This window comes from Xiphophorus hellerii, chromosome 17 (genome assembly GCF_003331165.1).
Source record: "Xiphophorus hellerii strain 12219 chromosome 17, Xiphophorus_hellerii-4.1, whole genome shotgun sequence".
Classification (NCBI taxonomy): domain Eukaryota; kingdom Metazoa; phylum Chordata; class Actinopteri; order Cyprinodontiformes; family Poeciliidae; genus Xiphophorus; species Xiphophorus hellerii.
Genome location: NC_045688.1, coordinates 8725554 through 8967118, shown reverse-complemented (window position 1 = coordinate 8967118; position 241565 = coordinate 8725554). Strand labels below are relative to the sequence as shown.

The following is a 241565-nucleotide window of genomic DNA, read 5'->3' as shown; positions in this document are numbered from 1 at the left end:
GGGAGCAGAGCACTTCTGATTTGATGTGTACACAAAACACATTTTTGCAAACAAAATGAAATGTAAGAAATCTTTTTTATTATTATTATTATTTTAAAGAGCCAAGAAGCAAACATCAAAAAATTAATATACCACCCAATTAAAACTAAAAAAAAATATATTAAACTGATCTAAACTGATTTTATTGATTTAGAAACATCAGAGCAACCAGAAAAGACCTGATGCAAATGTTGATTAATCATTTAGCAAACTCAAGGACATTTCTATGTGCTGCCAGCTCAGCACTACTAGAAGATAAAGATGGCACCCTGGCACTCTCATTTCAACGAACATCATCACTGTAAACACGTGCTGACCTGAACCCAGAACTTTATTTGAACCCTTGGAGGCAACAGCCGGCGATAGAGAGAGCAAAATCTGTGAGGTAAAGATGACTGAAAAATGAGCTGATTTTTCAGCAGTTACACCACAATGAATGAATTGCTGTTCTGAAGCATACATTTTGCTGAATTGTATTTCTCCATAACAGATTGATGCAAACAGAGGTCAGGAATACACAAATACTCTGTAGTCACGGTGCAAATTCATTCAGAGTTTTTCTTTCCATTCTAAACTTTTTCAAGCCTGGCAATTCCAGTAATTCTGTCTCTTTTTTCCACCGTAAAATTTGGTGGAAATTTTACGGCCTTATCTTTATGTGCACTCTTCATTTTGCTATAGAAAGTGTGACTGGTTCAGAAAATATTTTTTGCATAGCTGTGTTTCCTTCTCAGAAAATGTACTTGACTGTGTTATTGCTGTGTTTAAGTATCTGTACCACTTTGGATTTACTTGTCTTATAGACAGTACTTTAAGGGAGGAGTTTCTGTGTTTAGCTGTGTCTTTCTGCTGGTTAAGCCATAAATGGAGCTACTAAATGAATATTTTTCTTTGAAAGTACTCCTATTCCACTGATGTTTCTATCAACTGATACTGACAGAGCTAAAGCTGCCATAAATGTTAGCTGCTGGGTTTTCTGTGTCTCAACCAGGCAGGATCTCATGTGGTTCTTAGAAAGTTGTTGTTCCTCTCCAGTCTTGCCACATACTTGGTCAGGAGGAGGGATCGCTACAAGTTAAACAACACAAACGACACCAGCATGTATATGGACAAAACCTGAGCGAGTGTGCTAAACATTTAAAATACTTTTTTTTTTTTTACCTGATATGTCTGAGTATTTATTTCATTCTTTTATACTAGGTAGCCAGAACATATCAGTGATTTAATGAAGTGTTTTCCTGGAAATTTATTGAAAGTGTGTCAGCTAACAATCTCTGTTTGGTGTCCTTCCTGCTGCTGACCTTGTTGCTCGGTGCCGAGCTGCCCTGACCTGAACTTGGAGGAGGATTAAAGGCCAGCAGCAGTAACAGGCAGCTCAGCAGATCAAATCCAGGATCATCTGAAGGGAACCAGGGTGTGAAAGGTGAATCAAACACTAATCCTCCTTAGCATGGCAGTTGAACTGCTTTTTGCTTTTCTTTTTATCAACCTACTTTAATTTCTTTCTGAAGTTTGACAATTATTCCCTTCAAGAAAGGCAGCACAGAATCAGTTTTCTCTTGTAGGGGAAACCCCTCCAGTGGTCTCCACACATCTCCAGGCCCACTGAACATCTGCGTGCAAACCCAACATCTGGGCCGTTGTTCGTTTATTGAGTGCTTTCTTACTGGATACACAATTTCATGGAAAAGTGAGCGTGATGCGGGCTCCTCGCTGCATCTAATAGCCTCTGAGTGAGACATTACTGCTAAATAAAAGGGGAATGTGTGAGCGCATGAGCAGTCATCGTGCTGCGTTATGTCGAATATAAATCTGTGGCTGCTTGCTGAGCTCATTTTACAGCCCGGCAAGCGCTTCATTTGTTTACCCTAAATGCATTATGGTCGCAAAACACACAGTGACTCCTTGAAAACAAATCAATTCAAAATTCAAATTAGACTGGGTTTAGAGCATTAAATAAATATTAAATAAAATTCTTAGTAAAGTGTGAGAATGTGTATGCTTGGAGTGCTTTGGGGATTTATTTGGCGGCAGGACAGAGGTGTTCGTGTTGGCATGAATGGAAAGTGCTCAGCTACAACCTTTACACTGTTTTTCTTCCAACAGAATGCAGAAATATGTTAAATATGCAGCAGTGTGACCTTTGCCCATAGATCAGGGTTTATTTTTAGGAAAAGTGCCTCCCCTGCTCGCTCCACCCTGCTTTTCTCATTATCTGTATCAGGGCTGGCATGTGCAGAGATAATGGCTGAACATCTGGCTTGCACTCACCAGTGGGGTGTGAATGCACGTCAGGTGTTTTTGGAGCTTCGTGGCCAAAAAGGGAAAAAATAATGAAGTTTACCTCTATGGAGATGTGAATGCATCCTTTAGGAAGAATTCGGGTTTGGGTAATGGTGACAAACATCCATGAAAGTCAGTGCACCCTTGGGAACCAGTTGTGCGCACGCAATCTATTAACGTTATCCCCTTGAGCAGAGCAGAGTTATAGGTCTGTTTTTGCAGCATGAAATTAGATTTCTGGTACTAAATGGCACAATGCAAAAATGATTGAATATCTCTTGAGTGCCATGCCTCTTGACTAAAACCGAGTTGTTTTACTACTAATAGCAGATGGTTATTTTGGTTAAAAATCCACTTGTGTGTGATTCTTAATCCAGAGACTCTTGGGTTACTACAACAAATGATCTATGAGCATATGTGATTGCCAGAAATATTCTTTTGTCTGCCTTCACAGATGAATGAACTTTAGTGACATCTCATTATTAATCCACAGAGTTTAATAATGATTTTTGGCACCAGTTTGCTGCTACAACAGATTCAACTGTGTTAGAAAGGCTTTTCACAAAGTTTAGGAGTATGTTTCTGAAAGTTTGAGAAATCCATTTGTGAGGTCAGACATTGATGTCGGATGAGAGGATCACAACCTCAACTCTACTTCCTCCAAATGGTGTTTTATCAGGCTGAGGTCAGGGCTTTGTGAAAGACAGGCAACACAAAACTATATTATTTATGTTTTTATAGACTTTGCTTTGGGTGCTGGTGTGCACAGGAAGAGAACCATGGCATTCTTCTTGATATCCTAAGGCCAGATTTGTAGATTGCACTACTTGTTGCTCTCAACAAATTTTCCCATCTGAACTCTTGAACTCTGCCACTCCTTCAAAGTTTCTGAGTCTGTTTCTCTTGTCTGTCTCTTTGAATAATGCTCTTCTTGCTCCACCTGTCAGTTAAACTTGGTAGAGAATTAGAGTTGCTTTCATTTAATCAATCAATCAATCAATCAAATTTTATTTGTATAGCACATTTCAGCAGCAAGGCATTTCAAAGTGCTTTACATCATAACAAACACAGAATCACAATGCAATATAGAATCAATCATTAAGTCAAGTTACATCAATAAATTTGTAATTGATTACATTTCAAATACAATTCTAAACAGGTGGGTTTTCAGTTGAGATTTAAAAGAAGTCAGTGTTTCAGCTGTTTTACAGTTTTCTGGAAGTTTGTTCCAAATTCGTGGTGCATAGATGCTGAAAGCTGCTTCTCCTCGTTTGGTTCTGGTTCTGGGGATGCAGAGCAGACCAGACCCGGAAGACCTGAGAGGTCTGGAAGGTTGATACAATGAAAGCATATCTTTAATGTATTGTGGTGCTAAGCCGTTCAGTGATTTATAAACTAACAACAGTATTTTAAAGTCTATTCTTTGAGCTACAGGGAGCCAGTGGAGGGACTTTAGAACTGGTGTTATGTGCTCTATCTTCCTGGTTTTAGTGAGAACGCGAGCAGCAGCATTCTGAATCAGCTGCAGCTGTTTGATTAATTTGTTGGACAGACCTGTGAAGACGCTGTTGCAATAATCAACACGACTGAAGATGAACGCATGGATGAGTTTCTCTAGATCTGGCTGAGACATTAGTCCTTTAATCCTGGAAATGTTCTTCAGGTGATAGAAGGCCGACTTTGTGACTGTCTTTATGTGGCTCTGGAGGTTCAGGTCAGAGTCCATCACTACTCCCAGGTTTCGGGCCTGATCGCTAGTTTTCAGTTGTAATAACTGAAGCTGTGCATTGACTCTAGATTGTTCCTCTTTAGGTCCAAAAATAATAACTTCAGTTTTGTTTCTGTTCAGCTGGAGAAAGTTTTGGCACATCCACACATTTATCTGTTCTAAGCATCTGTTCAGTGATTGGATGGGCTCTGAGTCACCTGGTGACATCGTAATGTAGATTTAAGATTAAACAGTGCTCTGTGAGATGATTTAAGTTTCTGAGCTTCTCCTATTCTTGATACCTGACCCGTCCTCTGTGTTTTTCTGTCTTCACTATGTTGTTTGTTTGCTAATGTTCTCAAGCAAACCTCTTCCACCGCCACTTCACAGCTGTATTTATACTGAGATTAAATTACACGCGTGTTGCTTCTATAGACTAATTAGATGCCTTGTGAAAGCATTTTGGTGAATGATGTGCATAAGCGTAAACGAGGGGATGAATAAATATATTTTTTATTTTAAAAATTGTGCATATTTTTTCATTTTTTTTTTTAGCAAAGATGCATTCTTTGTGTTGATGTGTGAAAAAAAAAATCATTGAGAATTTTTTGTTACTTACTGCGAACTAAACGGTAAAAAAAAAAAAAAACAATAGCAGAAAAGATATACTTTTAGAAATCGTAGCCCATCATGTGCGCGTTCCCTCCCTCCTGCTTTTCATTTCAGGGTGACGTTTTTCCACCACCACACCGGAAGCGCCGCTGCCACCAGTGGCGCTCGTGGTGTCTCCCTGCAGCGTCTCCCTGCGCCACGGATCAGAGTCGAGCGCGGTCACACCTGGTGGGACTGAAGCGAGCAGTTTGGCGACTGAAACAGCTCCGACAGGTGAGTCTCCTTTCACTTTTACACTACTTTCTTTCACTTTCGCGAGTTTAACACATATCCGCATAGGGTCTTTAATAGAAACGAGTTGAAACAGGATGTTTAAATGGGTGCAAGGCTTTAACTTTTTGAAGAAAGTACGTTCTTCAGCGTCTGCGCGAGACAGAAACATTTTAGTTTGTTAGTTGTTTGAAAACATTTTAGCTGTTGTTTCCAGCGAGACTAACTTTATTTTCCTTCAACCTGTCAACAGCTCCGCAGCTAATCACTTGAGGAATGTGGTTTCGTTAGGACGGTTGCCCAGACCTGGAAGTTTGCATTGAGTTCAACTTTAGTTTCACTAACTTTCGAAGCAGTAAAGGGATCATGGCTACAGGCGGGTTTAAGTCAAACGCACCCGCTGACTTTTTGGAAGAGTGGAAGGCAAAAAGGGAGAAAATGAGGGCTAAAATGCTGGGGGACATTGCAAAAGCCACGGGTGTCCCCCTGAGCCCCGCCAGTAGCACCAGCAACAGCCGCCTCGGCTCTCCGCCGGGCACCGAGCTCTGTACCAACCCGGACCGAAGCGCCTCCACGGGGAACTGCCGTACCTCCTCTTCCTCTCCGGTGGCTCGGTCCCCCTCCGGTGGCACACTGAACAGACCAGAGGAAGAGGCGCACCACCCGGCCGCACCCGCAGCCACCACCCCCGCCGCCCAGGGGAGCAACCTGAAGAAGGCCCCGCCTCAGATGGAGAAGACTTGGTGCGCTTCGCCGGACTCCAGCTCTATGATGGCGTGCAATAATGACAGTGACAAGGACAGTCCGTCACCATCACCCAGCAAGGGGAAGGAGAAGAAAAACGCAGGTCCCAGTGCAAGGAAGGGCAAAGGACAGATTGAGAAGAGAAAGTTAAGGGAAAAGAGGAGATCTACAGGTGTTGTCAGCTTACCGTCCAATGAGGTGAGTGTGATTTATGGAGCTATATCTCTATTTAGTTCCCATGCACCGAAGCAACTAACCTTTTTCTAATGAGGTAGTAGTTGTTTACAGTCTAGATTTTTGAAAATGAGATTTGATCAATGTATTGGTATGACAGGTACTGCCATTCTGTTGTGAAATCCAAAGGGATGGTATAATAATAATAATAATAATAATAATAATAAAAATCTTAAAAGTGTGGTGTGTTTGTATTCATCCCTTAGCCATTATAGCATTACATAAACTCTACTGGCTTTTGAAGTCACTTAAAGAAAGAGACCATTGATCAAAGTCTAAACAAATGGAGTGAGCCGTCAATAATCACCTGGTTTTCAGAGTCCAGCATGTTTTAGATGCACACCTGATTGAAATAAAATAAATAAAATTATGCAAAGGCCTTAAGTCAGGTGTGTTGAGAGAACAGCTAAAATGTACAAGAAGCAGAAGGATTTTTTAAGACTGAAATAGGTGACACAGCAGACATGTGGAACATGGTACCCTGAACTCACCATTCCTTCACTTTTAGTATAGTGATGGTACAGCTAGAGAAACATCATCCTAAAATCCTACAGCTGTGATTGCAGTGCAATCGCGGCTGAAGATTTCCAAAAGGGGATTGAATACAAATACATTAGAATTATATTTACTAATTTTTTTTCACCACATTTTGTCTGATTAAAAATGGACTCAAATTTGTCGTTGTGAAAAGCTTTTGTGCCACGTGTTGTCTAAAACGGTAAAACTCAAGAATAATATCTTAAAGAGGATTCAAGAAAGTCAGGAGTTGAGGCAAATTATGAGCACATGTTTGGCCTCCATATAAATGGTTCTAAAGTTGCATTTCCTTGTTTTTCCGTCTTTTGTAACTTCAGATGTTTAACATTCCTCATAAGAATACAGCAACGTGGGACTGTTTTAGAGAATTGTTACTCAGAAATGTGATTCCTAGGGGTCAGTGTGTGTAACACTTCCATAAATGATTTGAAGCAAAGACCAGCTCTTGTTTTCCCTCAATAGACTCCAAATTCCTCTCATACATGTGTCTGGTTTAATCGAGCCTCTGTAGCGAGAAAAAAAGAAAGCAGCTCTGGGAAGGAAGGAGGGGTGTGTGTCTCCGTCTGTGTGTGTTTGAAGGCGGCGGTTCACATTCATTGTTTTTGAATTTAAATCATGTCACACTCCTGGCTTGATTCCTGTGGTTCAGACACATGCAGGAACTCTGATATGAAGCCGTGCCAGTCAACCCAGTGAGGGCCACCGCTGTGATTATGTACTCTGAAAGCACTCAAATTATACAGAAATGCTGGGAGTGTGAGCTGTTTTTATTAGGATTAAAAGTGGCCCACAACCTTCCCATTTTCCATTTGTTCTAACTTTCACAACCCACCCAGAACTCTGTGCTTTCTGTGTACCAAATCTTGGAGATTGACCAGTTTGTCAGCTAGTGCTCTAAATCCTGTTATTAGATGCTCTGTAGTGTCAAGCAAAACTGTTTGAAGATTGGACATGGGCCCGTCTTTAATGCTGGCCTTCAGCAATGAGCGTTGCCATGTATCTTAGATTTGTGCTGGCTAAAGTTAGGGTGGGGAGCCCTTTCTAGGTCACAAAACAACACAAGGGAGGTCTTCAGATAACCTTTTTAAAAGCAATTGCACAGTTTTGGCCATGTTTCAGTAGAAGTTTCAAAACTATAATTATAGGTGGATGAACTATGCCTTTTGTTGAATTATATCAGTGCTCAGTTGGCTTATTAGCAACTCTTGTTTGCAGCCAGGTCAAGTTTTGCTGCTGCTGTTATATTTTTGTGTCAAAGTTTGGGAACCAGTTAATTAAAATAAATTGCATTGTGAGTCAACTAGCATTGTGTCTAGGGAGATCAGCTTCCCAGGCTGCATTTTATTTTGAATGTTTTAGATATGCTTCAAGGAAGTATCTGGAAATATTCCAGTAGTAGTACGGAATGACGTGCCACAGAAAAATCCACAAATACTGAACTGCAAATAGGCAGACAGCTACTGTCTATCAGTTCTGAGCAAATAATATAATGCTTTTGGATTTTCTTTTCAAAAATCAAAGAAAACATTAGCTTAATATTATTTGACCTGCACACCAAACTATTGTAAATGAGAAGTGCAGCACATCAACAGAAAGGGAGGACACTGTTAGATTAATCTTTAATTATGCAGATGGATCAAACTCCTCCCACTAAAGCACTTTCTCTGGAATCTCTTTATGTGGACTTTGAACTTTAAGAATATAATGATGGAAAAAAAAATATGGTTTTGGAGCTCATCTCTTATAAAAAAGTTGATTTATAGGAACTCAGACAGTGCCTGCTTCTGCTATGGTTTAAGGCCTGCTTAACGTAGCGTATGAGACATTGATTTTATCTTGTGTACCAGCATTTAGGCCAAACTTTTGTGATTTCTTGTGCAGTGAAAATAAAAAAAAAACACTCCCCTACAAAAGGTGGAACCAAATCAAAACAATAATACCACATGGCGAACAACTAAACAGAGGAGAAGCAAGAAGGACGTTTGTTTTGAGAAAAAAAAAAGTTTGTAGAGAATTGTGAGTAAAATAGTTTAAATATATTTGCATATAAAGTTGTTTCGCTCTCCTTAAGCGTTGCAAGTACAGAGCTGTAGTGGTACTTTATTTCTTATCGCTTCTCTCTCTCTCCTTTTTTTTGTAATCTTAGTTTCAGATCTTTCAGGTTTACATGCCAGATTATAAACCACTGGTCTTGTGATGACATACAAAACTGCTAAAGGCACGGAATGGAGGAATGTCCAGATTTATATTCATTGTCCAGTTTAATAAATGTAGATATTCTGTTTGACCTGCTTACTGCATCAAGAACCCGCAAGGTGTCTGAAACATTCCACAGATTTTGGTACATTTGAATATGATGGCATCTGAATTATTAAACATTTGTCAGCTGCACCTCATTGTGGTGAATTGCTTGTTCCACCACATCCCAGATGTGCTCAATTAGAAATCTGGCGACTTTGGGTCCCTTTTGAGTACAGTGAACTCATTGTCATGTTAAAAAAATGAGTTTGTGATAATTTGAGTGGTGAGATGGTGCGTTGTTTTGACAGAAATGACCATTAGAAGATGGGTTCGTCCATACTGTTTGACACTTACAACCATGATAAGTTCAAAGAAACAGTCATTTCCTCCTACAGAGTTTAAACTTCAGTAATTCATCTTCACCATGTTCAGATGCCTAAATGCATTGCACTGTTGTGTCATGTGCTGAAAAAGTGGCTTGTGAGTTTATATTTAACTATAAATGCAACAATAACTTATTTCAAGGGTGAAACAAGTTTTAATTAATTAAAACCATCTTTTTATAATTAACCTCTCCCATTCTTTGATATTTTAGGAAGGTCACATTATGGCTCCAGGAACTAGAAAATGTATGAAAATGCATTAATTTTAGCAGTACTTGAGGGTAAAGGACAAAAACATTATGTAATTTTTAGCTTTTAGTTTCTTTCCTGTCTAATTTTTTAAGTGTTTAAGTTTTTTCTGTTATTGGCAGAATTAATCCATAACTACCATAGTGAAAGTACCTGCCTGGGTTCATTTAACACACTGATAAATCAGGCAAAACTATTAAACACTTACCATTGGTGCTTTTATATGCATTTTCTGTGTGTAAGTCTTCCTTTCCCCCTTTTTTTTTCTAAAACAAGAAGCAAACCATGCAAATGAAGACTCCTCTCTCACAAGCCCCCCTTTGTGAAGTAAATATGAATGCACAGGTGTGAATGGAGTTGCCTGGGATTATCTTCCCTGCTCATTTTATGCAGAATAAAAGCTGCAGAGAGGAATTTCAGAGCATCCAGGGAACCCAATATTCTGACCGTTGAGGCCATAATGGCATGATAAAAGCTCCATACTCAGTTGGAGAAAGATACTTCTGTATGGTGTTGCCCACTAATAACCTCAATATAGAGGGCACTCTTGGTGGGATTGACCCCTGACCTTTGTAAAAAGAGCTTACGCAATGGAGAAGCACTTAAATGAGAGAATGTTTGTGGAGTGTTGAGTTCTCTTATCTGAAGAGATTTGCGTCTGTGATGTAAGCATGTTTCCCGTCTGTCGCATGGTGTATTCGTTGCTCATTGTGTTGGCTTTTACGAGCATTGAGGTTCATGAGGCTGTGGTCAAAGTTCTCAGGCCTGGGAGAAGCTGCAGAGAAGCATTACCTCAACCAGTGCCTCTCCAGTTTTTCCTGCAGCTCTGCTGATGAGATAAACAAGTTTACCATGCAGTACACAACCACATGCTCTGACCATTGGAGAAGACGAGATAGGGGCTTGCTTAACCCAGATGTTTGATTTATTATATTTGAACTCCACTTTACTTTCTAGTATTGGAGTACATTTTTGTAAATCCTTTTAAATGATTTTATTCTGAAACAGTTCAACATTTATAACAGTTTCTTTTACTAATGGCAAGTGATATCAAGCTTCTCGTGTAAGACTGCAGTCGCTAAAATAGGATTAGGATTGATGATTAGTGGGGTTAGCATATTTAGCATTAGGACATCAGTATCTGTGTGTGTTCCTCAAACAATGTCTATCCCTCCTTAACTAATTTGTAGTTTGAAGAGGTTATTAATATTCACAAATTCAGCATGTCCCATAACAGATTGGTTGAAAGCTCAAAAGGATAAACAAGCAGCAACTTTGCTGCCCTCCACCGAGCCTTTCTGTTAACTATTGAAAATCTTGCTGTCTCTTGCAGCCTGAATAAACCACAAGCTGAATATCCTTTTAGATTGTTGTGGTTCACTTGACCACAAGATGAACCACAAGTATGTGAGTAAGACTTTAGATGTTTTTTTCCTCCCTCTCTCCCTCCTCTCAGGAACAACTTCCTCTCCAAAGAGTGTTTTTCTTATATATAGTCCATGTTCTGATCAAAAACCCATCAGATTTTTGTGCTTCTAACAGGCAGGTCACAAGTGTGAGTGAATCAGATTGAAAATGTTGGCATGTTTGAAAAGTAATTGCTTTTGTAATAAATCTATCGCATTGTTTTTAATAGTATAAAATCAGTAACAGCAAAGAATACATTTTCCAACTCTATTAGCAATTCATGTTGTATCTGGGAGTGGACTGAAGGTTTTAAAATTTTTTGTCTTTAACTTTTGTTGATCTGTTAAAGAATGTAGAGGGGAATTTTCAGATGGTGGCGCTTGTTTTATTATCCTTTTAATTCCTCTCCAAAGATGGGCCCATCATGACAGTAAATAGCAGATTGATTATATCACTAGTGTAGGTAAGCAGTGAGCTATTTAGGCCGAGTGTTTTTGTTTTCCGTCTTTAAATTGCAGGAATGTTTTGGTTGACTTATCAGAAACAATTCTGGAATTTTTTTTCTTACGGTATGTCTTACCATTTACCGTCACTGAAAATATTTTAGGATTGACAAAAATTCCATCTCAATCTTCTGTACATTAGTTAAGGGGAGTTTTAAAGGAAGGAGGAAACAAAAAGAGAAAGCACTCTATGGCTGAAATAAAGTCTGGCCCCTTTTTCCACACATGCACCTGAGGGTCTTTCAGCACCTCATAAAACATACTGTAGCGCTGCAATGAGCCATGGCACGTGGTATTGTTCATCATGTGTAGACAGTTGTATAAATGCCTGTTCATATTAGCTTAATACTTCACCAGGCTAGCATTTTTTGTCAGATGTGACCAAATCAGCCACTGTAAGCTGAAGAGTATCTACAGTTTAGTGATGTTGTGCCCTCCACAATTATTAAAGCTGTATAAAAGGCCTTATGAATTATTTCTCTTTTTACTTTAGTAGCATATACTCACTATTTAGCAGACTACTTTATTTGGCAGTTAGAAATCAGACTAAACTAAGATGATATGTGGCGTTCCTCAAGGCTTCATTCTTGGACCACCTGTACTGACTATGTATATGACCCAAAAAAAGTAAAATGTTATACCTCTCATATGCTGATGACATACAGTTTTATATTTGTGTTACTACCTGACCACAGTCACTTGCAATTTCCAATCTCAGGTGTGTTATAAATATAAGAGCCAAAAATGTATATTTTCCAGCCTAATGTGGAAAACACTAATTGTTTTTTGTTTTTGTCTTAAGAATTTCAGGTTAGAAATCAGGACTCTGCTAAACTCAACACAGCTTAAACTGCAGGTCATACCGGGACCCCAGGTGTAGTCATGGACCCAAACCTAATTTTTAAGAGCCACTCTGTCTTATTCAGCCAACTATGATTCAAAAACTCTGACAGAAGATTTTGGCTCTTGTGTGAAAGGATAGACTCACAATTGTTTGGGCCTACATTGCACTCACAACTGCTGAAGAGGTATGAATCATTTAGACCTCCCATCTAAACCCCTCGTTTTGTTTGCTATTGAAGCATTGCTGCTGTTTGCTTACAAAGTTCAAGGTATCTTACCCGGTTGGTGCTCTTTAGTTATGAGTCCAGAAACTTCCTGGGGCAGAGTGCAGATCATTACTTAAGGATAAAATGCCCCCCTGCAGAGGCTTGCACAGGAATGTGCACATTTTGAGAATACCTGAGACTTGGCCTGCATGCCTAGTTGCAGCGTGACTTCCCCCTCCTCTTGATGTAGCTTTAACCAACGTTATCAGAAAGTCAAATCAGTTGAGGGTTTGGTCAGCCTCTGTATGGACTAGTGCTGACCCTTGTCTGTTTGTGAAGGCAGTTTCCTGACAGGGAAGCATCTGGCTTACGTCTGAGGCATTGCACACGTCAATGCTAATTCTTGAGTGACACTATTGCTGTCTTTCTAGATAATGTTTAACTGGAGTATGCTCCTGTTATTTACACACATGTGTATTCAATGATGTAGTGTTGGATTAATCCTATTTTTAGCTTAAAATGTCCAAATGAAGCCCAAAGTGGATGATTCTTTGGTATTTGCTTTTGTCAAAAGATTCTTTTACAAAATTCTTGCAAATATTTAGCCAAACCCAGTCTATTTGTTTTCTTAGTAAAAGTGCATAGCTTTGCCCTGAGCTAACCTTCAGTTCGGGCCATTATTTGCCCTGAAAGTTCAAATGAGTTCTTCTTTTATTTTTGCACCGTTTTACCCAGTCTTTTTTGTTTGGTACTTCATTACCAGATTTTAAGTTGAAACAAATACGACTTGGCATTTGTTTGTGGAGGCAGTTTACAGAAATGCACCACGTGGGATTTTAATCCTAGTAGTTTGAGGAGGCAAGCAGGGATAAGAATTAATCGGTTTCATGCTTCCACTTCTTAAAATTAAGTCTGCCGCTGTCGTGCAGTCGTGGGTGGTGTTTTTTTTTTTTTTTCCTGGTTTTTCTGCCGCCGGGTATGTAGACATTCAAGACTCTCGCTCTGCGGGGGGGTTTTAAGTAACCGAGTCGAGGATTAGGAGTGATTTCTGTGCATCTGTAACGTGTAACCTATTTGTCGGGCATTCTTTGCTGGAGACTGTGGGGAATTTTGTGAGTCAGCCCTAATCAGGCTACTCTGCATGATTAGGCATTTGGGAGGCTTGTCTGTTTGTATTCATTAAAGTAGAATTACTTGGAGAACCCGATGTCCCTCTTCCCACTTTTCTTTTTTAATGTTTGGTTCAAATTTGGTTTGCCGGTTTCCTTCTTGTTCCATAAAACTCTGCTTTTTAAAATTTCCAAATCCCTTTAGGTCAATGAATAATTTTAGCATCTTCTTGCATAACTGAAGGGAGATTTTTACAAGCACATAAATTCAACTCTGCAAGTAAAGCAATGCATGAAAGATGTACAGTAGTTAAGTCAAAGAACATCTTTCAGATGCAGTACACATTAATTATCACTAGTGGTTGACTATAAAGTATCTTAAATGGTAATAAATTCTCAATTGGACTCCCCCAGGTCTCTGTGTTGTCACTGGGAACGAAACATTTTACTTTAGAAAATTTTTATGTCCAGTCAAGCACTAACTGTGTTTTCTGAAATTTCACCCACATCCTAACTTGGTCATTTCTATTCTTAAAAATGTTGCAGATTTTAAGCAATGCAATGTTATTGAAATTGGTTTATGGCCCACAGCCACCTGCAAGTAGCTAAAATCTGCGAATACTTGAGAACCCTTCTAAATACATGTATAGATGCCCGTTTTCATTGTTCAAAACTCAACATTCCTGTACTTTGCATTAATCTGGAAGCCATCTTAACAATTTTGCAGAAACTAACATCCATGATCTTCCTTATTTCTGCTGTTAGGGGTTCAGCCATTCAGTACCAGGGAAAACTTAAATCTAGATTGATTAAATGATAAATAGGATTTGTTTGTGTTTCTGCAAACTGTGAAGATCTTTAATTACTCTTACAAGAAGTGCAAACATGTAGGTTCACGTGTTGCATTCTATTCAGTTGATTTATTTGGTTTTAAAACATATTTTTAAATCATTGTGTTTAGAAACTTTTGGTTCACTAACTTTTGGTTAGTGAAGACACATTAACTCCCTACATTAAATTGTCACTTTAAAATCTTTTATGACTATCTGGTAAAACAAATGTCTTGGGGTCAAAGGAGATGCAGCTACAGTAGGTGTCCAGGTAGCTGAAAAATATCTTACCAAATAAACAACCAGAGGTTAGTAAAGTTATTAATCTTCTTTTGGCGTTTTTATTGTTGCAAGCAGATCTATTTTTTTGTCGAAGAACCAACATTAGTGAAGTAGATGTCGTTTGGTTACAGTAGTTATAAACCTTATTACCAGCCAGACTTACTTGTCTTCTATTTTGTGGTTTGCATTTCTTTTGTATGATGCAACTATGTTTCTTAATCCTAAAAGTTTGTTCATATCATTTCTAAAATGGGAAGTTTTATCAAATGGATTTTAACTAACACACTGCCGTTGATGGTTTCACTAAGGGAGTGGCCCCTTCTAAGATGTCTAACTTTCAAACATTATAAACGTATCCTAACTTAAATTTTCATTTGAAACAAAACCAGTGATTCCTCTGCTTGGCTCAGTCACTGTTCTGTTCACTCATGCCATTTTATTGCAGGAGGGACAGTAAGATCCAGTTATGTTAGTCTGAGTGACTGCACATCAACAGACCGATTCTGTCTGCAGTCCAACAGGTTTCACGCTCTGCCTCTGGGTTATGTCACCATGCAACTTGCTCAAACTCTTTCCCATGTGATTAACAATGCTGCTAATGGGCAAACTGGTTCTACACACTGCTTTACCTGCAATCAACAGATGATGAATCAGCATATTTTTCTTTTTTCTACTTAAGTTATGAGGGAAAATCTCAGATATAGGAGTGTCAGCTGCATAATTTGCTTCCCTTGGAAAGTAGTACCTCCCTTTAGCAGCACTGCTGAAGGCCTGCATTTTAATTTAAAACTGATTCCATTGGCACACGTGTTTCACAAGTGAAAATAAATAGGATTTATTAACTAAAACATTTAAGTTTGTTTGGTACTTTGGGATGAAGTGAAAATATTTTCTTTAATTAGCTGAGTAATTACATTTCCTCCTGTCTCAATATTGCTGAGATAGTACATATTTTCCTGTGGCTCCCTTAAAATGTCCGCATAGGGCAATAGAAAGTTTCACTTCAGACACATTAAAAGCTGTGCTCAGTCAAACAGCTCAGGAATGCAGTTGAACCTTTAAAACTGAATAAATATGTGGCTCTAAACTGCCAAATGCACAAAGCCTTGATCTTTAGGCCTTTTCCCCACAACAAAGGAGCCTGAAACCTTCTTCAGCTGAGTGAAGGGCCAGCCTACCGTCATACCCTGAAGCTCCAGTTCCCTTGTTTGCCCATGAATGTGTGTAGAGTTGTGTTTATCAGGGCAGTTCCTGCTTTGAGGTTGGGATTTACACTGTACCACCCACAAAAAGGAAACTCTCTTTCTTCTATTTCTATTTCACAGATTGGTTTTGACTCTTTTGCATAGAAAACTTTCAACAGGGAAAATTCTATGGTGCAACTTGCAAAAAGGTACTAGCTAGTAAGTTTTTAACTGACTTATTTGTTTTGTTTTGGTCTTGCAACTGAGACATTCTGAGTATTAAGACTATGTCACCAGACCTGATGTGACAATGAGTTAACTTTAATTAGAATAAACAATGGAACCAGGAAGGTTGCTTCAGCTCTCTTTTTATCATGAACTCAAACTTATTAGGTTTATTCATGGTTTTAAGCTTGGTTCATGATCATTGTAAACATTTCTGAGCTTTGCCACCAAAACTTCCCTAAAATACCATGAGAAATAGTTTTATTATCTGGACAGCGGCTGGCATCATGAACCCATAAATCTGTCTGACAAATGACAAAAGTTTGATAAATTCTCCTGTAAGTATTCAAGGTTATATTCCAGGATGCATTCAATTGCAAATTCACAAATATTTGGTGTTCTCTGTATTGGAAGCACTATGTTCACATATGCAGCCTTTAAGAAGGATACAATTGGGGTTAGGCTATTTTTGACTTTCTACACTCTTAGGTTTTCTCCATTTTTTTTAAAGTGAAGTCCTCCGAGTTGTTTGATTATTATAGAAAATATTACTGTATATCCTCTAGATATACCTGGAACCTGCCTGGGCCAGGTACAGGTACCTCAATGAACGTCTTTGGGGTTTCAGTTTGGAGAAACAGACATGAGTACTCTTGAACAAATCAAACTACCAGCTGCTAAAGCTTTACACATAAGTGCACATAGGTTCACACTAAAAGGAAATAAAATCTCTGGATGTAGGGTGAAGTTGATGGTCTGTGGTGGTTGTGTGATGGAGGCACAAACCTCTAATTTGGTCCTGAAACTTTCTATCTTCTTGTATGTTTGGACTGATATCTTAGTTTTTGACATGATTCTGCTGCAGCAACAAGTCATGCTGCGTGATATTTAGAATATTCAGCTGGACAGAGTTAATATATGTAGCTTGCAATGTGGTGTGAAATCAGTCTGCACCAGGCTTTAGTCTGATCCTCTCTCACCTGAAGTTTTAGTGCTTCTTAGATGCTGCATTCTTCACAGGATTACACCAGGAATCTTCAAAGCTACTGTGTGTTTTTCCAAACCGCTTTTGTCCGACTCTGACACATGCTTTGTTGCTACATTGGCTCAGATGTTTGGATCTGATGTGTCAACCTTGTGTTTATATCTAGGTCACCAGTAGTCATTGGTTTAAACTTGTTTTTAAGCAAACAGAGGCATTTAGAAATGCAAACAGAGAGATGGTTAACAGTCACACTCTTGTCTATTTAGAGATTTAAAAAAAAAACAAAGCTTTAGATTGTTTTAGGCACAAAGAATACCAGAAGTATGATTTTTTATTTTTTTATTTTTGCTCATTCACAACACACTACTGTAGATATAACAGTATACAAACTGTGTAATTTTCTCTATTCTCCATTTTCCCTCTACATTTGTTCACTTATGTTTTCCTTTGTGTGTCATGCATGCCCTGCAATGCAAGGTGTTCACTGAGTTGCTTATGGCAATGTAATACTCTGGATGTCAGGGTGATGTTTTGAAGTCTTATGCTTGTTTTTTTATTTACTACAGAAATATTTCCAACAAAAAAAACAAATGTGAGAAGAGAAAATGAAAAAGTGGTTTTGACCAGATCCAGGCAAATGTTTCTGTCATGCCTTGATGTGAAGAGAAAGCTAAATACAGCAGTGATTCTGTCCATAGGTGTCTCATAGGGTTCTCTCTTGTGTGAGTATTAACCTTTTTGTCCATGGCACTAAAAGCATTTTGAAAGATTTATGGCCAATGAAACTTCTCCGTTCACCATGACTGATGAGATTTTCATCACTACCCATTCCTTTTTGACTGCTAGGTATGTTTTGAGTTCCATTTTTCCACCAGCACCTTGTTTGTATTTTTGTCTCTGCCCTCTCCTGTATTTCATCTCTCTTCTGGTATTTGGCGTTCACTCACAAATGGATTATTTTCTTTTTTCCATCTGAGCCCTCCTCCAGTTCAAATAAAACCCTGCTGTCTTCAACCATCTCCTCAAAGAGCTCATCAGTGAATCTGATCGCGAGTCTGCATGCATGCACAGCCATTTGTTTGCATCTACAAACTGCAGGCTTCAAGCTCATGAGTAAACATGAGTTACAGCAGTGTGTGGGGGCTTGTTTCCCTTCATTTTCTTCTTTTTTCACAGCTAACCCTACAGCTCAACGTGAAGCTGTCTTGGGGAAAATGAACGGGTCAGCTTTCTTTGACTACAGGGTTAGGTTTATCTTCCTTGTGTCAGACCTGAAAGGTCACGCAATCAAGTAGAAACTGGCATTGTGTCACTTTTATCTGGAGGACGGAAAAAGCGAATCCCCTGAAATTACTTTGACACCTCCCTGGATGTAAAGAGTACAGCCATGTAAGAATTTTTATTCTGCACAAGATGCATTTGACTTTCAGGTAGAGCCAGGAATAAAACGCATTTGCATTCACCCAGTGTCTCTATAGTAACTTTTAGCATGGGAGATTATGCCTCCATTGTTAATTGGAACAATTTGAACAGCTATTGTTATTCAAGCATTATCAACTTGTTAGACATGAAAAGAGTTGATTCTTTGTGTTAAAGTTTTTGTCTGATTCTATGGATCATTTATAAGTTACATCAGATTGCTTAATAACTTAGAATCACAGATTAAAATAGACTAATGTTCTGAGTATTCAAATAATGAGGCTTGGGTTGATTTTTACTTTAAATGTTTTATTCTGAAAAATGATGCACCCTGCAGAAAGACTAAGTGATGTCCACTCAAGTATTTAATTGGCATGAATGTCCTAATGAATCTGGAATTTTAAAGATAATTTTTCATCTTTTCTTAAATCCATGTATGATTAAAGTATTCATTCAATATCACATACATTAGTACAGTCCCACAAAAATTAATAATATGAATCTGTCTACAACTGGGTCAATGTCCCCAGCTTTCTCTGACTAAAGGGTTAGGTTTATTTTTCTTCTGTCAGTCCTGAAAGGTGACTCAATAATCTATCCAAATATTAATGAGGCTAAATATGCAAATATTTAAATGTGTTTATCACCATGTTTGGATGACAGAAAAATGATGAACCAAATTGATTTATAAAAAGAGCATTTAAGTTGTACATCAGTCCTCTCCTCAAAAAGGCGATTTACATACATAATTGATTTTATAAATAATCACATTCATTCTCCTTATGAGTGTATGTGAAGTTTTTGTCCACTTCAGAACTGTAAATGGTGTATAATAAGTCTTATTTGTTGGTCCAGAACAGCAGAAGGCAACAGACCAGAAAGGAACCAGCTCTTGATTCAGTCGTCCTCTGATGTAGTTTGTGTGAAATTGCCTTTTTTCTGTCCTTTTTGTTTCACAGTTGCAGTATCCTGCCAGAAACGCTGTTTGTTCTGCGCAGTTGCTTGTTCTGCAAGCCAGGTTTTCCTCTCCAAGACCATTTGTGGCTTCAGTCATGCTCATCAATTGTAAAAGTAAACTAGGGGTGAACGTTGAGCTGATTCAAAAGCTGTGTGTTGAACAAGCAGTAACCTTTCCCAGCCCAAGCTATTAGCTGCTGGTGGGGAGTCCCGGCTGTGCTTAGCATGACTCACGGTCTGGCTTAGTGTCTGCCAGTGGACAAACACAATGGCCTCTGTACACAATAGACCTGCCCCTGCTCTGCCGGAATGCAAAAAATGCTTTAACGGTTTCCGATATCTAAGGATTATGTTACATGGCAAGAAAACCAAGGTTTGTCCATGAGATATCCCCACTCACAAGTAAAAGCATAATAGGATATTGTTGTTATGTTCTCTCCTATAATACCTTTTTATTTTAACCAAGGCTTGGTAAATTAGATTAACATTGTGGATGGTTTGACCCTTTTGTCTTGATGTGTGGACCAAATTTTATTTCTTAGTGCTTTTCTGCCCATTGTTTGTCAATTAAGTTTTCCATCATGTGCCCATTATCCATTCATCCATCTATTTATCCATTATTCACTTTTTCTGTCCATCTGTTTATCATCCATCTGCCCATCCATTCATCCATAGGTTTGTGTGTCCATTTATATTCTAATTCTGTTCATCCAGTCATCCAAAATGATGATGTCTACAGTGGGACTGGTATTATAATCATGTGATAATTCGACTCAAAATCCAAAATATATTGTTTGCTAATTAGCTGTTCTTGAAGTAGAGCATCTCCCTCAAACAGGGAGCTAGACTTTTTGGCTCAAGTCAGAATTGTACCATTTGCACTGGCATTTTTTTATAGCCAAGATCCAGCTTTTGGAGAAGTTAGAGGTTGTAGTGCACCGTTTTTATATTGCTTTTAAGAGCACGGGAAACTTTCTTCAAACAGGAAGTGTTGAGATGAGAGAACAAAGCTTCTGATGTCAGTGGATGGAGGCTGAGTTCCTCTGGGAATGGTGGAACAGTCATAAACATTTAGTGAGATTATTACAGCAGTACAGCCTCCACAAACATGCAGTCCCAGTTGGATTGCAGTCTTATCACTGAATGCTGGAAACTTGTGCCACTGAGCAAGAAACACTGATAAAACATAATTTGCAGATTGTTTGAATGTTCTTTGGTTCAAGATAACTCTAGTCTGAAGATTAAAAAGAAGAATCCTTTAAAGATGTAGCCTGTTTCTGTTGTTGTAGGTCGAGAATAAAATATATTCACTAGTTTATAGCAGCATTTTGGAATGCAAATTTTGTTTTGCAGAGACTGATTTTGTGCATTTTCTGACATATTTTAAAAAGACAAATGTCTCCCAAATGGAATGGGAGAGATTATGTGAATATGTTCATTATAATTCTGAATTATTATTATTTACAACAGGAAACACAAATATTGACCTGTTGAATGCTTTTTGTTCCTTCAAGCTCTTATTTTTTCCATCTGGGAAAGTATTTATACGAGTTTATTCATTTGCTTTCAAATGCTTTTTATTAAATGTCAGAACTGCCCTGCTTTCCTGGAGTGACACTTCAAACAACTAATACAGAGCTATAATTCTGGAAATGGAAGACTCTTATTTGCTTTAATTTTGTTTTAGTTGCTGTAGCAAAAAAAAAAAAAACTCAGTAAGGTTGTATGAATTTAAATTTTAAATAGTGCTCTTTGATTTGGCTGCAGGTCATGCCTGAATGAACATTCATTTGCTTTGGACTCTTTGTCTTCATCTCTTTATTTTCCACCCTGCATACTGCCCTTCCACATTCAGTGATGGGCATTTGGGCTCACTCCAAGGATGTCCATTATTGAAATCCTGAACTAATTCCCTCCACTCAGTCTCTCACTCCAGTTCCCCACCCCTCCTGCTCTTCTTGCAAATCCACCCCTCTTGCTGTGTGTCTTAACTCTGCTGTGCAAGATAAGCCTCTGCAGCCCATGGGGTTGTGTAGGACTGAAGGAGCCTTTTCTGTTCAGAGTTGAGGTGAGAAAAAGAAACAGTCTATTCACCTTGCCCGTAATTTTCCCAGAGTCTCATGAGAAGAATCTGTTTTCTCATGAATAACAAACACTTAGACCTTCTGAAAACTTCACTTAACTAATTTCATGGTTCCACCATTTACAAAAAAGAAAACTTTGAAATATAACTCAAATTTCCATTTAAGCTACTTTCAAAAAAGTATAAAAAGATTTGGTTAATTGTAAAACAATGTTATCACAATTTTCAGCAAGATTTTCACAAGATGTTGTTTTCACTGTGTGCTTTAGAAAACACAAGTATTCCGACATTCCCATCTACAACCAGCTTCCCATCAGCTAATTATCTTATAGTTTGTTGTCTTCATAATTCTCTGTCTTGTCCCTTTTTTAATTTAAGGTTGATTTGTCAGATTTCTTGGACTTTCTGCTCTGTAGCTAAGTGTTTTCAGGTCAACCAAAATGATTGGAGTCTACTTTTGCATGAAGCAGCTGAATCAATTTCTAGTTTGGTTAAAAGTGAGAAAACCTTCATAACAAGCCTCGACTGTAAATGCACAGTGCTGTAAGCTTCAGAAAGTTTTTAAACCAGTTAAAATATTTATTCATTCATTTGTTTTTTAAAACAGAGCAGATCAGATGCTGGGTGCATTTAGTTTTTCATCCAAGGGCTTATTTTTCAGCGTCATCATCTAAGATAAAGGACCGTTGGCTAATTTATTTGCAGAATATATAGAGTATGCTTCACTCTTGAAGAATTTAGTTATCCCATTGGGCTGTTTCAAAACTACCGCAACAGAGGTTTGACCTTTTTTCATTTGTTGTTTCATCACAAAATAAGAATCCATTTGCACTCAATGTTTGAAGTAACAATTTCAAGATGGTCCCCTGAAGTCAGAGTTTCAAGAGGGAAAAAATTGGATGCTTCTCACCAACCCTATCCTCAAAATGCAATATTGCTTCCGTACATTTAAAAAGTGGTGAGAACCACAGTCAAACAGCTTAGTTGCGCTTCAGCAGTAAGCATTCTTTAAGAAGTAACCAAATTTTTTTTGGATGTATTCATTTAATGTCTATGTGTGGAATGCTGATTCATTCGATGCTGATTTTGCTAACGGTAATGAATCTAGTCAAGGGATATCTTGTTACATTCATTTTCAGAGTTAAATGGCACACAGCACAAAGAGTACATTGTAGCTAATTTGTTAAATTTACTACAAAGTAAATATGAAGCAACATTTTCTCCAACTATGACTAACAGAAGCTTAACTACAACTTGAGTTGTAGTTAAATATTCAGTGTTAAACTTATGCATAGATTTTTATTTTTGTCGAGGATATTGGAACGGAAACACAGCTTGGGAAACTAAAATACCTGGATGAAGTGCTACTTGACCTGCTACTGGCTGGTGTTTGCAAAGCAGCCAATCCAGAAAAACCATTCAGTTTCCTTGTTGCTTAGTGACTGAAGCCCCAAGAGTGGAAATAAGAAGACCGTAGATATCAGCTTCTTTGCTATTGCTAAGACAGTTTCCACTGTGCGTATGAATGCACATTAAGATAAATTTGGTATTTGCAGTATTAATTAAGCAGCAGTTATATGCTTTTTTAGAGGGGTTCTCAAATATTCTGGGATTTTAGCTATTCAGGGACAGTTATGGTGCCCAACTTGGGGGGTCAGATATATTGTATTGGAATGCCATTGTCAAAATCTGAACCTAATTTCAATTGTGAATAGTGGCAAAAATTTAAAAATGATAACGTTTGCTCAATCTGACGGTTTAAGGTAGATATCCTGCATACTGGAGGTTCCAGAGCGTTACTTTATCACAATCATTGTGAACTATGTTCACAAAGCAGAAATGGAGCCTCCTGCACAACCAACAAAAACCCATCAACACTTAACTTTTTCTTTTTTTTGGTTTAGAAAAAGATGCAAAACTGGAGACTTGAAGACCAGAACTATCCACATCTTTCTCTTACTTATATGCAAATACAGAGATGCAGTAAATTATTAGAGGACTCATAGGAAACAGAGAAGGGAAATTTCATTGTTGCTTTTGTTTGGTTGGCAATGTAGAACCGGGTGGAGCAGAGCAGACAGGAATGCACCCATGCAGCTGTATTCACCTGGCTCTCATTAGGCGCCATGCTTTTTTTGTTTTGCTTGTTAAAATATGGCAGAACATTAGTAGTTTGAGTCCCCACTTTCACCCCCGAAAAATAAAAAAATCAACTGAGAGTGATGGCGGAAGAGGGAATGTTTATATTCTTCCAGGAAAAGCTGAAACTCATAACAACCGCCTCATTTTGTCTGCGGCCCTTGCTATGATGGGAATGTTGTGACATAGTCAGTAATCCAGGACAAGCTGTACCAGAGAACAATGAGTCTGAAATTTTGGAAAACATCCTCTGGTATCATCACCATTTGCAACATTTAAACTTATGAACTTTAATAAAACAATATCATAAGAGCCTTGAAAAAGAATTAATCTCTGAACTTTTTCACATTTTGTCATGCTACAAGTATATATTTTATTCATAGATTTTATAAGACCAATAAAATGTGTGCACAATTTTGAAGTGTAAGAAAGTCTTTTTTTTTTTTTTTTACCTACATGTGAAAAGGTGTAGTGACCATCTGGATTCAACTCCCCTGATCCACCTTTTATTGCAGTAACTGCAAGTATTTTAGTATTTTAGTGTGTATCTCTACCAAGATTGCACATCTAAATGCTGAAATTTTGAATGCTTGTATTACCATTAAATTTGCTCCAAAAAGTCAGATTTAATGCCTGTGAAAGGCAGTCTTCAAGTTTCATTTAGGTCTGGACTTTGACTGGGCTGTTCTGTCACATAATGTCATTATTGGAAAAGGACCAGTTCAGGTTTTAAATCCAAGAAGTGTTCTTGCAGGGTTGCCTTGCATTTCACTTATTTAACTCTGACCATCTCCTGACTGATTAAAATAAAACCTCCACCACAGTACGATGGAGATTTGATAAACTAACTTTTCTTCCACATCACAATTGTACACTACTTTTTTTGGCCATTTATCTTTGGTGTAAATTCTAAAGTTATTCTACAAATTCTGTATTTTGATATTAGTTTGGACTGTGGTTGAATCTTTTCCAACCTCCGACTGGTTTTCTCTTACTCTGCTTCATATCTTCAATCACTTCTGACCACCTGGCTTATAGGAAATACATCACTATACCATGATGCGCTCTCACTATTGATGGTCATGAAATAAAACCCAATAAAATGCATCAAGGTTGCAAAAAACATCAAAAGGTCATGTATTTTCTTTCAATGCCCCTCTGTGACCCTAAAGTATGCAGACATTAGCACCATGTTCTTTAGTGACTTTATTAGATTTATTTATAAGAAAATAAACTCTACTACTGTACAGTTGAAAAACCATCTGCATGAAAGCTGCATGATTCCTAAAGGAAGTAGATTTATTCTTAGCTTAAACTTACTATTTCCAGCAATGCTGTTTTCCATCAGTAAACCTTTACTGCTCATCTGGTCCAGTCTTGTTTTCATAAAAAAAAAAAAATAAATACCAGACTCCACTTGGCTTGATGGCTTTGCCTGCAGCAGAGTGTCTTTTTCATTAGTCTTGCCTTTTTTTCTCTCCTGTAGAGTTTGTAGATTATTTAGAAATGAAATACCAACAGAAGAAAGCAGACTGCAGAGTATTGAGATGATGTGAAACTTCAGAAATCTTTTGCTGGAAACCAAATAATCAGTTTGATTTATTACTTTTTCAGCAACGGGTTAATTATTTTGGTTTTGTATAATTGTTTTTCGTTTGAGAGAATCCTAGATTTAGAAACGTTGGGACTGGCTGTCATGTAAATCAGCTGTCATATATTTTCCTGAAACTGCAAATTTATTCAAATGTTTTATCATTCAGTGAATTTGAATATTTTTGTGTGGAAACTAAATTATTTCAATCATCTGTAGCTGATTGTAACTGATTGGGCTGTTTGTCTCTCATTTTTCCCATCTTGTCAAACTCAGAAGACTTTGTCTCTTCCTGATGTGACATGCTGTGTATTAGAGGGAAAACATGCAGCTTCTTCAGTGAGAGCTGAAACTCATTAGGAAGGGAAGGTTGACTGCTTAAATATCTGCTTCAGTCATTTAACATGCAGCAGTTTCTGTGTGAGACTCCCTTATATACATCTTCTTATTTTCATCCTCTCATCAATACAGATTTCAGGGTTTCCAAGTTTTCAGTTCCTGCTGTGTGTCTGTGTCAAAATAAAACAAACTGCTCTCCTCAGAGCAGTTTATGTAGCCAAAGCTTTGTTGGTAGTTGCACTGTAGCCGTTCTGTGGTTTTAAATTCAATAGATTACCGGAACACGTCCAGTGTATCAAGTGGCAGCGCTGATGGTGTCGAGTAACTAAGAATTCACTTTTACTAGACTCACTATAGTGAGTTGATTAAAACTTCAACAGCAAGCAGCAGCAACGCATTTAAACAATTTTGCATTATTTAGCAAGGGAAACTGGATGTAAAACATACCACTGCATAAAAAATGATTCTAGATGTTACAAGTCACCAACAAATCTCACTTACAAATGCATTATGCCGACTTGTGAACTTGACTTTAAGTTAAAATAGGTGTTAAAAAGGGAAAATAATAATCCTTAGGCTGTGTAAAGGCTATACTGTCAATTATAATCAGTCCATCAATCTGTCCATCCATTCATACATGCATGTGGGAACTTTACCAAGTTGAAATTTGCTGAGTTTTTCCTCAAAGGTTGTTCTGAGCAATACAAACTTAGCTCTAAAAATAGGAGGAAAGGAAACTGGCTTAACTTAGACTTTCTTCTTTTCAAAATTGGAAAATTAGCATTTTTTAAATTATCTTTTAAGCCTGGGAAGGAATGACTTGATAACCTTTTTTTTACTCACTTGTCTTCTAAGCTTTGCAAGGAGTTTATGGGTGATATTCTCTCATAGAAACTAATGGGTGCAGTCGAGTTCAGTGCCAGTAAAATGTTTGTTTACTTAAAGATCTGTTTGCCTTTATTTTCCATGTGACACATAGTATCACTTCCTGTTTCAGGGTAAATTTTATTATAGTTTACAGCCTGTATAAAATAATAAAAGCAGTCAAATTGTATAATTATATGACACAAATTGGAAGCAAGCAAGCAAATGTAATTAATGAAATATAATAAATGTTCTTTACATATTTGCCAAATCTGTTACTATGTTGTAGGAATATGAGACAAACAAACTCCTCTGTCTCTTCCCTGTAGTCCTGCATTGTAAAATTTAATCTCAACATAATCCGAGAAGTGTTTCATCCATGTTAAATGTCCAGCAAAATGTGTACCTAAAGTGTGACTAGATTAGTAAATTGTTACCCTGATTTATGTCTAGTACGCAGATATTTTTAGAGAATCATTGTCATGATAGCAAAGTTTATGCAAGATCCAGCATCCTGATTTGTTGAGTTTCTGCAGAAGCTCTCAAAGTGTTTGACCTCTGAGTTAAACCTTATGTAAATATTATTGCTGGTAATGGTAAGAAAATCCACAAAGGAAGAAGAGACTTTGAATAAGAGGATGAAGCAACTGACTCCAGACAGAATGAATGAGATACTTTGAAAAGCAAACCATTTGAAATTCAAATCTAAAAATTGTTTTATTAGAATTACCATACATTAGTAAGGTGGATTTTCTTTTTCAACTTTGAAATATTCAGAACATTTTATCAGAGCATTATTAAACTACTTACACTTGCTTATGTAAGAAAAAGAAGAGTTGGTAAGATTCCAGTGTTGGAAAAACATCCTGTTTGTTCTCCGTCTGATGGAAGGCATGCAGAGGAAACTCGCCGCCTCACCAGATGAGTAATTCTTTCATCTTCTCTGCTGCTTTTTTGTTTTGTGTTTTGAAATATGCCTGTTGACGTCAGATAAGACTCTACCTGCCAGTTAAATGTGGCTGCCTGTCTGTTTGCTGTATGGATAATATCTCGCCTATTTGAACAGCAGCTCTCTCCAGGAACCAGTCATGTCATGATGAGCTCTGCGATTCTTTTATTGCAAAGTCGAGACGATGTCTCTGGATTTGTGTTTCTTTTGCTTGAGGTTGCTTCACTCCACTACATGTGGAATTGGATTGCAAGTCTGGTTTGGCCGGAGCAGTCAGTGGCCACATAGGTTCAATAATCCTACCAGATGAAATTTTTCATGTTCAGCAGCTTCGCAAAAAGAAAAGCAGTTATTTTCCCAAGCGTCTGCTTACTCCTCTGTGCTGGCAAGAAGAGCCGACTCCAGAGAAAATGTGGTGTAACCTGCCAAAGCAAACTCCCAGAAACTTGATGAATGTCCCGCTGCCGAGGCTCTGGGGATCAACTTGCACTTCATTGAAATTCCTCTGATACTGGATCCAGGCTTGTTGCTCACTATTCAGACTTTTTCACACCAATTACCCTTCCGTCTAAAGTCTAGAGTCTTACTTTTGTTACTAAGGTACTTGAGATTAATTTCTTAATCCTGGAAATTTGTTTGCTGTTCTCTTTACTACTTGAATTCTTCCTAACTTCCATCAGTTCTAAGAGAGAACCTTTTTTCTTTTTGGTAACTAGATTGTCAAAGATTATTCAAGCTGCACTAAAGAGACAAAAACATTAAGTAGCTTAGGCAAGTTTCTGGACTAAGGTATCCTAAATAGGACAGAAATGGCTTTCTTTATTTGGTAAGAGATATAAACGCTGACAGATTGCTGCTAAAAAATGCTGATTTCTTTGCCTGTCAAAAGCATTGCTGTGTGCCTCAAAATTATTGAAGCCCCTTCTACTTTTTCACATTTTTTTCCCCATGCAACCACAAATTTCAGTATATTGTATTGTGGTTTTATGTGACAGATTAACACAAGCAAGGATAACAAGTTTTAGATAACTTAAGAAGTTGAAGGAAAAGAAATATTTTCCATTTTTCTTTTTGATAAAATCTTGTAAAGGTTCTTCTTCTGTTTGCACACAGGAGTGAGTGTCCTGGATTGCCTTCATAATAAATTGTTTTTTTTAATGAAGTGATTAGTGGCTAACCTGTTGCTTTCCAAGGCATGCTATTATGGAGTCTTGCCTAAATCTAGAATCAGGTTTTAAAGAAGAAGCCTGGTCCTCCAGAACCAGGCTATTTTTTTTAACATCAGGATGAAATAATGTCTCTAGGGAGAAAAATAAAATGTTTCCCCATGCTTTTATCAGGAGACATCATAAAATCTTCATTAAAATAGCATAAGTTTTGTTAACTAAACAAAAACTGTACTTGCATGAAAAAGCCATTTTATTAAAATAAAATATATTTTCCTAACTTTCTTTCTTTTAAATTTAATTTAACCTGCATGTCAAATGTGTTTTAATTTGTTTCTTAGTCTAAATCAAAGTTGTTGCTTTAACAATGGATCATTATAAATCACCATCTGAACTGTTAGTTTTAGATCTTTGTACCTAAATTGTCTTACGTTGTAACATTTGCACCCTCATGTTAGCTAGTGCACCAGTACATTGCATCTCTTTCTAAAGCTCCTCAGTTTATTCCAGCGCTACACTAGTACCATCATTAATCAGTGTTGTATAAAGTACTGAAATCTCAGAGTCAAGTAAAAGTACAAGTACCTCTCCAAAATATGACTTTGGTAAAAGTCGAAGTCACTGACTGAAATGTTACTTGAGTAAAAGTCTTAAAGTATTTGAAACTTCTTGTACTTAAGTATGAAAATTACTGTAAAAATGGATGTACTCAAGTAATGTAATGAAAAGTACAAGTAAAAAGTAAAACAAAGCAAATGCAGTTTGAATGACATTTTTTATATTTTGGTAAACTTGTCAAATACACTTAAAATAATGTACCCAACCAAGTGCAGGCAAAATGAAACCTGCTAATAGATATACCTGCAGGCATCATTTAGTTAAGAAAATTAGGTGCTTTACCTATAGCACAAGGTTAACTTAACCTGCTTTACAACTGAACCAGCTTCTTAGTATACCCTCCAGGACAGAAAATACAAAGTTTTTGTAAGCCTTAAGTTTTCCCTTCAAGTAAGGTCAGTGCTGAAAATGAGAAAAATAAATAGTACAGAAAATGCGGCCAACATGAAGAAAAAGAGCTGTTACGATTACTCTACTTCACAAATCAGTGAATCAGTCAATGCTACAGTCAGTAGGTGGTGCACACAACTGGTCATTATGCAAAAGAAAAAAAGAATTGGGAGGGAAATGCAGCTTATTGGCATCTGTAAACCTGGTTTTGAACTTGCATGCCTTTCCTATATTCGTTAAATTTAGTCTAAATTGCTATCGCTATGGCTTCTGTCCCCCCTTGAACAGAGGGGTCTAGGTAGCCTGCTACAGTCAATATTAGGCCTAAGCTAAATACACCACGTGTGGAACTGAAACAATGCCAAACAAAGTTCATTTATGGTCAACGTTTCACAATACAGTAGTGCCTAGTGACCAAGCTATAGTTACTGAAACAGGAGGATTATAACCATTTCATAAGAAGTTACCTCGATGTGTTTCTTCAAGTTGGACGGGGAGTTTTTGTAAGATAGAATTTCCATGTGACTGCTACTGATTGCGAGACTTGCTTTGTGTTTAATGGGAGAAGCGAAACAGGTGTATCCTAATTAAAAGTAAAGAAATCAAGAAATGGTAAAAAATGTGGAATGAAGATAAGAAAGGAAGAAGATTATATGAAGTACAAAAGTCAGTTTGAATTCGAAGCATTAATGAACGAAACAGAAGAGAAGAAATAATAATTAGTAGATTAAGAGTAGGTCATACCTACTTAAATGACATGCTTTATAAAATAGGGAGGAAAAATAATGATAAATGTGAGAGATGTGGAGAGAAAGAAAATGTAGAACATATTGATGAACTGTAAGTCAAATGAACTCGAAAGGGAAGAATTAAAGAGAATAGTTAGAAATATGGGGCATGAATGGAATCTTAAAGGTATATTAGGAAATGAAGGAAACATAACAGATATTCACAAATTAAGGAAAGCATTGTTTATTTATCTTAAGAATACAAAATTAAAAAGTAGAATTTAATAGATATGAAGTAATGCTTCTACACACTCATGTACAGTAGGTGGCGGTATGCACCTTAAAGTTGCTTGTGATCCGCCATAATAGAAAAGAAGAAGAAGAAGAAGTATCCTATTGGTGGTGATGAACAAGCCCAGGCAAGCAGGCTACCGACTTTGTTCGGTAGCCTGCTTGCTACTTGCTAATCAGTAGGTGGGGTCAAAACACTTGCGTTTCTCTCTCTCGCTTTTTTGTAACGAGTAACTAAACCACACATTGAAAATGTATCGGAGTAAAAGTACGCAATTAAGTTCGGAAATATAGTGAAGTAAAAGTGAAAGTCATCAAAAATTTTCATACTCCAGGAAAGTATGAAGTACTCCAAAATATACTTAAGTAAAGTAGTGAAGTATTTTTACTTCGTTACTATACAACACTGTCATTAATCTCACTACAGTTTAAGATGTATAACACTCGTTAGCTGTCTTTATTACTTACAAAGGTTTGCAGACTGAGATCAACATCCCATCTGTTGAATCGCATCTGGTTACTGTCCCATGTCCCCAGTTGGCTCAAGTCAGACTCAGACGGAGCATCTGCCTCTGGCTGATGTTGACATCCCACTTTTATGGTGTCAAATCTGTGATCTCTCTGTAATTATCACAGCAAAGAAGGGCGCTGACAAGTGTAAACAATAAATGCCTTTGGTCTTAAATTGTACCAAATGGTTTGGCTGTCATAACATTGTTTATAGAGCCATTTAAAATGGATGCTGTCAGAAGCCACAATGTCTTTTCTTTCAGAAGGCTCATCCTCTGATGTATCTGCCTCCTGCCCGTTCTCTCTTCCCTCTGGAAAGGTCCTTTTCTCTGCAGAAGAAGTAATGCATCATGAAGGGGAATGATATTCGAGGAATGGTATTGCACAGAGAATAGGATGGCAGATGCTGGCTTTAAACAGAAGTGTTGCCTTTGTGTCATGCTTATTGTTTTCCCGTGTCAGTCGTAGCTGTAGTCATCCCAGGGGCTCTCTCCAGCTGTGCTGTGCGGTAGGTAGGTGGTACTCGCTCTGTTTGTTTGGAGGGGCTGCCTTGATGGGATCAACAGTGAATTCCACATATGGGCTCAGCCACACAGGTTGTCATGCAATATGAAGCTCAAATCTGAGCCAAATACCTGATGAGGTGCACTTTAAATTTGGCATGTTTCAGTAGCTGTATTTCATCGTATTTAACGTCAAACAGATTTTAGTTTTGGCCTTCCTTTGCTGCATTTAGGATATCCCATCATGTCCTGGCAGAGAGTCAGCTGCTGGTGATCCATTACAGCTGACAAACTGTTACATCTGGATCAGAGCAGTGGCATCCAAAGCTGCTTCAATTAGATTTAGAGATGCATCCAAAACATGTCTTCTATGCATTTTGAATGAATGGGGAATGTGTTTGTATCCAATTGATCCTAAACCATCAAACTCAAAAGAGAGTTTGCTATTCAGAGCTTTAGGTTTGCCCAGAGTAGCAGTAGGAAAAAATATCATGATTCTGGTACCAATTTTTTGTAACAATTAGACCATGTAACAGCAAGACCTTTGGCCAAATGAATTCCTTATTCATGCTTATGTCTATTTCTTATGTGGAACCTACTTTTGCAATAATCACTGTGGCAAAACTGAACTTTTTAACTATTTTGAAAGGCCAACAATCTCATTTTTATTTTTGGCTTGATGTATTTAATAACACTACATCAATTCAATTGTTTTGAAGGCTTTGTGACCCTTATTTTGAAAGGGCAACATATTACAGTATTCATCACTGTTTTGATTCCACATAATAAGTACCAAAATGTTCAGGGAAATTCCTAAGATGAGGATGCATGACTAAAAAAAGCTCAGTAATTGTAGTGACAAATATAATTTCCCTGAGCAATAGATGCAATTTCAAGGTCGGTTTTACATGTCAGGGAAACAAAATATTTGTACTTTCTGGTATTTTAAAGTTTTTTACTTCTTCTTACAAACTAAAAACAATTACATTTCAACCATTTTGGCATATTGGAATAATGAGGTTTTATTATGTGTCTAAAAAGGAGAGTGGTGATTTAATATAAAGATAAGTACATATTTACATAGTGCTGGCAGATGTAAACTTAGTTTTATTTGATGTGTCATGGAAACCTTGAGCTGCACAGGCTGTGCTCTCACATGATCCCTTCAGGATATCGTGAAGAGATGTGGTTGATTTGCATTTCAAATGGCATTAAGTCAGCAAGAATCATACTTTCTAACCACAAATAAAAAACATCATTGGCCAAAGATGATGTCTTCAATCCCTGTGCAGCAGATGAAATCAAAGCCACAATTAATTGAGCGAAGAATTTGGCACCGTTTCTCATTCCTGCCAATCTGGAGGAATCGCTTTATAGTTTAACTGTTGCCCTTTTTGGGCTAGTTTTGGAAGCCCGTTTTAATGTACTGACAACCAAAAAGACAGATTAACAGGTTAGCACTGGAAGATGTATGAAATTTCTACTTTTGAAACTGAGTTTGCATTGCTTTTGAGCTCAAGAGTTAAAACCCGAGTTAAGTTGTGTGCTGTGCTCAGGCTAACAAATATTCCCAAAAGAAGGCAGTGCAATGTATTTACAGATGCTGAGTTATACGTTAAACAGCAAAATTAACATGTTTATGTCCTATGTGTACATACAGTTTAACGAAATGCAAACCAACAGACATTTTATGCATATTTTATCATCATCTTATTAGTGATCAGTCACTGGTTTTTAAGACATTTTGCCAAATCAGTGCACAATATATGGACCTGCTATTCTGCTCCTGTCTGAATCATATCCAGTTTAACAATAAAGTTTGGTATGGCATTCATCTCACTCTACCTGTTATTTTTTAATAATGAAATATCAGTAATATTTAGCAAACAGTTGTCTATTTATAATAAAATAATGGCATTTGACTGACATATTTCATCTGCTGTTTTATTTCCAAACTTTCCTGTCAGCTTGATTGCTGTAGCAAAAAATACCAGCATCAAACTATTAAAAATTTTAAGAACACCTTATCAATTGTAAATTAAAAACATCACCTTTACAGAAGTGACTAGTAGAGCTCCTTTTGTTTATGCATTTTAATCTTGTTATGACTAGAAATATTTCCACACAGTCAAAACAGCTTCTTCTTAGTACGCAGCAGCAGGTGGGGAAGCAACAACGCTATCCAACGCTACGCTTCATAAATATACAAATATCCAACTCTACGCTTCATAAATATACAAACCTTCTCTTCCTTAAAAGAACTTTAAGTAGTAGAAATAATATTTGGAATGACTGAATGTAGAATGAAGTGCTTTGTGGTTCTCTGCGTTTGAAAAAGCGCAATACAATTACAGACCGTTACCATTTATCTTATTGTATTAGCTTATGGAACATGCAGCCTTGGCACTGACTACTGAAAATCATGATAGAGTTTGAATTTCTGCACCAAATATGACTATTATTGCAAAAATCCTACCTTCTAAACAGAAGTGCAACACAGAAGTGTTCAGTAAGTTCTAATGTAGGGGCATAGAAATCCATTTGCAGCTAGTTATCTCACTAAATTACAAGATGACTAAGGGATATTGTGGGATGGAACAGAGTTTGTATTTATAAAACAAAATTGCAGCAATTCAGGATGAATCATTCCATTCAACCAGAAGTAACAGCATTTATGGCCTTATATTGTATTTGCACCATGCTATCTATGATGCTGGAGAGCTCAGAGAAAGTGGAGAACTTGGCTTATTTAGTTCCACACCCAGCACAATATTAAGTAAATACGGCACAATTTCCATCCAATTTTCTTTTCCATTAATCAACTGTGTACACTACTACATCTGAAATTTATCATCTCGGGTAATGAAATCTAGTTCTAATGAGGTTATAAACGTAGTAAGAGTCAAATAAACATGTCATCTATATTATTGGCTAGCAAAGTTTGAATGCATAACCTCTAAAATGTCACAGGGAACCTAAAACCGCATTTCAGCTATTTAGTACACATATGTACTAAATACTTTGGGGTTTTGATATTTGACGGAAGAGTTGGTGCAGTATTCTCCAAAATGAGCCTTCATTGAGTGATTATATAAATGTTGGTGCTTCGAGAGCACCTTCCAAACAGACCATTTTGATTGAAAGGTGGCAAGTTCAATGCATCAACTATAAATTTAGCTTAACCCATCTTTGCTATCACTGTTACTTATGCCTCATTAAAAATAAATAAACAAACACTGCTGTTGAGGGGGGCAAGTAATGCCCACCAGGTTTATAATTCACTGGGGGAAACCCTATTGCTTTTTGGTATTTTTACATTATTTACAGACTTTGTGTTCTTCAAAAGACTTAATTTGATGTTGGGTGTATGCATAAATGAGATTATGGAAGTTGAGGTGTGTATCTAATACTAGACTGAAAATTGAAGTATTTCTATCTTCTTCTGGGCTTTGTGTAGACAAAACCTCCAAGGTGTTCCCTGCAGCACTGATACTGCAAAGAATGTAGTTTCAATGCTGCAGGAAACCTGTAAAAATAGTTCAGTGAAGTTCTTAGTCACTAAGGATTCTTTAGAGTATCAATCATGGATTTCAGTGAAATTTAATATTGGAGACTCCTGGTGTTAGCATATACACACAGAGAACCCAAAATGTGCAAACAACTTACTTTTTTGTGGTCATTCTTTTGTACTATAATAAGAGGTTTATTCCAATTATATATAAATATGTAATGTATTTTGCAGCTTGAAGCTAGAACTCACTATGAACCTCTGCCTCCTAGTTTCTAAGTCATATATTGACTAGTAATAAATTAAAACGACTCCATGTTGGTTGAAGAGATTCGGCTATTGACCATGTCTATAAAAGATATCTATTCCTTTTTTTCTTTGAATTAAACACATGTAGTACTGGTAGGAGCTACGGTGTCATCTGGAACCAACAAGGCAAAGAAGGCAATTTATTTCTTACAAAACTGTCCAGTCCCATGACTCGATTTATAAAATATGGGCTCTGGCTTGCAAGCTGTGTGTCTAAATTTATTGAATTGTGACCTGAGTCGAAGCAGCAGGGTATGCCTGTTGTCAGAAATGGGTTGTTTTATTTCTACAAGAGATTATCTTGTTAATTACACAGCCTGTTGCTGAGGTTTGAAAATGCCTCACTAACAGACTGTAAAATGACAAAACAAGCAATCTCTGAAGGAAATCTATGCTTTTCAGGCCATTCTAGTCTAATGACTAGATCAAAACTGTGAGCAAAATGATGCCCAAATGTTCTGGCATCCTGAGCGTTCTCCAGTCTGTTGGTACTGGTTAGATGCAGATTGATTAGATTTGACATTTATTCCGCCTCTGTTTTAGTAGAAAGAGAATCTATGTCAACCAAGTATATGTATTTAGGAATACTTTGCTTTTGCAAGGGAAATATGTCTTAAACAAATTAAATCTGCTTATTGACAAATTCTTAGTATGAAAAGTTGATTTTTGAAAAGATCAGTTTTATCAGAGATGCTTTTTTAAATTACAGTAATATCAGAAAAATTTTGTAATCAAAGTTATTTCTTCTTCTTGGATTCCAGTTTGCATGCAAGGGATAATCTGGAGAGTAAAATATTATAAAAGTTATTTTCCCAGAAGGGTAACGTGGCTGTTGGCTCATTGTGATTGACCAGTAGTGTTTGACCATTTGAAGAACATGCATTCATTGGTATAATTTTTAGATTCAGCAAAAGTCACTATGTGGCAAACAGGAACTTTAGCAGAGGAAAAATCAACATGTGACCATTCAGAACAGGTTTTCAGAAGACTCCATGAGATGCGTAACAGTCATAGAACCTTTTATAACCAGGTGTTCCTCTAGCTGAGTACTGCCACCAGGTGCCTCAGGCTGTTACTGCTCACCAGCAGCCCTGCAGTCACTCTCCAAAATTACAGACTCAAACGGAGGGCAAGTTTGATTCGTTGGTTCTTGTTCTGCTGAGTGGGAGCTTCATGGGCTCCCACTCAGCAGAAACGGACCTTTTTTTACTCACAGGCTTCTGTGGTCTTGTTCTAAACAAGTGCAAACTAGTGACGCCTCCGAATGTTTAAGCATTTCCACTTTCACTGCACGGGTTAAATGAAAACTGTTTTAGTGTCTTGGAAAACTTGTAAAGTTTTCAAAAAAGTGGTTACAAATTTCCAGTGCATCTACAGCAGTGTGATGTTTCAGAAAAGGTTATATAACTGGTTTAATATAAATTGCATATTATTAAGAGCTAAAATGTTTTGTTTTTAGGCAACTTATAATAAGTAGTAGGTTGAATTACTTGCAACAATTCAGGGTTCCATTTGGTTTTGCTCTTTGAGTCGTTTTTGGCTGCACTGCACCTCTCGAATCATTCTTTTCATTTGTGTCAACCCCACAGTTTGACAGTGTGTGAAAATACTTTGGACTGTCGGTCCCGCTGCCATGCATGCATAACTTGCTGGATTCAGCAAACCTGGCTTTATTCCGGATCCATCATGTCTGCGGTTCTTTTGATGGGTCTCTGAAACCTGATTAGTCCCCGAGTTGTTGGAGCTTTGAATGAAAATGACCTCCAGAGCCAAGAAAACCACACTTCAGCAGCCAAGAGATGTGATGGCCGTGCAGAAACACAAATGCTGAGTGCTATTTGGCTGTCCAAGTGATCCGTCAAATATTTTTTACATTTTGTCACATTACAACAATAGATTTAAACCTTCTTTATTGGAATTTTATGTGATAGATTAACCAAAAGGCAGGTTTAATTATGAAGTGAAAAGACACTGTTTACTGTTAATCTTTTTAACTATTTGAAAAGTGTGGTGGACATATTTTTAGAACCCTCTTTCCTCTGATACTCCCAAATAAAATCTAATGGAACCAAAAGCTCCTATATGTCATTTTATTTCACTAGAAATACAGCCGGTTTTTGATGGCCTCAGATGTTTGTTAGAGAATATTTATGAACAAACTACACTGTAAATACCAAGGAACACACCAGACAGGTTAGGAATAAAGTTAAAAACATATTTAGATTAAGTAACACTATCCTAAGTTATGAAGATCTTACAAGACACTATTAGAATGCATTATGTAAAAATAAAAAGAGAATGGCAAAACTTAACTGCCAACCTACCAAGATTGAACTGCTGGATGTCAGGTGCACAATCTCCTCTGATTTTGAAAAAGTACTAAGCAAAACCTTGGATTCAAAGTACTCTTCTGAATATTGAATATTAAGATAGTTGTCCCATGAAGCAAAAAAAATCTTTACAAATGTTTAACTCTTGATTAATTCCTGTAAGTTTATCTTCCAAGACAAAGTCATGATTTGAAAGGTCCACCGAAACTGACAGACCAGGCAAGGAGAGTGTTAATCTGAGGAGTACAGTAGATGAAAGTTATCAAAGTTACCCTGGTTAAAATATTGCTAACAAAAAAGAAATCCAAAAAACTTAAGTAGCAATCATGTGGAAGTACATTCTCTGGAAGAAAACTAAGTCATTTTTCTGTTCCCTATTGTGACAACTTCTCCCAACAATGAAACAAGGTAACATCATGATACTTTAGGACATTTTTCAGCAGGAACAAGAAGGCTAATAGGAGTCCATGGTAAGATGGATGAAGATGAAAACAAGGCAAACGTGTTAAAGGTTTCAAAAACCCTTGGCGAGGACAGCAATTTTTTTTCCTACATGACAATTACGTTTTACTTTTTCCTGATCTATCAAATAAAGTTCCAATGAAATACATTGTTTGTGGTTGTAACCTGATGAAATGTGAAAAGTTTACAGTAGTATTAGGTTTGCTTGGCACTTTGGAGGGTGTCGATGGATTTCTGCTCCTAATGTGACAGAACTTCCCAGTGGTGGTTTAGATTTATCTCTGTGGTATTCTATGTTTCCATGTGGCTTTTTTTTATTTTTTACCATCTTTTAAAGAGGACCTCTTAGGGAGCTTAGATGGTAAAGTACAAGAACCAGGTGTTTTGTGTTGAGTTGCAGGTGCGGGTTCTGTACTGGTGACGAGATTTAAAACATTCCAAGGAGGAAGTCTGTGGAAAGGTTGAGGCCTATGAACACAGCTTTAGGTCAGGGGTTTCTGTGCAGCGTTCTGATAAGGTACCCAACTAAAGCAGCTGATAGGAATGAGAAATACACGTGGTTGTCACAAGGTGAACATGCTGGATGTCAGGTGCACAATCTCCTCTGATTTTGAAAACGTACTAAGCAAAACCTTGGATTCAAAGTACTCTTCTGAATATTGAATATTAAGATAGTTGTCCCATGAAGCAAAAAACATCTTTACAAATTTTTAGCTCTTGATTTGTTCCTGCAAGTTTATTTTCCAAGACAAAGTCATGATTTGAAAGGAGCAGACTGTAAATGTCAAATGTTGAACTTGCAGAGCAACAAGATCCTGAATTATTATTGCCTTGTTTTGTCCAAGGACTCTTGTGAGGGTGTGAAATATTAAAACAGGAGGGGCCTAGGGAGGCTTATTATAAACTCCACCAAAATTGCTTGCACTGTAAAAATAATGCTACTGCCATAATCATTATCCTGCAGCTTAGGGAGAAAATATGCATTTATACTTGGTGCACAGTGTTTAGAAAATAACAGTTCAGGAAGGAAGAAGTTCAGATGCCAGCACATGGGCAAAAATGAGATTAGGAATTGGACAAAAAGCAGGACCACTTCCGTTCTGCTTTCTCAGGCCAGCACACGGAAAGCAGCCTGTTATTATTGCTGGTTTGCAGAAACTGGATTACTGGCGTAAATGCTCTAGCAGCCTACAAAACCAGTCTCTCTTGGGCTACAGTTGGTTTGGTCTGTGGTTAGGACATGCAGAAGGAAAAACTCTTGGCTCACATGAGTAAGATAAATTGTGGCGTAATCCCATGTATTTAAGTGATCCCTTTTATATAAGGCCTCGTCAGGATGAATGAACATTTATCAAGGAGACAGTTTATTGATTTTGATTTTTATGAAGAAAACTACAACGTATGAGTCCTTCCAATGATTAATTTATTGTATTTTTACTTGCAGCTCCTTGCTACAACTGAAAATATACTAGTTTTACGAGTTACATTTTCTTCATGAGAAATTACTAAAGTTTTTAGATATATAGACGAGGAGCTAAATGTACAGTAGCTCCAATTAACAAATTTCACTTCATTGTTTTAAGTTTTGTCAAAACCAATCAGAATTAAAAATAAGATGGATTCTAATCAATCGTCAATACATTAATTGTACTTTGATAAAGTACACATGATAATTTTCATGACTCGTTTGAAAAAATAACCACAACAAGATTCCTACTCAGTCTGGAGCTTAAGGTGATTTCCAGATCTGATAAGAATGGAAAATAAAACTGGTTATGTTAAATTTGTGTTTACTTCCAAATTGTTACCTTCTCTAAAATGTATGTCTAGCAATCTATTATCCATCGGCCCATATATCCATCTGGCTATCTGTCAAAGGACAAACAGTTTGACAAATAGATGTACAGTTTTGTTTGTGTTTTTTTGTCATAATTTTATGGTAATTTACTTGTATTAAGAGTTTATAAATAAGCGTAAAAGTTTACTGAGTTTGATTATAGAATGTAGAACCGCTGTTAAAACAATGTTAAATAGATTTAAAGTTGAGGAAAATTGCTTTGCAGTTTTTAAAAGTAAAATTCTTGTTTGCCTTGTAAGGCTTTTATGGTGTTATGATGTCTTCTTTCCATGCCAATGCAGGCCAGCATTGTTTTGTGTCAGAGGCTCGTGCAAATACCCAAGAGAAAGACAACTATACAGAAGGGCACACTTGCTTTCCATTTCCTGAGATAATGATGTTTATACCTGCAGTAAACAGTTCGTAACACAAGAAATCTGGTGTGCGTGTGGTTCTGCAGTTGAGTAAATGGAGTTTGTTTAGCCTTCCTGGAATTTTTGTTTCTCCTGCCATAGTTGTAGACTTTTGGTAAAACGGCCAATTTCTATGAACCACTAATTATTTAATGTTCAGATGATGACCAAACATGTAGAATTAATAAAAGGTGAATTTGTGGATTAATAGGCTAAAGGTTATTTTAACTCTTCACCAGTTTATAATGACTTTTAATACCAACCCACTTTCAATTTTGATTCATAAACAAACCCGTTATTACTGTAGTTATTGATAAATAGTTGTAGGAAGGCTTAAATATTACAGAATTATGCATTTATTTCTGAAACGTTTTTTACCCAATTTCCATTATTTTGGCCGTCATTCCAGTTTGGGTCAGTACTTTTGACAAAAGATGACAAATTATGACCCTCATCAAACCAAAATAAAGAAATCTTTTCCAGTATTTATTGAAGTCTCAGTAGTAGTAAGCCATAGAAAATTACTTTAACATGATAAACACACTTTGGTTTCAATAACACAGTGCTAACTGTGCTAATTGAAAACTGTTACACACAAAATAATTTAATAGTTTTATAGTTCTTCTGGATTTCAGATTTGACAGTCAGGACTGTAGTCAGCATGCTGAAAGCCAAGATGAGGGTTATTTGAGGTTCTTTGCTAGTTTTATACACGTCTCTTTGTTGTAAACCACGAGGAATAGATGTTTTACAGCTGGGGGAAATCCTTCGCTGCCACAGTATAGGATTTCATACTCTTAAATCACACCACAACTACAGCAGCCATGTGGAAACCACAAGAACAACTTTGGTCAGCTCTGGGTGCTTCTCACCAGACGAGGAAGTCTGAAGATTCCTATTTGTGAAACATTCATGTAGAAACTGACAACTTTGCAGGAGGTTTGTGCTTTTGAACCTCTTTGCTGTAAAAGTTCTTGCCGAGTTCCGCATAACGAAGCAGAGGGGTCGATGGAGGGCCATGTGGTTGTCTGTGGGAGTTAACAATTGGGATTGTTAACTCCCATTTATTCAGGGTAACAAGAGAAGCTGCAAATACTAACCTACTAATAGATGAATAGATAGAGACAGAGACATATTAACTACACACTGAGGCTCCTTACAACCCAGCTGACGCTCCAAGCCATCACTGAGGTTATTAGACCACCAGAAGAAGTTTGGCAAACGTCTAAGCATACAGAGAACGTTTTCCCACAGAGGCATTAAAGCTCATGCAGACAGTCGAAGATCTCTGCCCAGCTCTGTTGAGCCCAGCTGGTCTGCCCTCAGGCCTTCGGTTCACTCTGACACATCCAGAGGAATGCTGCTGATGCTGCTGCTCACCGGGTCAACAATCACAACCAGAGACTTCTTGCTTATTTGCTTAAAGCCGTTTGCTGTGACCCCCCCCCATGAGAAGAGTCCCACTGACTCTTCTCATGGTTTGGTTCAGTGTTGATTAAATTACCACTGCCTAAGTTGGGGTCAAAGATAGGGTCACAATTTTCAAGTTCAAAGTCAAACTGTGTTAGAATTTTGTCTTATGTTACAGTAATTTTTGAAGAAAGCTGTCCAGCCCTTGAAGCCAAAACAGACTTTGATCCTTTGAATGTTTTGCACCATGTTTGACTTAACTCAGTCCCCAAAAAACACCATCACAGAAAATCCATATGTGTAAATCTGACTTCAAGTCATTCTGAAACCAGCTGTTTTATACTCTGAATGATGCAAGAGTAAATATATATAGCAGGCAGATACAGGTTTTAGCTTTTATTTTTATTTTTCTCAGTGCTCGAAGTGTGTACTGAAATTATGTAATCCTTTTCAGAATGAACTTGAAAGGGATTCTGATCCCTGAATATTTTACTGGTTAGATAGAGGTCATGCAGAGATTTGCTCCGAAAACTAAATTTAAAGAAACTTCTTGAAAGTAGAGATGAATTGAGAACAGATGAGTTCTAGCCACTTAATTTTTCTGTTTTGATTTCTTTTTAAAGACCCTTTGCCTCATTGATCTAAAGCTGCACTTAAATATTTCTTATCTCAAAAGATATTACAGGGATGTGGATGAAAAATGACAAAAATTCCTCTTTAAGTCTACTAGAGATGTGTTGACATATGGCATTAACTAACTTTAACATTTAGGGTTAATGGGCATGATGTTCTAGATCTGAGTACCTCTGTTATGCTGTTTTGTGGCTGAGGCATTGCAATTATTCCCACTGGTTTTAGATTTAGTGCAGCTGGAAGGATTTCTGCTCACACGTTTTTTGCTTTCTGACCGTTTTCATGTGTAACCATGGCAACAAGTTTTTTGTTCTTTGTTTTTTAACAACCGGGAGCTAATTGGCATCCCATCAAATAATGCCCGAGTTACAACTGCAAAGGGAAGGAAATGAAACGGAGGTTTCATGGATGCAAAGCAGGACCAAAAAGCTGAGATGACGAAGCTCAAATCATTTTGGATTGAATGGAATATTTACATCATTGCTGTAGCAAATTAAGGATCCTCATAGAATTATCAAAGGCTCCACTCTGCTTTAACCTTACTAAAGATACTATCAAAAAGCTTTAAAAGCAACAATATTAATTTTGAATAACTGTGACATGACTTATGTTAGTAAAGTGTACTGGTACACCCAAATAATGGTACAGCATGTCCTACATAATGCGTCACGAATGTATTGTCAATGCAGCATCAGTGTGTGCACTATTTCTGCTGGAATGTTTTCATTGGTGTCTAACATTCCAGTGCATGAATTTTGCAGGTCAATAAGATATTTAGGTCTGCAGTAAATCACAAATCTACTGTCATCTCAATATTCCAAGCAAACTACCTCACAAAGAACTTTTATTACTGATATTATTTGGTGGCCTGTAAGCTATGAAAGTACATAGATTAATCCTCTATCACCTCTTTTTACAACCCCCCACAAAACCAATAAGGGTCAGGTCTGGCACTGGGTGTAACACAAAAAGAAGGCAACCTAAACAGTTGGTGTCAGTACCAAAAATATGGTTTAATTTACAGTTTAAGTAAAATGTCACTCACAGTAGACAAACACAGGGAAGCTTTAAACTTCAGGGTTTCCAAGGCCAAAACAACAAACATAACATCCCACTCTTAATTGTAAAATAGAAACACTTTCTAGAAGAGAACTGAAAAAGAAAGTACAATACCTGAACTCCCTGACTAACCAAAAAACAGGAGAAAACCGTTAAAGAAAATGGCAGAGAACCCCTACCAGCTTCCACTGTGAAGAGAAACAAAACTTAAGTTATACACTTGATGCTTCACAAGTGTTATTGGTGAGTCTTAGTCTAGTGTAGATAAAAAGGTTGTCCAAGCAGCAGTTGTTTTCAGTTTGAAATTATGTTGAATGCAAATAAAGAATTTAACGTTTTTCTTGTCTCGGTATACTGCTCACTGTCTGAAGTCTTTCAACAGACCTAAAGCAGAAAGTCATACCACTATTTAGTGAAATATTTAATTTATTGCTAGTCAAATTGGATTTGCAACAGCAATTAAAAACACTGCATGCCACATGTTATCTTCATGTTCTGCCGCCCAAATGATTGCGCAACTGAACTCATAAATAAGTCTTCAAAAGCCGCAAACTGCTCTCTGAAAATGTTTAACGAATAAGCTTTAAAAATCTTTGGGGTTTTGTTCTGATTTCAACTGTATATGTTGTATTTACATGAAGCCATCAAGCACACATTTCTTATCTGATAAATTAAGATTTGAAATACCTGTGACACTAACCTTGGTAGCATCAGCGTCTTAAAATTCATCTATCAACTCTGAGGGGTTTTGCCCTCACTTTGATCTGTGTTGTTACCTGACCAAGCTGGCAGTCGTGATTAATCAGCTTGTGAGTTTATCTCTTTCCTAATGGATCATCCTAATGAAGTCTCTGTGCTGTAGTGAGTGACGGGTGATTAATGCACACCAGTCATTAAATCCTCTGCATGAGCATACTTCCACTGAAGATGCCCACTGCTTGTTTAGAGATTAATTTTGAGATAAAGTGGACAAGACACTGGCACAGTGAAAAACCTGCACATATGAAATCCTTGGCGACTATTGAAACAGGAGGTCACTTTTCCAATGAAATCATGTTAATGAGATCAAAAATCCCTCTTGACATCCATGCAAATAATCTATGAATTTGCAGTCAGTAGAGGTTTCTCCATATTCCAAAATTATTTTTTATTCATCCTGAAGAATGTAATTTCTTGTGTTTGCAAAAATGCAACAACAATTGCCACAAATGACTTTTTTGTGAAGATTTAACCCCTGCCCAAAAACCTTTGGCATATTAAATAATTGTTTTTAGGACTACATGGAATTTACATTTTTATTATATATTCATATGCAAATCAAAAGACCTCAAGGTATTGAGCAAGAGGTTATTTTCCCTCCTTGTTTGTTTAGTATAAAGTGTATGTGCTTGAGTCGTACGAGTTTGAAAGAAAAGGCTCAGTTTTTGGCAGCCAATCACCAGTTGCATCCTTTGCCGTCATGCAGTCATTTTTAACTGAAATCCCAGAGCACAAAGGTAAAGCCTCCTGTCCTGTAGAAAAAGTCTGATGTATTTTTGCAGCCAGCCACAGATGAACTGTCGGGGGGGGGACTGATCATTTTCCTCCCCAAAGAGTTTCCAACCACAACAGACATTCCAGCAGACCGTGAAGTTCTGCTCCAGATGTAGCTTCTTTAATATTTCATGTGCAGAGCGACTGAAGTGGGTATGGAGATTGTAGCAAAGCGGGGTAACTGTTTTCCTTGTTCTGCTAATGTAAACTCCTTCAATGCCCTCACACTATGCTTTTGTAAACAGGAAACAAGTTTCAATGCAACATTTCTGGAATTATCAGTGGTAAGACTATAGACATACATTTATCAGACCTTCAACATATCTTGTAGTCATTTATTACACAATTCATCATTGCAGGAATTTGTAAACTACAGTGTTTTGATTGGAAGTGCTTTCAATTTATTTAATTAGCCACAGCTGGACTCCATGAACCCAACTTCACAAAATTAAATTAAGTCAGAAGTTTGATTGACCATTTTTGTGGAAAAAACTGTGTCTAAGCTGTTTCACTGAGTATGCAAACATTCAGCTCATTAAAAGATCATTCTGCAGAATTTCAAATATAAATCAGATGTTGGTTTGTTTCAGTAAAACTTGAAGTTAGTGCAGAATGTGTAAATAATAGACAAAAACTGTCAGATCATTGTGTGTAACATCTAACATTAGCTTGACTTTTGGTTTTAAAACATTTAATTTTTCAAAGTCAGAGCATTGCACAATCATCCCTCAGCACCCAGACTGCTTATTTCAGCCGCCAAGGATGAAAAAGTGACCAGAAAAATGCACATATTATGATGAACTCATGAGTAGAAGATTCCCTTATATGGATGCATACACAGATTTCTCTTCCCTTTATTTGGAATAGATGGAAATGCAAAGCAATTTGGAATACTACAGGGTGAAAAAAAGAGAGCTGCCTTTCTATCCAAAACAAACGTTGAGGTCCCCAATTCAACATTTCAGGGAAGATTGTGCATAGCAGAGTGGTTGGTCACTGAGAAGTTCACTTTGTGTTGACACAAGCAGACTTCTGTTTAATGTAATTATTTTTGGTAGCCCCAAAAATTCGTGTTTCCCACATATTGGTGGCATTTTATTTCAGAACCATTAAAGGCACCCATCCTTATAATAATAAAAAAATAGCAGACAGTGTCCTGCAAGTGTTTTCACTTTGAACCTCCCCACAGCTGTATCTCAGGCCTGTCTGGTTTGGTTTTGATGATACTGTTTCTGGACTAATTCCTTCATTGAAACAATTGATAACCATACATGCATAGAAGTTAGGAAAAAGTTGGTCAGATCTTAATAGTGTTTTTAAGGGACTCTTTACATTTCCTTTTGTAGAAATGTTCATTGGGGAAAACATGCAGTACATGAACAAATACTTATTGCAAAGTCTGATCACAGTTAGGCACATTCTGATTTAGCAATAGAGATGGCCACTTGGAATAACCAAACTATTTAATACAAAGTGAAACAGAGATTTTTCCTTTTCAGTTAACAGAACCCGTTCATGGGACATGACTGGGAAAACAGGATTCAAAGATTTTGGTTTGGAAACCATTGGGTGTTCTTAACATGCCAAGAATGATCGATGAGACTGCTTGATGGCTGTTCTTTTAGGATTATATCATTACCACATGTATTTGATGGTATCCAAGGTAATGAGAGAGTGGAAAACACCATATGAGAAAAAGGGGAGTAAAGATTTGTTGCCATGTTTGTACATTTTTTTCCAGCCCTATTTTTCAGAGACTTTACTTGGTGCCTTGATGGAAAGTTTTCTGCGCAGGCAAAACTGCTGGTTTCCCGCATGCCATCCTTCATGGTTCCTCAGATTCTCTGAGGAACATTGCAAAGCTACAGTGCAAGCATAAAACCAGCTAAAGAGGAAAAGAGCTGGCATTTTCCCTAAGGAGAACTGATAAACGCTTTGACAGGAAAGGCCCTGCAAATGGCTGCATTCCTTGTTAACCTTGTAAGGCTATTTTTACCACTGAAGGGTCTGTTGAGCTGGCATCTTTTGTTCACTCTGCAGCGTGAAAAAGGAAAGGCTGGTTTAAATCATGACCCTCCAAGACTGTGGCCTCAATCTCAACCTATTGTCACAATCCATCCTTATGTAAATCTGTTTGTGGAATGCCTTTATCCATCACTTCTCTCTCTGGACACTCCAACTTTGTGTCTGTGTCGACTCAGAAGGGATGGAATTAGAAACAGATATCTTGCACAGATTTCTAGATGGAGAAAATAATCCATATTACCAGGAGTGAATTTGGAGAGTTTCCCAGGCACTATCTGAGATCTCTGCCTGAATATTTTCAGCTAAATGCCTTTGTTTTCTTTCAAAAGGATGTTTGTTCTTTGCATGTTTGTGCAAGCTGTTTATTGTTTTTAAAACGGATTCCTCTTTTAAAAAATCCCCTGAGCCTGCCTCCAGGAGGTAAAAGTCCCCCAAGCAGGCTGGTTATTTTCCTGATGCTTCACCAGTTGATCTTATGTTGGTGTATAATTAGCTGCTGATTCCTACAAGTGAGTTTTAGCATGTTTTAGTCAGGATTTAAAAGAGAAGCTAGGTTAAAAGAAGCTAAAGTGCAAGACTAGTGTTATTTAGCCATAAACTTGCCTGTTTGAACTGACGTTTGTACAGATGGATAAAGTACAAACAATAAGAAAGGCTTACTTTCTATATAAATAGGCAAACAGGAGAAGACAGTCACTTCCTCTCCTGGAATACATACAATGACATAGTGCACTTTCAAACCTGAGATTAAACCTCAATAGAACAAGATGATCTACGTACCCAAAATTCCTGCTGCTTTTTCTTGTGCTAAAGTTTTAACGAACTGACATGATCTGAGGCAGCTATTCTTCTGTCTCAAAATAATTTAAAATCTTAGTTAGGAATCATTACCACAGCCTATCAGTTTCACTGATGGAGTGGGGAAGCAGTAGTGCATAAAACATGAATACGAGTTTAAATATGCAGATTTTAAAACAATATAACTTCTGTCTGTATGTTTTCAGCTGGAAGATGTTATAAAGACAACAGCAAGCAAGATTATGATGGACTTACCATCTGTTTACCTGTATAAAACATACTTGTGCAGTAAAGGTGATCAAAAAATGGTTGCAGAAAAAAAAATATTTCTACTCTAATGTGTTTTGTGTTTTCTTTGTCTCTTCCTAACTTCTGCCTAAACATTATTTCTTTCTTTATATTCTTTTTCTCTATCAGAGCCTGGATGAGCTGGATGATGACGATGCAGGAGAAAAAGGCAGACGTGAGGAAGAGGAGCTGGTTCAGGCAAACACTTTCCAGAATGAGTCTATGACAGCTGACCCGGACACCGGCAACCTACTGGTAAGAGGTTCAGACGCAGAGGAGGAATGTCTTGTCTATTCTCAGCCTGTGCGTTGCGCAGATTGTTACTTCTGTGCTGCCAAACAGAGGCACTGTTGCACAGGAAGACACTGGCAGAGCTCAGCTGAGTTTGTGTGAAGAGAAAGCCGTGATTCAAAACACAAAGGTGTCTCAGCATTTCATCATCCCTGGGAACTCCAGTTGAAAGAGCAATGAAGAGCCATAAAATGCCATGTAAAATGGTTTAAATCTTTAAGTTTTGGTGGTGGCATATTGTAAAACCAGGTATTTGGGGGAAAAAAACCCCAACTGAGCAACAGACTGTATTTGGGAACCTGTTTTCATCTCGGCTTCTTATGATATCTGTTGTTTCTTTTGTTGCCTTTCCAACCAGCAGTGTGATTATTTTATTCAAATGGAATCCATGCAGAGACATAATGCACTTCCGTATATTAATTTTGATAAGTGGTCTGCAAAATGAAAACATAAGTGAATTAGCGGGAAATGAAATACTTGTAATTTAAGTCATGTTTTAGAGCAGTTTATGTTCTACAAAATGCAATCTAATTTCACACCAGCTCCAAATGAACACAGTGATTTCCAATAAGAGGCTGAGCTCAGAGGGGGGTTGAAATGCATCACGCTGTGTCACAATGACAAACAAGTATTTTCTTTTATTTCTGACTGACATGAAAATAGCCTTTTTTCTTTTTTTTTTTTAAAGAAGAATCTTCCGCTGTGCGACAACTCTGCATGGATCTGGACGTAGTCACGTTCCAGATGGATTGGCTGTTGTGCATCAGTGGGCTTATTTTGTTTTGGGCAGAAACTGTCTGAGGCTGTTTATACCAAGCAGAGGCTTGTGTATGAAATGTGTACATGAATACCATGCTAACAGGAAAATTGTGACAGCACCTGCTGAGTTGTGGCTTTGATTAAAAAATAAACCAATAATCAAAAGTAAGAAATTTGGCTATTTAGTAATTTGTAAACAAACAGCGAGGAGTTCAGCATTGCCACGCATCTGATCTAGAAGAGAAGACATTAGTCCTCCAGTTTAACAAAAAATCTTAAACGTATAAAACCTTATGGTGTATTCACACCAAACACATTACACTCATCAAAAACGAGTCTGACGCTTCAAGTTCGACACATATGCACTTTGAATGCAGACGCTTAACATTTTGCTCTACATCTACCATTTCACACATCTGGTTTACATTCAAAGTCTACGTGGAGGCACGTCAACGGCGCATTAGACGCTTCAAAATCGCTCTAGCTATTTTTTTCCGCTGCCGGCTTATTTGTAGAATGCATTGGACACTCTTGACATGTCAAATGCTCAAAACGCGTTTGGTGTGAATGCACAAAATCATAATGGACCTTTTAAAAACAAGAAAAAACTTTAATGAACCAAAAAAGAGCCTCTGGAGTTGTTCCCTTCTTTAAAAAAAAGAAGAAGGTGTAAGAACTCCTACTCTTCACGAAGACTCCTCACCCACCAAAAGCAGGCTCTCTGGAAGTATTACAAAAAGTAAAAAGAAATCTTTGCTTCCTGGAATGAAGATCCAAAAGTCTAGGGATTGGGACACCACATACTTCATGCACAGATGTGTTGGATTACTTTTTCATGGTCTGCAGTCAGATCATGAAAGTATTTTTTTTAAGTAGGTTGTCAGCAAACATTGACAGATCTCAATTTAATTAATCCAATATAAACTGGCTATGTGAAGAAAAAAATTCAGCTTCTTCTCTACTTCGCTCTACAAAACATTTCAAAGACTTGTTAATTAGGTATTTGGAAGTGCATCTGTCTGAAAGCTGTCAGAATTACATATTTGGTGTCACAAGTGCTGTTATTTTTCCTAAACTAATGAATTAAAGCCAGACCATCTTTATTACGTCACTTAAATTTCTGGCCAGTTTGCTAGGTCTTTTCTTTCACTGCTTTAGTTTTTATTGTCCATTGTTATGCATTGGTGCCCAAATTGTGTTATTGTCACTTGAAACAGAATATTCTTTCTAAGCTTCCTTTTACACCTTTATGTATGTGCCTACAGAAACCAGATGTGGACGTGCAGGATCTTTCATACCCATTCATATATAGCTGTCACTGATTTTTAAAACATATTTTTTTATTCTGACAGCTTGCTCCATAAGCAGCAGGGATACATTTTTACTGTGGTTTCCCTACACAGCTATCAAACTGACATGTGAAGTAAGAGCAGGTTAAAAAAATAGTTGTGCCTGTCGAACTCCTTGTATCATGACGAGATGAGTGATTGCCGTGGCAGCAGTGTTATGATATACAGTTTTCACCTGCTTGCTGGAATGAAGATATCTGGAGGAAGAAAAGCCTTCAAAAGATTCTCAGTTCAGATTTTTTACAGAGCTGCATCTGACTCCTAAATGTCTCTCCAGGTCTCAGAGCATTTATTCCAAACAAAACAAGCCATAATTTTTCTTGTTTATAACAGAAAGTCCAAGTCATGTCTACGAGCATGGAAAAATAATTCTTATCCGTGTTCTTTCATATGTTGTGATATCCTTCTGCAGTCATGTGGTCCTGCTTAACCAGCCTTACCCCTACTCTGCTATGCAAGTCCTACAGCAGGAAAAAGAAAAAAGATCCAACATATGGAACATAACTCAGGATTACCTGCTTTTAAAGTGGCGCCAGGTCTGTCTGTCTTACTCTCAACCTGGAGCAGATAAAGTGGTGACTCTCCAAATTCAGTTCTTTTTAACAAGCCTCATCTGAATTTTTAATTATCGCCTCTCGGTTCTGATGTAGAACAGATTTAAACAATCAATCATGTGACATTTCTTACAGGAGCAGCTGTTTTTTCATCACATTTCTTGTTTCCGTCTGAACAAATACTTATTCACACCTCTGAATCACAGCTAGAGTAATTATCTTTACTGTGAGCAATGAAAGTAGGGTAATGAGATATATACAATGCTTGAAATGTGGGCTCTTAATACGTATACTTTATAGGTTTTGCTATTTGTTTATTGTTCCTTCAGGTGTAAAAGTCTTTTAAATTAATTAAAAAACAAGTTATAAACATTAATTGTTTATAGATGGCGAATTCACTAGTTTCTACAAGAATTCATGGTGATCTGTGAGATTAAGGATCAATCGAGTTTGTCTAGTGGAAGCTTGAAAAATCAATTTTCTCTAACTTGCATCAGTGGAATGCCTGCTTGTGACAAAACCTAAATGTAAAACTAGAAGTAATTCGTTCTCTTGTTCCAACCAGTTGCTATGTAAACACTCCCATTTCATCAGTATATTTTATATTAGCCGTGCTTTGGTTGTGTTACACAGTGGCAGTGAATGGAAGCAGGTAAAAGTCTCAACTTTCCTAAATTAATAATATTTGTACTCATAATGATTTAACTGCATTATATTAATGTCACTGTCAAAATGTTAAGAGGATGCAGTTTGTCAAAGGACATGAAAGGAAGTCAGAATAGAGATATACAATATTTCTCATTTGGCTCAGACACACGAAAACAAGTTGCAGCTGCAGCTAAATATTGTGGAATATTTGGAGAGAGTTATGTTTGATTTATTAAAGCAATCTGTAATTAAAAAATGCATAGAAACTAAAAAAGGGATTAAATATATTTTCTTATATGTAAAACTTTATGCTAACAAACACCCACTGCTGCCTCAATGGTCTGGCTGCCAACTTGGCTAGATCTACCCGTTACCGCTGCTGCATGAACTACACTTGTCAGAAGAGATTGTTTTCTGTGTGAGATGTCCCCCCTCTTCAGTTAACTTCAAACTTGAAACTAAGACCGTGCATAGTAGTATGTATGGTAATGGCTTTCCATACCAGAGTGACATTGTTCAAAAGGCTCGTTTTGTGTCAAAAAGCTGCTTAAAAAGGAAAAACTAATTTGCTTTAAGCAAAAATGGAAATGTCTTTTGTATGTGATTTTTATAATTCATGCTTTAAAATTTCTTCCTCTGAGAAAATGTTAGATGAGGAAAGGACACACTTACAGGTATATTTCTTTTTTTATTATTATTACATTTAGCACTCCAAATGGAGACAAAAGTTGAATGTGTCTTCTGGTGTTTAGAGTGAACACTTGTCATGTTTTCACCTTCACTCCATCAAAGATTGGCATTTTAAGGTCTTTTTCTGCAGCTGGCGTCAAACTCTGACAGCTTCTTAATGAAATGTGAGAACAGTGAAAAACATTCCAACAATAGCCCAGTAAGGCACAGAAGAATCAGATTGAACCTTAATGTTTTCAGTTAAATGTTCAGTAAATGTCAGCAAAAATCTACAAATGTTTTCATTTAAATACACATTTTCCTCTTTCATGAGCCAGGAATTATCTCCCAGCGTCAGAGCCTTTGTTCTTCTTGAAAAAGCCACATATGCATTTTGTTTAAGCTTTTCCTACAGACATTATTAAATTCCTCAAGAAAAATAGAAAAGACAGAACAGAGATAAACATTATTTTTGCTCTGTTGGTGAAGAAGGTATTTTACAGATACACTGCCTGGCCAAAAAAAAAGTCGCCACCTGGATTTAACTAAGCAAATAGGTACAAGCCTCCTATTGGATAAGTACTGCATAGGCGATTATCTTTCAGCTGGCAACAAGTTATTTAACCCCAGCTGATGCAATGAGTAACTCCTCATTTCTTAAACAACCATGGCAAAAGACACATCCTGTGGTCGTGGAAAAGACGTTAGTCTGTTTTAGAAGGGTCAAATCATTGGCATGCATCAAGCAGAGAAGACATCTAAGGAGATTGCAGAAACTACTAGAATTGGGTTAAGAACTGTCCAACGCATCATTAAAAACTGGAAGGATGGTGGGGAACCATCGTCTTCCAGGAAGAAATGTGGTCAGAAAAAAATCCTGATTGATCGTGATCGGCGATTACTTAAACGTTTGGTCAAATCAAATCGAAGAAAAACAACAGCAGAACTCAGGAGTATGTTTAATTGTGAACGCAAAAGCATTTCCACACGCACAATGCGAAGGGAACTCAAGGGGTTGGGATTGAACAGCTGTGTAGCCGTAAGAAAACCTCTAATCAGTAAGGCTAACCAGAAAAAAAGGCTGCAGTTTGCTAGGGAGCATAAAGATTGGACTCTGGAGGAATGGAAGAGGGTCATGTGGTCTGATGAGTCCAGATTTACCCTGTTCCAGAGTGATGGGCGCATCAGGGTAAGAAGAGAGGCAGGTGAAGTGATGCACCCATCATGCCTAGTGCCTACTGTACAAGCCTGTGGGGGCAGTGCTATGATCTGGGGTTGCTGCAGTTGGTCAGGTCTAGGTTCAGCAACATTGTGTGCCCAAAGAATGAGGTCAGCTGACTACCTGAATATACTGAATGACCAGGTTATTCCATCAATGGATTTTGTCTTCCCAAATGGAACGGGCATATTCCAAGATGACAATGCCAGGATTCATCGGGCTCACATTGTGAAAGAGTGGTTCAGGGAGCATGAGACATCTTTTTCACACATGGATTGGCCACCACAGAGTCCAGACCTTAACCCCATTGAGAATCTTTGGGATGTGCTGGAGAAGGCTTTGCGCAGTGGTCAGACTCTCCCATCATCAATACAAGATCTTGGTGAAAGATTAATGCAACACTGGATGGAAATAAATCTTGTGACACTGCAGAAGCTTATTGAAACAATGCCACAGCGAATGCGGGCTGTAATCAAAGCTTAAGGCGGTCCAACAAAATATTAGAGAGTGTGACCATTTTTTGGTGGCGACTTTTTTTTTGGCCAGGCAGTGTATATTTGTGTCTGTGCTGAAGCATGTGGGGGGGTATCAACTCAGCCCAGGCATGATGAATAAAGGCGTAGCGCATAAGGTCGGCCAACCTTGTCTACACTTCTCCGATGTGTTAAAGGGAAAATTGTTTAAAAGTATTGTTTAATGATGTGGCAAATAAAATTTGGGAAGTGTTTTGGTGACAAGTGTTTTCCATTTAGGTTGTGCTACTTTTCATTAGTCATAGTCTGTAAATAAATGTGGTTGGAAACATTCTTATAAGTGAAACTTACTTACTTGTTGGGGTGAAAATTGTGTCTCTGTCAACTAAGTTGACTGTTGATTATTTTTCAATTTATTCCATGCATGATCTATTTCAAATTGCCTTTTGACTTTAATATAAATTTCTGCAACATAGATCCTGTAGAACCAATAACATGGAAGTAGGCCTGCGGCAAAGGAGAACGGAAAGTAAAAGTTGATTTATTTAAAGTATAAAATGTGTTTCATACTAACACAATATTGACGAGATTAAGTTTTAGTTTCTTTACTGAATGAAGTGAATAATCACTCTCATTAAAATTAAGAAACTGTTTAATAAACAACCAGCATCTTTGTAGTCACTAAAACATGAAGCTACAAAATGACAGAATGATTCAAGATTTTTAAAACAAGTTTATAAAAAATTATTCAGTAAAACATTTGGTTTAACATTTACTTTCGTACTGGTGTTTATAACTTGTTTTTTAATTAACTTTAAAGACTTTTACACCTGAAGGAACAAACTACAGTGTTACCCCTACTGTGCTAGAAGGGGTTGAGAATTTTGTGTTGCTATTTAAGGTTGCTCATTAGGCCATATTTGAAAAATAAATTGTGTTAAAAGGAGAATCTTTGGAGGGTTTTTTTTGTTTTGTTTTGTTTTTTTCCAGAGAATTGTCCCTGAAGTGCATGTCAGCTTTCCAGGTCAGGTTACATATTCATTATAAATATATTAATGTATTTATGACAAAAATGACTGAGAACTCTGGAATTTCTAATCTGAAAAGTATGAAATTTTGATCTTTTATTCTTGTAATAAAAACTCCTGTGTGGCGGATTGTGCTCTCTTTGTTGTTTTGAAAGTTTAAAGTGGTGCACGGTTCACATGAACTATTCTTTATACAAAAATACTTTCAGTTTAAACTCCTTAATCGTGTCGCCTAATTCAAATCAAGTAGTTATGGAAAACACATTAAAAAGAGTGATTTATAAGCTTAATCCAGTCAGAATCATGAATGATTAAGTACATTTAAAAGGATTTGATTAAGCGAACAGATGTTTTAGTGTGTTTTACTTTGCTTACACATTTGTGGATGAACTTCCCCTTTCTTGCATTTGTGAATGATGAATTTCTGTTCCATATTACCTCTGTTCATCTGTTTCAAATTAGCTTAGAAACACTGCAGCAGCAGTTTTGATTGCTAATGGAAGCAATTCAAGCTCGGTTCAGGAGGGATTTATTTCAGTTTTTTCGTACTTTATTGAACATACCATGCCATTGTGTGGAGGAATAGCAGTAAACACACATTTACATTTAGACAGCATATTTACTGAAATTAGTCTTTTTGATTGAGGTAAACAAGTCAGTGGATGTGTTTTGTAGGTACATGCAAAATTATTTTGACCTTAGATATGTGAAAAAAAATAATGAACCTAAAATATAAAAAGTTATATGGAGTTTAATAAAGCTCAGCAACTTAAAGTAGAATAGGATATAGCTGAATAATCTTTTGTCTAGTGTATAAATGTCAAAGCAAGGCACATAATAAAAATTGGAAAAATTAAGTCTTACATATTTGTAACTACATTTTGTGCAACTCTTCTTATCTCTACTAATTTTTCAGCATTAATCTTTGTTTTTCTGCAGTTGTATCAAAGTATGTTCACACCCATTTCTGTATCAAAAATCCACCTCCTTAAAACTAATTCATATTAGTTTCAAGGAGATGTTAGTTTCATGTTAATTACCAAAAATGTTGTAAAAATTATTTATTTCTTTTTCTGAAGCAGTCTTGTTGCTCAGACGTTGCATTGTACAAATCTTTTTATATTTCAGAGGTGAAGGTCACAATTCATCTGCAGGTAACATACATGTCAGTCTTAAAGATGGCTGCGTGTATGAAACAAAAAAAATAAGCATTGATGAATGGAGTCTAGCAGAACAACGGCTCTTCAATCAACCTTAGGACCCTTCACTGCACAGAACCTCAGGAAAAAGGAGATCCGCATTCATCTCCCAGAACCTGCGACATACACTTCATTTTTCTCAAAAGCGAGATTTTCCTGAAGGCGACGCCACTCACTGCTGGATAGATCTAAACAATCTTTAGATCTTTTTTAGATTATACAATAATGGGAAAATAAGAAAAAAAACACCCCTTCCATGTTTCAAAACAAGATTGCCTTTTCCAACTTGAGGCTACAGAGTTTGTGGTGAACTATGGAATGAAACAAAGCCCATTTATATCAGCTCAGCTGCTGTTGCTTTTGAACTTTCATGCACAACCTTAAGGCTCTTTATAAATGCTTCTCCTGATGAATTTCTCTTATTTCTGTAGATGTCTTTTTGTTCTCCTCGTGGTGAGCCAACACATCCTTAGGCAGATGGAACAAACAGAGTTATATTTTTCTGTTAATACACTGTGTATGCAAATTAAGCAATTTTTCTCATTTGTTTTGCAGGAAACCCCTAAAGCTGCTTCTGGACGTTTTAAGAGGTGAGATTCATATTTTGATTTTGATTAGGCATAAAGTGTCATTTTTTGACAAGTCTGTCAAGTGAGTGAAAAGAAGCCTGGAGATAATGATCGCAAGATTTTCTCTGAAACTGCTGGACTGTTTTGATTTCCCAGAGTTTTCCTCCCTCGATGCAGCCTGTTTCTTGCTCTTATGGTTCAAGAAGGATGATGGCTGATGGCTGTTTTTTGAACAGTAGCTGACAGGACACCATCTGGACCTATGACACTTGGTTCAGGCCTTCACTTCCCTGCTGTGGCAGACATGGAGTGCTGAAAGTAAATGGCTTGCTTTGAAAGGTTTTGTGGGAAATTACTGGGTCAGTTTGGTTTAGCTTTGCTCTGGCATTTGATGAAAGGCTTTTGAACTTCTTCTCGAAGTCGACAAACATCAACTTTGGCTCCTTTCCTAGCAGACATATTTTCACTTCCTGTATAGTTTTTTTCCTTGCTTTTTCCGACATATCATTAAGACTCAATTGTTTATTTTACTTGATAATGAAGTATGCAGTATTTGTTTTGCTGTCTGTGCAATCGAAGTGAGCAGTTCTAATCCAACCCTGAGTCTGTTTCTCAAGCTGACATTCAATCTGTCTGTGTAATTATGGTTTTTGCCCCATCAGCTGGCCCGGCTACACTTGGATGCTCTGCAATTCTGCAACAGATAACCTGCCAGGTGGGCTGGGTCGCACAAGATGGCTAAAAGGGCAACAATACAAAGCACTCTCTAATTTACTGTCTTTAAAATGTTCCTGTTGCAAAGTGTTGATCTAACACATTGGTGTTAGAACCTGAAGGATTTTTTGGGTTTTGTCATTATTGAAAATCCGTTTATATGTATTAAGTCTACAAAAACAAAACACCCACACATCTAATTGCTGCACTTATCTTGACACTGAAAACCAAGTCACTAAGCATTGAAAAGAAAATGTAATATTAATCTATTTGAACCTTCAGATGTCTTCCTTTTTTGCACATTTGTCACTCTTAAATATTTCAGATCAACAAAAACAACAGGAAAAATTTGTGACCCATGTTACCCATGCTAACTTGACTAACTCGGCTTTGTTACCCATGATGGGGTGATGAACATCCTGCTTGGTGAAAAGCATATTTTTATTTGGTATGCTGTAGTATTTAAATGACCTCACTGATTAATTTTCTAACCTTGGAGCTCTGAATGGAAAGATTGGTGAGCAGGCTGCAAATCCAGCGCTTTAATACTCTGTCATGTGACTTCAAGTGAAGATATGGCTTATTCTGCATCAATACAAGTTTGTGGAAAGACGCTGGTATACCTGTGGCTGCTGCTGCCCCTCCTGTTTGTGCTTCCAACCCTCTCTCCTGCTGAGGCTCCCAGGAGTGTGTGATTGGCTCTGCCTCTCACTCTCAGACCGAACTCTGTGGGGTGCTAATGGGCCACGGTGTGATATTTAGTCTTGAGGCCGTGGATGTTTAGGCTCAGCCTCAGCCCCTGCTGTGCATCCTGGAGAACCCTTGTTGGGTTTGTGGAGTGTTTCTGGGCACCACGGAGACGGCAGGAAGAGGTATATGAAAGGTATGCCTTTTGTTTTGAGCTTCTTTAGAAGCGTCCTGTTCAGATAATTTTTCAGCATGCTCATACACTTTAAACGAAGAAAAGAGACAAAGGAAATGTACCTTGTCTGGGTGCAGAGAAGTACAAGGGAGAGTACTTCAAGGACTTTGCTTAGATCAAAAGCAAAGGATTCTCCAGTCTTTGTTGTTTTCTTTGTAGGAAGGAACAGAAATGAGCTGTTGGCTGTATAAATGTCATAGCCTAGAAAAACACCTGCTGTGCATGATAAATGGCACTGAAGGCTTGGAAACTTAAACACGATGTTAACCAAATAAGACTTCAGTTCTTGGTTTTGGATTTTATACTAAATAATGAGCTGGTAAAAAGATTCATGCAGATATGCTGTTTGTAAAGTCAATAAAATGTTGATTTTCAACATTCTCTGTAATTTCTAACAGATCTTCCTGTTGTAACATTTGTGGACACACAGGGCAAACAATACATGTGATCAATGTAAATTATTACAAATCATATTCCTGGATGCTTATTAATTTCATTTGTGTATACCCACACATGTATCCACTGATTTACTAAAACATAATTCCTTAAAGCCATTAAAAATTAAGATTCCTGTTTAAATTATCTCAAAAGTTGTGGTTAGAGATTAACCAAAAATATGCTCAAATATCAGTTTTTCAGATTTATTTGAAAAGTATAAATAGTTAAATGTTTGATTGTAGTAGTTTTAAAAACAAGATTAAACTTAGCAATTTTCCTCTCCTCTGTCCAAGGTTGTCCATATATTCAAACCTTAGGACGCTGTGCAAACTGTTGAGCACGGTAGTGGTGCTATCATACCAAGGATCTGTTTGCTGCCTGAGGCTATGGTCCTTTGAGCAAAGTTAATTTGATGATGAATAAGGTGGACAGTCTACAATGTCCAAATAACTCAGTGAAGAGCAAAGGATTGTTTTCACACCAAAATAGCCTGGTGGACTCATTTTAAAAGGGAAAATGTTTCATGTTGATATTTTGAAAGCAAAATAAAAAGGCTGTGAGGTTCAGGGTGGCTCAGTTGGTAGAGCACCCATACCATGTATGCTGAACGTGATTGTCCTGGGTCTCATGTCTGTTTCAGCAGTGAAATGATTCAAACATTCGCTCATCTCAATGAATCCTGCCGTCTCCACTACAGTTTGATTCTCTGGCAATTGAATTTTATAAACTGGTCACATTCTGCAGAGAAAGCAATTCAAGTTTTCCCCTTGTCAGTAATTATTTGAAAAAGGTCTAACAAATAAGAAAGCAAACTGCACATAATTATTTTGAAGCTAGTTTGTGTGGTGCTCAAAGTTCATTCAGAAACCTCTAAATCTATTTTCTTTGCAACTTAAGAACAGTGACGCACATTTGCTACTGCCACGCTAGGAGGCTTTTGAAGCTGAAATATATGAAATGTTTCCTAATCGGAAGCCTTTTTATACAAAAATTGCAAATCCTCATCTTTCTCTTCACCATTAAAAGAATAAGAAGCACAGGGGTTATTAATAATACAGGCCTAATTGAAAGTGCAAATATGCTGAAGATATTCCCACCTGTTCTTTTGATGATAGATGTGTCATCCTATTGAAGTTTAATAATGTGCCTCTGATTCATACCTTCAAACGGCCTCTGAATGGAGACAATAAGACCTAAATGTCACTCTTTCTTTCTTTTTTTTAGAACTTCATGAAGGACATGAAGTTGAAGGACCAATATAATAAAGTTGAGCAAGGTTTAAATATGGTCTGTTTGAATTTGTTACAGCTCTGCAAGGCAGGGGATGGAAGAGGAGGCTGGTGGGAACATCAGACAGCGAGAAAACCGTCACAGCACAGAGAGTGGAGAGGAAAATCTGGAGAAGAGGGTGGAGGAGCTGGAGAAGGTACGTACATAGCCTGAGCTGTTGTTCTTCGCCTCCACAGAAGCATGAGCAATGTTGTACCTGTCATCACAAATATAGGTAAATATCAGCCTGATAACATCCAAAGGTTTGTATTTCCTATGAAGGAAAAAGGTGAGTAAAGTGAGCATCTGCTCTGATGCTCCAGGTGAACCAGCCTGTTGGCAGGTTTTATTCCCTGCCTGCTCTATGAAGGTCAGAGTGTGTTGCTCTGTTCCTGTCAAACAAGTGTGATATTACTTTGCTTCAGGTGGAGGATTATTATCGTTCTGGGTATTTTAATGAGATTGTATAATAGACCAACACAAATTGGTGCTTAACTAAAGTGAAAAAAAATCTACACAGTTTTTAAGAACATAAAACCAAATATGATATATATGCATTAGTATTCCCTTTTACTGGGATGTTCCTATGTGAAATGCAGTAAAAGCAATTGCATTCAAAAGTCATCAGATTTGAAACGTAGTGGATGTGTGTAATTACAGATCTTCACTGAAGGTTTATAGATGATTTTGCTTGCCACACACTTTCTTTGAATGATCTCAAGCACATCCTCCCCTCTTTATCTAGTAAGCAGTCTGCTAATTAGATTTAAAGTAATTTCACATTGTTGCTTTGCCCCAAAAATGTCCTGCATTGGAATCATGGGTTGAAGTTTTCCTACATGGAGTTTGCATGTGTGGGTTCTTTCCGATTACTACAGCATTTTTTATTTGTTAAAGAGTCACAAAATGATGATTGATTGAAATCAAAACTGATTGATAAATATTTCCTGAAATCATGCAGCCCTACTCTGTGAAATAATATTATGCCTTAGGGCCCAGCTCCGGGTTTTTCATGCAGAACTCCACAATATTAAGTCATAGTGGTAGCTGCTTGTCTTTTCTCTACATAACTGCATCTTAATAGAAAGCCAGTCACACCTGGATAAGACGAGACAAAAAATAGAACAGCAGAGCCCAAATCCCAATAAGCAATTTAACAAAGACCCCGCATCTCACCCCTAATCTCGTCGTACTCTATGGTTGATATTTCAAATAAAAATTGGATTCTCTGTGTTTCCCTGTTCTGAAAGTAACACCGGATTGTTAAACTTAACGCCTCAATAAAAAGAGCTCTGTTCAGAAGATATGATCCAATTTGAGATCTTTGTGCAACTGTTGAATTTTTGACTTTCTGCCTACAAACGGTGGCAGAAATCCTCTCTGTTGATGGAAGAGATGCCCTTTACCAGTGCAGATATGTCTTTTGCTTCCGCAGTGGAAAAAACTCCACTCAGAATCAAATGTCACACGAGTGGCTTTGGAAAAAAGACTTTTTATGCAAGTACCGCACTGGCCTCCCTGACTTCAGCGTGACATGTTTCTCAGGGTCAAATGACTGAAAGTGCTTTGGAAGCAGTGTCTGGCACTCTTTATTTTTGGTGTGGGTTGTTTCTTACACTTCCAAGCAAATAGCCAGGCTTGTTTGTCTGAGATTTTTGCTTTTTAGAAGACCGAATACTCCCACACAAATTATGCAGAGGTTCCTTAGATAAATGTTGCACATAAACACAAATAATCTTGAGACGGATCACATCAAACGAGCTAAACTTTTAAAAATTAATAAGAGTCTAGCTCCTACACGTGCTTTCGTTTAAAAGGAATGGAAGAATCATTTCTTCAGGTATCTATGTGGGAGTTCAAAGACATTATGTTCTTTTAAAATAATGGTTGAATTTTTTATTTTTTTTTTCTGAAAACATTTACATCCTCTTCATTATATTTTACTATTTCCTGCACCTCCACTTGGTCACTATGGAGACAATGTCATATCTATCTGTAACAGAAAAAGTACAGTGTGGAAATAATGGTTTGAGGTCATTAACATAATAAAAGAACAGTTCAAAATGTTAATCTAATGTGTTCAGAGCCTCTATCCCACCTTCTTATTGTATAAAGAGAAATAGTTTGTTTCAAGCTTTGGAAAAAGGCACATTTTAAGGCTGACTTTAACATACAATTTTAAGGAAATAAATTGCTTTTCAGATATTGTAGGGAATTGAATATTTAAATGATCCTAAAACAATAATGTAAGTTTTCAACACCAACCAAAGAAATAAAAATAGAGATTTTCTAATACTTTTTGGGGCTACCATAGGCATTAGGATTTATAGCTCTTTGCTTCTTTTATTGTAATAAAAGACAAAACATTAATATTTCTAGACTTTACATCCCATCCCATTCTTATGTTTATATCAATCCACTCTTCAGTCCATCCTTCTGTCCTTATATCCTTGTATTTCTTCATCATATCCATCTTTTATTCATCTGTCCATTTGTACGAACACCCATCCACTTGTTTTTTCCATTCATCCATCTATACACCATCTATCCATCCATCCCTCATTCCATGAAACAAAAGTTGTCCTTCCAAATGTTCATGCATCCCCCCTAAATCTATTTAACTATCATCCATCCATATTACTCCATCCGTCTATTCGCCTTATGTCTCTGGTTTTTGAGGTTTCCTATTGAAAGCCTGGCCTTTCTATGAATTCACAGTGAACTTCTTTTTTATGGATCTACAAACTGACAGAAAAGAGCTGTGAAACTTTGGAAAATGTACAGGAACCCTGAATGGCTAAAAGAACTTGCAAATAATTGCTCGACCCAAAATTTAACATAACTGTATTATTTATATACTATTTTCAAATGTATAATATCTTTCACATGTTAGTGAACCTACTAATTGCAAAGCTTTCTGGATGTATTGATTCTTTATGACCCTAAATGTGATCCTATTGTTCTTTATGGGGCTGGCTGCTGTGCTCCAGGAGCTGTTCAGGCTGGTGAAGGTTGTTCGGGACAGAGGCAAAGTCATTGAAAAACTGAAGGAGGAAATCGAATTGCTAAACCTGGTAAGTGCAGCCTCCATCATACTTATTACTGTAATTATTATATGCTCAAACGTCTGATATTTTGAGTCTTTTTGTCTTGGCAAAGTGTGGGTAGATTGCGTAGGCCTTAGAATCATTTGGCATTTTACTGAAGTTGTGTATAACAGTTCTGAGGGTTTCGTGGGAAGAACATTTTTTAGTCTTTTATTCACATGCCTGGGATTTAAAGGCAGAAATACTTGATTTTTAGGAATTACAAGTTATTGGTCTGTGTTTGAAATAAGTAAAAAAACCCCTCAGGGTTCATTTTGTGCAGCAGCTTGTCTCGCAAGTTTAAGCAGATGTCCTGTCTGCTTAAAGACGTGATTATAAACTTTCCAAATGAATTTCACTCTCAACTCTACCGTGCAATTTTACATTCAACAAAAGTACAACTTAAAGCCAAACAAAAGAATTATGAAATTACAACCGTACCTACTTGCTAATCAGTGTTGCATTGTCAGACTTCCTCTGGTGGGACGGCAAAGATTACAATCAGCCACCGTTTTAGAGGAAAGATGTCATTTCACAGCTGGACTCCTCCTCTTAAAAAGGGTTTTTGAAGTTCATCGTACCCTCTAGGATTCAGTGCCATCTTCATTTTTAAATGGCTCCACAATCAGCCAGATAAGTTCGATAGATATGCTTCTCACACTCAACTGTGACATGTTAAATAGTTGGCTATTATGATCAGATTTTTAGTAATGTCTTTTAAAATTGCTGGGGCTCTCACGAATGTTAAGTGTACTTATTACAATTAATAAAGGGCATCCTTGTCTGACCATGATACTCAGATCAATTTATACAGCAATTTGATCACAAATAAAAAATTTTAACAAGAATGTCTGCACAAAAGCCTGTTTACTTTCCACAAAATGATAAAAGAAATTTATGAACCTTCTAAACTTTTTTTTACCCAAATACCCCAATGATCCCAACTCAACTCTCTCCCAATACCAGCTTTTTGCTTGATCCAAAGGACTGGTTGACAGAACATCTGTCTTTTGGCTTCTCCTGGAGTAAAATGGCAGATTGTCATATCTAAACTACTCTTAGGAAATTGATATTTTCTTTCTGTGAAGCCTATGAAAGTCTAAACAGATCAAACTTGGCTGTCAGGGATATGCAAATTTTTGGCAGCAAGTTGAATGAATGTCTCCTGGTTATTATCTGTCCACTTTTGTTGTTAGGACGGATGCCACGCGACCCATCTGTAAACACAAAGGATGCAATATTACAGGAGGCATCGCTCTGATAGCATCACAGGGATACGCATCCTGTTATAACAGTAGGGTTTTATATAAGGATGCTGGAAGAAGCATGAGAAATATCTCTGAGTGAAGCTGCTGCAGGGGCCGCATGTCAGGCAGGAGATAACGGCTGATCCAGTCAGCATCTCTGCAGAGCGAGATTGAACCCTCAGACGGCGTTGAAGTTTATTTGGGTGGAAAAAAACCTGATAACTCTAAGGTTGCGGATTTGTATCTCCTCTTTGATAAGCTTTCGAGAGAGCTTGAGTTCACAAAAGTTCAAAGAGGTGTGTTATTGATCCTGATTAGATCATATTTCTAATGAGAAACATTTTGAGCCTCAAACTTGCAAAAACTTTCATTAAAACAGTTGATATTTCACTCTTTCAATTAATAACTGTCTGTTGTTTGAGCACTGAAAATTGAGCGTGAAATAATAATTAGTGCGATGCAAATTTTATAAAAAACTACATAATAAACTGAGCAATAACCTAAACTTTTCTGATAGGTTTTGTTACTAATATTTTCAGTCCTGATCAAAAGAGACCAAAAGCTTCCGACTCTGTTAGGTTTTGATGGAGTTCATCAGGATGAACAGCAGCATCCTGAATGACAATATTACAATAGTATCAAATGAACATTTCTGTGAAAGTGATGGGGTGCAGGCCTGAAAATTAGAGGAAAATGTTGCCAGAGTCCAAATGAAACCTTTGAAAGACTTTCAGAAACTTTTAAACATTTATTATAAGGCGGGGTTCTTAGAAGGTCAATGCGATTAAAAAAAGGGATCAATGCGCAAAGCTAAGCATTAAAAACATCTGGATTTGAAATCCTTGTAGGTTTCTTTGAAAACAACTTCCTTTGCATTGTTCTTAAAAGAAAAAAAGTCTCACAGTGAAGATTAGATACCTTTAGGATAAGTCTTTAGTTTCCTCCAAATGTTGTTCAGCTCATTTTCAACAACAACACAATCACAGGCGGTGATGGAGGCGAGAATAAATGAGAAGTGTCAGCTTGATAAGCGAGAACTGTTGCAACTTGGAGCCGCCGTCATTCGCAACTAATTGAGGCTGTCAATGGCTAATTTGCTGCTATCAAGACAGCCTCAGTTTTCGCAGAGTAAACCTCGTTTTAACTTTCAGACTTCAACCGAGCCAAACTCGCTCAGAGTAATAAAGAGGTTGTGTGTGGAGTATTCATGTAAAAGGTACAGACAGTGGTGCGCTATGTCCTCTCCACAGGACCTGGATGAGTTTGAAGATGAGAATGAGCAGCTCAAACAAGAGAACAAGACTCTGCTGAAAGTGGTGGGACAGCTGACAATGTAGAGCTGCTCTGATTGGTCCAGACTTGAAGCAGCGACTCGATCCATCTCCCCGATGTCCTGCTGGAGGTCAGATCCTACAACGTGGCCTTGCATCCGTTTCATTTGGTGTAGATTACTTTAGCTTATCATCCATCTTGAATGCTGGTCATTTGCCCCCTTTTCCATTTTATCCCTCCATTTTTCAACTACCAAACCAATTGGATGTTACATACTGACTTTTTCTATTTCATACCCGAAAAAGGGATGTTATGATTGTCATTTTCTATAATCTATCCTTTGTGATTCTATGACTGTAATACATAATATGTACCATCAGGAGGTTGCTTGTACTATGTAGTATTTTATAGATGTAGATCTTCATTTGTGAATTAGAACCAAAATAAAAGGAGTTGATATGTAATGTGAGTTTTCAGGATAATATCTTAAATTGAATCAATTTTTTATGGTTCACTGATCATTTGTTTTTAATTTCTAAAAATAATAAAGAAGTATAAACCAATGCCAAGTGGCTTTAGGATATGGGTTTAAAATTTAAAGAGCATTGGGTGAAGTGGCACATATTGGTATGAAATGACAAAAAGGGGCAAATTGACCCAAAACCTTTTGAGAGTTAAAATCAAAAACACATGTATACCAATTGTTATGAAATCTAGGCTGAGTGGTGGAGGTTGTCTATCATCTTATACATATTTAATGTAAATGTATTGTACATAGCTTGTTTAGATTGTTCATTATCAAGATTTCTGTCAATATCTTAAAAGAAATAAACTTTGAATGTACGTGCTGGAATAACTAGGCACAAGAAAATCTGTTTAGTTACGAAAAATCTTTTTACAAAAGAATTTACAGCATTTGGACCAAATTAAACAACAGTATCGCCAGCCAAAGTGGGCGTAGTGCTTTGAAGTGCATGAAACGTTTTTCTTTTCCTTCTTTCAAACTTGTTGAAGCCTGGTGCTTTCTTAAGTAAATGGCATTCCAGTTACTACAATTTTTAATAACTTCTTGGTACATCTCAATCCAGCAGGAGCCTCTTTAAATGTTTTAATTTGTAAATATGTCCAAATGAAATGAAGACGTTGAGCTTTACGCATTTTATTAGCGTCTTGACTCATATTCTTGTTGGTGTCAAAAAGCTTTTGGGGGATTTACATGTTACTACAGATTTTTATAGGTTTTTTGTTGCAACCTGCAAAAGAACCACTTCCTGTGATGAATTGCTGGAACAAACTGAATCTGCTTTGTTTAGTTAAGGGACAGTCTTGGCCTTGCAAAAACATTCATAAACTGTGAACTTTCCCACATTCTGTTACATCACAACCAGTAACAGCAACATCTTTCATTGGGATTTTGAGACGGAGCAACACAAAGTCTTGCAAATGTTTTTACAAATGAAAATTTCAAAAGTCTGGAGTGCATTTGTATTTACCCATCATCCCCCTCTAAATATAAAAGTCAACATTTGTACAAGAATAACTATATATGCAATGTTTAAATTACACAATTTCTGGTTATTGACTTCTAAAGACAGTTTGGTTTCACTAGATTTTATTTAGCTATTAGAGAAAAGGGGAGCTGAATGCAAATGCATGCCACACTTTTCAACTTTTGTCCTATAAATATGTTAGAAATCCACACATAATTTTCTCTGTACTTCACATAGCATGACAAAAATATGAAAATAGGTATGAATACTTTTGCAAGGTGCTGTATATTAAGATCATTTTACTCCAGGGAGCTCCTTGCTGCAACAGGTAATCTTAAAGCGGCGATGTATTCACACCTTTTGGGGTGAAAGACCAGCCCCTTACAGACCAACATCACTGATCTATTTCTCTTTCCATTACTTAACGCTTGTACAGAAGATTAAGTCATTTAATAAAAGTTTGATTATCTCTCTCAGTCGACTCGCTTGTGTTCATTAACGCTAATTCGATGCGATGATACTGTGCTGCTGAGTCGGTAATGCAATGTGACGGTCGTGGTGGTGTATGTGGTTGGGGTTAGTTTCTCCTCTTGGTTCTCTGCTGAAAATGATTCAACATGTCAATCACTAACTTGACTGCATCTGAGACATTAAAAAGCCCTATCTCACTTATTATGCAACTAAAGCGCATTAATTCCCCCACCTAGTGACAGAGCAAGGAGGGAAGAATCTGTATCTGACTAATGTTCACTAAATTTCCAGATAATGGCCTCTTTCTGTGACTGGAAAGTGCTGGAGGCTCTCTGCGTAATCCCTATTAGCATTTTTATGGAAAGTTGCGAGGTTTGTCATTTTAAATAGCCACAGAGGGCACAGACAATCCATATCTGCCTTTGGTTAGTCACGATAAGCTGCCATTCAGCTCTCAGCAGCTCCATCAGACCTCCACTGAAGTTCAGACACTGTCACAATGCTTTCAGTCTCATCATAGCTCAGTAAATAACAGGTTTCTCTGCGTGTGATGAAATGGTTTGTCAGCACTTCTCTGAAGAGTTTTTTTTAAGCTTTTCAAGAAAATGTTTGCATCAAGTTGCAGAATAGTCTGGGAAAGAAAATGTACCAATATTACACACAGAAGCATTGGGAACATTAGCAGATATTTACTGGCTTAAATCTAAGAACACATTGTCCATTTCCACATTTACTACATAATTAATTTTTAGGTTTGTAACAAACATCTATGTATGTTTGTCTATGTATTTATATATGTATAATATATATCTTTATCTGCTGTGTGCACATATTGAGTTTCAAATTCATTTTATTTTGAGTAAAACCAGGGGAATTGGTAGCACCATCTTTTAAAGACACAATCAGCCTCAATTGCAGCAGAACAGTTTTCAATGTCAGTTTTGTTTTGTTTTGTTTGAGTTTTTTTTATCCCTCCCTCCCCCCAGGTCTTTGAGATTTCACCACTACTTTTGGGCCGTTCCAAGTCAGTCATTTTGCTTTATCTGCTTTGGTTTCAATAAAAATCTGGAACTTAAGTTATAAAAATATAAGCCTTGATTTTTATAGAAAAGCTGCAATAATCAGTGTTAACCAACTCTTTAAACATACAGCCTCATATGTATGTTTGTTTCACACTTAAAAACACAAATTGTAAATAACCTGAGGAAAACTGGTGTGAGGTTTAGTTGTAAGAAAAACTCCTGGTTGCTCCTTCTTCCTATTGAAGATGTAGATTCTACATTAGAAAGGACCTCAAACTGACCCTGAATGCAATTCTGGACGTTAATGGCTCCTGACCTTCACACTTGATGCATTTTAAGATGACAAATGGAGAGTGTGCTGTGATAATGAAGCCCTTTTCTAATCTCTTTGACCTTTCAACGCACCGTACAACGCTTGTGATGTTCACTTGGTCTGTGTTATTGTGTGGCTCAAACTTTTTTCTGGCTAACCCCTGACTCGACCTTCTGAATGCTAAATGTTTTCTCACTGAACCAACTTATTCATAATAGAGAAAATTCCCATTAGTCGCAATTTAGCTCTACCGTTGCCAAATATTGACAAACAGATTTTTCATTTTGAGGCCAGTGCATCTATTTTTTCTTGAAAAGCCTAAGACTGCTGAAAACTCAGGACCGGTTGTAAAAGATTTCACACTTTGTCAAAGGTTTACCATCCAGCAGGACAAATATACTTAACGTACAGTTGGACCTACAACTGACTACTTTAGATTATACTATATGTGTTAGAAGTGCCTAGTCAAAGCCCAGGTATAAATTTCCATTTGAATCTGTGACAAAACTTTTAAACTGTTGCTCACAATAACAAATTTCTTCCTTGATTTATGCAACAAGATGGCTCTTGGAGTAATAAAAAATGTCACCCCTGCATAATTAAATTGATAGATTTTAGAAACAGTTTTAGTAGCTTTATAACTGCTGCATGTGATAACATGTGGAAATGTTTAAGGTGTATGAATTATTTCTCCTTTTTTGGTCTTTCCATCTAATAAAACATCTAATTGCCACATTTAAGTTCAATAATCATTATCTGGGATGTAAGACTGTGCATGTATATAGTATCTTTCTCCATCTTCTCTCTTCCACAGACCACATTGATACTTGAGAGACCGATGAGCAGCAAGCCTTATCTTGTTCTTGAAGATACCTGGAAACATTTTATTATCTGTTAGCTTCATGTTCTCGGTTCTCTGGCCAATCTTCTCCATCTCCAGGGTCCCTCAGTGCAGGAAGGCGCTCATCCGCACAGGACACTGCAGGGGTCAGGATGCCTGAAAGGGGGAAAACAGATGGGTAGAACGATACTTGATGCGCTTTTTGCAATTTCCTCTGACCGTTCCTACTGCCCTGCTTTATCACAACATATACACTTCTCCAACTGCACTGGGAGAATGACCACCAAGCTTTTAAACCTCGAACCAGAAGGATGATTTAGAGCTGGTGATGAAAGTAGGCTTTATTAAATGTCTCCTTATGCTTCCAATATAAGCAGCGATCTTTGAATGTTAGAAGTTATTTCAACATGAAAGTGCTGCTTTTTTTTTTTTTTTGAAGTTGTCTCACCATTTGTTCTGTTAGAACCGGCATCACGCCGGAGGTGGAAAACTGCAATAATGAGGCTTCACTTTGTGAAAGCTTTTTCCTGAATAACTTCAGCCACATGTGGAGCTGCCCTTTGCTGAAATTTTCTGTAAAAGTCAACATGATACTAAACGTTCACAAACGGAAGAGAAAATCAACTGATGATAGTCCAATTGCCTGACATTTACCAAATGGCATAATTTGGCTCATCAGGCTAGAATGCAAAATGTAGTTTTTAATGATTTATTTTAGTCACTAAATGTTCGAGGACTGGGATGTGGAAATATTTATCGCCAAAATTATGATGTTGATGTTTGTTTTTAGCCAGGAATGTAGATAAAAAGCTCTATTCTTGGGTTGCTTTGAAATGCAAATTACTTTAAATTTTCTTGCAGCAATGTGGTTCACTAAAGTTTCCTCGTAACATTTTCAAATTCTAAAAAACAAGAGTAGGCACAATTGTGCACATTTAAGTGAAATGATGTCTTGATTCAACAAAATATGTCCTTTGCAATTTAGTAACGAGCAAAGAAATTATTTGGTGGGTCTAGAAAGTTTTAGGTCTCAACTTACTGTTTATGAATATGTGTATAACAGACACATTTTCCATGGCCATTTTGCAAAATGGAAAAGCAAAGAAAACATAACATTTGAGTCACTCAGAAATATGTTGATCTTTACAACTCAGCAAATGGCTACAGGCACTTTGCTACTTTCCTAAATTTGCTTGTATCTTCAGTGAAAGCAACAACTAAAATGGCTGGAATATTGGCTGGTGACAAACTGAAAAGTTATATGCTAAGATGCAAAGAGTGGCATCGTGACAGCAGAGGAGGTTTTACAAAGTCCAAATGGGTAAAAAATGAAACTATTATCTCCTAAAATAGGATTTTTACCTACACTGATGGCATTCCCAAAATAAAGGTTGGAATTATTAATTTTGGTTATGCTATTCCAGTAAAAGTATCATTTATTTTGAGTCTTCTTTACACATTTGGTTCAAATATGGCGTTTAATGTACTGTAAAATGTCCTATGACTTGCATTTAATTTATAACTTTACACTAATTTTGCAGCGTTTTCATATTAATTGAAAATGTCCCTCCTTATTCTATGTCCAATAAGACATGAGGTTTAATTTAATCAGTCCTTATTAACCCTGGGACACTTGTAATTCCTACAACCTAATTATTTTATTAAAATTAAGTTTGAAAATAAAATATGCGCTAAACTGTTTAGTCTTTCTAAGACAATGGTATCTTGTTGGGTAAATAATCAATAATAATGTTTTGAAAGGATTTTTTAATTTAGTTATTTTTTATATTTCATCTTTTATGTCTAAAAGTGATTAAATCAGCAGTTCTATAAATATTGTATCTTAAATTAAAGGCGTTCCAAGTGCATTAACATGCAGGTTTTACACACTGTTGAAATGCACAACAAATTTAGTTATTGCCTCACATGGATGTTGTTACTCTGTTACTCATTGCTGTGTCAAAGGTCGAGTTTGGTGGGTTGTAAGAGTTTGTCTATTGGTAAAGAAATGATCTAATCCAGAGCCACCGAATTACGGACCAAGAGTGGCTTCCAAGGCAACTGGAAGAGCATTTCCTGATCAATGTATAATTGTCTTGTTCGGTCACAATCATCAATGCTCCCCTGTTCAGAAACATAGCCACAAAACTAATGGAAACCCCCCTCTCCTGCGCTGTTTTGACTGTCACAGACTTTTGCATTATTTCTAAGACTAAGATGCTGCCGTTGGTTCAATTGTGGAGCTCCAGGAGTCGCCCAATTCCTGCTCTTCACCAGCGGGTGGCAGCGTTCCCAGCGTGCAGTGGAGACTCAGCCCATCATAAAAGGCTTTTGTGTTCAGTGATCCTTGGAGACAATCTCCCCTGGTTGAACACCCTCATAAAATATTATCCAGTCTGTGAATCTGGAGCCAAATCCTTGTCATGAAAGATGTAATTTCATATCCCACCTGTGGTTAGTTGGAGTCCCTTCCTCATGTGTCTCCTGTTGAAAAGGACACACATTACATAACAACCTGCAGCCCCCATAATATTGTACATGATATTTTACACCTGAATGTTTTTATTATTATTATTATTACAGAAAAATTTGGCCTCGTTGTTGCTATGTCCATCATTTTTCCACATTTGCTCATCCATTTTAATAAGCCCAAACCTCCAGAGAGGGAGCAATGTGAATTTCAATGCTGCTGATGATTCACAAAGTCCAAGCCAGGCAGAATAGGAGGCGGCTCTGGGGAGCATCCCCAGCCTCTGAAGGTCACGCTACGCTGTTACCATGACAGCGCGGGCCTCCCTCTGAGAAGTTGTTGCTGTTTGTGTTTTGTGGCGTGATTTAAGAGAGGGCTCGCGTAGGGCTGTGTGCAGAAGCAACACATATGCACACGCAAACGCCTCGCTCCTCATCAGCAACACAAAACCAGCAGGAGGGAGGCAGACATGCATGTTTAGGCCCAGAGCAGCATCTCACTCTGAGAGAGAATCCTCCCAGCTAATCCAGAGCGTTTAGCGGCAAGCAGTGGCCGAAGTTTCACCTCTGTGGCTTCCTGTGTGTGAATCGACTCGGTGCAGATGGATTAGACAGACACTTTTACTAATTACCCATCTGTCATCCACACTTTACTCTAGACTTTAAAAATTCAGCCGCACTCTTTGTCCCTCCATTCATCAGTCAGCCATACACCGCCTACAGATCTATCTATGGAGTTTGTGCATTAGCAGGTGGGAGGAGTGCAGGGGGGTGGTCAACCATATATGCAGGTCCAATCCCATGGCCGTCCCTGTTGGGAGTTCACAGGAAGCCTTAACAAGGTAATTATCCCTGATAGGTTTAGGAAATGTCCTGGAGGAATTGGGCTATGAATACCTGGAAATGACCACCTGGTTAGAATAACTTGAACTCAAAAAATACTATTCATTAGGTAATTAATGGAATCTTGAAAAAATTTAAATGTTGTCTTGTCCATCTTCCATGTTATGTCAAGTAACATTTGCCCCTTTCTTTCATAAAATAACTTTAGTTTAATGAGGTTAGCAGACTCTCCCTAATGCACAGCCCTCTGTAGGTCACCAACAGCATGGGTTTGAGGTCTGGAGATACCATAAACTAATAGAAAACTTTGTGGAGTGGATTCAGTCTCATCTGAGGAGAACCAAGAATCTGCACGAGCTGGAAGCATCTCTTGGAAATCCAAAAAGGAGAATTCAGAGACACAGCCGTGACGTCAAAACAAAGTGATCAGCACAAGCTCCCAGCAACGAACCAGTAAACGGAGGTTGCTGCTCAACAACTCAGTGAACTGTTTGATTGTTGTCGTTTACGTTTCAATTTATATGTATAGGATTTTCATCACACTGACTGCAGTTTGATTCTTCGCCAGTCTATAAATAACCCAAAGCTTTATGCTCAGTAAATCAAAGACTGCAGAATCTCAGACTGTTATATGTTCTGTGCTTCTAGTCAGAAAGTATTTTAAAATACATCTGATGATTTAATTAAATAAAATGAAGCATCTAGCAAAGCAGTGGACAGCAGGAAGAAGAAATAGAAAGAAGGGTGGCTGAATGGAGATTTAATTGTATATAATTGTACAATAGAGGGTATGGAGAAGTATTAAAAGGTAAGTAACTTCTGAAATAGCTGCTATATTACAGATGAAGAAGCAATTAAATGTGAGCTACCAGGAATGAAAAAAAAAAACACTTGAAATCTTGAGTTCCTGATATAAACTTTTCAAGACTATTTTAATGTGTTAAAATATTCCGGACTGAGCCTTTCTGAATCAAAAGAAACAGAATAATCAAGAATGAGCTTGCTGGACATGAACCGAAAATCTGCAGCCGGTTTAGCCAAATATCTCCATGAGACATTGATTCAGAGGAAATATTCATGAAAGCTGAGATGTTTAATAAGGATGACTCTTCATAATATCAAAACAAGTAATTAACTGGGATGAGCTGGGATGTGGCTCAGCAGTTCCTGCTGCTCCTTAAGTGAGCGATGACTATAAGACTGTAATATCAATAAATGGTTTTGTTTAAAAATGCCTAAACTTCTCCTTTTTTGTCAACAGTTCAGACTTGCAGCTCAAAGGGATTTTGTGAAGATGGTGAAGTTTTCTATTAGTCTTGAAATAAAAGTGTCTGACCTCTTTGCTTGCCGAGGAATTTGACATTTTGACAGTCTCGCTGTTGAAGAATGACACGTGCACACCTTCCAAATCACAACAGGGTGTCGTTCACCGCCTTGGGTGCAACTAGGGAGCTCAGCCTCTGGGATGTGTCAACAGTCTCATGGCCTCAGGAAACTTGCAGAAAAGCTACAATAACAGGGATGTTTTTAAGGTACAAATAGTTTTGTGAGTTTCTTTATTTAATAAAAAATATGTACCTGCAAAAGGAGTACATAAATATTTCAAAATTTCATTCTGCAAAATGAAAATAGTTTGTTCACCTTTTGATGAACTCAAAAATAAAAACTGAAGCTTGTTGATATTCAATGCCAGTTCATACAAATTCTTCTCTTTGTTTAATATCTGTTTTATTTTTAAATAAATAAAAATATGAAACATATATATATATATAAAAAGCCCAACCTTTCTCTGATATCCTCCTTGTTTTTTCTGGTTGTCCAAGGTCTTGTTGCTTCACTGGATCATCAGATGCTGACATTCAGACGCTGTGAGAGGGCCTCCCTGAAGCATCTCGGGCTGCTGACACACGGTTGAAAAGGTCGTTCTCCACGTTGTGATACTCGTGACACTACACTACCAGGAGTCATCCGCTGGACGCTTGAATGATGGTATGGATACAGGCAAAAGCTGTAACCAGCTGGTGGGAAGTGGCCTTCAGGAATTTGTGAGATTTTGACCTTTAACTTAGAAAGAAACAGGCTCAGTGCTTGGATCGACAGGATTAATTCTTTCTTGTTTTTTCTAATGACAAGTTTGCATATGAAGATTGTTTTAACCTTTAAGTGTCCTGGATAACATTAGAAATCTGATGTTGAAATTAGACGTTTTTACAAGAGATCACTGGCTTGCTTCTCAAAAGAAAGGTCATCTTGGCTGGAGGGAAGAACACTCAGATGGAGCAAGGAAACAGGAGCGGAATATTTTGTTTTTTAATTTACATAATGGCTGGTTGTGAGGGGGGATATAGCAGGAAATGTGAAAAAACAGCGGTGTTGATGGCTTGAAACTCCCCTCCAAAGCCATTAGTGATTAGATAAAGAGTGTAGATGGATTTGTAATGATGCTCTCTCCCATGTTCTCTGGCTTTATCTCTTGCCTCGGCTACAGTAGATAAAAGGCAGCAGGGGGCCCACACAGCCTTTGTTGTGAATGTTATTTCACTGTTATGGCCGCTGTATGGCTACTCCACCACCTGCTGAACCACCTGTCTGCTTTGAACACTGATTATTGGTAAGAAAAATGTAACACGGGTTACAATATGATGATGCATTAACTTATTTTAGACGTCACCATCATTGACGGACATGAATGCAGTCATTCAGAGGCTTAAATTCACCCAAACAGCTGGTCAGCTTAGGTAAAATACTTTTCAGTTTGAGTGTTTTTAGATAATTTTGTTGTTTTTCACATGTTTTATAATCATGGCAGCATGACTTAAGTCCGCAAACACAACCAACCACACATGCACATACAGGTCACTTTAGTGAGACCAATTAATCTAAGTCATGTTACACCTTGATCTTTGAATTCTGATAATGCGGATTTTTAAATTTTTTTTTTTACCAATTTGAATAATATATTATCCTGTGTTGCTTAATAACCAGGACTTAATGAGTGTAATTGGCCTGTAGGATTGCATCAGACTGCCTTTTTTGTAAAGACAACGTTTGTGAGTTGGCGCTATATAAATAAACTGAACTAAATTGAAAATTGTATTTGAACAGTATTTTGTTTAAAGGATTTCTTTCTGGCTGTACAGACATTTAAAGAAAGGAAAACGATCTTAAATTAACTTTAAGACACTTAAAAGTGACTTTAATGAGCAGCTGGAAAGGACAATAAATGCAAAAGTTTGGCACATGTTTTACAGTTACAGGAGGATTTGTAAAGGAACAACATTGATTCCCCCGTTTTAATTGCTGCTGTCGCGATCAAGACTGATGAGCTGCACCTGTTCATTAGCTAATTACACTTCCGGTCTGCAGCAGGTGAGTCCCTGGTCTGTCTTGGAGTTAAAAAGGACATACCCGGCGTCCAGGTAAGACATGTACAGCGTCTCTAAACTTTTTTCTTCAAAATAACTGCGTCTGCTTAGGTTTTCTGTTATTTATTGGCTGATATTAATTTGGTGTGACGATGGCAAAGCTTGTTTGCTTGTTTATTTGAATCCCCATTAGCCATTACTGTAACAATGGCTACTCTTTCATGGGGTCCACATTATGACCTGGTTTAATCTGCTAAAGTGTAAAATTTGTTCACCTAAAAAATTTGTTTACCTATGTAATTTTTATTTATTATTATTATTTTTTAGTTAGTCCCAATTTTAGAATATTTAATGTCCTCCGTTTTTCCCCTCAAAAATACAGGGGATTTTTAGCAGAAAATAAACTCTTTATGAAAAGAAATGTCTTACAATAGTGCAGAAATGGAAACGAGTGCCAAATAAAATCCTTCATTTAAATAAGTATTGTCAATGTATTGATATGCATAGAATTTATACTTCTTGCACACATTGGCATCTGAAGTTATTTGTCAAATGCATATTTCGTTTCTATAATGACTATATGCTAGAAGCAATTATTTCTAAACTGTTCCAGTGGTTTAATAGGATAAAAGACAGTTATTTTTCAAAAGACATAATAAACCAATTCACAAATCGCTGTACTAAGATCGAAGAAGAACAGAGAAGGGAAGCTGTTGCAAAAAACAATGAAAGGAATATGTTAAATATATGTTTTTCAATATGATAAAAAGCTGTAAGTGGAAGTTCCAGCTAATTTCTGTCCATATCAAGATGCAAGTTGTTTTAGAAATGTGTGTGCACCTAGACCAAATAAATTAAATATCAAGAAGGGCAAAGACTGACACTTTGATATAGAAATTATTTACATATTTCTCTCCTTAAAACAAGGGCAGCAGTTATTTGCACTTCATGAGCTATTTGCACAAATATTTAGTCATATGCAGAGATGGGTAGGAACTAAATACATTCATTTGGGTATTTTCTTTTAATAAGTACTTAGGAGTAGTTGTACTGTACTGCTTGGGTAGTATTATGAAGCATCACTACTCTTACCTCAGTAAAATTTCTGAATAATCTGCTGTATGTAACTTCACTAAATAAAGAACAAGTTTGCTGTAAGCAAAAATGCACCAGACGCACATCTAAAGTTTACGTTATCGTGAGACCTTTGGTTCGTTTTGCATAAACATTTCAGTTCTAATGGTTTTTTTCTATTTGCTGAACCTGTGGTGATTCTTTAAGGAGAAGTGGAAATACAGTTAACAGTAGATATTCACAGTGGACGTGCAGCACTTGCACAAATTCCAGTCAGTCTGGACTCATATTGCTTTATAACTTTACATTTCAGGGTTTCAATACATTCAGCATTGTCTGTGTTTTGAATATTTTATTTTATTTTTTTAGTGCACCAACTGGAAGATCACTTGTTCTGGATCAAAGGTTCACCTGCCACCATATAAAGACTATAAAGACTGAAGATTTCTCAAACACTCACAAGGTAAGTCTGAGTCGTTGAAGGTGGACAGTGTTCAACCTTTGCATATAAGATTATAGATCATATTTCTACTTCATCTCTATATATCATACTGGTTTTTCCTTGGTTTAGTTTTGCCTAAAGTTAATTATAAGTACCTTATGTTTTTGACACATTTATATCTAGTAAACTGTCAGCACAACATGCATCAAATGACGGGCAGTCGGGACAATGTTGGATAGACTTATGCTAAACTAAGGCTTGGATGAGGGGGGTTTAAGTTTTCTCTGGCAGCAGCAGAAGGCAAAATGTTTATTTCTCAAGTCTGGAGTTACTATGTGATAAAACACAGTTGTTTCACTGGGTAGGTTCACCACTTTAGGATCAAATTGTTTCAAAGTGAAAATCAACATCTGTTGTTTTAGGAGTAGATTGTATCTTAGAAGGTGTTTGCCAATCAGTCCTGATAAGAATCAAAGCCTGAGTTGTACACAAGTAACGGTTTCCATATGTTGGATGTTTTTTTGTATTATTTCTTTATCTGAACCCTGCTGGATGGAAAATGCTGCACTGATTATATGCATTCAAGAAGAATTGCCTCACTGATTATATGCTTCAAAGACCAGTACTGATCTGCTGATTTGAAACTGTAGTTTTTCTTTTTACCCATAGTGCAATAGCTGCTTTGAAACGGTGCGCACTGTTTACTGTGTGCCTTCACTTTCCTATCTTCAATTTTCTGTCTCAAACCAGATATAGGTATTATTCTCCCTCAAGTAAATCTCCCCTCCTGCTTCTCACCAGACTCCTGAAATGAGTGTTTTACTAGTGCATTTCAAATGATCAAGAAATGGTCTCTCTTGCCAGTTATACTTGGAAATTATGTGCATCTGTGCCTTCTCAAAACACATTACTGTCCCTTAATTAAAATGTAATTGAGAGACTTAATTTGATATTTGCTGCTAACTTGTTTCTTTATTTGCAACTGGAGTAATTGATGTGAGAAAATGATCTTCTGGCTCTCTCTGAGCTGTCTTGGGAACTCCAAAAATATAATAAGAAATTGTGTTTGCTGTGTGGAATGTAGAACAGTTAATACTATGAGGCATATCGCTGAAATTAGAAAGCTAACCCTGAGCTATGGATAAAAGCAGAGTGACAGAGCAAGCCTTTTTGAGAGGTAGTTTGTGTTGCATAAGAATGTTCTCATTACTTACAGTTTGTACTGCCTGCATCAGCGACAAACATTGAATTATACGTATTTAATTCACACCATAAGAGCAAACTTTACTTTCAATCTTTTTTAAGCAGCCAGAAGATTTCCCAACAGTGCATTCTGTGAAAGAGCCTATAGTAACGGGAAGAGGTTAAATACATAGGATAAGATCTCCCCTGAGTTTATATGGATGAGGACTCAGCTTGAACAGTGTTGAACAATGGCACCAAGCTGCAGGCGGAGAGCAGCGAGAGCGGCTGGTCACGTGACAGCGAGGCTTCATCTGCCTTTTAAATGACGAGCCCCTCTCCCTGCATCTGAATAGAGAGATATAACCAGGCCAAGGCATGCTGAGTAATCCACCTTCTCTCGTCTTTTCCACAAATTAACTGTTCTCAGGCCTAAAAACAACAGCCGTTTGATTTGCAGTGAAGTGAAGAAAATGTGGCAGCCGGGAAAGCCACTCGACCCCGGGCTCCATTCAGCATGCGCTTCCAGCTGACAGGCTGATGAGCTGCAATCAGCCCTCCTGCTCTGGCTGGGGCCTGCTGTGGTAATAACTGGTGACTGGATTTGGAGGAATCCTAAGACTGGGCTGATAAAGGCTCAATTTAATAATCTTTTGTTCTAATATGTTAAAATATTAATGTCAGGTAAATGTTAAAAATACAGTTCCTGTAGGCATTCTGGGGGTTTTTATGTCTTATTTGAAGCATTCTTTATTTTCAGAGGAGTGATTATTTAACAATCAATGCAACTTCTGTAGCCATCAACAAACTTTTGGTGTAATTTTGGCTGAATATTTAAACTAGTTACAAGAAATTTGAGACATCCGTTAAATTAGTTGATTGCCTGTCACTGAAATTACTTTTTGGCTCAGTCCATACATTTCCAGTGAGGTCGAGGCCATTACAGAAACTCAGGTTTATCTTGCTTTATCTATTCAAAAACCAGTTAAAACACTCAGCATGATTCTACCACCACCATGCTTGGCAGTTGGTACTCTGTTCTCTGGTTTAAAATCCTCATTTGGACTCTTTCAAACATTTTTCATGTGACCAGCGCTTGGTCAGATGAGATGAAACTCAATAATTAATTTTGTCTGAAGTTTTAACTATCTGACTCAAACTGTCATCCCCAGATGAAATGAATAGGATTTTATATTAACAGAGGGTTGTAATCAAGACAGAAGCCTGTTGCAAAAGTGTTTTGACTGAAATTTGCATCTGCAAATGTCTTTAGCTAAAAGGGTTTAGTCTGATGAGGCATATGTTGAATTATTTGGCCAAGTAAGTACATGTGCATTTACAATAGTCATTGGGAGACCATCATGCCAAATGGCAAAGTACAAAACGTCAGGGCAAATGGTTGTGGCAACATGGTGGGGGACTGTTTCACTGTCGGTGGAACCGGTGCACAAAGTGGAATAGCTATACAATTTAAACTTGGACAGGTTTCCATGGAGACCAAGCAATTTAAACTTCAGCATTTCTGTCTTGCATGGACTAATATATTTGCAGAATGATATCTGGAAATCTTTGGAAGGCAATTAAAAAAACACGTGGTCAAGATGCTGTCACTGACGAATTGATAGAAAGTTTTCAGTTGCTCTGCATTCACATTAATATTCTGATCTCAGCATACAGGTACTGCAGCCGAAGAGAAGCCCAAACTCACCTTTGGTTGCTATGGTAAAAACAACTGTGTTAGGCTCATTGAAACCTATTCTCTCTTGTCAAATAAGGAGATCTGATAGACGTAATGCTGGCATGGTGACTTGAAAGGCTGTCATTTACACTTATCTAAATAGCTGTCTAAATAACACATCCTGGTTGCCATTGACATTTCAGAATCTGAGTGCTTCAGCGTCCATTTTCAATAGGATTTCTGTTCCCCTTGTAGCTTTTATTAAATTCTCATTTCCTTTCTGTATTATTCTATCTTTCTTTAAATAATACTTGGGCCTGATTCTTTTGAAAATAGGCTGAAATTGTTCCAAATGGACTTCCAGAGCTGTGGCTGCTTTTATCCTAAAAGCTTTACACATGTAGGCCTTTCAGCAGCGATGGGTAGTACGTATATATGGATGATGGGGAACGTTTTCAGCTGTAAAAGCTCAAATTTTGTATCCCAAAGCAGCTTTATGTTGAATAGCCATTGACTTATTATTTTTATGTACTAGCAACTTTGAATTACAGTTTTTAAAGAAAATTGCAAGTGAAAGTAAACAGATTATGTGAGGATAAATATAGAGTGCAGCGTGCCTGATGGGATTTTTAAAAAATTATTATTACAAAGATTGATTTACATTTATAGTTTTTGCTGGAAATAAAGTACAACTAAACATACAAATACAGCATTTTCTGGTGCACACCAGACATCGTGCATGAGATACTGTCTGACCTTTTTGTAAAGTAGTACATGTCTTATTTGAAACTATAAAAATGTAAAATAAAAACTTTTCTGATATGAACTTGATAAGACTTTGGTATTTGAACGATGATGTTGCTGTATTCTTCCTCTCCTCTGTCACTGGCATCATTAACCTCTCCGTTTCTGCCGCCAAAGTTAGAAGTAAGAAAATAGAACAGTGATCTAACTGGACAAATATAATTTTGTTTTTACCCCAACAGTCATTGCAGCGCTTTGTGATATAAATATTACACAATTTTATTCTGATTATTATGATGGTGAGGGGATTTTAAGTTCATTGCAACCCTTATTTGGAATAGAGAAGTTTTGTTTTGTACCTACTGCCTTAACGTTTTTCAGTAAAAAAAATGCATTGTGAACTACTTGCAAAGTTACTACTGGCAGATTGGCCTCCTTTTATTTTGACTTGCTCTTGAAACAGTTGCACCAAACTATTTCCTCCACCGAGTGGGAGGTGGGATGTGCTAGTCTGTTGAACTTGACTGATAACTGTGGATGATCACAGATGAAAATTACAGTGCAGATCCAGCAGCTGCGTCGGCCGCAACGGCATAACAAACCTTTGCTCCTTCTAAAGGTTGCAACAAAATGTCTAAATGAGAATGCTTCAGTGGTAATCGAAGTCTTTGTGTTTTTCTAAAGAGCTAAATTATAGATAACATAGTGCAGGAAAATTACAAGGTGCCAGTAGCTCCCATCAGTTCTCCTTAACCATCCTGTGTATAATTGTTCTGGCTCTGAGATCTGTTTTGACCCCTTCAGGTGTGGATAAATCTGCTTTGTAAGAAGTCTTTTTGTCACGACAGTTTTGGGCTATGTTAATTTGCATGCCTCATTTTGCAGTTAGCCTTCTCATTTTGATTGTGCGTGTTGCTTTGAAATGTACAAAATATATTACTTTGTGATATTAATGTAAACTAATTAGGTGTCTTCTTGTGTGGGAGGACACAGTCTTCAACTTTTCATCTACCAGATTGTCCAACATTTTGATTGACAGGATTTTCTAAATCCAACACTGCAAGATATCTGTTTTATGTAAATATCAACTGAGAGTATAATAATTTTAGAGGAACAGGGTAGTGGAGACATCTTTAAAAGGAAAGATCCTTAAATCTGTAAATGACAGATTTACTAAAACCGATGTTAAAGCAAAGAATAAAATAGATTTTAGCAAATCAATTTTACTTATATAGTACCTATCAAAGAATAAAAATCACAGTGCTTCACCAGAAAAAGATAAATTCACACACAGAACAATGTAAAACATGACAGAAATCTGGGAGCAAATCCCATCATGCTGCTGTCGCTCAGCCAGTGAAAACAATGTGCGCATTTCTAACTAAATTAGGCATTTCCAGGAACACGGGTAGTTTTCCCGTCACCTTCATTATTGTGCATTACCTGGAACTTTGAATGGAGTTTTGTGGGTAGAATAATAAGCATTACAAATTGGTTACATATTTTCATCATTACAATTCAGTGATTTCACTGTAAAGTGCTTATATTTCCTGACTTACTTTAACCGTAACAGTTTAAATCGCAAATGTCCATTTATAGCCGTCTGTGGAGCAAATGGGAGTAAATCCTTCATTTGAAGGAATATTTTAATATTTATTTTTATATTTTGATTGAAAAAGTAAACACAACCCTGTGGATTGTTAAAGACCCTGAGGAAACAAGGCACTGCTGCCAAATGTATGTGGTTAATGCTCTTTAGGGACACATCGCTCATGGTTTTATATAGCTGTTCAATTTATATGAAAAAAGTACGGAATAATTTGTAAACTGCATCACATTGTCCCTCCAAAGCCCACATTGTGAAATGTCATTTTATTTACTAAATTAAAAAACATTTGTAGTTTCAGCACATTAGCTAAAAAGTAGACACTTATTTTTCTGTGGATATTTTGTTTATATGCATATATGAATTATTCAAACAACTTCAAGTGATTCAAAGTCAAGCTACAACTCTGTAATTTAAATAAGGACTAATAGTTACCGTATCTTTGAAGAGTTGAGAATTACATTAACATTTTTATGTTGAAATGTTTCCAAGTTATTCTCAGTCAAGCTTGTGGGTTGTTCCTGTGTTTAAAAGTGCTGGGCAGATTTAAGTCGGGTGAATGTAGTGATTTAAGCCTGGGACAATAATGCTGCTGGAGAAAATTATTAACCAGAGCACCTATGAGGTGACATTAAAAATTTCCAGGATTTGGAGGATTTTTTTTCCCTTCTCTGGTTTGGGAGCTGTTGATGAAATGTCAGACCTGTAACCTACAGCTGCAAGACTCCATTTGCACTACAGTCACATGACTGACTGACTAAAAATAACCCTTTTCTCCAAGATGATACCAAGACTAAGAATAGACTGACTGGAGGGAAGCGATGTGATAGTAAATCACTAGTGAAATAAAGAGGAAGAGGTCAAGAATTCACACTGAAACAGTAAAATATCAGTGATGATGGGGGGGAATCGCTTGTTTTATTCCAGTTTTGTTTGGTATTCTGGAGATAGCTTCAGTGCTGGAACAACATAAGAATAAGATGCATAGATCATATTTTTATTCTGAGGATTTTTGAGGGGAAGACAGAGGGCAGATGCTAAAATGTGCAGGTCAAGGCCTTGACCAGAAGTGAGGAAGCCATTTGTTGCATTGCATTTCCACTTCAATGCCTACTGCCATGCTGTGAATTCATCTCTGAAGTGTGGGAGTGCAGTCACTTGGAAAAATGAGGGAGAGGTTATTAAAAATAGATTTGCTGGATGTTGGATCAGAGAGAGAAATGAATGATTAATCTACTCTTAAATTTTCTTTTAATCTTGTTGCTTAGATCACAGCATTTTATATCTGGTTTGGGTCATTTAGAGGTTTTAATACACTCAGAGATGAGACGGATTGTACAAGACAGGGATGAGGTCCTTAAGTCAATTTTCAGATTACTTCAGAGTCTTTGTAAGACCTTAACATAGCATATTTATGAAATTCTGTAGAATAAATGATAATCTATTTACAGGTACTGTTGCTGTTTCTGACTTGGAGCAAAAGTAGAATTTCAGTTTTGGCTTAAAAAAAAATCTCCTTTCACTGAAATGTAATTTCCATTTCAGAACCATCTGAAAGTCAGGTGGTCACATATACTGAGTGATCACTTGATCAAACCTTGACCAAAATGGCCAAGGTTTGACCATGGCCAGATTGTATCACAGGTTGTGTGGAAATGTTAATGCTTGGAGAAGAAGAGCAATAGGACTGGTTGGAGCTTTGGATGCACCGATAAGAGAAATTGCCACAGGGATGTTTTAGATATGTTCCTATGTTGATAACACATAAGAGAATGTGATTAATTTTAATTTTTGGTGTTGAACATCACCTTAATATGTTTACTAGATAACTGTGCAAAAATGTAAACCCACATCTTGATTATTCATTACATTAGTAAGGCCTACTTCTTTTGGACTTCATGTAGCAATGCAAAAATGATTGAAACAAGAATTGCTTATAGTCTGGTAATGTATTTTAATACACGTTAATTTGACTTTAATGATTAAAAATGTGTATATAATATCACTTCATAGAAATGAAGTAAAAAGTGTCTTTGCAACAATACCTATGATTTTAGGTTTGTGTTGGAACTGTCAGTTCTTCAACAAAGTGTATTTGAATAATGTTTCAGTTTATCTATCCAATATATTTAAAACATTTAATTTTGCACTGAAATCTGACATCTTTGTTTCCAAAAATCGTTCTGAAAGAGCAAATTATATCTCAAACTGAGATAGCAATAGCAAAACTGTCAGCCAGCACCATAGACTCTTTTTGGATGAGAAAATGAGAAAAGAAACCCAGGGAGGACAAGTTTTAGAGCAAGTATTAGAAAACCGAAAAGGCGTCATCAGTTGTGTTTCTTTTTTTAGTTTTTCTTTAACATGGAGGGAAAATATGTGCTAGAGCTAGACTATTCAAAGCCTGTTGAGTCAAGTTCTGACTTAAGAGGGTGTTAAAATAATTATGTGACACTTGTTTGCTTGTAATCAGAGCTTGGAAAGGAATGTTTGAGGGAGTTTTAGGCTCCTAATTTAAATAAATTTGGCCGGCCTATTTGTTTGCCTGTCTTATAAAGTTTTTAATTAAGTCCATTTTAAGCCATGTCACTCAGTAAAACAAGCCAAATTCTAATTATACACTAGTTCCTGTCAAAAACTACACTTTGAAACTTTTTGTTTACCCAAACTGATAAAATTTTGAAGTAGCATCTACTTTGTGCCATTGTTTTGATTTCAACAGTAAAGCGACAACTGAGGGTGTTTTTTTCAACATTGCCCTGTTAAGCAGTGTCAGTCTTTTTTCTTTTCCTCTTTTAAAATGACATTGATGTATAATTTCTTGGGGAATCTTGCTCATTTCTATGCCGATTCAGTTGCTGCCCTTCTGTCCTGTCACCTCTTCCTGTCACCCAATGCTGCCCTTCTCTGCTCCTGAGCATTGTCATCTGCGGTGGATCCTGCCTTTTCATTCAACTGTTAACAGTCAGGCATGCTGACAGCCACCCACTGTTTACCCATCAGGCTTTTCTCCTTAAGAGGATGCATGCTTTGAACAAGAGGTGCAAGTCTGAGCTTCATCAACATGCATGAGCATTAGCAATCCTTCCCTTTAAGCTTAGAGTGTGAGTGGGTGAGGGAAGGTGGATGCAGGAATGACACAGAGGCACATGAGTGTCAAGTCATCAATCAGTCTGTCGTATGCTGTCACCCACCTTCTCCCAGAGATGCTGTCGATCTGTAAACAAGAGGGAGAAACCCCAGGCTTCCCGGGGCAGAGAGTAAGGGCCAGATAAACCTCTCCTCTGTGAATCACACAGTGGAGGATGGCAGATTTTACTAAAGAGGGACTTGAGCCACTCAGCTAAATGTGGATGACTAAGGCAGAGTCCACAAAAACAACCTTCATGCATATCAAGCTATTTTTGATGCAATTGATAGTAACATATGCCACTAATTTCCTTGGAAATACATAATACCCGTGTTGATAAAGAAAAAAAATGAAATTGAAAGAAATCAAACAATAGCTTGTTCTTGTATTTTGTTTTTACCTCTCGTGTATCATTAATGAGTAGTTGGGTATAAATTAAAGCTTAACAGTGTTTGGTTTTTGATGATGAACTAGTTGGAACCATGATGCTTAAAGTTTGAAATATTATTTTTGCTTGTATTATTTCAAAAGCTATCTCATTTAATTTGCTAATTGTTTATATAGATGTCAAAATTTAAGAAAACTTTTATTTTTACTTTCAATTATGATCATTGCTTCATATAATTTTCCTGCGAAGTAATGATGAGCGCTACTACCAGAGCCTTTTTATCACTGACTTAGAAAGGTGCAATCAGCTATCCGCATGTTGGACTATGAGGAAGGGGACTTATGCAGCCCTTTATTGGCCCTCTAATTATTTCTCACGTCACATGATTACTAATGTCACTTTGATTTAGTTCTGAGCTCATTAGATAAAAGACTCTGTGACAGAGGATACTGCTTGTACAGCAATAGGTCGGGGATGTTTCCTGCCTGATCGTTTCTGGGCCTGTGAGGCACCTCCGTCCTCTAGAGCGAGAAGGCTTTGAGTCAGGATGCTGGAGCGCGGCCTGCTGGCTGGGGAAGGGCCAGGGCCGTGACTGTGGCCAGGTTTTTCCTGAGCAGAAACGGGTAGGATGCAGCTGGTGTTTAAGCTGTCGTCAGAGTGCCAGTGGAGCCCCTCCAGAACCAACAAGCCAGTTTTTCTTTCTTTCTTTTTTTGTTTTATCAAGACGATCCACCATAAAAGGAAATAATCAATATGCAGCTCAGAGCTTGAGACTTGGGTCAAGATGTGCAAAGAGAAAAAGTCTCTTTGGAGGATTTTGAGGTAACCTTCTCAACTGTGCTTTCTTATTGAGAAGGAAAAAATATAGTTTGACGAAGACGTTAGGGAATTTTGTTCATCTGAAATATTTCAAAACATTTTACAGCAGAAATGATTTGAAGATTGAAGTTTCTATCCTTTGAAACATCAACAAGCTGCATGTTGAGGGTGATAAATGGCTTCAAAGCAGTTCAGTGAATGTGATCTTCATTAGTAAATGGAGTGTGCTGTTTTATTTGCATACGCTAACATAATAAACCCCACTGTTATTACCTTTTGATGAAGCTCAGGTAATTTGGCTGAAAGCTTAACTTGCATAAAATGATTATTTTCATTACCAGTTAATCTGTGAATTGTTTCAGTTTGTTAATAAAAAGGCCAACAGTCTCATTAACATTACAGTGTGATCCTGAAGGCCCCTGGGACTTTAAACACTTATTTTATTTTTACCATGACAAATAAAAATTTTAATTGCTAGATGGAATGTTTCTGTAATTTAAAAATGGATTAAATCTACTCTTAGATTTATTTCAACTTACCATACTTTTGTGTTCTTTGGTAGACCTAATACAACAAGCTATGTATCAGAGAAAAATAAAATGTGTTGGTTCTGCAGTCCTGAAATAACAGGTTCTTGTACGACGCTTGTGTGGAGTTGTTGTGCATCAGAAGAGATGAGTCTACTCAAAAAATGAGTCTGGTTTCTAGATGTAATAGCTGAAGCTGAGTGCCGACTGAGTGTTCAGATTTTGGTCCAAAAATAATTACTTCAGTAGTGTTTCTATTCAGCTGAAGAAAGGTATGGCACATCAATGCATTGATTTGTTCTTTGCATCTGTTCAGTGCTTGAATGGGTTCATAGTTACCTGGTGAATCTGCGTTGTTATGGTAACATAGCTTAGTCATAGTTACATTTGCGATATAATTATAATCTTAGCTAGTGGGAGCATGTAGATGTTGAATAAGAGTAACTTTTGTCCTGTTGAGTGATTCTGATGTGTAATTTATTCAATATTTACTAGCAATTTAAATGTAAAATAATCTACATTTCAGATATAGATACCTGCACCTTAGTTTTTATTTGTAGAAAAAAATGAACATATATAGCTTTGTGGTACTGCCATAATAAAAAGATTTATAATCGAATACTGTCCTTTTTGAAAGTGTTAATTCTTTTTAAGGAAGTGTGGCTTCTTGCACATTTTTGTCTTGCTTTAAAACGACTGGCTACATTTTGCACAAGTTGCGGACGATGACTATGCCTTGCAACCAAAAACAAAGAGCTGTTATTCAAGATTAAATGCAAATGTTGAATAATTTTGTTTTAAAATACTGAGCTAAATAGTGGAGGTAATCTGTTGGTCTTTCTTAGTAGCGTGGTCAGCATGACTTGATGCAGCGTTTGCACAGTGAGCGTCCATCAGGTGTTGCCTTTATAAAAATCGGTCTCCCTTCTTTAAGAAGATGTTTTAAGAGGTTATGTGCATGGATGTGTGTTTTGTACTCATTCATGTGCAAGGGCAGGTCATGTCTTACTGTGCCCTGATATATACACACAATTGCACACCCCATCATGCTTAAGGGTCCTAACAAGGAAGGTTTTTTTATGAAATTGTCCTTGATAGTGACATGTACCCACAAGAGAAAGATGAACCAGGCATTTAATATGTTGAAGGGTCATTTTAGGTTACACAGCATTGCCCACCACAATTTGGCGTCTCCCTGCTATCCAGCCAATCACAGACAAGGACTCGGTGATGCAGTTCACCTCTTACTGGAGGGATTCCGAGGAACTGCCGCGTGACGATGCTTGGGCTTAAACAGCTCAGCCTCTCCTGACTCTCACACCTCCTGCCCCCCTCCCCCCCTTGCCTTCAGGTTTCTATTCTCCAAGCTGTGTATGAGGAGCATCAGCTGTGGGTGTGTGTGTGCGTGTTTGATCAGATGAAAATGTAGTGCCATCCTCACCGCTTCCTCCAGACTGGGTGTACAGGCAGCAGACAGCCATCAACCAGCCCTCCTTCTCGTGTCTGAGCTAGGCTCCACCTCTCACTTTCCCTCCCAGCTCTCTCTCCATCTTTCTCTCAGCATCACACACACACCCACACACATATAACACATGCATACACACACTCAGATACACACATCCTCTTTCTCAGACTCCCCACTCCATACGAGCCTTCTCGTCAGGGTTGACAGCTTTGGAGCTGAAGGTGTGCAGCTGTTGCCAGGTAGGAAAGTACATTTTATTCACAGCTCACTCAGTAAGTTATTGATGAAAGTATTTGTTTTTGTAAAAAAAAATATGCGATGTATTTGATGACTGTCAGTCCTAATAGTAACACTAGTGCTACTCTTCACTCCAACTCCCCACCGTTTCCCTGGACTCCATATTTGGCGCCTGTTTTTGCCGCGCCTTTTGTCATGTGCAGTTTGTTTTTTGTCCCCGTATGTGCTCAGAACCTGCTTTAGGTGCAGGGTGGAGCGCAACAGCTGATCATAACGCTGCTTCATATAGGCTGTGTCTCTAGTTGCGAAGGGACTCTACGTTGAGGATGTGTGGGCAGATGGAAAGACAATAAGAAGAGGGGAGGGGAAATCAGAAGGTAGATGAGCAGCTGCTTTCATCCTATTGAAGCATATCCCTCTGTTATTCTCGCTCCATCAGACAAAATCTGAGTCTACATCTCTGGCATGTTTATTTCACTTGTGATGGGTTTGTCTTGAGCACGGAGGGAAGTAGCAATTTGTTGATTCTGAAATGAGTTGTTATCTTATATGAAAAGGAATACTGATTTTTCTCCTGCAACAATTCGTGCCTAATTATATATCTCACTTTATTTTCTTCCATTTGTTCTGTGAACTGATAAGATTGAAATACCACTTTGGTTCAGCTGGTTATCCAGGATCTCTGCTATTGTTGTGATTGGTGGGAACCCCCTCTTGCTGTAAAGGAGGCTTATCACCTCCCACAGGTTTTACTGATTGAGTGCCGATTGGCTACTGCACAGTGCACATGGAACGAGTCTCTCCAGAGTCTGTGCAAACAACGTCAAGCAAATCCATGGTGACTGCCATGCATGTTCAACTAGGAGTCATTAAAAGGCAGATGGCCTATCACCCTCTTCTCCCAGATTACCTAATAACTCTGAAAGCATGATCAGCCGGTGTTAGGGGAGGGGGCTTGGGTTGCAGTATTACCTGCTGCTTTGACTACTTTAAGGCAGGAGGCTCCAGTGAATCAGTTTGTTACCAGGTGACGAAGACAGTGAGAGCAAGGCAGCACTTTGTGCTTCCGTCACCTAAATCTAAATGACCCCACAGCTTGTTTCCCCAGGTAGAACGTATGTTTACATACTCACTGGATCTTCTACAGATGCTCTATTTCATAATCCAACAGTCTGTGTTCAGATAGATGCTGCATTACTTCTTTACACACTATGATGTTTTTCACAATGTTCAGTTTTACTAAATTATGTGTGTTTAAGCTGTAATAGGTTTTTAGAGAATGTTGGTGAACAAACATCATAAAGATGAAAGAATAAACTTGTGCAATAATTTTATATCAAGAAACACACCATTTGTAAATGTTAACTGAATAGACTAAACAGAAAGCTAAAATAGAAAGCTTGGAGTACCAGGAGAAATCAGAGTCAGAACTTATTTGACGCTAGAGTCATTCTAATAAAATAAAAAAAAATAAAATTACAAGAATGGTATTATGAAATTACAAGAATAAAGTCATATTGCAAGATTAACTTGTCATAATATTACAACTTTATTCTCATAATGTTATGACTTAATTCTCAGAATTTGTTCTTTCAATACTATAACTTTATTCAAGTAATTTTATGACTTTATTCTCATATATTTCTCTTAGTGTGACTGTATTACTTTGTTGTACTTGTTGTACCTGTAGACAGGAAAACAATTTGGCTTTGACAACAAGAACGCTGCAGTTGAAAGAAAGTTAGAACTGTGTCTTTAAACACGACGTTGGCATCATTATGATGAGTAAATTGTTTTTTGTTCTCAATCCAATTAAAAATTGTCAATTTAAAAACAATGAAAAAAGTTATTTGGTGGTTGTGGACCAGATTAACTGAGTTAATGATCATAGTTCTGTACTGCGTGGATCTCTGCAGAGAAGAAAAATCAGACGCCACCTTGTATTCAATTGCATGATCCGAGATTGAAAGAAGAAACTAGGTTTATATAAAATATGGTTACAAAATACCCCTCCCTCACATAACGGGTGGTTCCTAGGATTAGGTCTCAATCTAAATGGCTTATTTTCCTGTCCCAAGCATGTCTTTCCACAGCAAACAATAAAAATAAAGCAAAACATTTTCCAATACTCCAAAAACGTGGCAAATGAATAATAAAATTATTCACTGGCCCTCCTTATCCAGTCTGTCTGAGCTTGAACTATTTTGCAAAGGAGAATGGGCTATAATTTTATACTTTTGATGGACATCCTGGTGGAGATGGAGCCTAATAAAGTTTTATGTGGTAATTCTACGAAATATCAACTCAGGAGAGCTGAAAACAAATTCACACCCCAAATTTTAGAGTTGTAGTTGTAAAAAATGGTAAAAACCTGTCATCCTTTTCTTAATTATGTACTGCTTTGTGTTGTATTGAAACATAGTATCTGAAAAGGAAATTTATTCTAAATACAAATTTGTAGATACAGTGTGACAAAACATGAAAAAATCTGAAGAGCTTGTACTTCCTTAGCATGGTGCTGTATTTAATTCATAGAAGCAGATGTTGACTTCCAATCAAGTGGTCACTCAGCTGTTGCCTGGGGAGCTGTGATGTTGTTAGTGAGCTATTAATGAGGATTTCAGAACCCAAAGTCTCAAACCTGATGTTTAAACAGCGCTAACCTTTTGTATTGGATGAGGCATCGAGGGTGAACTTTTCATGAGAAGCCAAAGGCCGTCCAGATGAAAGGGCATCTGCCAGATTTACTTTGCATTTATCTGGAGACCCTCAATTATGATGACTCTATCAGAGGATTGAAGAGTGAAGAAGCATCGGTATTGTAAGACAGAGTGGTGTGTTTCTCTCTACTGGAGAGCAATATAAAATGGAGGATATAAATAGAATGTGTGTTATGGTGTGACCTTGTGTGGCCATTTGGTAGTGGGTGTCTGTGAGCTCGGACAGTAACACTGCCGTCACTGAGAGCGAGTCACGCTGGTTCATGAATCATGATTTGCACTGCATCTCTAGGATTGTCCTCCGTACATTCATGTAACATCAGGTTGATTTTACTTTGATCAACATCATCATTAACGCTGAAGTAGAAAATCAATGAATGATACAGCATCAAAGGATTACGCAGTGTGTCCTTTAGTTGTGATCAATATATTATTAATTACAATGTGATTTTTTTTTCCAACTCTTGAACTGGTTCAATAAGTCTAATTTAGCTTGCAAAATAGAAATAAGACTTTCAGGTTCATTTTAAGTATTTTCATCTGCCCACGTTCTTAAACAAGATAAAGAAAATCCCAACATTAACTGGATATCCTACTTTGACTTTATTATGGATTTTCATAAATCCCAGCAGAGTCACTATTATAGTAATATTTGCTTATTTGACACTAAACTAAGCAAGTTGCATATTGACCACACAGACTTTTATGCAGCATTTAACAAAGTTCTGCTGTAGTTATTGTTAGATATTTTGCTACTGTGTCTCATTTTCAGTGGTGGTCAGGCTGGTGATGGCTTTTTTCATTCCAAAACTAGTTTTGATGTTTGGAATAATTGTTTTAATGCCCACTTTATCAACATTTGACTCATTTACCTGTTAATTTAAGATAAAGTTAAGGAATTTAGTGGAAGCTAAATTTATTCTGACATTACAATCTGCAGTGAAAAAGCCCCACAACATGATGTTGTCACCATCATGCTTGACGGTGTTTCTAAGTTTGAATGCTTAACTTTTGCTGCTCCTCTTATTGACATTGTTGCCAAACACCTTTATCTTTGACTTGTCTGATTGAGACATTTTTGCATGTTTATTACATTAAGGTTTATGTTACTTGACTAATTGATGTCTGGGTCATTTCAAAAGGTCTGACAATTAAAGGCTGACACAATGGTTACATTTTGTATTGACTAACCTTTGTTCTTGTTAAAAATAACAACAGAAGAAATACTGTACAGACTAGAAAATGCTCAGTGAAGAGGTATGTTGTCCCTACAAATGGGATTAGTAGTAATGCCACTTACCGCAACAATTGCAAAAGAACCAAATTCTTATATTATTTTTTCATTAGCAATGAGGACAGCTTTGGTTCTAAGCTAACTTCATCATACTGCTTATGTGGCAGTGTGCAGTCTCATGGTGTAAAGCTTCTCAATGTAGCCCTCCGTCAATGGCTCTCTCCTCACAAAAGAACAAAGGTTGTGGTTCTCTCATTTGCACAGAACCCACAAACTCATTGTTTTATCAGCAACAAAAGCTGAGTCTTCCAGTTGCATGTGATTGCAATTTAATTTATGCATCATCTGGAGGAAAACCACAACCTAGACTTTCTGAAAGGCCTCTTAAAAACTGGTTTATATCTTAATTGGAGATTCAGAAATAGTTTACAAAATTACTGACTAATTACATGCTTAATTAGTTTCTCTCAGTAAGTGGGCCCTGAGTTTAGCCAGATTAATTTTACAGTGATATGACTCAGACCTGTCATGCAAAGAGACATCTTTATTAAATAGACTTCTGTCAAGGTAGTCCAGGTTTCCTTGTGACTGTCACAGACTTTGCTTGACAGACGTTATCTTGGGTATATATGTACGGTAATGGTGGTGGCAGGGAGGTAGGTGTTTTGTGATAGGTACGAATGAGAAAATAATTTTAATGGTAAGACTGCCAATATGAGAGCTGTAATTTCAAAATCCCCTTTAGCAGGAAATTGCTTTTGCCCTCCTACAACTTTTTAATATCCTGATTCACACTCAGTCCCAGTAAAATGCATAGTATTTCTCCCACTGCTGCCTGACGGTGCTCCCTGAGGAAGTTATTGGAGATAAATACCATCTGGGGGTATGGAGGCTGCTAAGGGACAATAACTTGGCCTCTTTTCTCCATGTTGGTCCCATAGAGCCTCCAGTTTTGCCTGTACGTAGTGGGTGAACTGTCCCCTTTGCCCGTGAAAGAGTGGATTAATTATTGCTGAAGGGCATGCAGTATAAAAAAAATCAGCCCTGGAGCACGTTTGAGTGTCTCACCAATGTAATAAGGCTCCTTAAAAATGCTCTCTGTCTCTTCCTCATCCACACACTGCTATGGAGATATGAAGGGGTATCGCATAATTCACCTGCTTAAACTACTCAGTGAATTTATAAATCAAGCAGGTTGTGTCACCTTAGCTCTGGAGTGTAATTTCAGTAAGAACCCAACCAACTGCTAGATACAACCATCAAATATTAAGCCTGCAAGCATTTTACAGATGCATTTACTAAACACCAGGGTAATCACACATTACACTCTGCTTTATTGAATAGTTTCTCTGTAATTGTAAACACAAAATTAAGCTATTGAATTACACAAACATCAGCTGGTAGTCATAGCAGTAATTAGGTGTGAGTGGTAATATAGCTTATCTGAAAATGGTCATAGCTTCACTTTCAAACCTTCATTGAAAACTTGTAATCACAACTTTTGTAAATTGCATTGACCAAAATTACTACAGTGAGCATAACGTTGGCGATCCACTAATAACCTTCACTTCCCATAGTGAATGTACAGCAATGCATAGACATCACCATTTTTTCCCATCCTCACTAAATTACACTGTGCTTTTCATTTTCAAAATCCTGGTGAGAAAATTCACAACATATTAAATAGGGTTAGGGTAAGAGTAGGGTTTACCAAACCAAATCCGATACAGATTATTTTAAAGTTTGTTTCTGTCACAGCCTACTCTAGAAATTGTATTACGTCTGTATATTTAAAATTAAAACCCAATGTAGTAGACCCTCTGCTTTTCACAGATTCAGTTATTTGTAGATTATTCTGTTGAATGATTTTTCAAATTACTTGCAGAAAGTCTGCCTAAAATATCTTTTCTGCAATGCCACCAGAGACCTTACACTGGTTGTGGAGCTTTTTTCTTTTTTTTTTTTCAAGGCACTGTCCAGTATTTTTGCTCCTTTTTTCTACATTTTAGATGCTACAAAATATAGTTTTTTTTATATTTTGTCTTGTCTGATTTTGCCCCTCAGAATGCTATTTTTCTCTCTCTCCTGTGCACTCAAACCAATACACACTCAATGATTCTTTGAAATAATACCAACAAACTGTTTTTATGGACTGAAAACGGTTCTGATTATAATTCGTCTGTATTTGATTTGCTCTTTTTGTGTCAGTAAGGCACCTGTCAACCAGGAAATGAGCCTGGGATATAAGAAACTTCTGTGCAATCTTCAGGCTTTTATTCAAGAGTTTATAAGAATGATAATAGCTCCAATTTTAGGGGAATTAGGTAATCTGTGCTGAATATCACAAAGAGTGAACAAATGCACACCTTGAGCAAAATTACACATTTACCAATCTGTCATCACCAGAAACTGAATGTCACCCAAGGCAGCAAAGGGTAATTTCTGTTTTTCTGTCAGTATTCAGTGTCTCCAGAATATGTCAGCTCCACAAGGAGACTCCGATTCAACGACGATCTAAGTTGCCTCTTGGCTCCGCTTCACTTAACTTGCAGCTTTCGGGCACCCTTGGAGGATGTTAGTCATGAAACAACATGACACTCAGCAGTGTTTGTGCAAAATAAATGACCGTGATGGGATGGAGTAAGAAAGCAATTAAAATCAGCGATGCCCTAGCACCACCCGGTCCAAGATATAAATGACCTTGATGGATTAAAAATGTGTCAGGATAATTTCAGCAAGATTTGAGAAGCATGAAGTGTAGCTGTCTGAGACATACAGAGCATTCTGGTTCCCTTTAGCCTGTCAGTTGAGTGGATGTTTGTCAAAAGACAGCAGCATGTTTGAGTACATTGCATTTCTCTATTGTTTTGCAACCAATCAAGGTCATGCATGCTCATTAAATATACTGCAGGATTAAACACCAAAAATGAAAATGCACATAATCAGTGTTGCAGATTTAATATCGCTAAGTGACCCCACTGTGATGATGATTTTATTTTTCAATCCAACACAGTGAGGTAGGGTTTGTCATTAATGTTGTTATCCCTGGTTTAGACTGGAGTCCCCCAGGAGCTCTATAGTGTGGCTCACAACCTTTTGTTGGAAGCAATAAGAAATGAATAAGGAGTGATGCATCTTGTCCAACACACCTTATTTTTAACCATCTTTAGCCCTGACTGTTCTTCGTCACTGTCAGTGGAGTGGAATGTGTGCCCTCCGCTGCGGACTGCTGAGATTTTCCTCTGATGCAAACATCCTTGTTTGTCACCATGGCAACCACGTCCTCTGCCTGCTGTACGTTGTCATGCCAGCCAACACCCCCCCGCCCCCCAACCCCCACCATCACGCTCTTCCTCACCCATTAGGGCTTTACTGTAGCTGACACATGCAAGTGTTGAACATCGTTCTTTGTCAGGTTGTCCCTGTAAGATTCTCCTTGAGATGCTAGAAAATTAAAAAACAAGCATGTTGTCTTTACCTAAGGGATTCTACAGCTAAAGTAAGACGTGCTTGACTCGGTTCATGAATGGCCCCTTAAAAACCAGGAAAGAAATTTTTTTTCAATCCACGTTACACATCTGTTTCAATAAATGTTTGATTCTATATTTATTTCAGTTTCTCTGTAGCTTCTGCAGAGTATAGCAATGCAGAGAGTTTACTTTAAAATGCACTAGTTGCAGAATTTTAACTTAACATCCCCAGACTAGTTTATTGAAACTATTCATATATAAAACACCAACCGGTATTTGTCACTGTACTGTTCCGCCTCCATACATTATATTGTTGTTCTTATTCCAGGGTGGAGTGATTATACAGCTTCAAGTAAATTCAAAAATGAGAATTTTATTTTGGAGTTTCTCTAGTCCAGACTTGGCCAAGCTTAAATATAAGCCCAAATATTTTCATAAACACCCATTATCATTTGAATGAATGTTCCTTAACATGATGCATCTGACCACAAGCTTTTTATAGCCACCAGCAAGCTTCTATTATTCTGGGTGGATATTTGAACTCTCTTTTTATTGATTGGGTTGAGGTCAGGACTTTCAGGAAAAAATTCTAGAAACTCGATAATAACCCGTTTTATTCATTTACAAAACTGTTGATGTGTATTTGGAGTCATTGACCTGTGAAAACACCCAATTATTCAAAAATTGGAAAGTTCACATAGTCTTCCTTGTCTTCATTTGCCTTTTTATGTTGACCACTAGCAATAAAACAGGTCCACAGCATAATGCTACTACTATCATTCCTCACACTGTATCATTTCTTTAGGTCTGGAAAAAAAATTGTACACCAGCCATCTGCATGCTTTTGGGAAGTTTTGCAAAGGGTGCAAAATATATATTTGAGGTACCATCTTCAAATACCTTCAAATAGGTTTGTGTCATTTAACTTAAATGTTGTAAATTAATGTATGATAAGTTTATAAAGCAATAACATCATCATCTGTGCTTCTTCACATGGTTTATGGGCAGAGTGATCTTATTCAGACACCGCATCCAGTCCCTTACAAAGCTTTTATTATATGTTATTGAAATAAAGGTTAGTCTGTGGTAGTATCTCTTTTTTTCGTACTGGTGCCACAGAAAGTTGTACTAATTTAAAGCTCATCAAATGATTTTATCCAAGGAAGAATAAAACCATCAAATTCTACTGCTTAAAAGCTTGAAAGATAAAACAGGAAGTGGTCTGGATTTACCACCACCTGTTTTTTGTTTACTTTTTATTTACCCTTGTGTGCAATAATCTCTCTGCTTTCTAAGAGATCCTGTGAAGATGAATGCAAATGTGGAGGCTTAGAGGTCCATTTTGTTCATTGTGAGCACCAAACCCCCTTTTTTTCAGGACAAACATGTCCACCCCGTCAGACGAAAAAAACACTCATTACTACAGCACCATGGGGCCAGTCCTGCCCTCTAGAGGATAATAACTAGGCATCTGCTTAAATCTGATATAATGCTGTTTTAATGGCTAGTCTGGCCTCTGTGATAGAGGCAGAAATGGTTGCACTCTCTTAAGCTGTTTGACTCGTGCTCCTTGCTGCTCAAGCTGAGGCCACTGAAACAGACTCTCTTTATTATTCACACAAGAGGGTTTAATGGGGTCTTTACAGTGAAACTTTACTATATTTTGAGAGGATGATTATCCTTGTTTACGGCTCTGTAAAGAACCTTCAGCTAAAACTGTCACGATAAGCAGCAACTTTGCAGCTGCAAGCCCAATGAGCCATTTAGCTGCAGGTGAAATTTCTGGAGATTACATTTGCTGTTCCTTATCTCCTAAATTAACTCATTACCTTGACATGCTCCTTTCCCTGGAAACAGCTCGGACCTGAATTTATGATGAAATTTAGCAGTCCCATCATGTTCAGCATTTATAGTGAGATATCACTAAAGACCTTTAACTGCTAACCCTGTTCCACCATTGATTTTTGACTCCACAGTCAGATAGGTGACCTTGAAGGATGTCAAAAAAGGAGGATGTGAGCGAGGGCAAAACTGGAATGCATCCTCAGAGATTAGATTCTGTCAGACTGGCAGCTTCGCTTTTCATTTATCACAGTAAAATCTCCAAACCTCGGCTGTACAGTCAAAGAATTGATTGATGTTTTGAGGCAGACACAAAAAGGGTTGATCTTATTCAGCATTTTGGGCACCTCTGTTAAAGAAAGGTCAACCCCCGAAGGAGCAGAGTGTGGTCAGAAAGTTGCAAAGCAGAGAAGAACTTGCTGAAAGTTTAGCATCATTTAATTGTGAAAGATTCCTCCATCTGGACTGAAACATTCAAATTCTGTCAATCACATCTTGTGCTTGAAGCTTACACTAATTGCATATGCAAATTCCCAGAGATTATGACTTTGCAGCCACTGTAGGGTTTGCTGATTGTTAGTTATGATTATGGTGGATTTCCTCACATTCATTTCCTAAATGTTGTTAATGAAGAGGCAGTCACTTACAAATATGCATCAGGCTTAAATTGTGTCTTGCAGAAGGCATCATGCAAGCCTTCTGCCATAAACTTCAAGTGTTGTAAATAAGGACTGAATCTGTGGAGTTTTTTTTATTATTTTAGTTGAGATTTTGGACTGAAGAGCTCCAGATATTATTAATTCACAGGTCAAACTATGTGTTGCAAATTTCTAATAAATGGTCATGTAAACCTTCAGTAAGAGATTTAAAAGTGTTTCTGTGTATTTTAAACGGCAAATGCAATGTGTGAATGCGTCAGATTTGAGGTTGTTAGAGTAACTGAGTACTTTTTAATTCTCTGCATACTTTAAAGATGTTGCAGTCATGTTAGAGTCATATCTCACAAGACTTGTCTGAGGTTCTAGTGAATATGAATCTACGAATTATTGCTTGAAACACATAAGAACACCATAATAAAACTATTTATTTTTTATTGCACTTATGATTTATGTACCACTTTGTGTTGTACATACATCAACACATTAAAATCCATAATGAATTATAGTTTGAGGTCCAAATGTTACTAAATTTAAAAAAATATATCAAGAGACATTGATATTTTTTGTAAAGCACTGTAGAAACATCAAAATCTCTTATTTTTCAAAATGTTGCACAAGTTGCGAGAAACGTTCACTCTTGAATAGCTTTGTGAATAATAAACTGAGTGGCATAAAGGGCATAACTATTAAAACACTTCACTTCTGAAGACCTGTTTACATCTCTTAATTGGCTTTAGTTCCACTTTGGTGCACATGGTTTTCAATTTTGCTAACACAAATTGCAATCTAATTTGAAAAAACAAAAATACAATACTGTAGTTGGATCAGCAGTTCACTCCTGACTAGTCAAGTGAGGAAAAATTAATTGAAAACATTAGGAGTCTTATTTTGGAAAGACTTAATCCCAGCCTTTTTGTCCTCTCAGTATCTCATTGATTACAGAAAGTTCTTTGCTGTGCTCCCAGGAGAGCAGACTCTCCCTACTGCAAACCACCAGCTGCTGATTGACCCTGCATCAGTGCTGCACCTGTAAATGATGTCCCCCTATGTTGCGTACAGTAAACAGTCAGTGACTCGTGACTCCATCATCCAGCTTTTGGGGTCACTACCCACTAGATGGCTCTCTGTTTACCCTCCTTCTACATTCGATCTTTTCTCTGTCATCTCTTTCTGCTGCTCTGTCCATCAGCCTCTCTCTGGAATTTTCCACTGGGCACACTTGGAGAGATTTGGTTGGAAAACATGAAAGTGCTGAGCAGATTCTGGTTCACTGAATTTGATGGATGGTCTTTAAATGAACGTTTTAGAGCTTTGAAAGAAGCACAAAATCCCAACATTTCAAATTGTCCAGCTGAGGCTAATTTATGGTTTTCTTGTTCGATCTGCTTCACCAATCAACCTTTAATCCTTGACTTGAATCTACAGGACAAACATAACTGCAGACCCCTTTTTGTTGACTGCTGTAGAATTAGGATCAACTCGGGATTGTGAATTAGTAAAGATCTAGTTGATCATAATGATTTCCCCAACTCTTGTTTCTGAGACTGACATTTCTCCTGCGATGTTATTTAAAAGAGGATTTGGTGTTGTTTAGAGGCTTAAAGGGGCAGCGGCTCGTGTAATCTGATACAGCCAGTGGACCAGTCTTTTAAATGTTGAATCAATATGTCGCTAAATACGCTGGGGCTTTGGTGGTGTGCCAGCGACTGGATCCAAATAACTGACTCTCGATTCATCTCTGGAAGACTAAAAGAGTCGTCCACAGATTAAATCTTTCTTAGTTTACGTCTATTTTAAATAAATGTGTTGTCTCTTGGAAATGACACATTGAGATGATGCAACACAGTGCTGCTTCAAAACCACATTATTTGCATATCGGTTGCAGGTCCAACCAACGTGCAAATCAACGAGAACACAATGTAGCTGAAAACTCATAAGGACTGTTTGTAATTTATATATTAAAATTATATGTGCTTCAGTTTAACATATGCAATTTATAAGGAATGTATTTGATATAAGATTCTTCTCTTCAGGTAGCCGAGACTTTTTAAAAATATCCACTAAAAATTAATGGGTTAAGCTTAGTTTTAATTAGAGAATAACTAATTAACCTTTAAATAATTAAAATTTATCCAGTAGAGCTATTTTTTTTTAAAATTCCTTTATTTATCTCATGACGATATTAATGTTCTTTTCATATTCAATATTTCACAGTATTACTGGCCAAAATAGTTAATTTTTCTTGAGGGAAAAAAGATTCACTACACTCTTAGTGCAATTAATTGGATATATTGGTAACCCAGATTCCTGCCAAAGAAAAAAAAACAAAAAACTAAATTGCATGAATCTATATTTTTATTAAAAAATTTGCCAAACATCACAGGCTTCTGTCAAGTACAAAATATATGTGTATAGATATAAAATCTTCATTAGTTCTGGCATTTATTACAGTTTTGTGGCTAAATTATTACTTTTCACTGATGCTGTTTTTTAACAGTATCTTACCTACTTGCAGTAGTCGTCACCTTTTTTACATGAAAGTAATATTTCAACATGTTTAATTACATATATTTTCTTCAGATATAGTCATCTGTTAGAACTTCTCACTGTAAAGCTCACAGGCAACAATTCAGGCAACAAGCCTAACTGTTGTCCCTGAACTTTCCAAGTTCAGGTACTTGGAAAGAAAAAAGCTTTTTTATGATCATTTAAGGTCACAGTGTGTGTATTTTTCTCACTCGCTGAGGAATTGATGCATCCCCAATGTTGTTGTGGAGAACCAGGTAAAATCCACATCCAGCAGGACAGTTCTGTCCCCGAGCTGTGGAAGCAGTTTATGTGCAGCCAAAATCACCTAAACTTGGTCATTAACTTGTGTAATGAGCTGAGTGTGGGGGCACAGCGAGTCCCAGACGTATTCGTCTCATGGGCAGCTCCTTCTATCCCACCGTCAGTCAGGGAGTCAGTGTGTCAGATGTTTTATTCAACACAGCTGTGAGTATTTTTGGCACCTGGCTGCTTCATTTGAGAGGAAGGAGGGAAGGGATGGAGATGAGCGAGTTCTGGGCCTTCCAGAATGGGGTCACGATTACGTCGTGCTTCCAAACCTAGTGGACCAATATAGGCTAACATCAAAGAGCTGGAGCACCTGTTTCCAGACGGAGTTCCTTGTACAGCCGCTGCTCAGATGAAAGGACCCGGATAGTTTGAGACCAGAGGGAAATTGCTCCGAGATCAAAGTCGTGACGTTTTTTTAAATGGCGGAACAGAACGATTCTCAGCTGATGAATGTTTTGAGGGTCTGCATGATGTTCAGACTAAGCCAAAGTCACACAGTTGAGTTTGTGATGTTTTAAACCTGTGTTCCTCTTGATGCACCACAACCATTTGTATCTACAAAGTGAGGAAAATGCTACCTCAATACTTGGAGACAAAAATTGTCAAAACATATTGTCAAACCGAATATAAAACATACTTTTTCTTCATTTCACCTGAGGTCAATATGCTGGTGTGTACAAAATTAAAATGGCAGGCCAGACTGTATTAAGACTTGACAGTTTCTTGTGGGTGTGAGTCCTGAGGTGATTGATAACTGCTAATGCTCTGGACAGAGATACCAAGCAGCTTTTTATAACACAAATTAGAATTGTTTAAAGTCCTCAGGTGAAGGAAAATAAATGAGTGTTAACATGTCTTGTACAGATAGTGGGATAATATCTAACAGCTTTGTTCTTTGTCTTTGCACAAGTCAATCCTTAAATAACTTATTACATTAAAAAAAACACGTTTCCAGTAGCCGTGTCCTCTGTAGCATAATTCTAAATTGAGCAGTTGGAATAATACATTTTCTGTGGCCATGCATATGGCATTTTTTCGATAATAGATTGTGTCAAAAATGTTCTGGGAGGTTTTTTTTTTATTTTTATGAAGAGATAAAAAAAAACAAACAGACCACACAAACCAGTTTCAAAGTCCTTTTGCCCCGTGCTGAATTTTAAATGCTGAAATGTCAAAATTTCCATTTTTGCACACAAAGAGAGACAGACACAGGCAGAATTTCAGGGGCATGTGTTTGAAGTGTATCTCTCCAGAGAAAGTCCTTTGTCCCTTTATCCTCCCTTTGCTTTTTTCTCTTTCTGCAGATATAAATGAAATGAGCAGAGGCCAGTAAAACAGAAATGATATACATTCTGGATTATCCCACTGCAGTTTTATGTAGCTGGCATTAATTCATCTGCATCTGAAAAAAGAAATACTTTTACATATGTGGTATTTAAAAAAAAAATTATCATTAAACTTTACATTTTTAATTGTGTCTGGGCTTTAAGCTCACAACTATATCCAGAAACATCCAACCATGGAATGGTTTTCTAACAAATAGCAGTAGTGAATGGAAGCAGCATCAAGTCTTACTTTTTTGCTTCATGATGCTTTAAGGCTGCAGTTAGGAGTTTTTAGGAAACTGTGGACTTAGTCTGGAAATTTGAACAATCACATCTTACAAATCCCAAGAACATGAAATATTAACACGTGAGATATTCACTATAATATAATCTTTTATTCACTGTGTGTTGGAGGGTGTTAGCAGTGAGTACACACGCATGATAGACACTGCTAAGACATTCCTCCTGGCTTTGATTGGTTGTTAGTGGAAATGATGTTTTTCTTCAAATGGCTATTGGACCACTATGAGAAGCCAAAGAGCTTGATTTTGCTTTTCACAAATTAACTCAGAACATTTTGATAGTTTTAATAAATATGTAAAAAGTAATCTTTTATAAATGTCACCTATTGCATCTGTAACTACATTACAGTAATGAGCTGTCAAAAGTTATTTCAAGAAAATTCTTTTTGTACTTTATTTCCAAAATACACTTTCAAGATTTTGTTTTACTTCTGGTTCCAAACTAGTATAATGTTTTCTTTAAAAAAAAGTTTTTGGTTATAGCCGCTATAACCACATGGAATGAATTACACTTTCAGCAAAATGATGCCCTACTGTTTTGAAATTAATTAAATTCCAAAATAGAAATCAGCTAATGGACCAAAGAGAGAGCTGCTCCTTGTTCCATTTAATAAATTGCATTTCTCTAACAGGCCGATAGATAAGTCATAAAATCCACGAGGTGGTTCTAACATAGTAACAAGAGATTTTGCTGCTTCAGCAACGAGCTCTTTGGAGTGGATTTGAAAATTGAGCAAAGACAACACACCATGAAATGCCGTTGAATCACTCGAACGCTCTGTAATGGCCAAAACATAAAATGCTCTGTCTTCTTTTTAATTCACCATAAAATGATTTTTTTTCTCACCTCCCGCTTGACAGAGCATCCATTGAGGTTAGCGGCCAAATGTTTCTGTAAACATTCATTAAGCATAAATACAAAATCAGAGTGATTCACTGGCATCGGCCACCTTTTGCCCTGTCAATTTGAATGCATGTATCTGTAATTTATTCAGTTGCCGTAATAGGATTGCACCACTGTTGTAGTGGACACCTTCAATAATGGCAACTGCTATAATGAACTGGGCCCTTTTTTATCCTCAGCATGGCCTACACCTCCATCAATAGTACTGTTATTCCCCATCAAGTCAGTGACACTGAGCATACAGGAAAACTTAAACACAAATGGTTTGAAGACAACAAGGTGAATATTCTGAAGCGGGCAAATCAAAGCCCAGCTCTGAGTCAAACTGAGATTCATTAGCTGGACTTGAAATAAGCTGTTAATGCTTAATATCCAGGAAACCTGACAAGATTTGAGATGGTTAGTTTACAATTTTTTCCCAAAAGATAATACATGATTAATATGTGATTTTATTCACAAAACCATGTATTAACTTATAAATAAATTATTTAGAATCCTCAAATATATACACTCATATATTAATTGCAGAAGTTGTGCAAAAGGGATACATTTATCAGTTATTGACAGATTGACTGAAGAAAGATTGTATTAAATGTGGAAGATTATTTTTTATCTTTTTTATATAGTGCTGAGCATGATAAGAATAAAATAATGTTAAAAGAAAATTATTGAAAGAAGTTTATTTTTTTCAAATGAATCAGTTATTATAAAGCAGGTTGCAGTTTTTTTAAAGCATCAACTCAAACTATTAAATCCAGACTACCAAAGTTTAAAAATAAAATGACACATTATAGCACCAGGAATAAATATAAACATTAAAAATGTTGTGTCAGATTGTCAGTGGTGTATTGCATCAGTTGTCAAAGTAATAGTCATGTTGCCAGGGACAAGGGAAGGAGCAGAAGATGGAGGATTCAGGAGAAGCCAATGATGAATTACACAGTGAAGGGTTTGATTAGCTTTTTATCTGCTTACGGGACTCTGGGGGATGAGCGGAGATTGATGGGCTGCAGTAATCTGACATGGTGTTGTTTATTTGGACGGAGAATACTTGGCTGGAGTGCAGAGTGGAGCAGGAAGATGAACAGCAAAGGCAGTCATCTGAACCTGGACCTCTGCAGGCACACCGTCACTAATGTGAAGTTAAATATGGCTTTATATCATTTTTTGAGATTTCAAATGTGTCCCGACCTGACCTGGAAATTGTTCGGGACACCAGCTGTATTCCTGGTGCGCAATCACATTGGGTTTTTAAAACCAGCAAACGAGAACAATTATTGATTTTCTGAATGAAGTTTTACAATATGAAACATTGAGTTTGCTACTACAGAAGATAAGCTATAGACTTCAATGATGTGAAGTACCGTCATGGGAAAAACTCAGGAAAAAATACCATCTTGCAGATAATGAGATCACTATTAAAAGCAGGTTGTAGTGGATATAACTGGGTAGTCTTGGAACACCTACATCTTATTTACAGCATGTTGAAAATAAGTCAAATATAATCACACTTTAATAACAAGATTAAAGGAGGAATCTTGGCAAGGAGATCCCTTTGGAATAAAAATTTCAGTCTTGATTAATGATGTATTATTTATATAAATGCCATTTGAAATTATGACTGCTCTTTGGCAGGATTGGGTTACTTTAAAAACATAACTGGTTACAGTAAACACGATAGTTTATTTAAAATGTAAGAATGATTATTTAAGTTACTTCAAAAAGTAATGTAACAGTAACTTTTTATTACCATTCAGTTGAACCTGTGATAGATGGATTAAGCACTGGGGTTTGAAAAAACAGAGTAGACACACAAACAGAAGAACTGATGTAGGAGTATATTTTGTTATTGTTAAAAGTTAAAAGCAGGACTGAGAGAGTGTTTAGTTATTGACAGCCTTACCTCAACCTCTAGGAAAGTTTCACAGTCAAATAGAACCATAGAGATGTAGCTTCTATAGAGAGAAAACATAAAATTAACAATTGAAATAATGGCAAATAATTCAAATTGGACAGCAGGATGAGAGAAATTGATCAAAAGTTTTCTTCCAGCAGCCAAAAGCCTTTAGCAGAGTAAATACAGACTCTGTTCCTGGGGTTTTTCACCTTTTGTGCAATAACAGAAAATCAGATGTTGATTTTTTTTTACGTAAAACAATGTTCTTTGCATATAAATGGTCTCAGGTACACAATGTCTAGTCAAGCTTAAACTTTAATTAAATTATTTTGTTGTAGGGGAAAATTAAAATAGCTGTTAATAATTAGAAAATGAATTACCAAAATTGAAGGAGGTAGATCAAGAGAAAATTATATTCTGGTTGCTTAGCAATAGTGAAGAAATGAATCTTATAAGTCTGAATAAGAAACTTTGCATCGCTTTGGAAACTGGTGGAAAGGATGCTATTCATGTGGCTGACAGTACAGAAGAGAGAAGTTTGTTTCGCTGAGTCAGCTTTAACCTTTTATTTAAAAAGAGCTGCTCTTGTGTTGGTGTAAATGGGTAAGGCAAAAAGTATTTATAGATCACAAGCTCAGTTCTCCATTTTGGTTTCCCTCTTGAACTGTCTGAGATATTTTTACTAGTTTGAAAAACATGCTAGGATGAAGTTTTAAACTGTGTCAATGTTTTAAAAGTAAATGTTTCAAAGCCATTACACTGTTTTATCAGATTCCAAAGACTGTGCCATTTTGGAAAGACTTCTCTCCAGAAGTTTTGAATATGGTGTGCTCTCTCCACTTGTTCCTGCACACTGGTGTTCAGCAGGCTGAAAGAAAGCTAATCGAGTTGCTTCCATAAAAGACAAATTCTTCATTTCTGAAATATTTTCCTAAAAAATGTGGATATGTTATGTTTTGAGTCAAACATGTGACACATGCAAGAGATAGCCAGCTCCCCTTAAGCTCCGGCTGATGGGCTGATCAGAAGCAGGTGTACATGAGTACGCTGCTGAGCCACATCCTCCAGGGGAAATGTGCAGCTGCGTGGGGGAGACAACACCACACACAACCCTGACAAGAAAGTCATAATGTGGAAACTTAGGCACCTTTTATCAAGCAAATTGTACTGGCTGAAGACACATTAACATTGTCTTGTCATGACATAAACCCAAAATAATTCATGCTACTTATGCCTCCAGCGTAAATAAATGGATCTGAAGGAAAGATTGGTGATGACAAGGAACTCCTCCATCCTTAAAGACTTAGAGTTCATCACCAAGGTGACATTGACAAAATATCAATGGAAATGTGATACAAAAATGGTCAGGAATTACAAAAATGGCTTGACTGCTCTAATGCCAATAGGTTTTTTTTATTGATGAGAAGTGCTTAGATTACTTTTGATGTACCATTTTTTAAATGACCAGGAATCTCCCCTGATTAACAAAGCCTGGACCTTGTTTTCACTTTTTCCGATAACGGTGTTTAGCATGCCTTAGGAACAAAATGGTTGAGCTGAAAACTTATGAGTAGAAAGGCTGAAATCTCTATTTTTTTTTGTTTGTTATTCTCTAATGTTGTATTATGATAAACCTTAAAGAAGGTCGTTATAGAAACTCTTACTTTGCCCACATTAGCTGCTTTAACATGGAAAAATAAATCAACAATGACAGTATGCATAAGAATAGTTTTTGGTAAACTGACATTCTTTAAAATGCCTGTTTTATTTTCTGAAATATGCACAAAAAATCTCTGATTATAGAGCTGAATGTGGCAATTATCCTCACTCTGTCAGGCAAATCTCTCTGAGATAATATAGCAACAGCTTTCAAAAGCCGTCATTCATCTAGCAGACACAAATGTTTCTATATTTGATGAGCAGAATAAATTTGGCTCACTTGTCTGTGCAGTGTATTTCATATAACTTTACATGTGGCCTCTGGAAGCATAAGGACAAGTGGGTGAGATGAGGGGGAAGCTGCTGTTGTTGCTGACCAGAATTGTTGTGCCTTTGTTTTCTTTATATTTGTATTCAAAAAGCTAAAACCATAAAGCACAGAGTAACATGTGGTTTTGGAAATACAGCTTGATGGCAGAGCTGCACTCCACCCCGTGTGTATGCTTGTTTGTGAGTGCAGTCTGCCGACATCCATTTCCTTCACTTAGCGTTAATACATTGTATTGAACAACAAGCATGCGTGCTCCAAACAGAGTCCAGATCCAAATAAGCATGTCTAATATAGCCTAGTATTTCTAAAATGGGAATCAGTGCTTCCAGAATGTCTGAAACTGTTGGGCTCATCAGCCTTGATGAACGTCAGAGTGCACAGCTCATCCTTTCCTCATAGATTTATAAGAATTGAAGCCAATGGACTCATATGCTACTAAAGTGGATATGGATTGATACTATTTGCACAACCTGAATCACAGACACACATGTAGAGGGAGAATTAAGCTGTGATGAGTCAAACTATGAACAAACGCTTTGAATCTGCAGTTCCGTCCATATAATTTGCACCCCTGTTAGCGATGTGTGAATACCCTAAAATAAATGTGTCTTTCTTGGTAACAACATGATTTTATGTTGAATCTTTAAAAAAAATAATACCTTGACTTTATTATTAAGTCTGGTGTGGCTGACACTGTGTTAGTCCACTGCTTGTTTTATAGTCCACTTGGACAGTCGTCCTCAAGCTTTGCTCACTTGTTTGGTTTTCTATGTAAGTTGTAGAAAATATTCAAACAAAAATATTTATCAGAACAAAAGAGCAGTAAATATGTAAGCATTGATTAATACTACACACATTTTTAAAACGATTTTTAATATAAGCATTTTTTTTATTGTAAATAAGAGTGCAAATGCACATACATGGTTCAGTTCTGAGAGGATTTTTGAGAAATTTAGTGTCTGTACACGTTTTGTTGTCAATACACATCAGAATAGTTTTGCAATCTCATGCAACATCCACATAACTCTTTAAAGAATAAGCAGGACTTTTGGTATAGCAGGAGAATAATGACAAATTTAAGGTGCATGCTGTTATTCCTCCTCCCGGCCGCCCTGCTGTTCTTTTGCTCCAGATGAAGCGGTAAAAGGTCAGAGCATCCTTTGTTTCCTGCAGGTCATTACATTTTCTAATGACGTGGTCAGATTTTGCCCCAGTTTGGTGCTGATGATTGTTTGTACTTCTGCAAAGTAAAACGCATCTTTTAAGTTTGTCTCTACACCTTTTTGTACATTGAGGTCATCTTTTTAATATAGGTGAGTGTTTGGGGTTTTTTTTGTCATGGTATCTGTTCCATTACCCTAATAACTTTGATTTTAAATGCGCACAAATACCTTCATGAGAAACTAATATAAGTTTATGTTCCTGACAATATAATAGTTTCAGTTTGGGGCACAAGCATGTTCTCTGTTAAAATAGTGTCCCTGTGTTTTTTCAGTTTTTTATTATTTGTAGCAGTACTATTGTTCTTATATAAATACATATAATTGCAAGATTTGTTTCATATGCATTTAGTACTCATATAGTGTGCAATAATCTGTATTAATGCCTCTTTGATGACATACTGATGAGTTGCATCTAAATATTCTTCATTAACAGCTTTTTGCAGTATTTGAAAAATAAAAGATCTTTTTTATTTTTAAGGCAGACTCTGTATTGGCCTTAATCTGCATGCGTCCCTTGTTTAGTTTGTATTGCAATATCTCTGAGATACTGTAGCCCCACCTGCTGTACAGGAGCTTACAATGTCCAAGCTATGTTTAAGTCAGAGTGAGGAGAAATGGAGGTTCCACGCTTCTGCTTCAGTGCTTTGTAATTATGCATGCAACTGGCACACTTCAAGTTATTTATACCATGGAGTGTGTTGCCCAACTGCCATGAATCTTCTGATTGGTGCTGCTGCTTTTCTAGGTCAGGCAGTGGATCACAGGCATGCTCAAACACAAATATTCTCTTTCTCTCTCCCACACACAGCCAAATGCTTCCACTGGGGAAGGTGATGTGCATTATTCGCCTGGTTGCTCCTCTTCCTCCCCAATCCAAATATAAACATGACTCACAGCAAGCAATGGCTCTTAACAGTGACTCAAGATGGCGACATACCTTTGGTGGTTCTTCAAGAGGTCTGACAGGTCCTCTTGCTCCCATCACCAAGATAGTTTTTCTTCTCCCTCTGTCATTTACTTATTCATCCAGCAGCTCAGAGAGAATCCTAAGCTTAACAGCACTTTACTGCCCGTCAATGAACGGATGATCGCTGACATTGCTTGGGAATAATTTATAGGTAATAAAAGTGCCACTGCCAGCTGTTATGTGCTGTTCAATGACCCCTAGGGAGGCGATCAGGCTAGTGCTCATCTGGCAGCTGCAGAAGCAGGATGGATCTTGGTGTTACCCCATTGTATCTTTACCTCATTCAATATTTTCTGCTCAAATGTTTATTTTTGCAACTAAATACCCAATGATATTTAAGTAACTGAACTTTGTTATAAACATTCTGAATTGGTAAGCACAATAAATCAATTTAATTTAATTTATCTTTGTACATTGACAGTTAACTGTAGATGACAATGCATCTTTTAATATTTGGTTTAAATTTTCTGAACTGCAGGTATGAATTACCACATAAATTACTCACTTTAACGTTTCAGTGTTAAGGATTACTTGAGGAGTTGGAAATACCTTTAGATATCCTCATTAATAATAACATTTTTCTACTTAATATTCTTGAAGGACATTAAATGTCCAGTTTGTTAATTTACACAATGTCATAATCCGATTTACTGCCCAGCTTTCGAACCTTTTATTGCTCATGCTTGTTTTAAATTCCTAGCTGTAGGCAAACCTCACATAAAATATTAGCAAACTTATTTGTGGACTATTTTCTAATCCTCCAACTTCTTTCTTGGGGGAAAGAAGACCCTAGATAAGGGTCACTTATCTAGACCCTTTGGAGTAAACAACAACCTTTCTCTGCATAAGGAGGCCAACTTGGTTTTTTAATTCCCTACATATCATTTGATTTCTTTGGTACTTTTTTCAAACAATAGTAAACAAACCTAATGTTGTTAATGAACAGAAGCAATGGCCATTCCTAACCATTACCAATTGTACACTGTACATTAAAGCTGGAGCCCATTATTAAAGCCACCTAATTCACCACTTTGACTTAAAAAATTTCAAATACCAAACATTCAGTTGAGCTCTTAAACTAACTTGATGTGATTCAGTAAAGTTTTTTTTTTTAGAGCTTAAGCATCTTACCACCTGCACTGGTTTCCTGTGACTAGTCATCTGTTTGTTCTATTGATCTCAACTTTCTTTGAACTTTATTGAAGCTTGTTGGTCTGACTACCAGCTTTGTCACAGTATTGATCATCTCAACCACCTGCAAGGTATCACTGCTTATCATTTTGACTTTGAAGATTATTTTTCTGAGTTGTTGCTTCTCTATTGACATCATCTGTCATTATTTAGTGTAATAAATCTTTCTCCTTAAGCCTTAAAAGTAGAAAAAGACGTATGAATTTAATCTTTTCAGTGTTACAGGATCTGTTTCAGATCAAAATCAGTTCCATTGGCATAATATGTCCTAATATTATGGCTGCCATGCACTTTCTTTTTTTAGCCAGGCTTTCCAGGACTGGACACTAAAATTCAGCTGCCTGAAGGAACCAAGCCTTAAAATGTTCCCTGTCACTTTACATTTCCAGTCTTTTATTAACATTGCGCGGTGTAGAACAAGGAACAAAATATAACATTTTCTGCTATTTACAGCAGAAATACCAGAATATACAACTGGGTTCATGATGTTGACGACCAACTTTTGAACCTGGTAACATTTTAATCTACTACCTAGTCACTGTATACATTTATCTTAAAATAGTACAAAAAGTACTACTCAGACAAATGTAACTTGAGTAAATACAACACAGTCCAATCATACTTATATTCTAGTTGTACCTAGATATCAAAAAGTGCAGTCAGGTTCAGGTTATTATTATAATCATACATTTATTTTACTTGAAGCCTACATAAAAAACAGAGTTATGTAAACAAATACAGCAGTGCGCAGCTTGGTCAAGCTTTGACTTTTTATATTTTTTAAGGCAACTACCAGATATTTATCCCACCATCGTGCTCTTGCTCTCAGATGACACCCTGTATATGCTTGGAGAAATGTCATCCGTCTGTAGCAAGTTTTATTTTTTTCACTGCTTCTACTTTGGAAAGCTACCAGCTCCAAGCTGGTCCCATATTTCACCAGCAAGGCATAGAGTTATTGATTGGGGAACCAACAGGCTCAGACAGTGGAGGGCACCTCTGTAGACCTGCCCACAACCCACTGGGAGCAAAGCAGTGGAGGACTTAGGCAATCCTGTTGGCGAGCTGGTGAGCAGCTGTTATCCCCTATTGTTTCTGTTTATCTGTTCAAACGTATTCAGAGCTTTTACTTCTTTTAGCAAGATTCTGTTGGATAAAGTCCCACTTTCCGTCTTGCATGCTTGAGTTTAACTAAACTGTCATTCTGTTGAAAATACAGCAAAAATACAGCTGCACAACAAAAGAGGGAGCAGATACTTCATAGGAAGTACACAAAAACCATAACGCCAATGTCAAATTTAACAACAGTTTTGCAATGACAGGAACAAAGCAATATTGTCATGACCTGTTAAGGTTTATGCTTTTGACAGTGGACGTAGGTGAGGAAATATCCAGTCTTCAGTGGCATACTTAAAACAGTGTGGTATAAAATCTGTTGCAAATTCAGTCTGTATTATCTTTTTTTAATTCATTGTATAGTACTTCTTTTATCGATTCATGCCATCTTTGTCACATACATCCATAGACATACTCCAGCAGAAAAAGCAGCTCAATCCAGTGAGGACGAGCTGATGTGATGCAATGGGCCACCTTATGTAACACATATCTGGTGGAACTGGAGCAGAAAACCACACAAACCAATAACTGAATCCCCTCTTTATCCTTCCGGTGAGGCCTCCTCACCTAAACGCTTGAAATAAAAATTCTGCATGTACATTTGCAGAAAACTTAATCACAAAACATAATTATGCTTCCTTATGTTGGTTGGTTGCAATTTCATTAAGCACTAATTAGCAATCAATACTTGATTTTCTGAGAGGGGTCTGTTATAGCACAGGTAATTGCTTCCTTTGATGTGCCGAAATGCAAATGGAATAGGATCAGTTCTTGAGTTGTAGATTGATGCTGAGCACGGCGGCAGCAATAAGAGCTCTTTGTTTACCTGGCGTTGAAAATGAAGGCTGTGTGGCACTGGGAAATAACAGTCCTCATTTTGGCATTTCCTATGGACATCAAGGTCCAATTTAAAGGAGAAATAAGGCATCCAGAAATGAATTAACAGACTAATTTTGATTATAAGCACAACATAATGCTAAACCTGCTCCAATTCAATATCTCCCTGCTAAATAACTTGTTGGAGTCCCAATCAGAACTAAAAATACTTTGAATACTAACACAAATAACTGTGAATTTGTAAGATCTTAAATAATGTATTCACTAAATGAACAGAGATTCCCTTATATCACTTTCTAGAATTGGTGCATTATCATATAGTTTCAGTAAAAGAAACAAACACACCAAATGAAGGTGTGTTTATTCACACCTTCATTTGATATTTTTTGGTGCCTTAAAGGAGTCAAAAATTGAAACGGTTCATATTTTCTGACATGGTGTAAAGAGGAAATGGTATTGATTTAATGTTCTGAGCTGCTCTGAGTAATGACTATAAGAGCTGTTTAAAAACACTTTTCCATACTGAATAGGCAGCTGATTACAATTACGACAGAGCCACCGCTCTATCATACCATTTTTCAAGATTTGTTTATTTCTAAAATTCCTCAACAAATCCATAGGTCAAATTAGCATATTATTTCTTGAAGAAAACACCAGGATGGGTATTATGCATAAACCTCTTTTAAATATATATATATATATATATATATATATGAATTTTATTCTTCTGAAATCAAGATGGAGAACCTCCCCTATGACGACTGACATTACTGAACAGAGTCTCGCTGCCTTGTCTGCAGCCCTCTGCTCTGTTAATTATGAATAATGGACATGAGCAAGGGAGGGAGAGTCCCTTCTGGCAGAACAAAAAGACAACTGATTAGGTAGGGCCGGCTACGTCACACAAACAGAATGTTTTCAGACTGAGCTCTTTTCTCTCTAGAGTATTACTTCAGTCCATCAGAAACAACCACAGAGCTTACATTAGTTTACCGCCCAAAACTAACCCATCCCATGAACGCCAATGGTTGAAAATCAGATTTTTCATTCAGAGTGACGCTGATCATTTGATGGGTCCCCACAGACTTGTTCTCTTCATACATTATGCATTCACTAAGACTGCACTAGCTTGTATTGTGCCCCATTAATCTGTAACTGCATCCAGCTCCCCAGCTTCATCGTTTTGGTTCTTTTCAAAGAGAACTTACAAAAGTATTACTAGCTTAAAACTGTCAGAAATTCAAGAGCTTTTTGTTCAGTTTGAACTGCCAGACGATGTGCTTTGACTCCTTCATGAAACAAGAAGGGTTTTTAAAGGCTAAAATAGCTGGAGATTCGGGATACTGAGTTTTCCATTGTGATGGGCCACTGGCAGAGTCTGGATGCACCCTGCTGGCTTCACAGCCTCCTCAATTGGAAGTGGAAATAGTCTGTCACTTTGAACTGTTGTTGTGCTTCAATGAATGCGGTAAACCCGACTGAACTTTTCTTGTAATCGCACTCATGTAAGCACCATTCCTGTGTTCCTGCTGTGCCAATCAGCATCCCCACATGTTGGTGCTACACTCTTAGTCAAAAGAACAACCTGTTCAGTCTGCAAAAATCCTTCTGTTGGTGTTTAGCTTGACTTGTAGATTGGCTGTATTTTTAGGAGGACTGTCTTTCTTTTGGGGGAAAAAAGCCACATTTGCAGGCATTAATTCTTGAAGAACCAATTACTGTGAACCTCTGCCTACTTGTGGCAAAAATCTGTATTTTCAGATAGGTAACTCAAAATTGCCTATTCTTGGAGTATTTTTGTCAACCATATATTAAATATTAAAGACAAAAACAGCATGGGGAGCTGAAATACCTAGGTGCAGTGCTACTTGACAAACTATTGGGTGGTGCTTACAAAGCAGCCAAGGAGCACCATTCATTTTCCTTGCAGCTGATTAACCTGAGATAAGTAAAACCATAGATGTTAGTTTCTGCTGTAGTGCTTACATGGTTACCACTGTTTGTTTTGAATCATTTTAAGGTTTACTTGGTGCTTCAAATATTTAAATTGGCAGTTGTAAACATTTTTTGAGGGAATCTCAAGTATCCCCAACCTTAAAAATACTGGAGGTCCACTGTATGTTGTTTCTAGAAGTTAACTTTTTAAAATAAGCTCTGAAAAGTGACTTTTTGTTTTACATTTGTCCTTTTTGTCCTGTGTTATCTGAGGTTGAATTGCTCAGGAAGAAACAGAAATCATTTTCCCCACCAGTTCATTCTGAGCATTCCCAGGCTGGTAAGGAAATCTGTGTTTTCCTTTGTCCCAGGGTCACCTCACAGTGGAATATGCCCAGAACTCCTCAGAAAGAAAATGCCTCAGAGGCATCCTGATCAGATGCTTGAACTACCTCAGTAGATTCATTTCTATGTAAGCAGAGCAGTAGAGCAGGAGCTCTACTCCAAATTCATCGCTGTGTGACGGCTGCATGATGCTTGTACCTTGCAGTCTGCTCTCCAGGTGTACGTGATTTTATGGCTCTCGTTATTTGAAACTGGATATTCTTACTCACATTGCAGTCAGGCACTTGGCTCTTTTCACTGGCTTTATAGGATACCTAGGGTTGCCTATTTGCATGCAACTTCTTATTATTTTTAACAAATTGACACCATCATAACTTTTTAACTCATCAATATCAGTATGTACATCAAATTATAGTCATCATTCCTCTCCAAGTAGAGCTGTGGTTGCTGTGAGCTATGTAGGAGAAATGACCTTTCTACTAAATTACCTTTTTCTCTACCTTTTTTTCCACCTAGTTCTTAAATTAATTAAAATAATGTACTGTTGGATGATGGAACATTTTAACCATAGTGCCGAAATCTTTATAACTCAAGTCTATTTTTGAGTAGTCTTACAGAACACTGCAGACCAGAACATCCTGTCTACTTTGAAAACTATTATGGCAGCAACATCTAATAGAGATGTCTAATCTCATATTTAGGATCCTGGATCTGTTTTTCCTCATTCTTTCTCTTTTTGTTTATGCTATAAAAACAAAAGGTTGTATGCCTTATGCTGGCTGCAGTGGTGAATTATGTTTTTAATCCTCATCTGAAAAGCGTATTTACCTTTTTTGTCTGTGGAAAATGGTCAGTGCTTGTTGTTGGGAGCAAATCTCTTCAGAGGTTTACTGTATTGTCTACTGCAGGTCTAATTCAATTCATCCGTCCTTTGCTGCCAGCTGCATGTCCCAGTCAAACCATGCTCTCATCAAACAAACTTGATTAAAACAGTCTAATCTACGTGGCCAAAAGATGACGCAGATTGCATGTTCATGTCAGTGCGTTAGTGTGTCCAGATATAAAAGAGGACTTTTGTTTATCCAGTTAGGTACTGACAGCAGGCCACAAACATTCTTGTAGGTCTCTCAGGGCCACAGACATTGACCTCAGTGACAGAACCACACTCTTAGTATCAGCTTAAAAAACATGTTTCTTCTTTAGTGTTCATGCTGGAACAACTTGTATGCTTCTGAAAGACGTACAGCCTACTAGTTACTAGGCTGAAAATGATCCAAGAGTCGATTTTTATTTATAAAACACTCAGAGTGAAAAGCTACATTTTTACAAAGTTAAAATTAAAATCCCCAAGTTACATTTTTTTGTGGGGGAGTGCTCCAATTACTAAAAATATCCATGCATCCCCAAAGGCTCTGCTTCAACGCCTCAGAAATTTGGAGTAATGTTCATTTACAAAACAAAATCACAGGACTGTGGAGTTTAAGGATAGTATGACTGAATTTTCTTCTGGTATGTCTACCAGTTTGAAGCAGGCAGAGAAGACAGTTGGCAGTTAAGAATATTGACATGTAAGGTGATTACAAAGACAGAAAATACAGACATTTTCAAAGTAAAAGTAGAAATCTGCTTCAGTTTGCTGTCACTTTTGCCCCACAGTGATTTCGCCAGTCGTCGAAAGTCTGAAAGTCGTCTTCTGCTAGAAATATCACATTCGATACCAAATTTGCATGAAACGTAAACATAACATTCTGTCTCGAGTTGAATTAACCTCCAAATTGACATTTGATAACAGATTAGCAACAGTCAACAGACATCTGTGGAAAAGTAAGATAAGAGTTAAAACTAGGCATCTGGACATTGTTAAAATTATTCATTATTATCATATTCAAATGTATACTAACTTAAAATTTTGGAAAATATGGGCTTTTTTTCTTATATCTGTAAAATAGAAAATCCCATGCTATAAGGAGTTTAAATCTTAGCAGGTCATCGACATCCTGTATTTACATAGCTTTGTAAGTCGTTCTTAAGGAATGTAACAATACATTTTCAGAAAATGTTTAACCAGCTTTTGGGTCTCTAATTACATGTACTAAATATAAGTAGGAGATAGGAAATCATTGTTGGCTGTGAAATGACATGGGAACCAAATTTAATTTGGGCTCATCATGTGGGCCACCTCAACGATTCCCAAAAACAGGAACTGTGTAGGATGAAAACAAAATTAGCTGTTTTCTCCTCATTCCCCATGTTCACGACTGAACCAACCCACCACTAAATCAGAAACTAATGAACTGGATCTGGATGTGATGTAGTACATGTGTCTGAGATCTAATAGTAGAAAAGGGCAGAGGTAATGTTTAAACAAGTACAGTTTTTCTTTTTCTTTTGCTTGAAAATTACAATAACAAAGCCTCTCTGGAAGGGCAGTTTATTTAAATAAGGCCTAGTGTGCATGGATTTAGTGTGCATGGAGCAATTTTTGCTTATTATAAGCTCACAATTGTCTGTTTCCGTTTGTCCGTAATGAAATGGCTGAGAGAGAGAGACAGTTGCAGTTATCTAAATGACCAATAAAGCAATTCTTGTTCAAGGTAATACCCTCTTTATTCTTATTATTCCCACTCCCTGTGCACATTTTTTGTCTGTTGACTTATCTTGCATGTTTAAGCTATTGCACTTGTCACATCGTATCTTCACACATCCGGCAGCTATAATGGAGTCTGATGTCAGAAAATATTTTTAAAAAACTAAAACTCTAGCTGTAAAAGGATGGACATATTTTAAATCCAGTGAGTGATGGCTCTTTTTATAAAAACCCCCTGATTTTCTGCAACACAATGGAGGAAATTCATCAAAAGGCACAAAAAGAGGCTTTCAGCTTGATGCTAGTTCCAAAAATGCATGAAAGGATAATATGACTTTATTTTTACTGTTGCTTTTTAGACCAACAGTAAAAAGCATGATTTTAAGCTTTTTTTTACAGCTGGCAAAATATTATTTCTAAATAGATGGTAATATGTGCAAAATGTTGTATGATGACTTTTGTAAAATGGTTGAAATTACAGATAAAAAGTGCTGACAGAAATGTTTTGTTTATATGTTTGCAATACTAAGCACCTAAACTATTCACCACTACTGTTTTAAAATTAATTGGATATGCAGGATATTTTATATTGAAAATCTTTAAAATTGTATAATTTAATATCAGATTGTTACATGCTGTTGTGGCCATTTATGCTAAAGTTTTGTAGTTTATAATTTCTACCAATTTCGTTTTGTTCTTTGGGTAGTTAGAATATATTTAAGTTAATTTAGAATCAAAATTTGTAATTAATTTTTATATTTGGAATTGTTTAGATTACGTTGTTAATTGTTAGACCCTCCCATTAATTTGAGTAATTAAGAACACACCGGGTGCTTGGTGCTGGGTGGATTGTTTGGTAAATGTCTGGTGTGGACGGGAGGTTTTGTAAAATGATTTTTTGACCACTTGTTTTCACCTTTTTATACCTTCAAACATTAAATTGAGATTATTTTTCATTTCGACTAAGTTACAAGGCCTTTTTTGGTCATTATTTTATCTCTACTTTTACAATAAATGAATCAATTCGAAAGTGCGTACAGATCCAAAACCACCTGTTACCACCCACAGCCTTTATTGGAATTTTTGGCTTTTTTGGAATGGAAGGCTGCGACACATGCAACATTGCATGTTGCAATTAGTCCTCAAATGTCCTGCGATTGGTATAATTGCCTCTGAGCTGAAGTCTAACTTTGGGTTCTGACGTCCCGACTCTCCGTGACTCAGTGGTTCACGCTAACGAGTGTTTCCAGGCAACCATTAAAACTGAGCTGGTAAAATCAGTGCTGGCAACACAAAAAAAGAAGAAAAAAAACACTTCTGCTTAGTGAGATCTTTTTCTTTTCTTCCCAACTTGCTATTCATGTGCCATCTGTGTGCGACAACAGTGCCTGTTTTCACATTAACATCATAGAGGTGGCTCTCTTCTGCCAAGATTTAATTAAGTTGTGCTCTTAATTAGCCACCATCTTGAAGCCATGTCTTCAGTAACATGGCTGATGGGGAGGAAGCAGGAGAATTTCTTTTTTTAGTTTTATCTCTAGGCCCAGTTATTTTAATAATATGTGGTGATGTACAGGTGCATCTCAATAGGTTTAAAATGTATTGAAAGTTTATTAATTTGGCCATATGGATACAAAGTTAGTCCTTGAGATGCTGGAGTCAGGAACATGATCCTTGTTCATTGTGATTGATGGAAGAGATCGTTTGAACTTCCTCATTCTAATTATTTGCTCTTTAGTCCTACACTTCATCCATTTAATCAACTACTGCATGTTGTAAAAATAATACCTTGTTGCCACGGTTACACACCAAAGAGACAAACATTTTTCACAGGTAATACAATTATGACACCTCTGGTTCTGGGATTGTAGCCTTTGTGCACAATGCATATGTGTGTAGTAGCTCTTGATGTACTGATTAGCATTGATTCCACTCAATGCTGCAGTTTCCCCTGTTGCTTGTGGCCTTTCTCTACCAGTTTTTTTCTTCCACTAAACTTTACACATGTGAATTGACCTTCTGGTGGTGGGGGTAAGGGGGGTGTAAGGTCAGCAATCCAGCATTTCTGTATTCCACTTTTCTGAGAATTAACTTTTTGAATTGACTTACTAAAATAAATGAACTTTCCATTGAAAGTGTAGATCAGTGAAACACATCTGTAACAGTACAAAACATTGATGTTAAATCTTTGCTCCTGTCAGGTGGTTTGGTATTCCCATTCTACATTGAAGCAAATATTTGAATATGTTGGCCATGTAATGCTGCCAAGTCCAAATTATCTGCAAAATTAAACATTTGCAATTGTTGAAAACAATGATGGATTAAATGGTTTCCAGAGAGACTTGTTGTGGCAAGTGAGCCAAATACAACTCAAATTAGCATCAGCAGCAAATAATCCACATTCGTTTTGCACCTGTTGAAGCCAAATAATGCAGTTTGATTGCATCATTATCCAGAGTGCAGCATCTGAGTGCTATCATTCAGTGTGATTGTGTTACAATGAGAGAATTGAGTCTTGAGCAGACAAAATCAGAGATGAGGGGAAACTGTAAGAGATTTAGATTTACTTTTCAGATTGGCTCATCTTCTGTGAACGTATTTCTCAGTGGTTGTTAAACTTGATATGTGGAAAGATGTATACTGTACAAAAACCTTTAATAAAGATGTGTATAAGTCGTTAAATAAGGTATTGCAGTAGCATAATCTCAGCGATAAAACTTGTCTATGTTGAGGGGAGGGGGATTAAATAACTCGTTACCAGAGCTTTGGAGAGCTCAATGATGTTGAACTTTTCTGACTGAATATGTTTAGTTAAATTAAAGTTGAGGATTTTTCAGTGTGACATCTTGTCACTCCAATAAACTATAGCTTTTAATCTTTTTTTTTTTTTTTAATAAGTAAGGTTTTGGATTGTGAGCAGTATTCTACACAAAATTTTTTATGTTTTATGGAATGAAATAAAGTTTTTCCATATTTCAACGTCCACTTAAGGAGTGAGCCAGAAGCCTCAGCAAAATGCAACAGTTTTTGTATTATTACTTATTATTAGACGTTGATTAAACAAAGCTTGGGATCGAAGTTGAGCAAACTCTGTAAACTCATTAAAATTCAAGGGCAAAGCACAGGAGAGGGCAGGCTTAGCAAACGCTGTGTCATCATCATGCAGAGAGACCATCTGAATGTTATTCCGCCGTCTGATTTGAGTGCCAGTTTCAAGGGCGTTCTGCTTTACCCAGGCAATTATTGAGGTAGTTTGGGGCTCCAAGCTGAACCCAAACATTTCATTTATGCAAGAAAAAGACATTTCAATTCATTTACTGAAACCTTAATAGGTTTACCTCATTTAGTCAATATTGTGTGCTCGCATTTGTTCCATTCATCCAGGTTGTATTACGGTCATGATTAGGCAGACTGTGGCTCCAAGGTAACAGCTATTTGCTTGCTCCTTTGCAGAGAAGCATCTTTAAAAGGAGGCACTTCAGTGCTTCCAAGTAAATCTAGCCCCTTCGGACCAATCAAAGATAGTTGAATGTAATCTGAGGTTGCCTACATCTGGCTTTAAAGTTTTGTTAATTGACTGTTCCACCCACAAACAGAGTAGATAACTGGAAAAACCTTTTGTTTGTCTAAAGAGTAAATGCATGTTCAAAAATCAATGGTACGACTGTTTCCTGACCTTCTTCTGTTCTTTCTACAAACAATTAGGCCAAATCGGTGAATGTGCTGCTTTGGTTACGCCTGTTTCATGTATTCCTGTCACATAATCATTTAAATTTTTACACTTTCAGTTTTTGACTCTTGTATTTTCAGCTAAGTAAACAGGCAAAAATGCAGTTTATTACTATCTGTCATGCAGTTCAATCTGATGACAAAGAGACATCTCAGGCAGCATAATTAGCAGGCACAGGATTACAGGCTTTCTCTCTCTCTCACTTTTTATATTAATTTTTTTTCCCCATTTGACTTTAGCATCTGCAGCAGCAAGATTATCGAATGTTTTGATGTCAACAGAGAAATGTTGACTGACAGGCCCGGCCAGACTGGAGCACCAGATCATATGGTAACTGACAGCAGAGACCCATTCTTTATCCTCTGCACAGAGTAAACAAGGCAAACAAAGAATTTAATTATTCTTTTCGTCTCGGCAGAGTAGAACTGACTTGCAGGAGAGGATTTTGCTGGTCCATTTCTCAATTATCTTATTGTTAATGTTTAAATAGAGCTTGAATGCTAAAACCTGGTGCAGAGATCATTCAAATTTTGTAAATTTAATAATCAGATAATGAAGACAAATTTTTCAGCAGGAGAAATTATGTACGCAATTGCCTCTAGGGGGCAGGCTTCTCAGCATTTTCAGTCTAAAATCAAAAACATCCCTTCTACCTTCACAGAATATCAGTATTTAGCTTATTCAGATTGGTGAACTCAGTTTACTGTGTGCAATATAAAGTTTGGCTATTAGATGCAATGCCTTGATGCAATTTGGAGTGAAATCAAATTGCACTTCATTTTCTCCATCACAAAGAAACTTATTATTCTAGCCTGAATCTAACAAGTACAAACTTGCAATGCTGTCCTAAAAATGAAATAGTGTAAACAACTGAGAAACAGGGGTATACAAGACAGAGTCACACTACAGACTCATTACATCCCACAAAATACAAGTGCCCCTGTGCAAAGGTTTGGCAGGCAGGAAGACTATTCATCTTTCTGCTATTTGCTAACAGCCTTGTTGCCGCACTCCTGCCAAATTCTTCTGAGCCGAATTCAAGTGGGCCTCAAATCTGGCTGTAGTTGAGGCTGGCCGTCTGGAAGGCAGGACGAGTATAAAAGAGGGTCCATCCAGTCTTCATGCTGCATAAAGGTAGATATAAGACTGGGAAAATGATCAAGACTTCTTAGGAGTAATATCTCCATGCAGGATATTGGCTTTGTGTCCCTGCTGCCAAACAAAAAAGTCACTATTGTTCCCTAAACACTGGTCCTCCCTGGCTTCTTATTAAATAGATGTGGCAATTTGATTGTCAATATGAGTCTGAAACTAATAATGTGTGTTTGTTTCTTATGAGACTGCAAACCCTTCTGTATAGTGGCATTGCAATGTTCCTCAGCACTACACAGGAGAATATTAAGTTCCTTAGGTCTCTACAGTATGACTGTAGAATAACTAATGCCAGACGTATTCAGAAATCATTGATGCAGACTTGTAAATCAAGTTACTATGACTTTTTTTTAACCCAAACAAACTTTCTTTGACAGTATCCATTTTGCATGAGTATAAAATGGAGTTGGATAAAATGCAAAGGAATGTTGCCATGGAGTTTTCAGTGTTTTTTTTAATATACTGTAACCTTTTAGAGAGCAGTTTTCAATAAACGTGTAAAATAGCCATTTATAAAATACTTACCACAGGCGACTGTGGCTCTATGGTAGAGTAGTCGTCTTGCGATCAGAAGGTGGTAGGTTCGATTCCAGCTTCCTCCTGCCACATGTCGATGTGCCTCTGGGCAAGGCACTTAACCCCAAATTGCCTACCGAGCTGCGTATCGGTGTATAAATGTGTGTGTGTTTGTGAGTGCGACTGGGTGAATGTGACTCTCAGGGGTCAAAATGACTGGAAAAGCGCTATATAAGTTCAGTCCATTTACCATTAAAAAAGTGTTAGAAATAAAGTGAAATTTAAAAATATTCAACAGTTGGATAATATTATAATAATATCATAATTACAAAACTTTTTGATGCATTTTAAAATTTCTACACAACTGTGAAATGGAATATTTGTTACATTTATTACAAAATGAACATCTGAAAGGTGTGGGGTGTGTCTGTAGTTGAAAACAAAATGTTGGCTAATTTTTTGTAAAACAGCTGAAGCTGGATAAAAAGCATCCATGAATATAAAATCTGTTCACAAATTCTCTTTTTTTAACTAAACTGTAACATCTGAATAGACTTTGATCTAAACCATTTGATTATAACTCTGGCTGCGCATTAGATGTCAATTTTCTAGCTGGAAGGTTAACATTTGTGTCATTTTCAAGCCTTTAATTGAAGAAATTAAAATGTTTAAAATATTAAATCAATTACCTTTCGCTTTAATTCATATACTTCTATGAGTTGGTGTTTTAAATAAAGTCTCAGTAGAACAGATTACATAGCATGGCCTATATTGCTTTTGAGATATCATCTTCATAATTTGTTCATCAGCTCAAACAAATACCTTTTGGATTCTTTTGGATTTTTAGGATTTTGTCAAATCTTGCTTTAAAAATGTGTAGTTTCAGCTAATATTAATAGTGGCTTTTTCCTAATTGTGGAAGCAGTGATACTCTTTTAAAGACTCCCAGAATTTATTTGCAGATGTTGGAAGAACTTTTAGGAAGACTGGGTCAACTTCACACACTTCCTTAGTGATTTAAGACAGAGTGGTTTCATAATAAGGGGGCTAAGTAGGAAGTTTCATTGAAGTTTAGCAGAGTTTCCTCTGGTCTGATGAGACAGAGCTCTCCAGAACCAGTGTGCAATGTCAATAGACCATGCTCTGCTCATTAACTGGCTAACCCTTTGAATATCCAAGTGATGAGTTAATGATGCTGCGTCTGCTGTGCTTGGCTTTGTATGCAGTGTTTCCTGAGCTGTAGCATTTTTTCAACATAATTAGTTCTCATAGTTAGGAAGTTTGTTGTCATTTGAAATGGAATTGGTGATTTGCTGTGTTGAGAACATGGCTTGCTTCCCTTGATTTACAAAAAGCAAGTGTCAGTGCTTCCTTAATTAATTTTTCTTGCAAACATGGCATCTTTTACAAGAAAATAGACAGGCTTTTCAGCTTCTTATTACAAAGATGCATTGCTACAACAAAGAATTAATGGACCAAATTTTATGTGTGGTTGGAGTGAATTTATCTTTTTTTCTGTGAAGTGCCTTGAGTTGCCTTGTGATGTGAATTGGCCCTATGTAAACAAACAGAATTGAACTGAATAGCCAACTCCAGCTTGCTCTGTTGGAAAGGATGGCTTCATCTTGATCAATACATTTTACAGATTTTTTAATCTTGTTCAAAGCAGCCAATTTTACTCATAAAACTTTAAATTGCTTTAAATGTGATAGTGGATGAAAACTCAGTTTGCTGATTCTGTCATTGGCCTCAAAATGTCACTACTAGTAAACCTCTAGCTCCTCTGCTTATGTAACTCACCAAACTTGAAATGTCTGATCTTTTCTTCTTCATGCAGCGTTTGGAGCAAACACAGAATATGTGCATGTGGAAACATTACCATTTTACATATTACTCTAGACCTGCTTAACAGCATCTTGACAACATTCTTGACATTAATCTAAAGACGAGCTCTGACAGTGCCATGGTAAAAATGGCTGTGCTCTCCTTCTCAAGGTTGAGAGGGTGAATGTTTGCTGTGGATATTATAGCCGAGGTGGCAAGATGGCTGAACTTATATATTCAGTCAGAACAACAGCTAAATTGTTAAAACAACTTCTTAAGAAACTCAGAAAAATAGTCATAAATGGAGCTGAATGGTTGGTTGTTAAATGGGGTGTTGGTCTGCACCTTGTTATTGGTTTAGTGAAGTGCTATAGATCTAATTAGATTTGAAACTAACCCTGAAAATGTGTTTTTCCTTAATGGTCACCTATGTTATTAGACTTTTGTGGGTTTCAGGAAACTTGTTTTAAGCTATACTCATCTGTAGGACCCTTAGTTATTGTCACTTGTGGTTAAGAGTTTTTTCTCAACCCTTTTCCAGGAAAACAAACATGTCTTGAGGCCTTCGTCGCCCGGCTTATTGGGTGTCAATGACTGCCAGTGAGCCTGACTGGTATCCCCAGGCATTTGAAGTCTATTTTAAGAGTATGTGTCCCTGGAGGTAGACAGAGAGTTGTTTGTTTTTCAGGCCCACATGACTGTTACACATTCATGAAACACCTTTTCAGTAAAAGCACAGAGTTGGCTTTGAAAGCCCTCCTGCTGTCTGCTGGTAAATATCAGCTGCTAATTAGTGCCTGTTTATATCTTTCACGGCTTCATCTTTTGGAAGATAGCCGGCCCATTCTGGTACTGATTTTTCTGCCTTTTACCAATCGATGGACAGCACTGCTGCTGTCTCTCACTTCTCCATCTGAGGGTTTCTATCAAAGGACAGATGATGCTGGACATTACAGGGTTAAATTTTAATTTTCTGGTGAGAATTTTAGGATAACATTTGTGGGTTTTCTCTTTTTGTGCTTTGAGTGTTTTTATGAGGCACATAAATTTTACCCCACTTGACTCTTTAATGTATTAATCAACCCACTAAAATTGTGCGGGGGAAAATGCTCTAACTGATCTTTCGCCCTCTGAAATTAGGGATTGCAAAAACGTTTCTCCTTGATGTTTCATTCAAAGTGAATTACTAATTTTCTCTGATTATCTGAAACTTTACTGAGACTTACAAGAAAGTGCTAAATTGTGTGAAAGTACATATGTATGCTTATGCAAGATGAGTTTTTAGCTGCCTTTTAAAGATCTGCTGATTTCAGTATTTGAGGAACAGTATTTCAGAGTTTTGGAGCTACAAAAGAAATATCTCATTGCTGACTTTTCTGTTAATTGTAGATATCCTGCATTTTCACTGGCACTGAAGGGTTTAATTAGTGATTATTACTGGTAAACTACTGTTTAAAAATAACAGCTCCAGGCACAAGGTGATTTTATTTAAAACTCTAGCTCATTGTGCGTAGCTAATGTTGGACATCTTAGTTAGGAACATACAGTGACAGTGGTAATTTGATTTCCAGTAAAGCATGGACTCATTTGACACATTGCTAAAAACATTTCTTGAGCCACATGTGTATCGTCTTCTCTCTTAGACTCAGTGGAGCCTGGTTTTTCTGCTGTCAGGGTTTCTGGGTGTTTGTGATAATGACGCCTGTGTTTGTTTTTCAGTGGACATCCATCTGGAAAAGGAAGACTGAAAAAAATTGCTCAGACTCAAGAACCTGTGAGTATGCTCTCAGATAACTCTTCATCAAATCTCATTATAGTCCATTTGTTAAACAACCCCAAATGGCATTTATTTAAATTTTGCATCATATAAAAAATGGATAGAAAAGGGATAATTATTTTATTTGCACATTATGACATCTTACCCTCTGTTTCCCCATGACGCATGCACACAAAATCAATCAAATCAGTAGATCCTACAGGGAGTCAGGATGCTTGATGGCCTCTGGTCTCATTTGGGATGCAGACATTGTCCTGTTGCTTCCTTTAATGAGATCTGGAGGCGTGCAATCTAATATTCACCAGTGAGGCTCCAACATGGCCCCTGAGCCTGTAGCCAAGAAAACTGTGTGTTAATTCAATGGAGTGAAGTCAGCTGTGATCAGAGCGACTGAAGTGGCCATTCACTCCAGAGGCTGAGAGGCACTGACTTTGTTTGAAACACGATGCACAAATACTCTGCGGCTTTGTTTATGCCTCGCTTAGTAGGTTGGACTTTTGCATAAATATTTCAGTAAATATTATTCACAAAGAGCTGCTTTGGGTCTGAACAAGCGCAGGTGTGGGATCAAAGGTACGGCAAGTCTGGCTGTGAATAACAAATACAAACATTTTCATGAGCGAGCGCTTCCCTTGAACTGACTCAAATACCAGTTTTTGTGAAATATTGTGATATGGAAGCTATTATTTTCATTGTTTTATTGTTCTTTGAAAGTAATTGCAAAAGTGTGCATGCCGCTTGGTTTTCTTTTAAGCTTTTTCATTAAGTCATATCCATAAATGTGAAGGTTTTTATTGGAATTGCGTGCATGCATATTCTGCCGTATCCTTCACCTCACATTAAAAGCTTGCTCATTACTAAAGCTGCTTCTATTATCAGAACTCCAACTGAAATATTGGTAAACCCTTGTGATAAGTAATCAAACAGAAAACTTTAACAATTTGTTCAATCAAAAAACAGTACTGAAAATGTATTATATATCCGGGGTGATAATCAGTCCACTTTTAGTGTGTTGGAGTGCAGGATAAAGTCCTGCTGAGGCTGTCAGTGGGGAACTCAATTGCTTTGGGCTTTCTCATATGTGTGAAGATAAGCCTATTGTGGCATTACCAAGATAAAGGGCTTTGCTAATGACGTTATCTCAATTTAAAGTCCTCAATCTAAGTTGTTTAAAAAATTTCTTCTGTTATTCTCCAGTCTTTAAGTTTAAATATCTTCAAAAGTATCAAAATGACTACAAGTAGAAACAATAATAATTTTATGAAGTCTTGGTTTCCACTCAATTATAGGGATGAACTGATAAGAGGGACATATTTTAGACTTCTTGGAACACTTTTGATAGGTGCCAATATTACTAATCATTTCTGTGATATTTAGCAGCGAAACATCAATTTCTTTTATGCTGTTGATGATCCTTAAATCTGTCTCAGCTGTCAGCAGTGATTGATGGAGTTTGCACTTCCCACCTCCACTCGGCTGTGTTTTCTTCTGTTTACACCTCATACCTTATCTCGCTTCCAGAGATCTCTCAGCCTCCTTCCATTAGCAGACTTATTAATCATCCTTCATGGTATATGATTGAGTTAAAGCCCTTCTGCTGGTACGGTATTCAGAAATAGTGTTATGAAAAATGCTTATTCCCTAATAAATTCCTTTTGGTTTTGATTTTTTGTCACACTTCAGTTTTTCAGATCATCATGTAAAATTTATCAAAGCTAACTAGCATCCATTAAAAAATCAGTCTTTACATGGTGAATAATTTACTAAGCAGGAACAAAATCTGTTAAACTGAGTGAAAAAGTTATCTATTTAAGAACCGGTTACACCTCTGCAACAGCAACTGCCATCAAGCACATGCGATAAATGACTATATCTTTGGAGGTCTGGTTCTGAAGAAGCAAGGAGTCCCAGAGCATAACACTATCACCACCATGTATGATTGCTTAAATGATAATCTGAAATGCTGTTTGTTTTACACCAGATGTATTTTCACATAAACCTCTCAAAGCTTTCAACAGTCCACAAAGTATATTTCCAGTAGTCTTGATAATCATACAAATTTGTTTTGGCAAATTGTAGATTAGTTTTTCTGCTTTTTTGGCCAGCAGCATTTACTGCCTCGATACACTCCCCTGTATGCCGTATTTGCCCAGTCTTTCTTTATTTTTGTTGATTCATGAGCTTTGACCTTAACAAAGGCAAGTGATGTCTTCAGTGCTTTAGATATTGTTCTTGGTTCTTTTGTAACCTCCTCGATGAGTCATTGATGTGCTCTTTGTACAATTTTAGAAATCTGCCAACTACAGGGAAGGTTTTCTAGCGCTGCATGTTTTCTCTCTTTGTGGGTAATGGCTCTCAAGGCCATGTTTAAGGCCTGAAGTCTTAAAACATGGCTTTGTAATGCTTCTCAGATTTATAGATGTCACTGCTCTTCTGATTTTTTTTAGATCGAGGTGCTGTGTGTTGCTTTTGGAGCTCTTTTAGCCCACTTCATGTTGGCAGTCAGGTTCTGTTTAGGTGATTTCTTGATACTCCATGTTGGGCAGTGATCAGGGCCAGGTTTTTCTGATGAAACTGAACCAAAAATGTGGGTAATAACTAACGTATGAGTTAGAAAACGGGGCAAAAACAATCCAGACATTGTTTTATTTCTTTTAGAATCAGGCTGGGTTGATTTAGATAGTTTTCCCTTTTATTAAAGGATCATTTCATTTGAAAGGTTCCTGTGGTTGTACTGATGCATGTACTAAATTATTAAAATAGAAATGTTCTTCGACTTGTTCTTTACTGACAGGGAGGCATTCATAAACATGGTCTGTTTCCTTTTTCTTAACACCTCTATTTAGTAATTTGATGTTGTGGTAGTTAGAGATTTCCAGGATTTGTTGTGAAATTCATATTACCTCATAAACCTGCTAATGCAGTTTTCATCAAACCCTCTTAAAATGCTGAAAACAGGGCTTTGACAAATAGCTGACCCATTTTGCAAATGCACATTACTTTTCTAAGCCATTAAGATGTTCCATGGAAAGTTGTATAATTGGTTGTAGTGGTTTTGCGGCTCTCTGATTTGTGTTTTACGGCTGTTAATGCATCCAGTTTTACCACAGTGCTGTTTACTGGTGAAAACGTTTTCTAAACTCACAGATGGGTTGTAAACACTGCTGTTGTTTGGCTGCTGCATTCTTTGCTCTTTTTCTCTTTAGAAAACAGTTCCACAAAATACAATATGTACAACTTCAGCAATCATAATTTCATTCTCAATTACATTGTACTTCCAGGCAGAGCTGTGTGATTAATTTACTGTACAACATAGTCCCTGCAGAAGCAGGTTAATATTTTAAATTAGTTTATTGGTCACATAAAAGCAATTGTCATGTTAAAGAAAACAACTTTCACTATATCCAAAATGATTCATTTAAATATTTTTAGGAAAATTAAGTATTACAACGAGAAAATAAAGTTGTGGAACCATCCAGCCCTATCAGCCGATTACCTGATAGTGGACGTTATCATGAAGGGATTTCTTTTGATGGGTAATTTATATGTAAAAATTATACATGCTGGATGCTTTGACTTGATCAACAGAAATCCAGAGTTGAAAATATTTATTCCACATTGTGGTTGGACTGCGACCAACAACCAGAACAAAAAGCATTCACTTTTGAAAAAGATTCACAGGTCTAATAAGAGCAAATCTGTTATGATTTTTAGGTTTATTACATGATATTCTTTTATGACATTTTTGTGAACAGTGCATGGCATTTTTATATTTCTAAACAAACCTCCAAATTGTTCCAAAATAGTGAAATACACAATGTGGGCCCAAAATATTTAAAAGCATGAAAAATGCCAGACCTGAGGTTGCAAGATCTCCTCCAGCTCTTCAGCATATGAGCAACCAGGCGTCTGTAATTTCCCCTGATGATGACGACAGAACCCAAACCCGGTCATGTGTGTCAATGCTTTTGGCTTTTTCTGCTTTGAGGTGCATGAGGTTGTGTCCAACCTTCAACAAAATGCTTACAACCTTTTCAGCAGAGATTCTTCCTTTAAATGAATTAATGTTGCACCCCGGGTGGTCATGACACAAAAAATATGTAAACTGCAAACTTTGCCTTTACTTAATCAAGATTGAATAGTTTTATTGTTCTGTTTACTTTTGTTTTACTTCATTGTCAGATCACTGTATCAAGTGATGACAAGGGGAGTCATATTTGCAATCAGAGGGAAACCACATTGCATCATTTCTATCTTCTTTGAAGGAGTTTGACCCACAGTAATGATTTGACCCCACACTTTAACTATTTATAATATGTGGGTTTTACATACATTTGCAGCCATGTGCCTTTTGATCTCATCTAATGAATTATTCCACACACTAAATTCTGTCATGTTAATTAGAAAACTCTTTACTGGTTCAGTCTTGCTTAGGTTAAATTTTATAAAAGTAAATCTTAAAACATCTGTTGTAAAAATAAGCATAATTATAGCTTAACACAATTGGATGCAAAAAGAATATTTTCAGTCCATATTCTTCAGTCTAATATTCTCTGCTCCGGTTTGGACCTCTCAGCCACATTCTCTTTCAGTGGTTACCTTTTCATTGTTGGTGCAAAATTAAGCTTTGTATTCAGCAATGTTTCCGTTTCAGGAGGAGCAGACAGAATTACTATTTCCCCATTTCATTCTCACTGAGCTGCTATTTCATTTCCTGCCTTGTTCATTAAATCAAATCGGCGCCTGTCATTTGATAATAGTGCAGTGACATCAGGCAGAGACAATTTTGTGTTACTCTAACAATTTCATGTGGTAATGAAAAACACTGCTCCTTAATTGATACATATTAATTTACTTTCTGGAAAATATTTGTATACTTTTAAACATCAACATTTTTTAATTAAAACCAAAAAAAACATATATTTTGTATTTTAGGCTTCTATGAAAGTAATATGAATCATTTCTATGCATTTAAGTACAAGAACCAGAATGTTACAGGATTAGTGTTCAAGCACTCAACATGACTCTGTTTGTTGTATATTATTATCAGTATATTTCTCCCACCTAGATATCCTAAACATAACCAGAAAGTTGCTCAGAAACATCCATTTGTCCATTCCTTATTTCAGCTTATCTTTGCAGGGAGGGTAGGACAAGAGATGGAAAACACCCTGAACCGCTTACCTTTCCATCACAGGGTGACACAGAACTAAAAACAATGCAAACACCCAGACTCACACCTATGATCAATGTAGAGGAACCTCTTTGCTTAAAACTAATGTTTGTTCTCAGTTTTTAAAGTAGAAAGAAGCCAGAGTTCCTGAGTAGCCATGCTTAAAATACATTCTCCTGAGACTCACTGGAAAGAATCCTCATATCAGTTTGTAGTTTTTGTATAAAATATGCATAATTGTGTAAAAGTAATCAGTACGCCAAAGCAGGGAGATCATTTGCATTATAACATGTTTTTTTTATTATACTATTTCCAAATATAAAGTAACAAAATCCATACTAATAAATGCATAAAGAGCCTACATTTGCAAGCGACTGCCCTTTATGTTCCATTTATGTCATAGTGTGTGCTTAAAGCTGACACATAGTGTTCAGTAGCCATCAGAGAGCAGTTCTTTTCTCTGTGGGTGAAATTTCATGATCCTCACATAGTGAGAGCATAAAGTCCCTCCTGGATAAGCTTAAGAGAAGACAACACATGAGGGAGGAAGGTCTGCTATGTTCAAAATGGCCACAGGGACGCCATTTCCCACAGAGCTCCAATTCCCCTGGCTCTGCAGTGCCAGTCTGTCCTTTGTGAGCCAAAGTGACTGAGACACATTGCGGTCACCATGGGCTGGAGGAGATATGACAAATACAAAAGCCAGACCCTGTTTGCTTCTTCCCACGAGAGAAGAACGTGCGACTCATTGATACGGCAGGAGCTTAGCTGTCGAAGACTCTTCTGGTCTCCTTGAAGGGCTGTCAAGTTTGCCACTTAAGTTTTATATCTTTGGTCATAAAAGGCTTCATGCTGAAATCCATTTTAAACATCTGCTGTCTTTGGAGTGCAGTAAGTGTTACTCTGATTATTTTAAATACCACAAGCAGGAACATTTGAACTTAATACAGTTAATCTGAGGATATTTGTAAGCTATTGTGTTTCAGGATGAAGTGACATTTTAGAGTAGATGAAATTTCCCAGAATATATTTTATGCACTTCACTTTATGCAATTCTAAATGGGTTTTGAGCCAGAAGTAAACATATTACGTGTTTTAAACAGAAGACATTGTTTTGAATTTTAAGTCATATCTTTCTTTTTGGATCATCCGCCTCAATTTTCTAAACATCTGTTTCAATGTCACAAAAATGAATCTGTGTGTATTTTGTGGATTTGTTCTGGCTCAAACACATCCTTCTCAGTATTCACCTTCAGACTTTTTTCTTCACTTTCTTTTCAAGTGTAGACAGGAGCAGTGAAGTGTCAGCATGGCTATGTGCTAAAAACTCCTAGTGTGCGTTAAATTGAAAGCTGGTTGTGTTGCGCCTTGAGTTTCTCTTCTACAAGTCATACTGACCAATCTAGATCCAAACCAAGCACGCTGAGTCTAACATATAGGTGTTTGTTATTCATGAAACACATGCAGTAGGAGTTTGTGAACCCATTAAAAAGTGCAAATTTTTGTGAGACATTGAACTAACACATTGTTTTTTCTCACAGACATAAATAAATGTCTTTAGCTTGAGTAAAAGAATAACATTATTTAGCTAATCAAGCCAATACAAATTATGGCAAAAAAGGAGGAAAGCATTGGCCTGTCAGTAGCAGGAACTAATACACAAAGCTAACTTATATAAATGTAGATTTACTCACCACATAAAGATGCCCAAGGACAATATCAGCCAAATAACAAGTTGTAAGCTATCTAAAAAGTCAAGACTTTTTAACAGGATGCTCACTTTAAAAATGTTGCAATTCAAAACACGTTTGATAAGAGATATTTCAGAGGTTTTTGTATCACTGAGTAATAAAACTCCCCTTATGAATAACTAATAAGCAGTCCAGGAACTAGTTAATAATCCCGCAAACACTTCATAAATCATCAACATTTAAAGGGCATCAGTGGAGTTAAGTGACCTGTGCATCTTAATAATTTTTAGTAGAAGGTATAAGAATATTTCATACCAGCACTTTAGAAATATAAAGCAATGTGAACAAAAATGTTCGTTTGAATCAGAGTTATGGAGGCAGATTTAACTACAATGTCTTCTAGAAACAGTACAATTATGATGTCCATCAGCCCTAACTTGGGCCTGGAACATGTTATATTTTACTAGTTTTTATGTGACATGTCACTGGAAATATTTGGTTCATAACAAAGTACTCTTGTACTCACATAGTTTTAGAATTGCAAAAAACACTTTGGTGCTCCATAGTCCTCTCTATAAAGATTATTGGAATAAATGACTGAACATTTGAACAGAGTTTGAGATTCCTCTATGGGGAGTTACATCTTGTGCAGATTTACGTACGAAAAACACAGTAATGTGTCCAAAGAAAAGTGGCATTTGTTTTTAATGCTAAACCTAAAGCTTAGAAAATATTGGTATCTTCCTGTTTTTACAAAGAACGACAACCAAAATGTAATTGCTGCAGAGATTTGTCCTTCTCTTTTTTCTGTCTTCAATGAGCTTTGAATTGAACTGTGAACAGATTGATGGGCCTTTTTTAGATGCTTCTCATCGTCCATGCCCGTTTTTGTGCTGCAGCTCTGTAATGAGGAGCGCAAAGGGTAACCTAATTGTGGTAAACTGTGTATTTAGCAAACTTAATCTGGCAGAGTAATATTTAAACAAACCGTGGGGGTGAACTCAGTCACGCTGATGATGGTTGCTCAGCTCATGACAAGGCTCAGCATAGGTTGTGGTTGAAAATACTCAGAACGATTAGTGAGACGAAGGTGAAGTTGTCATTGACTGGCTGTCAGAATCTGGCATGGATTTGCAATTTCGACTGTAATTTCATCCCACAGTCCTTAAAGGATATTCTCTTCTGTTCAGGCTGCACATGGTCCTTTAATGCTCCTGTTCTTCTTATTGTGCATTGATTTGTTAAAGATGCATAATTGCTTAATTACTGTGTTCTTTTGCTAAATGGTCCTGCTGGCAGCTTTGGTCCTGGATTCTGAGACAGTGATTTGCACCTTGTCCCTATTAGTTTCTAAGAAATCAATTATTTGCTAATCAAGAAAAAAGAAATTGTAGAACACAAAACAACATCCTTGTTGTGTAGGAATCGACATACCCTGAATAAAAAGTTGAATAAAGGTACAAACTAATCTTGCTGTTGCTGTAAGATCAATTTTTACTGAGAAAATGTAACCATTTAAAAAACAGGACTTATACAAGCTTAAATTCTTTGTGGCACTTAAAGTCTAAGATGTTAATTATTTAAAATATTCTGAATTACACAATGCTTAATGATTGCTTTTGACTTGGTAATTGGTAGGAATGTTGATTCTGTATATTTAAATAATATTTAGTATAAAATCCAAAGTTAATGCATAAAGTGAAATTATTCCTACTGTAGCTAAATTAACATATTAATCAGTTGGATCAATGATATTCAGAGTTGTTTTGATTTTGACTCGTAGACCTACAGTATGTAATAAAATAACTGGCCAATGTTTGCTTGATCCTAGGACCAAAAGAAAAAAATAGTTTTAATTTATTTTTGGAATGTGGATTCTTTTATGTCATGATTAAAAATGTTATTTTCAGAATCTGTTTTGTTTATTACAATTAAGCCTTCTGATTGCATTTCCTCATCAATAGTTGCTCTATTTCTCTGACTTTATTCGTCTGCGTTCAAAGAATGGCAGCAAGTTGTCCCGCCACTTTTCTTTCATAGCAATTGAGGTGAAGTGTTGTTTGCTCCACCCTCAGCTCAGCACATTTACAATTTCTGTTTAGTTAGTGTGCAAACTGGTCATGTGCACTGCGTCAAACTTGGTGTGTTTCTAAGCAACAAAACACCTCCTAAGATTGCTGTTATTTCTGAAAACTACGTCAAGATTTTCACACTTCCAAGAATATGTTCTCTGCTATGAGGCTGCTTCGTTAGACCAACACGCAGTAAAACAATTCACTTTATACATTTTAGTGAAAAATAAGAAAATAAATTATTTAAATCCCACTTTGAGCTTAAAAGAATTTTGTTGCCATCATGAAATAAACAAAACATCCATAAATACAGGGAAATATCTCATATCTTCAATATTTTATATTTTAAAATATTGAAAACTAAACTGTAAAACAGAGGTTTCACAATTATTTTTCATAAACATCTGAGCAATAGTTCATATAAACTGCAGAGTGCTTTTACCTTTAAAGCATAAAAACATCACAGCTGTAATTGCAGCAACAGTGGTCAGCATGAGAATTAAGTTATTTCTACTCTTTTTGGCAGACGTTTTGAAATGGACAGCATCACAAGTGTTTTTATTTTTTGTTTCATTTTAACTGTTATCTTGCTGAGATTCACATATCTATTACCGAAGCTTCTTTCAAAGTAACCACTCTCAGTTACTGCTTTGAGCCAGGAAAGTGATTAAAAGAACCGTTTCCCCTCTTAAAGGCAAGTAAGAAGAGCTGGAGTCAACGGGCGATTTCAGTCCTGGAGTCAAGCTTTTTCGTAGGCCTGGAGCAGCTTTGATCATCAGGACCAAGCTGGAGAGGTGCATTAAGACCACTCTAATTTGTCATTTTAATTTATTAGGCTTTATTTTGAGGCTGAAGATGAAAAGTCTGACTTATTTGCATTTGTGCATTGTCAGAGTAGAAGTAAGCATGTTTTCAGATATACAAATGAACCTGTTTTGAAGTTGATAGGAAGCAACAAATAAAAAAGGGCATGGATAAGATTCCATTGATAATTATCGACGCCCTTCAAATTAATTAAAAGCTCTTTCTCAGTTACAAATTTGGGAGTCTCACATCTCTTAAAAGATAAGAAACCTCTAAATTAGATCCAGTTTCATGTTTGTTATTTTGATTTGACTCTACTTCTGTTTTCTGAACCATTTCTATGATGATTTGACCATATTTTGGCTCATTGTCTTGCTGAAAGCCTTCAAGAATTAAACCAGGAAATATATTGGTCAATTAAAGATTTGCTGGTCGATCAAACACTTATTTTGGTCAGAACTCTCCTTGGAGAACAGATGGTTGTGCAAAAGATAAAAAAGACATTGAACATTTGGACATTTGCATTCAAAAATATAGAAAAAAACATGTTAGGTTTGATCATAGTGTATATACATCCTGAAATTTCACAAGTAAGCTGAATATCCCTAACTTTTTTGAGTAAAACTAATAAACACAACTGGAGTGTTTGATGAAAATCTTAATTATGTTGCCATCTAACCAAATGATTCCAGTTCAGGTCTGAGTAGACTTCACCAAACATTAACTTCTGTTACCAAAAAGCTACTTTGCACATTTCTATCAAGCAACTTCCTAGAGTTTGGTCTGAGTCTTGTGAGTTCTTGTGAGGTCTGTCCTTTTTAGGTGTTGTCAAGATGATTTTTGATCTTGGTCCAGTCTTGTATGCCAAAGATTAAGCTGTCTTATTTTGTCGTCGTTCTGACTACACATAGAAACAACTTTACAGAAGTAGCTAATTTCTTGCAGCAACATTTTGACTTAAAGATGAATATTCATGTGCATTGCTTGCACAGTTTTTCCTGTTCTTTCTCTCATTTCCAGAATTTGTGTTAAAATACTTGAACATGAAGTTATTTTACCTTCTGAATAATATACTCAACTTAAAGGTGTTATTTTACTACAATTTTCTGAAGCAGCAGATTAAATTACTGCAGTCAAGGATAAATTTGTTTTAAGGCTTTTTCTAAACTTTTAAAAAGGGAACAAATAATTCTGGAGGATTTTGTAATCGAATGTCAACTATCTTACATGTTTTTCAAATAACCTTTGAATTTTACATTTTACAAAAAAGTTAACTTGTGACCTTTTTCTTTCTAAAAAAAAGTCTTATGGAAATGGATTGTTGTCTGGGATCATTTTCTCTGTTGCAAGAAAGGACATTCTATTATAGCTTTTATTGTGTCATATAAGCTTGCTGAGGTTGATTACAGGAACCACAAGCCTGTGCAATGTGATAATACGTTTCGATTGCTGACTCATGGAAATGGGAGATAGGATTTAAATGCTGGGCTTGTTTCTGTTTGGAAAGTTTTGTTGTTTCAAATGCAGCTAGCATGGGTTCTCTGTTTTTCTTATTTGTCTTGAAAACACTAGAATAGCATGAACACTAAAGGTTTCTTTTAGTAATTAGATAAATTTATGGGGGTGGAGGATGAATACCCAACACCCATTTGGCCAAGTTTATTTTTTACGGTTTTTCCCGATATCTCAACATGAAAACAGTCCTTTTCCAGAACAGAAAAAGGACTGTTAAAGGACTGCTCAGACTGTTAAAAAATCCTCAGACATGCATATAAATAACCATATCATCAGCTAAGCTGGCTCTAAGAGTTTTACCTCTAGTAGATGGATGTAACATTGTGGCAGTGACGGAGGATGAGCTGGGAATCAGTCATCCTTAGTTGAGATACAGGCCACTCTCAAATGGAAGTCTGCCAACCGAGCACACAGCTGCATCACTTTTTTTTTACTTTGGAAATTACACAGAAGACCAAACACACATCATCTTATCACAAAATCCGTTCTGTCCTATGAACTGTGCACATCGAGATGTTACAATGGAACAAAATAACATGAACTGATTGAACTGATGATGATGTAGTTTTATCCTGGCTAGTGAGCTTCACTGATATCCTAAAAGCATTAAACACACGCTGCTAATCCATGCAGTCACTCAGGGTTACACACACACACCCACTAATGGACAAAGGTTCATCATATGCTTGAGATCAGACCTAATACACCAGTGTTAGTAGTCCAGTTTTATAGTAATGTAACCAAAGGGACAAATTATTTTAATATGTTTTTTTTCTTTCCACAAGGTTTTTCTCATTTGGATTAATATATTTAAAACTTTTTTTCACTGTCACACCTTTACTCCCTATCAATAATAATTAAAAAAACATATTTTTGTTGCCTTAGCAAACTCAAAATGAAAAACAATGCATGCAATTTTTAAACAGGAGTTTGTTTTTACCATTAAAAAGCTTTTACACAGTTGCCGTGAGAGCAAAGTGAAACCTGTTCAAATGTAGCTTAATTGAACCAAACAGATCGCACTCTGAAATTAGTTTCTAGTTTTTCAATATAAATCTCAATTATATCAGTGACTTTATTTGTGAATTAGAAAATTAATCAATCAAACACAAATTAAGTTGCAGGTTGTTTGGAGTCTGTAGCACAAACACACTGTTAAGCACACAATAAGCCTTGAATCTTAGCTCAGGATGCAATATTTATGTTTGTAACTCTTATTGTGAAAGGTTTTAAAGGAAGGTAATTATCAGTTAAACTAGATAAACTACAAATTCACATATGACTGTTATATTAGCAGTTCTTCTGCATATAGGCACACCTTGGAACAATGTTGAATATTTCCAAATTTTATATTGCTAGGAAAACTTTAAGTCGCACATCTTAAATTAACTTATTTTGCATTAACATTAAGACAGATTGGATGGAGAAGTCAGACAGCATGCATTAAAAAAACACTCATATGCATCTGTGCAGACATAAAAGAAGCATTTCAAGACTGTTTTTAAAGCTGAAAATTCACCAGATTTAGATGAACTTAAAGCAGAAGGCAAAGTTCTATTGTAACATGGTTTAAAGAGAGGAAATTAGATTGTGATAGTTTCCAAACCCAGGTAAATAACATAATTTCCCCAAAATACTCCAAGAAACTCTCGTTTAAATAGAGAGCTTATAGATTCCTTTTTTTGTTGTTTTGCTTTAGTCACTGCTAGTGATATTTGCATCTCTAAAAATTCTTCGGGCCTCGAGCTGAGTCACCCCTAAAGTACCTTGACAGAGGGAGTAAACAAGCCTGCCTCTGTTCATCAAGGTAATCTTGTTTGCTTGTTGGACAGCATACTACCACAGGGATAAAGGCCTATGAGCCAGATACTGTGATCCCTGCTTTCATCTCTTTAAAGTAGATATAACAAGCTTGTTATTATTTTCTGTCATTTTGAATGGCAGTTTATCATCTCAGTGAACATGGAGGTATTAAATATCAAGTATCTCATTTTAATCAAGTATGATCTTAAAACTGTGATGCATACGTTTATTTATTCTGTATTTAAATTGTAAAATCATTTGCTGTACATAGACTCCTTTTAGACTTTAAAGGACCCAGAACCCAGACTGGGTCGGGCTCTGCAGTGCAAAAAGACCTTTTAGTGTCAAATAGCTGGACAGAAAACCTTTGAGGACATTCTTTCAATACAAGATGCTAGTGCTTTTTTAAATTATTTTTCCCACTCATAGACTTCTTCAGTTTCTGCTTTTTTGCCACATTGAACTGTTGCAGATCATGAAGGTAATTTATTATTAAATAAATGATCATTTTGTTAAGGGAGAAAAGCTGTCCAAACCAACCTGGCTGCAAATGAAATAATACGTTTTTGATTACCTAATGTTTTGTGAAAACTAAGTTTATTTTCTCCTACCTTCACCCAAGCCTGGTTACTGCTAAACCTGCAGAATAAAGAAATAACTTAAATTGAACATCTCTGACAAAATGTCAAACAGCAACACCTCACATTCTGATCTAAAGAAATTCAAAAACAAGATACATTTTTACACTCATAAGTTTTGAACGTTTTGAAAAAGCAAAATCTAATGTTTTGGGACTATAAAACCTTTAAGAGCTTCTTTGCATTAATTAGAGATACATGAAGCAGTGATTGTACTCAGAAGTACAGTAGCTGGCCTGCTGACTGATCCAGGAAGACATAAAATAACCAAGAACAACATTTAAACCAATAAATCAATCATCAAACAGTGATTCCAGGACATCTAGTAAAATCTCTGAAGAAATTTAATGACATATTTTAAGAGTCTCTTTCACTAAAACCTAAACATTTCTGAATGTATTAAAACCTGACATTGCCTTCTAAATGTTGAACTTGTAGAGAAAGTTCTTCAGGAGCAACTAGTGGCGACATATTGATTTAGAAACTGTCAACGTTTGATCTTACAACATTGTGCATGCCTCTATGGTGAACATGATTTAGTAAATTTCCTCTTGCTTGGTGATACTTAGAGAAAAATATATGTGTTCTAATTACTTTAGCATTCTGTAGAAACTACCCCCTCACTGTTGTAATTTGTAAATGACTGCCTCCTCATGAGGAGAGATTACCATTCGCAGTCATCTCTGTGATTCATAATTACTCTCACAGTGAGCAGCCATGAAATGCAGGGGGTGAGATTTTCATTTGTGTCAAAACATGGTACCATATCCACCATCACCACAGTTGCTGAAGTCTATGTTTTACCCCCTCAGAATTTGATTTAAACCTTTTACCGTGATGAACAATAGACCGACTGTTGCGGTAGACGGTAAGGTAGGAAGGAATATGAAAATTATTGAGTTGTTGTCACAAAACAGAACTGACAAAAAATATGAAACAATCCTCAGTTTCAAGTTTCAGCTTTTCCAAGTGCTGCATGCTTTTTAGTTTATATTTGTTCCATTCTTGCATGGCAGTTTTTGTGCCTTATATGATTCAAAGTTCACCGTCAGTCAATATTTTCAGCAACTGAGTGCAGTGAGGAGTAAAACCTTATTATGTACAACAGAACAATGCTTCGGGGTGACAGCAAAGGGTGAAAGACAGAATATGGCAACTAGATGGAATTGGGTAGAAATGGAACAGTGTGAAGTGTTTCAAGATCATACAAGTGTCAGACATCTTATTTCACAATCCTGAATAAATCCAGTGAGGTTTTTTAAAAGCTCAGCGGCCAGTCAACAGTATCCTACACCATTTTTGTTTCAATTTGTTGAGCAAAAACAGCAGAGGAATTGAAGTAATGATGCAGAGAAACATATTGCACATTTACAGTGAAATGGGAAGCTTAAAATATCTTCACTGTTGGACTAGTGGGAGGCAGATGGTGTTCGTAGTGGAGACCTATGCACATAGAGATCTGCCTTATGTAGAACTATAGCAGGTATAGCGTTAGAAAGAGGCAACAAGCTGGCTTCCAAGGAGGGCTTCTTTTTTTTAAACTTGCAAATACACAACAGCAATAATCTTTGAATGCATCATTACTCTACTGCCGATTCAAAATTTCTACCATCTTGATCAGTCAGGCAGTAAATAGAGGATGAGAGCAAAGAGCTCTGACTTATCTATTTATAGATTGCCATAATTGGGCGCTTCATATCTAGGTCGCTAAGCACACCTGTGACTAAAGAATGTTACTATGAGGATTTGAAAGATGAAAAGAGACATGCAAGAGAGCACTGACACCTCATCTTGTTCAACTAAAGAAAGAAAAAGCTCTCAAGTGAATTATAACCAACTATGAACTGATTTTTCTGTAGGTATCAGCTGTAAATAAACTAAGCCACCTGCGTTTCCCAAACAAACTCTACGAAAGATCCAATCTTTCCAAATTGGGGGAAACTTTGATGGCCAAGTGTGAACTTGCTTTTAGTTCTCTGTAGCTGCTTTATGTGGATATGATGGGGCATTTTTATGCAAATGAAGCACAATGCAAAGCATGCCATTTTGTGTCTTATTTTAACCTTGTAGCATTTCTTCATGCACACACATAGATATTCATTGTGAGCTGAGGTTTGGACTCCTAAAGCCAGACAAAGATAACCTAAGTAAGTAGGCTATCTGGAGAAGTTTATTTGAGTAGTTTTGGAGCAAAAAATGCTTTTCCTCAGAAAAGAAAGAGGTAGAGGACCTGTTTGAATAATGATAATGGTGTTTCTCTGTTTGACGCAGTATAAATGTTGTAAACACACTGAAAAAACAGACGGATAAGTGAGACATAAGAATGGACACTTGCTGTTTTAATGAATAGCTAGAAATACACAGGGACCCAGTGTTTCTGCCAAAGAATTGAAACAGGGTTTTTTGTTTGTTTGTTTTTTTGTAGAAAAGTGGTGTTTCACTAAATTAACTGTATTTATGTTCATAGTTTTTAAAACATAGCAGATATTGATTTACTTCTTTATAAAAATATGAAGATAAAAAGTGAGACAAAAGACATAGTTCACATTTTTAACAAAACAAAGAAATAGTTTAGTGGTTTTATGAAGCTCCACATCCTATTTTATTTATTTTTGATAGGACAAAATAAAAAAAATGTTTTCATGAAAACAGAAAAAAGAAAAACAAGAAATTCACCTAAAGAGGGACATGGCTTAAAAGGTTTTTGAACACCTACCTTATTGTTGTTCCTCTAGTTTTGTCATTCTCCCTCCGTATCATTAAGTTAGATATCAAGGCTTCAACTTGTCTAACATATAACCTTATGCACAAGTTGCATCCCCTTGGTGTCAGTCAAACCCAGACACTGGATTATCAGAAAGAGTCATGATTCATCTGCACTTCTCTAAAGTCCAGCAGCATTGTGTTTTACACCAATGCATTTGATATGATGATGTAAGGTTTGCTTGCAGCAGCTCCCAGTTCATTCCATGAAACTCTCAACAGACTGTTCTTGAGTTAATTTGAAGGCCACATAATGTTTGAACTCCAATATCTGCAGAAAAGTAAAGTGGTGAATTCTGTGCACTTATTCTCCATAGCGTCCACTGACCTCGCTCTATGACTTCATATGGCCTATTATATGAAGTCATAGATTCATATAGGTACACATGTACCTCAGCCACACATGAGGCACATGTGTGGCTGATTTGCTGTCATTTCCATTTTCTCATAATACCACCAACAGTTGACTGTGGACTATTTTATAGCAGAGACGTTTCAAGACTGGACTTATTGTACAGATGACATCCTACCCGAACTCCCTAGAGAAACCTGCTTGGTTTTTTTGAACCAATCTGTAACGGTGGAAATTCAATAGCTAATTGAAAATTCCTGGCAACATAGCGTGTACGTAAAAAACACAGTGTCATCCAGGTTGCATATGAAGGGAGGTACATGTGTGCATGCTTTTGTGGGACTTCATCATTGGAGCATCTGCTTCCGGCTGCCATATCTTTGGCTCTGCTTTTAGCCTCATCTCCTTCAAAAACAAGAGAAACCACTCTTTTTTTGATTGGCAGGTTAAACTCTTCAAGGTCAATTCGCTCTCTTCCTCTGCTTCTCACTATAGATTACTGTGGTAATATCTCCTGTTGTGTGTCTCCGTCCTCCTCTTGACTGATTCTCAGATCAAAAGATTGTGTCCTTGCCTTGTCGTCTGGTTCCTAAATAAGCGCCTGCATAATTTGTTGAGCATCATGATTGTTTCCCTGTATGTTTATCAAGGGGTAAAGAGAAGTGTTCCTGGTGATATAGACAGACTTTTTTCATGTGAACTGTTTTTATGTTGGGCTTCGGACTAGATTTATTTTTGCGTAAAATGAAAGATGCTTCCTGGGTTGTAAATGTCTCCACAAATCTCTACTTTAAGTGTGAATGATGAAGATGGAAACTATCTATGCAGACAGCCGCATGGAAAATGATTGTTGGACAAAGAGAAAGAGAAACATCTCCACACAAAAAGAGAGGAATGAAGGAAAATTGTTACTATGAATCACAGTATTTTGCGGTGAAAGCTGATGAGCAGAAGTATTGGAGGAGAAAATGTGAAAACACAGCAGGAAACCAGTGCCGTGTTCTTTGAAGCTTCACAAAGGAACTTGCGCAGATGGCTGCCAAGACCCACAAAGGCAAATGCTCGGCTTCAAGCGGCTAATATCACGATGACTTGCACATTGAGTTCTGATCATCTTATTTGTTTAAACATGCATATTTCGCAGTGCATTTTCAAACGATGATGCATCGTTCATTTGTGCACATGATTGTGATGGCACTTGCTGTCACCACAGGCTGCAAACTCGAGATGTGATTTACAAGTGAGGACAGCTGGAAAGGCTGTGAAAGTCTGTGCAGATTTAGCAGCCTGAACGAACCCTACGTACAACGAATACCTGCCACTGACACAAAAAATAGCCTCAGTTTGCTGGGAAGCAAAGCTGCACTAGAGCTGATAACAAAAAGGAGATTACCTATTAGCGTTTCTTCCTCCTTTTGATGTACAGTGACAGTATCTTGACAATAGTTAATATGTAGTCGTTTAGGTCTTTTTAATGCTTTGTTCTGGTGCTGAGATGGTGAAGAAAAGTATAACAGATATTTTGCTTTCTTTTAAAGACTTGAAGATAACTGCTGTTTGTTAAAGCACTATATTTTGCAAGGTAAATAATCTGTCTTAAAATCTCATTTGTAATTTTAAATGCTAGTAGTAAATAGAAACCTGTTTAGAAAAGCCTAGTTAAACAGAAATATTTGTTGCTTGCCAAATTAAGATGTAAAATATTGTTTGAAAAGAACAGTCACAAAACTCAAACAAAAACATTTCGAACACAAATATTCAAATGGAAATGTGAAATTCTGCTTTGACTTTTGAAGGTGCTCCTCTGCTTGAACTTATAGAAACACAATTTTTAGACGCAGTGTCTGGAAAATGTATGCGGATCTATAGATAGATTGTTTATTCATACAATATGTGCCTGGAAAACTGATCCACATTTTCCCTAAGGGGAATGGGATCATCTTTTACTGCAGAATAGATCCGCCTGTGATTGTTTGAACCATTCTATCTAAAGAGGAAGACTATATGAACTATTTGCTTGAAAGTCTGTTCCTACATGTACATCATTAAGATTTTAAGAAGTTTTAGTTTGGTAAATCTAATGCATTTTTTATGATAAATGCCCACTCCTGCTGTTGGATAGATCTAGTAGCTCTACTAGGTTGATTTAAAATTATACAGCCTTTGGAGAGAATGTAAAGCAAATGAGTGAAGACTTATGTGTACTGCTCTGAAGAATATCCTTAGATCTGTAAAATACACATTTTTGCCTTGTAATTTATCTTGTTTCATACAAAATTTGTATATAAAGATTTTAACACACTCCTACATTCATATTTCATTATGTACTCCAACCTCAGCTTGACAGATTGTGCTTTTAAAGTAAATCCATTGACTCCACCCTCCTGTAGTCAAATCTGTATTCAGCCACCAGTTCTGGTTCAGGAAGGGTTCAGTGCCTATTTACTGGGGTATTGTGAGTGATTCTGGCCTTGTTAAATCCCATTTTGTTTTGTGCAGCGTGGAGGTTGGCCTCCTCCAGGCATGTGAAGGTGTAGGCTGAGGCCGGCACACTGACTGCGTGAGCCAGAGAGCAGTCCAATTTTTCATCCTTATTGCCCGTGACATATCCAAAGTGGCAGAGTGCCGTCCATGGAGATACAAAAGATGGGCAAAAGGGAGGAAAACGTGGAAGTGTGCAGCTCAGATGGATTGAGGGGAGTGGATTTCCATTTCCATCTCTACACTTCTGAGCAGGGCTCCAATTTCCTTGGCTAAGAACAATGCAGCTCACCTGTGTCTATTAGGGGAGATGAAGTTAGTGCTGCTATTCCGTAACGTACACTGCCTCTGGGCTTGTTGTGTAGGTGTGCAGTGTTGAGCTCCATTAATTCATGTCATCTATGTCAAAACCATTTGTTATTTTAATTATATGTGATTCAGTTGTTGTTGGGTGGCAATTTGCAATTATAAAATCCCTATCTGACATGTTATGCTATCTTAATAACAACCTTTCAGACTGTCACATGCAGGCAGAACAGTTATAGTCGCCAAGGGCAGCATCAAGGTTACCTGTGGGGGATGTGCTTTCCTTGAATAGCTGGGACATCACACAGCTGGGAAATTTTCCTCACAGAGAGATTTCCCCTCTCACTTTTCTTTCACTTTCATTCACGTAGCTAAGATTAGGATCTCTTGTTGTAATTATTGCTTTGTGAAGCAGCCTAATTCTGCCAACATGACGGTATCACACGATCAGGTGCGGCGGAGGGTTTCTGCCACCAGCTGTTCATGTCCTTTGCATGTTTTAGTGGGCAGCAGTGAAAGGCACGGTTATGTGATATGTGCTCGATGATCGACTAGTTCCTGGAAAACTGCCAGCGCCTTCACTTTTCCCTTTGCCCCATCCCCTCCCCTGGGAGTGAAGGAAAAAAAAGAAAATCAAAACTGAGCAAAAGAAAAACAAAAGTAATCCCCTTGGGTATTGGGGATTTTTACAGTTCCAGCTGTACAATAAGGGCATCATTGAACCTTTGCAGTCCCAAGAAACATATGGCTGTCAGCCTCCCCAAACACAGGTGCTTGACAGACAGTCAATTCTGCTTAATGAGCAATTGTTATGTACCGCATAGCAAAGTGTGGAAATAAGCAGACTGTGTCCATTAGCACACAAACATGGTCTACTCGAGGTGCTGTCAGTAAAGCCTGGAAGGTATAACCTGGTTTCAGCCTAAAATGGCATTTTTAGTATTTCAGACTGCAATCACTAATGTATTCAAGGTAATTGACCAAATCATGTATTCACATCTAATTATCCGTGTTAGGTTAATGAACTTTAATGAATATTATACTGATAAATTTTTTTATAGATTTTTTGACATATAAAGGATGGATTTGCTAACATTTAAACCCTGTACACTTTCTTGACTTAAAGTATTTGTTTTAGAAATATGCGTTCATTACCTGTTCTCTAACTGCCAGTAACCTAAATTAGTGTTTTCTAAGAATTAAAATAAGAAATACTCTTTTCCATCCATTACTTAATATCTAAAATTCAATTTGAAAAACAAAGAACTGGTGTTGGGTCATCACTAGACATGAAGATGTAGGGCTTGGTGTCACAAAGTGTGGGACCTAAACAGTGAGCCTTGGAGAACTCCATAGTTTAAAATGTAACATTACACGGCAAGACGTGCTTTTCTATGCATCAGTTAGCTGTAATATTCAGTAGTTTAAATGACATATGCACTCACAGTGTGATTCAATATTTCTTCCAGTAATTAATCAAATTAATAACAAAACTTTTCGGGCAGCGCAAAGGAAAACGTTTTCAAAAGTCTCGTCTGTTTGTTGATATCAATCATTTTTGATCTATTCAAGACAAATACTATCACAAATGATTGTCTTAATCTGATATTGCAGTTATGCACAAAAACCTATGCTTACAATGGAAACATTAAAAAAAATGCACAACTGTCTGTATTTCAATTTTTTAGCCACTTTTTTTGAATATTATAGTAACCTGCAGAGTGTCAGGGGAAATTTTGTTTGAATTGGCAGCAGAAACTGGAAATAGAAGTGGAATATAACATATAATGTCTTGTACCAGTGGACAGGCGACCTTATTTCTGTTCTAGGAACCACAAACTTCATGAATTTGTATTTATCTCAGACGAAATTATGATTGGTTTTATAAATCAAATCTGGTGCCTCCTATTCACACTGTTTCATAATCAAATCACTCTTTCACTGTAACTGAAACCGAGGCAGGTATGGTATTTAAAAAAAAAAAATCTTAGTATTATAATGTGATTTGCTGCAAGAAAAACTGAATTGCATCTACACAGTCGTGATCCACAGAGGGATTATACTTTGTTTTCACCAGAAGATTTTCCCCGAGCGAATAAATTCATTCACTTTGATTTAGTGGCTTTTCTTGGCAGGGTGACTGGATAATTGGTTATGGTCAACTCTCATAAGGTTTACTAAAACAATGGCAGGTGCTTTGATAAGAACAAGCAGAGATTTATCATAAAGGTTCAAGCAGCAAACTGTGACATTGTGTGAAAGAGTCTGATAAAAATAGAAATTTTCTAGTGTATTTGGTAAAAGCAGATTATTACTTTTCAGACATTATGCTATTTTTTGGGGGGAGTCAACATCTTGTTTTGCATGTTTTGATTTTGCTTAGTGTCTGCATGTTGTTTCCACATGTTTGAGGCAACATTGAAATGTCAGGGTGATGCACACATGCTTGTGCAGCTTATACAGGATAGTGGGTTTGGGATTTTATCTTCCTGTTGCAGCTTATGGATCTACCAAAGCCATAAAGGAATAAATTGTGTGTTAAAATAGTGGTTACAGAGTTCATATTATGTTTAGTGAGCACATGATTGCATTTTTGCATGGGATTTGGCTATATGTCAGTTTAGGCAGAAACATGAGAGCAGCTCAGCGGTGGATCGTGACTTTCAATCCTGTGTGGGAGATGCTGCTACTCCCACGCAACCTCCTCCTTTCCTGTCGCTCTTTTATCTCACTCCAAATTCTCTTTAACTTCACCTCATTTCTCTCTTAACCTGCTCTCTCAACTATAACATGTAAACAGTCTTATTGTTTGAGTGGATGCTGAATGAGATGGAGATCATTGGGTTATAAGATCATAGAAAGTTAGTAATCAAGCATTATATCAACGTGTTTCCTCTTTCAGCTTTTCTCTGTCATGCTTGTGTGAATGCATATGACTTTATTCAGTGGCTATAGTGCAGTGATTAATAGACTTGCATCAGTTATTGACATCTATTTTACTAAGGTATAAAATGTTTTATTTACTGCTGGTCAGCTGGCTGAAAGAAGACTTCTACACTTTCCATCGCTTCCAAGGAAGAGTTGACAGGAATAATTTCACTGGCATAAAATACCAAAACTAGAATAAATATATTATATTTAATCACTGTTAGTTAGAAACTAAAAGTGTCATAACTTGAGGCTGCTATCAATCTCTTTACTGTTTTAGTTAAAAAAAAACTTTAAGTAATTTTTTGTAATTACTGTGATACAGTAAATGTAACACAGGTTATGCTTTGACAGGCTCATCGAGTCTCCTCGAGGCCAATGCCTAATTCTGTATGAGATTGTCAAAGAATGACACAATCCTGAATGTCCCTCTTGAAGAGCTTTGCTTGAATAACAGCTTAGCAGAAGGCCATTAGAGTTTTTGTTTTTTAAAGAAAAACTGTGTGATACTTCATCAGCAATTGTTTGATAAAAAAGTAGGTTAATGAGTGAGATGGTCCACCTTCTGAAGTTGGGGTTAGGACCCAACATGTAAGAGTGGGTTCTCAAGATCTTTTTGATAAAGTAAAAAAATCTTAAATAAGAAAAAATGTGAAATAGAAGCATGTATGTTTTTAAAAATAAAGTAAAAGTGGAAAAAAACAAAGTAGGACTAGACTAGATAAAAATAAAAGCAACATTGATTCTGATTTTGTTGCCATTGTACCACCTTTTATGTTTCTCAGCGACAATCCTTGTGTCCTCAACCAAGAGTTAGTCATGGCTCTCTCATATTTAAATTTTTTTAAAATCAGAAACTAGAAAGTTTGAGAACCACTGACTGCAGTGTGAATATGAACCACACCAGCTGAAAATATAACAGATGTTGCAATTTTGGTCCCCAATCCAACTGAGTCTACCACACTATCAGGTGTGAAAACACCCTTAGTTGAGGGATCAGACTTTAGTTTTTATTATTAGGTTTGCTGCACGGGATAGTAGTGTGTCACAAAAAACAAGACCATACAGTCTACATACTACAGTCCTTTTTTTTTTTTTTTTACCCCTCCAGGGGGTCTTTTTGTGGGCTCTAGTGTCCCTTATATGACAGTAGGCTGACAGGAAACGGGGAAGGAGAGGGGGGAAGACATGCGCCAAATGTCGTCGGGTCCGGGAGTCGAACCCGCGACGGCCGCGTCGAGGACTGAAGGCCTCCAAATTTGGGTCGCGCCAACCGCTACGCCACCACGGCACGCCCCATTACAGTCCATCTTTAAGAGGAAATATTGTGACTCTTTTCCATATGCAGAAATAAAAGTTTGTTTCAAAGTCGCACAATTAAAGTTTACTCAGAATGTTTAAACTATAATACAACACATAAAATGATACCCCACCAAACAGATAGTATGATGAATCAATCAATCAATCAAATTTTATTTGTATAGCACATTTCAGCAGCAAGGCATTTCAAAGTGCTTTACATCATTACAAACACAGAAACACAATGCAGCATAGAATCAACTATCAAAACAAAGCATTAAGTCAAGTTCCATCAATAAATTTGTAATTGATTACATTTCAAATACAATTCTAAACAGGTGGGTTTTTAGTCGAGATTTAAAATGTGGTTTGCAGAGTTATAAAAAGTGTTGGGGTCAGTCAAGAGAGAAGCAGAACTTCTTTCTTGTTTTGTGATGATGGTGCAAAACAAACTATGCATAATCTGGCATTTCCATCTATTTGACCTTGGATGTTCTTTATGGCTGGACAGTAACAGGGTTGCTAAGGTAATTCAATTAACAAACCCTCAATGGGCAATGGTAATTACTACTCACTAAATCCACACTAATCTCCCCTCTGAGTCTTCTTTCAAACACTCAACCCAAGGCACTCTAACATGCAACGCTGACTCATCAACTCTGTCCCAAACAGGAGCCATCCAGAAGACACGCAGTTTCTATCTGCACACAAATCTCCAAATCCATCAGGTGTGTATGTGCTTTTGTTTCCACCCTGCCTCATATATTTGTTGTCCAAATCTCAACAGTCATCAGTTCTGGTAATTTCCCCTCACTCTTATGTGTGTGAATCAATGGGGATCTAAGGTCAAAGGTGCTTCTCTTCTCTCCATAAGGAGGTCATAATTATCCCTGCAGACATGACTCGGATGTGACCTGTGAGTAACTGAAGTTAGAAAATGAGGAGGAGGATAAGAAGAGAGAAGATTACGTTAATTGGACCTTGAACCAAAAACACCTGGATTTATTAAAGTATGTCTGAAAGTACTGAAGCTACCTCATTCAATTAAATTTTGTTTTTGAAGTTCCCACGCTACTTTGCAATGACACCAGGATGGTTTTAAAAGATTCCAAAAAAGTCCAACTGTACAGAAACAGACTCAATATGGTTAGTTATTGAATTTATTCAGAATAAAGGTGAAGTTACTAATTTTTGCACTCAATTGAGAGCAGCAGAATTCACAATCACTTTTCAAAGTTGTGTTTTAATCAACAATTAATATGACTGAAACACAGTAGATAATTTTTTAAAAGTTCAGATTAATTATGTTTTTCAAGAAGTATAAAATGTGCAGTTGAACAATGATGCTGAAGCAAAGCAATAGTCTCAAAAAGAACTCAAAAATGAAGATAAAATAACCTTCTAAGCCACATGTGTCAAACTCAAGGCCAGGGGGCCAAATCCGGCCCACCATAGCATTTTATGTGGCCCTCTATATTCTACACTAAACATTAATTCTGGTTAAACTTAGTTATTAATCAATTTTATGCATTTTTTATCTGTTTACTGCCTAATTGTATCAATGAGTTCCTCCAATTTCTTGTGAAATATCGTGTAAATTCACACAAAATCAACACATTCCTGCTCTTTTTTCCGCTAATACATAATTGGGAGTTTATTGCAGATTTTTTTTAAAAATTGTGAAAAACTTTCTTACTTGTACTAAAAAGCTGCCTCAGCCTTAATTGATATCAGATTACAGTCCATGATCTATATAAAAACGTTACATTTACTGTCATAAATAAGTTCAAATATTTCCAAATTAGTACCAGAAACTCTTTGATTTTTAGTGCAAAAAAATCACAAAAACAATCACAAAATCCTGGAGGGACTGAAAAGATGTTCAACAATATTATCTAATTTTAAGAATTCATTGATACTTTAAAAGTTTATCAATACATTCTGGCACGACCGGCTCTTTAATAGCATTCATGATCTTGATTTGGCCCAAAATGAAAATGAGTTTGACATCCCTGTTCTAAGCGATGAAAAAACATCAAATAGTAGACAACATTTTGCAGTTAGTTTGATCACTCTCCTCTGCTGAATTTATTTCTTGGCACACTTTGGAACTTTTTGTATCAGTCGTGTTTTTTTTTTTTCTTTAGCCAAGAAGCCTTTGCGAGTAGAAAGGTGCACCTACCCTCTGACATAATCTCAAGCATGAAAATAAGTTCACTTGCTGCACTCCAATTGACTTTCCAGTCATCATTGCTAAATCAAAAACAGTTAATTTGAGATATTAAGTGGAAGATTTGCTTAATGGACGTGGAGTGGAGAAATCTACTGCAACTGTATGATGCTGGTATGTCAATATGAACCAAAATCTGAGAATTGTTTTGGACATCTTGTTGAATCTGTTACAACTTAAGGTAGGATTGAAAACAAAAAGGTGTCCAAGCAGCTCAAGAAGGGTGTACTGTGAGTGTATGTACTCCTCTTGGTACCATAAAAGATCATTTAGATTATTTAGTTGCTTGTTTCACCTAGAAAATATTCAGAAATGTGTAAAGGTCTGTAATATCCTTTGAATGTCATAAAAACAAAGAAAAACCTTCAAATATATGAAGAACAGTGGTTGCTGGAGGTTCTTAGAAAGACAAATGGTATCATTTACAGTGTTTGCAGGTGAAATCTTCTGACAAAGGTTAATATAATAAGCATTGAGTCTCTAAAAAGTCAGCTGCTAAAAAAGATAAAAATGGGTGGAAAACAACCCTCCCCTGGGCTTCCTATTTGCCACTTCAGGATGAATTTTGGATTTTAGCCAAACATCTGTGAGACGTCCGTGTCATTGGAAAGTATCGCTGACCCCAGCAGGTGTTCTGCGTGCATCGTTGCAGCCTGTTTGTTTGTGTGTGTGGGGGTGGGGACTTTGTGTGCAGTATAAACCACATGCATGCGAGTGAGAGAAGCCGGCTGGTGGTGAAAAGCTGCACCTGCATGGATTGAGAAGAGTTCTCTGAATAGCTCCATATTTGAACAGCCACTTGTCTACAGATAAAGCTGTAAGTGATTCGTGACAGCTTCCTGCCTGCGGTTGGGGGGGCATGTGGAGGAGGGAATCAGAAAAAGACTGAGAAAAAAAAGAGATGAAATGAGAGCATTAGCTGTAATTACTGCTTCTTTTCTCCATTTGAAAGTGCATTTCTCTGTTTCCAAGAGAATTCGTTCTGGATACTCTGGGTGGGTCAAAGCAGCGTTACTGTTCCATGAATCAAGTGAGAACAGTGTTGCTTCTAAAGAAGTACAACATTTACATATTATTTATGACTAAAGGTGCCACAATCACATCTACAATATCTGTTTTAAAGAGTCTGTCTTGGCAATTGAGCAGATTGCACCAACCCTTCATTTTGTATCATTAGACCAGTTTCTCATTTAATGCATCACAGGTCATCTTGTCAAGACATGCAGATCTCTGATTTGGATGTTCTTTTTGGCTTCCTCTTATGAATAGGTACGCCATGTGATTTAAGGTGGATTTTGTCACCTAAACTAATCGAGCCAGAATAGAAAAGTGGAGAAGCAGACTTACAAATAATTGCAACTTCTTTCTAACTAAGGAGATTTTTCTGTACACAATTTAACTTGCTATTAATCAAGTCTGGAAATGGACATTTGACAAATGTTTATGTTAAACGTGTCACTTTTAATGTGAGAAGTTTACCAGTGTGAGAAGATGTTCCTTCCACAAAAATAATATAGCAAGAAAACTTATTCATTGTGCACATAATCATGCACATTAAACTGTACTTGTGTTCTTTTAAAATATTAAGAAAAATTTGAAATATAATGCATCATATTTCATTTTTTAGCCATTTAGCATGTACAGTTTTTAAAAATTAGTAATCAGATAACTTATTCTGTGAAACTGCTTGAAAAGATTACTGCTGACTCTTGAATGTTTTCTATTATAGGTTGAATAAGACCAGTAATTTGCTGTGTCCAAAGGTGACCTCTGCAATGCTCCTGACATTTGGGAAATTGTCCTTTTGTTCACCTTTCTCCTTTTATTCTGCTGGTGTTTTTTTTCCTTCTAAATGCCATTTCAACCTGTTCAGTCCCGTTCTACTCTGTTAATCTATCCATTTTCATCTTCCTTTCTTCTTCAATGGAAGTCGACCATTGACAGGTTTCCAACCTTTGTTGGGTTCACATTTCCTGTCCATTTCTTTCGAAACTAAGTGTGTCTCCCATCACCTGGCAAAAACACTCTTAGAAAGTTTTCAGCTTTCATAACAAAAAGAAATGTGGCCCCTGATGCAGTACTTTTGAGGGGTAGAAAATATTTTCACAAAGGCCACATTGCACTGGTTTAGTTACTTGTACAATAATAAGTTCTGCATATTTATGGAACCATAAAACTATGAAACATAAAGCCATACTTGAAGGGATTAAAATAAATTCAGCATTGAAAACATTTCCTGTTCCTGAGAAGCACTGACCAGTTGCTGTTAGCATGACTGTCTTTGACTAAAATGACATGGTATTATTTTAGAAGCCTCCTCTACTTTTGAATATTGTGTGTAATAATGCTTGAAGAAGGTTGTAAAAAATGACCAGTGGTAGACAAGATTCTGTCTATTTATTCCTTTATTTAGCAGCAAAACTGAAAATGTTGCTTATTTTGCGGATAGTTTTTGATTGAACCTTATTAAAGGCGCTTGCATCACTCCTATTTTAACATCATAGCACTGACTATTAAAATTCATTTTACATTAATTTTAAAGCTCAATTCTGTGTTACTGAATTGCTAAAGCATCACACTTGCTCAGATTCCCATACCAAAAGTTACTCTTAGTCAGGAGGACCAAATATACGACTCACTATATTGAGCCCTAGTTACAGCAGTAAAGAACTGGGATATGTGTTGAACTGACTCAGATATTTTCTTTACATGGTTGCACTCCTTCCTGCTCTCATTAGGGTCTAGCTATAAGACTACAGAGCCACAAATCTGCAGTGGGCGCATCACTTGACCGAGTAATGGAGCTATCCCAAACATCTACAGAGCACAGCACCTATACCACACACAGCAGCAGGGAGGCAAGGCTTATTTAAAGAAGAGCAAGCTGTGTGGAGTCCAGGCAAAGTGCTGGTTGGCAATCATTAACAGAGACTCGCTGTTTGCTTTGCCTCTGTTCTGACTCTCTGTTAGCGTTTGTCTCTGTGTGTGTGTTTCCGTAGTCAAATGAGCCTGTGGCTCAGTATGCAATAACAAGCTGGACACTTTATTTATATTCTTATATCATATCAGCATTAATGCATCTAAAATTAGCAATGATTGATAATAGGATCGTCTGGTACAGTGCTGGTTTATATATTTCTTGATCAACATTGATAATTTATCAATTAACAGTAAAAAATCTGAGCAGGCAAAATTTACACATGAAGCACACTCAACACTCCATTATCGATATCTATCACTCCCAGTACTTGGCATTGCTTTAACGCTTGACCACAGTCCAGTTCAGTCAAAGAGTTGTACACAAAACAGTAAGATGGTTTAATTTTCTCCAGATTAATTTGGAGAAGATATAAGTCATAATTTTTGGATTGATAAATGCAACGATAGAAATAATTTGTCAAAAACACCAGATGAGGTCAAAGATCACAGAGTGCAAATACCTAACAATATACATTTTATCACCAACATAATCCATACTACCACATTAACTTATTATTTTCTTAAAAATGTACCTAGTGTGCTTTTATTACTGACGGGTATCGTTTTCAAATTAGTCGGCTGCAGCTCATCCAAAATGCTGTTGTTAAACCTAAAGAAGATGAACCATATTACACTGGTGCTAAAGTCACTAAACTGGCTCCCAGTTTGTAAAATGAGAGCCATCATCTAAATCCATGTTATAGATCTGGGCTCAAATACTTTTTAGAGTTTTTCATTAGGTTTCCATCTTGACCTCTTAGGTCATCAGAGGGCCACTCAGTCACTAAGTCAGTGTTTCCAGGACCTGAACTGAAAAAGGTGAACCAGCATTTATTTTTTTATGCTCCTCTGCTCTGAAACAAACTCTCACAAACTTTCTGAAAGTCTGAGATGTGCAGAAAAACGTGGTTCCTTTTGATCAAGACTGAAAGAAATATCAACTTCAGTTTACGCATGAATATCAAATATGAGGTTTTTGTATTTGAAGTAATTTTTTATGTCATCCCTAAGTTTACTGTTTTTATTTTTATCATATTTACCTGTCTAGTTTAGAAAATCATGTAAGAATTATGCTTGAAAACACTGCTGGTATCATTGGTCTAGCTTTGTCAGATGAAGTGAAAGAACGACGGTTTGTCAGGTTTTCACTGCTGGTCCTCCTTCGTCATTGCCGTCCCCTCTTTGGGAGATCCAAGTGCCACATCCGGTCAGGCTGAGTGTCTGGAGGATGCTAGGCAGCTCCTCGAGGCAGACCATTAGCATACACTTACTCTGGGAATGCCCTTGACTAGCTGTCTGTAGAATGGGACGTGAGCAGCATCAGATACACCAGCGACTTCCTAGGAGAGACAGAAATAAATAGAATGAGGCACGGAGGGGGGAGAAATCAAGAAGAATAAGCGGGAGCGAGCAACCTCAAACAGTAATCATATAAACTGTGAATGCCTCATTAAGAGTATTCATTAATCCCACCATCTAGTGTTATTGAGCTTGCACAAGGGCTTTGTTTCATTCTCTCACATAATATCCACAGAAATGGTCCATAAACCAAGAACAAGTTTGTAAATGATGTGTGGAAATGCACATCTAATAGTACCACCGACTGATATTTGTTTTCATAGAGCAGAAGTTGTGAGTGGGTGGGGGAAAAATGTCAGAAAATAGTGAGCTGAGAGATCGAGGGGCTATGTGCATTTTGTCTGACAGCAGAGGAGCAAGAGAGGGAGCGGTAGGGAAGAGAAAGGAGTCGGAGCGTCAGAAGGGGGAGGGGGCTGGAGTAGGTGGGCGGGAAGAGAGGAGGCGAGTGTCACGGACAGTAAGAGAGGGAAGGAACAGCGAGCCGCTCGCTCGCTTGCTGGAGCTGCTGACTGGGTGTTCAAGTGTGTGATCGTGAGTGCTTCCTGAGCCGTCGTGTGAATAAAAGGACGTTTCTTTTCAAGCCACTGATGTTTGTTTTTCCCCTTTTTCCTTCTTCTCAAAGTGCAACATCAAGCAGAACTTGTCTGAAGCTCTTCCTGGTATTTTGAAGAGAACCCAAAGAAACACAGCGAGCTGCCAGGTAGGAGATCAAACCAAAAATCATTCAGGCAAACATTTACATGAAGGCAGAGCTTTTGTTTGTGTTGCTGCTTTGAAATGAATGCATGCCATGGTTGGCCGCTTGAAATGGAGATTTTTTTTCTCATATGTGTGAGCGCGTCCGTAAACATGGCTCACAGGACACTGTACTGTAACTGTCTAGAGAAGTCAGGTTGGATTTTGTAGGGAAAAGGAGGCTCTGATCATAGGTGACGGATGTCAAACGGTTTCCCATTTATTCCTGAAAAGTGCTAAAAAAATTTCCTAAGACAAGGTTAACTTAGGAAAAACATTGAAGGTTTTTTCTTGTCTCTCCCCTTTACATGTCCACATTTCTGCACACGTTTTTTATTTTGTAGTTACTTCATTAATAATTAGTTTTTGGTTTCCATTCTGAGTGGGACCTGGCTGAATTTGGCTCTCCATGGTGGTTAGGATGAGGGTTGGGCTCAGCTCCTCAGCGGAGACAATAACTGAGCTCTAGAGAAGCCAACAGATGTGACATATTTACCACTTGTATCCAGTTTGGATCTGATGTTGCTGTTTCCCGTTTGCCTGTGTTTGCTTTCTTTGTCATGTAATGAGAAGTTAACAGTGTAATCGAATCACTGCACTGCCTTCCCCGCTGTTTGTCATTTCCCCCCTCTGTCATCCCTTATCGCTTCCCCCTCTCTCTTTGGCCTCATTATCCCTGATTCGCCTGAAATGAACGAGTCAGTCTCTCTGCCTTCCTCCATCCATGCATGCTGAGGTGCCATAGATGTTTTATCAAAGTGTCTGGAGCTGAACAAAGCTTCCCAGCCTCTGTTATTGTTTGCACTTTCGCTCACTTAGAAACACAAGTGAGGTAAAATCCACTGTGAAGTTTTCAGACTTCAAACTAGTTTGGTGTCAAGTCCACTTTTCTTACATCGTCTAAATCCTTACTTCTGTGCTTTGCGGGTCCTTAGAAATACCTGATTGCGTTTTCAGCATTCATTGTGAAACTGAAGTCGGTACGATCATTCTTTCTTTTTCCTTTCATCTTTAAATACAGTTGCACACACTAGAATCTCTCCATGTCTCCTTAGTCTGTGCGGTGTGTATCCAGCAGCATTAATAGTTAAAGAACAGAGTGTTTTTATTGAACAGCTGTTTGAATGATACACTGTACTACAGCAGCGTGCAGCAACATGCTGACCTTCACCTAACCTTGCAGAGCAACAGTGGGTGTTTAGACACTAAATAAAGGATGGCATCTTTTACAAATCACATATTTTCTCATGAGAAGTTTAAAGGTAAGCAGCAGCAAGCAATGAGATGCAGAGATGCTGCCTTTTTTGCTGAGCGGACCTATGTGTGGACCTCCAGATTGGTTCAGGACATTGAAGCGTCCCTGGAGGTGAAAGCATCTCTGCCCAGAGCGGCATACGGCTTCTCTCGGTCCACTGGATGCAGACCACTCTCTTCGTGACTCATTGCCTCATCCGCTATGATTGGCTGTCCTTTCTACTCCAAGGAAAGACAGGATGAGGTGGGGTCAGCCTTTTCTTTTACAATTCATTAAAACATGAGAAAGCACAACAAAGTAAGGGTTAGGAGGTTTTGCGTCCTTTCACGACGTGCACCCCTCCTCCCACTGAACTCCTCTCCATCAGTGCAAGACGCTGTGACACGTGTGGCAGCTCAGAGAGCAAACAGGGCGTGGAGCTTCCCGCCTGCTGAGACTCTAGCTTGGTTGGCGCTTTCAGACGGACCCAGCTGAGCCGAGGTCCGGGCCGCTCCACCCAGCCAGGCAGCCGACAAAATGATCGTCTCATATCAGTGAGAAGAGCTTCTGGAGCGCTGGTTCAGAACCACGGACAGCGCTGCTGCACAGCAGAGCAGGAGAGACGATGCTGGGAATCAGCACCTCCTTTTATAAAGAACACCACATGAAATGACATGAATGTGATGCAAAATATTTCATTTTTTTTAAAAAGCAGTGATGTGGTGACTGGATTACGTAATGTGCAGAGGTGGCAGGTTTGCCATTTGGTTACGTAGGGAGCAGTTTGTTTCTAAAGTGCAGATTATATCCTGGGAAAATAGAAAAAGTGCTTTTGATCAGGTTGGCTGGCCTACTACTGTAGTGCAGCTGAATCCTTAGAGCATTTTGTGTAATTCATTGGAGCATTACATTGTAGTTGCTCTGTGCTTAATTTATTTTAACACATACCGTTGAAGAACAAAGGAAACAGCTTAAATTAGACATTTTTGTCCTTTCTTTCTTGTTTTTTGTAGTTATTTTGATGAAATTTTCTGTTATGTTTTTAATTATTGAATGTTAAACTAACTGTGTAAAGTTAGTGATAACTTTGTATACAAAAAAAATCTTAATGTTATTTTTAGATGCGTTTGTTTCCATTGTCGCTATTCCTTATGCTGCAAAATCAACTACTTGCTTCCTGTGAGATATTTGGTTGCATTTTCCTTGAATCAAAACCACTTTGTGCTCTTAGCAATGTTTTGGGTGAGTGTGTGTTTGACTATACCGTTTAATTATGTTGTCAGTAAAAAGACCACTCAGGTGCCATTAAACCCCAGCAGAATAATAGCATACGTTTATGCAAAATATGGCATTCTAGTTATAATATGGCGGTTTACATAGAAGTATTATTTAAAATGCACTAATAGTTAAATTAAAATAAATTTCAGGTTGCCAAGAACTAAAATATTCTCTTTTAGATAATCAATCAAAATTGAAAGCAGACGGTTGACTATTTGTGGCTTTTTTTTTTTTTATGGTACTCAAAATGTTTACACTTGTGTGTTGAGAACTTGACGTAACATCATTGTCAAATCCTCAAAAGAGGATAATGGTAAATGGAACTTTGTCATAAATTTCAATAGGATATGTTAAATAACACAATGTGAAGAAGTTAAAAGTTGGAATATTTGCAAAATTAGTGTGTTTTAATCTTAAATGCTAAGTTGGATACAAATGTTATCTATTTCAGATTAATTTTTTCGAAAATACTTTGGAATATAGTGCAAGTTGTCTTGTGTAAAAAAGAAATGTTAACTGTATTCTCTCCTAAATCACTATTGCTAAATTACTGAATTTGTTTACTGCTTTGTTGAACCATTAGCTCTAGTGTTGGAGAATCTTTATTAGTTGAATGATTCATCACAAAGAATCAATTTAACTAGGTGCAAAAATAAAATAATTTCTGTTAATCACTATTTGGTTAAAGATACATCTTACAACTGAAAGGGGCTCTTAAACTTGATCATTTCTATTTGCCCACATCCACAGGACTCTGCACACATTTGCACAACAGGAAAGTGAAACCAGTCTGGCCCCTGAGCTTTTGTTTTCAACAGTGGACAGCGAACCAGCCATTCAACATGTACTGTAATTGAGAGGGATAATAACCAACCAGGGCCATTTGTATATGTAACCATTTGCATAATCGAATAGGCATGAGTTAAATGTTTTCCACCAGTGTGTTAATAATACTGTCTGCTAACGTGTGCGGTGTGTTTCATGGCTCATTGCTGTCGTCAGATTTGTCTATCTGTACCTTTCTACCTGAGATAATTTTCTTTTTCTTTTTTTCCATTTGTGCCATAAATGATGCCAGTCTTGTTCTGTTCTTGTTTCTCTAGGATGTGTATCTGTGGATCTAATGTTGAGATCTCATGTGTGGCAGGTTAGACAGCTTCTGGGCTGCAGGTAATTTTCATGTGTCAAACAGACTAGACTGGACATGCTGACTGCAAGAGAACGGTAAAAGGAGTGATGGCAGGAGTTGAGCATATGAAATATAGTTGTATGAGTTTTGTTTTTGAAGAAGAAACTGGATATTTTTCCCGACTTGGTCTGCTGGGGCTGTCACTGTTGCTCCACTGCTTAAATCTATGTGCTGTCTGCTACAAATGTGATCTGAGAGGTACGTTTTATCACATATCTCTGACTCCACGGTATGCAAAGTATTCACCAGAGACCCCTGTTTACAGAGAGGGAAGAGGGCAAAGCTGACAGCATCAGCAAAAGTGCAGTTTCTGCAGCACTGAGTGCACAGGTTACTGAAAGGTAGAAGTAAACTCGAGAGAAGCTCACCTCAGATGTATTTAATAGTTGCATAGCAACAACTCTGAGCTTTTCAGCAGATATAGCACCAAGCAAAGGCTTGTTTTGTGTTTGACAGAATGTGGAATAATGGGTAATGAAAAGCGGGAAAAACGCTGTGCAGGAAGACATCTACTTTAACTACATTTATTATCCTTACCCTCATTTGGTATGCTGTTTAATTAGAAAGGAAAGCTCCCTGCAGCCAGGTGCAGAACAGCAGGATCCAATGGGGGGAATACTACTGGACTCTGACATAAACATAAAAAGCTTGTTGGAATATAAATATATTTCACTCAATGATTTTCATTTGTGCCTGATCGATTAGAAATAATGCAAATATAATTTTGAGGCCGAAAGGCAACATTTTTGGTCTGTTTTCTACCACATCGATGGTAGAAAGAAGATCACTGATGTTAGTCATGGATGTGAAGGGAAAAATGCGTCTCTACAGATCTTCTGTCTGCCGATAGCAAGTCTAGAGATGTGTGCTGTAAATTGATCAGTACACAAGTGATTAATATTGTTTTAAAATCTGCCAGACAAAATCTGAGTCGTTTATAAGTTTACATTCTGTTACATCAGACATAAAATTAACATTCCAGAAAAAGAAATGTAGTGTGGTGTTCTGGGGTTGCTTTGCTTCTTCAACCTCTGGATGACTTGCCTCATTGATGGATCGAGGAATTATGCTCTGTACCAGAAAATTCTGGAGGAGAATGTCCAGCAATTAGTTTGCGGTCTTAAGGTCAAGTGCCCTTGAGCTGTGCAGCAGAAAAATAATCCAAAGTACAACATTCAACAACCTGAATGTTGTTTAAAAAAAAACATTCAGGTTGTTTTTTTAACCTGAATGTTAAAAAAACAAAGTAAGTAAGTTTGACAGACCAGTCAGGCCTGTAAACCTTTGAAGGTTGCTGGCATTAGAACAAATGTTGCGGTGCCACATGGCTCAGTAGTAGAGTAGGCGCATTGTATACAGAGTTAGTCCTCAATGCATTTGTCCCTGGTTTGATTCCAGGCTACCAATGCCATAAAAACATTAAAAAAGAGTAGACTAAAATAAATCAGGAGCAAGGTAGAGGTATTGGCTGCATTATAATCTTAGGAGGCACATTATTCCATGGATTATATCTCAAATACTCAAAAGAAAATGCAGCTTCGGAATCTGAAATAGTTTGGCAAATTGCTACCGTTGTCCTGCAGTTTTTAGATGTGCCACAGGTACAAAACACTGGAATGAAATGGCTTAATTACCTCCTCCTTGTGTAGATCAGTTCTCCAGAGCCTTGCTAATGACATAGTTATTCTATACAGGTGTGGTGCAGAACAGACGCATCTAAAAGTTGCAGGACTGCAGCCCTCAAGGACTGGAGTTTGAGACCCCTGCTGTAGATATTGGCTTGTGTTGTGCTGAGATGGTTTCCACTGAGGATAGTAAGATATATTTGGTGTTTGATCTATTAAAATAAGCAGTTTTAATAGTTTAACAGTTTGACCTCAGTCACATGAAAGATTTTGCTATAATTTAGGGGTTTTTTCTTGGGATTTGGTGTGGAGAATCTCTCAAGAGATCCCCCTGGAGATTTAAAGGGGATCTCAAGTTTCTTTGGATTTTAGCTATTTCTAAGTAGCTGTGGTCCCTAATCGCCATGTCCACTGGTGTCCACTGTATCATTTATTGTAGTAAAATCTGAAGAAACCCTGAGAGTGTTGTGGATGTAGCTAGTAAATAGGATATCTATGCTTCATGTATTTTGTCATATTCAGGTTTTCAATCATGTTGTTTTTACTTTCAGTCTGTTATTTAAATGGCCTGGGAGGCTAAAAGATCAGCAGCTACACAGAACTTGCATCCTAAAAAAAAGCTGAAATTTGTCCTGTTCATCCTGCAGAGATGTTTTCTCCCAAGTCCTACTCAACATTTAAGTAACAAACAGACGTTGTCTTTGTTTCAGTAGCATTGTTTTCTGTACATTCATTGGGGTTACTGGTCTCATCTTCTATCTGCGACCTTACAATAGGGTCTGCTTTTCGTCATTGAGAAGATGTGTACTGTTAGGAGGCCAAATCACAGAAAGAAGAAAGTCACAGGGTTATCTACAAATCAGACAAGTTCTCCCACCTCGGCCCTTTAGTGCACTGACGCACCCTGAAGCAGAGCAGGCTGTTAAATGGAGGGTGATCACTGATTGTAGATGGGGTTTTTTCCCCAGCTGCCCCATCGAGGAGGCTCGCTGTAGGAGAAACAGATCCCATTACAGATGAGGCTTAAAGCACACACACACAACTACAGAATTACATGAGTAAACATTGTATTTGTGTGCAAAGTTTGGAGTTCAAGGTTCTTGGGTTTTTACCACAAATGCATAAGTGGGTCATAGACAAGGCAATGAGGAAGAATAAATAATTTTTTTTTGGTGAAAATCTGCAAACTAGTCAGGTAAACTGCAATCAGTGCTTTTGCTTTTTCTCCTGACAACCCTCCCGCTCCCCTTCTCCCTTCTCCCCCCACCTCTCTGATTTAATGCATGTCTGTGTGTTGAGATGAAGTGAGAAGATGAAAGTGAAATATGGAACTAGTGCAGAATATTTCTCACTTTTTTATTCATTTAGCTGCATCTGACTTCTCCTCACCTGTTCTTAGATCAGCTAAAGAAGGTGAAAGTGTCTGCGTTCACAGAAACACTCCCCACCCCTGTCGTTAACTGCAACACGTCGAGCTCATGCATTATTCATTCCCTCCACCTTCACCTTCTGCCAAAAGTCGTGACTGACTTTTGGAAAGGGACGAGAAAATCTGAAGCCATGTGAACCAGATTTGCCCTTCTGCATTTAAATCAATTACCTGAGACCACCTGTGTGTGAAAAATGGTGACACATTGTGATAAACAGCTTCTTACTTCCAGTCTGCTTATCTGCAGTGTGAAGCAAACATCACACGAAGCTAATTGACAGAATTTTTGCAGACCAATCCAGCCAAGTTTCAACAAACTATGTAATTAGGACCATAATCTTTAAAATTAATAATAAATCGAGAAGCTCCCTCCACTCAAACCCTCGCCAGTCTCTCTCTGAGCCATAACTGTCAGCATAAATAACCTCTCTGGGTCCTGATATGATAAATCCCCCAGAGAAAAAAATGATCCAGGATGCACACATAGAGAGAGCGCAGTTCACGAGGAGAATGAGCGGCATGGTCACAGTTCGTTCTCTGCACTAAAACGTCTCCAGGGTGAGAATTCAGCCAGAACTGACCTATTTCACTCCTTTTGAAAACCGGAAAAACATTAGTAAGCCATGATGGCATAGTTACTTTGAAAAAGTAACTTTAATCGGATTACTGATTACTCCTTGAAAAAGTAACTTAGATAGATTACCGATTACTTGATTTGGAAAGTAACTAAGTTACATTAAAATTAACTTTTTTAGTTACTTTCAGCAGCTGCTAACCAACAACACTCCTCCACCCGTGAAAATTACATTGATCTTTGCCAATACTTAATTGCAAGTTATTTTATAATTGTATCAACAATATAACAATATATTATATATCCACTTATAAGGTTAACCTGAGGGGGAGATTGTTTAATGGTTACAACAGTACAAAAAAAACTTTAGTAATTTGTGCATGTTTTTGTGTTCCGGTGTTGTCTGGAAAACTATAAATAGGATTTTTCCTCCTCGTTTGCAGTCAGCGCAGCGCGCAGAGCTCCTCCTGCAGCTCCACAACTCAGATGTCCCGCTGCACAGATTTGTGACACTTATCTTAATATTAATGACTATAATGGCGTTTAGTTGCACAACTTTACAGACTTGTTCATTCGTAGCTGTTTTCACGTTTATTGCGCTGTTCATATTAGTCTCGATGTTTGCAGTTTTCTGGAGCGCAACGCGAAGCTCGACGTCAGTCACAGGTAATATATTGACTTGACATTAACAAAGACGCAGCGGGACGGATCATCTGGGAAATGATGGACTAAAACTAACTGGATGTCAGACAGATTCTGGGGTTCTTGTCTGCTTATTTCCAAGCCCAAAAAGTGCATCCCGCGACTCATTAAATTTGCAAGCGACTTTAGAAAGAACAAAACAAGCCCAAAGCTGCTTGTAATAAACGGAATTGGCGACCGAATCTCAAAATAATTCCTTTTGATGTTCATTTAGATGTACTGAATGCGAAAATCTAAATGACAAAGATATTCCAGAAACAAAGTCTTCCCATTGACACACAAATTTATCAAAATATGAAATTTGCTCAGAGAAAAAGGTCAGAGAAAATGACATAAAGATAAAACATTTTCCAAATAGAAAACTAATTTAACCAGAATTTTATTAAAGCAAAACCTTGAGATTAGTTTTTTGCAGCCTCTGTCTGGCCTGCCTTGTATTTGTATCCATTTTCCCCTCAACTCTGACCAGGTTCCCTGTCCCGGCATTTAATCATCTCCACTGGATGATCCTTCTGCCAACATAATTCAGGATGGAGGATATTGAGGATTCTGCATTCAGGGTGTTTGCAGCAGTGTTGTATAAAGTACTGAAATCTCAGAGTCAAGTAAAAGTACAAGTACCTCTCCAAAATATGACTTTGGTAAAAGTCGAAGTCACTGACTGAAATGTTACTTGAGTAAAAGTCTTAAAGTATTTGAAACTTCTTGTACTTAAGTATGGAAATTACTGTAAAAATGGATGTACTCAAGTAATGTAATGAAAAGTACAAGTAAAAAGTAAAACAAAGCAAATGCAGTTTGAATGACATTTTTTATATTTTGGTAAACTTGTCAAATACACTTAAAATAATGTACCCAACCAAATGCAGGCAAAATTAAACCTGCTAATAGATATACCTGCAGGCATCATTTAGTTAAGAAAATTAGGTGCTTTACCTATAGCACAAGGTTAACTTAACCTGCTTTACAACTGAACCAGCTTCTTAGTATACCCTCCAGGACAGAAAATACAAAGTTTTTGTAAGCCTTAAGTTTTCCCTTCAAGTAAGGTCAGTGCTGAAAATGAGAAAAATAAATAGTACAGAAAATCCGGCCAACATGAAGAAAAAGAGCTGTTACGATTACTCTACTTCACAAATCAGTGAATCAGTCAATGCTACAGTCAGTAGGTGGTGCACACAACTGGTCATTATGCAAAAGAAAAAAAAACTGGGAGGGAAATGCAGCTTATTGGCATCTGTAAACCTGGTTTTGAACTTGCATGCCTTTCCTATATTCGTTAAATTTAGTCTAAATTGCTATTGCTATGGCTTCTGTCCCCCCTTGAACAGAGGAGTCTAGGTAGCCTGCTACAGTCAACATTAGGCCTAAGCTAAATACACCACGTGTGGAACTGAAACAATGCCAAACAAAGTTCATTTATGGTCAAGATTTCACAATACAGTAGTGCCTAGTGACCAAGCTATAGTTACTGAAACAGGAGGATTATAACCATTTCATAAGAAGTTACCTCGATGTGTTTCTTCAAGTTGGACGGGGAGTTTTTGTAAGATAGAATTTCCATGTGACTGCTACTGATTGCGAGACTTGCTTTGTGTTTAATGGGAGAAGCGAAACAGGTGTATCCTAATTAAAAGTAAAGAAATCAAGAAATGGCAAAAAATGTGGAATGAAGATAAGAAAGGAAGAAGATTATATGAAGTACAAAAGTCAGTTTGAATTCGAAGCATTAATGAACGAAACAGAAGAGAAGAAATAATAATTAGTAGATTAAGAGTAGGTCATACATACTTAAATGGCATGCTTTATAAAATAGGGAGGAAAAATAATGATAAATGTGAGAGATGTGGAGAGAAAGAAAATGTAGAACACATATTGATGAACTGTAAGTCAAATGAACTCGAAAGGGAAGAATTAAAGAGAATAGTTAGAAATATGGGGCATGAATGGAATCTTAAAGGTATATTAGGAAATGAAGGAAACATAACAGATATTCACAAATTAAGGAAAGCATTGTTTATTTATCTTAAGAATACAAAATTAAAAAGTAGAATTTAATAGATATGAAGTAATGCTTCTACACACTCATGTACAGTAGGTGGCGGTATGCACCTTAAAGTTGCTTGTGATCCGCCATAATAGAAAAGAAGAAGAAGAAGAAGTATCCTATTGGTGGTGATGAACAAGCCCAGGCAAGCAGGCTACGGACTTTGTTCGGTAGCCTGCTTGCTACTTGCTAATCAGTAGGTGGGGTCAAAACACTTACGTTTCTCTCTCTCGCTTTTTTGTAACGAGTAACTAAACCACACATTGAAAATGTATCGGAGTAAAAGTACGCAATTAAGTTCGGAAATATAGTGAAGTAAAAGTGAAAGTCATCAAAAATTTTCATACTCCAGGAAAGTATGAAGTACTCCAAAATATACTTAAGTAAAGTAGTGAAGTATTTTTACTTCGTTACTATACAACACTGGTTTGCAGTGTTACGTTTCTGGCACTACTTCAACTACTTCCATCGTGCAAAGAGAGGGAACACAAAGCTGATGACAGAAAACTCCAACAATGTCTCTTATTTGAGAAACCAACCAGATTAATGTATCGTATTTTTGGCTTGTGGTCCCAACGACCCTGATGAAGGGTCGGCTAGCAAAGTTATGTTCTCAGATCTTTAAATTCTCAGTTGAATATTGCCATCCTTGCTATCATAACTTTATTATTTTATGTGATGAATTATAATATAAAAATGTTTTGTGTGTCACAGGCAGAATTGAATCCAGCTCACTTGATAAAAATGTCTTCAAGCTTTCTCAACCAGATGACATCTAATTACTCACATTCTGCAAATTTGTCTTGCAAACAGTCAGTAAAGATTTGAGATGAGGAAACAAATTATCACAAGAGAAACAACCAGAGATCCGTGTTCACAACACCTCTGTAATTGGACACAATCTCAAGTCAGTCACATTGTTCTCGCTGTACTTTGTCTGATTTTCACTGGAAATGAAGCTGGAGTCTGTTGCTGGAGCTTGAGGGTTAAGAGCTTTTTCAGTGAGCTGAATTGCACCTTCGGGGCACTTCTTTTTTTCTTTTTTTTTTTATCCGAACACACCAGTCAGATCTGTGACAGCGTCTTACCTCAGGCTCTCCACTGCACCCGTCCCTTACCCCACCCAGCTTCTCCCTTTTGGCCCATCAATCACTCCGGCCTGCATCACGCTCTAGTAAGCTTGACTGGCACTAAGGAGTGAATCTGGCTTTGCCGACGCTGGGTGTGTGGGGCTGTTTACATCCTCATATTTCTGTTTTCCTCCCGGAGATGTTCTGAAAGGAAGCAAACTACTCAGGATTACTTTAAAATTCTAGATCAGAGCTGCTCTTTGATTCTTGTAGATTTATCTCGTCCTCCTATCCTGCTCTTTATCTGCTCTTGCTCCTTATAAAGGCCAAGAGGCTGGTCACATCAGCTGGTCAAGGACCGTCCTTGTCAGGTCATTTGGTGTATAAACTGCCCGTCTCCTTTGTGGCTTTAGTGCTCACTCCGTATCCGTTTATTGATTCCAGCGCTGATCCCTTTCAGGCAGGCCTGAATGTGCATCTCAGACTCGGAAAACATCCCATCATGTCGCTCTGCTCATTACAGCATCTGAGCGGCGTCCTTCTTTGTGTCAGCACGATGAGCAGTGACAGCACTCCGAGTCATGTCCTTTTGTTGTGTTTACTGGAATGAACTGGGAGCTGTTCGCGAACCAAAAGCTGAGCTGTAAAGCCGAGTTAGGTCCAAGGTTGAATGCTGACCCAATGTTTTTTTTCTTCTCCTTCTTCCTCACACCACATGGCACACTTTTTTTTTTCTTTGAATCAATGACCCAGAAAGGCACACTCCCTCTAAAATCATTAAACGCATTGTGCATTTTCTCCTTCCTGCTCATGGCTGATTGATAACGAGGCAGTAATGGATGTTTTTTAACTAAAATGATAATTAAAATGTTGTGGAAATCCAAACTAGATCATTTCAGGCCTAGACTGTTAATTTTAATTTATGAGCCAGGAATGTCTTGAGAGGGTAATGAACAGCATGGCCGTCCACATTTATAAACCAGAGTAAATTAGAGCTGTGACAGCCTCTAATTAAGTCTCAAGTCACAGCCAATGATTATTTTGCTGTTTTGTCATGGAAATGCGGAAGGCAAGGACAGAAATAAGGAGATGTAATTGGAGTGACACACGACAGGATGAAGACAAAGTTCAGCAGGGAGGTTGGAATTGAAAGTTTTCATTCTTTAGAGGAGGTGGGAATAGGATGAAGGTTTTTTTTACAGAGGGAGCAGATGGCCCATCTGCTCCTGTTCTGGCCAAGAAAGATGCTTTGGCTTCTTTTATCCTGCTTTCACAGAGTTTGTTCAGTCTTTCTGGATGACTCCCCACCCACCTGCACTCCGGTTTGCCTGCTTGTCCCTCACAGAGAGTCATTTCAAGACATCAAGCACCTTTCCACTAACAGGCTCCCTACATAGTGTGGAAAGGTACAGCATTTGATTTGATTTGTTTTCCAGGTTGGGATGATGATAGAAAAAGGAACATTTCCATACTTAATATTCTATTCCTCTTGTCTGCAGAAGAAGCAAAAATAATCACCCCTCCACCACCGTGCTGGACAGCACTGCCAATATGCTGCTTTAATATATTGCCTTGGCAAATTTAAGTTGTAGTGCCATACTTTTTCAGATGCAATAATTTCCACTTTGCTGAAAGAATTATAGACTGAGTAACTTTGGAAGTGGCCTTCTAAGCCTCCTCATATTGATGGACAGCAGCTGATTTTCTAAATCACTGCTGATGTCTCTGCTTTTTGGTAATTCCTTCAAGCACCCTTACAGGCTTTAGTACAGCAATCTGACAAAAAACTTTGGCTTTTAAGAGCATCTCTGACTTTATGATGACTAATTAACCAAGTGGATTTGATTAGAGGCACCTGGCCTCTACGTTTCCTCTTAATTCTTACAGAATAACCATGTTGGTTATGTTTCCCAGGTGGGACCACCAGATTTTTATATAAAATTGGTCTGGTATTAAAAGGTTCATTCTCACCTGACCAAAGTATTTGGTTTCACTTAAGATCTCAGTAATCTTAAGTGATTACTTAAGATTTTTCATAAATGAAAAATGTTTGGCAAACATTTTTCATTTATGTTTGTGATGGTAGGACAGAAAAAGCATTTCTCTGGCATGCCTCCCAAACATCTGATTGGTACTTATGTCATAAAAACAACATACTTCACTTTAAATTATAATTTTTGAGCATTTTACAGACATTTTTTCTCTAAAAAGGACTCACGTCATACAAGAAAAGATTTTTTTTTTTAATACTTAACCTTGCCACTCCACACAATCTCTGTTCATGATATGTTCTCCCTTGAGACACTGTAATAGAAATGGCCCATTAAAAAAAACCTGTGTATGGCTGTATGACTAATATAAGCCATCCTGTGTTTGCAGCTGTTTATTTTTTTTCTCTAATTTGAGCAAAATCTGCTCAGTTGGAAGCAGTTTATTTTTCCTGTTTTTATTTATTAACCTAACATGTGGCTTAAATATGTGACAAGCTAAGAAAAGGTATCCTGACACAAATCTGTTTAGAAATCTGTCCCTGCAGTGTTTGTGGGCTGGAACATCTGTTATGGCCCGTTACTCTAAACAGGCGCCTATAAGTTCAGTTCAACATGGGAAAAGAGATTAGGGTAATTGTATATGAGGAGAAATTGTGTAAGGCTGCAAGTATTTTAATATACAAACTATTCAAAAGTGAGCTAAAACAGAGCACAGGTTGTGTTCCTGCTGCTCAGATAGTCAATCAAAACTAAATGTGCTTCTCTTTGCATAAGAACAAGCTCCGTCTTAAGAATGGATCCTGTCACATCTCTATTTTAAGGGTGGCTAAATTTTCTCACTAATTCCCAATGTTCTGAAATGTGTAAGAGACGGCTTAACACCGTGCACCATCTTCGGTTTCCATGACGACCGTGATCCCTGTATAATAATCGGATTCCCACCGTAGCTGTGAAAACACTCATTCCTGCTCAATCTAGGCAAATTACAACAAGAAAAACTGTGATGAGGAATCTTGACTGTTCTGGTAAACAATCCTGTGAAGATCTGCTTATTTTTGGAAGTTGGGGCCAGCGTGACGGGTCAGACCTCAACACATCTATTCATAACCACAGCAAGGCTATGGTTTTGAATAAAAAGAAAGATTTCAGATGTGCATTTACATTTAAGAGGAACAGAGGGAGAAAATGAAGACGGCATTTAGCAAATTTACATTTAAAACATTTAAAGCGTAATTTTTGACATTTATTTATCCCTGGATTCAGCTCCTTTTTTCTTTCAATTCAAATTCAAAAATACTTTATCACAAAGTTGTAAGTCATATCATCATCATATCAATGATCTGTTGTGCATGGTGATTCTGTGGACAGAAAGGATCTGTGGTAGCAGTCAGTCTTGCAGTGAATCTGAAGAGACCTCTGACTGAAGCCTGTCACATAATAGCTTCATAATTAATAGGAAGGGCAACAGAGACAATATTCCATAGGTGACACTGTAAGTTGTTGCCAAGCACTGCTAATCCTCTGCTAATGTCAAAATGAGGCAGCAGCATAATTTTGCTGGATAGTGTGTTTAAAAGCAACAGCCTGAATGAAAAACCAACACAATCCAGTGGAAAGTAGTTTAGTTTGAAATAACACAATGAGTCTTTTGTGCCTTCTCTGACTTTTTGTAACATACAACTGGTGCTAAAAATAGTTAATTTTGAGAAATTTTCTATCAGTGAAAACTTCCACACTGAGGAGAGTTGTTAAGTATCAGTATTTACTAATTAGGAATAAGTGGAAATTTTAAATTTCCCACCAGCATGTCATTGTTGTCATTAATACTCTGGTTTTTTACACAAACTGTAGCTGCTAATAAGTAAATGGATAAAAAAATAAGAAATAACCTTTTTAAATATTTTTATGAACAAAACATAAAACGTTGCTCCTCCTCCCTGTAACAAGTATTGCTGGAAACGGGGCACCAAATGAAATTCCTGCCTAAATCCTTGGGCTGCATCAGTTTTTTTTTTTTTTTACATGTTTCTTTTAAATATGATTTGAAATTTGACAGAAATACGTGACTTGTTCTGCATAATGTGTTCACATCCAGCTCCGCTGTACCTCCCTGTTGTGCCTCAGGGTAACGGTGCTTACTTGAGTTGTTTTTAACCTAGGATATTAAATGTGAAAGCACCTGAACACATTTGTAGAGGAATAGTGTCATGACAGTAAATATATTGCAGATAATGAAAATAGGGCATCCTTCAGAGTATCAAGAAGAGACTCTGTAAGAGACATCCACCCAGGTTTAATTGCATTCTCCATCTCCAGTCTCTGGGTTTTGTTTTGTCATTTTTTCTGTCTTGCATTATATCTGAGAGCAAAGGGGCTGACTCCATTAATTCTTTTCACTGGCACAGTTTTCGCCTTTCACATTTATCTCCAGCTCAGCGTATGACAACTATAGATCCTCTCTCCTTTGCACAAGACAAATGACCTTATTACCAAGGAGGACCATTCAAAATAGGATCATGTCAGGCATGGCGAAATGCTTTTGAGAACGTACAGAGCAGCTCCGTGAGCCGTGCGCTGGTTCTCTGGGAAACCATCAAAAGGCCGTTTTACAGACCAAATGAGTTTTTAGAGCTTGTTTGGGCTTTCAGCTCGCATCAAGAGGCTCATCCAGAACCAGCACTAAAGTAGACAGCAGGCTCTTTCTCTATATAATCCAATACTGTCCAGACATTTCTAAAAGACTACCTTCAGCAGAACACAATTGTTTTACCATAATGAAGTTTTTGGTTTACTGACAAACATAGGTACTTGCCTTGCCCTTCACTTTGTGTGTAGTTTTCAATGTGTTTGCATGCACTCTTTCCCCTCCATATGTTGTCATAGCACTGAGGGCCAGAAAGATAGGCCAGGCACGCAATGTTCTCCCTTGTGGGAAATTAGCGTCCTCATGCATAATTGCAGGATAAGATAGCAGAGGCAGGATGCATTTTCCTCAGTTGTGTACATATAGCCCTGAAGCTCTGATACATTATCTACACATCACTGTGAGGAACTTTCTTTGCTGAATAATTCATGCTCACAGCTGTTTGTGCAACAGTTAGAAACCAGGTGAGTTCAAGCAAATCAAACAAAAGACGCCATGCTATCATTCCAGAGCTGTTCTCGTATGATCTTTTTTTTCTTTAGAGATGAGCGGGAGATAAACAAGGCCACTGTGTGTAAGTGTCCAATCACAAACCATCAAGGCTAAACCATGATGGCAGATATTAAAAGCATGACTGATGGGCTAATAAACCTATCACATTTGTGTCAGTCATACAGAATGGGCTCCCTGTCCTCAAAGTGGTCAGTATAGGTTTCACAGGATTTGCATAAATTCAGTATTCCCACACAAGATCACCTATTACCAAAAAAATGTTAGATATTTACTAGTTTCTGTAAACCTAAACAATTTACCCCATGTTAGAAAATTACAAAGATGGCTTTCATTAAACAACAAAAAAGGAATTTTAAAATGGTTTCTAAAGATCCTAAAGGCATTTCTTTACTAGCCTTTTACATTTAGAGATTGAAATATATCTTTGCTCATTCTTTACAAAACAGCTCGAGATCAGTCAGATTAGATGGATCTGTTTTCATATTTTTTCTCATTTGGATGTCAGTTCGAACTTTGACTGGGCCATTCTAACTCATCATGGTTTGATCTAAACCATTTCACTGTAGCTATGACTGTATAATTGGGCTGTAAGAAACTTTCCATCAACTATAATGAGCTTATCCCTCTCAGCTGAAGAGAAGCATTCCCACAGCATGATGCTGCCACCACCAAACTCTTTGCAGCCACTAACAGTTTTTTTTTTGTTTAGAAATGCCCTTTATGCCAGTTCCTAATCTCTGCTGATTGGGAACTGGCATCATGTGTGATACCATAGAGATAATTTGTTCAGTGTTCATTTTCCACTCCAACTAGCTTTTGTGGTTTTATTTGATTAGAGTGCATTCTAATTGGTGTACCAGCTAGACAATGGTTTATATTTTTGGGCAAATAATCTGTATTTCCTACAGATGCTGATAATTTTATTTGGACCCAAACAAGACATTTTAAGCTTTTCTTTTTAACATTTTTTGGAGGACATAAATTCAGATTACTTGTAATAGCTAAATCAACTCTTTGTAAAGAAAACTGATGCTGGTTTAGAAAACCTGCCACGAATTTCTGAAATTTCAGATGAACAATTTGGCAACAGCGTTCAGCGTGCCTCTCTTTAATTACCTCAGTCAGAACTTGATTTTCTTGGCACATTTCTTTTCAACACTTCTGATTTAAAAGTGAAACTCTTGTGATGATAACTGCAATTTTTGAGCCAACATTGAAGACCGAATGCTCGAAAGTGGCTGAAAAATATGAAAGTAAAATAACGGTGCAGAGAAAATGTTGCACTTTTTCCCAGAACCGCCTTTATGTTTCTTCCATCTTGGCACTGCCTGTGCTATTCTGGGTGCAAAGTGCAAATTCTGTAAAGAACAAGCAAAATGGAAACTTTGTGCATGCAAGCATCTGCAGCACAGGTTGTTGATACCACAGGTTTAGCCTAACTGAACTTGTTCCCGCCTGAGTGACTTGTCGAATCATTCATCCTGGCTCTTTGCCCCTCAGGTGAGCTGCGTTCCTCACTCGATGTTTATGCAGGTTGTCAACATTTGACAGCGAACGAAACCGGGCTGGCAGTTGGTTTCCTCTTCGCCTGATCAGTGTGGACCGTTGGCCCACAGCTGAAGGTCAGAATAGGGCACACACAAACACCGCAGCATCCTGAGATGCATGAAAAATTGTCCATTTGAGAGCAAAATTGATCACTGAATAAGAAGTATAAGGATTTTTTTATTAGCTTTCATTTTTTGTTTTAAGTTTTTATATAATAATATTAATATAAAATTTAACTTTTTCTAGTCTTTTTCCCAGAAATCTGCCATTTTATGTTGTTTTTGATGGGCTGCAGGAAATTCTTTGAAGGATTTTCCCCACATCAGTTCTTTTCTCAGCTCACAGACTACACAGCTGTTTTATCTCTTGATCAAGGACCAAATGGTTGTCATTTCCCACTAACAACTCATATTTTCTTTAAATGCCACGGAAATGCATTCATCTGGAGCTAAACGGAGAGCAAACACTGTCAAATGTTGTGATTTTGCTTTCCTCCCGGCTATTCTCCTTTTGAAAATCAATATCTCCACATTGCCTCTGTAGATTTTTTCCAGAAGATAAAACCAGAAGGCCAAGTTTGTCTATCCAAGGTCAAAAATTCACTATTTTTTCTGACACAATCAAAAGCAGTAATGAGTGGTGTCTTTTTAGAAAGCTGCAGTTTCAGCTTCAGTTTCATTAAATCATCCAGTTTCATGAAAAAGATTTTTACCCATTTAAATGTTTGCATTTGCTTTTTTCCAAATCTAAAACATTTCATATTGTAAAATGAGTATCAGGCATACATAACCCAAAAAATATAAAAATCTTTTTTCAGATCATATCAAAACTAAACTATCTCCATGTGAAAGTATTTGTAACTGTGATTAACCACATTTTCTTTTGTTTCATTTCACTTCAACACAACCAGGGCCTGATCCAAATCATGACTTTAAGCTTTAAGTCAAAGCTCATTTGAGAGAGTTTATGTTTAATGATCTGCTGACTGCTGCTGCAAAGAGTGACACGGCCAGTTATTAAAGTTTCAGGGGAACTTACTCTTTTTTTCCTTAAGAAACAAAATCTTCAAGTATCTTCATCTAATATTAAAATGTATTTTATTTGAAACATTTCAGTGTGACAAAGTAGAAACTGAAGGAATTTGAAAGAGCTGAAGTGGTTTTATAGTTAATTGAGATGCTTCTAAAAAAATTTATTTAACTTTATCTTAAAGTCTCAAATTTATGCAAAGATTCATCTAAATATTTGTGGTGCTAAATGTTTTAAACATCTGTTAACTTTACAAGGCCTGTTGACTTTCTTTTGATAATCATGATTGAAAACTTCAAGGAGTTTCCCTAAGCTTGCATAAAAACTACAGAATAGAACAACAAAGAGAATAATTGGAAAGGAACAGATAAGATTCAACATAAAACTTCTGGATTCTTCCCAAAGACTCCAACAATTTGAACTTTTATGCCAATTTAAATGAGCTTAAGCAATTCTGTCATAAATATCCTGTTAGAACAATGACTGAAGCTTCTTGATGGCTACAAAAAGTAAGTAGTTGAAGCAAATAACTTTGGAAAATTTAACCAGTGCTTGTAAAATGTCATGGAAAACCTATTTTCCTGAAGCTTCCTGAGCCTCAGCAGCAAACTCTTTGTAAAACAGCTGCTATGTCTAATTTTGAAAAGTTTCCAGTTTCCAATTTTTACGTCTGTGCTGACATTTCTCACTTTCTGAACTGCTTGTGCTGTGGAAAAATGTCTCCCCTGAATAAGTAGGGATGTTTCTTCACATTCCCACATGGAAAAATAAACAGCTTGTTCAGTCAAGGGCTATCAGCTGCAGATGGCTGAAGACAATAAACATGATCAAACATGGAGGCTGGTATTTTGAGGCCTATTGCTTAAAGATGATGTAATCTGGCTCTTTTTTTTTTGCTCTATTTTCTTATATTCTTCCCAAAAGAATCTTCAAAACTTTTACATCAATGTGACCTTTCATTTCAGCGTATGATTAAATGTCCTGATTCATAACTTCCTTTCCAACCATAAACAATCTAAGTTGTGTAATGGGATGTGTGAGCTGCCCCTCAATATTAATGGCTTCAATAAATCACCTATTTATCTGAACTGACGAGTGGTGCTGAGTCTCAGCACTTCCCTCTCCCAGCAGCGAGCCACCTTCAAGCCATCCCGTCCTGTAATCTTGATTAATTCTGTTTACCTTGGAGCAGTCATTATAGAGAATGGCTCCTATGATCTCAGCAGACTTCTTGTTTTGTAGGTTGGAGGTTGACCTCGATGTTGTTTGGCTCCTCATTTTCCCCCAAGGTTACAGGCTTTTGTCGATTTGAAACGGAGTTAAAACGTTGGCTTTCTGTGCATTTGTTGGATTCTCATCTGCATCACAAACAGCGTTACATACAGCGCCTCTTTTTAACATTTTGGCACAACGACAGTTGCATCATATAAGTATTTCCTTTGTTTATATTTAGCCCCTAAATAAAATCCAGAGCAACCATTTGCCTTCAGATGTTGCATAGTTGATGAACAAGGTACTTTTTTGTCTTATCTATCTAAATCCAGCTGTTCTGTGAAGACCTGAGATGTTTGTTGAGGAACACTGGTGAATAAGCAACATGAAAATCAAGAAATACATCAGACAAGTAATAAATGAAGGGTTTGGACAGTAGGATTTAGTTATAAAACAATATCCCAAGCGTTGAGCTCCTAAAAGAGAGCAATTCTATATGGTATGACCACAATGTTAGCAAAACCATGCAAACTGAAAAAAACTGATCAGCGATTTCTCTGAGTATTAGCAAAGGTGTCAAAGGTAACTTTGGAGGAACTGCAGAGACTTGCAGCTCTGGTAGAATAATCTTTTGGTAGCATAAATATTAACTGTTTTTATAAGTGTGACCATTGTGGAAATGGAGCAAGAAGAGAGACATTGTTGGGGGAAAAAAACTATTTGGAGGTTGCAAGTTTGCATCTTGGCATTTTAGGTATGTAGAGAAGATGGTTGCTTACATGCGTGTCTACAAGAAGAAAGATGCATCTTAATTGCTTGACTGACTTTATGAAATCAACACTAAATCCAGATTAAAAGTAGGCAGTAACCTGTGTTTCTGTAACTTCAACAGTTTGGCTTGTGTGTGTTTGTATGCAGAACATTTTGTGAGACAGAAAATAAACACAGCATTCCTATGGTGAAACATAGCAGCCGTTTGACACTGTGGGAATGCTTTTTATTCAGCAGAGACAGACAAGCTTGAACTAAGTACAAACAGGACAGCCAAAAACGATCACAATTATTAATTGTTCGATTGGTCTTTCTTCAGAAGGGAATCTGAAGCTGATTACAATTGATAGGAAAATGGATGGAGGTGTAAAAACAGCAGGGGGGGGGGCTTAGGGTTCACCTTCTAGAAGCACAACAACCCTAAGCCTTTATTTGAATAGATTAGATCTATGACTGGACTTGAAAATATAAATTCATAGACATTTTTTCTCCAATCTGACACAGCTTGAGCTGAAAATGGACAAAAATTTCAGCCTGTTATGTAAAAAGCTAGTAGTCACAGCTGTGATTGCAGTGAAAAGTGATTTTACGCAGCATTGACTCCAAGGGACCAAATGCAGATGCACACCACACTTTTGAGATTTTGAACATCATAATTTTCCTTCCACTTCAAAGATATGTTCAGCTTTGTATTGATCAGTTTCTTTTACAATACAGTATAAAGTACTGTATGTTACCAGGTGGAGTTTTGTTGCGATGTGCCGGAGGAAGATTTCTTTTAACATGCTGATTACAGCAAAGATGACACAGCATGCCACTTTCCCCGAAGTCTGAGACATGAATAAAAATCATGGCAAATGGCTCTGCCTGCTCTCCATCTTTGCGTCTCTATTTGCCTAATGATCATGCAGGAGAGGGTCCCACTCCAGCTACAATGCTGCCTGATTGTATGGTCCTCAGCATTAGCAGAGATAGCATTTGCAGTGGGCTTACCTTCCCCCCCATCAGGTCATATATGATGCCTCATTCTGTGTTCACTTTGTCGTTTTACTACTAATAGCGTTTTTCTCACAGGTAGATAAATGGCTGAAACAAATCTGTGCTCTTTGGTGCTGTTTAGCTCGGTTGGATGAACGTTTCTCTGGATGTAGTGAGTGCAAAAACAAATAAAAATGGATTGCAGATAATTCTGTGGCTGCAACACTTATCAAGCAGTAATGAAATAAATTTTAGCTCGGTATGGGAGGTGATACATCTCTTTATCTTTGTTAGAGCTGGGTGTAATACCACCAGCAGTCCCACGTACTCAATTTGAGCGAGTAAAGTTGATTATGTTCTACATGGTTGAATATGAAACTTTTATGAGCTCTTGTAGAGTTTGTTGCAACTGGGGAAACTCATCTTGCTTTAAAGTTTCCCTCCACTTTTACTTAATACCTGAAGATCACAGCACTTCTAATAGTGGACTAGAAATGGAAGAGATGGAGGAGATGGAAGAAAAGCAGGAAAAAAAGAAAAAGCCATCCCCTTCCACACTGATCTCAAATGGAGCGGTGTAATAGAGCAATTTCAGCTCTGCCTGGAGCAAACTAGTCCCTTTATTCACATTCTCTGGTCTCTTCCTCTTTGGCTAGATTGCCCCCAGCCCCTCCACCCCTCACCCCCTATAAAATGGAAGAGGATGGTTGAGCTGTAAGCCATACAGGGAGGCACAGCAGGGACAGAAACAGAGCCCACATTAAGGAAGTTACTGCTGCATTTATATGTATTGTTCGTTCTGCGGGCTCCCAAGGTGCTGGACCTTGTGCTCCAAGGTGACAGTGGCTTGCTGAAGAAAGACCTGGCACACACTTACAGTATATGGGTCCCCCTGGTGGAGTACTCGAGGTCCAATCACATATGTAGCTAAACTCATCCAGCTGCACACTGAGAACAACCAAACTGACTATATTTTGGGCTTCAGGGCATGTTGATATCATCTATTTTTCCCCAAATCCTTTTCCTTGAACTACAGGAAATTTTTTACATAGCATAATAGGTCTTTTTCTTTTTAGAACAGTTGTTTCGAGTCAGTGATTTCACAACCCTCTGGCACACATTCAGCCTAGTTATTAACAGTTTTACTGGTCTTGTTATTGCTGTCATGGCTCTATAAAACTAAGTCTGTCACGGTTTCGTGCTTATGTGCCTATAGGAATAATTTGAGGCATTGGATTAATGTTACAGCTCTTGCATACTGCCAGAGGCAGTTGAAGCTCTAGGCTAATTATGTTTCCGTCTATAAGGCATACGTTGAGTAAGATTTTAGCTTATAGTTATACATTAAGAAACAGATCGCCCTCTGACGCTGCTCCTGTTTGATTTAAATCAGATATGAGGGAGTCAGCATAAAGCACAATAAAGTCCAAAGGGGCTGCACGTAGCAGAAGGCAGCAGAGGCACATCTGCTGTATGAGATATGACATACGCAAAAGCCACATGGCCAGAGATGCCATCGGCGAGTGCAGCAAAGTAACTATAGCAAAGTCAGGCGGCGTCTGACATTAATCGGCATAAACCAGTGGTGGCAAAGACAGGATGTTAAAATAATATAATAATAATAGTAATATCTTTAAAAATCTGACAAAAAAAAAAAAAAAAAGATAGATAGTAACATGTATTTACTTCTTATAACAGTTGGGGTCCCCAGTTTCTACTTTTGACTTTGGATCAAAAATATAGCAATTGAGAAGGGTTCTTAATTTTAGCTATGAATTAAAAATTTTATTATTCACTTATCTGGCTCATCTATTAAAAATCAGTTAGGAGGCATGAATTATCATTGATCAGAGAGCTTGAAAATGACAAAACTGGATTATAAAAACTTTTTTTTTCTTTTTAAGTGCATCTGTGAGAATTTGGCAAAGCACAAAACTCAGGAAAATGGGAGCCCGTCTTAAGTTGTCTTCATCTCTTCCACATTAAACTTAAAAAAAAAACAAAAAACGATGAAGCTCTCAAAAAATTACATAGTTATATTTATTAAAATTTCCTTAAAAAGTGGCACCTGTCAGCTCCGTGTAGCGGCTTCCTGAGTGCCGTAGATAGGGAGCAGTCATGAGGATTTGGACAGCAGGCTGTTGTGTGCTTTGACCTCAACCGGACTCCAGAGTTTGGCTCTGGACGGAGCCAGTCAGTCGGCCTCTTCTCTGTCTGATCGGATTGGGCCGCTTTTGAGAGACACAACTGTTCATCGGTGCCCAGTGGGGACCGACTGGCATTCTGCTCGTGCCAAACTGGCCCTCTGCTAAGATGTCCCACCAGTCCAACTCCACCTCCCAAATCTCCTGCTGTTTACAAAAACCAAGAATTATCACACCAACCCATTCTCCAGATTGCTACCTTTCATTATCCAAATTACCAAATTGGATCCACGCAAAGTTAATTTTAAAAGCTCATTTAAATTAGCAGTAATCTCAGTAGGAATATTCAAGAAATCAAGCCAAAATTAGCTAATTTGGTGCATCAGCCAACTACAGTTTGTTCTGCCTTTCATTTAATTTATTTACTCCTCATGCTTTCTCACTTCTAAACAGCGATGTCTCCTTCAGCGCCGTTAAGGCTTCTTACTCGTGTTTGTTTTGCTGGCTGGCTGAACTGCTCTGTCAGGAGAAATGAAAGGCATCAGGGTTGTTACTGGGGATGGATGTCAGAAAAGATTCCACAATAGGAACAGGCGAGCTCCTGACATACTACGCTCCATAAAAAGAACATAATTGGCTCCCTAATTGCTCTCAGAGGCATGTATCACTGCCCCAGCTAGTTCTCGGCCCTGGCTTAAGCCTTGGTACAAGTCCGGTGTCAGACTGTGTGATCTGCCCTGAACCCAAGAAAGACGAGAGGCGAAAAGGATCTCTTTCTTCTCCTGACGGGGGGAGCAGCTCTGTTTATTGGCCTCAGGGGGCGCTTGCTTCCCCAGCCAACTATCCCATTTGATGAGCTGTTATTACACTGATCCCAACAACATGACATGTCACATAGAATAACACACTTTCTTTGATTACTTAGAAAGCATTGCAAAATGTTTTTGTCATTTTTTGTCATGTTACAACCACAAGTTTGAATTTATTTACATTTTTTGTAATAGACCAATGCTAAATGGTGCACAGTTGTGTTGTGGGATTAATTTAATTTTCCTCATCTTTTAAAAATTAGGTTTTGGTCCCATCTGATCAGATCACCTCCTTGCGTTTCCTTCTATGTGGAATTTTAAAAAACAATACTTCTTATGGTTTTCTTCCAGAATAACAATAATCTTACTTTCTTCCAAATGCAATATTTGTTGGGTTCATGTTTATCAGTTGTTTCGTGAGATTCTAACACCTGAGCTGTGGATATTTGTAGTTCCTCCAGAGTTAATAATGATGAGGTTCTCTAAATCTGCTCGGTATGCCATATCTCATGTTTTCAAAATGTTTCACAAATGAACGAAATAAACTTATGACTTATGTTCCAAAGCCTGATAAGGACTCAAACGTAACTCCAACGGCCTCTCATATCAGACGTGGCTTCTGGGCAAAAAGGCCGCATGTGTTTGCTTTGTTTGCTGATTGATCTGGTACCCACAGGAGTACTGGGTATGTCCAGCAACTGACTGTCATCCAGGAACATTTGTTCATCCCCCAAAAAGCAGCAGTTGTTTTATTACTTGAACTTTTAGATGCTGTTTTGCTCGATTTGTCCAAATTATGAATTATGAAGACATAATGGGAAGACTTGGAGTTCAGACTTTCAGACTTTCACACACAAATACAAAAATGAGCTTGGTAATCTTCTCAGTGAACAGTCTGGATGGTGATAACCTCCTGGCCTCCTCTTGGTGCCTCTTAGCCAGCCTGGCATGTAATTACAGAGAAAATACCGGCTGAAGATAGAAAATGTTTTATTTGATGAGCTATAAACACAACACCCCGATGAGTTCATGGCAACCTTTGCACACTTCAGGCACACCTTTATCCATTCTAACTGATGTTTTGTTTTTATTCACTTTGTCACTTAGTTAGTTTTATCAGCTATATCTCCACGACATGGGTTTATAACTAGTATATTAGACTCTGTTAAAGTCAAAATCAGTTATTGCATATGCAGTAAATGCACCAAACACGCCTGCAATAGAAATGTAGGTAATCCTAGGATTCATAAGTCCCATGCTGATTGTCGGGTAAAAGAAATAACATAGACAAAAGACTTGAGAGTTTTCGGTGTCTGTTTGTCATCTCTCTGCTTCAGCCAGTCATCTATGAACGCTTTTGTTCTGCATCTGAACAGGCAGAGTCCATGTGGACTCTCCATGTTTGCTCTCCTGAGAAGACGCAGCTGTGGATGAGAATCTGGTGAAGTTGGTAGACTCTGACTCTGAAGTAGAGGTTTATTCAGGTGGAAATTTCATCAGCCCACGTGGAATTAACACTTTGTGGTGAAACTGGATGTTTTTGGTGTGTGGAATTGGAGTGATCTACTCTGACAGATTGGTGTGTCAGATGCGGTTCTCTGAAAAGCACACAGATTGAAGTTTACTCAGACAAATTCTGTCACTAAGCTTTTTAGGAGGCCAAAATAACTTCAATTGTTGTGAAACCGAGCTGGGAAAGCAAAAGGAACATGGCCACAAGCTTGACTTTGTGCCAAAGATGTACACACAGCTTTTTATAAAAAATATTAAAAGAGGAACCTTACTGAAAATTGTGTGTTGATTGTAAAACAGGGGAACAATCACAGGAATTTTCAGAGTAGCATTTCCTTTTTCAAAGGTATAATTTTCTTTGATTAAGTTAGTTATAATAAAAACTCATAAGTAATCAGTAATGTTTGGAAAAAAGAAGATATCAATTAGTGTTAATAAAAAAAAGTTTTAATCTGCTTCCTAAAAAGCTACAAACTTCACTGTTTTGTACCTTGGCTCTGACTTCTCACTAATTTCCAGAAATAAAAATCAGATCGTTGCTGATTATTTGGTGTTGAATCATCCAAGGATCTTCTTTCTCAATAGTCTTCTTTCTTTACACAACCAAGACGTTTTATACATCTTGTCCCTTTTGACAAATCCCACTACAGGCTAGTGGGATTTGTCTGTAGTGGGATTACACTAATCACTCATAGTGATTTCAACTATGAGTTTAGTTGAAACTGCAGCAACTAAATTATTAGTAATAGGGACATGCTTGCTTTCAGATACACCCTACAGACCTCATTTATTTTAATCACAGGTCCACACAGTACCCAAGCTCCAGTGATGCATAACTTGAACATGGTAACATGGAAGCTGCACCGCTGGCTTGGCTTCAACAAGCAACAATTATTATCACAGGAGGGCTTCAAGAGGGGAGGTGTCTGCTGTTGCCTGGAGGTACCGTTACAACGGCTGTTTATGTTATGGTTATACTGGGCTCATCGTAATTATGATGGTGTCTCTAATTGTCCAAACCAGTGAGCCTGTTGTTGTGGAGCTGCTAAGGGTTAGAGGTTAGCAGCTCGCTGTTGTGCAGTGATTAATCTTTGTGCATTTAAATTTTGTGTGCAAATAAAGTGAAGCTTGTGTCTGCGGATTGAAGAAGATGGAAGGAAGAGAAGAGAACAGGGAAAAATCACAGCTGGTGCTAAATAGAGTCATTAATCACTTAATTGATTAACGGTAATTTGGTTTGCTGCTTAGTAATGCGTTTGAAGCCACATATTCACTGCTAGAGATCCCAAGTTTAAATTTTAAGGGACGATTTTCTATTGTAGATGTGCAGTGTAATAATTTGCCTTTTTATTTATTGATCATTGGAGTGAACCAGAATCTCCTATCTGGTGAGGGCATCTTGCAGAATCCTCATATAAAGGCATTATACCCCATCTTCATCCACTGTTTGCCCTGCGAACCCCATCTCTGGGTTTCATCTAAGCATGAACTGTTGTGATTGTAGTCTGCATCGTTCCAGAGCAATTTTCAGTTAAATTTTTACCTCCTGATATTGCTCCATCTCGTCCTACTGTCCATACTGAGCACAAATCTCTTTAATGACATGCACTTTCACAGTAAACTGTCTGCCACATGTAAGAGTCTATTGCCAAAACCTAATAACCCATGTGTTTTATTTACCTCCCAGTTATGAAGATTGTATATCAAAGCAGTGCAGAGAAATACTTCAGTGTTATGTTTTTTCTACCCGATGCTCCGTATCTCTGGAGCTTTGCTCCACCTGCGGTCAGGCTGATTACGACGAGCTTGCAAATGAGTGAGCCTCCTCTAAATGAGAAAATCAAAACTCATGCGAATGCATTGTCAGACACGCCTGATGACAAAACGATAAGCCTAAAGAGCTCTGAACACTGGAGGGGCTTTTGACCAATGTATCATCCACAGTGTTATCTGCATCGGCTATCAGCACCGTCAATAAGTTCTCTCACCTCGAGACAGCCTGCTTTGGGAAGGAGGTTGTGTTAATGAATCAGTCTGACACTTGAGGATAAGTTCAATTGAATAGATTATGTAAAATGACATTTTCTAGTTGGTTATTTTCTACACCTTTAAATGCTTTGAATTACAATTTAGTGGATTATGAAGGACTTCTGAGATGGTTTTCTATTTGAAATAATAAAATGATTATGTGGTAATTTTATAACAAGACCTTAAGATATGGAGTTAAGACAAAACCCTAAATTAGTTTGAAATTTAACAACTTACAGATCTACTACTGCCATCTTGGTGCTAAGAAACACATCACATCTTCCGGCATCTAACTGAGTTCATAACTAGCATAGCAACTAACATAGCAAATCAGGAATGAACAACCTATTTTGCAGATGGTCATAATATCAGAAAATATGTTTGACCTAGTTAGTGAAAAGATTCTCCTACAATATTTCTCAAACTGAAGTGATTCCTACGTAGTTTGAGTGGCATGCTACAAGAGGGCTAGCTAGTAGTTAGCTATGTGGGACTAGCTAGCCACAGTGTTGTGAAAAAGTTTTTGTTCCCTTACATATTTATTCTGTTAGCTTTTTGTCTTGCTGCAATTTTCAACTCATTGCACGTACTTTTATAGCTAACAAAGATAATGAGTGTAAATACTATAAGTAGTTTTCTAATGACAATTAATTTTTAAATTTTTTATCCATCAGTTTGTGGCCTTTAGGTTATGCAGTTGGACAATGATCCAAAGCACACTGTGAAGATCCCCTCTGACTCAAAAAGATAAAAGTAGGATGGGTTACAGAGGCCCAACATAAATAAACAAATCAGAGGAAATGCATATACTTTTAACAGAACTGGTCACTTTATTAATTCTGTATCCAATTAAGATGATAAGGTGGCTACAAAGAGTTAATATGATAATCATCCTTTACCAGTTTCATTTTTCCTCCAGTGCTCTGCCATAATTCATTCACATCTGTTTGCAACGGCAGATTGATGATGGTTGGACCGTTATTTCTGGTGAAGTATTTGTTGCCTCTAATCACACTTTCACATCCACTCTGCAGCACCTTCATCAGATTAGAAACCTGTCAGCTTCGTGTGGGTGTGCGTATTTTGAGCTGCGTGTGGAATCTCAGCGACTGAAATGCGAAATCAAACCACCGATCTGTTGGAAGTGTCAATTAGATTCAAGATGTGGGTGCATGTGGTGAAGATGTCCCAAAACGAGCCGAGTTATTCCATCACTTAGACGTCGGCTGATGTTTAGTGACCCAGAGTTCACCCCAGTCAGCAAGCATGCGGGAGGTTTTCAAACTGTGTAATTTAGCCTGTCGGCATAAACTTTCAAAGTCGAAAAGTCACTCGCTCTCATCTTCATTGAAGAGCAAATCTGATAAGGCAGGGCTCGTATTCCCTCCAAAAATGTCATCTCATGTTAGAATTTGTTGTGGACACGCGCTGTTGCTGAGCAAAAAAGGGTTTGCTGTCACAGAAAATACCACCACTAAAGTACCTCATCCCCCCTACTTAAAACTTTTTTTTAAGATGTCTTAGATGATATAGCTCCTGCTCATCTCTTAGTCACTGAGTGTTTAGCCATTTTCTTGTTTGAGCTAATCCACATCAGCAAACCACACACTCTAAACACAGCTAAAAGGTCAGCTGCCAAGAGCCTGGAGAGAGCACTTGAAACACCGTCTGCTTGAAGAGAATATTAAGCGCTCTGGGAATGTTTTCTTTTTCTTAAGATGATGAAAGGCGGCAAATAAAGAGACGGAAAAACATTGTCTGCTACCGAACAATCGGGGAAGACAAGTCAGTTCTAATTCATCCTAATGAATATTTTTAAATGTGGAATATGCTGCTTTTTGGTGAACTCGTCTCTGTGGAGATGTTATACTTTGATTAGACCATGTCAGTTGGGATATCTGTGACTGAACCCTGCGGAGAGCAGGATGTAGCAGAGGGAGGTGAGAAAGAGTGGGTGGAGGAAGAAACAAACCTAGAGGGGGCAGGGCTAAATAAAGTCAAAGTTAAATGCGGTTTCTCATTATGCATCCTTTCGCCAAGGTGAAATACTTTTAAACAGTTTTCTCAACTATCATGTTTAAAAGCTAGTTTTTTCAGTAACATTTTTTAAACAAAAATTCAGTTTTCCTTTAAAAAAAAAATGTGAATATTAGGTAATCTAGGAAGACTTTGAAAAGAAAACATGTTTGGACATCTGGTCAGCAGAAATTCACTGATAACATCCACAACAACGGCAAGACATATAAAAAGCTAAGGCTTAGGAACCTGGTTATTCAGAATGCTGCACTTTAGAATATAAATGGAAAGTTAAGTGGAAGGAAAACAGATCTCTCCAGGTTATGTTACAACCGTCTTGTTCTTTGAGTTAAGCCACATTTAAACCAAAGATGTCTTGAACATTTTATCTGAGCTTGGAAGGAAAATGAGAAAAAAATACTGGACTGTTGCTCAGATGAAAGTATATTTTGCATTTTGAGACAAAACTAAAAATCCCAGAGTCTAAAGGAATAATGCTTAAAACTGAGTTGAATGATTTTATTTTATTTTTATTTTTTTTGGTGAAGATTTGGAGAGTCATTTTGTCAGTTAGTTGGTTTATTGTGTTTTCTGCTGTCTACTTATAGCTTTAAACATATCACTACGTATGCAGATGTTTTATTTATTATAATTCTGGAATTAAGTTAGTGAAAATGTTTTTCTTTTATTATGTCTCATGTATTGGGATGCACCTGCATAGAAAATAGAACAAGGAAAATTGTTGTTTGTGATATTAGAAATCTTAAATCAACATCCACCAGCTGCCCAAACTCCTGAAGTTGTTTTAATTTTATTCCTGCAGGATTAGCAGATGGTTAATGATAACTCTACAGCTGTTAAAAAATATTTTCTACTGAAAATATAAATTAAATATAAATTCTTCCGAATTTTTACAGCTGTAAAGAGATAAATCGTTACTGTTGGTTGACTGACAGCAAACTGCATCAACTCAATGGATCAATTTCTCAGAGACAGACACTAATAGAGCTTCACAGTAGGTCAGACTGACAGGAGAGTCATCCATTAATCACATTACTTTTATAATCTTGCATTAATACAGCACCCTCTGCTATTACTGGCATCCCTGTGGTTATTGCTTTTCACAATCCTGTTTGCCAGTAGGACAGCAGTTAGCCTTCTCCTAACATTTCAGAAGGCTTAGAGCATGAAGAGAACGAGATCATTCTTTTTTTTTTCTCCTGCTTTTTCTGTTTAACTTACAAGTTTTCCACAGGATTCTGTGTTGATTTAGCTGCAAGTTTTGGATGCTAATCTTGTCGAAAGACCTGGTAACCATTTTAAGTTTTCCTCATATTTATATTTGAAAGAGTTCCTCACAGTATCACAGATCCTCCACCATTCCAGGAATACCTCTGCTAATTTCCGCATCTTCATTTCATTCCAGAACCAACTAAGAGTGTGTTTTTCTGGCATGCTTCCCAAATGAGTTGACATGTACACCACATCTAACAGTTGTAATGAAGACTTGGTGACTACAAGATGCTACCTTTTGCAGCAGCTCCCTCTGGAAACTGTTTTCACGATCATCCTTGCTGTGCAAAGTGGCATGTTAATTTTTGGTTCTCATCCAGCCTTGTTTGTCACAGTCCCAGTTGTTTTAACGTTTTTAATTAGTGATTGGAGATATGGGTAACACTAGGCGAGCAGCTACTTTCTCCTGGCTATATCTTCTTATTGAATTATGTATTTTCTTGTCTTTCTCATTTTCTTCTATTCAAACGTTTTACAAATGGTAAATGAATGTGCTCAAATTTTAAGTTGGGACATTTAGAATTTTAATTACAAGATTATGCAACTACAGTAAAAAAAAAGTTGTTGTTTTTTTACATGACATCAGCAGTGCCAATTAATCACAAGTGAGAAAATAATTGAACAGTTTTTTTAAACTATTTTTACGACACCAAGATAAAATGATAAAAGAAAAAAACATGACTAAGATGATTAAGAATCCATGTCTTTATTCACTTTTGTATTTTTTAAAGCCAGCAGTCACGACTTAGCGGATTTTATGTACTGCTTACCTACTATCTTTCTGGAGTCTTCCGGGTTCAGTTTACCTTTTTAACATAAAAGCCTTGTCGCTAAATTGTTGTCTCTCCCACTCTGTCATGCTCTCAGTGGTTGCCAGGCAGTTTTTCCCTGCAGGGTGACCCTGAATGTACATACTGGCTGCACAAACAGCCTCCTTTCATCTGTATGACTCACCTACCAGTGTTTGCACCACGGCCCCTGGCCTTGTCTCCTACATCATTCTGATTCCAGCAGACATAACTCCCCAGGCGCTGCTGTATTAGCCCTGGCCCTCACCCACCTCTGTGCTTTAACCCCCTTCAAAGCACAAACCAAAGGTGAGAGGCACCAAAGGCAGGAGGTGGGATTTGAAGAGCATTCTGTCAGTCTGATAAGAGCAACAAATGGATGTTTGATCAAGTAAATCAGTGACCTGAGATACAGTAAACCAGAGGAAACCAAACAAGCTGGTATGAGTTCAATACCAAATCACTTCCTACTGATAAAATACTTCCAGTTCATGACAGAAGCTTAAATTCCTTCAGCAGTGGTGAAAAAATATCTTTTGTATCAACTTCATAAAAGTCAAAGCTTAGATTTCAAACCTTGCAAATTCTCCAGGTCAGCGTCTAAATGGTGGATCTGTTTCAGTTTTACGTGTTGGGCCTCTCTAGTAGCTTTTATACAGACAGCCCTGTTTACTCCGATGAGTTCCTCCTTGTGATGTTTGACATATAAATAGACTGAACACGTCCTGCAACAACTCAGGTGGAGTATCAGAACTGCGCAGTGCGAGGAACAAGAGGAGCTGATAAGAGCTGTTCAGATGGGGGGCTCTGGAGTCGTTTTCTCTGACAGACTACAAGCTGGATTTTTCTAACTTTCCTCAGTGCTTTGGAAGCAGTAATTGAAAATGGGGGAATCTTTGTGCTTTGACTTAATAGAGCTGTTCTGGCCTCGCTGGAAAGCAGGGTTAATAACTTTTTGCAGTTCTATTACCCCCTGAGATTGGCTTCAGGTGAGTTAAGAGGCTTCACTGGACACGGAGAAGTGGCCTCGGGGCTTCTCAGCCTCCTCTTATCTCTGCTCACTGCAAGCAGCTCACCTAACAATCATTTATGTCACACATTATATACAGAAAGGACTCCCCTTGTGTGCATGCATGTGAGAGGTCTTTAAACAAATGAGCAGCAGGCAGATTTTGGTGGACACTTAACTGACGGGATATAATCAATGTGTCACTTTGTCATTTTCCTCAAGTTACGAAGGACTGCTGGGATTAGTACTTTCAAACCAGAGTGCAGAGGTGTTCTGGGTTTTTCTCCTTGAAGTCCATGTGGTTTATCAGATGAATGGCTTTGATATTGACACGTGTCGTAGCTGCTCCAGCGAAGCAGCACTGACATCTCAACTGTTTTTCTTTGTGTAGAGAAATAAAGGAAAGAGTTTGTCCAGGGCACAGAGCTGTTTTTCTCAGATTGTTTATTTTATTCAGTTTTTTTTGTCTTTTTAATGCAATAAATTAGTTAAAAAGTCATATATATTTTGAAATCCCCAATTAAAAAAATTATTTTGTAGTTATTGTCCCACTTGGAGTTGTTTTAAATAACCAACCTGGAGAAAACTTTTCTAGCATTTGTTGTAGAGCTGAGCTGATACAATCATGTCCTAAAGGTGGAAATTTACCCCAGTATTGTCCAGAAATATGTCTGTTTTTCCTACCTTATATTCTGCTCCATTGTTCAAAAAGTCAGTTGGCCCGTCTGTCCATCCGATCAGTATTTTAGGAGATTACACATAACCTTTAAAACTAGCCGACTACAAAATAACAGAACAAATAGAGGAAGAAATCACATTAACAACCAAGTTAAGCATTCTGTTGATATCTGCTTGATGCATCATTGTATTATGCATGCAACATGAGGTCTAATTTGCTTAATATTTTTAATTTGTCATTCATTGTCATTACTCTGTTAGTACTCCCTTTGGATTTAAGCAAGTGTCCTTGGAATGATTATTAGTTTATCCAAATCTGCAAAGCGCCGTCTGAGTGTCTGTCAGAGGATTATGCAAAAACCACAGGAGCTCCCACACTTTTGAAGTGTAATCAAGTCTAGTTTAAAACCTCCAAGCAACTGTTGACTGTTAAATAATCAACACGGTCTCACTTACGCTCAGGAAGGCACATAATATGACTTCATTAGATTTTAATTGTTCTGAAAGAAAATTCAGTTAACGACTCGAGATTCAAATTAAAGGCACTCATTTTGTTTACAACTACTGTATCTGACTGAGATGCTTCACTGGTGGAGTTCATTTCATAAAAGCACTCTTTAGTTTATCATAAATATTAGTTAGTCAGATACATAAATGTTATCTGATTATTAGGACCCTCGGTATAGATTTGTAAAAAGTCTCAATAAATTGATCTTTCATTACAGGAAGATTTTCACTAAAACATTTTTTGAGAAATCCACCCTTTAATTTGAGTTGAGGGAAATAAATTTTGGCACCCTGTCATTTCTGTGAAATAAATATCACTAATTAGTATCTTTTACACCTTTTTAGGTTACATGGTGTGTCTGGTAGTCCCTGACTTTCTGTTTCCCTAAGGCTTACATATGATGTAACACAAAAGCCCATTTCAGGGTTAACAAGTGAATAAGTTTGTTTAGGATGGATGCAAGGGACATGCTTCTTCTTTCCTGCCATCACAAACCTAAAATAAAAATGATGAAGATGCATTCTGGAACAATGTTCTTTAGTTCAATTTGGCTAAGATTGAGCTTTTTAAAAAACAAATTCTCCAGGTGTCACATGAAACTAAGGTTGATAATGTGGAAAAAGCAGTTCACTTCCGCTGCTAAAAATAGTGGAGAGTCTGCAATACTGTGGGCTTTTCTTCCAAATGCATTGTGAATCTTGTTAAACAGATCTAACACCTTCAAAATGGGTCCACAGATAATTTTGCAGGATTAAGTGTTTGACAGTCCTAAATATCTTTAAAAGTGTCATATAGTGACTGGTGGAAGTTGTTTTTGTTTTTTATCTTCTTAAGCTGCAGAAGCCATCACAATAAACTTCTGAAGCTAATTCAGTAAGCAGATTTTATGTCTTTTGTGGTTCAAACTGTGCAACCTTTAAAGGCTAGAGGACATTAATGCCTGAAATCCAATAAAATTACTTTAAAATCTGTTTCTGTATTTCTATTTTCAGCTTCAGCTAAAAGTGTTCACTTGAACTACATACTGTATCCTCTCAAATAGAGAAAACTAACTCTTATTTTGGCTCTATAACTCCACTGAACCAGGTTGGACTGTATTATGTTGGTACTAAATAACCGAGTGAAATTTAGCGGATAATTTTTCACGAGGTTGTTTCAAATAGCTTTAATTAGATGAATACCCCTGGAATTAAACGAAGCAGAGCCTTTGTTCACAAACCACACAGTTGTAATCATATTATTTAACAAAATTAAGACCTGCTCTATTCTTGTCCAAAATCTTGAGGTGTAAAACCAACCCCACTGGGAGCTGAACTAGTCAGAAAGCAGAGGTTTCCACGTAACACCAACTCGTGCTCCAAATGTGAGCTAAAAAATGGTTTTAATCACATCATTTGCTCTTGATTTATTCCATTATGTGGTCCATTATCAAAATAATGATGTTAACAGCATTCTGATCCACACTGGTGAGATGGGAATCTGTTGGTGCAGGAAACCAGGGAGCAGGTGGGGGAAAAAATAAACATGAAAGGATGATGGAGATGGAACGAATGATAGAGGGAGAGGAGGAGGAGAGCGAGCAAGCTGACCAAGTTTGTGAAGGAAAGAGAGAGGTGATGGGTGGGAGCTGTGAGCCAGCTTTTCCACCGTGATAGGGGACCTGCTGGGCCATCTGGCGGCCCTTTAATTGGGTTGGGATTTTACACCTGAGCGGCACGCCTCCAAAAAGATGGTTGGTGCAGAAAAAAGGAAGCTGGAAGCAGCAGTGTGTCACATCCTGCAGTGAAGCAAAACCAGAATGACAGCAAGCGTCGACTGGGTTAGATCAGCTGATCCTCTCGTCTTGTAATATGTTGTTTTTTTTCTTACATTTTAGCCACAAATTTTGGATTAGATGCGGCAAAGCAACAAAACTAATTGTGAAGTAGATGGCAAAGTATTCATAGTTTCTAATTAGTGCATAAATTATATTGTCAACTTGTAATATTTACTGAAATTTCCTTTTTGGTGTCTGTCTCTATTAGTGATTTTCTTTTGGGAGGAAAAAAACTAAAGCTTACTCAGATTGGATGAAGATCTGTGAACATTAATGTTGGTCTGCTGTAACAGATTCTCACTTGGATTTTTATCTGGACTTTGACTAAGCCCTCTCTGACACCTGAATGTACCAGTCTATTGTAGCTCTGGTTGCATTTATGCTTCTGGAAGACCAACCTCTGCCCCAGCACCAAGTTACACATAGCTTCAAACAGACTTTCTTCCAGGATTGCCCTGTATTTATCTCCATTTATTTTCTAATCAGGTTTGACCCACAGCATGATACTGCCACCACCATCTTTAGAATGATGTATTTAGGGTAATGTACAATTAGTTGTCCGTCGCAAAGCATTTTGTTTGTATGTCAACGTACATTTTTCCACATGTACGTTGCATTCCTCATTTATGGCAAAACAAACAGGACTTCTTTTTTTTTTACCCCTCCAGGGGGTCTTTTGTGGGCTCTAGTGTCCCTTATATGACAGTAGGCTGACAGGAAATGGGGAAGGAGAGGGGGGAAGACATGCGGCAAATATCGTCGGGTCCGGGCGTCGAACCCGCGACGGCCGCGTCAAGGACTGAAGGCCTCCAAATACGGGTCGCGCTAACCACTATGCCACCACGGCACGCCCACAAACAGGACTTCTTATGAATTTCTCTGTGAACTTGTTGTGAATTGGTGCTACATAAATAAACTGAATTGAAGTACTTGAGCTGTGCATCTCTGCAGCTCATCCAGAGTCACCATTGATTCCATGGCGGCTTTTTTTGTCTTTACTTTTTCTTCTGCTTGTCAGTTTAGGTGGTTTACAGTTGTGCCACATTCTTGCTATTTTCAGATGTGTACTCTTAAAATGGGCAACGGTTACAAAAATATTGTAACCTAACCCCACCTTTATCTTCTCCTCGACTTTGTGTGCTATTCACGGTACTATTTATTGATTAATGTTGTCTAATGTAGCACTGAAACTTTCACAGAACAGATGCAGTTAAAGATTTCACAACAAAGGGGGGTAAATAAAGACAGTCCACACATTTCAGATTTGTTTCATTTGGGCTTGAATCACTTTCTGTGAGTGACGCAGGTTAAAAAAAACACCAAAATTAAATTGGAAAAACCTTTAAAAATAGAGCGAAAGCATTATTTAAAATGGCGGGGATGTGATAGTGACAGGGTAAATATTGAGTCGCATTACACATACAGCGTGATTATCCTGTGAAGGCAGTCCTACGAGAGGGAAAAAGGTCAATACTCTCTGGTCTTCCATGAAGATAAATAAGCCTCAATCCACTCCAGCAGTAAATGACACTGGGGTTCAAGTGGACTGCCTGCTGTCTGCCACTGTAGACAATGAAGACAACATGGAAATTGTCATCTTATGCTTGACTGGGCAAGTAGTCATTAAGGCACAAATGTGAGCTGAATTATTGTTTCAATTTTTGTCAGTAATATGAGGGCCTCCACGAGAAGCACAACAGACACAATGGGTGGTCCTCTATGCACAGTTTAGTATTCAGTTGTCTTTTTTTAAAGTAATGTTATGTCCTTGAATGTAGATGCTTGCTTCATTTGGTATATCTAAAAGGTATCTAATTCACTGGAATAGACAAATTTACATAAATACTCTATTTTCTTTTTACATTGTGCAGAATTAATTCAGAAAATAACTCAAAATTGTACTTCATGTTTACACGCACACAGAGGGGATGATCGATTCTTTTTTCCACGTAAGAAGCCTCCCACATGCACTCTGCAGAGCATCATTGTGCTCCCTTAAAGTCCTCGCCCCATGTTGAAGTATCTCTGTCACTGCCGAATGAATCGGCCCCCACACTAACCTTGCAACGTTCAAAGGGCGGCTGAGCTAACAGGTACATGCGTAGGTGTTCATGCAACCATGAGAAAAGAAGAGAAGGTTTCTTGAAGCTCATTTTTCAAACCTAAATCACTTCTGATGCATCTTGTTGTTTGATCACAGGCTGTTTTATTTGTTGCTTCTTTTTTTTTTTTACATTTTCAACACCCTTGTCTTAAAAAGTCTCTGTTGATGATGGTGAAAGATGCTGTGAAAGAAGTGTTAGTTTAGTGTTAATATCACAGCGTGATATGAAACTTTCTCCGAGTTGTGAAAGAGCAGCAGTGGTCGTGAAGCTAGAACCAAGGTATCTTGGAAAGGAAACCTGTTTTGCTCAATAGATTTTGTGTTTTCATGGATAATAAAAGGCTGCATACCACCCATTGTGGCTGCATAAACAAATTATGCAGCTAAAATTAAGAGAATCCCTTTGCTTACAAATCAATTCTTTGTTTTTCATGCCTGCTGAAATATGTTTAGCATGTTGAGGATCGATCCTATCTCAGCAGCCAACTAATAATAGGTGTGTAGAGACTTAAATTGTGTATATTTTAAGGGACATTTTTACAGAAGTGCAACTAAAAACCTTTAGAAAATAGTTCTGTTCCAAGGATTTTCTTATTTAACCGTGAATGAAAAAGAAAGAAATCAATGAAATATTTTAACCAACTGAAGGTAGGAAGATAAGACCTTCAGTAGTTAGTCTTAGTCACTGTTTCTTCTGAAAAAGCAACTCAACTCCGTATTTAAATATCTAAAAGGATCCCTCAACTGATAGAATTTATAGCAAACAATATTTAAAGTCAATGCAATTAATCATTACTGGAAAATGCTTTATTTTGCTGTTATTTCCCTATTTTAATTCAGACTGTGTGCATTTGTGTCTGAAAAATTGTTCTTATTAGTTGTGATGATTTGTCACTGGTCAAGGAAGTGGAGAAGTAATTTCTTCTATACATTTATGTTGGTTGCAGTCCAGTCCAAAAAAGTTCATTTGTTGTCAAAAATGTTTTCCTTTTCAGTCAGAATGTCCTGACAATCTTCCAAGCTTAAAATGTATTTGGATCATTACTGGGTCAGTTTGACATCTATCTTTCATAGAAGGCATGGTTTATGCAGGAACATTTTTCAAACCAACCTTTTTTTTTTTTTCAAAACAATTTAGCTGCTTTTTGCCAAAATTACTCTTGCAGGCGAGTCCATATCTTTTCAGAATAATATCATTTTTCAAATATAACAACATCTTCTGGCAATCAAATGTTGCTAATTATCTGAGACACTGGTAAGCGAAATTATAATTATTTCTAATGAAAGGATAGATTACATAATGGAAGTCCTAACTGAATCACATGAGCAATAATACTAATATTTAAATGACAAAATTCTAAGTTTACAAACACAAATTGGCTTTTCAGCCTGTTTTCCCTCTTTTTTTTTAAGAAGTAAAAGTGATTTAACGTATTAATCCTCAAATATTACAGATTTATTTTAAAATGTTATTGCTTTTCTGCATAACCAGTGACTCAGTTTAGTTTAAATTAATGTTCAAATTAGTTTGAGCATCCCTTCATATACAGAATAAATTATCTTAATGTGCTGCCAGTGAGGTTATGAAAGTGTAGAAAATAAAAGCAGTGTTGTCATTTCTCTGATATCCAATCTGCTTCACTGACGTTTTAAAACCTCAATTTATTCAATGAAGGAAGCTTTCCACATCAACTCTGACCTGTTTCTTTTTATCATGGTTTCTGTTGGGGAGTATTATGCTGGCGTCTTGTTCTCCACTCTGAAGCTCAAAAATAAATATAATTTGCGTCAATTTTCGAGGTTACATTTAGGCTTTCAAATTACTTTACAGAGAAACATTCAGTGAATCTTAGAGTCACATCCAGTGTTATGCCTGGGTATGTTAACAATGAAATAAATGTGGAAATATGAGTTTAGTGAGCACCAGCTGTGGGAAGGAAGGAAAATTAGGCCATCAATCTTCGCTGTGTACTGGTTTTCTTTAGCACGCCATTATCCTCTTGAATTGCTATGGTGACAGAGCAAATTACAACCTGCGCACCAACGGCACACAAATAGTTCCTATCTGCTGCAGAACTGCTGCATGTAGCTGCTTTGTATAATTATTGAATTTCACTTAAACACATTAAAACATTTTATCTGGGAAGTAAATGCATCCATTGTAAGATACATTGCTCTACACAAATTTTAAGCCACTCTTAATTTTCCCTATATCTTGTCACTCACCTTCTGTCCTGCTTTTATTTTTAAAGTAGACATGTTGGGTCTTAATGAAGACATCTTTACAACAGCAACATGCTGAACCACTGACTACCACATTTTTAGTTAATTAAAAAACACTGGCAATTATTCTAAAATTTTAGAAGCTCATAACTTAAAGCTACAAGTGATATAAACATGAAATATATTTGTAATGTTGAATAGTTTCAACATTTATAACATCCCTTTTGCACTTAATAGATCATCCTTTTGTTGCTATGACCTGCTGCAAACATATTTTATAGCCAGAATAAGATTTATGCAACATAATGAGAAATTTTAGCCCCTTCCTCATGGCAGTTGCTTTTTCAGGTCAGGTAGTGTGACTTCGATGGCCAGTCTAGTATCTTCCAAGACTTATTGCGAAACTGGGCTTTGTTGTATGAAAAATATGTTTGAGTTTGCTGTTCTGTTGTAAGGTTGCCTAAGTTTTCTCACCCATTTCTCTTAACTTGCCATATTTTAACTTGCAGTTACAACCAACGTGATGTAGCTGATGAAGGAGGCCTCCTCCTGTTTGGTTGCTTGATTTGCTAACGTGTGCTCCAATGAAGCCAATAATTTGACTGCAGTAGTCAGTTAAAGTATTTGAATTCTGGTAAAATACTTCAGATATTAGTGTTATGCAACTATTGAAATAAGGTTTGTAGTGGAAGTTGTGTAATATTTGGTCAAACTGTAGTATCACAGTCATGCTCTGTTGCCCTGGAGTAGAACAGAGACGATGTAGAAACCCCATACAGACGGGACAGCCCATTGTGATGACGTGCTTGGAGATGATTTAGCTGGTAAACAATGAACATTAAGCAGCAGACCACATGTGGCACCGCATGAGCGCCTCTGCACAAAGAGCAGTGGATAACATATGAGTCACTCTGTTTCCTCTGCAACCAGACCTTAAAATAAAGTAAATACACCTGGTGTGTGTGAAGAGCTTTGTGTTGTGCACTGCAGCATATGTCACTACTGGGAGCGCAGGATCATAGTTAAACCAGATGTAGAGTTGCACTTCATCATCATTTTATTGCTACCTTGTGATCTTAATATTACATTTTGACATTGAGTGAGGATCTTTATTCTGATTTTAGAGCTGGCCAGTTTTCTGTGGACTCCAGCTGATGTTTACTAAGGCTGAGCCTACAGCTGCGCACACATTCTCCGTCAGCTCCGTCATCTGACGAGGCAGGCTCCCTTCCTCCGACATGCATCTGTCACAGAGACTGAGGAACTGAAAGAATCCAATCTCATCTATCCGAACTGTATTTATTTTCCTTCTGCAGCTACTGCCTGGCTGCCCAGCATTGCCACCATGAATGAGAGTCGAAGGGAAGCGCTGGCGGCTGCGGCCCCTTCGCTCACCACTGCCTCCTCCTCAACAGCTGGCTCCAACACCACCAGCATGGCCGGACCGGGCACAGGGGAGAAGGATGAAGCCTTCTCCAAGCTGAAGAACAAGTTCATGAATGAGCTGAACAAAATCCCATGTGAGTTTTTTTTTTCTTTATTAACTCATGCACGTTTTTTGTTGGGTCTAAGTATTTACGACCACATCAAAAAGATTCCTAAAAACTAAAATCACTTTTGGCAGCAAAAACTACCAGAACTGAGTTTTCTGTCTGACTTTATCAGACTATCACAGTACTTCCTAAGCCTCACACTGACCTGCTTCAGCACACCTGATTTCAATTAATAAGCCTTTGTTGAACTTCCATCATGTGATCATGTTTTTTACTAAATGATAGTGGGAAATCCCTTGTATTTTTCCACATTAGAGCTTAGAATTTAAGCAGCTAGTTACCATATAACTGTATGGGCTGATATGCAAACCTCTCTGCTTTCTTTGCTTAAAACTACTAATGAATAAAGCAGATGTTTTTAAGCAGCATCTTTACTAACATTCAGTCGTACCTACGACTCTCCAAGACAGATTTTCTCCAGGGTCTATGATTCAAACAGCAAATCATTGAGAATCTTGTAAGAATTTCTCTTCATTCTCCACAGAAACCAAGTTTCTGAAAAGAGTGTGAGTCACTGACTCGGCTTTCAAATGGTTTCACAGATGCAAAATGTGTGTAATTTGACTCCTTGTGATTTTAAAGCTGTTTATCTGAAACCTTTCAATGTGATCCTGATTGTATACCTCATGAGTCAGGGATGATTCAGCCATAGATGCGCGTTACTCTTTGTAGCTCAATAAGCAGTCAAGGTCTGACTTGACCTTTGATGAAAACGTCAAACAATCGAACTCTGAAAAATCATCAACTTCTCATCTTCTGTTCGGCTGTTTCTTAGGAAACAATAGAAGAAAAAAAAGCTTTCTTCACTGAATATCTCAGTTTATACTTGATAAAAAGGTAAAAAGTCATTTTTATTTTTCATGTTTAGTTTAGTGCAAAAGCAGAATAGAAAACCTAACAGTTGTAAAAGGAAATCCAACCCTTCATATTAATTCAGTAATTCTGGAGAAATAAATATTTTTAAAAATCACTGTTGCAAACTCACTAGCAGGTTTGTACAAGTGCCTGACTTGCTGTGGGTTGAGGTGGCTGTACGTTGGGGTCAAGATTTTGGTGCAGTGCATCTCAGTGTCTCTGTGTGCCGAAGGGCTGCTGCTTCTGTGCCGAACTTCCTCTGTGCTGCACATATGGCTGCTCTGTGGGGGGGGGCATGGTGTCTGTCTACCTGCTCAGACTTCCTGCCCTTTGCTCCTCTTGGATGCTGAGCGTTGCAGACTTTTTGCCCTTATCACCGTTCTAACAACTCTGCACGACCAGGTGGCAAATTAGCAGCCAAAACACAATTAAAAACATAAATACAGCTCTAAGTAGAGCTCCTTTAAATCAAGTCTTCTAGTTCATTGTCTAAAAACAAAACAGGATTATAACTCATGGTTATGTTCAAATGAATGCATTCATGTCCTACAATTATTGAGAATTTCCTCTCTGTATGGCCCTACCTCGTCAAAATTACTGGAGAAAAGTAAGGGTTACGAGTATTTCTTAGCAGAAGGGTTGAATGTATTTTTCTAGCTTGTATCTATTTTTTTTCTTCTTTGTTTAAACTAAAGGCTGAATGTTCTTATTTTTCACTGTGAGACTTCTGTAATGTAAAATGCTGTTATTTTAAGGCTTTGTACATATTTTTTTTTACATCAAGAACATCTTTCTTAAATCAAAACTTCTGCACTTTTATGATCAAATCTCCTGAAAAAACCCATCCTCATCTGTGCATGAGTGTGTGACGTTCTTTGCCTATCAGAACAAATCTCTCCACGGAGGTCTGAAGGTTTTGTTTTCATCAGTATCCTAAATTATAATTGTATATAACAACAGGTTTGTGTGTAAGTAATATCATCTCACAAAATGTCTTCCTTTTTTCCCCAACGCCACAAAAGTCACCATTGCAGAGTTTCATACACAGGAATGTTTATCCATGCTAGGAAGTAATTTAGCTTAAATAAAATCCATTATTTATATTTTTTTTTAAAAAACTCTCATGGCTGCAGCTGAAGAGCTTTAGCTGTGTGCATTCATTTAAAATAGAAACATGTTTGAATATCTTTGAGGATATTTGATTTCAGAGGATTTACAACCAAGACCTGACGAGTTTATCTCCCCTCTGGCTTAACAATAAAATTCTATCACAAAAGACAGTCCGCAGAAATCCAGGTCCAACATATTTTTCACGTCCCTTTTGGTGGCAGGTTGAGTGTTCAATTTATTTTCTTTTCTATCATTTTTTAACTTATCTTTACCACACCTCTGGCAGAAAAGGTTTTCTAAAATCATCCAAAAAAACCTACTGACCATCATGCAGGTTGTCACTGCTGGGTCATACCTATTACTGTTTTCTATCACCTCATCCCCTCTATCAAAAGCAGGGGACTTTGCTCTGCAGTGCTGCCCAAGCGGATGATGAATGCCCAAAAGACTTGTTTACCTTGTGGAATATCGATGGGGTTTGGGGGAAAGTCATGCAGCAAATTTAACAAGAAAATGTGAGAGGTGAAGCTGCATGCTCGGCACCGCCTTTCCACCGCAGCTGCAGAAGATCTTCTTTCAGGCTTATAACCCAATTTAAGCTCCACAGGCTTTGAATCTGTGGTGGCATGAAGCTGTCACAAAGGCCTAACTCGCTGCTCAATTTCTGTCAGTCATCACGCTTCTGAGCCGGGGATTTTTGTCAGCCCTCACCTCCTGCACAGCAAAAACTAAACCTATATAAATCATGACAAAATTACTTTTTTCCATTTGACAATTGGTGAGACGCTCCTACTTCTGGGAGAGGTTACAAATATATTCACTATGAGAGTTTATATCATTAATTTAGAATTTTTAAAAAATAATACATTCTAATTTGTGCAGCAACTTCACTGAAGTTGTATGATGTATATTGCTCTGCCTGAAAAACAGAACAGATTAAAAAATTTAATAGACAAATTAATGACAGTTATGCATCTGAATTTGCAATGTTTCTTTAAAAAAAACAAAGAAACTACATATCCCAGCATTATTTATTTACACTAAATCACTACAAAGATTTGTAAAATAAGAAACAAACAGAGATCCTTTTCATAAACATGGTAAAATAAACAAAATTGAAAATTAGTTGAAAACTTTACTTGTTTCAGCTGTTAAAATTTAGTATCCAGCAACAACTTTCTCTATTATCAATTATTTAATGCTCAGATTTTTTTCTTCTCCACAATTATAAACACTTTGACAGCCAGACCTGAAGTCCAGCTGTAATCACACTAAAACATGCAGTTACTGCTCACTGAAACACAGCAGCTGCTGCTAAGAAAACCAGATTGCCAAACTTCTTATTTCTAAAAATCCATTGCAGATAAGATTTAATCAATAAACGCAAACTGTTTGAGTTATAACTACAAACATACAAACCATTTCTCCAAATAACAGAGAGAGTACTGGAAGAATAAATGGTACATAAAGAGAAAATCTTTCTCCAGTTGAAATATAAAACTATAATCTGTTAGAGGAGAAAAAATATTATCCTGCAGAGCTAAAAAAAATTCCCAGCACAAAGTTGTTTTTGTGTTTGAAAGTGTCTGGACTGATTTAACACTGTGACTACTCCCAGTCAACAGACAGCAGGGTTTATTAAAGAGGATTATGGTGGAGGATCAGCAGGACCCGTTGGGTCTTCCTGCCTGCTGGTGGCAGGCCTCATCATCCACTGTCATTTTAGGAACTAATGTAAAGCTCTGAGACCCTCAGGGATTGGTGAAAGCAGGAGTAGCCTAACAATGTTCACATAGTGACCTTTGCACTCTGACTGTATCTCTAAAAATAAATGAAACATGAACACCTCAATTTTCATTTTCAATTAACTTTTTTCAGCTAAACAGGAAATAATACTACTTCATGGTGCTTCCGCTGCAGCTCAATGTTTGGTGTAAACATAAGATTTACAGAGCAAAATCTCATTATCATCTGCTTTCAGCCCTCATTGCTGAATCTGCTGCTGCTATATTGCCAGCTTAGCCAAACCACAGTGGGGTAAAGCCATGGGCAGTGTTGATCTCATAGACATAACAAGATATAATTTGAAGGTTAATTGACCAACAAAGTCCTGTCACACTGAATTAGTTCGCTCTGGAAAGTGGATATAACCCAGATGCAATATAGCACATAAATAAACACACAAATATACCCAGACACTTGTTAATGTGTCCAGCATGAACCTCTCCTTCTGGTGTAAAGTGCTCAGTATTACAAGAGAGAGGATGAATAAGAATGTGACTCCTTATGGTGATTACATTGAGACAGAGCATACAGCTCCAATACTGCTTGTAAAAATTACAAAACACATGAAATGACAGATTACAAAATCAGTTGCAAAATATTCACAGTTTTACACAGAGCATGTGTGAAATCTATTTATCTAATGTACTCTTTCACACTGAAATATTCCAAGTAATCAAGTAAATTTTAATGTAAGTAACCCAAGGAATTAATATTTCATTTATTAAGAGGAAACAATATACACGTAGTAAGTGGATGTTTCCCAAGAAACAAGCTCAGAATGGTTTCAGTCACTGCTCTGTATTTCATGAGTCACTATTTTTTCTCACAGTCTGAATAAAGTCCCTATAGAATCGCCCACAGCACCTTAAGAGACCAAAAATGTCCCTGAGTGAAAGCTGACATTTACTGTATTTGAAGGTAATAGTGTTTCGCCTCTGTTCGCTGCTGAACACTGATAACTAACCAGCAAAAACCAAACCCAGTTCTGTTGTCACGGTAACAACCGAGGCTAACTGGCTTTGATGTTGTGAAGCTAACAGTGTCCTCCTCAAATAAACTTCATGTACACAGCTGACATTTAAAAACTTTAATGGCATTACTTAAGTGTAATTAATTTTATTGTAATTTTTAAGAGCAGAAAATAATTTTGCAATTCTTCAACCCTTTAAATATAGCATTTCTCTTGCACTAAGAATATAATGAAAAGTATGAAAAAATGAATATAAAGCTGATTTTTTCTAATATCTTTATACTTTCCTTTGTAGTAGTCAGACTTTGTTGTAATATTTTAAAGTGATCCTGATCAGTGCATAATTTCTGCAATCTAATTTTTATGTGCTTTAAAATTAAAGCACAAGATTGTTTGGACTTGAAAATAGGTGATGGAAAACTTGTTCAATATGCAGTTATCATAAATTTTTCCTTTAAGTGATGTCAAAATAGTTAGGTTGTAATCAATATATCAAAACAAAACTCCCACAGTAAAGTGCTTTAATCACACAAAGCGACTCTTTTCTTTGGAAATGTTCAAGGACAGAAATTAATAAATTTTGGTAGCAAACTACATGAATGAAAACAAAATGCGAAGAAACTACAAATTAATTTTTCACATTGACTTATATGAAGGCATCTGTAGGTAATTGGAGTTTTCTTCTTTCATCATTTTGAAACCCAAAAAGTGTCTTGGGCCCCAAGGGGCAGCAAACTTGGATTCCACCATGCATGTCCAGCCCATCAGAGAAACTCTATTTTCCATGCCACGTCTCCCGGTGGAACAAGAGATAAGTGTCGGGAGTTAGAGTTCAGTGTGCGCTCCCGCTCACCCCCTTTTTCACTTTCTCGCTCCATTTCTGTCACGAGAAAAGACTCAGACAATGTAGTTAATTAGGGAATGCTTTTATTGCTTTCTGGGACTCAGGTTCCTTTAATTAAGGATCACAGAAGTGCCTTTCACTGGAAGATGTGGGCTTGATGAATAAGAAAAAGCCAGGGAGTTTTTGCATGGATTTCAGTTTAAATGGCATTCCATCAGGCTCTTTGATGAAAGATTCCAGCAGTGACATAAGTAGTTATGAGATTCCTGTTAATGAATGCTTTCATTTGGGGAAAAAAATAAAATCACTATTCTACAGTTTCCAAAGAAAGCTGATTGCTTTTTCAGAGCGCTTTGCCAACTCAAGACCTGTCACATCTGTGACACTTTGCTTCAAAGCCTGTCTCCTCCCTTTCACTTGTGTTTGCATTTTGTGACTACAAGATAAAATATGAAAACATATATTCATGCATATAAAATCTAATGTTTGCCTGCGTTGTTAATGTTTTATCACTGTAATAAGAAGAGAAATATCCCCAGTAGAAATTCCAGTATCAAGAGTATAAATCGGAAATTATGAACAATGCCTGAGCTGCAGTTTGTTCCATATAAAGTTTTAGGAGGCTGATGGCGAACGAGGCCTATCCAGTGTCACCTCCATTACCGTGGCGCTCCGAGGCAAGGCCGGAGCTGTAGATCCTAAAGTTATTTCAGAGCATCACTCACTGTTTTTCCTTGGAGGAGAGTGCTTATTGATTTTGTCAACAGGGAATCGATTTGTCTTCTTTCTCTCTCACCTCAGCAAAGGAACCACAACTGAAGGCTAGTCAGCACAGGCGCAGAGTGAACTGCTGTAATTTAAAAGATTTTCTTTCTGATCTGATGGAAACTTCTGGGGTTTTTACAAGATAGACTTCAGAGGACTGGAGCTTAACCTGGCTCGTGTTTTCAATTGGCATGTTGAGTTTATGAGGATGTTTGGATTATTTTCTGAGATATGGATTGTGTCGAGTTTTATATGGGTTTTGTTAGAGTTGATTTATTTCTCTCTAAGGAAATATATCAGCTAAATTCAAGCTATTTTCATTTTCTCTGACTGTTTTATTTATCACAATGACTATATCCCTTAAAAAATACCAACCAGTTTAATTTTTTTAGTAGATATTCGCTTCATATTGTTTTTTGCTTCTCATGCAACGTATTATAAAAGTATTCACCTTTTCAGTGTTTCCACATTTTGCCACAATCTAAACATAAACTTATAAGTGTATTATTGGGCTTTTAGATAATAAACTGTTTCACTTAACTTTTAATCATAAAATTGGGGTGTGGATTTATATTTCACCCCATTTTACTCTCACAATGACTAAGACAAATGGAGCAGGAACCCACTGGTCACAGGACAAACCCCTACTTAAAAAAGTAATTACAATCATTGTGACAAAGTTGTCTTTTTTATTTTTGCTTCCTAATTATTTTCTACTTTATGTTGTTCTATCACACATTTCGGGGTGTGACTACCTTCGTTTTTCTAGGCATTTTGATGTTTGTTGGACGACCTTGACTGCTGGAAGAAGCCATCTCGTGATGTCTCTTACTATTTTCAACCTCCCGATTTTCCTCCAACCCTCACGTTATTGTGTTGGAGACATGCTGTTCCTATGTGTCAACAGGAAGCAGGAAGCTCAGGCTGACGGCTGACTGCAGCACAGATAGGTGTCACTGTGTTTGCAGCTGGCTGTCATTGTGTTGGTTGAGCTGCGGCTCTGACAGTTCATATGTGACAGGAGGCTGACTGCTGCTTGTCCCAGTTTTTCCAGTCAAGGCCATGAAGGAGGCCAACAGCATATGCTAGAGGGAACAAACAGCGAATCAACCTTTTTCAGAACAGAGAAGCATTCTGATGACATTGAATGTGTTGTAGTTTTTAGAGATTTAACATAAAAATTTAAATTAAAAAATAATAGTTCAGGTTAGTAATGAAAAGACATGAATATAAATGAGTAGGTGACGTTCGTTTTAAATGTTGGACATAGTTGTGTCTTTTTATAAAGATATTTAAATATGCCAGCCAGTGGTGTATTTTTTGATTGTTGTGAAATCCAGAAATGCTAAGAAAGGTTTCAGACCAGATTTTAACCTTTGGACATATTTTTAAGCTGTTCATGCATTATTTTTTTCAAACATAAGACTAGCAAATGGAAATGTTTTCTCTGATTCACTTTATTGTGATTTACATTGGTTTGTGAAGATTAAGGGGAAAAAAAGACATAGACGATCATTTATTTTCTCATTTGAATAATTATTTGCCTCCTAAACTTAATAATTACTTGTGACACTCATTAGCAGCAACATGTAACATCAAGGCTCTGATAACTTATACTTGTGGAGGAAATTTTATCCACTTTTCTTTGCAGAATTCTTTTAAATCAGCCATGTTGGATTTTTTGTATTTTTTTATTTTTGCTTGTTGATTTCCATGTGATTTTTGTCCCGACTTCAATTGCTGAGGTGTTTTGCAACTTCCTGGTACTCATCACTGCATTCTTGGAGTAATTTTGGTGAGCTCCTGTTCCATGTTTTCCCCATATTTCTGGAATCCTAAAGAAATAGACAGATAAAAAACTACATGCATAAACTGCTTTTTGTGTTTAGTCTGGCTGCCTCTCTGTCATTTTAATTAATTAAATTAACATTTAGATGTGACAAAAAGGTGATAAGAAACTGAAATCTAGTTCAAAGGTTTTCAACACTGCACAGAAACCCAGTATATAATAGAGGCTGTGGCAGGTGTCAGGAAGAAAGAAAACCCCATTTAAACCCGTCCAGGTTGAGTGCATCATTGGATTGTCATGGTCACACCTGAATTAATGCCCATCAGACACACCCGCAAAATCACCACCACCTTGACTCCCCGTGCACTCTGTGCTGACGCTGATTGCCATGAAAGTGTCAGCTTGACTCGGAGTCTTTTGTTTAAATGGCAAGTGGAAAATGCCAACATCTGTTACTTCCACTAAATTGGCTGAAGGTGTTCGGTCAGGTTTTCTCCCCGTCGCTTGGAGTCTGCCACTTCTTGATGGGCCCAGGCGAGAGCTAAAGTGAAGATCCACACAATTTCCTGCTTTTATCTCACCTCTTTGTGTGCGTAATCACCACTTTTCAAAAACGTCCCTTCATGTGCAACGTCTAACCCGAGTTCTTTTTTTTTTCTTTTTTTTTTTCCGCAGTGCCGTCATGGGCCATCGTCTCGATTGCCTTTGTGGCCATCATTCTGGCGTTAGCTTGCTGCTTTTGCGTCTGCAAAAAGTGGATTTTCAAAAAGAAAAACAAAAAGAAGGGCAAAGACAAGGGCAAAAATGCCATCAACATGAAGGACGTCATGGATGGGACCAAAACCGAGGTACAAACTTTAATCCGCTTTTATCTCTTATAAATTAACTCTGAATCATTTGAAGAGGCTAAGATTATGCTCAAACTTGTTCATGTGACCACATACAAGACATTGAAGGTATTTCTCTTGAAATGAGTCTTGATATGTTGTTTTTGCTTCTGTTTGGCATTATTTCATGCTTGTTTTCTTTTGCACATGATGACAAAGTTGCACTAGAATAGTGAATTTAATAATCAAATACTTCCACTGCTTTATTTTGTGTGAATTCACTCCTTAATTATTACACCCGAATTAACTTAACAATTCCCTGAATATAGATAAAACAGTACAGTTTTGGTTACTTAGATGACTTGACTTAAATCTCTGTCATCTCCTGGTGTGATTGCTTCTTTTTTGTCATATGTGGACCTGCTCACTTGTTGAAGAGTGTGAGTAGCTGTGTAATGAAGTGGTAACCACCCAGAGAAATGACATTACCGAACTTTAAACAATTTTTTAGCAGTGCAGAAGGGGAAGTTGTGATGTGCAGACAATGAATTATGCCTATATGGCTTCATTAAAGGTGCCATCTTCAGCAGTTCCCAAATGAAAATGTGTTTAATAAGCGGCAACAACACCTCTGCCATCAGAGGTGGCTCAGAGTCACAGGCAGAAAGTAACAAATATGTTTTTGGAAATAAGTCGACTGAGAACTGTGCCACAACTTTAAAATCAATAAACTTATTTCCAGTTTGTCCCTGTAAGTCAGAGTTACTATTCTGCAATTTTTAGATGCATCCCTGATTTGACACACCTCCGTTAAATAACTAAATTCCCTCATCTGCATGTCATTGAGCTCTGCAGATGACTTGTAAGTAGCCATTCATTTGATTCAGGTGTGTTGCAGGACTTATGCAGCTAAATATTGTAGAATAATACAGCTTCAGGACTGGATTGGAGTACAAAATGATCTCCTGCTGGACATAAAATTGCACTTGGTTTAGAAACATATGGGTTCAAAACACATTTCAAGCAAGCTGAGGGCACTAATGGTGTTTCTGCCTTTTTAGTAAGGTTGAAACTGATGGTAGATGTGCAGAAATCTCCAGTTTAAAGAAAGAAATACTATAGATTTTGAGGAAGTGTCTTGATGCAATGTTTGAGTAAAAAGCGTGGAAGTAGTAGCATTGTGATTGCATTGCTCATCGACTGTTTTCCTGATATCCCCGCTGCCCTTCCACAACCAAGAATTCATATTTAAACTGCAATTATTTACAATAAAGAGATGTGAACTCTCTTTTTTTAAAGAGCATATCTCTGCTTCTTTAGAGGCAAGCAGTCATTTCTCATGGTGTGCCCAGACTCTAGTGTGTTAACTCCTGTGTGTGGTTGTTTTAATTTGTGTTTCTTCCTTCTATGTCCTCCTTATCTGTGTTGTGTCTGATGACTGTTCGGGATGGTCACTGGCGGTAGGTTCCCAATTGCTGTTGGATCTTCTTAAGCCTGCTGCTCTGATGTTTGGGTTCTTTTTTAATAGCCTCTTGACAACAACTACTGCTCCCATAGAACCAAATATATGTAACTATGCATACTGTACATGTATATCTACTATATATATGTGCCTACAACCTGCATATGCACATATATATGTATGAAAGAGACACTGGGTGCGCATTGATGAGGTTGACCCACACAGACTTTTTTTGTGCCAAGCTGCCAAGGTCTCCAGCCTTTTGAATCATTTATATTTCAAATGAAAGCAAAAGTAAAATGATTGAGAGGCTTTACAAGTACAGAGCTTTATGAAACTGTTTGTGATAGACATACACGGAGCAGTGCATAATTATGAGGTGAAAGAAAAGAAATTCAAATTTTTTTACTATTAAAATGTGAAAAGCATGGTGTGCATTTGTATTCACCCACCTTGATATGCCAAAATTAAACCCAGATTGCCTTTAGATTTAGTAAATAGAGTCCACTTGTGTTTAATTTGGCATGAATCCAGCTACTCTGTAAAGGCCTCTGGGCTTCATTAAAGATTAATATTGAATAAACGACACGAAGAACAACTAGCACAGCAGACAGGTCATGGATGAAATCATAAAGAAGTTGTTTGGTTAGAAAATATCTCACAAGCTGAGTGTCCATTGACCTTAAAACTGCGCAAATTGGAATTACGAAAATAAATTTGCTTATTGGAAACTCGCCAGATTTGAAAAGTTCTTGCACCAGGACCAGGATGAGGTGGGTTTTTGGAAACACTGCAATTACAACATTTTTTATTTTTTCTGCATTAGCAGTATATCAACAAAACATTGCACACATTTGTAATGGAAACGCAACAACTGAGCCGTGTTTATGTCGTCATTTGAGCATAAGTCCAGCTCTAACTTACCGTCCTCAGAGGCAGAGGTTTGACATCCAGCAGCACAATGGCCCTAAGTACACAGACAGAGTTACAGTGAAATGTAGATCAAAGCATATATTTATGTTTTAGGTTGATGCAGTCAAAGTCCAGCCCAAAATCCAATTGAGAATCTAAGCCATGACATGAAAGTGGACACTAGCTGTTCAGCAAAGAATAATGAGGAAAACATTCATGCTACACTTTGTAGATTTTTGCTTCAGGAAACTACAATTCTTTGTACTTCCTCTGCATAATTATGTACTACTTTGTTTCTCACATTTGATTGTACTCGTATTTTGCGGTGCACATTTTGAAGCTGGTTTAGATGTAGCTTAGCATAATTTTTTTTTTCTTGTCAGCTCTGATAAAACTGATCACACCTTTCCCAGAGATAATTTTTTCCTCAATCATTTTACCTGCTGCATTTTTCTCTCTTTGTCTACAATATCAAATTGCTCTAATTGGACAATTTTTCTGCTGAAGGCAGAGACCAATCCCAACAGCAGCTTCCTGATCCAGTCTGTGTTGTTCAGCCTCCTGCTTTCACATGATTAATTTAACTAATAGAAGCAGGCCCCAATGTACAGTACATTACAACCCCCCTTTTTTACCAACACCTTCCACCCACCGCTGGCATGATGCTTCTAGCTACATCGGCATAGAAGGGGGTACAGCTTTAGGGCTATGATGACAATGTGACTGTATGTCTGAGGTTGTAACCAGACATGGGAATGAGGAATCACTGAAGAGCACTGTTTGTATGACAGAGAATGCTCTGCATGCCAAACGATGAGAGGCACCTCGGAAAGGCAACTCTTGACTCTGAATGACTGAGAACTAGTCTTTGCCTCTTTAATCGCATGTTTTTTTTCTTATGGGGAACTCCCTCTCTCCTACCACCCTACCTCTCCTCCCCCCACCTGTGCCACCACCTGCCACCCTCACCTCGGTGCCAGCCTAGAGAAAGGCCACGTTCACCTCTCATCCACTGCCACTTCTCACATTTCCCAGTTTAGTTTTTTCTTGCCAAAGACTTAATCTGCCATCAAAGAAAATTGTACTACTGCTATATTTTCTGAAAGCATCTCTCTCTCCGTCTTTTTGTCCTCCCTATGTATCTCTCTTTCCTCTCATTGCTCTCATTTCTGGCGCCATTATTTGATCTTTCTGACCCCCAGACTCAAACACTCAGAGACTGACATAAAAGCACCAAAAGGGACCAGGCCTGGGGCTTTAGTGCATCACAGAGCATGTCCTGATGTTAACTGCCATGTTTTAGTGCTTGCTCCCCGTTATCCCCTCCTCGTTTTCCCCCTTTTACAGTTTGAAACAAGTGGGGGCTTTTGCAGGAGTAGGTTTTCGCAGGCAGGACCTGGGTGGGCGGGGGAACGGCTGGCTGGGTGCTAGCGCCCCGCTACAAACAGGCGGCACTGACTCTTGGTGGGTGTCTCCTTCAGGCCTTGAAGGATGAGGAGGATGCGGAGACAGGGCTGACTGAAACGCAGAAAGATCCCGAGCCAAAGGAGGACGAGAAACTGGGCAAATTACAATACTCCCTGGATTACAATTTCACAGAGAATACGGTAAGGATCCGTTCTCCAAATCACTCAGTGTGTGTAGACTTTGCAAAAGACCCTCTTCTCGTAAGTATTGTCACATCTAATTTTAAGGCTGGCTGTTTGACAGTATCACTGTATACCAAGGTTTTAAAAAGCTATAAAAACTTTTAAAAGTTTCTGTTACACCATTAATAAAGAAACACAGACAGTGCTAGTGTATCGATAGGAGCATGGCTCCTCCATTACTTGTTGCTTTGCACTGAAAAGGAGCTCCTATACACACTTATGTTCAAAAGACAGACAAATTAAAATGTATAAAATAATTCTGTTTGCAAAAAATAAATAATTGAAAGCATAGAAGCATAGAAATAGCATAGAAAATAGCATAAAAAGAAAAGGAGCTCCAGTCATCACTGTCATTAAACTAACACTGTTCTAAAACGACATTTTGAAAGCTATGAGCATCTTATCTGTTAAGGGGTTAGGGTTAACCTAATAACTAATATTATAATAATTAACATAATACCCTCACTAAATAGTTAACTTAAATGAGCTTGTTGTATTCCCAGGTTTACTCTATAATTAGCAAAACAACAAAAAGAACATTCTGCACAATAAAAGCTTGAAAATCTTTATTCTCATCAGGGTTTTTTGATGCAATTGAAAAATTATTCAACTCCTACTATGAAGGAAATTTTATGTAATATGGATACATCAGGCATAAAATACAAGCTGTTTGTATTTAACAAATCAATTTAAATAGCTACTTGAGGTGGTTTATCTAAATTAAAACACAAAATTTAACTTTAAATGGCTATTGCTGTCTCAAAATAGTTTAAGCTTTTCATAATGTGACAGTTATTTGTCAGTAGTATGAATAGTTCCTCTTTTTCTGTTTTAAATATAAACAGTTAGATTGTGCCCTTCATTTTTGTTGCACTGAAAAGTTGGCACGCTGTGAGGAGTCGCATTGAAATCCTGCTTTAAGATCCGTAAAGAATCTAACTCAGCAGAGCATTTTTGCTCTTTTTGAAATACTTTCACTGTAAACCCTTGTCTGGAGTTAATGGTTAACTTTCTATGTTTCCAACTGAAACTTCTAAAAGAGCGACACATTACCCTGCCAGGATTTAGTTTGTGGTTTATCTGTTTCTCTATTTTATTTCTGCCTAATCAAATGTGACCCCTGCAGATATCTGCCGTCTTTACAGTTTTTCCAGTGAGTGAGTTTTGAAAAAGCAGAATAAGGGATTAAATCAACTTCCTTTTACCAGATGTTGTGCGACAGATAATGGAAGCGGTGCATGAACACCCCGTCCCTCGCTGGGATACCTTACTCCCTGTTATAAACAGATATGACAGCTTGTGATTAGGCGTCTGTGCACCAAGCATGCCTCTTTACATGAATTCAAGCCTGATTGTTTAGAGCCTACAAAGACAATTTTCAGTTTGCTTGTTTTTCCAGGTGAAACAATTACACAATAATCAACTTGAAATAATTTTAAAAACTAGAAAGACACACCCATGTGTTGATTTGTATTAATCATTCTTAAGTTATTTACTTGTTGAAACAGATATTTCAGTCACTTTGATGATGAGTGGAAGGTTGGAGGTTGGCCTGTATTTTTGGCACATCACCTCCTCCATATTGTGCTTTTATTATCCGTCTTTGGGTTAAAAACTTGATAAGGATGAAATTTCTATTTGAATCAGATCAGATGCAATGGCTGGCAGAACCTTCTGACGAATATGAAGACAGCAGGAGGAGCTTAAATCTTATTACAAATTTTTATTGTTAAGTTTTTTGAGTTGTATAATTTTCTCAGTGATTTCTCTCAATCCAGATGTGCATCTCAAAAAAGACTTCTAGTATTTTGCTGCAAACGTCTGACTTTATAATCTTATCAAACTTCAAATACTTTTCTGTGCAAATTGCTGACGTTAAAATGTCAAAGCATATTTTTATCTGTGAAAAATTATAAATTTTGGGGGGATAATTTTACTTCTGACATCAAAGAATCTCCAAGTTTTTTCTTGTAAATATGAGGAAATAGTCTTGAAATATCTGGGGGAAGGGAGTTTGGCACAAATTTTATTTTCTGTGGCCATTCTATTTCCTTTGATCTAACACATATTACAGTTTTACATTTAATCAAAGCACTAAATGCATTTGGATACCTTGTATGAGAACGATAGAGTTCAGATCTGTAAAATCAGCCCCTCCAATAAACAATGTATGTATATTTTTAAACTATACTACACAGTCCTTTACCTGCACTCTATAATGCAAACAACACCCTCTCCCTGGTCAATATCAATGTTTTACAGCTTCACCTGTGAATTATTCCTGACAGTGATGCTGCTAATTAAATTACACAGTGCACACATCGTAGCTGATCAGTCATCCATACCCTTATTTCTTTCGGAGGAGACAGCCTTTCATAAAAGATATTTTATGGACGACATTACATTTCACAGTGCTGATCTGTCTTGTACAGAAAGGCGGTGACAGGTCTCTATGAGGTTCTTGATTACAAAGGTAATGAGCTCCACCATGGCTCTAAAGTGTAATGAATGGATGACAGTTTTCACATTTGTGACATGGACCCCAAAGAAGCTACAGGCTGAGCTCAGTGGAGATCTTGGAAGTTAAGAAACAGGCCAAACAAAAAACCCAGGAAGACACTGGATTAATTTAGACACCTTTTAAAACCTTGATTCCTTCAAGAATAAGGTATGAATATAAAACCTAAACAACTATGCTGTAAAATGTTGCAGTAATAATTTGCTATATGCTCAAATAGTTAAAACATTCCTGAAAAAGTAGCCTTGGAGGCTGAGTTATAAATCCTTCTAAAAACTGTCTTTACTCATGAAATGTATTTTTTGTTGTTGTAAAAAATAAATACCATCAATAATCAAAATGTCACAACTATGCTTCATAGACATGCCGTGTAAGCATACTGTTTTGTTTTTTCTTCACCTTTAAGACCCTCACTTTAAGATCTCCCCGCTAATTGATGTCAGTGTGTTTAATGGGACTCTTGTCTCATGAAGGCCCCAAACTTAGCAAATGTCAAGTCCTTCCGAGGAGAAGCTGTAAACACCAGTTTCCATGTGTGCAAATACTAAATCAGGGAGATCGGGGTGCAGAAGCACTTGGAGATTAATGCCAGGTCCACACAGAAAGCATTGTTTAAGCACTGCAAATAGCTGCTGCCCGATGCTGGATTTATACACTAATGAGAGGAAAAAAGGTTTTATAAAAGATCCAAATCGTTCGGGGAGCAGCGAGGAGACTACATGAGGCAAAGACAGCAAATGAACCACAAAGGGTCATCTCAGCACAGCAGGAAGAACCACTTTCAACATCATTACCGTATTCATTGTTCTTAGCGCAGGTCAGGCACAGACATACAGCATTGTGTCCAGTCAGAACAAGTGGAATGGAAACTCAATATTTATAAGAAATTAATTTAAAAAAACAATCATATTCGTTTTATTATCAAACAGTCAGCTAATTTCCATACTAACTCTCAAAGCCATTGTGGTAATATTACCCCGGACAGCCAGTTTTTATTCTGTGGAAATGTTTATCGATGCATTAGGGAGAGAAAGTCCTCAGTGTAAGATGCCCTGGTGTGTGTGTGCTCATTCTGGTCAGCAGGCTGTTCATAGGACTGCAGCTCAACTCACAAACAAAGGTTACACCAGCAGTCTTCTGCTGTAAGTAGCTAAACAGGAAAATCCCCACAGATGTGCAAACACAGAGCCACTGTTGTTCCAGTTCTGACTCTGAGGTCTGGTGTCAGCCAGATGGTTAAATGCAGTTTTTTGCCATTTTAAATGATGAAACACAACAAAGCCAATTAGCAGAAGCAGCAAACTGGAAATCAGCCTTTCCTGCTCCAATCTTTCCTCAGGCATCAATGCCTTCCACAGTAAAGAAGGTGTGACGTGATGTGTCTCCTGCTGACAGTGCTGATGGATGGACGGATGGATGAAAATCAGGAGGACAGCATCATGCATTGAGCAATTGTTACACATAAAGTCTAAGTGCCACTTCCTGTCTCCGGTGCTAAGCGTACTTCTGTGAAGGTTAAAGTAAATGGCAGCTAGATTGGCTCCTTTTTGTCTTATAAGATATGCAAATATTTCCTCAAGGAGGTTTCTGATATGTTAAGTCATCAAACTCTAAGAGCTCAAATGTATTTATCTGTCTACGATGGAAATATTTTCCTAAACCTGGTCACCAGGAAATGAAAAACTTGCAGTATTTATAATTAATCATGAAAGCATAAGTTAGTTCAGGTAGCTCCTTTCCAACTGAAATTTCAACTGATTATAGTATAAAATTTTTATATTATGAATTATAAGTTATTATATATACTGTAAATTCAGTAGCTACCTTAAGAGTGGTGACTGGTGCTCGGTTAGGTTGACCACCAATACTGTCTGTATTTTCTCATCTGGAAATACAAACTGCTGATTTTGGAAAAAGTTTATTTCTTCATGCATCCATTCATAACTGTTATTTATACATATAAATATCACTGAGAAGATCCTGTTGAAGTGATAAAATAAAAATTTTATGCCCCACTAATCTACAATAAACTTCCACAAAACTGCAAAATTTCAACTTAAATCTAATTTTTTTTTAAATAGACTATACAATAGGGGAGGCGTCATCTTTAAAGACTGTAAAGCTTTCAATGATTTTTTAAATTATTTTAAGATACATTAGAATTAAAAAAATTAAGTTGTAAACTCCAAATAGGTCGTCCTTATTTCAGAAACTGGCTGAATTTAAAACATAAAACTTTTCCTTAAATATATTTTACTGTCATGTTTTTGTGCTACATAATTTAAAATGCATCTGCACAACTGGAGAAGTTTTAGTAGATGGGTTATTTCCAAAAAAATAAATATGCAAAGCCACAGAAATAGTCCATCAACTTTTCCTTTACATGTCTTGGTGGTTGTTTTTGTTCTCCACTTTTTTATTTGCTGCATCATCACCGGTGGAGCTCCACACAGGAAGCTGATGCAGCTCCTGTCAGCTGCGGAGCTAAATGGCTGAGCGCCCTGGTCAGCCTCCAGATTGTGGCTTGATGGCTGCCTGATAGGAAGTTGATTGACTGACTAGCAGGACCTCCTGAGAGGCCTTTGAGTCCAGCCTCTGACTGACGGGTCAATCAGCCACCCAGGACCCCTGCTGTGGTTATCAATTGTCAACTGTATGAGGGGAAAAAAAACACACGTCTCATTCCTGGTGTGACACGTCGTGGCCTTTACCGACTCTTCAGGAGCCGTCATGTTCTGCCTTTGTAACCTTCTAATATTGGAGCCATCTCCCAGTTAAAATGACACCAAATTATCTTTAGGATACCATTATTACCTAATAATTGATGCTGACATTTACAGAAAGTTTCCTTTAGGTCCAGAGCCATACTTTGGTGGTATTTCTTTATCTAATATATGATGTGTGTCAGTCGACAGGCAGAGTTATAATTTGTGTACTCTCTTCCTTCCTCTTTCAGCTCATAGTGGGGATCATCCAGGCTGCAGAGCTGCCTGCCATGGATATGGGAGGCACATCTGACCCTTATGTGAAGGTCTACCTTCTGCCTGACAAGAAGAAGAAATTTGAGACCAAGGTCCACAGGAAGACCCTAAACCCAGTCTTTAATGAACAGTTCACCTTCAAGGTACGTCTTGCATTAGTGGTTTGAGCTTTGGCTCAGTGCTCCAACACATTTGCACAGTTTTGTAGCTGGAAATCTTTCACTTCTGTTGACAATCTGATTTGCATGCAGCCTTGAAATCTGGGAAGGTGTGCAGACAGCAACCAGCTGGTGCATTAACAAGCTCCTGACAGAATATCTCTCACACACACTAACACTCAGGCTCAGTATGATTGGGATTAACACAGGCAGATGCAATGTGCACCCAGGCCTCCACACAGCCATAATTGATGAATGGCTACTGCTTAGCAGTGGAGAAAGTTTTGTCATTTGTTTGACAGTGGAGAGCTCAGGCATTTGATGTACGTTGAGCATAATACAATGAGATATTCATGTAACTTTTTATGAGCAAGTTTTTATTTTTAACGGGGTAATATCTACACTTAGATCAGAAAGTTAAATCCAAAAGCACCTAAATCTCATTAAGAAACTTCCGTTAGGAAGAAAAAGTCCAGTTTTGACAATTTATGAAATTATTCAGGCATAAAACGGCTCCTAAACTCAAGGCTTGAGGCGTGAGGACATGAGACAAATTGCAAGGAGCCCATTTAAATTTGACTTTTGGCCACTTTCCATTCAAATACAGAATCTGATTGGGCATCCTTATTATAGCTTTTTTTAAATGTAGCCAGGTCCTTGTCTTTATTCAATCCAGAAAATGTTTAAAATGGGACTTTTTTAACCCATTCAGTCCTGTTTAATTTTTAGCCTAAGCAAAGCCCTTGAAAGTCTGGCTTGTTGCTTATTTGACCTAAATCAGTCACCTTTAGGCCACATTTAGGCATAATGTAGTTGTCTCCATAGATACATTATCTGCTTCTGATTTTAGATTTCACATTGCTTAGACAGGATTTTATTTTATATTGATTCAAAGACAATTTTTTCTTTGATTAAATCTGTGAAACAATCCTTTTTGAGATTGCTTTTGTCCACTATTTAGGCTTTGTCATAATCAGCTAGAGCAGCTGAGCTGAAGATAATCCTAAGGAAATGTTTAAAAGGCCCTCTGAAAGCCTGGATGATTATTAATATAGACTACTACAAAATATATTGGAAATAATAATACATGACAGAGAAAGAAAGATTCTTGTTTGTCTACCTGAACCTAGATCTGCATGTCAAGTCCTTTTAAACTTAATATCTCAATAAAATTAATGAGTTTCAAACAATTCTACACTAATGTGAATAAAATCAAAGCAGATGGCTAAAACGAAAGACAACCATTCAAACTGTCCTTGCTCTTGGCAAAGATGTGACTTGCATAAGAAAACTGAAACATGAAAAAATCAAGCTGCCCATATGAAAGGAGGAACGTCAGCATCTGTCAGGCTTTCCACAAGCCCAAAAAAGATCCTAGGAGGTAGTAATGTCTGAACCATCACAGCTGCTGTGATTATTTTGAGACGCTGGAGATTTACCACTTCCACGTGTCTCAAAATAATCCTGGCAGCTGAAATCGGCCATACAATGGCAGAAAATTCAGATTTTGATACATTGTTTTTTTGTTGTTTTTTTTAAATGTAGAACAGGATTAGAAATCATGAATGAATCTAACTTTATAAAACCATATTTAAATGGGAATGTATTATGAATGTCCTTGTTTTCCATTACATCTTTCTTACAATTTGACAACATTTTTCAGTTTATCAAGTTATCCTAGAAATCAGCTTAACATTGACAGATTTATTTAAGTGCGTAGTCCATGAATTTAAAAATGTGGACGGTCTCTACAGAGTCCTAAGAAGAAATTGCACATATGGACCAATAGCTAATAGACAACAGAAAATTGGGAGTTTTTCCAAACCGCCTTTCAAATGCCAGATATACCTGGCGAGTTATTAGATGGAAGACTTCAAATTTATTTCGCCAAGAGGGTGGAAGATTGGGCTTTGCATGCATAATGCCTTATTATTCTGAAATATATGCAGATCACAGCACAAGTTTCTTGTTTAGGATGGAGGGCACACTGTCTATTGCTCAGTATTTATACAGAAAAGCAATCTCAGCCACATCTTCTCATACTGCTGTGGTGAAAATCTTGATAGTTTTTGCACCTACACAGCAGGTAGGATGTACTGAAACCTACTGATGGTGTTTCCGCCTCCAAAGCGAGGCTGAAACTGACTGTGGACATGCAGAAACATGGAAATGGATAGCAAGGAAAAATGGTGAAAAAGAATAAGTACGCAACAATTTGTGAATACAAAGGGAGAAGTAGGGATTGGCTTTACACTGAAACAGGATTTTTGAGGTTTGATTTGACATTTGATTTTGCATCCAGGTTCCTGAGACATTAAGGTGATCTTCAACCATTGCAAAGGGAGCCATTTTTAGCCTTTTTCTGCACCCATGATATCTTCAAAATGGGGCAAAATCTGATTTAAATGTTAGTTTGGTTAAACTGTTTGTTTTAAAGGCCCTGTTTTCTCCCTAGGTGCCCTACGTAGAGCTTGGTGGCAAGACGCTGGTAATGACGGTGTACGACTTTGACCGCTTTTCCAAGCACGATGCCATTGGCGACATCAAGGTGCCCATGAACAAGGTGGACTTCAGCCGCGTAACAGAGGAGTGGAGAGATCTACAGAGTGCTGAGAAGGAGGAGGTAAGACTTCACATTCATGCCGCAATTATAGAAAAATATTACACAGACATGTCTGCCATTGTCTCGGTTATGTTATATCACGCAACAAGGCTCAAATTTGACATTGTACCTCTTGTTTCCATAATAGAAGTGTTTTTATTGCATAAGTGATATTGCAGTCATTACTTTGCTGCTGCTTGTTCCTCAAACACGCTGGCGTGGCTGATGAAATCCATTTCTCCTCGAAATGTCACTTAATCATATGGCCACACTTTCCGTTCAATTAATAGAAGTGTGAGTTTCCAGTCTCCAGCTCAGGAAATTCAATTTTCATGGTAAATGTCATGGCATATAGCACATGTTGGCAACCTTATTTTTAGCATTACAGTGAGTTGATTTGAAGGTTAATTATCACACCATGGAGTGGTTGGTGGAGTTATTTAGTTGAAGGGCATCACTTGGCCGTGTTTTGGTGTGGCTCCACTACTGCTTATATTGACATGCTGCACCAGAGTGTAACTTTATATTTCTCATGCTGACCATCTGTTTTCCAGCTAAGCCAAGTTATCTGGGGTTTCCTACACATTAAACAATACTTTCTTGCATGTTCCTGTGCTTGATATTCATGGTTTTTAATGTCCATGCATTTGCACAAAACATTCTTCAAGTATCGAATCATCAGTTGGTCTTTTTTGTTGTTTAAAAGGAAGAATAAAGAACCTACAGTAGGTCTTCACTATTCCCAAATGCTTCAATTACATGTGTTTTTACATTTTGCAGCCTCTGGTGCCTCGTGTTAAATAAGAGTAATATTATTTATTATTTTAAAGCTTTTATATCAGATACAATCAAAGGTTGCTGGGTAGAACAAAGTAAAAGTTGAGGATTTTGGACATTTTAGCGATCTGATCTTGCATCTGATCTTAAATCCTGATGAAAACCTTCTGAAAGGTCAATATTCAGGACAAGTTTGTAGATTTTGAAAACCTTTTCTTAAAATTGCTACACATTAAACAGGTGTGTGCTGCATTTCTTAGTTCGATGAAGGAGAAATCCAGAATATGACTAACTCTTTAAGCCCATCATAACGAAGCAGTGTTATGATGCTGATTTGTGAGAAGAGATGAAGTGACTGCAGCACTTTTCCCCCAGACGAAAGTGCAAAAAAGCTGATTTTAGAAGCCGTATAAAGCAGAGAACACTTGAGAGTTGCAGTTTAATCTCGAATAGACTTAAGTTTAGCAAACTAAATAGCTTTGTTTCACATATTTTTACTTGACTGTTGACATATTGTCTTTTAACAGCTTTTCACACATGGTGATTGACACAACTTTTTTGATTTCAAACAATTTTAAATATATTAAACATTTAAAACATCATTGTTTTTTGTGTTCATATGTTTTTGTGTTCATTAGTTTGCTGTAGATTTCTCTTTAACAGTTTCCAAATATAGAAGAAAAATCAATCTGATCTAAAACAATTTCTGTAAAAATCCCCCTTGATGCTTTTAAAGCAACGATAGAAAATGTCTGTAGACTTTTATGCCTTCATTCGTGCTGATTTGAGTTGAGCATTGTTTAATAACTCTGCCAGTGTTCGGTACATTAATTTTTGATACAGATGCACTGATGCTTCTGAGCATCCAATCTCATTTCTTCTGCTGGTGAGGAGCTGAAATAAACAGGCATAAACATGTCTGCTGTATTGCGAAGTGTAAAGGGAAGTGACAGCTTTGTGTTTGCTCATCTGAATTGTTTCTTTGTAATCTCGCCTATCGACAATCCACTGAGATAGTACATTTCGATTTAGTTGTTCTGTTTTTGTAATCATTCTGTAAAAGTTTGGAATCCTGTTTAATGGTTTTATGTCAAAATATGCCATCCATTCTCTGGTTTTTCTCAGGTTCCATATTCAAAACCTGATAGATGTTGTAACATCTGACATAAATTTAGAATGGTTTGTATTTATGATTAAAAAATGGACTCAATTGGAAAAGCATGGGATTCTGACATAAAATGTATCAAGTGTATCACTATTTGTGCTCTCCAACAGCAAGAGAAGCTGGGCGATATCTGCTTCTCTCTCCGATACGTTCCCACTGCGGGCAAGCTGACCGTGGTCATCCTGGAGGCCAAAAACCTGAAAAAAATGGATGTGGGCGGCTTGTCAGGTGAGGAGCTTAAATGATGTTAATATGAACCCAGTGACTATTTCAGTAACAGGGCTTTTGTCTGTAATTATATGGGCACAGCAGTATTCTCTTTGCCTTTTCCACAACACTATTGTTTCTCCATCTTCACACAAACTCTGCTTGAATTTCACATGAATAAATTTGTCTTCTGGTTTACGATAATGTCCATGGGATGCAAGTCTAGCTTGTAATGGTTATTTATTTACATTTTGAAAATTAAGTGAAACATATTTCCGTTTTTACATGATTCATCACTAGAATAAGGTGATGAGCTTCTATATTTTAAAATTACTAGTTATTACCTGGAGCCTTTAAAGCTTTTAAGCTCTGAAAACCTTTTCCTAGTTCTAAGAAAGGGAGGATGTTCATAGATGTCATGGACTGTTTCATAAGTTGGATTTGAGACTTGGAAAAAAATGATTCGTAAATTTTACTGGTTTTGCGACACTTAACTGCACTGAAGTAGAATAATAAATCACCAGGTTACCCCTGTATGCTACTGCATTTTTTATGTAGAGTGCTAGATTACAAGTAAGTAATAAAGACTACATTGGAGGTTGCATAAAATGTTTGTATTGAATTTTAGATACATCCTCTCAAAAATAACGTGGGTATCTATTTTCCTGTTTGGATATTTCTCCTTCTTATGGATGGATTGTGCAGTTTAATGTGCAGTCGTTCAAAAAATCAAGACACCTGCTCTCATATTCATCATTTGAATTCACTTTTAGGAATCGGCATGTTCTCTATCAAATTAGGTCTATTTCTAATGTTTAATTCGAGCATCTTTTTGGTCAGATACATTTAAAGATCCCTCCATACACATACTCTAAAAGCACAAAATCACACTGTAATTTGTCTGTTCCTCCTTGGATTTTTTTCCCTGCACATTCCCCATTGTGCATTTCCCTCTTGCCTCGACTCTTTCCGGCACAATTACCACACACCTGGGTCCACTTGCCTTATGCTTGACAGGCCAGTCTCACTATGTGCCTAAACAACGTGCAGGACAGTAACACAGTGCACATTAAAAGCTCAGGGTTCTCTTTCATTTTTGAAACCAATGTGAGCAGCCATTTGGCCACAATGGGTGAGGGAAACCATCCCCTGCTGCCATTTTATGACAGCAGCATTAGCTCTCACCACTGCCGTTTTTGCATCCTGAGATTGTGAACATTTTGAACTTTCACCACATCAATAAGCTGAGGAAAAATGCTGCCATTTTTGACCAAATAGCTTGAGAACCAGTTTGTTTGTCGCATTTAGCTTTGCCTCTGTACAGCTTGTTTCTTACGGTCAAATTTCACTTTAATTCTTAAGGTTTTTGCTGCTTCTAGTGCTTTTTCTCTGTTAAAAAAACAAAACAAAACAGCATGTAGCAGAGGGATGAAATAACGGGCAGGTCTTCAACAACAATAATTAACTTCGATGCACAGCCAGAGCTTAAGAAGGAGGACATGTAATTGATGGCCTGGGATCAGCCTTCTCCGCTTTTGTCATCCTGTTTACCATGCCTAATTATGGCTCACAGTGGAAGATGTGGGAATTATCATTAACCAATGTATAATCAGACATTATTCTTTTGATTTGCTCCTCATGAAGCAGACTGTGAGCCGACTGGCCTACTGGGCTACTTAAAAAGAAGGCTGCAAAATTTTCTTTTTAAAAGTTCTCGGTGACTTTTCCTGTTTGTGCTTCTTAACCGCCGTGATGTTCAAAGCACCATGTTCTTTAGCTGTCGTCTTAAAATAATCCCACCCTCATTACAGACAACTTACTCCTTTCTGCACTTTGCAGGCTGCACAGTTTATAGCGACAATACAAAGCCATTATGTGGACTTGTAGGCAATCAGATATCACTGAATTGCTTAACTCCAGGGGGCATTTTTTGTCCAACAGCCAAGAAAATGACTTATTCACCCTCATAACCTCTAAAACTCTTTCAGTCTCCCACGGATGTGTCATTCTATTTTGTGCAGTTTATCTAATTGCAGTGCAAAATGGAACATCTACATTTTTCAAGCTAATGCACTGTAATACTGGTATTAGCAACATCAGAAATGATTCAGAGGTCTAGTGAAAGGCTAACTTCCTGAGACTAACTCAGTATGATGATGTTAAGACTAAGAAAGTGTTTTCTTTGCCTCGTTTTGTACTTCTCGAAGTGCCTCGGAGAGGCAGCATAAAACCAAGTAATGGCCTGCAAAAAGTGGGGTTATCAAAGCACACAGGTGCTGTTTGGACGGTAATGAAGCTGCGCTGCCCTGAACCCGAGGCGCTATCTCCGCATCACGTCTTTCTGCTGGAAGGTTTCTTTGTCTTATGCTTCTGACTGGTACCACAGGGAGGCTTCCTCCAAGTTTCTATGTAAGCCAGGGATCATTAGGTTGATGTAAAAGCAATTTCAAAGTGATTAGAGAACACTTTTAAATTTAAATGTCTTTTTATTTTTGAGAATTATTTAAGCTTCAAACTGTGACACTTGAATGTTTACCTAAAAGCTTAATTACCAGGTTGAACTCACACTTCTAACTTTTAAAGCTGCCATTAATAGATCTGAGTAATTTGTCTGACTACTTATCTTTGGCTGATGAACTATGCTGATTTCAATTAAAGCAATGTTTTACCATTGAAGCTTTTGGGGTATATAATTTGGATATGATCTCTTATTGCCAAAATAGTTTGAACCCTTATGGCAAATTATGCATTTCACTGCTGATCAACATTCAAATGTATTGGAAAAGTTGTTTATTGAGTTATAGATCATCAGCTGGGAGTTTTTTGCTTTACATGCCTGTTGACTTTCACCTTCTGGACATACTTTTAATGTAATTTTAATGTGTGTGCACTTTCTTTTCTGACATTATTGTTCAAATCTTACTTGTCAGATTTCATTGGGTTGTTTAACATTTCTAAATCTTACTGAACAAAGATTACATGTGGGATTCTTCGAGGTTTGATTCTTAGGCTTCAATTTTCCCTCTACCTCCCCTTATTTTGACCTAAATGCTTAGAAAACACGCAGATTTTAAGATTTCTGGTCAATTTCTAACCCATTTTCAAAGTAACAGAAAGTTCTCAACAGGAAAAAAGGTGGTGGTTCTTCTTCTTCAGTCTCTCCCGCTAGTGGAAATTTGTTAAAATAAAAGGACTGAGCTGGAGATGTGGGTAATGCTCCAGTGTGCTGCGAGGGAAGATCTGACCAAAAAAGTGAAGCTTTTGATTCACAGGTTTGTCTACATTCTGACCCTCATAATATGTCTCATGACTGACAGAGATCACAACAGCTGAAATTAGCTTTTCCTGTTGGTTGGGAAGGCTCTGCATTAGAAATAAGAAGCTCTATCAATAAAGTAAAGCCATCAAAAGAAGTTTGCGGAGTTGCTCAGACTTCTGATCAAGATGCCTCCTGGGTGCCTAAGATTTCCCAGGCTACCTCAGTCAAAAAGAAACCGCAGGATCTCCCTGAATGAGCCAGAGAATGCTGGTGTGAAGAGTAATGTTTGTGTTTCCTCCTCTTGCATACGCTAATAAAAGTTAATAGATCAAATGTTTTTAAAAAATTTGGTATGAAGACTATGATTAAATCAGGTGAGCTAAACACTTTAAAAGCTTCTACTCTGGGTGAGGCTTGTTCCAGTCATGTACACTATGACACTAAAGGCCTCTACTAGATAGTAAAGAGCTTGTTAATGTGGATGTGGACCACAGAGAAGAGTTTTTACTGTAAATGCTTGTGTGTCTGTTGGAGACATAGGACTCACCACTGAGCTGAGTGTGTAAAACTGAACCGACAGCCACCCCTGGGTGCACCCACCATGGCAAATCCTAAATGATGGGAGGAAAGCTAAGATGACAGGCGAGCTATATTTAACTGAGCAGTATTGGTGTTCATTTGGCACAACTCTGCAGGCGCCCACAGTGGCCACACTCCAGGAAATATCTGAAGATGTTCTGTATCTGTACAAAACCTGTACTGCAGAATCGATTTCAGGCATCTCCACTCCGATGAGGGAGAAAAGGAGTCACCACTTTAAGCACTTCCCAGCTTGAAATTCAAAAAATTAGACAGTTTTAGGAACTTGACTCCACTCTGTCATGGATTTGGGTCGGAGCTTATCCACAGTCCTGTGTCTAGCTTACAGAGGAAGATGTATGGATCACTAATGATGCACTCCCCTCCCAAAAAAAAAGACCTGGGCCCAGATCCAGGGCGCAGATGAGTAACCCTCTGGGCAGAGAAGACAAGTCCCCGCTGTACGCATATGTGAGGAAGCACTCTTGCATCACAAGAGCTCCCATTCAACCGTAAAATGGGAGCGATTACATTCGTCTGGGAGGAGACGGAAAAATGGGCCGGATATGAGGTACAACGAGCCTCCCGAAACCCAATAATGCCAAACAGTCATCTGCTGGCTGCAAAGATAAGAGCATCTGGATGGCCCTGATGTGGCATCACATGTGTTATCATGTGTAATCCCATTCAGCTGCCTCATTGTATTTTTTGGGCATAAAGAAACAGTAGAAATGACTATTGTAGCTTTGCTTTATTTTTAGATTTAAAAGTGTGAATAAGGGAATCAGGCTTTCAAAATAAAAACAATAGAATACCATTCTTTACTTTCTTTTATGCAACTAAGGAAAAAACCAGGTGCAAAACTTGATGACAGCAAAAAAACAAAACTATTTGAACAAAGCCATCATAATCCATTCTTGCCAAGTGTTTAAAATGTTATTAGAGGGAGCACAGTAAAATAAAGAACTAAGATGATTTCTCCTTTATATTATGTAAGCCTTAAATATCTAAATTAACACTGTTTTCCATTTTAAAACGGTGAACATAAACTATCCTGGCATCCTTAATTGTGCTTTTATTGCTTTATAATGTTTGTTTTTGTCTCTTGGAACAATTAGGCCAAAAATACTGTTTGTTATTAAAAACTGTGTTGGTGATATCAGGTCTTGTTATATTTTGGGATGAGGATTAGACTACACTGTTTGTTTTATGTATTTTGCATACTTTATCTTTGTTTCTGATAATAACAAAAATATTAGAATTTTGTAAGTTAAATATTTATTTCAACTTTGCTTGTTGCCATATAACACATTTTATAGACCTCAAACATAGTTCAGTGTTTAATTTGTTAAATCCACTGTCCAGGCTCCATGTTGCTGTTTAATATAGTACATGTTTGTGTTGGATAAGCTGTACATGTGAATACTTTTGGATGCATTCGTTTCCTGCGACAATAACAGTCACTTCCACTCCCATGCACTCAGCCCTCCTTCACTGTTTTCATCTTCCCAGCGCTTCAGCTCCTCTCAGCAGGAGAGTAATAATGGACACCCACTCCATTAGAGGCCTGTTACCTTTTCACTCTCTGTCATCTATTTATTCTGCTGCTTTTCTCCATCCCCAATTCTGTTTACACCGTTTTCTCTCTATTTTCATGTCAGATGCCTTGCTCCAGTCCGCCACTCTGCAGTCAGGCCCTTATCCCTCTAAATTGGATGAAAGATTAAAGGAGCTAAGCTCATTCAGTTGTTGCTGCTACTGGAAATCTTGCGTTCTCTTCTAAGAATATTTTCTCTACCATCCAAACATGGCCTCTCTCAAACTTTATAAAGACTTTGTGCATATTGAATCCAGAGATAAATCCAGATTATCCAAGTCAGTGGTGTGTCATCGACTAATTATGAGATCTGATTCAGTTTTGGTGCTTATCCATTCTGATGCTCTGAGGCTTGGTGGAGGATATTGTTAGCTCTAGATCTCATTTGATCACTAATATCATTGTGAGTATTTGTTCCTTCCTCACGTGCTTCAAGTTTTACTAATTGGTGAATTACAAAGAAAATATTGCCATAATTCAGAGAAAAACTTTTTTTTTGTTTTTGCTTTTTCGGTTTTTTCTGTTGGGACATTTAAGGACATTCATTTGAATAAATAAATGTTTTGAAACCAGATCCACAAATGTGAGGGGTGAAAGCTCACGAAGTCCTCGCTTACCTTGGGGTTTTTTTTTATTTTTAAAGAACTTATTAAAAGTTGGGTTAGAGTTGCCTGCTATGTTGGATACAAAATTGTTTAAACTGAAAAATATAAAATGTTTAATATGTCAGACAGTTCCATCAAGCTTATGTCAAACTTAAAATTTACTGGGGGAGAAAAAAACTTTTTTTTTCTTAAGAAAATAATTTAAAACTATCTGAGAAGTTCTGCTTTTCCTTTAAGTTAAAAACCAGAGTTTCTGTTGGATTGGGGTATTTTACAAACCTGTTTTTCAAAGTAGTCTGAGTTTGTTTTAATCTTTTTAAAGTGATTTTAGCAGTAAATACCCAGCTTTTCTGAAGCATTTTGCTTATTTTTTCCCTGTTTCTTCCTTACAGTTAGAAGAACTTTAAATTTGATAAAGTATATTTTCCCTTTCCTAAATGTTGAGAAGAAAATGTGCAGCAAAGTTTTTTTTTTACAAACTCTTAGACCAATAAAAAAGAAGGCATGTTAGAATTATCCAGAATCAAACATATGAGTCAACTAGAAACGTTTGCAGTAGTTTAAGTTTAATATTATAATCTGAGATTAAACAGCTTTAGCAAATGCAGAAATGACCGCATGAGTTCAAAACTCATTAATTACACTGTAAATCTATAAATCCTCCTAATTCAAACACCATTAGACTGACAGTAATGCTAACTTGTTTACAATATTTCTAGTGTTAAAAGAACTTATGGGGGTATATTAGTGATTACAGGGAACAGATTTGAAGTGAATAAAGAAATTTGATCCATAATAAGTATAATACTGACATTCTGAGATTACATTTGTTGGTTTATCAAACAACTTTTGGGATAATTTTCTCTCCGAAGAATAAATATTCCTTCATTTTCCTCATTTTTATAAAAGAGACTAGCAGCTATGCTGTGTATGAGATGGAGAGGAATATAAATTGACAGGAGCGGTGAATATTATACCCAATACTGAATCCTTTTTCATCTTTTTATCCCTTTGTGTGTCTGTAGAAATTGCAGTGGACCTTGTTACATTCTTCTCCTGCCCATAGTTTAGTCTCATTAGGCTCCCTATGAATGTGCAAATTAACTGCCTCACCTGGTCCCTCATAATGGCTCGATTAAAGCCAAAATATAAAATAAAAAGCCTTTATTTCATAATTTGAAAAGATGATTGTTCCCGTCTTTAGGAATTCAATCTCATTTGCCGAGCTCCCCTCTTAAGTATAATTTTGGTTACAGTTTGGAGAACATAAACAAATTGGATGGATAAATGAAAGCAATAGGTGGCTTGCGGTTTTCAGGAGGACACTCAGCATGATTGCCAGAGAGCAGGAGAGGACGAACAAAGCAGACCAATTGGGCGCCACTTCAGGTGGCGTTCGGACAGATGACAATGAGGCTCTTGAGAAAAGAAGGTTAACTGACTGATGCAAACACAAGAGGCTGATAGCCATCATTTGTAACCTCATACAGAGCTGTTGATCTATTGTAGCATATATTTTCTAAGGATTTTGCTCCTTTTAGCTCATATATTTAATGGCTTTTGGAAGCCATTCTAACTGTGCAATATTAGCCTTCTGTAAAACAACACAGCTGGTTGGTACAGGAAGTTAGAAAAGTAGCAGTTATCAAACTGGTTCAGCTATAAACCACTACTTTCAAAGTCAGTGGGTGATGCTTTATTTACATGTATTATTTTTTAAAAGAAATTGGCAGAAAAGATAAATGTTAATATTATAAATTTTCTGTCCACCTGACCTGACCCTTGTTTTTGCGGTGTTCCTCAGAGTTTAGTTCTCTGTCCTCTTATTCTTTTGACTTTTCCATCGAATCGAACAAGAAAGTAGTGTGATTTAGGTGTTGCTTTAAAATACATCCACACTTGCCTCAGACCTTAAACAAGAGAAGTTTGGTTTGATTTAACTTCAGACAATGAGGACAAAAAGTGTCTTGTGAAAAGTGACATCCTGTGTATGTATAAGTATGGTTTCAATTGCACACTGAAATTGTTTTGCAGAAGGTTTCATTTTAAATATCAAATTTGTTGCTCCTGTTTTCTAGATCCATACGTGAAGATCCACCTCATGCAAAATGGAAAGAGGCTGAAGAAGAAGAAAACGACAATCAAGAAGAACACCCTCAACCCTTACTACAACGAGTCCTTTAGCTTTGAAGTTCCGTTTGAACAAATCCAGGTACATTTCTTCTGTCTTAAAAATCCTGTCTTCTAATTGGTAAGTTGCCAACAAGTTAGAGGGAAAGATAATCTTTGTATGTTAGCTGTAATAAATAGGACTTCATTTAGCAAATAATTATTTTAGCATCTTTTTCATCATAACAGTTTAATCAAAGGCAATTCAGTTTAAATCGGCCTCGGTTCTCCAATTAGATGAGCCAGTTGCTGAGTGGTTGTGATTCTCTGCAGTCTGTTATTGTGTGCGGCATTTATCTCATTTATCTGTTTGTAGAATTTCTTACAGCGTAATGATCATCAAACCTATCAACATCAAGCTGATTTTAACCAATTGTTACAGCAGCGATGATGTTCTTTGGGCTACAGGAGGAAGGAAAAAATTGAGTCTTTTATTCAAAATAGGTAAATCCGTTGACTCGGAAAGTATGAAAAAACAAACAAGATGATCTTCTCTGGCAGGGTGGTAATTGAGTGAAATTAATTAAACCTGTCACAGCTCACCAATTACGAGTTTGATACCCCACAATCAATGTAATCAGATCTGATCCCAATCAGTACTTGTGTGCCGGCTACCTGTTTATCACCAAGGTGGATTGAATCGATTGAATCAGAAGCGTGTCATTGATTGAATTTATTGAACACTTTTCGGATGGCACTAAGCAGACTTTAAAGACCTAATTTGTCTTGGACAAATCAGTCAAACACTCTGAGCTGGCTGTAAACGTTAAACTAATGAGCTGTTTAAATATCTTCTCCATCACCGATGGCTCCTGAACGCTATGAAATCTGCTGACTTTAATTACATTCTCACACCCACATATTATCGATGTCTTTGAGGAACACAGTTTAAATTGTTGATCGGTCTCTCTCTCCCTTTTTACTTCAACTTGTTTACTTTTCCAACAAGTTACACTTGATAAAAAGTGTTGAATTCATTTTAGTTCTGGTTTAACTCTGAGAAATGTTTCTGTTTTGTTATGTATTTCTTCTTTTTTTATTTTTTGTTACACCTAAATGGTTCCTATGATTAACCAGAGTAAATACAACAAACAGTTTGATTTTATTAAGCCCAACATATTTAATTTTCTTGCTTAAAATTTACTTTCAAGACAGGAGCGTGTCTCCTGAACTCAACAGCCCCTGAGGAACACTTGGTTAATCTAAACGGGAAGCAATACAGATTTACAAATCACAGAGCAAACATATAAGAACCTTTCTAATTAGAGTAGCTAGTTTATCTCTGATTGAGATGAAGAGTCAAAGCAGAAGATTTTGACTTTCCAGATGAAACCACTACATAGATTTAGTCTGAGGAAGAAACCTGCTGATTTTCCATATTAATGAATCAAGGTGTCTGCTGATTCAGAATCAAACGAAGCCTTATTTCAATAAGCAAACTAGAGGTGAACTGCAGCTATAAAGCCAAGCTAACCCCAACTGGCCTTGAGGGAACCTTATTCAGTGTTTCATTACATGCTGTATTAGCCACGCTCTTTTAAAGCAGTGGCTTGGATCGCACAGCGGCGGCGATGGCGGCTCCATCTCAGTGTGCCTGTGGATAGAAACTTAATCAGGCTGCTTCATGCACTAATTCATATTCTGAGCTGTGGATTGATGCTCAGGTCACTGTTCTTTGCAGCTTCATTTTGAATAAACACACACTGAAGCTGAGGGCTGGAGTCCGAGGAATCAAACAATCAAGTAGCAGTCAATAAAACGCCTCTGCTTCTCTCAGAGGAAACTTTATGGTTTCTGTGGAATAAAGAGAAGCACATGTAGTAAACATTGTAGACTTGTTCTACAAACCAGAATGATGCATGCAAAGTGGAAAAACAGCAGCAGGGATTGTGTGAAGAAAGACATTTCAATGACGTTGGTGTTTTTAATTTATCTTTAAATGGGCATTATTATGTAAAATTTACTTTTTTGATTTTACATCCCTTTATGTTGTTGTTCCCTCATCCAAAACATACCTGGAGTGTTGCCTTGATTCTTTCATGCATGTTTTATGAGTGTGAGAAAACCCCTCCCTCATGACTCCTTCAGATTAGCCAGCAGGAATTAGCAAACACCTGGTGAAACTCTGCATGTGCTGAGCTCATCATACAAGCTACTTCTCAATGCAACACTGGTAAAAACGTTTAGAGTTAATAGAGGAGTGATGTTGTGTTGAGTTCCTGAAGGCAGAGATTCAGAAAGAGCTTTCTTAAGGAGACAGAGGCCTAATTTCAAGGCATTAAATTAGAAAATCTAATTCTTTTTGTCATATTTGATATATACAGCATTTCTATGACAACAGGGGGTAGCATAGTTACTTGATTGTGATATAAAATGATACAGTAGCTGGAAAATACATAATCATGCCCCTTTAAAACCAAGATGTCATAGTTAGTGGTCCTGCAACAAAAAAGCGCTGTTAGGGATTCCTAAAGCAGCTAAAACAGAAACTTGAGTGTTTCTAAAACAAACTGTACGTCTGCTGTCTTCCCCGCCTCCCATCTCTTCCTCCCACTGCAGAAAGTCCAAGTTGTTATAACTGTTCTGGACTATGACAAGATCGGCAAGAACGACGCCATTGGCAAGGTGTTCGTGGGCCTGAACAGCACGGGCACAGAGTTGCGCCACTGGTCCGACATGCTGGCCAACCCGCGGAGACCAATCGCCCAGTGGCACGTGCTGAAGCCCGAGGAGGAGGTGGACGCGCAGCTCGCCACCAAGAAATAGGCAGGGCCACTTTCAGCTCCTTGCCTTGTAGTACTCTTTAGCCAGTATGTGTAAATACCTCAGTGATATATGGGTCCATCCATCTAAGCCCTCCCTTTACCTTCTGATTACAGAGTAAATCAATCAAACGTCCCACTTTTCTTTTTCTGTTAGGTTCTCCGTTTCTCTGATTTGATTGGTTTCCTCCTCTGAGCCCTTCACCACCACGACCAAAAGCCCCCTTCTTTTAAGCAATATGATCTGTATAGATAGCGCATGACTGAAAGAGTTTATTGTACCACAGTTGTATATATAAGTATGCAGACAAAAATGATTTCTAGTTTCTGTGTTTGTATGTTGTTACCCGTTTCCTAATCTGTGTATATCTCGATGTTTTTAATAAGATGTTCTATTTTAAATTATGTAAATGCAGATATAGAGGAAAGCTAATATTATATATCCCAGGATTTAAAAATGCTACCTTATTGCTTTATTGCATTCCAGAGTAAAAAGACAATTAACTCCAACCTACGAGTGAGGAAAATGTTCAGATCGTAAAGGACAGCGTCTGGTTTTAAGTTCAGCATCAAGCATAGAAAAACAGATGAATATAAACCAATACAAGGCCATTATCTGCTATGGTTCTGTTGGGGAAATTATGCTGGATATTTTACAAGCACATGACTCCTGATGACGTACTTAGTTCTCTACCAGGATCTGCAGTATTTGTTTGGGTTGAACAGATCACAGTTGAGTCTGTCATCTTTTCATATTTGGCCAGATATTTTTGTTTTTTGTCAAAATTTGTTGAGAAACAGACCTGATGTTTGGGAGGGGTCGAAAAAAAGCACCAAGCTGTAGCCATTGTGCCCTTAATCTTGTTTGACAATATTTTGTTTGAACAGCCTTGTTGTACTTGGAAGTGTCACCTTTTAAGAAGATTAAAAAAGAAAAATGCAGATCTGGACTTAAGAGGACTATTTTTAGCGCAAATCAGCGTGTTGACTATTTTTAGTAAAGTGCATGATACTTTTTATTTTTACGATCTTTTACTTAAGGCCGGCAAACACCAGGGGGAGCTCTCCTGTTATGATTCCCTTGCCTTCTAACAGTGGAGTGGCCTGAAAAAAAAGACAAAAAAATCAATCTTTTCCTCAACAGGATGTTGAGCTTCTAAACACTGCCATTCAGGGAGGCGGCTTGACTTAAGACCCTCTCTTCATGCACACTCCCACTCGTTAGTGGTCGTAGCTTCGGTTTTTTGGGAACAATGTCTCTGCAGTGGTGCCCTAAATCGCAGCCTTTGCTTTGCGTTGCCTTCTCACAGTGACAATAGAGCTAGCCATGTTTTACTGCCAATTTTAACTTTTATGTGGCTGCTGTTTTTGCACTGGACGTCTTTGAAACTCGCTCGTTGACTTCTCCAGAGAGCGTGTTTGCTTTGTGTTGGGACACCTGCAGAGGGAGCCAGAGATCCTCACAAGGACAAATTGCGTTTTCTTTTTAAGCAGGCAAGGAATTAAAAATAGAGGTGTGGGGAAATTGGCCCATCAATTTAGTAAACTGTACATTAGTAGTATTGGTTTGTTTTTAGGAGACATTTGTAGACTTTTTATGCACAGAATATAATTTCAGATTATGTTTGTTTTGTTTTTTCAGTTTTATGCTGCTGAAAGGTTTAAGTGAACATTTCAACTCCAGTGCTCGAAAATTATGCTGTTTTGCTTGTTCTAAAACAAGAAATTATCCTTTTCTCCTAAACTGCTCTCACAATGGAGTGTAAACCACTCCAAGAGTGCTCAAAATAGAAACAATGGGCTTTAATCCATATTCCAAGGGTACAATTTGAAGAAAAGATTCCTTAATTCCTTAGTATAAAGGATAAGAATCTAGTGTATGCATACAGTTTCCTAAGCTGAGACAACAGATTGTGTGCATACAGTTTGTATAACTACAGTAACAGGTTGCAATTTGTACAGAAAATTCCCTAAACTGGGAGAACAGACCGCAACCGGTACAAATGGTTTTCAAACCTGCAGATTCTAATCCATGCATACAAATTCCCAAGCTGACAGGATTCATTCCCATCTAATCTGAAGGAATGAATTTCAACCCTACTGTTTGGTTTTCAAACTGCTGGAATAGATTCCAATCTGTGCTTCCTACGCTGTGGAGAATATTTGCGTTCCATGGTTAGGTTTCCTCAACTAAACACAACTGATTGCAATCGTACCACTTTCAAAAGTGCAGGAACAGATAGCAGTTGTTTATGGAGTCTCTTATACTGATGAAACTGACTGTAATCCACACATATAGTTTCCCAATTTTATTTTAATGAGTAGATTGTTGTATGTGTTTAGTTTTCCAAAGTGAATGTTTGAATTTCAAATTGTAGTTTCTGAGTAGGTTTGAAATCTGATTACATTCAGTGCATCTGGTTTTCTAAACTGTGAAGAAACTGACTGCAAATTCCTCTGTACAGTTTTCTAAACTGAAGGAACATATGGTAATCTGTGTATATTTTTTATAAACTAAAGAAAGGTACAATAATTATGCACAGAGGAGATGAGTTGCGTAGGTTTCCTAACCTAGAGCACACATTGCAGTCCATGCATATCTTTTATAAACTGAGAGAACAGATTTCAAACTTCGTACAGTTTCCTGAACCAACAAAACGTATTTCCCCCACCTACATTTTTTTATTCCACCTCCTTGCCTGTGTTGGGCTCCGCACCATTAGGCCAACAGCTTCAGATTACTTTTGTCGCTAACCTGGAGAGCAGGTAAACAACCGTAAAAGTTAATGGTCTGCTGTGTCCATCGTGTCCTTTACTTACGGGTCCAATTAGGAGCAGAATAATCCATGAAAACCATGAAGTCTCTTATCTTGGAGGAACCTCTTGCATATACTCAATGCTTATATTTCAGGAGGACTTTCTAAATGTTTTCAATGTTATTGTGTAGTTGATAGCACTATTATGAAAAAGCTACTTGTCATTCCATAGGAGTCTCTGAGGACTGCTTTGTGTATCACTGTGACTGCCGTGTGTGCTTAGAGATGTAGATTTATCAGTAGGTAGCGAGTTCGTTCTGTAGTGATGTCGTAGCGTTTAACGCCATCCCTCCTCCCCTTCTACACGCAAACAGAGAGACAGAGTGAGCGTGCACGCCGCCTGACGTCACGCGTTTTTATCTGAGCGGGTCGCTTTCACACAGCATTTTGTTGAGCACTGTGCAATACTTGTATGTTCATCCCATAGTGTAAAAATCAGCAAGGATGGCGTTTGTCCTTCCCGGCGAGGCGGTACGGACCGTAGATCCAGCTTGTTCACCTCCTTTTAGGGTTTTCCTCCCTCTTTTCTTCTTTTTTTTTCGCAGGTTCGTTTTTCTCCTCTTGCACACAATTCCAGCATCAGACGCTTCAGGGAGTCTCAGTTCAAAACCAAACAAGATAAATATCCCTAAAAATGCCATGTATATATCCACATCATGTCAGAAGTAAATAAAACAGTGATATAAATACATCCATTTAGCAACTAGTGTCATTCAACATTTTAAATCTCATCATTATTAATTTTCTGCCTTATTGAGTCAAAATCCCTTTTTTATATTTGAGAAGAAACTCTGAATGTACAGTACAAACTGTGTTGGTGTAGATTTCTTTAATCGTGAGATTATTAGATGTACTTTGCACTTTTTGTTGTAATAAAAAAAGTAAACATAGTAACTTAAATGATTTTTAAACTCTACATTCATAATTTGTGTAACTTTCCTGTCTATAAACGTCCACACAGCTTCAACCATGTTGAGGGCTAAAAGTGTCACAATTCATTAAAATAATTTACATTTGTGATGAATAGATAAAAAAAAAAAAATCAAAAATCTTATTTAAATGCATGACTAAATACACAATACAATCAATGTGAGTATTCATTTATATTCTGAGCAACAATCAATCATGAAATGAATAATCTGCACCGCAACTCAACTCTTACCCAATCATATTGTGTATAGCTGCATTAGCCCCGCCCACCGATTGGAACGACATTAATCTAAATAGATCTTCAGCATACAAGTGAAATTTTAGTGATACATTTAAATGTTGTGTATTTATTGAATTACTGAAACCGTTTAATGTTTTTAAATACATGTATTTTCTATTTTATTTGAATTATCACACGCATCGGTTAGTTATTTTTGACCAAGTTGAAAACTGCAACAGATACATAAATGTATATGTTTATTTTTTGAGAAATAAAACAGCAAAAACATGTCAATTTGTTAAATACACAATTAAATTTGGAAATATGGAAATTATTAAGTAAAACTTTCAATTATCTTCTCTTAAAATTATGTATTATAATACTCTTTAATTATTTCATATTTCCTGTGCCACAGTCCATCATGAGATAATTTAATTAAAATTTTATGTAATTCATAAGATTAAAGAAAATCAACACAAACTGAATAAATTACATGTAAGAAAGTACTTTTATTTCTTTACTTGTGCTTCTAATTTTACTTCAATTATCACACAACAATGAACAAATTAATATTGAATTGTCTCACTTTTGGCCATCAATACATCTCCTCTCTTGGACTTGAGAGAATGTTTTTATTTGACATTTTTCACGTTAGATCCATTAAACCAACAACAGCTTCAGATTTCAACAAAAACTATAAAAGGATTAAACTCCGAGGCCTCGGCGAATCCGGGCCATGCTGAAGAAATTATCCGATCAAACAGAGACGCATCAGGGAATTCAGTAACGGAGGGCAGCGTTGCAGAACCCATCAGATCGTGAGGTGGAAAAAAAATAAAAACTCACTAAACAAAAAGCCATTATTACCTGCACTGCAGCGCCACGCCCTCCCCCGCCCCCGTAATACGGTTTCCTACCAAAGCGTGCAAGTATAATCAACACAATAAAAAAATCTCCCCTGGAAAAAGCTGATCAAGCTCTCTGTGTGACAAGATTCTCTCCAGCGACAAAGCCACACTGACCTTTCAGAAGCAAAGCTGTGTAAAGTATTAGAATCTGATGCTGTAGAAAGATCCTAGTTGCCTTTGTGTATATCAACTGCCTGCTTGAGTATTTTGTGTGTGGAAGTTTTCTCTGTAATCTCGTAGAACTGTTTGGGGTGTTTTTTCCTGCCATGTTGCTCGCAGCCAGAGCGGGCCGCTGACGGTTATATTTGCTGTGTATACCTTCATTTTCTGATGAGGTGTTTTACAGTTTCGTTTCACTTTGTGTAGTGATTCACTCTGTGGAGTTTTCTGACTGTTGTTATATAACTTCATATACACAAATGATCAATAAAAATGTTTTATTTCCTGTTGATACGTTTCATGGCGTGTTTTTATTGCAGTGCTCCACAACTGAAAAGCAAAAATGTTTTTTCTTTGTTATATGTGCGGTGCATGTTGGCCAGATTTTTAGAAGTATCGCCTTGCAGCAGGAAGGTCCAGGGTTCGAATCTTGCGTGGAATTTGCTTGTCCTCTCTGCATGCATGGGTTCTTTCCAGGTTCTTCCTTTTCCAATGACCGCTGAAGATAGCCACTGACCCCCCA

At 37.4% G+C, this 241565-nt stretch overlaps 2 protein-coding genes across 6 annotated transcripts; both read left to right on the top strand.

Annotated features, from left to right (window-relative positions):
* Positions 1-4778: 4778 nt before the first annotated feature.
* Positions 4779-67695, top strand: pawr (PRKC, apoptosis, WT1, regulator). Its single transcript, XM_032589464.1, has 7 exons — positions 4779-4915; positions 5166-5854; positions 48156-48281; positions 56771-56805; positions 60167-60284; positions 63118-63201; positions 65711-67695. The coding sequence occupies exons 2-7, from the start codon at positions 5279-5281 to the stop codon at positions 65795-65797; spliced, it is 1026 nt and encodes a 341-aa protein (XP_032445355.1). The 5' UTR covers positions 4779-4915; positions 5166-5278; the 3' UTR covers positions 65798-67695.
* Positions 67696-89553: 21858 nt separating this feature from the next.
* On the top strand, positions 89554-241334 carry syt1a (synaptotagmin Ia). 5 transcript variants are annotated; one of them, XM_032589044.1, is made up of 12 exons: positions 89555-89840; positions 128162-128216; positions 152717-152772; positions 159235-159312; positions 201426-201629; positions 210456-210628; positions 214463-214588; positions 220105-220272; positions 222743-222910; positions 224942-225059; positions 233157-233290; positions 235807-241334. In XM_032589044.1, exons 5-12 carry the CDS (start codon positions 201455-201457, stop codon positions 236011-236013), a joined length of 1269 nt encoding a protein of 422 aa, XP_032444935.1. In that variant the 5' UTR covers positions 89555-89840; positions 128162-128216; positions 152717-152772; positions 159235-159312; positions 201426-201454; the 3' UTR covers positions 236014-241334. The 5 variants fall into 5 exon arrangements, with proteins under 5 accessions (XP_032444937.1, XP_032444936.1, XP_032444935.1 ...); XM_032589046.1 differs by lacking the exon at positions 152717-152772 and having other exon boundaries at positions 89554-89840; positions 214472-214588; XM_032589042.1 differs by lacking the exon at positions 152717-152772.
* The last annotated feature ends 231 nt before the right edge of the window (positions 241335-241565 follow it).

Excerpts from the sequence above, each read along its gene's own strand:
- pawr (XM_032589464.1), top strand. The coding sequence starts at position 5,279 with ATGGCTACAGGCGGGTTTAAGTCAAACGCACCCGCTGACTTTTTGGAA. Across the intron at positions 48,282-56,770 it reads CGGACACCGGCAACCTACTG|GAAACCCCTAAAGCTGCTTC; the intron begins GTAAGAGGTTCA and ends TTTGTTTTGCAG. Across the intron at positions 56,806-60,166 it reads GCTTCTGGACGTTTTAAGAG|CTCTGCAAGGCAGGGGATGG; the intron begins GTGAGATTCATA and ends AATTTGTTACAG.
- syt1a (XM_032589045.1), top strand. The coding sequence starts at position 201,455 with ATGAATGAGAGTCGAAGGGAAGCGCTGGCGGCTGCGGCCCCTTCGCTC. Across the intron at positions 201,630-210,455 it reads TGAGCTGAACAAAATCCCAT|TGCCGTCATGGGCCATCGTC; the intron begins GTGAGTTTTTTT and ends TTTTTTCCGCAG. Across the intron at positions 233,291-235,806 it reads TTCCGTTTGAACAAATCCAG|AAAGTCCAAGTTGTTATAAC; the intron begins GTACATTTCTTC and ends CTCCCACTGCAG.